General features: G+C 40.4%; 6 protein-coding genes and 1 long non-coding RNA gene across 16 annotated transcripts; 3 read left to right on the top strand and 4 right to left on the bottom strand.

Annotated features, from left to right (window-relative positions):
• Positions 1 to 9269: 9269 nt before the first annotated feature.
• DCTD (dCMP deaminase) lies at positions 9270 to 67744 on the bottom strand. 5 transcript variants are annotated; one of them, XM_076336459.1, is made up of 7 exons: positions 67681 to 67744; positions 52158 to 52260; positions 25410 to 25521; positions 23885 to 24020; positions 14281 to 14397; positions 12620 to 12716; positions 9270 to 10584 (listed from the first exon to the last, which is right to left on the bottom strand). In XM_076336459.1, the coding sequence occupies exons 2-7, from the start codon at positions 52205 to 52207 to the stop codon at positions 10506 to 10508; spliced, it is 591 nt and encodes a 196-aa protein (XP_076192574.1). In that variant the 5' UTR covers positions 52208 to 52260; positions 67681 to 67744; the 3' UTR covers positions 9270 to 10505. The 5 variants fall into 5 exon arrangements, with proteins under 5 accessions (XP_076192574.1, XP_076192576.1, XP_076192578.1 ...); XM_076336461.1 differs by lacking the exons at positions 52158 to 52260; positions 67681 to 67744 and adding exons at positions 27591 to 27664; positions 28642 to 28759; XM_076336463.1 differs by lacking the exons at positions 52158 to 52260; positions 67681 to 67744 and adding exons at positions 27611 to 27664; positions 28642 to 28759.
• WWC2 (WW and C2 domain containing 2) lies at positions 67434 to 174067 on the top strand. 5 transcript variants are annotated; one of them, XM_076336458.1, is made up of 23 exons: positions 67434 to 67774; positions 106341 to 106450; positions 120194 to 120397; positions 121406 to 121482; positions 126195 to 126274; positions 129698 to 129827; positions 130492 to 130638; positions 131620 to 131693; positions 135985 to 136227; positions 141093 to 141182; positions 143113 to 143726; positions 147273 to 147396; positions 149915 to 149995; positions 150079 to 150165; positions 153298 to 153490; positions 155146 to 155310; positions 156125 to 156246; positions 157274 to 157463; positions 159428 to 159592; positions 162702 to 162794; positions 163868 to 164110; positions 169201 to 169328; positions 171369 to 174067. In XM_076336458.1, the coding sequence occupies exons 1-23, from the start codon at positions 67644 to 67646 to the stop codon at positions 171433 to 171435; spliced, it is 3558 nt and encodes a 1185-aa protein (XP_076192573.1). In that variant the 5' UTR covers positions 67434 to 67643; the 3' UTR covers positions 171436 to 174067. The 5 variants fall into 5 exon arrangements, with proteins under 5 accessions (XP_076192573.1, XP_076192571.1, XP_076192569.1 ...); XM_076336456.1 differs by having other exon boundaries at positions 157238 to 157463; XM_076336454.1 differs by having other exon boundaries at positions 156122 to 156246; positions 157238 to 157463.
• A 928-nt stretch (positions 174068 to 174995) lies between these two features.
• LOC143160058 (claudin-22-like) lies at positions 174996 to 175652 on the bottom strand. Its single transcript, XM_076337610.1, has one exon. The coding sequence runs from the start codon at positions 175650 to 175652 to the stop codon at positions 174996 to 174998; it is 657 nt and encodes a 218-aa protein (XP_076193725.1).
• Positions 175653 to 176893: 1241 nt separating this feature from the next.
• On the bottom strand, positions 176894 to 177547 carry LOC143160057 (claudin-22-like). The gene has a single exon (XM_076337609.1). The coding sequence runs from the start codon at positions 177545 to 177547 to the stop codon at positions 176894 to 176896; it is 654 nt and encodes a 217-aa protein (XP_076193724.1).
• Positions 177548 to 224193: 46646 nt separating this feature from the next.
• Positions 224194 to 229155, top strand: CDKN2AIP (CDKN2A interacting protein). Its single transcript, XM_076336452.1, has 3 exons — positions 224194 to 224437; positions 224550 to 224680; positions 225438 to 229155. Exons 1-3 carry the CDS (start codon positions 224214 to 224216, stop codon positions 227084 to 227086), a joined length of 2004 nt encoding a protein of 667 aa, XP_076192567.1. The 5' UTR covers positions 224194 to 224213; the 3' UTR covers positions 227087 to 229155.
• Positions 229156 to 235451: 6296 nt separating this feature from the next.
• Positions 235452 to 241014, bottom strand: LOC143160056 (uncharacterized). The gene is made up of 2 exons (XR_012995311.1): positions 240831 to 241014; positions 235452 to 236293 (listed from the first exon to the last, which is right to left on the bottom strand). It is a non-coding gene; the product is annotated as an uncharacterized LOC143160056 (long non-coding RNA).
• Positions 241015 to 241728: 714 nt separating this feature from the next.
• ING2 (inhibitor of growth family member 2) lies at positions 241729 to 246746 on the top strand. Of its 2 annotated transcripts, none has more exons than XM_076336451.1 (2): positions 241729 to 241918; positions 245475 to 246746. In XM_076336451.1, the coding sequence occupies exons 1-2, from the start codon at positions 241729 to 241731 to the stop codon at positions 246143 to 246145; spliced, it is 861 nt and encodes a 286-aa protein (XP_076192566.1). In that variant the 3' UTR covers positions 246146 to 246746. The 2 variants fall into 2 exon arrangements, 1 of the variants encoding a protein (XP_076192566.1); XR_012995174.1 differs by lacking the exon at positions 241729 to 241918 and adding an exon at positions 242367 to 242864 and having other exon boundaries at positions 245475 to 245562.
• The last annotated feature ends 5572 nt before the right edge of the window (positions 246747 to 252318 follow it).

The following is a 252318-nucleotide window of genomic DNA, read 5'->3' as shown; positions in this document are numbered from 1 at the left end:
GAGGTACAGCGATTTAATGGAATGTGCCTGCACAACTATACAAGGCTGAGTTACTTCACAGTCTGATGTGGATTTTGATACCTGTGTCTTGTTAAAAATCATTTGAAGAATATGTTATCTTTGGTTTAAAGCCATTTCTAATAAGAGGTTTTGGATGAACAAGTTTTCTCATTTTGTAACTACACAAAAAATATTTTTGAGATAAGCTTGATCAGACTATGGCCCAGGGATTTCAATTCAGCTCAGAATAGAAATGTCCAGAAGCAAGCAGTGGAGTAGGCAGAGAGAACTGTAGACTCCGTTCACCCAGGGAACCCTGATATGACTCACAGGCAAGTCCTTGCAATATTTTGATGTAATGGTAACATGCGTGACCTATAGAGATGCAGGAAGACAGTCATAACTATAAAGCCCTCGCCATTAGCTATGATCCCTCTTTCCAATACCTCAAAGGCAAGGAGATATTTCACAGGGGAGGAAACACATGCACACAATGAGATCAAGAAACTTGGCCAGAGTCAAAGGCAGGATTTGGAGCAGAGCTACAGAGAGAGGTCCCACAGGAGAGCACTAGCCACTGAGGCACAGTTCTGGTCCAAGGGTGGTCAGAGCATGGCAGCCGGGAGCACCGGGAACATCTCACTCACTATGTTTCTCCAAGTCCTAATAGCATCTCCCCCAGCATCTCTCAAGTCACTCCTTAGTTATACTTTGCAAGCAAAATCAAACTTCTCTGCCAGCAGCTAAAAGTCACTGAGCCCCTCGGAGTCCCCGCTACTTTTGCTTTTATTTATCCCAGGCTCAGGCAGCATGCTGAGGGGCAACCACAAAAAGCCTCCCTGTAGCTTGCAGGCTCCTGCCTTGCGAGCCCATTCACTAGCTGAGAAGAAATGGATGTTAACCCTCAGCACAGCCAGAGGGAGCGTGATTTAAAGTTTTCCCATCCTCCCTTCTGGTACAGAAGGTTCGATGCAAATATCAGGCGGGGGTGATACACACTGACTGCTGCTCAGCCCCCAGGACAGGCAGTGTCCTTCAATTTTGTAGTCTCCTCCCAGAAACTGAAATCCAAGGTATGCATACCCTGCAACACACAGAGGCAAGGCTCAAAGTATGTGTTTTCTGTTTGTTCTCTACTTCTCAGTAGCCTTAACATTATCTCTGGGGTAGATATAAACTTTTTTTTTAAACTTTGCTTATCTGTCAAGTCTCATTGCCTGACATCAAGGAGATCAGTATGCCTTCCTTAAACACAACTCCTGGCTCTTTTGAGAGGCTTCGCTTTTTAGATGTTGGTCTCCTAAGCTCCTCTCCACAGCCTGTCTCCCCTGCTGCATCCTTCAACAGATTTTTTCAAATCAGAACAGACAACCCATATAGGCTGACATGCTTTTTGCAGTGCTCACTGCTCACATCTGAATGTTACTACCCAATCTGCCTGCATTCCTGGGCAGCACAGCGGAGGAGAGTGGGGACGAGAGGTGTCTGCTACATGTGTATAGGCATGCATCTTGGAAAGGACTCTTTTTCTGTAGCCAGTAAAAATTACATGGGCGAGGAAACTCATAAACATTACTGCCAGATAGTTTTAAGCACCAAAACCAGAAGATTTCTATGGGAGAAAAAAAAAAAGGAAACCAGAAAAAGGAAAAAAATGCCCCCGACGTCATCAGAATCTGCCCTCTCTTTTGGAGGTTTTTCCTTAGAAAGAAAACACATTTAGGTATGTCAGCGCATGACCTGCTCTCTCTTGAACGCCAGATTCTCAGAAACATCATTCATCTTACTAGGTATTCCTCCGCCTGAGGTGAAGTCAGTCAGTTACGCATGCCTGATGCTGGTAGTTATGCCTTAACCTTACAAAATAAAACAAATATGGTGAAGCTCCAGTACCACACAGTTATTTTGACTTTTATAGGGAGTTACTCATTAGAGAAGACTGTGACCTGAAACAGCTTTCCTTTGTTCTCCCCTAGTCCGTTCCTGCCTTCCCCCCATGGGATATGTAAAAGAACACCTTAGTTACATCAGTCGGAGCTAAAAGTGCATTTAAAAGCCACCCAGGTAATGCACAGCCCCCACTTGAGGGCAGACTCTCAAATCGGAATATTTATTACTGAGCTGTGAAGCTGTGTTTTCGCAGACTTTGTCAGGAAGGCGTTATTTGAATGCCGATAGGGACGTCAGGCTCATCTTTTTCTAGACCTCAGGTCAGGAGAGGATGTGAGCACATGGTCAGCTTTAGCCCCACGGAGTTAAAGGGTAGTTAAGCACATAGTTTACATTCTGTCATGAACAGGAAATAGGTAGTACTGTAGTCACCTTAGCTGCAAGGGGAATACACACGCTTACTTATACAGGCTTACTAACTCACTGCAAAGGATGGTTACGGCTTTTCTTGCACTCTAAGCTATGATCAACAGAAAAGGAAAGGAACTGGCCAGAAGTGAACAACAGGATCAGTCTATTAAGGTTTTTATTCAAACCAAATGTATGAAGGTACCATTTTATTATGCCTCACAGCAAGAACCATCCCAGACCTTTCCTGCAGGCTTAAGTCAGTCCTAGGGGGTCTAGGATCCCAAAGGCCCAACCCCAGGGACACGTATCCTGCTGGGCACTTACCTGGCTCACTCGTGCTCATGCAGCAGCATTTCCAGCCAGGGAGATGAGCCAGCATGAGCAATGAGGGGAAGAGCAGCAGGGACATCCTATTTCCAGAGCCATCCTACCTGAACCACGCCATGGTGTCACCCCAGGAGAGGACAAGTGTCCCTCAGGTGGAGATGCTCACCATGGGTCCCACTCTGCTCCACACAACATGACCCTGGGGAGGCAGCTATAGTGCTACAAGACCCCATATTTCAGGGAGGGGGAGTGGAAGGAGCAGAGACCCACAGCCCTGCCAGGTGAACGATGACCCATGCTGCTTCTGCCACGTTCATGCCACTTCTGCCATGCAGCCCTCTTGTTCACATCTCTGCAAATCCCTGGAGGAAAAGAGACTGTGGAAGAGATGACAGGGGCTGCAGGAAGAGACAGTGAGAGGATGCAAGAGAGCAGGGAGGGGAGGAGAAGGCAGCAGTCAAAACATACACCTGGAAATCACCAGGAGCCACTGCGCTGCGAAAGCCATTAGTAAGTTTTATTTTCGGAGTAGAGATGCTGACTCTTAGCGGGATACAGTCACCCTCCCTTGCAGTCCCCCAGGTTACCGGCTGTCTGTGGGACTCCCTGGAGCAGAGGCTGTAGTCCAGCTGCATCAAGCCTACACAGTAATTTCAGTGTACTCCCATAAACTAACCACGTAGGTGCTCTGCAATGACCTCTTAGTGGCCAGGCACACTAGAAGCACTTACAAAGCCTATCAGTTTCAAAAGACAATGACTCTAATTAGCACAAGAGAAACATAGATTTTTGGCATACATGTTCCCTAGCCACTTTGAAAAGCTCCTTCAGTTTAGAACAGGGTCATCTGACATGCTCAGGCTCTCCACCCTCCTTCTTACTCCATTTTTTTTCTCCAAATCACAGGGAGGTTCTTTCCCTCCCCGTTTCCAGACATCTTCCTTTGGCCTTGAAGGGCCTGATAGGTAACAGACCTCTTGTGCAAACACGTGCTTCTTTTCCCTCTCTTCCTCTTATCCTCAGACTTCAACATCCCATCACAAATTTGTTTTGCTGTTGAGGACTTTCTAGTCTCCCCTTTCCCTTTCCTCAGGGCAAGTTTCCAAGCACCAGCCAACACTCTTTTAAGGCGTTTCCACACCTAACTAGCTTCTAGTTTTTCTCCTCTGGAAGCTAGATGAGCAGCATTAACAGCAATGAGTAGATTCATATAGACGAAGGCATTCATGATATGGCTGTTTCTTACAGTGTAATGTCCCCAGTTGTCGCAGAAACATTTCTTCCCCATGAGATTTAAAACCAGAAAGAATAAATAGGGTACCCATATCCAATATAATTAAGTACAGTCACCCTTGAAAAAGGGAATACATGGAATACAAAATCCTGGCATCTGAATGTGAAGCTCTCTAGCAAAACTTGTCAGCACTTCAAGAAATAAATACGAAAACCATACCACAAAATACTAGATGCATTATTAGTAGTATCTTTAATAGCAGTACAAATATTAAAGTGCTATACTGTTTACAACACAAAATTAAAATTTTAATTTTGATCAATCCTGTTTACCCAGCAACATTCTGATTAGCAGTCAGAGTTAATTGAACAGTGGAGGAAAAAAACCCTGCTCACAACAAGATATGCCACATAAAAGACTTCAGCACAAGTCAACAAGCAGCAACAGCAGAGTTATACAGCCAACTACAGAATGTACCCAAGTCTCTGGCAAACCAAGACACAACTTATGCCACTGAAGCGGTGATTTGAATATCTTTCGTTTCCTCTTCTTTGGTGTAGGGAGCGCTTCTGAATATTTGCATGGCAGAATCGAAATACACATTAGCTTGAAACAATGAAGGAATAGGGAGGTAGAGAGCACGGAGAAAGAAATCCCAGGAAACCATAGGCAATTGCTTCTTTATTATGCATATTTTGCTGCTGGAGCACATTATTCTCATTCTCCTTAGGGCATCGTTTGTTAAGAGCACAGTAAATAATGTCAACAACTAAAAATCCAGCATGTCAAGCTTGATTCCCACCCCCCCCCCCATATTTGGATGAGAGGGAGTGCCCTGACAGAGGCCAGGTTTTCCAGCGCAAACCTTAAAGTGTACAAGAGAGAAGTAGCAGTTTCCTATTCCCCTGCTCCTTAATTCCTCCTAAAAAAAGAAAAAATCAGGTAGAGACACAAAACAAATTGCTGTAATTCATGTACCCTGTCACATATATCTCCGTTTTAAGCACTGCCCTTCTGCTGCACGGTTCACAGAAAGATGGTGCCCTTCTTGTTCATTATTCGGAGCGACAGGCAGCAGCCCCCCCGCCACAATTATCTGGTGGTGCCTCACAGGCATAGAGCTGCCCAAGGCGCCTTCCTCCCGGGATACCTACTCAGCAGGGAAGGGGTTCAAAGCCCAGCCGCATCGACGCGTTTGAAGCATTCAGACGTAAATCCACTGCTCCTGAAGATGAGCAGCGTTAGGAAGCAAGCTGCTGCGATTAAGCTCCTACACCAGCAAAATAAAATCAAATGCTGCACTCTTCCATAGCTTGCTTAACCACACACTTCATTAAAGCTTTTGCTGCTGTTTAACTGAGCTGTAAATGCTGGGAAGATGGGGTTTTTTTAATGAGGCAGAGACAGTTCACAAATCCTTTTTTTTTTTCCCCCCTCCTTTTTTCCCCTCATTTCCTTCAAGCCAGAGAAAGTAAACAGGTGACTTAAGTGTAAAAGCAAGAGAACGTGGATTTAAGGTTTCGTATAAGGTTTCTTAGTCAGCTCTGTTTCATGCTTTTCCACTGCGTGCCTTTCAGTAGTTCCCAAGGCTGAGAACATGGAGCAGATGCAGACTATGCACTTGAAACAAGTTTTACTCCTCTGTTCTCAAATCAGAGAGTTTTACATTAGATAAACCTATATTTTAAAGGGAAGGAAGAGAGAAATCTGCTAAAAGAGGCTTTAGTGGAGCAAACCCTTTGAGCCATCACCACTGAAGAGAGAGAGAGTTGGTACCTCACACTTTCAGCCCTGTATTATATAAATCCTTTTCTTACCTACAACTGAGAAGAAACAGCTGCAAATAAATGGCCTTTCAGCTGTGGTCACTTCTGTACTTCATCCCTAAGTGCTCCCAGTGTAGCAGAAACCCAAGCCAACCCTGTTGGATTACTACAGAGTACTGCTTGCTGCTTCTTCATGAGTCTCACACTGCTCGACAGCAGCTTCCAGGCTCCCTGCAGCCCACCTGCTCCCCACAGCCCCAGCCGCACCTCATAAACTTACCCCAGGCCCCCAGATGAGACCTAGCCCCGTGTATTTGCTGCTTCAAGGCAATCAGGTGAGGCCTCTGCGCTTTGTCCCACTTCACTTGCATGAAGACTCCCATCACCCAGCTTCAGAGAGAAAAGCCAAGAGAGGCAAGTCAGAATTTTTATTTTGCTCGTTCGCAACAGCTTAAAATCCCTGCAAAATTCATTTTGGTAGTTGACGAACTACTGCAACTTCTGCAGTTATGCACATCAAGCTTTCAGTCTAAGTGATGCACCAGGAGAGTTTTTATTGCCAATGTTATCATAGGCTATTTTGGAAATCAGAACGATTGTATTGGTCACAGCATACTTTTCGTTATCTTTGTCAAAATATTCCTAATATACAAAGCAATAAAATGCTCAGTCAGTGATCAAAGCTTCAAAGATGGAGATTATGCTCTCATTCACTATGCCAGCCTGTGAAACCACCCCTTCTTAAATGAAATTTATGTAAATAACATTGCCAGTTCCTTGGGTTATCTGACAGGGGAATGGAATAATATTTAGAAGGAAAATCTAGATGATGGTAGGATTTAGATTTAACCTTCAAGATAGAGTTATATTGAACTGGATAGGATCTCGGCATTTTATTTGAATGTGATTTCTTCCTCCAATTAATGCTGCTCAAGTAACTACCAAAGTGCTCCCCAGAGTCTCCTTTCGGCTTCCTGTACTGGGTTTTTCAAGCAATCCCTAATGAAGCCTCAGCCTGCAGTCACCTCCCCTTCCCCCGGCAGGCTGGGGAGGTGTTTATCATGGGAGCGGTGCTGGTAGCCACGATGGGACCTGTGAAGTTTCACATCGGTCAGCCATCAGGCTCAAAGAGTAATGGTCAGTGGTTCCAAGCCTAGTTGTACCAATGGCTGATTACTAATGGCTGGAGGAATGGGTTGATGGAAACACAACAAAGTCCCGCAGCAGAAACAGAACAAATCCATGCTGGCTGGTGCCCACTGGATGGAAGGCACCTTGGAAGAAAAGGGCCCAGGAATCCAGGTGGACAAGAAGATGAAGTGCCCTTGCAACAGAGGTGGCTATCCACATACCAGGCTCTACAGAAGTGATTATTCATGCTCCTCTATTCAGTTTCTTTAAGACCACATCTGGAGTAGTGTCATCTTCGGGCTCCCCGTATGAGACGGACAGTGAGGGGACACTAAGATGGTGAGAGGATGGAGCACATGATGCATGAGAAAGGATGAGAGCCTCAAGAAGGTTAAAGGTGGGGGGAACCTAACTGCTGACTTCAGCTACCTAATGGGTGGTTGTAGAGAAGACAGATAGACTCTTTTCAGACACGTACAGCAAAAGGATGAAAGGCAACAGACATAAGCTGTAGCAATGGAAATTCTGACTGAACAAAAAAGAAAAAGATGCAGTGAGGGTGGGTCGAGTATTGGGATGGGTGACCAGAAAGGCTGCAGAATCGCTGTTCTTGGAGATACTCACCTGGACAAAGCCTGAGCAACTGGATCTAACTTGTAAGTCAATGGTGCTTTCAGCAAGGGGTAAGACTAGACGCCCTCCAGAGGTCCCTCCAGCCCAAATGGTTCTATTCATCTTGAACTTGAGCTTCAGGAGCAGAAACACAGTTTATTATATTCACCTGTTTTCATTGTTTCCTCTAGTAATTATTCTTTATGTGGAAGTCAAAGCACTATCTCCTGAACTATTAAAATAAAAAAAGCCAGAAGCATACAGATTTCTAGGCATGCACGCGAAGTAAGGGTCAAACCTTCTTCAAGATTTGCTCTAAAACATTAACCTCAAACTAAGAATGTGCTGTCTCAAGAGTGTGCGTGTGCTTTTTGCCCCTTTCCATAAAGCTGCCCTGGAAATCAGAGAGCCGATTTACTTAGCCTGAGTCAACTGACAATTACTCTAACTAAGTGAGTAACTAACAATTACTCTAACATGAGCCGGCAGTGTGCCCAGGCGGCCAAGAAGGCCAATGGCATCCTGGCCTGTATCAGAAATAGTGTGGCCAGCAGGAGTAGGGAAGTGATCGTGCCCCTGGACTCGGCCCTGGTGAGGCCGCACCTCGAATACTGTGTTCAGTTTTGGGCCCCTCACTACAAGAAGGACATCGAGGTGCTGGAGCGTGTCCAGAGAAGGGCAACGAGGCTGGTGAGGGGTCTGGAGAACAAGTCTTACGAGGAGCGGCTGAGGGAACTGGGGTTGTTTAGCCTGGAGAAAAGGAGGCTGAGGGGAGACCTCATCGCTCTCTACAACTACCTGAAAGGAGGTTGTAGCCAGGTGGGTGTCGGTCTCTTCTCCCAAGTAACTAGCGATAGGACGAGAGGAAACGGCCTCAAGTTGCGCCAGGGGAGGTTTAGATTGGATGTAAGGAAAAATTTCTTTACTGAAAGAGTGGTGAAACATTGGAACAGGCTGCCCAGGGAAGTGGTTGAGTCCCCATCCCTGGAGGTATTTAAAAGACGAGTAGATGAGGCGCTTAGGGACATGGTTTAGTGGACATGGTGGTGTTGGGTTGACGGTTGGACTCGATGATCTTAGACGTCTTTTCCAACCTCTATGATTCTATGATTCTATACTCTGAAAGCTTGTATATGAGGCTCTATCAGATCAAAAACTGATTGGAAAAAATCTAAAAAAAAGCTAAAATCCTATCATATTCTCCAGTACTGCTCTTCTGTTACACAAACAAGGAAGTTCTGGGGAAAAAAAAAGTCATTATAAAAAAATAGTACATTCCTAAAACCACCTGGACATCGGTTCAAAAAACTCCTGAGTTTTTATGCACATCATACATTCCCATTATCCAAGGCCTGACATAAAAATACTTAAAGTAACTGGAATCACAATGCATATATCTTTTAAGTCTGAACTTAGATCAGCAATTATCTATGAAGAAAACAGCAATTTTGCTGCCAAACCCAGAAATTCTGCTGCTTCTCTCCCCTCTGTCCCATTGTCAGACCGGTATAACTCAAAATGCTTCTACTTAGTAATTCAGGCCAAAGAAAAAGATGTGCATAAGCTGTTTTAGTGACATTTTATTAAAGTAATTTTTCAGGTTTCACCCTCCCCCTCCACATATGTGCAAATTTCTTCTTCTGGCAGTAAGCCACACACCAATTTTGAGGTGGAAAACAGTTGCAGGAAAAAGAGAAAGTCAGAAATTACTTTATAAATGGACACATCTTACAATACATTACAACGCTCCCTTTAGTAGCCAAATGGTTCATGAACATTATACTTTATGTAATACCACAAATGCACAAAATATGCTTTGCATATGATTGCAAAAACAGCAGCACTCTGGAGCCAAGCACATGGTTTAATATTATAATAATGAGTCTACTTCAATGTAGTGGATTTTAATAAGACTTTAATAATACTGGTATGAAGCCAAATTACATAATGTCCCAAAACATGAAACAAAGCTTTTACAGAGAAAATAAAAGCTCATTGAAGTATAACCACATTTAAAAAAAACCAAACCACCACCAATGTTATCTAAACAAAGCCATTAGGCATATTTAATTTTAAAAAATCAAATTAGAGAAAAGGAACTCAAATCTATTCCCAGATCTCAAGATAAAATTAAAAAGGATATTATTTTAGGCAACATTTATGAAAATGAAGGTACTACGCCAGCACTGGGAAACAAGCTAACACCGTAATTACCTCTTTTGGCACAGATATGGATATGGGTTGACTATCTCCAATTTCTCTCAGAGGACAAAAAATGATTCAGTTACCTTACAGGTTGATTTTAAGCCTGAACTATGTTGGATTGTCTAGAAACAGCTTAGACCAATAAAATGATTGCCTTCTACACATGAAAACCAACTCCAAGTAAAAGTCCCAAAGGTAGACAGCCAAATGATTTACTCCCTCAGCCCCCTCCAATTCTGTGGTCTTGGGGAAAACAAGGACTTGAAAGGACCTGTAAAGCTCGGTCTGGCACCGACCATTCTCAGAACAACTTCCTCTCTCACCCCTCCCCATGTATGACAGTGTTAGATAGCAATTAAAAGAAAAATCAGTATTTCATTTGTTGGATAACACATGCAGAATATCACACGTTCTTTAAGCTGTATAACCTTTTAAAATATTAGTGTTATGCTAGTTGGAAGATTAGTATTTGCACGAATAACATTTTTTGTCCTTTATTAGGATCAACTATTTAGATCCACATATCCAATAGAGAGATCAACATATATTAGCGTATTCCACTGTACTACTGCTTACAACAAGTACTACTGTTAAACTAAGTCTAAATCAATGCTGACAGCCTATCAGAGCATGTGGCGATGAATACAGCAAGAATCAGAACAGTTTTCTTTACAGACATTATATTGTCTCATCTACATGTCTCTAGACTTTTTAAGCAGTTTTGATAAAGGCATTAAGAAATTCTAAGTAGATTTAGATTCCACATGACAAGATGAAGTGAGGGGGACATTTTATGCCTTGGATTTCTTAGAAGTCTACTTTAGCTACAGAAGCCATTAAAAAGTTGCAAGTAACTTCAAGATGAAAGGCATTAGCAGCTTTTTAGAAAAGGATAATCACAGTCTTCTAGACACTTAATGAGACTTAATTCACAGAAGCTTTTGACTTGGTCTGCTGTTAATTGAATCAAAGTCGATGACGATCTTGTCACACTTTGGCTTGAATTCCCTAAAATAAAGAAAAACACCGATATTAGTTAGTAAGCAGTTAAAACATTTTGCTTGCTTTAGCTCCAGCTAAATTTTTGAAGCAATAAAAAAAAAAAAAAAAGCCCTCCTTGGATTCACGTAGTTTTCATCTCTATGGGAGCCAATTATAGTGCACCACACTGAGAGAAACCTGGACAAGAAAGACTAAGACAAAAAAGACACATGGGGTGGGTTAGCCTGTACGTTCTTCGGCTATTGGAGTTCATACGTTACCCAGGAGTCAAAGGACTTTTAACAACTTAGCTGCAGGTGGTGGCATCATGTTACCAGGGCTGGGATTTTTGTTCATATATATTTATATTTCAAATATTTTTATATTTAAATATTTGAAATATATGTGAACAAAAATATTTATATTTTTTATTTACAGATACAGGTACACATGTATGTATCCATAAAAATATTTTAATATACTGTATCTGTATTGTATATACACATATATGTATATATATGTATGTATAAAAGATATTTGGAACATATTTTGATAAATGTTTTGATCACTTTTTTCCTGCCAAGTTTTCAAAGAACACTTTCAAACTTTGCCCCAGTATATTAAAATATTTTTTGTGCTAGGGGAATAGATCACATTATGCATCATACTGGGGAAAAACCAAACTAGTTGAGAGGGAATCATTTTAAAATTGTAACTTTAGAACTGTAAAATTAATACTGCCACAAAATGTTTCCTTTTATTATCATTAGAGCATCTGCTACAGCAATTAGCAAGGAAGATATTTGGGGACTGAGCATATATTTTCCAGTCTACCAGTAAACAAAGGATTATGCAAATAGTGGGGATTTAGTGCCTAATTAAGCTCTGCAGTTCAGTTCAAGAGATTCATTAAGTACCACCTACATCCTTAATAATCAATACAAGAATGAGTAACAGTCAACACAGAAAAGCACATGCTGCTGACCACAGAAACTCTGAATACTTTGTCCAGAATAGCAGTCTGAAATGCAAGAAACATTTCTCACCCTGGAGAAGTTACGAGATTTGACTTGCAAGAGAATGATTTATGCTTCTTAGTCAAATAGTCTTAGTAGACAGGAAATACACTGAAGGACTAAAACTGAATTTCAAGTACTGCTGTGTTTTTTCATGGACGTTTCTTAGCCCAGTAGGTACCTTTCATCCTAAAATTTTATCTGTCAGAATTGTTATGTTTGCAAATTTTTTGAAGCCTTTATATTAATATTATAAAACATTTTAGAGTCGCAAAGCCTCCCTGACTGCATAATTAGCCTCACCCACAGCATGTTATTGCTATCAAACTAGCTGTTGAACAGATTGTCTTTAGGTATTTCTGTCAGTGTCTTTAAAAATCCTACTCTTCAAACATTTTTCAGATTCTCATTACTTTAAGGCAAATATTCCAAGTTTGGTCCTTTTCTCACAAGAAAAGCTGACCAAAGAAGACTGGACAGTTATAGGCATCAAGAATTAATTATGCGTGGCTGGTTTGACACCTTCCCAAATTGACTGCCACAAAAAGATACTAAAGTTTCAATAAGGATCAGGTAATCCATTAAAAAAAAAAACCAAAACAAAAAACTCAATTGGTCATTTCAGTCCAACTCATATGATGATAGGATAATTCAGGTTGTAAGGGAATTCAGGAGGTCATCTAGCCTAACCTCCTTCTCGAAGCAGGGTCAGCAATAACTCACCTGAGTACAATGTAACAAATAACCATCACATTCGCAATTTCACTTGCAGTCCAGGAATGAAATGAATATTCCAAATGGACCATTTTCTCATAGAAATGTTAAGAAATTGAAATTTAACCAGACACAAGGCAAAAAGAATGGTGCAACAGTCTGTCAATCCCGTACCTTTTGCAGGCATACAGAGCAAGCCATCTACAAACACTACCAAAGAATAAAACGCTGCAAGATGCAAAGAAGAAAAATTTTTGCCCTGAAGTTGGTCTCTTTCACACACCTTTCTTCCTTTCAAAAATAAAAACTAAGTTAATCCAAAGTTCTCTTACCTGTATGTAATACCTGCTAAATCAAACATCCGCCGTGCAGCTGTCATTTCTGTAGTGTCATGATACTTGTCAGACATAAAAATAACTTCCTTTATGCCTAAAAAAGGCATACAGAAAAAATGTTAGAATTACACTAGAAAAAAAAAAAGTAATGTCATATGAAAACTGGTGCACAAAATCAGAAAAGGCAGCATTCATCCACATACTCTAGAACTCCTTGGTACACCCCTACTTCCCAAAATACTGTAGACTGTACTTGAGAATAAGGCTATGTAAGGTAGAGCTGTTTTGGAAGACAGTTCTTTCAGAAATGTTGGAAAATGTTTTTCCTCCACTTTTACCCAAGTTTAACTCAGAAAACCAGAACCAAAAACTCACAGGCAAAACCACAAGATAGACAGACTAGAAATAAAGTATTTTTGCAAAAGTAATTGAAAATTTATCTTTCTACCTCTCTAATATAGATAAAATTCCCCACAAAGAACTTAAACCCCAAATCCCATTCCCCTTCCAAATGCATAGCTATAAAAGGATGCTTTTTCCTTTTGTTCCCTGTTTTGTAAATAACTCCCAGTCCCAGGTTCAAATCCTCATAAACGCATGCTGTCTCAAATTGTTGAATGATCTATGCCTAAATTACTTAGGCGGGGGAGAAGTGTAAAGGTTGACCCAAGAGAAGTTACAAGCGTTTCGGAGCCTATCAACACCTTACTGTATTTACCAGGCAACATAAATATCAATACATTGCAATTTAGTGCTGACCTAAGTGCATAAGGAAAAGGATGAGTGACTACATTGCGAACAACCAACCAATCTACTTTGAAGACCATTTGATTCTGATTCTGTAAATGAGAGAAATGTAGCACAAATACAGAATACCATCGTCTTTCCCCCTTCACCTCTCTTCATTTCAAACCTTACTGACCAAAATAAAGAAGGATTCTGTTTGCTACTTTCTTCCTGAATTCCCGTGGCCATTAGTGATGAGAGAAATTCCCCAGAATAGCAATCCATGCTAGGATTGCAAGACTTTACTCAATGACCAAAATATATGCTACCTTAAAGCAGAGATTTTTATGGAACTGAAGCCTACTGCAGATATGCCTAATCTGAAAAAAGGCGACACATTTAGGCCAGCACACTTGCTGCAGTGGCACAGATTTATAACAATTGTAATGAAAGACATAATTAAAATAGGATCATAGAAGTCTTATGACATTTATGAGCAAAGATATTTTAAAATCTTCAAATATCTACCATGCATCACATTCAAATTAAAATTTCATGTATATACTCCCAACAGACCTTTTGTCATGCAGAAGTTTATTTCTTTCTGCCCTACTCTATTCAATGTGTCAGAGCACAGTAAAATTGACAGTAATTATATGCAAAGCCTGTGTTGTTCTTTGGCAGCTCCTGGTCTAAGAAGTTACAAACCTAAATTAGAAGCACGCTTAGAATCACAGAAGATGCAATTAGCACTGGAAAAATTTGGCACCATTCAGATGCAAAAAAACCCCACAAGTAGCATCTTATGAAGTTGACAGTGCAATTAATTTAGATCTAACAGCAGCAATTTAACATCAAATACATCCGTGATAAGATACCAACGAGCAGGCAGCACTGCAACCCTGACAAATTAAGCTGGCACTACTCCTTACCTGCCTGAATGATGAGTTTTGCACATTCATTACATGGAAATAAGGCAACATACATGCTGCAGCCTTTCACATCAGCTGAGTTTTTGTTCATGATGGCATTCAATTCGGCATGGCACACTGATTTAAAAAAAAAAAAAAAAAAGAAAAAGAAACAATTCATAATACCGTTCATTAAAATAACTCAGTCAAACTAAAATTAAAGTGTTACAATATAACTGCTTACATCCTTTCAAAGGCAAATAGCTTGCACAGCTTGTCATAAAGGGCAGAGGAAGAAATAAAAGCAGAAATACCAAAATCAATGAAGGTCAATTGTTCTGACCAGGCTGCCGATTAGTAATGATATCATTAAGCGCATTAGCATTGCCATTTGCTAACACCTATTGCAGGCAACAAAGCCATAGGCTGTGGGCCAAGTAGTTGCAACCACCCTAAGTGAAGCAATATCTCACTGCTTCACAACTCTCTGGAGTATCTAATTGCCAGTATAAAACAGCTCATTTATGTGTTTACATGCACAGATAGGAACAGTCTTATGGTTATAAAAGTGCACTGTGCGCTCTTAAAGGCAGGAGAATCGCGAAGTAAAACCGAGCAGCTCTGTCCTCTGGGTCTCAGAACAGCTCAGTGCTGCTGCATGATTCTCTCACCCCAAGAATACACAAGACACACTCAACCATAAAAATGTCCCAGCTTTAATATTAAAGTGAGTTTACTGCTCATTAAAAGGTGCCAGACTTCCCAAGCAGGAAAACAAAGTCCTCTATTTCTCCATGGATTTGAGATAGGCCAGGTAGCGAGAGACTACCCTGCCTTATTCCACCGTAACACAATAGCTCTTTCTGGACAGATCGCACCTTAGGGTTTAAGTTTTTATGCTGAACACATCAGCAGATTATCTGATGTGTTACCAACACAGGTGAGAAGAGCACAGTTTCTGTGTCATCCACCATGAACCTCTGAAAAAAACATTAGGATCTCTGCGAGAACTTCCTGTTTACTCCTAGGAATGACAGCAAGTTGCATAATTTATATACCTACCTACTAAGAAACTGCCTGCTGCCCTGACTTACTTCATAAACACGTGCTGAAGTGTGGTGTGGGTTTGAGCTCATCTAGAGACCTGCATGTGCAGACATTAAGAGTTTTTCCACTGCTTGTTTTGAAGAATGGATTAAAGAAAAAAAAAGTTTTCCTCTCCCTTGAATACATGGGAAAATTAAAACAGGCAAAGTTAGGGGCACAAGCTCATAGTATACTTGCTACTATGTACTGACCTCGGTGTGAATGATCTCACCAAACAAAGAATAACTGAGTGCAGCACCTTCAACACGCAGGAATCCTTGCTGAATGGAAATGTTTTCCGCATGTGCTAAATGTCTACATGGAATTTTCTATATAACAGCTAATGCACTATAAATTTACAGCCTAACTTACAGCACACAAGCTTTCCCATGTAGACAAGTCACAAAGGACCAAACACTTGCTAAAGAAAGCTCAGTATCGACTTCTACAAGCAGTCCCCAGCATCACCATTTCCATGCTGTCCACATACCTTCTCATAAACAGTAAAGCCAGAAACTAACATAAAAAATAGGAAATTAACAAAAATACCCACACCCCCAAGCCCCAAGCACCATCACATTAAGGTTTCTATTACTACTATTATTGTTTCTATTGCAACTGTAATTGGGTCACACTGTATTTTAAACATGTGCCATTAAGTGTACAAGATATACAATTATATGAACCTATACATTTAGAAAATCCAGAAAATACATTTAACTCCAAGTATATTACTGAGTTGCACTATTCTTATGTAGGCTTTGCAATAAGTAGTCAGAGAATTATTTTTCTGGGGTTACAGAGGATTGAGTGAAAAAGAGTATCATTATTTCCACAACTGGAAATAGGTTATGTCAACAGGACAGAAACATCACTTTTAAGTTTCTTTTAACAATATACTTATGTTCTAGGCAGCAGTCTAAAATGCGGAAGGCCTCCAGAAAGGAGTATGAGGGAATGTTTTCAAAGGCTCACAGAACTAAAAAAACCAAACCCCCAATTCCTTCAGTAAATATTTCCCCTTCACTAAAACTCAGAAATCTTCAGCCATAAAACCAGACAAGTTTCATTATTAGTACTGCAACGTTTCCTTCCTGTGCTGATGAGAAAGAAAGGCTCTTTCTGCAGACTTCTACAAACTTTCAACAACAAACCTCTTCCCAAGCAAAAACAAGTTCAGGCCAAAAATAACTTATAGAAGATAATCAGCTGGAGTGAGGAAGAGAGAAGTTTTGCCTCTTGATCATCTTAACATAATCTAAAGTGAAGAACAATTATGATTCTCCAGTGTGGAAAGAAGACACAGAGACAGTAACAAGGAAGAAACAGAGACTAATCATTCCAAGACAAAAAGTAGTGGGGTCTCCAACAAACCCAGCAGGCTTTCATTTCAAAAACAAAAGGGGGTAGGTTTTTCATGCACACTATAGCCTAACCGAGTATTTTACTGCACATACTGCAGAAAGTAGTATGGGGACTAGAAGTTTGCATTGATTCCAGAAGTCATCTTTTTCCTTCCAATATTTCTTTTTTTTTTTGTCTACTGGGCTATAAAATACAAAACCATTTTGGCTCAGTTGTTGGAACTTGGAAGAATATTCTGGGAAACTATCATTACACATGTCTTTGTTTTATACATTTCCCTAGACATCTGCTACTGGCCCCTGTAAGGGATATTATGCTAGATGGTCCTTAAGAAGGTATAGGTATCAGACAAGTATTTTTAGGCTTTGTCCCATCACTCTTCATTCCCTCTTTCTCATATTCCCCTCTCTCTGGCAGATAGGCATCGACTGTTAACCAATTTATAGATAAGATAGTCTATTATCCCCAGATTTTTCTTATAGACCTGCCCAGCTTTGTACAGAGCATTAGTGAGAGACAGAAAACAAACCCAGGAGTCCAAAATCCCTCTTGTTAATAACTAAGTAGTTCACATTTGGGGTGTTATGAAGTTTTCTAACCTATTAAGAGCTCCTACTAATAGTTACATATTGTTCTCTCTCAGACAATAAGAAGCTAGCTTAAAATAACCTTTCACCGGTGCACAGTATTCAGAACTCTGAAAACTGTATATTTAAATAGACTAGTAAAACTAAGAATTTTTACAATACCCTATGGGGGCCCCCAGTGTTTTATTTTTTTAAAAAAATAATATTCACGTATAGCCAACATAATATTAAGTCTGCAACACTGGTTTCCATTCTGGAAAAGCAGCTTGAAAAGTATTCTCAAAAGGCTTCATTAGCTGAAGAAATAACCATGCAATGAGAAGTTACTGTGTGTGCTCTGACATTCCCACCACCTGCTACTATATTCATGGGGGGGGGGGGGGGGGGGAAGGCAGAGGAATGACTGCTTCATTACTGGTAGTATTAATTGCTAGTGTTTTATCTTTTCTCATTGCATACTACCTTGTGTTGCATATATGAGGTAGCACTCATCCTTAAGCCTACCTGTAAATAGAAACCCCTACTTACCCTATTAATGGTCATTTTTCAGGATTAATCACTTAACATGAACATGCTCTTAGTGGGTTGCAGTGTCAGAAGTGTTCTTCCCACCTACTAGAAGTGTTCTGACTAGTGATTTTATAAGAACCACAGGACTAGTCCAAGTGTTTCTTAGTACTGTTTAAAGGCTTACATGCTTGATGAAGAGCCTGGAGTAGGGACCACTATGTCACCTTTTAAGAAGCAATCAAAGGAGGGGCTGGGGAGAGTGACCTTTCTATGTGATTAATTACTAACTGAGCCAGACTAAGAATTTTGAGGAATTATGCACTAAATATGGTGTTACATTTGAAAAGAATACATTTCAATGCATTGATTGTCACGCAGCAAGTTTTGACTGACTTACTAACATAAGTTTTTATACTGCCATGTTAACCAACTTGACAAATATTACGGGTTCCCAATACAGATATATGGTAATAGCACGGTGTTCTTCAACATAATCCTGGCACAGAAATGGATACAGGGAGTTCTGTAATTTGGCCCACATCTTCTCAGTCTTTTGGTAAAATCTTCACCTTTTCATGTTCATCCCTTGTCCATCCCACCTCTGTCCAAGCTCCACCTACCAGTTATCCTTTACTCGCTGGATCCCTGACGCTGGACACAGCAAGGATCACGGAAGGGACCGATGTATTATTGAAAAGAATGGGGTCTGGAGTGACAACCACTGGGTACAGTGGTTGATGGATCTGGAATTTGTAGAATGACATCAATCTTTTTTCAGCCTCTGTGAAAGTGTAGGGATGGTTGCTGGCCATTGCATTTAAGGGAAGGCAGGACACTGATGTTGGGCTGACACTGCCCTCAGCCGTTCCTGCTGCTCTCTTTCTTGCTTTGCGTGCTGGAGGAAGAGCAGTTGCTGTGGTCAGGGCAGGGAGGCAAGGATAGCACCACCAGATTTCATTGGAGTCCTAGCCTATTCAGACTGCAGTCAGAAAAAGGGAACAGCCCCAGCCTCACTGCTTTCTTCCGTGAAAAAGGAGAACTGGGAAGTGAAGATGGGAACCACTCAGCTCATTTATGAACATCACAAAATCTGCTGGGGGCAAACCAGAGAAGCCCCCTCTCAAAACCTGAGAAACATTAGCTAATCCACCCCATTTCCCAGTTCCTCCCATCCCGCTCCAAGTTTGTTCTACTCTCAGCAGAACACAGAGGCGTTTCTTAGCAGGCAAGCAGAACAAGAGAAATTATTCTTGGAGTTTCCAAATCTCCAAACTTTCTAGAGATTTGATGTATGACACCAGAATTGGACAGAAATCCATGCAGGACGAGAGTGAGTGGCTGTAGGTGGAGCCTGTCTCCTATAGACCCCCTTTCCAGCTGAAGCCTCAGCTTTGCACTGCCAATTGGAGAGAGAGCATCACACTTCTTCATAGTGCCTTATCAAGTCTTGTGCTGTCAAAATAACAGCTTCTACAAAAGTAACATTTGCCTGAATATCTTTGAGCGTTCATCTCTCTAAAAAATTGACAAAAAGCTCATAATCCTAACACGAGGAAATGTTGATAACAGTTTGTTTCATTTTACACAGCAGGTACTGTTCAATTAGAGCATACTTCTTGCCACAGCACATATTTTATCGTATCTGAACCTGTATAAATATTTGTAAGCATATTTACTCAATATTTTCTCTATTGCTCAGAGGTTTCTAAATTTGCCAGTCATTTTAATTTAAAACTCTCTTAATTAGAGACTGGTTGTCAAATGGATGTTCTTAAGATTACAGTGGAGACAGAGAGCATAACAAGAGCACAGCAACTAGCATTAGTGGGAAGACTTGCGTTAATAGGAGAAAAATGCAGGATTTTAAATGATCGGTGAGAGGAAACTGAGCATCATCAAATCCTTGGATTCACCTAACACAAACAGAGGGCACTGACTTTTGACTCTGAAAGCCAGAATTTTGTCTAATTATTAAGAAGCTTCTGCACACAGTACTGAACACAATGCTTCAGGAAGAGCTTTTAATAACATCTTAGTAAAGTAGGTATTCAAAACTGCCCTTCCATTTCTCCCATGTGCACAGAAACATCCCCGCTCCTGTCACTGACTAGCAGCCTGGAAAGAGCCAGTTCCAACACAGCAACGAAAGCCCGATTTTGTGCTGTGAAAAATGGCATTCTTCAAAACACCCAGTGCTTTCTGACATAACAAGGCTATACTACTACACTGTTCAAATATACACTACAACTAGAAGGAAAAAAGTTTTAATCTGCTTCAAGACTCTCATAAGGAATGCATAGTATCAATACAGGTGATCCACATCACTATTCCTGTAATATCCAAATGCCTTGCAAACATTTGCATCCTCTAAGGTCAAGTGAGCACTACCTGCGACATTTTGATGCTTTCTTTCGGTAGCAGCTCAGGTTACACTTAGATATGGGTAAATAACAATTTTTTAACCGAGCATGACCCTTTCCCTAACACCAAGCTGAGCAGAACCCACACTTGAGGGTGCAAGTTAGGTATGTACAGTATATTGCAGCAGACAGATAATTGAGACACTGGTGAATTTCAGACCAACAAGTTTCAAGATACAGAAAAATTTAAGAGTGACGGACTTGTTTAGCCTTACAACAAAAGTTCAAAAGGTTATTGTTATCAGTAAGTGCACAGAGGAAGGGGGGAAAGGAGGAAGGGGTAATCACAGTGAATAAGAAAAGCTAAAAGAACAATGCCAGCACACACAAGAATGTATAAACTAACTGCAAATAAATTTAGGGTGGAAATTGGAAGTTTTCTAACCGTGAAACAGTGAATCTGATCAGAGCTGTGGGGTCAATGCATCCATCTGTTCTGCTGGAGCTCAATAAATTTATTATAGGATCATCTAACTCACTTCTGCAAAGATAGCCTCTGGGTCCAATCCCCTGCTATGTCTGTGCTGCTAAATACAGACAGGGCCAGGGACTGACCCTTGGCCCCGAGGCCAACTGGCATGGACTGGCTCATGTTCATCTCACTCAGGGCTCCATCAGCATTACATAGCACTTGGCCCTGGGTTTCCTCAAGGCTCCAAGTCTCAGGAGTCCCATGGCACCATATACTTATTTTGTATGTCTCAGTTCAAAGTGCATAAAGAAGTGAGATGACTTTTTTGCAGCCCACCAGAGTGGTATTTTCACAACATGAAACAGAGTATGCCTTGCATATCCCCCAGTATGGCCTGAGGGAGCAAAGAGGGTTAAGCATACCATCTCAGCAGGCTTTGCATTATAGGTCTATACAGGATGACAGTTTTCTTGCAGCCTTTTTTCCACCCGGCCCTCCGGAGCAGCCTTTGAGCAAGCCATTCGCAGAGCAATACTCAGGCTTTGCTCTGGAGAAAGCTAGTCAGAGTGGTCCAAAACAGATGGAAGTAAGCTAATGTTTATGCCTAATCTACAGCAGTACATAAAACCAGGAGGTCAACATTCAGATCCACCCCCAGCCCTTTTCTGTAGCACTGCAGATGCATGAAGTAGCTCTAGAAGACATCTTCTAAGTCAATGTGGTGGTACATGCACAATTACGATCAGCTTTACCTAATAAGCTACATTGCAGCTCTAGTGATGAAGGTGCCAGCATTCCCATGATAAGCTAATGGAGCACACAGTAAGAGCGTACCATCTCTGAACAAGCTAGTCAGGAAAAAGCAAGGATAAAAAGTTCCATTTACACAAATGCTGTGATGATTAGCAAAAGCAGAAAGGAAAACATGACAGTTTAATGAGATTTTAGCAGCAATTCTATGTGTCTCTTTGCATCTACCAGAATTTTTTAAAGCAGAAGATTTTTTTTTTTTAATATATACTTGTCTGGTCTGTCAACTGTGCTATCAAGATTAATAAGAAACTGCTAGAGTTTAAATGATCTGTGAATTACAAAATAGGTCGTTTATTCATCACAGCAGACACTTTATGTTACAAAGTTGTGATTTTTTTTAATGAGGTGAAGACTAAGATTCCTGGGGGGAAGGGCAGTAGTTAGACCAACTCCTAGAAATGAGCTCATCTCTCCAGGCTGTTAGATTGGTTAGTGCATTTTTTAAACACCATGTATTAGAGATTTTTACTTTATTCCACATCTTTTGGAGTCAGAGTTAACTAAAAAAAAAAAAAAATTTCAGGTCATCTTGTACAAAGATTCCAAACAAATTCATACAGCATTTTTAGTTTAAATTGGTCAGCTTAGATTTGAGTGCCTGGAACATGCTCAGGTCCCAGAGACCACCCACACTGATCTTAGTTCAGAACTGAGACCTTACAGCAGCATAAATATTCAACCAAAATCAATATCCTGTTTTCAGTACTTCGTATTTCATCAATGGGCTAACACTTGTTTCCTCACCCTATAAACAAAGAGCAGTCTACCAAGTTGTATCATTATGGTACCGTCATTATATGTAAAACCAGTGCTTCTGTGCTTTAGAGCAGACTTAAAATTTGGCAGGAGCTGGCCCTAGTATTGGGAATACATCTCTTATGAAAAATAATATGAAACTGTCTCAAGCTTAAGAGTTAACATTAGAGGTTTTATAATAAATTGGTAAAGTGAACAAGGACAAAGTACCGGGGTTTTAAGAACTCAAATACGAAAATGATGAATTATGTGCTGAAGCACTGCGTATCATCTTTCACTGCAACGCTATGGGAAACCAGAAAATGTAATGCCCGTTTTTAGAGGGAGCTCTGGGTGAACACGAAACAGCAAAACTCATGCAAGTCTAATTTTTGTATTAGACCAATTGTTAGAAGTTACAAGTAAAAAACAGAATTAGTAGGCAGAGATAAATACTGTACACTGGAAAAGAGTCGCTATCTTTTTGCAAAAGCTGAACACTGGTCCTCATTTCCCCCCACCCATGCAGAGGGAAGGGAGAATTTCTGAGGGCTCTTGTTCAGTTTTGTGGTTCTTCCCCCTGCCACTCCTGAGCGCAGGATGGGCTTAGATGCAGCACAGGATGAAGGAGCTCCTAATACCCATTTTTCCTGTGCCCATGGCTTCCTCTGCATTGGTCTCACCCACAGAGGCGCAGGAGCTGGTGTGGAAGCAGAAAGATGAAGAAGGGGGATTTAAGAGAGCATACACTCCTCCCTTCCTTATCAGTCCTAACCACCGTTCCTCCCCAACATCAGCTATTGCAGGCCACAAGGCAGCTCTCAACTCCACGTCCATGCCCAGCACTCATGGCATGAAGCCTGAGGCAGCCCAGCAAGCTGTCTCCTTGGTTCTGCAAACCACACCTGGCCCACAGGAGTAACTGTACAGCCCTGTTGATAGGTGCACCAAGATTCACAGAGGACCCTTCAAAGCAGGCTTGCAGAAGGCCAAACTACGCCTGCTGCAAAGAGAAAGACATGATCTGAAGCAGCACTCAGCCACATTTACCATGAAACTGCCCTTGCTCTTCATTCCTTTTGCCTATTTAGTAAATGTGAATCAAATCAGAGGCTGAAATAAACAATGACAGTCACCTCACCCATAGCAGGGTAGATCCACTACGCACCAGATTAGGCAAAAATGGCATGGAATGACAGAATGCAATCACATACTTCAAGACAAACAAAATTAAGCTCCTTCATAATATGTATTGCCTATGCCATCAACACCTGAACACTGGAATTTCCCACAACCACTGGAGTTTACAGTTTTGATACCTGCATTTTAGACCCAATTATTTTTTTTGCATATACATGGTCTCTGTAATATCTGTGGAGATGAACACACACACACAGAAGCAGCAATCATCTGCATACACTGCAACTGTGTGCTAATGAGCTGCCTTATATTTACAAGTTTTCACTACACAATCCAAAATGGCTAATCATTTATGAACATACTTCACCAGGAATTCAGTCCTTCATAAAGACTGTTTTCATTTATTTTCAGAGCTGTGATTTTTATCCTCATGTATCACATATGGGCACATTAACCAAATCAGGCAAGTGGAAGAAAAACTGATCGGTATTTTACCAGCTGAACTTTCACATATACAGACATCACAAGTCTGACCTGTCAACCACAAGAAGCCTTACCATAAGGATATTTTGTGTCTAGTCTATGTGCTGCTGTTCTTGTCCAGGGTAGTACATCATCGCTGCAGCCATTAGGCATCCCATTGTATCCGATTCCAACAATCTTGTTTTCTGAATTTACAATGCAGGCACCAACCTAAATAAAATAAGATTTATATAGTACCAACAGCATGCAAAACGATGTATCAACAAGAAAGATGAGACCTGAAAAGTCAGTCCTACAATTTTCATTTAAGAGATACAAGCTTCACTTTATATTAAGTCACACCATCTAGTGAGCAAGGCTACAATTGTACCTAACTGGTGGAGCTTTAAAATAAATCAGGGCAGATGCAACCCTGCCACCCCTTTGGTCATGCAGTCCCTACCCCAGCCTGCGAGCACTGCTCCTTGTCCGACTATGAAGTGAACCTAGTTCAGGGAGCAGAACTGGCACTGAACTAACCCTACTAAACGTAAGTCTTCTGTCAGTTCAACTCCCCAAACTAGCTTTTCCAGCAGCAGTATGAGCAGCAGCAGCAAAAGAAAAGGTATGGAACATGGAACAGAAATACAGTATGTTGACCTAGCCATAGACAGGCGCACAAATCTTTGTGGCTTGTTTATGCAAACGTGCACCAAAATACCAGACCTTTTAACTCCCACACTTTATTACTTTAATTGAAGTCTGCATAGTCTGGACCCTTATAGAATGAAGAAGTGTCCCATTTTTTTTGTTTTCTGTCCATATTTTATATTTATTGAAATGGCAATAGTACTGATTTTAATTCACACAATGTGTTTATCAACCACAAAAAACAAAAATCTAGCCCTAAGTGAATAACCTTCAGAGAACTAAGAGCCATAATGTACAGAAGCCAGCGAGCAATTGAGCAGACTGTTAACATGCATTTTACTCCATGGCTTTGCTGGGATTTGCTTCCTGAACTTTTTTACACAAAGGAAGACGAACAGGACAACTAGGTCCTGCAGAACAGCATGTTTCAGGAGATGTGTCAATTGCCTCAAACCAATATTCAACAGAGGCACATGAAAGAAGCAAAGAATGGGGACAGACAGTGAAGCAGAGGCGGAAGGGGAACCTGAGGGAGGAACCAAACTAGAAGGAAACTCCAGTCAACCCAAGAACAAACAAAAAGGAATTTTTTATACCCTTACAGGTGAGGAAAAGGAACTTGTAAAATGCTGTGTCTTAAAAAATTACAATCTAAAACTTTCAGTGGTTATATCCTCCTCGAACAGTAACTATATTTACTGGAAAAAGGAGAGAAAATGCATGTGTTATTTTAACCTCTAGATGAAAAGATTTACAAAACTCCAAGCCACAAATGTACACACAGAATTATACACAAGGTCAGGCCCAATAAGAGAATTTCTGTAACAAAAGGTGCTGACCATGTTAAAAAATGAATAGCTATATACTGAAATAACTTTTAATAAGAAATCCCTGAAAGTGCTACATGTGCATCTGATGCGATGTGCAATATAGATTAGGTTATGTTATTCTTATACATTGCCTCCTTACCTGAGAACTTGGATCCTTGCTTCTTTGTGCTGACAAAAAAGCTACTGCCATAAAATATTCAGGCCATTCCAAATAATCCTCTCGTTTTTTGCAGGATGCTTCATTTCCGAAACTATAGTTCATGGAAAAAAACAGCCATCAGCAAATAACACATAGCTAGAGTTATTACAAATTGTATTCTTTTAATGTGCACAAGTTTAAAGTAACCAGGATCAGAACCTCGCTAAGAAGACTGCACATTCACTAATATTTTAACAGTAAAACCATCAGTGTTATGTGCTTTCCAGGAACATATATATGCAACATTTCCTTTCAGGGGAAAGGCACCCAAGCGAGGTTGCAAATTTCAGTTTTAGATAAGAAGGCTGAGCTATTCAGAGCACTGAGCTATTCAAAGACAGAGCAATTTATCCTTTATAGATAACACCTTGTATATTTCTAAGATTCAGGTATATCATGTACTGGCATTCTTTTCACCCAAACAACATAATCTTTTTTATGATGACTGCACTAACTGTAAGCCTCTAATCTAAGCTATTTTGTACTTCTGTACAAGTGCTCGCTAGATTTCTATTTGGTAGCTTCCTGTGCAGTCATTCGTTTCTGCCTGCACAGTTATTGCCATGAGTTTGCCTCGTGTTACAACACTTACTAGCAAAAGACTGAGGCTGTGAGCCATTCTGATAGTCCCCTGCTAAGTTTCTCTTGAGATTATGTCCTATGAAAGCCTTCTAAAAACCAAGAGGAGATGGGTTCAAGAACTTTTCCCTTAGATATAATGTATAAGAGTGACACAAAAGGTTGCTTCTTTCCCTGCACTGGGGGGTTTATTTGAGGGAAGGAGGGAGGAAAAAAAAAAGTGATGCATCATTTTCTCTTGCCTGCTTATGGTTGAAAGACTGCTCGGACAGCGTAAGATGGAACAGGGGAATTTCTGTGCTTTTCAGCTCAGAGAGAGGAAAGACAGACATCTCTCTCTCTCTCTCCCCCCCTCCTCCCCCCCAACATATTGCAAATTTTAAGGAAAAGATCAAATTCAAATAAATTTCCCCAAACTCTCACCTATCATTGCTACACTTGAAAACCAAAACAATGGAACGTCTCAAATACAATAATTATCCTATCAAAATACAAGGGGCACAGTACTTTTCTTCTTGGGCTCCTCTTACCAAGGACTACAGCTCAAGACTGAGATACCCTTCTAGCAATGTATAGCCACGCAGAAAAATACATCATAGGTAACTGCAAGCAGCAAGACATCTCCTAGCAACTCTAGTACCAGCACTTTCTGAAGACAAACAAATGTTACAAGACAATTATTTTGTTAATTATTTTTATAACCAAAAAATAAAATAGCATATATTAGAGGCTTGCAGTTAGCTTGTCATAAAGAGGTTACACTGAGTGAAGACAATGCCAGCACATGATAAAATTGTACTTTAGAAACCTACAGGGTGCTATTTACCAAAGATGAACTGCTGGTTTTGAATAGTTCATATATGGCACATCACAAGTTAGCAATTTTGGCTTGTTCTTGGATAGGAAGAGGATCATCTCCAAGGCCATCGCGTCAACGTAAGGAGGGAGAAACATACGCTCTTGGTGTAACCAGCATACCTCTCTCTCACTTTGACAACATTGTGAATAGCGCCCAGAAGTGTCAATTGTCAAAGCAAACACAAAAATCAAGTATGTGATTCTGAGAGTGCCCAAACTGGCTTGAATCATCATAACTAAAAGGTTGGGGCTGTATCCTACTAACAAAAAAAGTGTTCAGAGAAGTGTTCAAAGAAGCTCACAGCAGAAAGAAGAAATTAAAGACATGCCCTCACGCCTCTCCATGCCAAACTGAACTTTGACAGGTTAACTGAAATGCCAAGAAGGTGCTTCAGCTAATTTGAGTGATTATTTAAAATATCTCACAAAAGCAGATTTACAAAATCCAAAACACTATCAGACTTTAAATGATCAGTTTAATACATTCCTGACTACGTGACATTCGCCGTGGTCTTCGGAAAGGCACATAACACACAATGCAGAACTACACCGAATAAAACATTCTGGGGAAAGGGCTCCAGAAAGACAATAGTACTCCAAACTATGAGATTGTGAGATCTCCTTTTGTTAAACTATTCCCTAGCAACCCTATTTATTCAAAACAGACCAAAAGCTACTATTTACTTTTCTCATAAATACAGAACTGTATGTAAGTGGAGGTCCCTCAGAGTACCAGCTTCACAGGGAGAGAAGCATACCTGAAAAATGAGCAGAGAGGAAAACATCTGAAAAATGAGCAGAAGGCTTGCATCAAAGAGAACATAATAAAAAAAAACCTTAGTCAATTACTTCTAGTTAACATGACCGTGTTTGGACAGATAATTCCCTCAACTAAACGCATAGGAACACAAGAGTGTGAAATGGGTATAAAATACCTGACTTCTGATTAAGCAGAAGGCAAGGACTTGGCTAGCAGTCCAGCACACACGGGAAAATTAAGTTTATGGATTTGGGGCAGCTGATCATCCTCCTCATGCTCATTTGTAAGTTCTAGAATTCCATCAATGAAAGCTACTCTAGAAAATATTATAGCTAGCTGTAAAATAAGCAATTAAGGCTTATCCTTGTGATAGCTCATAAGAACTTACGAACAAAAATAATGGGAACTGAAAGCCATGAAGATAACACTGGTCAAGAAGAAAGGGGAAAAAAGAATCCTTAAATTCTAGAGTGATTACTAGTCTGCAGAAAAGTCTGCGTAAACGGTATTTCAAAGGAAAACAGAGAAAAAGATTCTGCAATTAGAGGACACTGCCTCCCTTCTCAGTTCTTTTTCACCCATCTAGGCTTCAAGTAAGCTGTAACACCATCTGAAAAAGGAAGAAATTTCATTCAGCTGCTAAAAAAAAAAAAGTCTACCTTAATGAAAAATTTCGTTGAGAATCCTAAAACAGAATACATGACCTCAAATCTTTTCATAGGACAATTATGATGGTCAATTACACAACAAGATAGTACAACTGGAGAACTGGTGGGTATGAGACTTTTTTCCCTTCTCCCCTTTTAAGTTTTTCCTCTGCTTTCTTATCTGATTTTACGGCATCACTTCTTTGACTTTAATTAATTGCATACTGCTCATGCCGGTCACCACTTTAGGAAATAAAGAATACAAGATACCCTACCTGCTCTTTTTCCTATCCCAATGATTACAAAAAATAAATAGAACAGGCCATACCCTCACGACAGGGCCTTCAGAAGCTTCAAGAAACGCCTCCCCGCGGTGACGCGGCATTTCCCTCCGCACGCCCGCAGCCGGCGCTGCCCGGGCCCACGCCGCGCCCCCGCGATGTGGGAGCCCCTCTGCACCGCGGAGCCCGACCTCCACGGGGAGCCTTCCCACAGCAGCCCGGCGCGGGCTACGCGCCCAGCTGCCTACCCCGTTCTACCCCGCCCCGCTTAGAGCCCCCCCAGCCAGGACCGGACCCGCTGCGCGGCTGCCGGAGGATACCAGCCTCCCCGAAAGCAGCCGGACGGTGATCGCGGCGGGTGCCGCCGCTCTCCCCCACACACACACGCGCCGGGGCCGGCCGCGTGGCGCAGGCCGCGGCCGGCAGCACCGCGGGCCCGCCGGCGTGGCTGTCGGCCCCCCGCCACCAGGGGTTAAAGCCTCAGGCGAGAACGGCCCAGGCCGAGGAGGAAGACAGTTTAATCAGTCAGGGGGGCGAGGGGGAGCACGGTGCTAGTGGAGGAGGGAACCGCCGGCTGACGGGCGGGAAGAGCTTGGAAACGGCATCACGCGGGCCCCCCACGCACCCGCGGCCCCTCCGTGCCACTGCCCCCTCGGCGGCAGGGAGGCGAGCCCACACGCGGGCCGGGCCTAGGCAGCGTACCCGTTAACGTGGCGGCTGGGCTGGTGGGCGCTCATCCTGCCGCGGCCCCGATCTCTTTCGCCGCTTGGCGCCAAAGCGGGAGCGGGCGGGGAAAGGGGCGGGCGGCGGGGAGGAGCGCAGCGGGGCGGGGGGGGGGGGGGGTGCCCCGCCGCCATGTCGCGCCGCGGCCCTGGGGTGAGGGGCGAGCGAGGGGACCGCGGCGATCCCCAGGCCCCGACAGGCGGCGGGGAGGCCGGTGGGCTCTTGTTTTAATGCACCTGCAGTGCCCGAGCACGGATCTCCCTGACCCGGGGGGCCGGGGGAGGGGCACTTCCGCCCCTGCGGTTTTGTGAGCCTCCGCGGTACTTTAAATGAGTTACTTGAATACGTGTTCTTGTAGTTTTCCGTTTTCTGGCAGATGCTGCTTGTAACGTTATGCTTTGACACAAGCATGCAGGTTTTCGCCCAGCCCACGCTCTTGAGGTACATGCTATTTATTAAAGCTTGGCATTAACATATTAAAATGTCTAAAAATAGTTTCTTTGATCTCTGGATATGAAATTGATGTGGAAAGTGAGTTATGGTTTATTAATACCCGCAGCTGCTGCCAGGTTTTAGAAGTCTCCCAGGATGCTCGGGTAGCTGAACATACATACATAGCCTATTACAGTGCAAAATAACTGGTATGATAATAAATACTAAAAGTTGGTCTGGTGTGTTTGCCTGCCTTCTGTGAGGAGCTGCCTACCCTGGCTGGCTGGTTGCTAGAGGGGCCTGCCTTTACGGAAGCACTCAAATGGGAGCAAGGTACAGATGTTCGCTCCATGGGGCTGTGAGACATCAGGTGAAGACTGCCCAAACGCAGCCGTACGTGTCCGATTTGGTTCCCACTGGAGGCAGTGACAGGTGTGACAAACTCGGTGAGAGCGGTGATGGACAAAAGGAAAACACTCGCCTTTGAGAGCATCCCCGAGAGGGATTTGTGCGCGCCAGCCGTGCAGCTCACACTGCACGTGTGCTGCACCATTGAGCTGAACGTGGTCAACAGACATGGCTGAGATAATGGTTTCCTGCAGCCTGGTCAAAAATCTTCATCTAGGAGGATGCTTCAGGTTGGGAAAAAGGAAATTTTTGGGAAACGGGCATTTCTGGGATAGTAGTCCTATCCCAGAAGCTGCTAGTATGTTTTCATATTTAGATTGCTGTATCAGCTAGCTATCTTTTTTTTTTTTAAACAACTGACAAAGCATCAAGTATGAAAATGTTACTTAATTTCACAGCTATTCCTATTCAGTTGTAACCAGAAAACTTGGCAAAGGCAGCCTGTTATATTTCAACTGACAAGTTTTCCAGCCCTCAGAGTGGGAAAACATAGAGCTATTTCAGTTTGCAAGACTTCTATTATCACAATTACATATGGACAACAAATGTTCATGTACAGTTTGTTAATGAATGAAAAGAAACAATTTAAATGCAAGAAAAAGAAGAGAAATTTAATGAAAGTAGCATCACTCAGGAAAGCATAAGCCTGAAGGTGAAATGAAAGGCCTGATTATGGTTGATCACAAAGAGAGTTAAAGAGCACTCATTTAATTAATCTGGAGAAAAAATTAGTGTAATTCAGTTCAAAAAGTTTTCTACTATCTGTATATGTGTTTCTGCACTCTTGAAATATGAATTAAAATTAACAGTGCTACAATTACCCATGCTAAATTTGTTATTTTTCATAATTAAGATTCTGAGGACAAACCATAACAACTACTAACCTTTAAAAAGCACTGCTTATGTGCTGATCATACACAGTGAATGATGGATTTTCTGTTCTGTGAATGCTTATTAGGAGTTCTTACAAACTATTCCCTTCCTTTGAATTTATCACGTTTTCCAGCTAATATCTATGGATCAGCCAGAACCAAATTCAAAATAATAGAATCCCCATTTCTCCAAAAGAAACCAAACTAAGATTCTTGCTGCCTTCTCTTTCTCTCCCATCATAGGAGAAAAAAATACACACTGCAAAATAACCGCTTATATTATTAGGCAAAGAGGTTTTTAATTTTGGAGTGCAGTTTTCAACTTTACATAAGTATTATATTCTTTTTGAAATGCAAAACTTAAATGTTTTTGTCATGCTTAGCAAATAAGTTTCCGTAGTAATTGGAAACTACTCTTGTATCTCCATCTGTTAAGTCCACAAATGTATCATTTTTTTAAATTTTCAAAGGTTATTGACTCTTCTATCTTGTTCTTCCTCAAAAAAACAGACCAACAACATTCAGGATTTCTAATAATACAGCAGTGATATGGCCTGAGAAGGAAAACTTTTGGTGGCATTTTAGTTAGACGACTCCTATAGTGTTGCTAAATGACACGTTTTCAGGAAACCCAGCTATGTTTTGGTTTTCTCCTGGGTTTTTTTTTAGAATTATACTGAAAACTTCTCTTGTGGCAAAGTTGTGACTGCTCTTCTGACGATGCGCTATGGAGGTGGTACCTGACACGACAGCATCTTTCTTCACGCATACATTGGAAGTAGGTTATGTGATTACAGATACCTAGAGAAAGTTACACCTGGATTAGGTGAGATTTAGGCCTAAACATACGGTTGCGCTGAGGGCTGGTAGCTTGACTTGCTACAAGTTTGGGACAATGTCCCGCTGCCTGGTAGGTTCCGTAAGACTTCTCTGGCAGCTGCTGGCAGCTGCCTGCTTTGCAAAAACAGCAGCTCCTCTGGATCTGCTGTCTGAATCCTCCTCTCCATTAACTCTTGTCTTTCGCTGCAATCTAGAAGCTTATTTGCGCCCTTCATCTGTCTCAGGACCATTCAGATCCCTGTGACAGAACTGGAGTGCTCTGACTCAAAAGTCCCTGTTAAGACAAGCATGCACTCAAATAGGCTGAATTTCTTTTAATTTTGTATCTGACACGCTAGCCCTGCCCTTACACGTTCCTCTTTTATTCCACAGAAGGAGGATATATGTGAAGAAGCATCGAGTACCTCAGGTACTCTTCTGTAGGGTTTTTTTTTGTTTGTCTCTCATTTCCTAGGTGAAAGTCCCGAGCATGGATTATCATGACCTTGCTGTATAGATGTCAATAAACAATCTGAGCTGATTACAAATATTTTAGATGCTCTTATTAATGAGAAGTGATACAAGTTTGAAAGACATGCTAAATATATAACCATCTGTCAAGATGCTTATATTTTTGGCTTACTGCTTATGAAATTTTCACATCTTCTACCTTTTGTCAATTTTGATAAAAGCAAACTAAGTTGAGTTTGGGGAAAACCCAGGTTTCAGACCCCCTCCCCACTTTCTTGCTGCTTGCCAGCAGACTCTTTTAACTTTGTTGGCAAGCAAGATCTCTCCCCAAATGTAGCATATGTATAAGTTGTCACTCGGAGAGTAATGTTTGCTATTTGCCAGGATATGGAGTATGCAATTTGGTAGACCACCCTGAAATCACTCTCAAAACTTAAGGGAAAAGTAAAAAGACATTGCTAATGAGCTGTCGTCTTTTTCTCTAATAGAATGAATTTTTCAGGAACTAATTACTAGATTTGGAGAGAAAGACAGATAAATAAATAAGGCAATATGTCTTTATATCTTAACATCTGGTTCTCCTCTGTCTTTCAGAGAAGTACGGCTCGCTGACAGGATAATTTTTATAGTTAGAGAAGGGGATTAATTTTTAGGCAAGTCTCATCTTCCAAATATTTTTCCAAATAGGAACTTCTACTTGAGTTAAACTTTTCCTCCTATACTTGCTTACACACCGAGAACATATTTAATCAAATGCAGCTGCTGGTATATGCTGCAGTTCTCAATTTCTATAATTAATTTAATCAATAATATGAATTTATGGCTTCCTCACTGATCAAATGACGTTTGTTGCAATGTCAGGCTTTGTTCCGTGAACAAAGTCCTATTGATGGAACCCCTTTGCTGGAAGACCTAAACAGGGTTAGCTGCAGCAGCTTGTTAGTAAACCAGCCCATTAATAGACTGCAATAAACTGTTAGATTTTTATATTGTAGCATTCTGTATAGGGGGCATAAGCATTTCAGAATTGCTACAGGAGTTTTAACTTCAGCATGTGACTCTTTATACTATATGATTTTGGAACTACTTATTAATAAAGATGGAAAGAAATGCAACTTATTACTAGCCTTTGATCAAAACCAAATAGCATGGTATCACGGTAATTTTGGTGCAGATGGAAGCCTGTTGCAAATGCAGTATTTTCAAACTTGGGTGCCAAAATTCAGGACATCGAAATCTGTGTTTAGGTGCCTACATTTTTACAGATTCATAAACACTGCATGCCAGAAACTCTTGTGCGTGATGACCATCTCTGACAGAATCCAGCCAATACTAAGGTATTTCTATGATTTTCATGTCCTAATGGAAACCTTTTCTCTTCTCTCTTCTTAGATTTCGATAGCTTGTATATTACCTCACATTTCTATAGCATCTGTTCCTTGAAAACTAGAATCAAGTGCTGGATTTAAGTTTTCTTCCTTCCTGTCCAAGTCTGACACTATTTTGAGTATCATATTCTCAGTCTTCCAGACTCAAAATTTCTGCAGTTTACTAACTCTCTAAATCCAGAACTTCCTAAATCCAGCTTCTCACCTTGATGAACAGCAGTTAGAGTTTTCTCTGAGAGCTGTCTTTTATTTGCACTTTATTCTGACTGGGGTCACAAATGAGTATATAAACAATACTCTTTAAACAGTCTTCTGTTCCATTTTTCACCTGACAGCTGTTTTCCATCTCACCTAAAATTTTTATGAACGTATGGTGGTTTTGCTAATTTTGACTGTTTTCTTGTTTTATTCATACTGACAGTTCTAGTTATAGGCAGATATTATCTTCCCAGTGCCCTGATCAGCTCGTCATTTCTTTGATATCAGTATATTCTCCAGCTAGATTTGTTCTTTCTGTATGTTATTTGCTGATGCTTATCTCTGTTTGGTTTTTTTTAATGTTGGTATCTATGTCTTTGACCAGTTCTCTACTTTTGAAACTCCTTTTTCCATTCATACCTGCCCTTGCTTCCAAATTCCCTGTTTTATGCAAGCTAGTACAATTGACAGGACAAAGACAAGTGCTAGAAAAACAGAAGATATTGCACATGATCTTTTCTCCTATCTCCATCAAGAATTGGAAATGCCAGATAATCTTGTGAAGTTGTCCTTTGGAAAGTAAACCGAGACATAAAGTCTCAGACTGCAAGTCTTCTGGCAACCCTACTGTTTTCTTCCAAAATATGAATTACCTTCTTTGCCCACCCATACTAGTCATGATCACAGCTATCCCCTAATTAGAAGTGAGAAATTAATTTTCTGCTTTGAGTATAAAATTTCACTTTCTTGGCATGCTGCTTCTGTACTCAGCACCTGCCTACATACTTCACAGCTTTATATTTCTTCTGTTACCTTCCCCTTATTTTTCAAGGCTATTTTTAATATCTAAGAAGATTATTTTCTATTTCCATCCCTACTGATTTGGCATGATTTTCCTATCATGATGCAGTAGCTTTTCACATTACTTCCATGAACCTTCCAGAAGGCCCAAAATCTGTTGCAGTGTATCAACTTGCAAAAACTCCAACTGGACAATAACACTACCTGTAGTCACTACCTCAGACACATTCTGAAGAAAGAAACCTTTACTCTTCCATCACACACAAATAATCTTGAATACATGTATCGCTTCATATCTGGGCAACTGGTTTGCTCTTTGTAGTCTTTTTTTTTTCTTCTGCTGATACAAATTCCTTTTATGCTTGTCTCCTTTAACCTCAGTGGAGTTTCTCTCAAAGTTTCTTGGTCCTTTCAAATTTTTCTTTGTTTATGATAAGCTTTAGACTTCTTCTATAGAGAATTTTCCTATTTTTATGTATAATTTTCCATCATTTATCTTAGCTGTATGTTTAGATTTCATTATTACTGTGTGATAATACTTAAATCTTCATATAAGAGCTGCTATACAGAATCATTTTCTTATGTCTTTATACGGGATTTAGCATGGAAGGTTTTAAGTAAACATGCTAAATCCATTCTGTGATAAGAGGTGAATTACCCTTTCAGCTAACCTGTGGATTGGGGTAAAAAAAATAAAGAGTAAAATATTTCAGGATTCTTAGATATACTGCTTTAGCTAGCAAAATTAAACTAAGTTAAGAGAAACAAAAACTGCTGCAATCACCCTGTTTTTGTCCTGTATCTCACCTCAGCACAATGAGATCCCTTTGACCTACTTGCCTTTCAAGTTTGCCAACATTGCCATTTCCCCAAATACCCATTAGCACCAAAGGCATTTTCCTTCCTCAGTAATAACTGCTCCATTCCTAGGACATAGCACCAAGAGAACTGTCAAACAGGAGGCATGAAGCCTTCATTTTGTAACATCCTGAGTGTTAGCTTGGCAGCAAGGCAGAGGGGGCTCAGGTGCCACTATCATATTATGTGTGACTTCTTTTCATCTCTTCCGACTAAGCTCTGGCTGTTTCCTAAACTCATTGAACTAATTACAGAAGAGCAGCTAAGAGCCACGCTGCTTTAACTTATCAATAATGAAAAGTGAGCTGGAGCTGTCAGGAAATACATTTGACATCCCAACTTCGAAGAACAGGAACTCTGTGCTCCCTCTGCAGATATGAGGGGAAATATAATCATTAGTAAACCTAATTTATTTCATAAGCATAGTTGGCAGTGTGATTCCTTTTCAAGATTTCCTGGCACTTTCCCATTATGAGATTCTGCTTTTAGTTGTCTACATCAGACAAACATGATTTGTTCAGGCTGAAATAACCCAAGCTGAGCATTTGCTTCTACTAAGATTATTTTTTATCTTCCAGGTTGTATCCATATTTTTTTATGCTATTGTAACTTTAAAACCATTATAAATAGAAGCATATTCACATTAGGAAGGCATTGACTCAGACAGCAAAGACAGTATATGGTAAATGAGGAATTCTAGCACGGAGCCACAGCAGCTTTGTGCTATAGAAAACAGAGGATTAGGTAAAGAAGGCAAAGAGCGGGATGTGATCTTTGAAGCAGGAATCATTAAGGAATTCAAAGGTGGATGGGCTGTAGATTGTGGAAAGAGAAAACAGACATTAGTTAGATATTTCCAATCTGTATTTCTCAGAATACAATAGAATATTATTAGGGTTCAAAGTACTGAAGAAAAATTGTCTTTTGAGGCCAGCCTTTACAGCAGCCTAGGGAGATAAAGAAATTAAATAACAGATGTACTTTATTTTTTCCAGAACTGAGGAAGCAAAAGGGAACTGAAATGTGATATTCTTAATTTACAGGAAAGTAAACTAAAAACCTCCCTATTAATTCTACAAAAATTCAGTGGGTTCTATAGAGACAGTAACAAGGAGAACTCCAAATCTCTCCACTAGTATGTATGCCCTCTGGGGTGAGCATTTTTCCACAGAAGATGAAAGTCTTACACAAGCAAAATAAGAAACAGGCCAAAAATAATAAGAATTTTATGGGCTTTGTGAAAACTGGCTACTCTTGTTAGTACAACTTTTTAGGATAAAATGTTTCCATGCAAGGAATCTGTTAAATTGACTTTAACGGTTTTTTAAAGGATTAGAGAACAGAGGATTCTTGTTGGGAGGTATTATATGGGTCATTTTTTTTGTGCATTTTGTGTTAGAAAATTCTTCAAGATTTTGAACAGTGCTTCAGCTGATCTGCAGTATGAGAACCTGAAATTAGCTAGTACAGTGGAATCAATATCGAGCAATATTTTGTCTCTGAAAGAAATTCAGTCTGACAGAGAAGAGTAAGAGCAGTGTAAGGAAACCGAGACTCTGGCTAAAAAGCTGGGTATAGAAATTCCCTGTAAAGCAGTACAAATTAGTTGATGTCACCAGAGCAAGAAAACCATAGTGACAGAATAAAATGTTACCCAGGTTCCAGAATACTTTATTATCACCACCTTAGGTCACTAAGCTTCACAAGCTATATCCATCAAGTTTGACAGCAGTATATATACTCACAGCTGAAGCTAGAAGGTGCAGTGCTTTAATGTACTAACGATTTACATTAAGACACCTGGGTTCAAAGTCAGTTTATGACAAGAACAAAATGGGTTTGTTGGTCTCAGCCTGCTCTCTAGTGGACAATTGCACATAAACCCAGTCCTGAGAAGAATCCCAAGAATTAGATTTGTTGGCCAAGACATATGGTGAAATTCATATTCTCTCAACATTATTAAAACTAAACTGGATATCTGTGCTTTCTGTGCTATTCTGAAACACTGTAAGATGAGACATTTCCATCAGCATCTCTTAAATGCTGTATTCAGTATTCTTGTTACCAGGATTTGAAAGGATACAACAGAAGGGGAAACAGTACAATGGAAGGCAGCAAAGGCAATTAGATGCTTCCATGTTAGGGGAAAATGAAGATAAGATGACATACTGCCATAACAGGCATATATAATGTTTATGACTAGATAAAATATTTGTCTTTATTTACCCTTTTTCATAATACAAGACACTGAGAAACAAAAAAATTGGCACACATAATAATGTTAAAAGGAAATATTTTCTTGATACATAATTAACCTGTAAACTCATGTCTGAAAGACATCTTAGAGATGAGCTAAATAGGACTTAAAAAAAGATTACGCTTTTATATGAATAATAAGAATAGCAAGAGTTATGTCAGTATTAAAATGTATGAGGGATATAAACTCTCATGATTCAGGATATAAAACAAACATAAATTGCCTAGAGCATGGGAAGAAACTACACCCACAGATGTTTTATTTCATTAGTGTATCCCACACAATGGTTACATTCATTTCAGCAGCCAGGCAGTAGAATGCTGGAGTCTTAGATTTGTGTAGTCTGTGGTATTTCCTATGCTTCCAAGATAAATTCCTTAGTGACTCATTTGCAGAAATCAGCTGCAAAAAATTGTCTGGAACTCTGACCCCATTTCAGGTTATTCCCCTTTACATTGCTTAACCTTTTATTAGTCAGGAGAATAATATTCATTGATATCCAAGCATTTACAATTACAATCACATGCCAACTACAGAGGCAAAGTAAAAATTTTATTGAGTAAAAGTATCTTTTCAAAACTTTTTTTTAAATATTAAAAAATTATGTTCGTTATCACTAACTTATAATTGACCATTACATATTTTATATATATTATATATTAACATATATATACACTATATTAACACCCACAGTTTTTTACAGTCTTGTGCTTTGTCCTAGTCTAAGCTGACCATTCCATTATTTTTCATCATGTCATCTACCTCACTTATTTGCAGGAATGTCTGAACACTTCTGTGTTTTACAAGCCTACATTTCAAGTTCAAGATACCTTTAAAATCTTATCCAAAGCAATTTCACCTTATGGAGTGGCTAGTGTTTACCATGTTTAGAATGCCACATTTCTAGATTTTGCATAATTAAAAAAAAAAAGCAGTCTTTTTTCAGTCTCTTAATGTCAGAGCAGCCTCTGACATTATTCTGATTCCAAATTTAGAGAATCATCATTTTTTATAAGGAAACAGTTTTACCCTCAATTTTGCAAAGAAATGCAACTCCAGATATACTTTAAAGTGCAATTTATCAAACATTAATTTCCACTGCTCTCTCAGTTACTAATTATACTATTAGTTTATCAAAGCTTTTCTTTCTATGGTGCTTTCATAATTACCACTTCTGATTATTTTATTTCCAATCTTCTGATAGTTGATGGTTTACTTAAAGGTCAAGCCAGTAAATGCTAGTGTGAAAATGTAAGTTATCATTTACAGGAAAACATTTTTTCTAGACTTTGTAGATAAAAAGTGAATTTTAACTACTTTTAAAAAGTGAACTAAGTGAATCTGAAAAGCCTCTAAAATCACAAGGCAAATAAAGTCAAATCTTAATTTATTGGGGAAGGGAGCTGGACTCATAATTTCTGCTTATGTGAAGATGACAGTATGCTTTCATGAGTAAATTCTTACTCCAAAATTATGTATTTATGGAATAGCTTGACAAGTATAATTTCCTTCAAGATAAAAAATAATTAGAAATGTTAAATAGGACCTAAATTTGTCAAGCATAATGCAGAGGAATGCAACAGCTAAGACTCATACAACTTCAAAAGATTTTGAATTATGCATTTAAATTCAGACTTGTGGCATGAACTAAGATAATTACCAGGAAAATAGCAGCTCTTGCAGTCAATAACAGACATTGGATTGAGTTTGTCAATTTTTCTGAGCTGACAAATGAAAGATGATGGCTGCTGAAATGAGCTGCAGATTATATGAGAACTACTATGGTCTGTAAGAGCTAATGCTTTTATTCTCAAAGCCTGAAGCTGTAAGAAATCTTACTAAAGCTATTTATATTTAGCTGTAGTGCATCAGGTACCCAGTAAAGAAAGGTTTCTTGATGGAGGTAGTCTTCTGTTTCCACTTGGCATCAAACACAACTTTCTAAAAATGTTTTTCTGCTCTATTCTCCGGTTAATTCAACAGCAGTAGGACCAAGAAAACCCTGTCAGAAGTACTGACTGCTTGCACAGAATTTCTGTTGTACTCCTGACCACCCGCTGGCAAATACTAATGCACAGAATAAAAATAAGATAGCGATAACTCAAAATGGATAGTGCTGGAAATGGGATATAGCAAGTGTACTGGTGAAGGAGAAATCCCACCCATAATAGCAGTGCCTCACTGCTAGAGGACAAATAAATAAAACAGTATTTATGCTATGCAAGATCTTAATCTTTATTTGTGATCTTACAAAAGAGCTTAAAATCCTTTACTTTCTGCAGAGCAGAGATCTGTGCATACTAAAGGAGGAACATACTGTAACCATGACTATATATTCCAGGGATATAAACCACTGAATGACAGCTCAGTATCAGCCAATGCTGATCAAAGCCTCAGGAATCTTACCTTCCCGACTTCTGTGGGAGCCCACTGTGACAAGCTTCTCTCTTTGATCCCAAATTTAGAATATGTCAGAATGGGTTAATTCTACATGTTTATTTTCACATTTGACAACTTTTTTTTAATTAAAGTGGTAGGCAGGACCCAAGCTTTCAATTTTCTCACTGGTTTCCATGACTTGGAAACTGCCATGGCATGGAGAAAAGTTCTAACTTTTGGATTTCAGCTTTTCCTCAGTGCTTCTTCAAAAGGTTTCTGAACTGGGCTGCAGAGAAACATGAGTAGTAAAGAACCTTAGAATAGAAGTCTGAAAAAGTACCATAGAAAGGAAGTGAGAAGAATCCCAGCCTGTTATTATTTTTACACCTCATTATTTTGAAAAGTCATTGATTTTGAATGCCATAATTGAACTGTCTTAGCCACAATACAGATCTCCCAGCCCAGACGGTCAGTTCCCCTGTACCCAAAGGTATTGTACATTTCAGACAAGCAGACCATCACAGTGGACCTTCCTATGAGCCTGACTGGTGGCCGAGTTACCCGAGGCATGCAAGGTCCCTCATGTGAGGCTGATGAGAGGAGAGCCCTACACCTTCCTTCTGCACAGTCTTGTAATCATTCACTGCGGTTGTCACAACTGACTTCTGCATAGAGGCCTCGGTACTGAGCCATTCCCTTTGGTTCTGCTGACCCTGCGTGTGCAAGACTCATGTAGCAGCTGGGTCACTGAACAGATACTGTGAAGAGTTGTCCCTGTTGCTTTAGCAGGGAAGCTCAATGCACATGCTAGTATCTATAGCCTTACTGTGCAGAGCATCACTCTGATTACCATTGTCATTCCAGATATGACGTCAGAGAAATCCAGTCACCCCCCACCGCCATGGTCCCAAAATGTCAGTAAGAGTGCCACAAAAATACAAATAGGGACAACTGTTTACCGAAACTGATAGTGGTATGAGGGAGCGAAGCACAGGGCAGCTGCATGAATTAATTACCCATAGGAGTTGGGGAAAAAGCAAGGGCAGGTAAGAACACAGAAAGTCCTAGAACAGCACATGCACATATCCCCGCGTATCTCCCCACACTTTTATTTCTTTGCTCTCTACAGACCCTGCTCTGAGGAAGGGAACCCTGCCAGGAATCTCCTTCAACAACACCTAGGCTAGATCGTGGTCAAGGAACAGCTAGGGGCTTACACCCAGGCACTTCTTCCCTACAGTTTTGTTTTAATTAAAAATAAAGTAACGAAGTTAAGAAAGAGGAAGTTTGTTAAAAGGAAGCGAAGGGCAGCTCAGTCTCTCAACTCTGTACAGGCACCAAGGAACCTATTTAAGAATATTGTAGTAGAAATACATACTTTCTCTTAAGAAAGACTTCAGAAAGGGCAGAAGGAAGCTGGTGTAACTAACCAGCAGGGTAAGTGAGGTTGTTAGAAGCAAAAATACATCTTGGAAAATGCTGAAGTCATGTTCAAATGACACAAGAAGAAAGAGTTATAAACTCTGGCAGGTTAAATGTGAAAACATAATAAGGCAGACCAAAAAGCATCTGAATAATAACTAACAAAGGAATCAAAACTAATAATCCTTTTCTCTACAAAACACATCAGGAGCAGGAAGTTTGCCAGAACCTGTAAGGCCAGTTGGTTTTCAGGGCATAAAAGAGTACTCAGAGAAGACAAGGTCGTTGCAGAGAAGCTACGTGAACTCTTTGCGTTGGTGTTAGCTGTGGAAGGAACTGGGAAGATGCCAAAACCAGAACCCTTCTTGGTGGGGGACCCATCTGAAGATCAGTCTGAAATTGAAATTACCGTAGAAGAGATTATGGAATAAATAGCTAAAGTGAAAATCACCAGGACTGTATAGTATTCACTCCAAATTTCTAAAGGAACTCAAGGATGAAAGAGCTGAATTACTCACAGCAGGGTGTAACCTATTGCTTAAAATTGCCTTGCTTCTGGAAGGCAGCAGATGTGACATCAATTCTTTAAAAAAGTTCCAGAGAAGATCCGGGGAATGGTAGGAATGTAAGTCTGACGCGTACTGGGCAAATTACTAGAAACCATGATAAGGAACAGAATTAGGGTACACCTGGATAGATCTGATTTATTTGGGAGGAGTTAGCAGTCAGTTGAGGAAAATACTGCTTTACAATTCTGATAAAAGTTTTTCAAAGGAGCCAAAAAGGATATGGATAATATGGGGGTGATGATGTCAATACAGTCTACTTTGCTAAACCGGAATGTCTACAAGGATGGTGAAACTGAAGGTAGAAAAAAAGACCACTGAGGAAGTGCAAGGCAGGACTCAGAGGGGGTTTAGAGGGAGAACATTATGGGAGGGCATCCTAAGTGTGTTCAGCCTGGCCTGACATTAGCCTTGGGGCAAGACTGAGGAAAAGTAGTTGGAAAGAGTGTGCTCGTGTTCCCAGACAGAGGAAGAGGCCCGGAAAAGCAAAGACCTCTTACTGGTAAAATGAGACACTATTCACGATGTTATTCTTTTCAGTGCATTCAGATGTAGCTCACTAAATACGATTTCGCCAATACTACTAAAAGGCCAGAGACTCCGTAGTGACCTGACAGTGCAGGGTCTCAGGAGCTGCCTGGGCTTGTCTTGACTTGAGCTGATTTTGTTTTTTTTCAGTGTATGACAATCCTCTACTGGTCAAGTGGGTATTGCCGAACTGGGTTGAGCTTGGTCTGTGGATACTTTATGTGGTAAAAGTCTAACTACCCCATTGTAACAGTGGGTCTTCACATTGAAAGGGGCTGTGGGAAGCTGTGGAACGAATTTCAGACTTTAGCAATGAGAAGGATGCATACTGTAGTAAGAAAACCCAAGCAGACCCAAAACAGAGAGGAAAGAAACTCCTACTGTGAACATCAAATTCTTTCCAGCGAAGGACACAGGAGGCCAATGACTCATAACACCTCCATTCCTGATGCAATCTTTTTAAGGAAGATGGAAGTTATCGACCTTAGGACCCAGAGGGACTGCTGCAGTCCCAGAGACTGGTGAAGTCTCTAAACATACAATACAAACTATGTCTCATCTTTGAAGGAAGTGAAAGAGAATATGCCAGGAGGGATACCCACTGGTCCAAGATTATGTAGAGGCAGATGTCAACTCTGTCACTTCACTATTTGGCCCCACAGTTACAACTATATCTAGTGTGGTTCAGGAGGCTATGGGCTTGCATGGTCCAAGAGATCAGTTGTCGTGATGGACAATCACCAGGGGCCAGAATACCTCAAGAAGCAATGGTAGGACACGTCAGCCAGTGTGGTAAAAGCATTAAGTCACATGAATGGCTGGAGAACCAGTCCTCTAAGCTAGACTCTGAGGCTGACTACCAATTTGTGAAGTTGGCTGTAGCGGTCAAGTTTATGGGACCATGCTTTGCATATGGAACACAACTGTGTTCTCTTTGCATGGAGAGTCACAAACTCAGGCGTTGTTCTTCTTATTTCATGCAGCCAAAAGAGAAGATGCTCTGTTTTCTGTTTCTCTGTTGTCATTATTTAAAATCTGTATCAATTAATAAAGCACAAAAAAATTAAGTATGTAAGGAAACAAAAAAAGTGTTGCTAACAAAAGTCTATATAGCCCTTAACGTGCCCACAAAATTTTCAGTTAAGTCAAAAGAACAGCAATATGGCAAAAGTCTCAAATCAGACTTCTTTTAATCATGAATCCCTGTGGAATTCATAGGGGTTTCAGTGGCAAGGAATTTTAAAGGAATTCCAGTTCTAAATATATAACAGCCTAATAGGTTGGAACAGTAATTCTTCTTCCATCAAATTTAATGGGTACTTTTTAGATTTAATGTGTTTGTGACATTTTTGCAGACTTATATTTCCTTTGTTGTCTTCACATTGCTACAGAGTCACACCCCAGGGTACTTTATGAAATTGTAACTGATGTAAAAACTTGATTGGCAGATTTTTGTGTGTAAAATACATGTTTCATGACATTTTAAAGTATTTCTTGATGGAATCTACTTTGTTCTCTATTAGGCTGTAGTTCCTTTCTGTTATGTGAAAATGTATTTTTGCATTGGGTACAGTACCACATACATTGCTTTATGTACTGTCAGTAAAATGTTAAATATTGCTTATGGCATTACAATAGGTATCTAAAAGTACAAGAGGAACATTTCTATTTTGGTAAACTGCCCAGACCTTCCACGCAAATAGAATTTTTAATATTTTGGTGTGAAGATTACCAAAATGGAAATCATGCATAACAAACTAGCTTAATTTCTTTGAGGAAATGGTAATAAAAGCAGACAAGAGTAAAGAAGTATACATTATTCACTTGGATTCCAAGGAAGCTTTTAATCCAGTACCAAATACCTTATTAATTAATAAGGTAAGAAGGTAAGGAAGTAATACTCAACAGGACAACAAACTGGCTTGCTTACAAAGTCAAGGAATGACCATAAATGTAAAAGGAAGATGACAAATGCCGCACCACAGAGCTTAGCATTAGATCCTCATTTTCGTCATACTAATGAACTGGAAAACTGACAGAGCTTCAAGGTATGCAATTTGATGTGTCAGGAATACAGGTAACATAGTTCAAACTGAATGGAAAAAAAGTGGATATGCATATGCCATAGAAGTGAAGATTTAAAATGTATAAAAGTAAGCATAAGGAAATTAAAAAAATAACAGAGATTATGCCCTAAATTATGGGCTGCACTGAGCATGTCAAAGACCTGGCAGTGTTCAATACAAAGTTTAAAACATCAGGTAATTAGATAAATTATTATATTAAATTATGTTCAAACCATTTGGTAAGAATGTAAAATACTGTATAAATACAATTAGCCATTCAATATCTGGCAGCAGCTAGAAAAGACAAAAATTACATGCAGTAGATGGAGAATGCTAAATCCAGATTCACAGTACAAAGGAGTGTGAAAAGAATTGAAAACTAGAATATTAGTTTGAATCTGTCCCAGGAACACAAAGATTAACAGTTCTTTCCATCAGTTTACTTGTTTGGCTGTCTTTGTGCAGTGAACTGGTAATTATGCCAGCAGACACATTAGTGACTGGCAGAATTGCAAAATGAATTTTCCTCTTTCTCTGAGAATCTTCCAGTTATTCTCAGAAAATCAGAAGGAGGTATACAGGTAGAGGACAGTACTTGTGGGAAGACTGCTGTGATACTTCTGGGAATAAAGAGGGATTTAGTGCACCGTATTTCAAAAGTGCATATATTAAGCACTAAGTGATGTTCTTCGTTGCTATACTCTCTAACTAGTGCAGTATATGCTAAATTCATCACTGCTGTATATATCCTTGCACTTTGACTGTTGCAGTGTGAGTTCCCCCCTCGCCCCGAAGGTGCATACTTAAGAACAGTGAGTGGAAGCAGTGCTATTGCTACCAAATCCTCGATTTACATTAGTTGCATGAGGTTTAGTCTCCCACCGGCCTTTGCAGTTTCCAAATGCAGCCTTTAGGAGAATCAGTTAGACAACATTAAGACAACAAGTGCAAGTCACATTTCACCGCATCTGACCATACTCATTAGCATCAAGATGGCTTATTTTTTTGACAACAGCAGCTCACAAATAAACATTTGGCTGAAGCTGAAGCAAAGAAATAAGTGATGCTACTTGAAGAGCTCACAGAGGCACTAAGTCTACTCTGACTGAAAGTACAAAACGGTAAGTGGCCAACTCAGTCCATAATTAGGGACTATTTGTGGATTCTTACATCTTTGCATCTGGGACTAATGCTTGCTCTCGGGCAGTTGTCTTTGTTGAATTGTGCTAGATGGTGATCTTGCTTTGTTATTCATACTTCAGTTACCTAGATTACAGCAAAACAGCATGAAACCTGCAGCTCTCCAGAAGCTGTAACCTGTTACTCATCTTCTGAGAATCAGAGTCAATTCTGGACACATAAAACTCATTCCCCACTCTCCATATTCTTCAGACTTCATAGATTTTAAGTCTGAAGATCTGAGATCTCGGTATCCTGCAGCCTCAAGCCAAGCTAACTGAAAGCTAGGGGATGAAGAACGTGAGGTTATGGCTTGACAGAGTTGCTTCTTTGTCAGCCTCTATCAGGATAACATCTACCTGTACGACAGACAAAATTCTGGAGGGACTGAGGGTAGGGGGAAGAAGAAAATACAGAAACAATTCTTGCAGAAAGAAAAGACTATCACACAGGGTCACTACCTTCTGTTTAATGTGCAAGACCAGCTAAACCTTGCTCAACAAAGCAAAACCGAAAGATGCCTATATGTTTCCCTAGTATTCTTAGGGCAGAGGTTAAATGAGGATAGTCATCACACCTCATTATTGGAAAGAACTAAAATAGTAGGATAGTAAGTGCAGCATAAGAAAATTAATAGAACAGAACAGAACAGAATAGAATAGTCTTTTTTCACAGTTAGTTCTAGCCTTCACTACCTAGAGCAATACAGCTGCCTTCCTACTGAAGTCAGGTACCTGTGGAGAAAATAGGACTGAAAGCAGTGATTGTGTGGGATCCTTTCTGAGAGGTTTTTGTGCTGGGGATCAAGGTACTGAGAAGAAAATAAACCACCTCCTTGCCCCATCTGAATCCTCACAGCAAGGGGATGAACTAATCTCTGCCATGCTGGCCTGTTCTGTGTTGGTCTTTGTAGATCCTCTACGTTATTAAATCTTTCTAAGTCAGTATGGAGAGTGTTCGTGGTTTTCTTTTACGATTGTCTTGAATTAGCCTATGGCTGTTCTTGCTTAATTCTTAACGTAGCTCAGATATTTTTATTGTCTTACTGGGTGATGGTAATATAAAGGCGCTGCCAAACTCTCTGATGAATCTTAGATCTATACTTCATATCTAATATTTTCATAAAGAATTTTTCCTCAAAGACATTCAGATATCCACCTTTGGTAGATTTCCAGATTTTGTATCCACACATTAAGATGCAAATTATCCCTACTCTCCCTCCTTAAAGCAATCTCCTAATGCTTCTTTTCATAATATTGTAAGTTTCTAACTTTTGAATGCTTAGTTTTGCAATACTAATGACCATTTTTGGTAGAATATGCAAAATAGAGCAATCTGCTGCTAGCACGACTGGTATCAGCGGTATTATTCCTATCTTTGTGAGTACAATGATGAATACAAATAGGCCCAATGCATTCAAGAATAGTTTCTTGGGATCCTGTTCTGGACGATTTTCCATTTCATTGTTTCTTTTACAAAGCTTTCAAGACATCCAGAATTTTTTTATAAGTCTTTCTAATAGGTTGGAAGAAATAGAATAATGTTTTTAATAGGCATGTAGTGAAGGAAGCTATGAAAATGAAATGAGGGTAGAAGCAGAAACGGAAGCAATCTTACTACTGTAAAAAGAGGACTTACTGCGAGTTCCTTGCTTTATGTTATTATATGGAGAAGAATTAATATATCAAAGGTACTTATTGGTAGCTAATTTATAACTAAATAGTAATCGGCTATGGTCTATATGGTGGTCTTAAAAATTGTATTTTATATTCTCTACTTTTGTGAACAATTTGTTTCATCCCCTCAAATTATAATTGACAAAAATGATGTTTCATCCATGATGTTTGCAATAAAAATAGTATGGCTTCAGGCATCAACTGACAATGTTACTTGCTGAGCACAGGGAAATCATTAATCTTGAGAGACAATCAACTGCTAAATCAATTATAAAAATATAGGCGCTTTCAGTTAGCTTTAATTGTTCATTACCACAAGAAACTCAAACACTTGGTGTAGCTGCCTAAGGCACCAGCTAAGCAAACCTATGATGAAGTTCCAATAGTTTGCATGAAAGTGAAGCTAAAATATTTGAGTAAATCTTATCCAGGAACAAATTAGTAGAGCATGGGTTGCTATACCTATCATAGCTACACCCAACCTCTATTAGCCTCCTCCATTTCTTCATTCCACTGAAATTTGAAGCACTGAAATGTAGTGGTAGGTCCTAGTCATAGCATTTATGTTTGCTTAATAACATAATTTATGTTATGTCATAGCATCTAGTTTTCCATAGAGCTGCCTCACTTTATTCTTGTGGTCCACCTCCCTCCCCTAGGGAAAAAAACAAACAAACAAACCAAAAAACAAGCCAGAAATGCAAAGGAAGAAAGAATTAGCTGATGTGGATGGGGCATTACCAAGTCCCTGTGAAGTCCACGGGCCATACCTCAGCCTGCTGTACAAGAAATTCTAGTTACAAGCATTAGTGAAGGAATTTTTCCAAGTATTACTGCAAATCACAATATTCCCTTTAGATTATCACTGACAGAATTTTAAAATATTTACATTATTTATCAGCTCCTGCATCTCCTCATCTAAATGTAAGCTGTAATCAATAAATCATCAATACCTCACTTCTTTATTCTGCAGGATCTAAATTATGCAGCTTTCCATTGTTTATATATATATAAAAAAATGTGTATGTGTGTGTATGTATATATATGTAATGCCCAGCCTTTCCAAACCCATCAGAAATAAACTTACTTCTAATCAATAAAGGTGTACCTATCATTTGGGAGCTGTGACTACTTCTATATACTGAGTAATGAATTTAAATAGCATAGGATAAAATGGCAGAAGTTGTTTATGCATTCCAACTCTGCAACCTTACAACTTTGAAGATGAACAGAACTAGGTCCAATGCTTAGGCAATGATTTTCTTTTATTGCGAATTGTGCGCTTGTCACTCTCTTCATGTGTCATGAGAATTGAGAATGCTCAAGATCTCAACAGAGGATAGGACAGAGTAGAGTAGAGTAGAGTAGAGTAGAGTAGGTATAAGTTAAATCTTTCTCAGTTTCTGCAGTGCTTTTAAAAGGATAGAATTGTGGGATGCATTACTACCACAAAGTATCTTCCCCTTCCTGCTTTTCTAAGCTTTGAAGTGATTAATAAGGAATGGTAAAACTTAATAAAAACAGAGTCTTTGTTTTTCAGTAAAATGCTTCCTTCAGGAAAGGTGAGATGGTTAACGAAGCAAGAGTAAATGTTGAAGATACAGCCTGGCATACTTTCTGTAGTGGAAGTCATGTGGGGCTTGTAGTAGGCCTCAGGCTGGCTTTTTGCGTACAGCTATACTTCACCCACAGACTTGAATGGAAGTTCAGTTTACTTAGGAATTTAATTAACTTACTTTCAAACCATAGGGAAAAAAACCTTTAAAACTTCTTACTATTACCCCCAAACTTATTTTAAAGGTGTCTTTTGATCAGAAAAACTAACCCATTAATCTGAATGACAAGTATTACTGTTCTCAAAACTAAACCACTTAAAGAGTCTGGGAGTTCTTACGGAAAAGTTTAAAACTATTATACCTCAAATTAAAATTTGAAAGTATTGTATATTGAGTTGCCTTTTTTCTTCTCCCATCATTTTTAATTACTAGTACATTTGCATGAAAATAGGATCTTTATTTCTTGAAAGCTCATCTGCTCCTGCTGCTTATTCTTCATTGAAGATGTCACATGCAAAGGGTTAGATCTTCAGGTGAGGTAGAAGCAAGAGCAGATGTGCTTGGAAGAAAGTTTTTTATGCAAATATTATTTTTAATAAAAAAGAAGAGGATAAAAATTGAAAATACATGCTCTGAAAGCAAAATTCCAATATCCCTTCCAGGAGATAGACATGTATTACAAAAGTAATTTTGAACTTTAAAACTGACTATAGAACATGAAAATAAAATATGAAACCCTAAAGATTCACTAGATCACTGTTTACTCAAAAAAGCCCCCTAATTTGATACTCATGCCCTTACTGCACAATAAGGAAACACAAGGCCCAGGCAGTCAGGTTCATTTAAGCCCATTTAAGACTTTTCCTATACAAAAGTTTCTAATTTTTGATGGTCCTTTCCAAAACAAATGGCTGATTTCTATCTGAAAAGAGGCATTCGTATTGTAAAATCAACCAAATGCTTATGCCTTAGTGTGAAGAAACCATGAGCAGCCAATACTGAATGAACATGAACTATGAACTACCTATTGGCTCCTCCATGTGCAGATCCAGCTGAAACACAGCGGTGCAACACTTTGAGGGAGTTTGCACCGCCATGTGTCTGTGCTTTCAAAGAAGACTGAAGGTATTTAACACCATATTTAATATATGACCCCTGCTTCTATTTCTCGATAATGTAGCTTGATTCCAGCTACCAACAAAATTGAGTACATGAAAATAGTAATGAGAGCCTGAGCTGTATTAGAAGTACGAGAAAAGCCATGAAAGACTCACACACTAAAATAAAACTGTTCTGCTTTAAAAGAGCTATTGTGCTCTACCAAATGTTATTGAAGATTAACTGGTCTTCGGATAGCTCTGCCCAGGTAGGTAATAAAAACGGCAGTTACATTTGACAGTCATTGCAACTGCCTGCAGCCTATCTGGGAAGCATCCTGAAGTTCATCACACTCCAGGCACCTGACTGGTGGTGAGAGTAAATCAGCTGTTATTCGTCAGGTATTCCAAAACTGTACACAAAAATTTGGCTGTGTAAATAATGTTTTGGAATGACAAAACGGCACTAATAATTTCCATGGTCAGATCCTCAGTCCATGTAGGGTAAACTAGAGGCAGTGCTGCCTCTCTGCTGAAAGGGGGCACCACTTGATTTGGGAAGGGAAGGGAAGGGAAGGGAAGGGAAGGGAAGGGAAGGGAAGGGAAGGGAAGGGAAGGGAAGGGAAGGGAAGGGAAGGGAAGGGAAGGGAAGGGAAGGGAAGGGAAGGGAAGGGAAGGGAAGGGAAGGGAAGGGAAGGGGACGGTTGGGTTTATAACATGAGTCCTACTAAGAGAAATACAGCTCTGCCAAAGCTCCAGAAGTGGTATTTGACCTCATTTCTTGTGGTACAGAAAATGCCACAGAGGCAGAGGCAAGGCTCAGCAAGTATTTTACCTGCAGCCAGGAAAAATTGACAGTGGACTCAGATACTCAGATTAAACTCTGCAACATAAATGAATTGCTACTAATAAAAACAAAGCACAGAGTCCCTTTTACATTGTTTTATCCTGTTTAAAAGACAAACATTTGCACACTGCAAGCCTCAAATGGATAAAAGCTACCATGAGAACTTATAAGCCATCTGCTAGCTTCCTAATGAAGCCAGTAACTATTATTGTTTACAGTTGAACACGGGGGGTCATGTGTATTTGCTGTAATGAAAGAATCAATGCATCACTGCAGATGCTAAAAGAGAACTTTTTTTTTCCAGACGGCTAATTATAAATACAATAAAATAGCAAATTAAAAAAAATCTGTTCATCTCCATAGAGAAATAGTGCTTGGCACACCAAACACAAAATGCAGCACTGTTCTGTTTTCTAGTAGTCTCCACTTGACAGACTCGGCTTACAGAAACAGAATCACAAAAAGTTACTCTTCAATACTTAATGAATAGCTGATCACCAAGGAATGCTTACTCCCTAATTCTCTAATCTTTACAGACCTCCTACATTATTTAATTGTATTGTTTATCTGAATGTAATGATGAAGTGTGCATTAGCAGATATCTCTCTTGCTGTTTCACCCTGTTTCTCTTGCTTGAAGAAGAGACGATGACATATGAAAACTTGGCTCAGTTGAGCTATTAAAAATGTCCTGAAGTTTCTTGGATTTTTCAAATGTTGGTTGAAGAGAAACTGATACGCTAAGCTGAAACTGATACAATCGATTTCTGGCTTACTATTTCATCACTCAAACAAAAACACACTTACAAAAATACACAAAAACTTACACGGTAATATTCATTCCCAACATTTAGCAAAAACAAAGAATGATAAATAATTGGGCCTTTGTACCTGATGGAATTCTTAAATTCACTGAAAACAAGCCACTCGTTTTGAAATCTTGTTAATGGCCTTTATTTGCTGTATAAAGGTATCTTAATTTCAGGAAATTTCCTAAAGCCTGTGAGTCAAGAGAGCGTACTTGCTTTGCTGAGTCGAAACACTGCAAATGACTCCTCGTTGTCCTCTCATACCATCAGGTCCATGGCGCAGCCTTCTTGCAGCTCGTACTCTCCTTGTTCCACCTGCAGCATAAGCAGAGGTACATATCTATCACAGGACTAAAATGCAGTACAACATCGTAGCTAGCTGGGTTGAAGTAGACAGGAAAGCTGTATTATTGTTGGTACCAAATCAGTAAACCCATAGGAAAGAAAGGGAACAAACAATATTCCTGTTCTACAGTAATAAAAACTTGTAGCAGGTTGTACTCAAGGCAGAAATAAAGCAAGCTGTCAGCAGGAGAATACTGCTGCTTTTTTTAATTTTGTCTTCGTATCGTGGTGATGGCCAGGGAGAGGTAACACCAGGCAGACCAGAGTGGGCAGCGTTCATTAGTGAGGTCAGAGAGCCCAGAAGAGCATCCCTGGGCAAGACCTATTAAGTCTAATGCTTGGTTCCCATGCCGCATGCTGCCGCTGAGGCTCCTACGTGTCACCTGTTCCCTGCTCCCAGCCAAAACGTGCCTGCTTTGTCAGACGTGACCAGCTGTGTGTGGTGGAGGGCCTGGGAGCCCCAGGGAGGGGCCCCACTGCAACCCTTTGCTGCGGCCCCCTCCTTGTCCGATGGCTGCATGCCTGCAGCCAGCATGCACGGGCAAACCTGTCGCGTGAACCACCGCACGTGTTCCTGAGGTATGCACGCACCACGAGCAAGTGGCCTGAGCCACTGGGTAAAGAGAAGATGGAGGGACCTGCTTAGCATCCAAAGCTTTGCTTTGCTTTGGCAGACGTGGCTAGACCCCTCCAGAGAAAGCCAGTGAAAGAGCCGAGTGACTGGAGTACAGAGGAGGATGAGGAGAATAATTTAGTTTCAGTTCCTACTCTGACAACGTTTCCATCTTTGTGGAATTAAGTGAATAACTTAATTTATATGTCTTAATTCTCTGTTTCATAAAAAGTCTGAGATAATACTTTCTTCCCTAAACCATAGGCAAACGTTTATGAATATACTTGCTTCCCCAAATTACAGGGGAGTTGCAAGAATTAATTAGTTAATGTTTGCGAAGTGCTTTGAAGGCAGAAAGCACTCTATAAATGCTAATTATTAAATCAAAGGTTTATCTGACTTTATTACTAAACCACTAATAAAATAAGTTACATAGCTGTTGCAGGTTGGAAAAGGCACTTTTACTGTCTAAAAGATATAAAGGTTTTAATTAGCGAATGTTTTGAAAGCGCTTTGCTGAGGAAAAAAATGCTAACTGTTAATAAAGGTTTTCCCTAATGAAAACGGCTACAAAATATCAACTCCTGGATGCTACTGTAACTTCTGCATATATTATCTAAAGTTTTGTCCCATGACAACAATATTTTTATTTGAGGCACAAGCTTTGTAATATTGATGAAAAAAATCGTGGTTATGTTTGTCAAATAAATGTTCAGATGCAGCAAGAGATTAAAGGTATCATTCTTAGCAGAGAATAGCAAAACCTAATGTATTGTCAAATTATACATATGTACACATACCATTATTTTTGCTATTTAACTTAAAGTTGTATTTTGCTAAGCTTCTGAGCTTCTGCTAATTTACAAGGTTCAGCTCTTCCAGACGCTCTACTGTACCTGCACATATGTGACCTGTTATTTACATGTTACCTTAAAATCTAAGCACGCAAACAGATTTGAATCTTTTATGCATAGGCAGTTAGAAAGACTGAATTCTGAAAGTGCCTCAAGCCTTCTGAAACACTGTGGATCTTTAGGTTTGTGTAGTTTCATCCTGCCCAGAGAAACCTTTTGTTCACCTGTTTGTGACACTTGTTTCCCCTCTAGATTTAATAATATAAACCTGGTATAATAATATGAACATGTTGATCTATTAATATGAATATAATAATTAATGTATTAACATAGTTGGTTCTGATTCATCCCCTTCCTACATACATTTTAGACATGAACTTGCTTTTAGAGCCTTCCAGAGTCATATTACTATTATTTCAAAATTATCAGATGGTAATCAGTATTTCTCAAGTGCCTAGGCTAGTGGTTTGAAAAGAAGTTTGACGGTAGATCTTGATATGCTTAATACCTGTTGTAATGTCTGCCTGTGGCTGTAGAAAACATGAAACCTTGAGCAATAAGAAAAGTCCTATTAATCTACTTTGCTGAGAGGGGAGAGGCATGCCAGCATCCTCCCTGCTTGAAACTGTGCTGATGGCAGAAGATGAGGATGCAATCAGCCAGGCCCACTCAGTGAAGCAATGCAGCCTAGCTGCCAAGGCAGAAGCTGCCCATTTCCACAGTCCGGGAGAAAACCACCTCATGCTGTTCCTAGTGCTCCCAGCAGGAAGGAAAGGTCCAGGTGTTGCTCCTACAGAAACCAAAGGGGTCTGCTGCTTTCGGATGTCACAGACCAGTGGCTCCAAAAGGTCCCTCTCAAACACCCCCGGGCGAGGCGGTAGTATGTGTTCATTAATTTGAGCCATAAATCGCAATTTCATATGGCAGGAAAATGTCCAGAAGATGATATGCTACAGCAAGGGGTTCTGTCCATTTCTGTGCTTTTACTATAGCTCTTCCAGGCAGATGGGGAGAGTCAGAGCAGCAGCAGGAGTGACAAACCTTTATCACTGCATCGATTTGTTAAGCTGTCCCTGAAGGAAAGATGACTGAGATTTTTTGGAAAGGGGGCAGGAGGCAGGGCTGGGGACAGGAAGGGCCGTCTAGGAATAGATGGGAAATGAAAAGTGTTCAGGAGACTTGTTAAAATGTCAAAGGGGTCCTTAGCAGAAGAAACTCAAGACTACTGAATTTCTCTAAGCCCAGGTTTTTTTGAGTGTGTTTTCTTGGGTTGCAAATTTACCTTATAAAAGCATAATCATTATATCTTTATAAAACAACTCCAGACTAACTAATAAACAGATAGTCAAAATTATTTTGTAGTTAGTCTAAAATTACACATTGTGAAACAAAGTACCAATGACATAAAGCAAGAACAGTAGTGCTGAAGTAAGGTCTTGAATGATATTTTTGTTGTTATTATTGTAACTATTAACCCTTATTTTTAAAAAATTATAGGAAATTGTGTGGCCTTTCTGGAGAAAGTTTATGGATTTTAAGATTAATGGATGGTATTAAGATTATACTAAAAATTGTGACAAAAGAAAAATAATCCCTTTTTTATTTTTAATGCTACATTTATTAAATCAAAATGGACTCTGGTAAAGTAAAGGTATACACAAATCCTTGTTTGGAACACCTTAAAATGTATGTCAACTTCCATAGACTAATTTTGATGGCATCAGAGCTCAAAAAGACAGGTCTACCTTCAGTCCTGTATTTTGACTTTGTCTAGGTTCACATTCTGGTATCACCAGTGGTATTGGTCCAGTCACAGATGGTAACAACAGAATTAGAAATAATGCAGAAAAAAGCAGACATGCTCAAGAAATACTTCCGTCTTGTAGCTGAGGAAAAGGCACATGAAGTATCAATAAATGATGCTGATAAAATACTTCCTGCTCTGACAGTAAATTGTGAAAAAACAGGTGTGATGGCACTGGGACAGGCATTTAGAGCTTTGGAATATGATGGACAAAAGTAAACAATATGGGTTTCAATAGGAAAAATATTGAATCATGTATCTGGGAAACAAGTATATGGGTTATCTTTGGAAGGCAGTGGCCTTAGTCCTGGGAATCCCTGTCACAGAAGAAAAGCTTAGGTCACAGTAGCAATTCTTGGGCACAAGTCCCAGTGAGGTGCTGTGGCCGAAGGAGTTAATCCAATCTATGGCCAAAAAACTGTGGAAACTATAGTAGAAGTGGATAGATGCCACATATCCCTATATTTGGCATTAGTGTGACTATTGCTGGGGAGTTAGTTCTATTTCTGATATTTCAAACTGAAGAAAGATCTCCTTTAACGGGAGTGGAGTCAGAGAAGAGAAATGAAAATGATTAAGGGACTGGAAAGTGAGCTTTATAGTGAAAACTTACCAAAGAGGAGATTAAGAAGTGATTGATCATATTATGTACATTTGCAAAAAAGAAATAGTCATTTCCACTTGTGCAAGATGAGATTTAAACACATCTAATAAAATACAAGAGCGAAGCAATCTGACATGGAAATGTCTACCTCTTTTCATAGAATCATAGAATCATAGAATCATAGAATCATAGAATCATTGAGGTTGGAAAAGACCTCTAAGATCATCGAGTCCAACCGTCGACCCAACACCACCATGCCCACTAAACCATGTCCCTAAGCGTCTCATCTACACGTCTTTTAAATACCTCCAGGGATGGGGACTCCACCACTTCCCTGGGCAGCCTGTTCCAATGTTTAACCACTCTTTCAGTAAAGAAATTTTTCCTTACATCCAATCTAAACCTCCCCTGCCGCAACTTGAGGCCATTTCCTCTCGTCCTATCGCTTGTTACTTCGGAGAAAAGACCAACACCCACCTCGCTACAACCTCCTTTCAGGGAGTTGTAGAGAGCGATGAGGTCTCCCCTCAGCCTCCTTTTCTCCAGGCTGAACAACCCCAGTTCCCTCAGACGCTCCTCATAAGACTTGTTCTCCAGACCCCTCACCAGCCTCGTTGCCCTTCTCTGGACACGCTCCAGCACCTCAACATCCTTCTTGTAGTGAGGGGCCCAAAACTGAACACAGTATTCGAGGTGCGGCCTCACCAGTGCCGAGTACAGGGGCACGATCACTTCCCTACTCCTGCTGGCCACACTATTTTCTATAGCTATGCTTAGTTCTGCTATGTATAGAGCACTAAAATTAAAACCCAGTATTTGAAGAGGATGCAAAAATCACCTGCTTGACTGGCTTCAAATAAAAATTCAACAGTTACTAACATTCAGCTCTTTGGGTTTCCTGCAATCATGTGAAGGCAACCCTAAAAGTGATCTTTTCTATTTGGTTTGGTATTCCATTATCCTTGCTTACTTTAGCAATGTAGTTTTATTCCTACCTGCTACGTGTTTGCTTTCAAGAAAATATGCTCCTGAGACTTGTCCCAGAACAGTTTGCTTATACAGGTACACAGATTAAAAATATGAATAAGCCTAGATGCACATTGAGACAATCTCACATCTCAGAAATCACGTGTAACAATCCATGTAGATTATATCCCAGTGTTGGTCAGGAAAAGCAAGGCTTTGCAGAGGTTAAGAAGCCCTGTCGTACCCTGGAATTGACACTGTTTGCCCTGTACCCAGCTAGATGGTATCTGGAATAGGGGATCATGTTAAGGATTTAAATCATTGGACTAACTTCACTTGGTGTTGCAAAAGTATCAACTGTCAAGTAAAGCAGCAGAGAAAACATAAAGTTTTGACATGCTCATTACGGGTTGTCTTTCATCCACCATTGTTTCACTTTGGGTTTTTTTGCTATTTCTTAGTTTTCTGCAGGTCCTTCAGTTGAGTAGTTGACACTGTTTCAAAAAATATGACATGACAAGATATAATAATTATTCTGTCAGGATGATTTGGTACATTTGAATATATGAATCCTCTATAAATAAAGTGAAGGGATAAGAAAGAGAATTTTAGCTCTGCGGTCTGGTTTAAGGTCTTTGATTATACTTTGATTTGGAAATGTCATGGTTCACTGCAAGCTCACCAGAGTGAGTTTAATGGATTAGAATATGTTAGTAAAATGAGATGGCTGGAGAAGTGTATTCCAGAGATGTGGAATACTGAGAAAGGAGAGTAAACAAAATGACTGGTGAAAGGCCTCCGCTGCATTAAAAGGCAGTGTACACTACTTCTTCTTTCTTGCCTTACAGGATAAAGGGCAGGAGTAGCACTACAGGTTCACTACAGCAGACAAGTTTTCTCTGCGTTTAACTTTTCTTCATTTATGTTGATACATCAAAAAAGATCCCTTAAAGATATATACAGAAAAACATTAATCTTTCATGTGGCGTTACGGACACAAAATGTGCATATATGTGCTTTTGAGAATTTTTTTACGTTCTTTTTGAAGTTTTTTTTCTGAAACATGATTTCCTTCAAGGATTTACTTCATTCAAGAAAACCTCTTTTCATAAACAACTCCTTACCTTCTTCTCCCCTTCCCCAGTGTATTTCTTTGCCCCCTCTTACCAAAACAAAAGCTTGTCTTAGCTTGCTCATGATCTATGAAAACCACCTAAAACTTTAAAAATACGTATTTAATTGATCAGATCTTTGCTTTCTCTTAACAGCATCTTGGCACCTGTGATTAGTGATGTTACACGTAACTTGAGAACGGCTTTTTCTCTGCAACTAGTGTAGAAGGCACACTGATTCCAGGGGTGATGATGGCTCTCAACCTCCAGTTGCTTCTTCTTCTTCCAGCTCTCACCGGATGGAGCTGCTGGTGTGGCTATTGGTGCTGTTTCGAGGCCACCCAAGGACATGCAGCATATTAACTTCTGCTCAGAGCCCTTCATGAGCAGAAACCCAGGGCGAGCGCTCCTGTTTTGGCTTTGACCCTATTTTTCTGTCTCATGAGAGTGGGATGGTTTGAGTGGCGACCCCAGCCGCTGACTCTAACAGCAGATGTCACTGTTGGCACCGCGGGCCTTTGCCGGCTGTTCACAGCAACAGGTATGGAGGTGACTACAGCCACTGACAAGACTGTTCCAGGGAGTGGGGATGCGGGATGCTCTGGAGAAGGGAGCAGCGTGGTTGATATAGGTACAACAGCACACACTGGGGAGCGCAGCATGGAGACACACCAGCTGCATGGAGTAAGCCAGGTCCATTAGCATTAGCTCCGCTGTGGCCCCGGCCCTGGCAGATCAGAGCTGATGGCTGCAGAGCAACAGGACCGTCAGAGGGAGCAGGTGTAAGAAGAAAGGAGGTGGGAAGGGGAAAGCAAGGAACAGAACAGGAGCCAGCACCTGCCATGGAAAAAGGTGACACTACCTTTCCTGCCCCCACCCCCATCACTGATATATTAAAAATTACCATGAATCTTGGTTTAAGTATATGGGGTGAAACTAGATGGAAGCTGTAGAACAACCAACCCTTGTTCTGCTACATTTTGAAGATACAGTCCACTTTATTTCCTCGGGTTGAAAGGCCTTATTCTGCAACCTGAAAAAAAAGCCCAAACTAATTGTTTCCGAGCTCCTGGAGTGGGAAGCAGGCTGCCGCATAGAAGTATTGTACTTCTTTCGCATTTGTTATGTTCTGAAAAAAAGGTATCAATGGTTAAGTAACCAGAGTTTCTGTGCTAGTGTTTGAAAACACCATTCTTCTTCTTTTATACAAAAGAGCACTTTTATTTATTTCTATTGCTGAAGGTGGCATACTGAGTTGTGCAAACATGTATTAATGCTTCCATAGAAGAACCAAGGTCTTTTGTGGGTGATGACGTCCACGACACCACTGAAGGCTGCAGAGACCGCAGTCCTGAGGAGGTTTATCTCTTGTTCTGATTATCCAGCAAGACTAAAGGGAAAGCAGCAGATTCTGAACACCCGGCTGCTTGCTTTCAGGGGCACCTCTGGTCTAGAGTTCAAGATGCCAGTTTGAAGTGTAGTAGTTTCTTTGTTTTGGTATGTTTGAGTTATGTGGCATGCTTTTGTGCTCTTTAAAGATGTGGAGAAATGGGCAAATGTGAATCTCATAAAGTGCAACAAAGAGAAATGCAATGTCCTGCACCTGGGGAGGAATAACCTCACGCACCAGTACACGCTCTAGGCCACCTGGCTGGAAAGCAGCTTTGCAGAAAAAGACCCGGGGGTCCTGGTGGACAAAAAGCTGACCACGAGCCAGCGAAGTGCCCTTGCAGCAAAGGGAGCCAGCAGCATCCTGGATTGGTAGTGCTGCCGAGGTGATCCTTGGTGATCCAAGGTGACTGAGGGAGGTGATCCTTGCCCTCTACTCAGCACTGGTGAGGCCACACCTGGCATGCTGGGTCCAGTTCTGGGCTTCCCCGTACAAGAGACATGGACATGACATACTGGATAGAGTCCAACAACGGGCCACAAGGATGATTAAGGGACTGGAGCACCTCACATATGAGGAAAGGCTGAGAGAGCTGGGACTGTTCAGCCTGGAGAAGAGAAGGCTCAGGGGTATCTCATGGATATATATACATACCTGAAGGCAAGGTGCAAAGAAGATGGAGCCAGGCTCTTTTCAGTGGTGTACAGTGACAGGACCAGAGGCAATGGGCACAAAATGAAATAAGGAGGTTCCCTCTGAACATCAGGAAACACTTTTTTCCTGTGAGGGTGACCAAGCACTGGAGCAGATTGCCCTGAGAGGCTGTAGAATCTCCATCCTTAAAAGAGATGGACAAATTAAAAAACTGGACATGGTCCTGGGCATGTCTCTAGGTGGCCCTGCTTAACCAGGGGGGGTTGAACAAGATGACCTCCAGAGGTCCCTTCCAACCACAACCATCCTGTGATTCCTTTGGCTTTACATTCACACCTTTACAGAACAGCTGATTATCAGCAACAGCTCTGACACTTCATAGTCCAAGAATTATGTTTTAATACTTAAATTTTGCAGACTTTGCCTAGCTTCAAATTATTTTCTTTCAATTATTGCTCAGTGTAATTTTTTTTATGCTGTTGGAGGTTGTTTCTTTATTAGTGTATTTCATTTATGAACACGCAAGTACAGCTAACTACAATTTATGCTTTTGTTGTGTTTCTCTACCAAGAAATTCAAAGGAGAGAGCTATTGAAATATTGTCATGTGTCTTATATGTGGACACAAGCATTTCATAACATATGCTTGACCATATGGGATTGATAACTTTTATATACCACATTTCACCTGGGAATGAGATACTGAATAAAAGGAATTTTTGTATGAATTATAATCTTTCCCTTGTGGTAAGAAAGCTTACCCCAAGTATTTCTAAGACCACATATTGAAATAATAAAAATGACACAATGCAGTTCAACAGATTCAGCTCAGGAGCTGAAAGCATCCTATGTTCTAATCCCTATCCTATTTCATTTAGGTATTTTTTACTCCATCAAGTCACTTAACACATTTTTTTTATGTCCACTGCAAAGTGGACAGAATAATATCATGCTGTGTTCTTTAAATTTTTTCAGTCCTCCAAAAAGTGCACATACTGGGATTCTGGGTTTTGGATAACCAGACTAGAATGATAATTGCCATGGGATGATTCATGCAATTCAGCAACATCTCTAGCAGTCTAGCAGTACTAAATCTTGGTATTGATGCATCAGTCCCATTTTTGCTATAAAATTGCACAGATACAGATTTTATTTTTGCAGCATGGTTTTTAGCCTCAGTTAGCAATAAGATAGGATTGAGGTTCCTTTGTTGTTGGCCTGGATAGACGTCAAAGTACTTTGCATTCATGCAAAGAAACTGTACTTTTTTGAGGGGAAAGAAGAGATGAAAAGAGGGTGAAAGAGAAAAGCAGCATTTTTTTTCATATTATACTTTGGCAGGTTCGTACCTGTTTTGTGTTTCAAACAAGATTTTTCATTTGTTAGAAGAAAGGTTCCCTAAGCCTCTCCATCAGTCAGAGGATCATTTTTTTTGTAATGCAGGTGTTAAATACTCAGTCAATTAGTCCAGTCTACTTCATTTACTGCACTGTGTTTCTGAAAGTACATGGATGATACAGAAAAGAAACGTACTTCAGGATGTCATTGCTAATACATTCCTTTTTGTATTTCATCTGTTGCCGCCCTTAGATACAACTCAGCAGATGTACATTAAGACCTTTCCTTTGGCTGTGATGGGAGCACTTACTCCTTGCACCAGTCGAGAGGGACTGTTAAAAGCATTAGCTCTGTAAACCTGTGCACTTGTATACTACTTGATGGAGTATCTTAAATACTTGAAGAAATTAATCGCTGTTCTCCACCAAAAGAGCTGTTATTGAGAAACTCCTTCATTCTTCCCTCCCTGCCGATGAGCAGAAACCCTCTACTGCTGGCCTACTTCTGTCTTACACGCAGCCAAAAGAGAAGACCGGGGCTCTTGGGAACCTTCTTGGCTGACCAGGCATGCTTTTGTGGTTCTCCAAAGCCATTAGACAGCAGTGAATAGATGCCGCAATTCCATAGATATGATGAAACGTAGGAAAGTTAAATTTGTGTGTACAAGTATCAGATACATTAAAAAAATACAGAGAGACTGTTTCTATGGAAGATGTAACATCAAGACAACATACCAAGGCTGCATCAAGACATTCTGTGGGAATATGCCTCAGAGGCTAATTTGGACCTCATCAACCCTAGCTTTGTGGAACAACCAAAATTGTCCATCTTCTTTTTGCTTTGTCCACAGAAATATCAGCAGTATGAATCAGAGTTAACAGAACTGAATGCTAAGTTAGTTTAATGAGTGGTTTGGGGTGAGTTTGAGAAGATTTTACCATGAAAACATTACTCACATTTCTGTAGTTAGGTTTGAGGCAAAGCTCTTACCACATCATTTCCATTCTACCTACCCTAAACTTTTAATCAGACTAACAATAAATTAAAATTGTTCTGTGCACTTATTTTCAGATTTATAGGATCAGGATTATGTCTGCAAGGACTCAAAATGTGTAATTGCTCATTACTTTCTCCTATGCATGCCTGAAGGCAAAAATAAGGCCAAAATTCTGAAAAAAGCTAGTATATATTAATTAGAAGCAGAACCCGGTATGGTCTTTTTCACTGATACTCTGGGAAGTCTTTGCAGGACATCCTATTTTAGCAGCAAGCTGTCCAATTGAGTATCAGTGGAAAGAGCAGGCTTTGGAGTAAAGAGAAAAGCTGAGTGAGCATAAATATTATCAAACATTATCATAAACATTATTATGTTCTCTGGCTCCATCACTTCTGCAGAGTTTCATCATAAATTCAACCAGAAACAATATTATTCAAAGATCTTTTACGCTCAGATGTATACATGCATCAGACGCTGACAATAGTATAAGTAGCACTCCTCCTTTCCTTCCTCATGCATGTATACTGTTTTTCTTTACAGGACTTTTTAACCCTTTTTAAAACTAAAAATCTCACAGCATAAAGGATTCCTATTTTTTGGTGGGGTTTTTTTGGAAAACGTAGCTGTCAGATAAAATTCACTGTTGTTAAATAAATAAATATTTATAATGCTGAAAATACTATTTTTTAGAGTTCTACAGTAGCTATATGTGAGGGAAGTCAGACTTGTCCATATTTGGACAACAACAAACACTGTGTTTAAGTGTCTAAAGAAACCCAGCATAACTAATATCTATTTTCAAACATTTTTGTCAGATGTTTTTAGACATTAATTCTGTCACCATACTTCATAATTCATTCTGCACTCAAATTCTGTTTGAAAGCAGTGGAGGCTGAACTATGTGGATTTTCAGGGAGACAGCTGTGGCTCTTGATTCAGAGCCATTTGTGGATAGTACAAGTTGTAACAGCTGTAAATTTCTTCAGGGATGTCACTCTAGTGGATCATCAAGTTAAGGGAGTCTCTTGTTATGGAAGGACATGGTACAAACATGCCTTTTTTGATCACAGTCAGTCCCAAGAACAGATTTACTGTGAAAAAAGAAGCAACCAGAGAGTATCAGGAGATTAACTACACTAGTACAGACTGGAGTAGGGGATGCTTCTTGTTACGTGACAGGGCACAACCATTTGCCTTTGCAGACCCCCTTTCTGGATTCAGCCACTTCCACACTTCTGTTTCAAATTTTTGCATAGACATTTTTTCTCCTAGCTGATAACAGTAAGTAGATAGGACACAAAATAGTTATTATTCTAATTCCCTTTAACTCAATCCTTTAACTATGTACTACTTATAACATGAACTTCTCCAGACCTGTGAAACATGCATATGCAAAGCAAAAGAGAGGAACAATTAGCTCCTTTTCATTGAGCATATCTTGTTATTTATCATACTTACTGATAAATACTTAAGTCATGCCATAGCTTTCAGACAACTCCTTCATATGCACCCTTCTGTGTTTTGAATAAAGCATGCTTATATCTTCTGAACTATGCTCTTATGCAATTAAGCCAAACAATCTGTGGTATGCTGTCAGCTGACAATGTCAGCACAAAATGCTAGGCAGGTTATCAGTTGAGATGTAGGAGGTATACTTGCAGAACTACTTTTATTTAGAATTTATAGTATATTTTAGGCTAAGAAGGATCATTATGAACATCTGTTCTGCCTTCCTATATTAGACATATGAAAAAATATTAAAGGATAGTGGAAGAAATTATTTTCTACCAGTCCAAATTGCAAAAGAGCAAAAACCAAGAGGATAATTGGATTCTGTTTTGTACAACAGCAGTCCTTCAAAAAGCTAAATGTTCTCACTGGTAATATTAAAGGTCTGGCATTTATTTACACAAACATTACCTACTTTTTGTCAGTCTGACTTAAAATATTGTCATTCCTAAGTAGTCCTAAACTGGTATTCTGGACTGTAGACTCTAACTATAAATACAAACACAATGAAGTACTCAAACAATGGAAAATGGAGGGAGGAAGGGGAGAGCCTAACACTTACCATGCAGGAGTTTAAGTGTAAGCACATCTGTATATGCACTTACAAGCATATATATAAAAATTACGACAATTATGCAATGATCTTAGTATACTTATTTCCAAAAATTAAGAACTGCAATTTTGATCTATTTGTGCAAATGAAAAAATTGATGTTTTCTGATGAGAAGTTTTACCCTGGTAAAGATGGTTATAAATCAGATCCACATCCATGTGGATCTCATCTGACCAATAAACAAAGATGTGGTTCTGACTGCCTTGGTGGTGCCATAATTAACTTCAGGGGAAGTACTGACATAAATGAGGTTTCAATTTTGTCTTGGTATTACAGATTTTCTAATCTCATGCTTTCTTTTGCATGGATTATTTAGAGAGTAGGAGTATAGGAGTGCTGCTGTATAACAGGCCTACTTTTTCAGGATGAAAAAGGCTGTATCATTATAAAAGCTGCTTATTAATGCCGAAGATAAGTAACTGGCAGCTAGTTTCAGAAAGAAAAGTATATCCTCTATAGCTTTTTATCAACTTACATAACAAAATGTTTTATTGGTAACTCAAACTGAACTTTAAAAGGGAAAAGGAAATCCAGTTTATCCTGTCCCACAACTGTCACATGTACCTTCTCACTGCAGGATGTCACCTATAAACAAGTTTATAAAATTAGAGTAGACTATTTAAAAGGACACAAACGTAAATGGATAGTAAAAGTGCTTGTTTTCCACCAGTGTAAAAAAGACTGGACTTTATAAACCGATCAGCTCATTGAAACTTAATATTCTCAATGAAAATAAATGTCTGTCACTTTAATAGGCAATGATCCTGTTGCTTTCCCTAAGTGGCTGAACTCTCATGGATATCCAGAAGTTAGAACGGCTCAGTTTTTCTCCACTGTTAACCACCAGGGCCTTACTTCATGTACATAGTTTCACTGCACATTACCTTAATGCAACAGATGTAAAATAAAATCTTCAAGACAGTCTGGAGCTCAACATACAGGTATTTTGGGGAGGCATACGAGCCGTTTGCAGATATAGTGTTACAGAATAAAATAAGCAGGATGACTAAAATAATAAAGGTCTTAGCTCTACCAGATTGGCAATTAGCTAAATTAAAATCATATCTTGCTGGTACTTATTTCTATGTAGGAGCAGATCCAACAATGGGACTTAGATACCTGTAAATTAGTTACTGCAATGCCTGTCAGCTATGTGGCCTCTGAAGTGGAATCCAAAAACTTGTTATACACTGAACAAGTCCAGTACTTAATAAGTGTAAACCGTCTCAGAAGAATAATTCATAGAGCTGAATGCTAAAGATAGTTATAATGGAGTAGATAAACAAAAAAAAAAAAAAAAAAGGAGGAAAGAAAAAGGACAGCTCTGGGTCCCAGACTTCCTCTCCCAGGAAAATTTTGTTACTTTAAACCAGTAACTTTAAGTGAAAAGAAATAAAACATTCTAAGAAACAGGGACTAAAACTTGGGTTACCTAAGAGTCTTAGCCACTAAACCAGGGAGTCATATTCCCCCATAGGCGCTCTACTTCTGGTGCCAAATCTTGAGAATCAGATACAGAGGCAAATTAATAGGGCTCATTAAGTTACCTTCTATCAGCTGAACCATGGTAACCAGCCTAGAGTACTCTTCTCCTGTGGCAAATGTGAGATAAACGCACAGTAATTCACACCTGGTTTCTATACTTAATGCGACTTAGCTGCCTACTTTTTAGGCCAGAACAGTTGAGGGCACAAATAGTGCATGCACGTATTCTCCACCGGTGCTTCCGTTAAAAAGAAAAAAAAGGCAGTAAGTTTAGGTACTTCCAGGGTTAAAGAAGGGTTCCCTTTTTTATTTAATTTTTGAACTCAGGTATTTTAAATGGCAAGGTCCTTTTCAGGAACCCTTGAGCCTTGCTGGAGTTTACCGAGAGTTCACAAGGATGTGAAGCAAGGTTAGCGGGACCTGAACGGAAGGGAAAGGAATCCTCTCGACACCGCCACGACTCGGGGCACGGAGACAGTGGTAAAACTGCCTTTTCCCGGGGGGCGCTCCCCGTGCCCCCCCAGGGCCAGGGGATTCCCCGCGCCAAAGTCTCCCGCGCCACCCGATGCGGGTCCGGCAGCAAGTTCGCAGACAAAGAGACGCGCCGCCGGTCGGCCGGCCCTCACGCCGGGGTGCCGCAGCCCCGGCCACTGCTCTGCAGCCCTTTCGCGCCGTTCTCCGCCGCGGGGGGTGCGGTGGTGACTGCGGAGGGCTCCTGCGCCCTCCCAGCTGCCCAAAAAGGCTGCGGGGACGTGGCCGGAGCGCGTAAGCGCCCGGGACCTGAAGGCGCGGGGGCACCGGCGGTTGGCAGCCTGGCCCGCGAGGCCGCCGTTCTCCTCAGGTGGTTGTTTCCTATCCCCACACCGGCCGAGCCCCTGCGCGCCGCGGGCAGGACTCCTTTGGAAGCAGGAGGGGCCCCCTTGCCGCCTTTCCCCCCGCTCCTGCCCCCTGCCCTCCGGCCTGCCCCACGCGCTCCCTCGCCGGACGTCTTCTGTCCCGGATCCACGGCCCGGGCCCGCCTAGCCCAGCCCGGCGGCGGCGGCAGCGCCGGCAGGGTTAACCCTGAGGAATGCGGCGGGAGGAATGTGCATGCAGATGAGATGGATGCTAATCTTATGCTAATGAGCGGCGGCCGCCCGGGGCTCAGCCGGGCTCCCCGCGCCCAGACGGCAGCTGGGCTCCGCCGGCAACCCCGACCCGAGCTGCCGCGGCGCGGGCAAGGCGGCAGCCCCGGCATGGTGGACTGAGACCCGGCCGCGGAGGAGGGCTTTCCTGGGCTTCCGCTCCCGGCCCGCCGCGTGCCCCCCGGTCCCCGCTCCCGGCCCCTTCCCCGTCCCCCCAGCTCGGGTGGGGGCTTTTCCCGCTTCCCGTCTTTCTTTCTGTCCCTATGGAGCAGCTACCCCCGCCGCCCGACCATGCCTAGGAAAGCGGGGAATGGGCAGCTCCCCTTACCCGATGGCTGGGAGGAGGCGAGGGATTACGACGGCAAAGTCTTCTACATCGACCACAACACCAAGCAGACCAGCTGGATCGACCCCCGGGACAGGTGGGTGCGCGGGCAGGGAGCTGGCGAGGCCCGGGGCCGGGGGGTGGGCTCGGAGCGGCGCTGCCGGGCCCCTCGCCGCTGGGGCAGCTCCCTCGCGGAGGGACGGGGCGGGGGGGTGCGCCGGAGGGCGCCCCTCTCGGGACGGGGGAGCGGGGGGAGGGCAGGAGAAGCCCCTGTTTGCAGCCGTGCCCTCCTTCCCATCGGCATGGGTACAGCCTGTTTTTAAGCCCGTTGTGTGAGCTGATGTTGGGGGGGAAGTCTGTAGAGCTCTTCCCGGAGGCGACGGGGGTCGCTGGCGTTCGGGGAGTTCCCGACAGGTACCGAAGTTTGCGAGTCCCTCCCAAACCAGAGGCGCTGGCTCTTGGCCATCCCTCTCCCCCGGGCGCCGCGGTGCAGGGCCGCCTCCCTCCCTCCCGGCCGGCGGAGCGTCCCGGACGCCTGTCCCTCCCGTGGCCCTCCCCCGGCCCCGGGGACCGCCTGCCCCGCGGCCGGCCCGGTCGTCCGGAGAGGTTCGCGCTGCTGGCGGAGAAGGAGCCGGGGCTGCAGGAGGCCTCGTGTGTTCGCTAGGCCTCAGCAAGCCCAAATCCTCTCAGCCCCCCGCCAGCCGGAGCCCGGGGTGTTTGCTGCCCTTTCCAGGTCTAAGCGCTGTAAATCGGCAAACCTCCTTGGGAAGTGCTTCAGTGAGCGGGGTAACCAGCTCAGGCTTCTCGCCCAGAAGTCACCGGCGCAGGTCTTTCAGCTGGGGAGGCGTTCTGGCTCTTTGGGTAGGCTTCAATGGCTGTTTTTAATAGCTGGATGATCGACGCCCAAGATACCTATTGTAAAACGTCTATTTTGTCCAAAGTGGTCCTGAAAAGTCATTAAAAACCAAAACTGTGTGTATTACGAAATACAATGTTGCTATTGAAAACAGTGCGGGCTAATTATCAAAAACTTTTAAAAGACGTTATAAATTTATGGAACAAGCTGCAGTGAATTATAAATGAAGGCCTTGGTTTGTATGTCTCTGGTGAAATTAGAAAAGGTAGTTGTGATGAAGCTTGCTGGCTGCAAGTTGCATAGGGAAAGTTTTGACAAGCATCATATGCTGTGTTAGGCCTGCTTCTCTGTCCTACTTGCTATAACAGCAAATTCCAGTAGTGGCAAACTTAATACTTAAATTCCTTTGTACTTCAAAACATGTTAAATACCTTGTAAATATTAGTGAGGTGGTAAGGTATACAGGACAGTGTTATTTATTACACCTGGCCGTCTCAGATGATTGTGTATTTATTTTTTTATGACAGACAATAAAAACTTATGTTTTTACTGTCACTAGAAATAGTGGATTTGAAGTTTTGTTTAGTTTTAGACTTTTAATTTGTGTTTGCAAAGCAGAATACAAGATGGTATGACTGAGGTAAAGCATAATGTGACATTGGAGTGTACATAATACGGCCTCATGAGTATACTAATTAAAAATTTTTTTTTATACATTCTGTAGTCCTGAGAGGTTCAAGAGTATTCATATTTGGTGGTAAAATTTGAGTCTTCACTCTCATTAACAGAGTAGACAGCTAAGTGAGTAACGCTTGTGTGTTTGCCATCCTATAGGGATAGGATAAATATTGTTTCATTAATATCTTAATTACAGGTGAAAGAGAAATCAAGCCCTGAGTCTTGATAATCTGTAACGAGAACTAAGGAAGTAAAGACCTTTTTCAGAAAGAGTGGTGTTTGAAATAATTGTTAACCTGTGTCAGTCATGCAAAACAAACAGAAAGAGAGATTTTGCCTTAGGTGCTTGAGAGAGTCCATGCTTTAGTGTACATGGCTCAACTGTGAAGCTGAATTGCCTGCACAGAAGAGAGACTGACAAGCCCATTTAATGTGCAGCTTACAGTATTTGTATTTACAATATCCATTTTTACAGTCTGTATTTGTATTGGTGCCCTGATTTGGAAAAGTGAATAAGAAACGCGTGAAAGTCCTGTGATGGCTTTGCTCTAGATTCCATTGCATCTTCCAGGCATTTAGAGGACATATGTTTGGAAACCATACAGGACGTAATTAGGGCTTGCTGTCAGAAAAATTAAAAAGTGATCTTCCAAGTTTGTCCATACAATAAAATCTGGATTCGTGCTGTTTCTAAAACTTAAATTGTCAAAATGAAGATAATGGATTCTACAGAAAGACTGAAAACATGTTCCCTTGTTTGAAGGGAGTAATAATAATTTTTTTATAATGTACTTGTGGAATATTCTAGTACGTGGGCTCCTAAAATCTTTCATTGGTAAAGCAAGTGTAGAATAGATAAGTTTTTATGGACAATATTCCTTCTGCTGTTGTTACACTGCATTCCCTGGATGATTGCATAGAAAAGTCACGCTTGATGTTTTAAAATAATTTTTATCTTCTTTGATTTAGAAGATACAAATACTGAAGCCTAGCGCTGTGGGACATCAGCCATATGTCTGTGGGTTGCCAGGTGTATTTGAGCACAATTAGGAACCTCTTTGTTACTGGTTTAAAATATTCATGTCTAGAAATAAGCTGACAGTTGAAAATGCCATATTTCAAAGCTGCTTGGAAAATTCTGTGTGTGGTGGTGTTTTTTTAATATAGTGATGCTTTTTCTCATGTGCTTTTCTAGACTGTTGTGATAGTACATGTATTTGTACTGCTTATATGGTGCAGATCTGTTAATATAATGATAGCCTTGTGTACAGCTGTGAAGAAAACCTCAGATCAGCTTCAAGCTTGGGGCTCAGTTTTCAGTTTTGCCCACTTCATTTATCTGAGTAATCCCATTGACATTAGAGAAGCTCACACTTGTAAGGGCAAGAGTGACTTGGCTTGTTGTGTTTTAGGAGTGTTGTGGAAGCTATTTGAATTGCTCTGTTCTTCAGGGATTTTTAATGTTTTGCATTATTCAACAGTGATTTTTCTCTCCAAACACTTAGGGTACCGTGTTGATTTGTTTTGAAGACTGGTGGCCCAAAAGAGAAGACACTTTAAGATATAAAGTGTGAGAAAGAGAAACGTAAAGGCAAGAATGTGGGAGTTGTAGTAACATTTTCACTCTCTAAATAAATAGATGTTATTTCTTTGTTTATGACTCCTCCAAGCTACAGCAAACTGACAACTCACTGATCTTGACAGTTCTTCTGAAACTGGTTTGTTGTAAGAAGGGAAATAGCCCAAAATATCAGTTGTATCCTGCTACTACTTGACAAAGTTATAAAAAGCCAACTATGGACTGAGGAGGATGAGCCAGCTGAAAAGGTGAAAAAGGGTTAGAGGAATTCATACTTTTTCAAGTTCCTGGGATACTGAGCTACAGTAAGGTGTTGGTGTGGGGTCTTTTTTTTCTGACAGACAATTAAGAGGGGCTTGGGGTGGAGACAAATTTGAAAAGGAAAATTTTTCGGTTTTTCCATCATTCAACACATTTCAAGTAGGCCTCATGTTTGTTACATTCCTTGATGGAACCAACAGAGTAGAGCACCAAGGAGTGGCATAGGAGATAAGAATCTCAGTACCCTCAAATCTTCAGCAGTTGGATGATGTTTTGATTTCTCACCAGGAATGCAGGGCTTCTCATAGCTTGGTTTCTACACAGTAAATTGTCCATGCACCGCTACTCATCACCACTGACTCAAAACAGTATCTTTTTTAATAGCTTGCCTAAAATGAGTTCCACATCACAAATTCTGAAGCTGCAAGTGATCTTTATATAAATGTTTATCTGTACTCCTGTCAGAGTGGTAAGGAGTGAGCTGCTCTGAAAACAAAACTATTCTTTCTTTCTGGCCCCTTTTCACTTCTCTTTCCACTGAGGAGAAAAATCTGTTTAAAATATATTTGTACATTTGAAAGAGTTTGTAGTATACTTTTGTTAGAATGTTTCTAGAGTACTTGCTAACTGTATAACCAAGGAAGTGCTCAAGAAACATTGGATGTGCAGAAACCAGAGAACTTTACGAGTTACGAGATTGTGAAAGAGTTTTCTTTGTGCTGATGTGGAGAGGGAATGCAGTTTTCATTGCTGCTTTCATCTTTTGGGGAGGTGAAAACACTACAATTTTTATCATGGAATTCTGTAACTTGTGCAAGATTTGTCTGAATTAGAACCTTTATTAGGTTTCAGCAATTAAACATTGTGTGCCCTTTCCCCTTAGAAAAAAAGGGCACTTTGTTTCTTACTTTTTCACTGGAACTTGCTTTCTCTTGTCCTTTGAACAGCAGAGGCTGTGAGGAGGGAAGATACTGAGGCTGTAGTTACTTGAGCAGGGGGACTTTCATCCTGTCTCTTTCCTGGGCACTACCGTAGCTCAGGGGTGCTTGGTAGAAGGCTTTTAGTTGCAGTAGAGACTCGGAGAAATAGGAGGCATGTAAGATACTGTGCTGGTGACAGTTAAAGGTAGCAAATAAGAGGCAAGCAGAAAAGGGAGTAGCATGATGGGAGGCATCATCAGAGATTGGAAAATACATTTGGATTGATTCTTTTTTGCATGGAAGTAAGCTGTGTTGTGACAGATGAGTAGAATAACTTTTGCTATCTGAAATGTCTGGTGTCTGAGGCAAGTACAGTTCTGTGTGAAATTGGTGATTGCAGGACTTCAGCTAAAATAGGAAAAGCTTCTGAAATGTTGAAACTTCTGGGTGGCTGGGAGGGAACAAAATTTAGGCAAGAAATAGGAGTATGATTCATCTATCCTTTGAAGAATAATGGTGTTAAATTTAAGTGTTACTCATTACATTTTGAAAGGGATGGATCTTAATTCTGTTTTAAGTGCAAATCTTAACATTGCTGATTTAAGGTACAACTAGGGCAACTACCTGATAAATCCTTTCTTTACAATGCTGCTTCCTAAGAATGAATTTAATGGCAAACCGTCACTGAAAGGTTCCCTTTCTCATTCCCTTTCTATTTTCCCTTGCATCTCCCTTGTTTGCTAGTAGCTGAGGAGGGAGTGAGGCTTTTACGTTTGTGGTGGCATGGAGCTGTTAAATGATTGCCTCAACATACCTTATGAAATTCTAACCTTAATAAGAAATAGTCACCTGCCTATTTTGGAAAATCAGTAGAGGATCATTTGATGATACTCCAAGGTGTACAACTTGCAATAATCCTGTAGTGAGATAGGACAACGGTTTTTCCCCAAATATCTTTTTCTGCCTTGTTTCATCCTGTAGTATCATTTGCTGGTTTTTATCCTAACTCCACATAATTTGTTCCTGTCTCCTTGTCTGCTCAGGAATGTGCATATTCCCTGTGAAACTGTCTGGTATCTCATTCCGGTTTCAGTGACAGGTTGAGAACTGCTTTTATTTAATTGATGTATATTTATTCAAAATAAAACCCGTGATGCAAGTAGTGAACTCACAATGAGAGACTAGCTGTGTCTGAACTTCTGACACCTTCATTTGTTTATCCAGTGTAAAGTAGAATTCTAATATTACAGTGCTAATATAGCTGTGATAGCATCAGACAGTGTTAAATTACATAGTGATTGTCTATGTGGGTTTTTTAACCAGTCTGTCATTTGCTTGGGGCTATGTGTTGTTGATTTTAGCATTAGTGAAAATGACTATGGTAACTCTAAGATAACGCTTTTATTCTTTATTTCTCTGGGAGTGATAGGCCTGCACTATATCTTTCATCTCAGAGTATGTGAAGTTAATAAGTCAGGAAATGCTACAGAGTATTTGCTTGTGTATGCAAAGTATATACCACTGGTTAAAGCCAAGGACTGTGACCTGGTATGTAAAGTGGGGCAAGTGGTCTAGACTGTGGTTTATCCAGACCTATGTCTGTAGTACTTGCCTGCTGGGGCTATTTCGATTAAAACCTATCTTGATTTACAAGATAGCATTACTGTAGTTGTCATGCACAACGTTAGCCTTAATGAGAAGTTGTACACATGAAGGAAAAAGAGACCTTTTCTCAAGTGAATGGAGCTGAGGTGTTTGCTAGAGATGTTGTCCTACTACAGTATGGTTAAATGAAGGAATCCTTCAGAACTATCTTATATTTTCAGAGAAGGGAAACTGGCTTTACTTTGAAGCAATGGCTGTGAAAGAAGTTTTCATTTTTACAGGTAAGGGTCGATATAAGAGATCAAATAGGACAAATTATTTACAGCTTTAGAGATCTGTACAGATTACATTAGGAGTTCTTGTTTTCCTCCAGTTAAATAACTTGTGTTCAACCCTTTGGTTAAAATTCTATGCTTTGAACATGTCACTAAGGTTATTAGAATAAGATAAGAGGATTTCTCTACTTCCACTTACTAATGTTTGTAACATCTAGAGACAAGTTGAATTTTGTGAAATAGATTTTGTTTTGGTTTTCTTGCTACTTTTTTCTTTTTAGCCTAAAAAAATGTTACGGGTATTTGAGATTTCACAATTTTTATATCACACAGGTCACACAGGTGACTAAAAACTAGAATACTACTCATGAAAGTAATGGAAAAGATTGAAAATGGACCAACATTCAGTAATATTTCCATGGTGACACATTTTCAGAAAGGCATGAATAGAAACAATGCTGAGATTCCACAACTGTTATGCCAGGATGTGTAAATTCTTATTACAGCGACCTGCAAGGAAAGTGGAAAAGGGTTATAGAGGGGTAACGCAGCCCACTGAGTCTGGACTGTCATGGTTCTGTTTACCTGTCCATCTCCTGACACCAAACAGTAAACTGACTCCAGGAGGTGATTTGGCTAAAATGAAACCCCTTGTTTTTATGGTGGTTTTCCAGCAGAATCAGCTCGTTGTGTCACTGAATGGATACTAGTGCTGGTGTGAGGCAGGAGGCAAGTCCAAAGCTGGGAGCAAAAGGGGAGAGTGGTGCTGTAGAAACCAAGATGCAGATTAATCCTAGCTGCCATGGAACTGTCTTCTTAGCTGTTCATTTCCTTTGTTGAGTTCTCCATTGCTTTCTTGTGTGCGTCTTTATGTTCACCTTTGCTTTGCTGTGGACCAGCAGTACATCTGTCACAGACATCTTGATCCTAAACATGTTATCTGTCACCAAGAAACCTTTATGATTTTACAAAGTTTTTACTGACTTTTTAAATGTTTGTTACTGTGAAGCTCTTGTTGAAGAGAAACTTTGTCATTGTGCGGTTGCAGAATTAGATCCTGTTTTCTGGGAATGTGCTGCTGTTGACAACATGCTCATGAATAGCTAATTTCTACTGTGTATGAAAGTAGATTCTTTGACTTTGGTGCATTTTTTTCCTAATTATTCATAAAATGTGTTTTAGACTGCTGCAAAGTATCTCACCAAAATGATAGTGTAATTCAAGATTTTGAATGTTTTATTGTGTGAAGCAAACTGGAGCCATTTGTCTTCATGTATTTGAGGGAGTCATCTGTATGGACAAATTGACTTGGCCTTCATTTGGAAGGAGCAGCTAGTGGCTGAAAAGGGGAGTGATGCAGTAGTTATGGTTTCCCTTTTGTGTTGTTTGAGTATTTTGTAAGGTTTTGCTTTGTGGGTGTAGGGTTTGGGTCTTTTTAAATAGCACATTTTGAGTGTTACTGAATACTATTGCTCTTCCCAGTGACTTTTTCTGTGCAAAACCATTAGTGATGGTGAAGTTCCTACCTGATGAAGTCAATCTCTGGCTCCTGTTTTCACTAGGTAATGAAAGGGCTTCTTGGGGAAGAGATTGCTTCCCTCCCCCCCCCCCAGCCTTAAGTGTACTTTTTTAAGGCTAATTTGCTTTTCAATTTTTTGGGCTAGAGGCAGTCTGTCAGTGGTATGAATGTATTCTGTCAACTGAAACAATCATTTGCATCTCATAGAACAAGATCAGATGCTATCCTTTGAACTTGGATACTGTTTGTACTTGAAGAAAGGCAACTTTATCTCATCAACTCTGAATGCATATTGTATTCAAAGTTATTGTTTGGGTATGTAAAGACGTATTGTCTTGGGACAGCAAACTCAAATTTCTGCACGCTTTTGCTGCGTGCTATACAATACTGTATGTTGGACCTGCTTTATTATGTCTGTGCTATTTTTCTCAATTCATTAAATCAAACTTCAATCTTTATGTGAAAAACAAAAAGAACAGCCATACTGGGATGCCTTCCATAATATGCTGTTTGTTCTGATAATTAGGCTTTCAGCATCTAGAAATACCAAAATTTTTACTTTCGGTATAGAGGAAAAGATCTGGAAGAATCTGTATTTTAACTAAATCCTTCTAGGACATTCTCTTTGTATTAGCAGCTTTCTTGTATTGTTAATGAAGGAACAGTACTTTACACACCTATTGTTTCTTTTTAATGTACTTTTAAGTGCTAAACTGTAGTCTTGTCTAGATAAGCATATCTTATAGCCTACAGATCTGACCTATGAAGAATTTTTACTGTGATTTAATGCCTTGCCCTTCGCTCTTAAGAGCTTACCTCCCTCATAGAGCTGGGAATGCCTGACAAAGATGTGGGTATTTTTAATCATGTGGCAGATGAACTTTTGATGTTCTGCAGATTGTGTACAAGCACGTCATGCCACATGGCAGTAAGTAGCCCAACGCATGACAAATGGTACCTGCCTTTTAGCTATATGGCAGGCATATGTCTTAGTAGCATCTTGTCAAGTTAACAGGGTTTGACCAAAGCGCAGGTGTCTCCTGTCATACAGCTGCATGGCAGTGTATTTATTGGGATCACACTGTGGAGGAACAATTCTGATCACTTCTGCCTCTCACTCTCTGGGACACTTCTGGTCATCAGAGGACAGGGTGATTTGCTATGTGGTTCTTCAATGCTTCCAGAAGAGGAGGTATGGCCTGCTTCAACTGAAAAAGTGGGCACTGTAACCTCGTTCACTGCCTGTGGTGGATTGCAGAAAATTGTCAGGGAAAGACATTTATTTGTTCTTGATGAGGAAACAATGAGGTGGTGTTTTCCTTTGTTTAATACCATCAGTTGCTAAACTGTAGTCTAGTCCAGAAGTGCCTGTCTCATGGCCTGATGATCTGACCAAGAAAGAGTACTCTTATTCAAAGCCTAGTCCCTTCGTTCTTAATTCAAATCTCCTTGATTATGCTAAAAATGTTTATGTAGACTTACAACTTTCTGCCTCTTCACTGTTGTTAACAGAATGTCTCTATGAAAACTCTTCAGTCCTGTTAGAAATAACCCTGTGCAAAATTTCAGTTGGTTGATAAAAAAGTTACTGTGCATCAGAGAAAGAGATGTGATTCAGATTTATGAACTAGATTTTTAAATGCTGTTATTTAGCAAATGATTACAGTCTCAGTCTCATCCTGTGATTCGATTCATGTTCACGAGCCGTTCTGGCTGTGTAGGACCTCTAGGTGCATGCTGCTGTTCTCATTGTAGCCTGACCAATGCAGAGCCCGATCAGGGGGTGCTGGTTTTGGCTTCCATTCCACAATGATCCAGTGGAGACCAGTTGTCATGGAGAAAGGTTTATAGTGCAGTAAGGCTGGAGTAGCTAGGAGCTGAACTAGGGAGAGAACATAGGGATGTTTTTCTCGTTTTTGGGAGGGCAATGGGGAAAGTGGGACGTGTGAACCTGTGAAATAGTCTGTGGTTACTGTTGCTTATAAAGCTCCTTTGACCTATATTTAATCATGGTTTTGTCTGAGATGCGTACAATGCAAAATTTCCTTGTGAGCTAAGTGACATTTCTGTTCCATAAATCATCCACCACTCAAGTGTACTTCTCTTGTCAAATGTGTGTTGTTAATTGGGGTTTGGTTTAAAATTTAAATCATTTTGGCTGTCTGGAGTTACACTGTGAATACCCAGCTTGAGGTATCTTTGTATACATCGTTTCTTGGTACAGCACCAAATAATGTAACTTAAATTTTTTATTATTTTTAAAGAGATACGGCAAGCATCCTGTGAGAAACTCAAGAGCCTTCAGAAGTTTAGGAGCTTAGTAGCTTATTTTCTTTAGGAAGTGATGGCTGGGTAGGAACATGTTAACAACAAATTAAGAACAGAAGTAATATGTTAAAACTTTCACAGAAGTTAGGTCATGGTTCTGCCTTAAGGACTATATGGGACTTAATTATGCTTTTTGTGTACTCTTGGGGATGTATTCCCAGGTGTACCTAAGCCCACTGTCCATCCAAATCTGACCCCCATATTTCCAAGACCTATACAATGTGTTCTCAGTGTATTCACATATTACCAAAAAGAAAAATCAAGTCCTTTTCGGCTCATTCTGTCAGTGGCTGCCTTTTAACACATGCCATCTTGTAAAGCAACTTGTGATAAATTTGCAAGTATGACCTTGCAAATATTATGTATGATTGTATTTTTTCTGAGGCATTGCATTGATTTTAATCACATTCCCAGTAATGGACAGTTTTGTTGTCTGCAGGATCTGACCTAAATGGTATTTTGGATTTTTGTTGCTTGAGATTTACATTGCAAAGACTTGCACTTACCCCGCATTTTTAGTTTTGATGGAATTGTACAGTGGTGAACAATTCTAGTTTGGGGTGCTATGGACTTCTCTTGGAGAGATTTGCAAAATAAGCTATGGTACGAGTTTAAGGCACAAAAAGTGCCTTTATTCAGTACTAAATTCCAGAGTGAACAGTGACAAACTGCCAAAACTGGAATTGGAATGTCCGTAGAGTTGGAGTGAAATAGAGAAAACAGGATACTGCTCAGATGATGTGATCTCTGAGGGTCTGATTTGAATTTCACCCTTCTGAAGTAAATAATAGTGTTCCCTTTAATTTACTGGATTGGAATGTAGACCTGTAGAGAAGCCCCAGAAATCGAGGTCTTTTCTTCTGTGTTTCCGTATCTTAATCTTCCTGGACAGTAGGAGTCTTGCCAAAGTTTTTCATATTTCCCACATTCTTTTGCAGTTGCCAGCTTTATTTTGCGCAGAAGTGGCAGGCTGAGGTGGTGCTTTAGTGGGTTACAGCATGAAGAAGGATCATTTGGAATGGAAGTATTAAATATTTAAAATACATTTTGCTGAAGCGTTGAGTAGTAGATGATTGTACATAAGAGGATGCAATTCAAGATAGCAATCTGACAAGCAGTAAAGATCTCTTTCTGTCATGTTGTCAGTATTGCAACGTTTGAACTGTTAACGCATTTACAATATACTGGTGAATAGTAGAATGTTATGGATGTGAATAATCATCTGAGACCTCTACAGGACATTCCTGAAATGGTGTTCAAATGACTAGAGAAATTACGGGATGCAGCAAAGCACACAAGCACTGTAAGCCTTTTAGTCAGGCTAGTGCAGTCAGTGGTTTAAGCCTTACTTACTGCAGCAGGAATACGCAGGAACTTACACAGTAAACAGATGATTGGTTCAAGTTTCTGAGCTTTGCATGTTCTTTTCTGTTTTTGCTCTGTTATTTATAATCCCTAGGCTCTCTTTTTGTATCTACTCTTTGAGAGAAAGACTTTAGTGAACTAAAGTTTGAGGTTTGCTAAGGAGTTTATAATTGGTTACACTGGTGTGTTAGCTAAATTAATGATACTATGGTCTAGAAGGTGAATTGCTCATAGCAAAACAAATTATTGTGGTGATACGGATTACATTTTTTGGTTCTTGTTTGCTTGTCTGGTGGTTGTTTTGCCTCACTTGCTAGTGTGGCTTACAATGATCTAAAATGAGCCATGGACTTCTGTGTTGTGGCAGGTTGCTGATTTGCATTCGGGACCTGGCTGGGCCATTTGCTCAGAATACATGAAAGCCATCAAAACTTTATTTTTCGAAGCAAGATTTTTGGCAAGAAAATAAGCTTTGAGGACACATGTAGAACAGTTAAGGGTTTTGTCTTAAAAATCTTCAGAGCCTCCTATACTTGATATTTCATGTCCTTTTTTTTTGCCAGTCAGGTTTTGTTGAAAAGTTGTAAGGTATCTTCTTTCTGGTCATAGTTGTGGTAACTAATGTGGCTAGTATTTTAAAAATGTATTAAGAGTGTATTAAAAAAAAAAGGAAAAAGCAACGTAGTGTTCCTATAATCAACACTTCATTTCTTTATTTTATTCTAGATTTGGCAGGTGTACTAGATAGTTAAGCAGCTTCAGCCAGCTGCCTGAAGTTCTTGTGAAACACTTTCACTGCAGGTGTCTGATGTTGAGGGGTGACAGTACTTATCAGAGGGCCCTCTGTGTGGCAGTACTGTCATTGCTTATTGAGGTAGTAGGTTTCTAACAAATCTTTTGGGAATAAGCTCTCATTAACAGCTATTTTGTAATACTTTATTTGAAAAGCTTTTTAAAATGGCCAGTATTAGAACTTTATCTGAATGCTCTCTTTTTCCTTAGATGTGAATAGTACCCAACTGTTTGAGACAGGCAGTGATGTTTAAAGGTGATGTTGCACTGATGATGAACACAGTAACATTTAGATATCATGAAAGGTTTCATGTGGCCTTGATGATGGTGATGTCCTGATGGGGATATTTTGATTACATGGAAAACTATATAAGAATTTAGTACTTAACTTTAAACGTAAGATGATTGGATACTTGCAAAAATTTTGAAGGACAATAAGCTTAGAGGAAGAGATTACTTCTTCTCAGCCTTTTAGACCAATACATGGAATTCACCTCTCCATAGGAAGTCACCTGTGCACATGCTTTATTAAAAGCAAACTTCCTCTGCTTACAAGGTACTTATGAAACCTAATAGATTTTTTTTTATATACCCCCCCCCCCCCCCCCCCGATGTATTCTTTGTGCTAGATTGCAAGCTCTGATTGGAGGTATTCCACTGCGGAATGTTTATAAACTTCTTGGGCTCTCTTCCTCCACCTTTCATGTCATGTGAATACTCTGATGTCTAACAGACGTTGAACTAGCTGCTTTTAATACTCTTGATAAGAGAGTCAGAGGGACAGAGAGATTTTATACTAATCTTTTCTACAGCTGCTTCTTCCTACAGTGGCTCCTAATGCCAAGAAGAAGTTTGATACTGACTTAAGAATAGTTACATCTAAACGGAAGTATGTGTGTCAGGACAGACCCTGGAAACCTAGGCCCACAGTCACCTGAACTGTAGTCCTGACCAGAACAGGTCACAGCTCTCTTTTGGCCCAACTGATCCAGAAGTCAGCATTCAGAGATCGGACTGGTACTTAAGGAGGTTGTAGTGAGGTGGGTGTCGGTCTCTTCTCCCAAGTAACTAGCGATAGGACGAGAGGAAATGGCCTCAAGTTGCGCCAGGGGAGGTTTAGATTGGACGTGGGGAAAAATTTCTTTACTGAAAGAGTGGTGAAACATTGGAACAGGCTGCCCAGGGAAGTGGTTGAGTCCCTATCCCTGGAGGTATTTAAAAGACGAATAGATGAGGCACTTAGGGACATGGTTTAGTGGGCATGGTGGTGTTGGGTCGATGGTTGGACTCGATGATCTTAGAGGTCTTTTCCAACCTCAATCATTCTATGATTCTATGAAAACAACTTAACCAAGTTTCCCTTCGTTACAGAGTGTCTGGCAACTCAGGAGATTGGAAGCACTCCCAAACCCCACCTTTCCCAGTTGAGATGTAGCCAAAGAGTGCTACCTGTCTTTCTCTTCTCAGGATATCTCCTTTGGCTGTCAATGAGCCTGACATTGCTTGATGATGAAGGTAAAAAAGGAGTATTGGGATGGCAAAATCTTTCAAATTGCCCATTCCTATACTGGGTGATCTGTTCTCTTTTCAAGACTGTCTACACTGAAGTCATAGAATTCTGAGCTAATCAAGAAGGAGGGTAGATGAACTTCCTGCTGCTGTGGACAAACTCGTCAAGATCCAAGCTAGACAATTTAGGGACAGGTTTTTTATCTGTAGTGTTGAGACCTTTGGGTCTGCTGTAGAAATATCCTAAGAATATAATGGGTAATGGAAATCAGATATTAAGTTGGAAGAGAGGAGAGTGGGCAGAGAACCTGTATGATAATCAACAGTCTGTTTCTTTTGATTGTTTAAATAAAAAGAAGCAAACCTGGAATTTTACAAAATCCGTGTTTACTGTTCTGTTTCAGAGAAACAAATTAGTGTATTACTGTATTTCAGTTATAGAATCATAGGATCATTTGGGTTGGAAGGGACCTCTAAAGGTCATCTAGTCCAACCCCCCTGCCATGGGCAGGGACATCTTCAACTAAATCAGGTTTCGCAGAGCCCCGTCCAATCTGACCTTGAATGGTTCCAGGGATGGGGCATCCACCAAGTTCTGCCTATCTGGTTGAGATATATTTGATTTTCATGTGAAAACATTTTTAAGTTTCTTTCAGAGAATAAAATGGTTCATGATATAATACGATTGGGGCAGTATTCAGCTGACACTTCTCAGTTTGGGTGGTCTGTTGCTCAGATGAATTTATGAAAGAGAGAAATGAGACTAGCAGACATTGAAGTTTTGATTTCATGAAGAAAATTTTGTGCTAGTAAAGGCTGAAGCTATTTCCCCCTCCACCTTTTGTTTCGGTTTGACACCCCTCCCTTCAGTTGTACTACACAGCTGTTTGTGCAACTTTGCTGTGAACCAGAGTAGAAAGGCTTAAAAGAAGCAAGAGTAAAGATGAAAAAAATATCCCCATTAAAGGTTATATCCCAACAAAAGCTACTACCTCATCGGTGAAAAGTGAATTTACCTCTTTTTTTTTTTTATTTTGAAAAGATGGATCATCTTCCTTAAACTAGCTTTGGTACTGAAGACTTTATCTTGAGAAAGCACAATCTCTGGATGGTGTGGAGACTAAGGATAGATTAGGTACAGAATGCATACCGAATGAATGCTGACTTTGGTCTTCCATACAGATGTTGAAGTATGTGAAAGTAACAGCAGGCAACTGATGAAAATTAATTTTTTTTAATAGAAACCACAGTGTTTTAACATTGAGATAGAATTTATGCTGTTCATTATGTTGAAACTGATGGGCCGATATATAATCTGTATCCCAGAAGAGCTTTAAAAATAATTGCAAATGGAATCGTAATGATTTACTGAATCAAAAAAAATTGGCAGCGTAGACTGGGATTTGTGGGCAAACACTAGAACAGGTTGCCCCAAGTGGTTGTAGGCATGACTCAGAGCAACATGGTTTGATTTCAGAGTTGTCCTGCACTGGGCAGGATGTTGGACCAGATGACCTTCAGAGGTTCCTTCCCACGTACATTATTCTGTGATTTCCTTTTTTTTTTTTAAAAAAAAAAAGTAAAAATGTTTTCTGGGAAAGACGGGCCTGCTGTTACTAAAAGCAAATGTTTCGGGATTTTATAACTGGCTTTTCATTCATTATTTACCAGGCATATGTGGGTAAATGTGGCTTTATCAGGGTTAGAGCATCAAATTAACTAACCATCATATTTTGGAAGAAAGACTAGTTTCAGAGAAGTAATGTGTTGATGTAATCTGTTGGAATTCAAGGAAAGCACTTATTGCCATACCCTTATGTGAAGTATTTAATCCCAAACACCTGTGCCTTTAATGGAAAAATTAGGTGATGATCAACGAGCTGCACGACAAGGAGACTAAAATGTGCTATATTGGAATGGGAATTGTGAGGGTAGTGGGAGGTTACTAGTGGTGTTTTGCAGTATAATGCCATTAACTCAACCACTCTCCACTTCAGTAGTGTCTATAATATTATCTAAAGCTTCATTTTGCTCTAGCTATCAATCCTACAAGCAAAAGTACAGAAATTAAATTTATTTCTCACTTTGAGGACCAACTCCGCTTAATGTGGTATTGGAATAGATCTCCAACACCCAGGAGTTAGCAATACTACTAACTTGAATTTTAGAATTTGATGGGGCAAATGTATATTACATCTAGAGATTGGTTTATTAAAGATACCTGTGTGTGTGGGCCACATTATTTGCAGTGTAATGTTAAAGTTACTATTACTAAATGTACTAGTAGCATCTAGTTACGACTTTTGTCTGTTCCTTCAAATGTGACTTTGGAAGGAACAGCATTTTAAAGTTTGTTCCAGAAGGCACTTTCAGAGATGGATGACTGAAAACAACTATCCTGAATGGCACCTTGCTGTATTTCATAGATCATAACAGCTTTTATTCACCACTGTGATTGTTTTTTAAATTACTACCTGTGGATGAATACTTGAAAGAATTGGCCTGCTGGCTGCATATTTGGTTTGATTTGGGGCTATCTTGAAGTTGCCTTTAAATTACATGCGGTTCTTGATGATCCTAGCATTTTCTAATCTTCTTTGCACTGCATAGTTTGTTTTGTTTCTTAGATTCTTGCAATTTTAGGAAGAACAGTAATTCTATCTTTAATTTTTTTCTTGTTCAAAAAAAAGTATGTCATTTCAAGCTAAGATATACAGAGATGCTTCTTTTAAAAATTAAGAAGATGGTGTTTATTTTGCATTGTTCTTCCACTGGAAGCCATAAATTATGTAATGAATAATTATTGTACTAGTAGTTGCTGATGGACTGGAATCTCTTTAATTTATAAGAGGTGCATTTAGCACAGGGAAGGCTCCAAGTGACATCCACAACAGTGGTGTACAAAAGCAATACTGCTTTAATACTTCATTGAAAATATCAATATGGCAGTAGTGTGCTAGATGGTTTTCCACAGGTGGACATTTCATTGTCCTGTCACTAACAAGACAGGAAGAAGAAGAGAGAAAATGAATGTCATAAGACAAAGTGACAGTTGAAGTTGATTGAAATATTTTGAATAAACAGCTTTTTTTCAGAAGTTGCAGTGTTGATAAGTCTGTATAAATAGTTCCATTCTTCTGTTTTGATGAAAAATTTTTGTCAGAGGCCCTTTTGGGAGTGTAAAAGACTGGGAAGATTTTATTGCTTGTTAGTCAGGGTACTGGTCTGGAATGTGAAAGAATCAGATTCCAGTTCCTTTCCTGGCTCAGAATAACTTGGTGCGATTGAAAAGCCATCTTCCCTGAATGAATGAGGCAAAGAGGTACCTGAACATCTCAGGCCTGTTTCCTGGACTGCCATAACCCAAGGCAACAGGAAAACCTTAGGTTTCAGTTTTGAAAATGGAACATTTTGAAAATTTTCTGGGGGGAAAAGCAGATAAATGAATAAAAAGAAACAATGCTGTAGAAATTCCTGTGAAATGTAATTGTTGTCCTCTAGGTAGCATTGAGAGGTGTGCCTATCACTAGAAATATTTAACCAGTCAAAGACTATCTGTAATCTCCATAAATTCCTCTAAGATTTTTATCAACAGCAGTTCCCAGCTTCAGTTGCCATGTCCTGTGTGCCCTCTGTTCCTCGCATTTGATCTTTTCTCTTTTCATTTAGAAAATAGCTCGAGTGAATAAGCAGAAGATAGGAGTGTGATGGAAAGAGTGGGTCTTAGCCTGTTCAAATATATCACTCCATCTGTCTGAATAGGATGGAATAAATAAAAGGTAGGTAAGAGTGATGGCAGCAGGAGAATGCAACATTTTTCAATGCCCTGAAGTCCACAATACACTTTAGCTTGTTGGCAGCTTAACAACACAACTAGGATTGTTAGTGACTGGCGGGAGGAGCATGATTTGCTCTGTACAGTTCGTGTTAGTTATGCTTCTTGGGCCACAAAAACGTGCTTAGCCAGGCCTTCCTTCTGCAGATCCCCAAAAACTGAGTTCAGAAGGCCCTAGCTGTGTTTTGGGCTACCTTTGCCCTTGGAAATTGCTTTCCCCCTTCTGCTTTCTTTTTCTGAGACATATAGCAGCTGGAGGAAGCAAAACAGAAGGAAACAAAGACATGAAGGTCAGGGTTGGGGTGTTTCAGTCCTTGTATTGTATTAGTGGGGAATTTGCAGGCTACAGACATCCCCCATACCTCAGCTGAGGGATTTCTCTGACCCTTCTCTACTTCATTCTGCACCTAGTGACTGCAAATGATGCTCTGCAAGCTATACTCTGTCTCACTTTGCTCTACTGACAAACAGACTTAACAGTCTTCCTGCTTAATGTGAGTATCACAGGAGCATCATGCCACATGGATCATTTTGCCTGTCCCCCCCACCATCTGAAGCACTTATCCATACTGCAGCACACTCTCAGTTACAACCCATTCACAAGCACTTGGGTGAACCATAAAGGACTTTGGTTATAGCCTAAGTATAGTTGGACATTAATTAAGCTTCCTAGTCAGGTTTGTGAAAGGAAGAGATTTTGTCTGCCCAAAGCCCAGTGAAAGGATCAAAAAAATGCTCTAGCCTGCTTTTTTCAGCTGGCACAGTGGATTGCCATGCTCCATCAACCAGACTAATTCTTTGGCTGCCAGTGAGGGTCACCAAGCACTGCTGCTTCCTTGCGTATCTCCCAGCAGCTGGCTTTAGAGGGACAACAGGAAGAACAATCCGGGCATGGAAAAACAAGGAGACAACACTGTTAGTTACTTTGCAAACTCTATCTGTCTCTGTTGCACAAGGCCACACATTTTTTCTGCAGGCTCTGGACAAATGAAGCCAGATGTCATTATCAAAAACTAAATGTGGCAGTGTTTGTTTTTTAGGGGTGTTTTTTTGTGGTTATGGATTCTAGGATTCCAAATAAAAGATATGTAGTGTTATGATTAGATTCTTGAAGGCAGAAATCACTTTTAGACAGAATGTCTTGTATGTGTTGATGCAGAAATGCTAATAATGGTTGAAATACTGTAATGCTAAGAAATGAGCAGTACTGTTGCTCCGCTGATACTCAGAGACTGCTCTGGTACCATTCGATGGATGTCTCTAGTTCTTTAAAGCGATATTGCTATTTATGTAAGTTTATGCAAACCAAACCAGAGACCTTGTTACAATCTGTTTATTGTAAATACAAGCAATAGAAATACAATGACTTTAACACAGAGATAGTAGTAAGGTGAAGGAGAGAAAATGCGATAGGCAAAATGAAATGCTTTTTGTATCTTTGGCATGAAGCAGTGAAGTCAGCAAAAAAGACAGAACTTAGACCCTTTCACCTGGACTTCCAATAAAGAGCAGAGTTTTTCCACTATTTCTTCAATGTAAAAACTGATGAAACACAGGAGTTGGGTTGGGAGAGGATAAAATTACCATATACTGAAAACGTCAGTGAAGAGCTATTCAGATCACCTTTAGGAAGGAATGCAAGCGCTTTATTTTATTGCAAACCCCTACCTTTCTTCCTTAACTGTTTTTGCCTATAAAAGTTCACTTCTTTATAGCATGGCACAAAAAGAGATGCTTGGTGTACTGACAATTGAAAGCATGAAATGATCAGCCCACAGGTGTGTTAAAATGTTTAGAACTAAATGTAAAAGAATGGATTTTTTCATTAAACAAGCATGCAGCGCTTAATGATTCCTCTTAACTTCTACCATTTCAAAGACTTGACAGAAGATCAAATCTCTCTTTTTATGGCTGATTTAAATCAATCATTGTTCTGTCCGGCAAAATTCCAAGCCCACATTTGAAAACTCTTTTGAGAATTATCCTTCCTCCACCCTAGGTTATATCTGCCAGATCAGGAAATTCCAGCTTCTTCTCTTAAACTTACTATGGAATCCCCAGAGTCTAAAACGCAGAAAACAGATTTTCGCTGGACTGTGAATAATCATGATCCTTTCTTTCTTCCCTAACCTTTTCACATACTTTCTAAAATAGAACTTTAGCCATGCTGAGTGCCTGCAGATAAGCTAAAAAAGAATTGCATGGACTGTCATGAACTTGGAAATCTGTCCTCTTGTTAGGTCAAATTCCGTGCTTGTATACATTCTGACTGAATGTTAATTTTCCTTGTGTTTGTTTTCATTGCTTTACTTAATATACTGTAGATCACTGAAATGCATGCAGGCACCTGATGTCATTTTCAACAGATTAGAAGTTTGACTCCTATTTAATTATAGTGCGCCTACTTTTAAGCTTTCCAATACTTCTGGAAATTGTTTTAGATGACTGATGTTTATAATAGGAGAGTCAGAAGCCTAGCCTCCAAGTAGGTGCATTTTTTTTTTTTTAAAAGCTTGAAGGATACATGAAGTAATTTCCCGAAGGAACCTAAGGATATCATGTAGAATTGGAGGAAAAATAGTATCTCGAAGTATTAATATTTATGTTAAAGATTTTTCACAAAAGCAACTGATGTAGATTGATTTATGAGAGATACTAAGAGACTTCCATTGAGAAGTTTAAGGAGATTACATACGTAATTGGATAGTAGATATTTGTATCTGGACTATCTCTTAAAAGCAATCTTCTCTATTCAGTTTAAAAGAATAATAAATGGCAAATAGAGATGTAATGCTTATCTTGGCAAGGAGTGACTGTGTATTTCCACTGGGTGAGCTAATGTTGAGGTTTTTCATTACTCAAACTGTATAAAAACTTTACATCTAACAAAATACTTAAAGTGATTTTTATGAAGTAATCATTTAAATATACTGTGTCTGAGACATTCCAGAAGTCTGTGAAATTGCAGCTTTCTAGTCAGCTAAATTTATTGAAACATTGCTTATATGGCAACTTGCCTCTTCCAGTACAGAAGATATATACAGTGTGGGAGATTACTGTTTAATCAATTGTTTGTGCTTAGTTGTTGTTTTTCTATGAAAGTGCCTCTGCTCAGTATTTGAGATAGTATTGTAGTTTTCAGTGTCATTAGCAATTTTTTTTTAAACTCTCTCCTTACTAGAGCCTCATTAAGGAACTAGTTTTGGCTAAAAAAAGTCAAAATGGCAAAAGTAAAGCCTCTCACAGAAGGACGAAATATTTTTTTAGGTTTTGGCAAACATGACAAAAGTCAGGTAACTGAAGTATTAATCACATACAAAATTTGCTTCTATCCTTGTTGAAGGCAATGGCAAGGCTGCCTTTGCAAAGCTTGACTTTGGCGTAGGAGGAGGCTGCACATGGAAAGTGTCCTTGACCTGTTCTGTGAAGTTGTGTATCCTTTGCAAGATTGGGCACTTCACTGATTTACATTGTTCTTTTTGAAATTCAAATAGCCAGTAGATCAAGGTGTTGCAATAAATAGAAATATTCCTAATTGCCCAAGCATTTCAATTCCATAATACAACAGGAATTAAACGCTGTTCTCTGCAATTTCTTCCCTTTTCTCAGAAACAGGGCTTTGCAACCAGTTAGGGTTCATTGTTAGTCCAAAAACCCCTCAACCTACAAAAACAAGCCTCCTAGCTTTCACCACATAAAAACTGTACAGGGTAGTTAAGCACCTCTCCAATTTTGTATGCTTAGTCTTATCTGTCTATTTTAATAGCTTAATCGTAAGGAGGAGGAGGAGTAATCATGTATATTACAGTACTGCCTACGATCTCCATCAAGAACCAGGGTTTTGGTCTGTTAGGAACTCTGTTGTTTCATGAGTAGTTCATACCAATCTGAATTGGGACTGCGAGGTGGTTCCACCCTCTCTTGCATTGGCATTTGTACCAGTAGTGAACTGGTTAGGCAGCTAAACTGGTTAAAACAAAAAAATTTCAATCTCTCCTACTAGTTTATTTGAACTGACTCACTATGGAGTCAGATGAGTGCTAGCACAAGTGAAAGAGAAGGGGCATGAACGTGTAGCATGGAGGAAGAGGAGAACTGTGATAGCCAGGTTAGATCCACTTAAATTGTTATGGAACCTCAGTATTTGGTGTGATATAGGCAAGTAACAAAGATTATTTTTCTGTAGTCAAGATACACAATGATGTAGTTTGAAGCTCCAAGAAATGAAGGCAAGGCAGGAGTGAGTACACACGTATGTGTATGTGCGCGCATGGTTTGGAAGTGTGGCGATAGCAAAGATTTAAAAATTATATGCAAAAAGCATGGTCAGCTGTGAGATCAGAGTTACTCAGGTACAACTTTTCAGGTTAGCTTGTCCCACCGCATGCCTGTCCTCACGGTGAAAACTTTTTTTTCCTTATATCCAGCCTGAACTTCTTGTTTCAACTTACGCCAGTTTTCTCTCATCCTCCCACCATGCCCACCCCTGCAAAGAGCCTGACACAGTCATCTTGAAAACTTCTTTGTAGGTAGGGGCAGGCTGCTGTTGCATCCCTCTGAAGCTGCCTCTTCTCCAGGCTGAACAAACCCCAGTCCCTCAGGCTTTCCTCACAGGGCAAGTACTCCAGCTCCCAACCGTCCTGGTGGCCTTCCCCCAGACTTGCTCCAGTTTGTTGATGTTTTTATTGCCTTAGGAGACCAGAACTGGATGCAGTATTTGAGATGCAGTCTAATGAGTGCAGAGCAGAGGGGGTAATCACTTCTGTTGATCTAGTGGCCACAGTCTTGCCGATACAGGAGGCTGTTGGCCTTCTCTGCAGCCAGGGTACTGGATCACTGCCAGCTCACTGCTCACCAGGACCCCAGAGCTGGTCCACAGCTGATAAGTCCCAGCCTGTATCGCTGTAAGGGGCATTTGCTTCCTGGATGCAGGACTTCGCATTTGTTGTTGCTGAATCTCTGAAGGTTCCTGTTGGCCCATTCCTGTAGCCTAAGTCCTTCTGAATGGTGGTCATGTCTTTGACAGTGTTGATTGTTCCCCCCAGTTTGGTGTCATCTGCAAGTCTGATGAGAGTGCACTCTGATGCCTCCTCCAAATCACTGATACAGATGTTAAACAGGACAGGTCCCTCCAATAATCCACTTTTTACTGGCTTCCAGGTAGAATACAACCCATTGACCATGAGCCCAAAAGAAGGCAAGCCTGGACTGCAGGCCGCTGTTACAATACTAGGACAAATGAAGAGAATTGGTACCATGTTTTTAGTCAAAAGTGGAGACTAGCTATGACTTCTTTCTTTCAATTCAACATGGAACCTGTTGCTGAGAGCTTTGTGGGAGCTATACTGATGAAGTAACTTGTTACTCTCTCGACTAGGTTAGCTTTCCATTTTTACTAAAACTCAATATTGACCATATATTATTTTCCATAAATGGGATTAATGCAAATCTAAGAAATGTCAAATTAAGTAATACTTTGTTTTAAAAAAAAAATCCTTTGTGACTATAACTCAACAGAAGCAAAAAAAAAAAAGTTAGGAAAAACTCTAGTGACTCATTATAAAATGTTAAATAACTAAATGTTTATTAAATAAGAATACATTAAAGGGACTTCTAAGATATCTTTGCTTATGAGTTGCAGTAGCTCTGTAATGTTCTCTGTAGTGAGGCAGTTTTAAGAATTCTTTCTAACAAGGGTCCAATTTGAAGTGTGTGCACAAGGCCAAAGTATTTTTTTTCTTTCTCTTTTTTTTCCTCCCACTGGGAAGCATTCTCTTCACTTTCATCATTGTAAATTAACTCTTAGGATTTGTCTATTATGTGCTCCTTTCTGTTGCCAAAGAATAAAGATTGTGGCATACCGTTTAGCTATGCTGCTATTTTAATAGCTATCTTGAAAAGTATTACCTCTCTTGGTTTTTTTTTTTGTTTATTTTGTTGTCTTTTTAATCATTAATGTAAAGGTCAGCAGCTTCTATGTAACTAGAGTCTTTTCTTTAAATTTACTTTAAGTCAAGGTACTGTATCTGACATGGTTTCTGCCTTTGGAATTGTGATTTCCAGTCATAACGGCCTTGGGAAAGGATGGAGTGGCAGATTTAATTAATCTTTCTGCATGTGCTAGAAGAAGAGTGAATTTAGAATAGAAACTCCAATAGGAAAATGGTTGCATCTGGGATATCATGTTTACTGTCACTGTGGATCTCTTCTTTGTATTTTTTGTCAATTCTGTTTTTGAAAGCAATTACAGTTTTGACCTCAACAAAAGGCTGTGGCAGTGAGGTCCAGATACGATTGTGTGTTGTACAGAACTTTGTTTTGAGCCTGCTCTTCTGTGCTTTCTGCGCGTGCCTCCTTGTAGTGTGAGAAATAGAGAACAAGTGCTGCCTGTTCCTTTCCTTGTATATAGTATTTCCACTCTGTAAGCAACTTCCAAGATGAATAATCTTGATCTGTTCAGTTACATATACATTCTATACCCTGATCACAGTTGCCTGCTTTTCTCTGTATCTTGGTCTGTGGTTTTACTTTCTAGATGTTGTTGTGGTGCAGAAGTACAGGGCTATCAGAGCTGAACACAGTATTAAAATGTAGTCACACACAATAGCTTTATAGAAATTATATGGTGATGTTTTCTGTTTTGTTTTATATTTCTTTCCTTGTAACTTGTAAATAAGCTGTTTGGCGTTTTGGCTTCTGCTAAATGTTGAGCTGATTCAAAGAGCCATCCACAAGGAGTTGAACGACTTCTTCAGTGGTGTTGGCAAAAATCCTTAATGTCTGTTGCTCCAATTGAAAGTGATTCAGTGGTACAAAATCTCTTCACAAATTTTTGTGCATAACCTCATTCCTTTTTCAATTTTGAGTTTCTGTTAGCTTAAGCAATTAAATTTGAAAATGTGCAAAATAACCTTGTTCTGGTGTTCTCATCTTCTTTCCCCTTCTCACATATGCCTTCACCTTGAAAGACAGCACTGGTAAAACATTGCTGTTACCTACTCATGGGAGTATTGTGAGTATTGTTTTGAGGTTTGTATGCTTATTTGAAGAAATGGTGATAATTTACTCTTTGCTATTAGAGACCACAGCCAGGGACTTGGTTTTAAGATGTACTATGTTCTCTGAAGTAATTCTTTAACCTGGATTAGAATAATCTTTTTAAACCAGTGATGCAAACTGCTAATAAACCTGAAGGGAGTGCATTTCCACGTGTGGGAAAGGTAGACAGCTCTATTCCAGTCTGGTAAGTAGAGCATTAGCTCATCTGGCAGGTCCAGGTTCCTTTTTACAGTGTCTCACAGAATTCCTCGGCAATCTTTGCAAATTACTGCCTTGGAAGTATTTCCCCTGCTCTGAACAACTGTTTGTGCCAAATGTACTCAATAAAGAGGGATATATGGTAAGCAATTGTATGCTGGGGGTAGAGGAAAGGCTTATAAGGGTTCAGTGCCCCCCCCCCCCCTTTTTTTTTGTCCCCCCCGTTTTTTCCTTTTTTTCACTTCTTTTTTTTCTTTTTTGAACTTCACCCTTCTAGGAACTGAAAAGCATATTTGACCTGAAAGATGTTTAGTAAGTTTGGAATGAAAGGCAAAAGCTGGTTTCTTTTTTTTTTTTTTTTTTTTTTTTTTTAAATAGAAAGCCATGCTGCAAAAAACACGTATGTGCTGTATTCCTGCTAGTGACTACTAGAAAATTTGCTGCATTTGTTACAAGTTTTAGGGTGTTTTTTTTAAGGCAGTTTCTGGGAGTGGGTGTGTGGGAAGGAAGTCACAGCAGAACACTTAGATGTTTCCTGTTGTATAATTGTTGCATATTTCCCATTCCTCAAACTTTACTGCCACTGGGAATAAATTTAATCTAAAACTTGAATTCAGTTAATATTGTGAATAAAGAATGTAAAAACAGTGGAGGTGCTGAAGGAACTCTGCATTGATTTTGTTTAATATAATACTATTTTAGGAGTGTCTTGGAATATACAAAGAAAGGCAGTTTAATTTTAATAAAAGCATTGCGAACTACAGTTCTACATATTAAAGTAATCGGAAGGAGGGATTAAATGTAGGCCAGAACATGTATCTGAAATCTTCTTATAATTGTAATTTTACAATACTGAAATTTTACAGTACCCCGACACTTCAGCATCTTGCACTTTAAAGTTCAGTGTTAGATTTGTATGAAGCAAACATATTTGCTATAGCCCTTACTCGTTATTTCAGTTTTGTGCAGTTTTACTGATATATGTCAGGCTGTGGCTTCCATCACTCTGCTCTCAAGAACGTAAAGATTTTTCTAGAGGCTGTCTTCTATGAAACCATAGCTGAAATGATTTGAGGGAACTTTCTGAACCATTTGCACCAAGGGTTGGCGACTTTTTTTATTGTCTTTTACTAATATTAAAATATAAATATATTCTCCTTTTTTTTTTTTAAATTATGCTGCTTACAGTTGTATAAAATCAGTGGTGTGTTTGTTCCTTTTCCATGTAAAAAATTGTTAATACATTTTAAAGACTTCTCCTACTCCTGTAGCATCTGGGAATAGAGTTTACCAGTGTCCAGAGGTTGGCCAAGTGGTTGCATACCATTTGAGCTCTGATCTAGCTCAGTCTTTTTACAAAAGAATCTGCAGTGTACTGCAAAACACGTAATGATTTAATGAAGTATACATTAAAAATTGTTACAAAAAAAATGATTGGATGAGAAGCTAGAAATTGGGACAAGAAGAGCTCAGTATTGACAATAATGGTTAGAGTGGGGTGCTGTCTCCCCTTGGGCGCAATTTGTAGGCCTGTAACCGAATTGCAGTGACCTTGGACATTTAACTCAAGTTCACTCTTCCCTGCTTCTGGAATGATTGGTGTACTTGGCTGGAGTGCTTCACAGCAGTGAAGTTGAATGTTTGTGAGGTTATTTGAGATGTTCAGATGGATGGTACTTTTCAAAAGTGCTTGTCACAGATTTAAGTTTCCTGCTACTGAAATTGGTAACACTCCTGCTGACTTCAGTGGGAGCAGAGTTAGGCGAGGAGAGTCTTTAAATATCCTCTCTATAAATCCAAAGGTTCCTTGCAATGCAAGTGTTTGTTTGCAGGAGGAGTGAAGGGGAGTTCACAGAACAAAATTTTCAAAGTAATTTTCTGTAGCTGATGAGGTGAGTAGCGGGGTGATTTGGACTAGCGTGTGTATGAAATCAGAGGAAGGAGGAAGGGGAAAGGTTAGGGATAGGGAAGATCTTTTAATGCTGACATTAACTATCATGATTGTTTTCTGTGTTTGACTGTGTTCTTTCTTTGAAATGCATTTCTCTTTCCCAGATTTAATTTTCACACTACAGAAATGTCCTGTATTTAACCCTTTAGTAGTTGACTATCTGCCACAAAACCTGCTTTTGATACTTGGTGCCTGATAGATAGCCAAGCTGACAAATCATCTGAAATAACAGAATAAATGTTTTAATCCTTTATATAAGTGTATCTGTTTTGATTTATTCTAATAAAGTATTCCAACCTATGGACATTTTCCTCCCATTGTTTGTTATATCATGGTTCAATTAAATGGTAGGCTTTTGGGAACAGATGTTGCTCCTGTTTGCATATGGAAATTATTGCAGAGTTTGTACCTCTTTTGAATTTCACAAACCAATGCTTGACTGGGTTGGTTTTGGGGTTTGGTGTGGTGTTTTTTTTTTTTTTTTTTTTTTTTTTTTTTACTTGTGTATTTCTAAGGGTACATCTTCCTATTGTATCATAGAATGGTTTGGGTTGGAAGGGACCTTAAAGATCATCTAGTTCCAACCCCACTGCCATGGGCAGGGATGCCTTCCACTAGGCCAGGTTGCTTAAAGCCCCATCCAACCTGGCCTTGAACACTTCTAAGGATGGGACATCCACAACTTCTCTGGGCAACCTGTTCCAGTGCCTCACCACCCTAATAGTGAATAATTTCTTCCTTATATCTCATCTAAATCTACCCTCTTTCAGTTTAAAGCCATTACCCCTTGTCCTGTCACTACATGCCCTTGTAAGAAGTTCCTCTCCAGCTTTCTTGTAGGCCCCCTTCAGGTACTGGAAGGCTGCTATAAGGTCTCTCCGGAGCCTTCTCTTCTCCAGGCTGAACAACCCCAACTCTCTCAGCCTGTCGTCATAGGAGAGGTGCTCCAGCCCTCTGATCATCTTTGTGACCTGCCTCTGGACCTGCTCCAACAGGTCCATGTCATTCTTACGTTCGGGGCCCCAGAGCTGGATGCAGTACTCCAGGTTTGATAATAAATGTATGAAATGAGAAGCAGAGTGGTACAAGACTGGTAAAGGAAACACTTCCAAGTCAAGTTTGCAGGCAGAGATTGTAGGATTGGAAACACTTAAAATTACTGGAAAAATACAATGTTTTAAACTACAATTAGTTTTAATTTAAGACTTAAATTAAAACTAATAGCTAAGTTTCTTAACAGTGTTCTCAATTGATGACAACGTTGTTTCCCTCTATCAACAGTGTACAGTCATGTATATACAAATAACCTATAGCAACACTGCACATAATAGCCTTTTCATATGTCACTGCATTTGAGCTTTTCCAGGGGAAAAGCTCAAAGGTCGTATCGTTGGTTTATGGCTGTGGAATTATTCCTGTGCTAGGGTATGGTTATCAGACATTCCTCACATTCCAGGTGTCTAATATTATAGTGCTTACACGCCAGCGCAGGACCAACTGCTGTGTTAAAGAAAAACGCAGGAGAAAACGTTCATGGCATTACCCATTTCCACTCCTCTGCCCCCCCTTCCCCCCTAACCTTTCAAAATGTCATCTTTGCATTGAACTTGGTAGTGTTAAAGGGATAAACAAATTACAAGTAGTGATTTGGTTGGGGTTTTTTGCCCTACAAAAACAAATAGCTAGTATGCTGAGCTGGAAAATACTGGTTCTCCTTTTCACTTAAATATTTGGGTTTTTTCAGTACCTTCAATGATAAAATGACGTAGCAAATATATAGCTGTGTTCAGCGTGGGGTTTTTTTCTTCACTGATGGTAATTGTTAAGTAGAAAGCCAAAACAGTTTATCATAATCAAAAGGAAAAGGAAACAAAAAAACCATGCCAGCAGGCAGTTTGACCTGGTCCTGCAACCAGTGGGTGTGGGTCCCTTCCTTTCCAAAAGCATTCTTCCCCTTCTGGGTCTCAGTTATTCAGTTTATGTGCCTTTTCAGAAGCACCTGTGAAGGGACAGAGTGAGCTGACATTGAGCTAATGTTAACCCCCTTGTAACTGGGAAGAGGCAGTTACGCTCTGCTTTATTGCTGTTATAACGTATTTTTATGGCAGTCATTAACATGCACATAGTATCTTATAGTAAGCTGGAAGGCAGCATATTCCCTCTTTGCTCACCTCCGCCTATCTTCTGCCTCCTGTACTGAAATCTTAAGTTGTGTGTTTTCTGTTTGTTTGCTTGCTTCCTTTCGCGCGTGCGCGTGTGTGTGTGAGAGAGAGAGAGAGAGAGAGAAGGGCATCAGTCCCGTTTACTGTTTTTTCTGTGGAGGAACCAGGCAAGATCTTTAGAGGACCTAAAGATTTTCATCCTTAACTTTCCTGTATTGTGTAAAACTTAGGGAGTTTGGGGATGTGTAGGATTTTTAAGCAATGAAGATATGTCTATTAAAGTAAAGAAATAAAAAGCATAGTAATTTTTGTCAATATATTGCAAGCACTTAATGGCTGATGATTTTACAGGACACTTGCAAAACTGCTAAGTGAAGAAAAAGGGTGTCTTTTGGGAAAACTGTGTGTTCCATCATATAAGAATTTTGATTTTTATATTTAACAGGGGTTTTTTTTATTTGTTTGGGGATTTTTTTCCCCCTAGGCTGCTTGGTGGGTTTCTTGTGTTTTAGTTTGGTTCACTACTTACGCAAATTTTACTGGCTCTTCTAACGCAAAAAAAACCCCACCAAATTTATGCCCTTTACTTGTCTAAAAGGATAGCATTGATTTTGTAGTTGTTTTTCTTCAGGTATTTTTATTATCAGGTTGTGTTTTTGAAGACTTACTTGTGCTGCTGTTAAAATAAGTGGACTCAAATTCTTTGCAGACATAAGTAGATTTTTGTTTTAAAGAACTTGTTGCTTTTAATGTACAGTGCATCTTTTTTATTAAATACATGGCTGTACTGGCTTAAAATGGTTATGTTCGTAATAGATATTGGAAGCTAAGAGGTTTTGTCAGATTTCTGGTTTTTGGTGTTGTATAAGGTTCGTAAGTGATGTATGAATGTATTGAACTTCGGATTTTTTGTTGTAGTAGGGTTGCAGAAAGGTTAGTTGGTTTGTTTTCAGCCTTGTCCTGGCAGTTAAAGATGTAACTAAATCCAGAAGAGTAATTCCTGGGAAACATTTGAGGAATGGAGTACAGTTTTCTACTGTAGTTAGTGCTTGTCTCCAAAACCAGTCATTGGTGAGGTCTCAGCTTGTTATTTCTAAGCAGTACTTACTGAATATGGTGAAAGGTTGTGTGCCATGGTACAGTGTATGTAACTGAGTTGGTCTTCAGGAAGGCCTTTTGGCAGCAGCAGTCAGAACTGATAATGGGCCGATGCTGCCATTTCTCATGGTAGTATTAATGCAACTGTCTCTCTGGAGGGCTCTCTAACTGGGAACTAAGACACCCTTCAGCACACTGCCCATTTCAACAAAGCATTTCAAAACAGCCTTGAGTACTTTGCCTAAATTACAGAGAAGAAACAGCTTATTGAGTACTCTAAAAAGGTTTAAAAAACCCCAAACCCTACGAGGACGGAAAAAAGATTAGATTTTAGTTTCTGCTTGATCTTTGTGTGCTTCCTGAATGCAACATTGTGTTCACCTCAGCTGCTGGCTAGCTAAACAAGAGTCTTTTAATGGAAATTGTATTTTTCAAAGTGTTAGATGTGGTCCATTGAATGTGGTCTAGTCCTATCCACATGAACCTAATATGGGACTTGTAATATGGGAGATGTTGTAAACCACTGTCAGTATGAGTTCAGTACTGGAAACCAAGCTTTTGAGCTTGTAAATAGTTGTGAGAGCCCATTATCCCAGTAGTACATGCCCAAATAATGTCCAGCCATTCTGTGTTGCTGTAAGGTGGTGAACTTACTTATGTATGTCTCGTAGTATAACCCCCTGTCTGCATGTGTGTACATTTTTGTTTACCAAGAAAACCCTCTGAAACCCAAGAAGTATATTTCTTTAAGGCCTGCTGTCTGTCATAAGTATTTGAGGGCTTAAAAGAATCATAGGATAGAAATTGCCAGCTATTAAAAATGATACTATACCCCTATGTTTTTTTAGAAAACTAGAATCAGTGCCCACATATCTCAAGTTTCCATTCTTACACAAATTTGACTGGGTTTTACCCATCTTTGTATTACCAGGAGCAAAATGATCTGAAATCTGGAAAACAGGAAATACTTGCTGATGGGGTTAATAAATCTTTGTCTCCTAAAAGTGTATAACTCCTCTGTGGCTTTATTCTCTGCAGTTAGTTTTTGAGTATCCGGTTGAGGTGCAATGTGGCAAAGGCATGGTACTGTCAATGTACTGCTGATTGCTACATCTAAATGCTAGGAGTGTGGCTAGGAACCTTTGACTGTAAACCTGTACTGTTGTGTGCATGCGTGTGTAATATGAAACAAACAGATTAATGGTGCACATGCTAGTGGCTATAGGCATAGAGCAGCATAATTTAATGTTACTGAGAATTTTTCATAATTAAAGAATGGGGTGGCATTTAGTTTGAACTACTCTTAGTAATTCTGTATTGGTATAGAAAAGGTAACATGCATGTTTGCTGTCTTTTAAACATAGGCATTTGTTAATGGTTGGTTGCATAAATCTTGTGAACGAGGTAAACAGATTCATGACCTTACCATGTTTGTTTGTTTTACACCACTATGCTAAAACAGGGGCTGCCACCATGCTACTCCTTGTTTGACGTGTTCTAATGTGGTACTGATGTCCACTTAGGTACTCTTTCAAAATAAAACCTGTAATAAAGTAGCAGTATATCTTAATAATACCCTTATTAAAAGAGAATGTACCTAAGCAATACAAAGCTTGTACATAATGTCTTGGCCTGGTATCTGAACAGGAGGCACTACTGTGTTAAGAACGTGGTGTTTAGAAGCTGAAATCCTGTCTGTCAACAGACTCGTGAATGAGCTTTCTGGAGAGAGAAATTGTGCGTGGGATTTGCTAGTTTATAGACTTGAATGAACAAAGACTATGGCAAAAGGGTATTTTATGGGCATGTAAATTCTGCCCCTTTCTACAGGTAAACGGCCCAGTTACCACTTTTTAACGTTAGGAAAGTGACAGCAGTATTATTTATAGAAAGTAAGTGCATTTTGTTGCAGCTTCAGCCACTGTAATTTGTAGAAGAGAAAATTGTCCTTCTGATGTAAGGTAACTTATATGCTGTTAATGGATACCGACCTCAGCCATAGGGAGCGGCAATGCCTCTCTCTAACTTTGACCTGCAATGTGGAGCTACAGCTTGGTCTCTTTTGCTGTTCTATATGCACTCTGTCTGCTGTACAGTATTCATCCCGCTTAAATTTAGTTAGCTTGTATAGGCTAAGGAGCCTTGCATTCAGACTCCTTCTGTAGTCAGTAGAAAAAGAGGGAAACATTAAGGGTGATTTATCTTCAATCTAAATAGATGTGCTGAATCAGTCCCTCTAGGGAACCTAAAGGAGTAATTCAGATTAGATAACTAACTTTTGAAGTTAAGGGGATGAATTGCACCCCTGAGTTTTTATATAAGAAATCTATCTTGGGTGCCTGAAGTGAGTAAAATCCACATTTGGGACGATAGTTGGGATGGGATTAGAAGACATGTTTATAGATCCTTCAAAATCACAATGCCTATAGCATTAGAAAGTTAGGTAAGAGTTGAATTGATTTTAAGAGCCAACTTGAACACTGAATTCAGGAGTTCTAGTGAAGAATTTAGAACATTTTTCTTGCTCTTATACATTCCTTTGCCTGATCAGTTGATTTAAATTTTTACATTTGCTGGTCTTGAGCTACTGGATCAAAATAAGAAGTAAATATTTTCAGTTGTCCTTTTGCAAAATAAAGTAAGAAATTAGCTGATGTTGATCATATGTTCCTATTCTGTGTTACTGTGCTAACTGAAAATATTTGTGGGGAAGTGCTCAGAGGAAGAAGTTGTGTTACTGTTGTATTGTGTTATTTTTAAGTCATCTGTACACCCTTCTGTAAGGGTGTATGTAGCTAAATGAGCCAGATTCCAGGTAAGTGTGCATGTGGTCCTTCCATCATTGGGTTTCTTCAGTTATGTTTTAATAGGTGCTCATTCCTGCACCTCTAAATAGTAACTTCTGTTTTGTCCTCTCAATTTCTAGAGTAGAGGTATATTTTTCAGACGGTTGGGAGTCTGTTTAAAAAAAGTAATAGCCAGTGCTGCATTGTAAGAGTAAGTAAATAATATGCAATGTCCATCACTATATATGATTCTGTGTACAAGAATGAGTGGGTGCGAAATTTAATCTGTACAACACTTCATGTAAGTTTCACACAAGATCTTGCTACATGGCAAAGAACATGAGGTCATTTTGGGTAGGGGATAATTGGGATTTGGAGAAAGTTTTCAAATGCATGTTGAAGTTGCTGTAGAAGTTGAACATTGACCCTAGTTATAATTCATTGAATTCAACTGAATTCAAAACTCCCAAGTCTTGACTGTAGGTCAAGCACCATACAGCAAAGGAGGTATTCTTGGAAGTCATTTTGAAAGAGATTAAGATTAACGTGTTCATAATTCTCAGGTATTTTTAATGTATCTCTTACCAACCTGCATTTTCTTCCTTTCGAATTGAGGAATAGAACAGTCTCAGATTTGTTGTGGGGTTTTTTTGGTCTGTGTCTTCCTCCCCAGCTTCCCGCCCAACTGTTTTCTCAGATCTGCCTACTGTAACCTTTCTCTCTTCCCCCCACCCTCCATCACATATATCATAAATCACAATAAAATGGTCTTACAAAATTGACACAAATAGTTCTATCTAAGCAAAACATCTCAAACTGTACTCACATAATACTTCTGAGCGTGGATAAAATCAGGTCTTGAAGTATGCTAAAGATGTCAGTGATGCTGGTATCAGCTGAGTTTAGAAGATAACAAAGACCGAAGTCCAGAGTTTCCTGCTGATAAAGTAGGGTCCTAATCATAACATGGGTAACCTCTGCTTCAATGTTACAATTGATTTCATCCTGAACAGATTTTGGACAAAAAAGGAGTCAGAGAAGGAATACAGCAGAACGCAGCATTACTCATGCATAGAACAATGTGTTGAAAATTGCATGTGTGTATGTGTGTATATACATATGTGTGTGTGTATGTGTGTATATATGTATACATTTTTAAGAGCATGCACATTGATAATCTCAGATCACAGAAGTGTGAAATACCATGGGTTGTCCGTATATTGACAGAATGACAGCATTCACTAGCATTTGTAGTAAATTTCTCATTTTTTGTGGACCCTGACCTTAGGAGGAAACCTTTCTTATACGTATTTTTGTGGTCTAGGGAGTACATCAAACAAGAGAGTGCACAAAATTGTCCAAATGGAGCAATATTGCACTGACAATCCGTCAGTCTGTAGTTACGTTTCTGTTTTACAGTATCATCAGCCTCTTTATTAACTTTAGATGCATATATAGACTTATAGGCATGGCTGCAGATGCAATAGCAACTGTTACTGATAACACATACATCATTGTAGAACCTACATTTTAAGGTCTTAGCTAACTTTGTATTTTGAAAACTTTAAAGAAAAATGTTGATTTGAGGTGGTAACACAGCTTCTCAATTTGTAAGCTGTATTTGTCGCCTAGGTTTCCCAGGGCATCTGTGAAGTGATTGGCAATAACATAATTATATACTGTCTACATAATGGCATTACAGAATGCTTCCTGGTTTTCTCAAGAGTAGCCACTTCTCGTTACACACACCTGCTTCTTATTCTCTTGGTCTGGGGAGTACACTTCAATCTGTAAGCTGAAATGGGACTGTTGCAGCCATATGGGGTTGAGTAGATAAAAATGTTGTATATGAGCTAAAGGCTAATAAATTAGTCTTCACTTGGAAGGAGTTCTATAAGGTTAAAAAAAAAAAGTGCTCATAGGTGAGAATACTTAAGCTTAATGATATGCATTTGTTAACTCATTAAACTTCATAGTATCTTAAATGTGGACTTTAAGTCATCCTTTTTAGTGTATCGGCATTCTTTTAAGAACATGTAAATTGATAACTACAAGCTGAAAAAGTATTATAAACCACCTCAGAATATCAGTGCCCTGAGATGCAGCACTTAATCCTCTATTATGGTGCAATAAACCTCATTTTTCTTGGGTCACAGTTAATGAATATAACAGCAGTCCGTCTATCATAGGTTATTATGTCACAGATAATGATCTTCACATAGGCAAGATTCCTTCAGTCCTTGCTCCTAGGTATTATTTCCGGTCCAATTACATCTCATAACTCTCTTTGCTTTCAACTTTTGTCTTGCAAATTTTCTCCTGCATTTTACTTAGCTTCATGTCATATTAATCTCATCCATTTGCCATATGTATTTTGAAAGTAAATATTGTTTATGTTGAGACAGTTCTGAGGGCCCAAAGCAGCCTGAAATCACCTTGTGCTGCTTGCTGCTCAATTGTAAAAGTCCGTGTCGGGCTCAAAAATCTTGTGCTATTAAAAGACTCCGGAACAAAAAAGAGAGTCATGGGGGTGTAACACTCTTAAGTAATTGCGATCTTGTTATGTACAAACTTTTTCATTTTTTAAAAATCTACTCAGGAGCAGTTGTCCTGACATAGTTCAGATCTTAAGGCTGCCATGTCCAAGCATGATCCAGCAGAGCAGAATTTGTCCAGTACTGCCTGTACTTTGGGGCTTCTGCCTTCCTCTTCTTTTGTTTAAGGTCTAGAGTGGGTCACTCAAGTACTTTTCCACAGTTTTTTAGTGTGGCTTTAATTTATGGAGTGTCTGGGATGAGAGAGCAGCTGCTATTCATTCTCACGGTGTCTGATTTCTGACAGGTGATAACACCTGGGCAGAACATCCGCATGGCCAGAGTGGTCTGCAGTCTAACCTACAGAATGAGCTATAATAGTAAGTAGTCAGTATTTGATTAAAAATAAAATTGGTGTGGAGTGCAGATGAAAAGCCAGGATAGTATTGGGATTATATCCTTCCTGTAGAGGTGGTTTAAAAATCACATCTTGTGATTGTTGCTAACTGTGGTGTGTATCTTTGAAAGTATTAAGTGCTTATGCAGAGTTCTAAATGAATTTATTAGACACCATCTGGGCATGTTTATACTAGTTTGTTATGAATCCTATGCTACTATATGGTATTTCAAGTATTTTTACTACTTGAACTACAAGACTTTGTGTTTTGAGTTAATATTGTAACATTAAGGCTAAGGATGACATTGAACTTTGATTTTTATTCAGTTTAAGAAATGGTTTTTGAAAATCCACATTTGTAATCTAATTTGAGGCAGGACTTTCTTCGCAGCAAGATGAACCCTAGTAGTTGGCACAGGTTCACATGACTAACCAAACTCACCAAAGGGCTGTTGCTTTTACGTGATTGATGCTTCCTCTGAGCAGTGGTGGCCTGGGAACCCTCTGACATGGGTACCCTGTGTTCAGTCTGCTGCGTGCTGTGGACAGCCTGGCTGAAGCTGTGATTGTGTGCGTTATCCTGGCTTTAAAGGGCATCTCCTGCTTTCCTAAGAGCCATCTGTTTCTCTCTAGCTGTTACTATTTGCAAACAAAACAGTAATCTTTGAAGTGATGCTGGTAATTATTAGTAGGTAGCATTTGGGCAGGTGTATTTGATATGGCAGTGCTAGGCAGCTGCAGCTTTGCAGGCCAGCTGTTAGCCTGCTGAGCTGCGTAGCTGCCATCCTGGCCGTGGCGGCACAGCTTCTGCTGCCTGGAGAGGAGGAGGAGGGTGAGGAGCAGAGTGGCAGGTCTGAGCTGGGGTTTCTGGAGAGCTCCTTCTCAGAGCAGCCTCACTCCGAGCAGCGCCATGTCTGGATTTAAAAATATATGTCAGCAGTGGGAGAGGATACAACAGGTAGGCTTGGCTTACTGCAGACCTGGTCTTTCCCTGGAGATCACTGGGGAGTTTATCCCAGTCAGCTTCAGTGGCATGTCCTCTCCTGCATCGTAGTGAGGAGGATGGGTCATGTCCAATTAAGATTTCCTTTAGAAAAGGAGCTCTTGGACTGTGAGGCAGCATATAGTGGGTTAAGGTTGAGAAGAACAGGTACTACAGAAGCTACACCTTGTCACTCAACTGAGAAAAGTGTCTGTGGCTAACCATTCTCATGGAGAATCTCTCCCAGTAAACAGAACTTTTCTCACAGCTTGCTTGTGCTGTTTATAATCCATATTTTATATCTTAGTGATCCAGACTTAGTTCTACATTGGTAACCTCACCTGAATTTTGTAGTAGTTTTCAGTGTGTTTAGTGGTTTTGCATAGCAGTTTGTAAGTGGCAATAAATAGTGAATTTGCCTCATCCATGTGAATGTGTTCAGGACCTCAAATTAAACATTAGTAACCTTCATAGGATTATATTGTAAACTTTGGAGAAATACAAGAAAGTGGATTCATGCTTATGATTTAAAAAAAAAATTGAAAAAAAATCACAATTCAAAAGGTTTTGGATCCTAAGAGCTTGGTTCTTTGTAATTTCTGCAACCCTCGTTTGGAGGAATAAAGTGTTGCCCTACTGTTGCCCATAGTGTTGCTATTGGTAGGTCAGATCCAATACCATCAATAATAATAATAAATTTGTGGGACAATGATTTCTAAATCAAACCTGTGCTCAAATTTCTATTTTCTCAGCTGCATGAAGAATTTAATTCAATAGTTTTGTAAAGTATTTTCTGTCTGGTGTTTTCTACAGAAAAAAAGCCAATTCATTTTGTAGAAGGTAAAATGTACTGTTTTCTTTCATTCCTCACAAACATGTCAATAAACCAGTTTCTTTTGGTCAGAAACTAATTGAAGAAAAAATACTGAAACACCGAAAAGCATACATGAATTAGACTGTTAGCTTTTTATTTGTATAGAATTTTAATGATGAGATGAAAAAACAGTCTTAGATGATAGAACTTAAGCGGCAGTGAGCAAAGGTGGTGATGCTCGTGTGTCCCACAAACTGCTTTTGATAATCTTACTCTGAGGATTTTTTTTTTAAAACTGGATATGTACTAATCTTATTGTCACTATGGTGACAATAAAACCTTAACTCTCTTGTTCTTCCTATTAAATATATCAGTATATCAGACATGGCATTCATCTGTGGGTTTATCAACAGGAAACTCAGTACTCATTTCTTTTTTAAAAAAACAAAAGGCAAAAAGAAAATTATGCAAAACTTTGCTCAGCCTCAGCTGGAAAAGAGCCCATGTATTATTGTATCAATCTATTTCTTGTAACAAATAGGTGCTTCATTATTAAAATGAAAAACTTTAATTGTCTGTCTTCCGAAAAAAGCACCATGTGAACATCTAAGGCCCATTACTTATAAAATGTCTACTCTGTGCACACTGCTGCTTATTTTATTCAAGTATGTGGATTGATAAGTGCTGCTAAGTGCATCTTAGGTGGTTATATTCTCTTTTCTGAGTTTCCTGTCTGTGGTCATTAGAGAAAATGACCTTGAAATCTTGTGCTCTCATCACAGACTCAAGGTTGAAGGGTCCAGTTCTTCTGGGGACGAATAAGAGTGTAGATTTTTTTTTTTTTTTTTTAACAAGCTGTTGGTTATTGTTTAATTTTAAACTGTCAAATATGAAAGATGTTGCAGTGATTTTCTCACTTGAGTGCCTGTACTGAAAAATGTTTGCAATAACTTATATTATGTTCTTGGAGTTAATGAATACAGAAGGATGAAACGGGAAAAACAATCAAGAGCCTAAACTTTGAGGGAGAAAAAAAACTTGCTCTCCTTCCTCCCTGCTACCTTACTTTAGCTTCTGACATAATAGGAATTATTATGAATAATAAACATACGTATGGAAGAGAGAAAAGCTATACCTTTAACTTGTTTCTTTGTTTTTAGGTTAACAAAGCCCTTGTCATTTGCGGATTGTGTTGGGGATGAACTACCATGGGGATGGGAAGCCGCATATGATCCTCAGATTGGTGTATACTACATTGATCACATAAACCGTAAGTATTTTTTCAATTTGCCATATTGATTATATAAGAAGGCACGTCATGATTAGACTTTCTTAAGAAGCTTTTAAAGCATGACTGGGAGTAGGGAAAGATTTCTTGTGAGAGAAGCGTAGTTAAAGTAACAATTTCTGATTTTCAGTAGACAAATTATCCCATTTGTGTGCATGGGTTTGTTGGGGATGGTTGCAGATGTATTATAGCTGGCTCAAAATTATTCATACGACTCTTCATCTTTTGCTGTGGAAGAAGTCCGTGTAATGTGTCATAAATAAAGATGGCTTACATCTGTTGGTATCTGTAAAGTGTATGATGTTTGGTGGCCATTAAATATTCAGTAATGCGCACTGGCGGAGATAGTCTTAACATGAGTAACAAAAACTGGCTTCAGTCTAACTACTGAAAGGAACTATTGTAGATAAGGTAGTATGGAGTGTGTGTGGGGTATTTGTAACTTGTATATGAGGTCTGGCAAATGTACTGTAGTTCTAAGAATGTTGTAGAATACATTTCAGGCTATAAATAATGCTGTATTTTGTAGTAATTGGAAAGGGAATGGTGAATCAAAATGCTGGGGAAAAATTGCCCTTTGGTATAACATTATTGGCTTTAAAAGGCTTACAAGAAAATCTGCTGATACAAAATAACTACATCTGTTTCTACATATATTTTTAATTGCATGGGAATTATGTCTAAACCATACAAAACTAATACAAAATTTGAAATACAATGCTTGTTAGACTTATTGAAATGAATATATTCCTGAAAGTGTTTCTACCTTCTGTTTATGTGTTCATTACTCCATATTAATTGATACCTTTTTCTATTTTCTCAGAAGTTATTTTTAATAACATAATAGAAGAGATTCCATTTGAGATCAATACCTGAATATAGGTGCCTGCATCTGTGCTAGCAGTGCTGTGTACTTACTTAAAAAAATAGTAAGGTGTCTATGGCCATTTGAGATGCTTTAGGTTAGCAGAGACAACTGCACAAGGTCAGTAGATACAGCATGGACGGTAAGTGACCAGTGGTCTTCTGGAACAAAGGTGGAGATGAAGCTCATTACCCTGTGGCATCTCAAATGTATGGGCAAGTGAATCAACTCTGAGATGTCTGAGCTGCTTTTGTAGTCAATAGCTGCCTAGTCAGTACAGCCACTGTAACGTAAAGTGTGATGTAGCTGCCTGGTTGGGTGTCTGCTTTGAAGATGAGCTGATTTAAGCTCCTTTGGTTGGGTTGGACTGGTTGGTTGAACCCTGATAACTAGAATGAGATGGTAGACATCTACTGTGCTTATTGAACACTTGCAGATAGACACCTTATCTTGAACTGAATCCCATCCAGTAACCTCAGTTGGGGTTTTATAGCCTTGTTTTATTGGAATGAGAGTCCTCTGATCTTACAGAGGAGTGTGGTGTTAAACGTTTCTGAACTTTAAAAAATAGGGACGTACCTGATTGAATTCAAATCACGAAGAAAGAAAAGGATTTGCTTCTGAATCTAAATGCTATTATAAGAGGAAACTTGTCTCTAACTTCTGCTTTGGCCAAAACTATAAAACTTAAAGTTATAAAATTTTGAGCAGGCAATCCGCATTTCTGGGCACTTTGAAAGTGCTTTCAGATCACTGCTCTGATAATTGTGCTCTTTTATTCCATACGTGCTCAAAATTTTTAATGAGTTCTAAAAATCTCAGCCTTTTAGTTTTGTTGCCTTTTTTTTTGAAAGATATTAAATATTTTCTTTATGTTTAAATCCTATTTCTGTGCATTGAAGGTGAATTCCTGCATATTATAAGCTGTTCGTGGGTAAGTTCTGCTTCACACACATGCAAATGTTGAGGCTTGGACAGCATTGTCTTGGAATTCTTTTGACAATTGTTAATATCCTGCAAACACTAATGCTTCACTTAATACAGAAGAGTTGTGTATATCCATCTGTACGTGTGTCTTTCTGTGGCCAGGACAAATAAGTGTGATTAGCTAGGTTTCTTTGTATTATGTTAATGCCTACGATGGATGACAAAGTGGTGTACTTTGGTATACTTAAAGTGGTTTCCATCCATTGTTCAGCAGTGCATTTGGTTTCTGTTATAGTAATGTATGTGTTGCTTTGTAGCCATTTCACCGAAACTTCTGATTTTGTAAAGTGGTATATTTTAGTTTTGTACACTGTATTTTGCATAGTGTTTTGGTGAGAGTACTCTTGAGTTGCTGGGAGGTACGCTGCCTAAGTGTCTTATAAGCAGGTCATTTGTCTGACATGCCAAATGTGGAGATTATAACTTCTACTTCATCTGACTGGGGTGCATGTGTTGTTTTGATGCTATTGAAATCTCTAGTATGGAGGTCACTAATAATTAGAGGGGAAAAGCCTTTCTAGAAAGCAGTTTTTGCACCTGCTTACTGCTTTATTAGCAGTGTAATAATTCAGATGTATTGAATATGCTTTCTGGATTTGAACTGTTGAAATTCTCTGTCAGGACAGTGGATATGTTAGAACAAGGAAGACTTCTTTACTCTTTCACCTGTATAGATTATACTTTTGTTATTCTCTCTTTTACTGGACAAAGGAAAACTGCACCCACTGCTAGGAGGAGGACCAAATGGATAGATGCCTTAAAAAGAGGTTGCATAAAGCGGGATTTCAGGACCCGTAAATGGCAGTTTGAGGGATAGTGCCTTGGGCAGAAACCTGCTCCCATGTATTAAGTCGGGGGAGGTGACTACGTTTCATGTTCAATGCCTTCTGGATGGATTTATTTCAGCAAAATGTTTGAGGGAAGGCCCATTGATTCTCTCCTCTTGAATCCCATAATTAATTCTTCTGAACAGCTTCTCTATTATCTGTCCTCTTTTTCATTTCTTTTTCCAGTATTGTTCCTACTCTGTGCCTCTGTACAAAGCTACATTTGATACAACTGTGAAGTTTCAGATTGTCCACAGGACTTGGAGCTGTTGTAGTAAAACTGGCCAATCTTGTTAAATTTCTCAAACACACCCAATAAACAATGAGCAGCAGGCTAGACCACAGTGCAATAGACTGTAAATTCAGGTGGTCCTACTCATGGTTGTTCCCTCCTTTTCTGTTAAAAACTGAAGGTTGAATATGTTAAGGGTGGAATTTCCATTAATGTTCAGCGTGGGACTTATTCTGCTCCTCTTGAAGGTGGATATTGGCAAAACTCCCACTGATTTCAAGAAAGCAGTACTAGACTGGAGCTTGCAAAGTTCTAAAAATTCTACCAAATTTCTATAATGAAAGGTTAAATTCTTAAAAAATTATTTAAATCAATATATCTTTAAAAAAAAAATTAAATATCTTCCCCATCTGTCTAATTATCTGTCTTAGACCTTTACCTTCCCTTCTCCCATACAAACCTGAGAAAAGCCTACTTTCCTTAACTGCCGGTGGAAACTCAGTTTCTCCTCCACAGAGGGGTAAGAATTGGCTGTGAACAGTCTGCAATTGTAAAACACTCCCTCAGACTTGAGGAACTTGCTTTTGGTGTCAATATGTTTAAGTATAATTTGGGTTTATTATCATCACACATTTTCTATAATTTTATATATTTTTATGAGTTTTTTTCAAATACAGATGGGGTTTTTTTCCTAGCTCTTACTGATTGCCTTAGAGCTTTCTCATCCTTTTGGATGATGTAACCCACTTTGAGAAACACTGACTGAGGTCATTACTTTATGAATATATTACCCCAATTAGGAGTTTTAATGTGATGCTTTCAGCTTCAAGGGAGACCAGATTACAGGCCATCTGGCAAGGCGGAACATGCATATGATGTGGGTAGCTAATACCATAAGAACCTAAATGCTTACCCTGTGGTTCAGTAGCGCCCTTTGTTAGAAGGATGACTGAAGGGATATTATTTGGTGGTCAGGGGCTGAGGAGTACCTTTGGTACAGGATCCTTCTTACTGTGATTTGGGAGAGTATAGATTGTATAGCTTATGCTGTTCACTCTTGTAATCATTATTGCATGTATGTACTGTACTCGTGTGTTTATCTACTTCAGCTGTCTAAATTGCTAACATTTACTAATTTTGCTAAATAACATGGTTAGGAACTCAAGGCAATACCAAAAATAACACAAACCTATTACTCGACTTTATTTCGTATATCTACAGGCAAAGTCATCGCTTTCACGTTTTTCCAATTCTTCTGCAGGGTTTTCAACATCAGGTGTTAAGTGGCTGAGATGCAAACATTTATGCTCTTAGAGCTTGGATTTGCAAACACTTTTAAACTGATATAATCTCTGAAAGAATTGGTCCTGCTCTACTGCTACCTCTGGCCTTTTGTTCTGTCCTTGCAATGTTTTTGCTTATACTGGCATGAACATTTGCATGGCCAGACAGTGAATCAGATCAGGGAGCTGATTCGAGTTGAAACTAATCCGGTAGGGGGAAAAAAAAAAAAAAAGTTGCTATTTGTTCTCCTTCCCACACCCTATTTATGCAAGCAAGAGAGGGAAGGTGACCTGGGATATGAATGAACGAACAGTCAGGTGGAAGAGACGGGGGACAGCTGCTTTTCGTGGTTAAAGGTGTTTTGAAATGACACCCTTGAACTTTCGTCTGTTCTGTGCCCTGTGCAGCCTTGCCATGAAGCAGTTTTGACTCTTGAGGCTGTGATTTCCAGGTGCACTTCTGGAGTGATGGTGGCAGCTGAAGTAGCAGTCATTGCTTGCTCTGGTTCCTGCTCCCACATTGTGTCAGCGTGAGGATGTGTAGTAAACATGGACAACGGGGAAGCACTTTCCTTCCTGAGGTGTGTGAGTTGTTGTTCCCCACCTCCTCTTCCTTCCCCCAGCTGCGCAGGTTTTCTGATCCAGACCATTGCATGGGATGCGTGTAGATGAACAGCTGTGGAGGTAATGGGAGCAAGAAAGAGAAACTTCTACTTCTGGCTTGACGTGAATAGTCTGAGGGAATCACAGGCTGGGATAAGTTCTGCCTTGCTTTCAGCATCCTATGTATTCCTAAATAACTTATCCCCTTTACTTCCAGTTCTTATTTTCAGGCTCAGGAATAACCAGGCAAGTGGTTGTTTTCTTCATTGCATTGATCTAGTTAACCTGTAAAACATGTATTCTGCTGTTAGTAATGTTTAGCGGCAAAGGTAACAGAAAGGAACTGAATGACAGTATTTAAAAGATAAGGATGGGAAGGAATAGCTACTCCTAGCCCAGTAGTATTTCAGACCATCACATCTCTTTCTTTTTGCCACTCTGTACGTTGTATTCAATATGATGATTTTTCTCCCTGCCATCCACCCCCAGCATTTTTCTTCAAAACAGAGTTGGACATCTACCTTTTCCGCTTCTGCAGCTCCTCCCTACTTAGTTTTAATTGTCCACTTTGGAAGCATGAATGCACCTTTCCCAGAGACTGCTTTCTACCACTGTTTCATCCACAAAGAAAAAGAAAATTGAGTCAGTGATGCTAAAACATCAGGAAGCATAGAGGTAGAGGGATTTGTGTCTGCTTAGCTCGAGAACAGAATTCACTGGAGGTCCCTATTTCCCCAATTGGTTTCCTTTCTTCTTAAAATTTCAAAGCCTAGCTATTTACCTACACTGTTTGACACTTATAACACAATTATTTTAACTACAGGTATTCTATTTCTTGTTGTAATCTTAAAGGCTTTCGTGCCAGTTAACGCCTGTGCAACTGGTTTGTCTAACACAGGGATTTCTGTGGATAGACTGACTCTTCTCTGCTCCAGCCTGGGACTCTAGTAAATTTGCATCTATGAAAGTGTGCCAGACTGTATTTTCAGACAAGGAAGAAATCTGAAAATCCCACCATGAGTCTGCAATTACCATTAGCTTGAGGGAGTCGAATGGTGTATCATGATCATAAATGTGCACTGTTCCCATGACCCATCACCATCTTCTAAGCAAGTAGTGACATGCAAGCATTTGGGAAACAATTGTGAAGACTCTTTACTGTCAGCAAACACACATGGTGAAAACCCAAGTGCAGTATATCTTACCTATAAATAAGATTGAAGATATCTTCTCTGCCCCTTGGCTATAGGAAGGGATTAGAGTAATCTGGTGCATGCTGGCTTCAGAAGGAGGGCTCGAGCAATGAAGGCTCTGGTTTAAAGAATATTTTAGCTGCTGACTTTTATGTAAAGATCATATTTGCATGTTTTTCTTATGTCTTAGTTCTGATAGCCATAGCAGTAGAACATTACCTACTTACTGGATAATGTAGAGCAAAATGCTCAGGGTTTCTACTGCATTTGACTCTGAGATATACAAGCATATGCTACCTGATATCTAGGGGAAACTAATGTGCCATAAGAATAACATGTTCATTATTTCTTTGTAAAAATCTCTGAATAAATATTTCTTGGAAATCTGCTCATGCTTGCACAGTATAGCTGGAAAACATTCTCATTTTATCTCATTACTCAAATTCAAGCACAGAATTATTTTATGGAAAAGTGAAGAAGGTATCTGGAAGAGAGGAGGCATTTTTGTGTGCAGGTTCTATGGCAGGAAACAAACTGTAGAGAGCTCAGTTCAGAGCATACTCTGAATAACGTAATTTTCCTTCATGTCTCTCTTTAGAACCCATATTCCATCTTATTATGTGGTAGAATGTGATTTTTCTTTGAGTATCCAGCAATGTTTTAGATCATTTTTAAGACACTGTATATGTCATTTTGTTGGGCTGCACGGTCTTACTGAAACTGCTGTCTCTGTAATGTGCTATTCTTTATTACCTATTGAACAAATATATCAGTGTGAAATGATATAATATTTGTTTGTGAATTCTTCCTCAAATTTTTGGGTACAAATTGCTTTTCTTGTTGTTTGAGTTTGAATTGTAAGTATTTTAAAAAGCAGGGGGAAAAAGGAATAAGAAAAAAATGCATTTAGAAAGCCTCTGGTATGTAAACAATAAAGTGCATTCCTTAAGCCAGTCTAGTAACACTTGGTTATTCTCCCTGAAACTAGTGCTAGTACATTTGCTCCTTTGCTGTTCGTTAAGATTTGCATCTCCGTTGCCTGCAATATTTGTTATGCCAGTGGAAGTACAATGAAGTAATATTTGCACTCTTTTTTTTTTTTCTAAGTGTATTTTTGTCTGACTGCAGGCAAAAGTACTGGAGATTTGAAAGCCAGTTTATCAAGAAACGTGGGACATACTTGTAGAATAAACGTATCTATAGTGATTACGTAATGTTGTTGATAAAATTGGTTTCACCACCCACCACTAAGCTAACTGGCGTTATCCTGTGATGGTTGATAGCAGACACTATTTTTCCTCTTCTGATGTTATATGTCAAAGGGTTGTTGTTGATTTTGTCTGTGCCATCTTGAGACATTTTTGTGCAAGATACCATTGAAATCTTGATTCTCCTTCGGTGCAGCTGGCCCCGGTTTGGCTTGCCTGCAGCCCTTTTTCCAGGGGCTTGCCTTCAGCATGCAGTAGGCTGCTTTCCAGGTATCCCCTCCTTCTCAAACCACCTCTGTGGAGTAGGATGTAATCCTACCACAGCAAAGGCATTGGGGGCTGTTCAAAAACCAGTCTGGGTTTAGCTTGCACACTTTCTTCAGCCACTAGGGTTCAGGAGAAGCACCAGTGATGAGGGATCCTGAATGTAGTCAGCTATTGGGTTTGAGGTTTTGAGGCCTGTGTTACTCTCTTGAAGGTGGCGTTCTGTTTGGTTGGAGGTAGGAGTCCTTCAATTACTATGCAAGATAACCAGAGATGACAAGTGTAATGGAGTTATCTTTTCATCACTTACTATTTGAGGCAGAGAAATTGCCACCCTGACACAGAGTACCTGGCTGGGTTGTGACATGGTGCAGCCCAGAGCACAGCCGTCTGTGCGCGGCACACTTCTGCATCAGTCAGAACCACCCTCTTTTCAGGACTCAGCCACTGCAGTTTTGCCACCTCTTGTCTTGTATTGTACTTCTGGTTTCCAGGTCTGGAAACTTTCCTGTAAGTTGGTATATGAGGGAGGAGGTGCATGGTATTGATGAGTAGATCCATACTTAAGATTCTAATGGATGAGTAGATCTATAAGTAGGCTTGCTGCTGCCAAAAAAAGGATGTCTAGTTCCTTCCCCAGCTGGGTTCTTCCTCCTCCTTTATACTGGCCCATTGGACCTTTGATAACACGGCACAACTCACCTAACCTGCCAGAACATGATGTATCTGCTTTCATGTTATCTTTTGGAGCCAGTGAGCATTTGGGTGGGTTTAGTGCATTGAATAGGCTTTGTGCTGGATTGAGTGAGCACCAGAGGCTGTGCAAAAGAGAACATGTGTAACGTTGGGGAGTGTGGGTTGAGGTGACATGGTGGAAGCCATCACTACCAAAAAGGAGGGCTATTATAGCAGCTCCAGCTGTGGCATACAATTCCCCCCTGCTCCTCTCCCTACAGATCTTAGGTCACTGGTCCTCGTTTCTAGCCAGGTCAACTAGTTTCCCTTGGAATAGCCTCTCTTCTAAGAGGGTGGTTCTGCTACGTTTACAAACTGGAATAATATGGGCGTGTGTTTAAACAGATGAGAGTTCTCTCTTCAGGATGAAAAGTGTAATGCCACGATTTTCTCTCCTCTTGCTATGTATGTGCCCTTCTCAAGTAGCAATCTAGCATCTCCGGCATTTTTTTAAGTAGGACCCCTTGAGAGTACTTGTTCTGTAACTGTGTTGCCTAAATGCAATGTGTCTGACTGAAGAGAGCTTACATGTGGGTCATTCTAGAGCCAATCGATGCTATTATTTTGTTTGGCAAGGGGAGACGTTGGAAAACTATTGCTTCCACATATTGTTAATCCTGTAGTAAAATGTCCGATTCTCTCTTGTCTAGCAGTAGGGCGTCAGGGAGCCGTTCCCTTCCCTGTGGGATTTTCTAGTGGGATTTTAATTTCGTGTATTTTAGGGAAATACGATCTACTGCTGATAAGGTAATAGTTTCCTTCTGTTCAAGTAGACTGTAAAAATTTGGCAGAGCTTCTTGATAGCAGACAGGAACATAACATATGAAAATATCTCATTTTAAAAAAATGGCATGCCTGACTATTGCCTGTATCCTATCTTATGTATAATTACGCAGAACATGCGTAACATTGCTGCCCTTGAAAAAAGTTCTAGCCAAAGGAATAAACAAAACTTTCAAGGCGTAAAGTCAGTCCTGGCATTTTGGTTTTGAATTACTGTTTGGGCCAAATTCTTTGCTGAGTTTAAGTCCATCAAACCTGGCTGGCAGTGAGCCAGGAGGAGTGCATTTCATGAATAGCAGTATGATTAAAGCCAGCGCAGCTTGCTTTTCTACGTTACAGGGCTGTGATCATTTCAGTGCACAGGAACGTCCTTGGGTGGAGCGTGCCATCCTGCCACTTGTGTGGTTCCGCTGGGCGAGACCTCAAGTGTTTTCTGTCTCACAGAATTTCCCCCCAGCGTGAGTAGTCACTCAGACCTTTAAAAACAGGAGGAAATAAATTGCTTGTTTATAATTTTTTATAAATTTATTAACTATGCACTTGCAGTAATTTATTTAAAGTTAAATTAATTGGTTTTAAATCAAGATCTCTTAATAGAATTGAGTAAATTTGATTTGCAAGTGGCTTTGCCAAATGACGCTAAAACCAAGTGAAATTAGGAATGTGTAACCTGAATATTAAGCGTGCCACCACCCTCCTCATTCTGTTACTACGGATCATTATTTTGCATTGTGAAAATTGCATTGCAGAGGAAGTTGGCAGATAAAGATTTTTTGAAATCTAAGCAGTGCTCTTGGTAGAGCCTGATGTACAACTCTTAGTTGTTTAAAGATCCATCTTAAGGAGATTCCTTTAGTTCATATCTAAGTTTATGCCACAGAAAATGATGGCCAGCGTATCGTCTTCATTTTCTCTAGAAGAAACAGCTGAACTCTTGAATTTAGCTATCTGGTGATGCAGAAAGTATTGGAGAGGACATGCTCAGGGGGGTAGTTTGTTCGTTCTCCACTGCTGATCACTGAAGTCCAGTTAGCATTTTCTAGAACAGATACAACCCTACAGCTCTGTCCAGTGTTCATAACCAGTGCTTACTCCTCCCCTGGCCAGCAGAAAAAAAATCTCCCCATCTGTCTAGCTAGCAATCTGTTTGTTGCATGATTCGTATCTGCTGCAGACAAGGTTGTAATGCATCCTGTTGCAGTCACCAGTGGAAACATTTATCTGCCCTAAAAAAGGAATGAGATCTTCCAAGTTTATTTTACATCAGCTGTTGAATGGTAAGGCTAGGAAAATGTTTGAATGCCCTTTGTGGTTTAAATCTCACTCTTTGATTTAAGCATGTGAAGGGCTTCACATCTCATTTTGAAATGTTCAGCAAGCTGTTCCCACAATGACATGCATGTAACTATCCCAATAATGTTCTTGTGTATACAAGTTTGACCTTAACAGTAGGTGCTTCAAACATTTTCGTCCAAGGAAAAGAATCTTTATCTTTGTGAGGCTTTACTCTGAGAAGTCTAAATATTTGTTTTTGAAAGGACAACTCTGCTTTTTAAAAAATTTTATTGGGTCTTGGAAGGTACATGTGCTCAAATGAACATACTTTTCAAAATGCAGCACTACAGTACAAGAAATATCATCCATAGTTCTTTGTTTTTTTTCTCTGTGGGGTAAACCTACTGATTGAAATTGAGACAACTGAAAATTATAAATGAACAAGCGTATGGTGCTGCTACACAGGCACACGTTTTTATATTTATTAAAAAATACATATATATAAAAATACATACATATATATATATATATGAAAACAACTTGCCAAACAAGTGATACGCTTTTTGGGGTTTTTCATTTCATAATATTTAAGAAGACATAGAGTGAAAAATACTCTAGAGTCTTCTCTGCTTGGTAAAAGCTGAGTAACAGTTCTGGGGTAGTCATTCCAGTACTGCTTTGCTTTTTCCAGGATTGTGTATTTTCCCAGAATAAAATGCATTTGTTCCGGAATAAAATACATGCAGATAGAATTGGCTGAGAATAGTTTGGCCAGTCATTGTACCTACACAGGCAAATACCCAAACCTCAGTATGCTGAAGTTACAGTGTGCAATTTTTAAAACACAGGGTTACCTTTAACTCATTTATGACTGTCAGTATAAAAGATGTTAGCTCATACAATCATGGTATTGTTTTGCACGTGCAGCTTGGAGAGGCAGAAAGAAAATGTTTGAGTGTATTTGTCAGCAATACAAAATAATCTGCTGTTGATCAGCTTTGTCCTTCTCTTGCAGTCACAAGGACAGGGCATCTGTAGGCCACGTTTTAGGACTCTGCAGGCTACATTTGGTCTTTGAGCTGCATGTTGAGCAATCCTCACATAAAACCTACAAGGCAATTACCTACAACATGCTCGAAGATGAGACCTTCCAATCTTGTAAGATTATTTGGTGGCTGCTGGTTGCACTCTTAAAACACCATCACATCATTACATTCTTCTAAAAAACCAACATAACTGCATTTATCCTATTTGATCATTGACCCATGAGAATCCTGCTTCATGCTCTTCATCCTGCTTCACAAAAAAGGACAGCTCTGGAAACCGGCACTTCTTATCTTGTGTAAATAACTGTGAATGTGGAGGTGTGTTAAAGCACAACAGCAATAAGTGGCTATGGATAGGGACATGTGTTGACCATTTAGGAGAGAAAAGTTATCGATTTGCTTCTTTGTGTGCCTGATATCTTTGTGGAAAAGAGCAGGTGGCTATAAACATGGATATATGTGTGTGTGTGTCCGTAGCTATAGTTAGTTTTTTGGAGAGAGTGTTCCTGTTGGGGTTATTGGAAAACCAACTGTGTATAAAGCTTTCTCTGCTTTAATCTTTTACGCACCACACTTGGGTTTATGTGATTTCTACTCTCTATGTATCCATTGTGTACATCTAAGAGATACCTTTACCCAGTAGAAATACAAAAGCTTGTCATGTTTGTAAATGGTAGAGGGGGTCACCAGCATGGGGGCGGGGGGGGGTGGGGGGGGTGGGGAATGTATGTGTATTTGTTTTTAAAAGCATCAGTAGTTCCGTAGACATTGTCAGTTTAGGATTCTCCAGGGTTAGTTTTATGGGATGCTTCTTTTTATTTGCATGTCTTTTGGTTTATGTGATATTAACACCAAAAAAAGCTTTTGAAAAACTGGTAGTCAGTCAGTATGGGAAATTGTTATTAACCAGAACCTGTCCTTATCAGCTTTTGCTGTTACAAGATCTGTTTTCATATATGGAGTTGAAAGAGTGCCTTCTCCCCAAGAGTGCACTTCAGCTACAGTTTAGAGCAATCAGGTTGGTTCTGCTGCAGTTCTTTTTTCCCCCCATGTCTTCAGCCATGTGTTCCCGTCTGTCCCCCATCCCGTCCCCCGCATTGGTTCTCACAGTAAAGCAATTCAGAGAACTAAAGTGGCAGAAATCTAACCCACAGAATAAACTTTCCTCCTCCTTTTTGCAGAAAAATTCTGAAGTAAATACTTTGCACTTAAATACTTTGGTACTGAATGTTACTTTTTATCTCTGTAGATCTATGCAGATTTATAGTATGTAACTTACAAAGAAAATGCAGTGTGGTGCACGTTTGCATTTCAAACTTTTCATGGCTATGTCTTGTGAGAATGTTTTTGTACTTAGTACAGCTTTAAAGGAAGAATATTCATTATACAGCTTCAAAAAGTGCTGAACTAAGTCAGGAAATATTAATGATAAGATTGAACATTCAGCCTTAACTCTTCCTCTTTGCATGTTTACATTAAAAAAAAAAAAAATCTTAAAACCTACAGTTAGATTGATCTCATCACGTACTTTCTTAATACACACCACTATGTTATGTCTAATCGTCTTGTCTACATATTCTATGCAAGTCTGTCTTCTCTGTGGCTGCTGGAGTTAAAATGGTTGACCTGAAGCCCTTCGTGAATTAAGGGCCTGTTCCAGCCTACTCATTTATATTCCCTGGGTAGTCAGTGGGAAGAAGTACACACCTCAAAAAGGCAGTTCGGTCCCACGTATCTTGGGCACCTGTCTTTGATGGAGTGAAGTGCCCTCTGAGGGCGACACTCTCTGTCTATTGACTATAAAAGAAAGTTGTATCTTGCATCAGATGCCTAGCAGGGATGGGGATGGAGTTAGGTGAGGTGATCTGGAGAGTTAATGTTCTGTTAGTTCAGTTACAGGGGAAAAGATAAAAGTGTTTTTGTAGAGGGAAAGGAGAGAGATAACCATTAGAAAACATGAATAACATATGGTTGTAAAAATTAATGAAGTGGGGAGGAGGGGGGTTGAAAAAATGTAATAGCTAAGATTACTTTTCATTTTTGTTCAGAAATGCATTCAATTTTAAGATGTCATTGAAAGGCGTTATTACTCCAACTATTTCCAAATACTCTTATGCAAAAAATAGCTTTTTCTTGAGTTTTAGGATGTTATTAATTTAAGGTTGAAGATGTGGGAATGATCTACATAAGCATTTACCTGTTGTACCCTAATTCCTAATTTTGCAATTGATCCCTTAAATACTGTTTCTTACACACGCTCTTGTGGCAAAGAAAAACTTAAGTAAAATTGAGCATCTGCTTAGTAACCAAAGATAAGCTATGGTTTACACTTCTGTAACTGTGGATTACAGGCAAAGAAACAATTTAGTTGTGAACGGATTTCAGCAAAGGTCTCTTTAAATCCTTTCTTTTTCTCCTATAAAGAAACAACACAAATAGAAGATCCCAGGAAACAATGGAGGCAAGAACAAGAGAGAATGTTAAAAGATTATCTTATGGTAGCCCAGGATGCTCTCAGTACTCAGAAAGAACTGTACCAGGTGAAAGAACAGAGGCTAGCACTTGCACTGGATGAGTATGTACGGTTGAATGATGCCTACAAAGAAAAATCAAGCTCTCGTACAAGCTGTAAGTACAGTAGAGAATACAATGTAACTTCTTTGATCTGTGCCTTGCAGGGGATCCTGTTTCTCTTTAGGATGGGTTTTCAAGGTTTGCTATGAACACCTTGTACTCTGGCTTTTTTAGAGATAGCATCCCTACTTCTTGGGGGTTTTTGTGTTTGTTTTTTTTTTTTTTTAATATAAAGCTATTCTGCTGGAGAGAACCCTCTTCTCTCTGATACAATTGAACTCCTTTGAGCCGTGGTTTAGAGCAGTTGGCTCTGAAATCTATTTTGTCATGCAGCTTGTCAGAACAAAATTCTGCCAGATCTAGGTTCAAAGTAAATAGGATCTCTTGCGCTTCATGGCTGCATACTGAAATGACCCTACTGTGTTGACAGGTGTCTGCAATAGACGGAGGAGGGAATTTTGTTGCTGCTTTGTAAGAATAGCATGCAATAATTTTGTAGCCTGTGTGCTGTGATCAAGGGTGAAGTAGAGATACATGTTGCAAGGTTGGGCAAGGAATTGGCATGTAGTAAAGTGCTGTCAGAGGCCTGTCGGTGGCCAAACATCTCTCTTAGATAGTGTGATAAAAGTAGCATGTGCAGCTGCGGAAGAACTGAGTGGCAGACCTCTGAGGCTTCTGAATAAATCTTCTGCTTTCCAGAAATCTCCTTAGAAGTTACAGCTTCCAGAAGGAGGTGATCGCAAGATGGCTCAGCTAGAAGAATGAGAACAGAAAGCAGGAGATAGAAAGCCAGGGAGAATGAGATGCTACTTTAGGATCCTGGGATAGGCAAAGGAGGAGAGATACCAAATAGTGGTAGGGGAAAACGGGGAAATTTTGATTATTCATTAATTATTGCCATCCTGCAATGCTGACTACTCTATAAAAGGATATATTTTTTAGAAGTATTATATGTTTTTCTGCACTTTGTAGTTTTAGATCAATGTGGATTCATCAAGGAAGGGATTAATTAATGGTTTAAAAGTACTTAAATATTTGTCCTTTTTTGTCTTTTTAAAAAAGTGTTCTCAGGTTCCTCATCAAGCACAAAGTATGACCCTGACATTCTGAAGGCTGAAATCTCCACTACAAGATTAAGGGTGAGAGTGCTTAACTCATATTAATTTGTATTCTGTGTGCAAAGTTTATGACTATAGAATAAGCAAAGCTTGAACTAGCAGATGTATCTTGTACCCTGGTACTGAAACCTCCTAATATTCTCATCAAATACCATTCAGAGGTTTTTAATGAATTTTTAAAGCTCTGTTACTTTCAGATAACAGATTTTGGGGAAATTTTGACAGATATTCTAATTAGATGTGGGTTTAAATAAATCTGATAACTATTTTCACTTGTAGGCTTTTGTTTTTAAAAGGAAGAGTAAAAATCTTTAGGTGAAAATAGAAAAGTAATAGACCAAGGTGAGCTGCAGCTAGATGATTGTTTTTACACAGTCTTTCTTCTGTGAGAAATGCACCATTAGCTACATGAACTGCCTCACAAATTTCTGTTGGTTTAAAAAACACTTTTCAATAATGGTGTGAAACTTTGCTCTGTTTTGTCAAAATGGAATGGTTCAGATCAAGAATGAAAGTTTGTGTTTGCATTTTGAAATTGCTAATGAACAAAAATCCATTATTTGGTCAACTGTGTTCAGTATGGTCACTAACAGACTCCATATAAAGAACTTTCATTCACAGGTTAGTCTCTAGTGAATTTATCTTGAATAAAGAGGAAATGGTGTGGAAGACATTTAAAATCTATATAGGGAGTTCATTTATTTAAGCTGTGGCATATAATGTTTGATGGCTAGCCTAGGCTTTCTGTAGTAGTTAGTAATGAAAAAAATTAGATTAAACCATGCAGGTTAAAAAGGCAGCACCTCACAGCATAGTCCTTCGATGAGGGCTGGAATACAGACTCTGCGGTAGCAGAAGCAGCGCAAGCGATAGCAGTTACTCAGCTCTTCCATTGCCCCCTCCTGGTTTCTGCACAGAGCAGCACTCATAGAAGCCTCCGAGAGCAACATCCTCCTTCACCTGGAGTAAGAGTTATGATTAGGATTCTAAACAATTAATGTTTAAAAGGAACTGTGGAATAGCTCATTAAAATTTTAAAACCCAGTATAAATCAGGGATGGAATACACTGTAAAACTGGCGTCCGGATGTTGCTCTCCTGACTGCTTGTACACCTGTTCATCCTTACCAATCTCAATTTGTAGTCCCTTATCCTTTAAGGATAAGGAAAGGTGGCTAGTGAGAGAACTTATTTCAACACTGGAGGAGAGGGGAGAAAAAACGTTGTAAGTTTAGTAGGGAGAATCAACAGCAGTGAGGACTCTGTCAGGAACAAGAATGAAAAGACAAGGCGAGAGCTTCTTTCTAAAATGAGTGGAGCAGTAACAGATGTTCCCTTTGGCCAGGAGATCACTAGTATATTTGGGAAATTATCAGTGTTGTTGAAGAACAGAACACATGATCAAATTTAAATATAATCACCTACAAGTCAAAGAGGGGAAAATTCAGACACGGTCCTGTGCTCAGTTTTTCCTGTTACTTAGCTCTGATCACCTCCCAGCTCAAGATGCAGAAACACTGAATCACCTCTTGGCTGCAGATCTACAATTTGTCTGTTCACTGAGGAGGGAGGCAGATGTGTTGATCATAGTAATTCATTTTTTGGAGGTGCTTTCCTCTCTTCATTGTTTCTTGGAGTCAAGGAGCCTAATATCCTGTTGGTTCCCAACATCTGATTTATTGGCATTGCAAAGTCCAGGTTGCATATGTGCCTAAAGCAGGTGACCTGAATCTTGTCTGCAGAGTTTAGAAGGGTGCGAGTCCAAGAATATCTGTATCAGCATAAAGTGTGTTGTCATCCAAAGCCACTGGATATGAAAATCATTGAGATAAGAAAAAGTGGAGCCCTGTGATGCTAGGGCTGGAAAGTGGTTTTCATGGAAGATGGCAAGAGAGGTATGACTGTTATCATAGTTTACCTTTATTTGAATGTTTGAAGATGCTTTGCTAATAGGCCACCTTTTGGCATTTTACAGTATATGCATGTGTGGACTTAATGGGAAACAAAGTTAGTCATTAGTAAGCTGCTAGCCAGCTAGTTAGAATTTGCGTATTGTTCAGTGAACTATTAGGTCAGATGTGCTAAACCTGTTTCTCTCTCACACTGGCTGAGGCTTACTGGTATCATCAGGTTAATGGTGGCTGGACGGGGAAACTTGGCATTCGAGGAAGTTCTGAATTGGCCTTTGACCTTTTCCTTGTTAGCTGTGCTTAACACATGCATGTGGAGCCTTTTGGATACACGAATTGCCTATTGTGCAATAGGTCGTAGAGAAAATACGACAGAAATCAGACAGCTGTTAAATGAAATAAGCAGGAGAAGACGGACCTTTCTCAAAAGATTAAAACTGAAGGATCTGATCCTGCAGTGGACTTTTAGTCAGGCCATTTGGGGTCTTAATTAGTAATCGGTAAGATAATTCAAACAACATAAAGCATACGTGATCACAGTATGTTTTATGCATATGCAGCGAGTAGGGGATGCACCTTTATAAAATAACAAGAGGGGTTTTTTGTCATTTGTCATTGTTGTTCCATTAGTATTTGAGTGCTGGGAATAGACGGGGGTTAGCACAGGAGCCTGCTTGAAGGAGGAAGCGAGAGGCCTGTCAGGTGACTTAAGATGATGTGCAGAAGCAGCAGGAAGGGGGTGAAGGGTAAAACAGGTGAAGAGCTGTGAAAAAGCAGGAGTTACATGAAAGTTTGGAAGGAGAAGACAAGGAGCACAAGAATAGTTTAATGCAAGTATGATGCAGTAAACAAAGAGTCTATATTATGATGTAGGTCATGTCCTTCTAGGATAATGTACCTAACTCACATTTCTTGATAATGAAATGATGATGAATTACAGCAGAGGACACTCAGAAGATCATCTTGAGGAAAAATGTAAGGGTTTCTGAGAGATGCAATCCTCTAAGTTGAAATCCAGTGTGCCTTCTGCTATTACTCTAAATTCATATTTCTGATTTAAAAAAAAAAGTTTATCCATTCTGTATTTCTCAGAAAAGTTGGGACTTCTTTCATATTTTACACATTACTTTACCTGGAACATAAAGGTGATATCTTTTCATTTTCTATAACCTTGATCAGAACACTTGAGAGATTATTCTTGGGGTTTTTGTGCTAGTCAGGGAAGAAATAGTTAAGGAGCGCTGAATGTATACTTAGAGACATTGCCTGTTTATCATGCTAACTATTTATTGTGGTCAAAATAAAAACGGTTTTCTGTCAGGCAAAGCAACTAGTGATGATAGTTTCCAAAAGCCTGAACCTAACCCCTCATCTAGAGAACAGATTTTGCTTTGGAGAAAATGGAGATTGAAAGCATTTTATTTCTGTCACAGAAAATTTGTTAGCCAGAAGCTACAAACTTGAATGCCTAAGTATCATTCACAAACCCATACGAAGAACCCCGCAAATCACTGGTTATTTTAGACATACAAAGCATTTTAAGCCTCTTGGAAAGCTACAGCAGCTGCTGATGCTCAGTACTTCTAGTCACCTGGCATGTTGGGAATCTCGCCTTTTTTCTTTTTTTTTTTTTTCTTTTCTTTTTTTTTTTTTATTTGAAGAATAGCACCAAGTAGGAAGTTTAAGGGGATTTGGATACAAAAAGTCTTGGAGACGTATTTTGAAATTAATTTCAGTTAAAGTGGTCAAATTCTTCATTTTAATATAATTCATTTTTCAAAAGAGTTGAATACCTGAGGACCTATGTGAAAACAAGCAAGAATTTCACAGTGGTAGGTGAGAGCAGGGGACTTCCAACAGGCTTTTCCTTTTTTACCTTACTGATTGGGAAGGTAAAAAGCCTAACAGTATCTGGCTAGTACGTAGAGTGCAAACGAGCCAGGTTAGATGTATAAATACCAAAATTTGGGGCTCCACATTTCAAGGAGGCATTTCTGTCTCTATGTGTATGCTGAGGATTAATTTTAATTTGTGTTGAAGTACACTCCTTTTATAGGTGGTCCAGAAACTTTGTTTTAGTACGTTTGGGAAGTATGACATAAAAAATTAAATGGAGGATTTTTTTTATTTAATCTTGATTCATAAATATTTTGTAGTGTACTCACATCTGCTAACATCTGAAATAGCAATATTAAGATTAAAAAGCAATTGAGCATGCAAATTTAGGGAAAGTAGGGAATGTTTTGCCAAAGACATTTCTATTAAATAGATGCATATATTTGCGATCCAAATGTGTTCAGTGATTGTCGTCTTTGAATTAAATGAATGTGAATTATATATTTAGGGATCCAATGTCTGTAAAGCTTTATAAAAAAGGATGGTTCATAGGAGGAAAAAAAAAAAAAAAGAGCCCACACTTTGTCTTTTACAGTGCAAATGACTTGAGAGATTCCTGGAATGAAAAAGTGAAAATATAATAAGCCTAAAAATAAACGGATGTCCCTGTAGGACAGTTGGAATGCATGTTTAACAAGTGAGAAGTAAATTACTTGTTAAAGTTCTCTCAGGTTTAATAACACAGTGTGGTATCGATACAAATAAGGAATGTGATTTAATCTGCTTGTGTCCCTTTAATACTAAAGCATGTTGCCCATAGACATCAGGAAGAGAACAGATCCTTTTGTTTTTAATATGTGTCAGTAGAGCAATTTACTCTCTTTTTTTGTCTCATTTGATGTAGAGAATACATTAATTGTTCAAAGCCATGTGTTCTGCCGTTTAACAAGAGGAATTTTCTAACTCTTGCTTTGATTTAACACACAAGGTTAAGAAGCTGAAGAGAGAACTCTCTCAGATGAAGCAGGAGCTGCTGTACAAGGAACAGGGCTTTGAAACACTGCAACAGTGAGTAAAAGAAAATAGTTGAAACTGACTTAATTCAGTTGCCTGATTTCTTTTTTTGGCATGGAATTGAATCCATCTTATGTGAGACAATTATTGGGGGGAAAATAAGCATCTAACTCTTTTTGTTGTAGTTAGGAAGCAGGAAATCTGTAGAAATGGCAAACCTATTGTGCAAGTGTTAACATGAGAAATCTGTTCTCCCTCCTATTTTTTTTTTGCCATGAGGTAGCTTGTGTTGCAAAGAGGCAGAAAGAAGGGCAGTGCTTAAGAGTCCGAAGGAAGAATTTGGTTCCTTTGTGTACCCTGTTTAAAAAATAATAATAAAAAAAAGAAATTTGAAAAAGTAATTAGGTCTTTCTTTCCTCCTTCCTCCACCTCTGAGCTCAAAAGAGAGAGAGAGAAGGGTGCTGTTCTCCGAGGTATAAATGGTGCATAACTGTGCAGGGTTTGAAATGAGTCACAATTTGAGGATTAGAGACCTGACTTTCTTTGTTGCAGTTGCTGGGATGCCTGGTGTCCAAAGGGCTGATGCTGAACTGGGTGACCATTCTGGGTATTTAACCAGTTGGATTATTAGGGAGTGATATTTTTTTTTCAGTCTGAGCACTCCCTGCTGCTCCTGACTCACAAAGTTGGGCCCTAAAATATTAAACATTACTGGAACTGTCACCACAGAGAACTTGCTGCAGAGGAAACCTTGCTAACAAGTGTGTTTTCTTGACTAATGTGAACAGAAATTTATTAATGCTAGTTGTTTTCCGTATTGTGGTATGTACCCATACGTTAAGGATATATTTACACAGTAAAATGCTGAGCTGTGTGCTCTTAGTACACTAGTTCCAGTAGCAGGAGCAATGTTGCAGCGTTAATGTAATATTGTCTGGATTCATTTACCTTTTTTCTCGGGACCTCCTGTGTATGGCAGTGTACTGTTAGATAAGTAATAATCTCTATCCTGGAGAGCTTGCAGAATATATAGGGAAGATGGACAAAAGGTGGGAGAAGGGAAGTGCATTTCCATCTTCCAGGTAGAGCACTAAAATGCAGAGAAGTAATTTGCGAAGGATGACAGAGCATCTGTGTTTAGAGCTGAGAGATTGGAGTTCAGTTCCCAGTTCTAACCAAAACATCTTGTAGGCTATTGCCTGTGTATTTTAATAGATCAGTTCTATACAGTAGGAATTTTAAGTGGCGGAAAAAAATTCTGGTCCAGGAAATGGCCAGTCATAATTAGAGACGTGTCAAAATGGACGAAAAATGTTTTTTTGGTATGAAGATTTTGAAATCAGTGGGGAACTGAAAACCCTCAGCACCTTAGGAGGATGCCAGTCAGGTCTCTATCCTCCTTCATTTTGACTAAAACAGAAATGTAAAATTTGTTTGTTATTTAAATATATGAAGACTACTGAGGAGTGAAAGGAGAAAAGGACAGTTGATTGAATTTGTTTAACCATAAATCAGATTTCATTTGAAGCAAAATTTAGAAGACAGACGTATTGATTCTAAAGCTTAAGGTAATAAAAACTCATGCTGCTGTCCCAGGATTAAAGGTTAGCCAATCATGCTGGTTTTATTATATTAATTCAACAATGAAGTATTGTTTTAAAGCAGCTTGCTCACAAGCCATTTTGATAGGAATCCAAAGCATGTTTCAGAAACTGTCAACAGCATTCCACAGAAACACAATGGACGTTTGTTTTTAAAATTCAGTCAGCCACTTTCAAACAGTACTAATCCCATTAATTTAAAACAGGAAGATGGAATATCTTATATGTCAGAGATCCTTCTTGTCCATCTTAATTATATACAGAATAAAGCAGTTGTGATTTGAATGTGGCACATCATATTACTAAGCAGCATGTGGTGTATTACCCAACTGTTCATTCATGATTGCAATTGTTGGCATATCCTGTATCTATTTGACCTTAGCAACCTGATAAGTTACCAAAAATTGAGTGTTGTCAGACAGTAAGTAAGTGCCTACCTATGAAAGAGTTTTTGAGGAACTTTCAAGCTGAAACAAATATATCCTTGAATAGGAATCTGAGTGCTGAGTCACATAGGTAATTTTCTTACGCAAATGCAGTTCTAGTTTGCACAAAAACTGAAATGTGGAGAAAGGAAAACAGACATGCTCACAGCTTTAAAGACCACTTTAGAACCTTGATATCTTTGTGCACAAAACTGGCAGTAAAATAGAATACTGTTACAGGTGTTTCATGCAAGTTTCTGTTCTTGCAGGGGATGCTCGAGGTCACTTCTGATCATTAAAATGTGTGTTCATTCCTCACTCACAAGGTTAATGTCTTCTAGCGAAGATGTTGGGTGATGATAAAAACGGAAAACCAATTGCATTATAAAAGAATGTATTCTCTGCTAGATGCTTGACTTTTTTTGAAGATGGCTGTTGTTTTTAATTTTGTGAAGCACAGCTGCAGTCACTTCTATGATGCTATGAAATATTCAGTTAAATTAGAGGTCAGAGAAGTGTGTTTACAGACTGTACTTCTTGAAGTAAATAAGGAAATACTAAAATGAAATATCTTTTTATCTCTAAGTTTGGGGCTTTTTTGTTTTGTTATTTTCAAGTTACAGTTTTTAAAATCATTGATAGTCCCGGAATTTAATAAATTGTCTGATGTATGACATATGGTATTAATTATCCAGAGATTTTGTGAATAAAGAGAGCCTGGTGACTGGCTGAGCAGAACAGCTGTTCTAGACTGTTAATGCCTAGGATTAGGGTGAGTGAGAGGGAAGCTGAGACAAGAATGGAGCTGGTTACGTTTCTTCTCTGCAAGGCTGATTAGTACCAAGAAGCTTGCCTGTCTGCCCATGTCATGATGTGGGTCTGGGTAGAGAAATGCTACTACTAATAAATTCTGCTTCTGTAAGGATCACAAACAGTGAATAGTATGAAAGGTGTACCCAAAAGCTGCTTCTATGCTGCAGAGAGTTACGGTGGGGATGGGAATTTTGACAGTGTTGTCAGCAATACTGCTATACTGCTGGTGGCATGTGTAGGAGTCTTTAGTGCTCTGTGCCCCTTATGTCTTTTAAGACTGGATCAACTAGAATTGCTTGTGGAGTCTCTTCTGCCTTTGGTACGGCCCCAGTAGTTTAGCTGAGGTGGTTTTAAAGCCAACAGAAGTATTTTTCCATGAAACTTCCTGATGTCAGCAAAAGCCATCCACTAAGCACTGTGTATGTGTTAGATAGCTTGACGTTTTTGCCAAGGATTAAGTAGTAAGTATTTTAATGGAGATTTCAACGTCCTTTTTCCTCTTTGCATGTCTGTTACAGGAAATGGTGTCTCTTACCTCCTTCCCTTCTGTCCTCTAACTATGCTTCTGCCTGAAGCAGGACAGCAGAGTTGTTAGTATTATTTTCTGTATCAAGTATTAATATTCTCTTTTTCCACAGAATTGACCAAAAAATGTCTGGAGGCCAGAGCGGGTATGAACTATGTGAGGCCAAAGCCATCCTCAGTGAACTGAAGTCCATCAGAAAGGCGATAAGTTCAGGGGAGAGAGAGAAACAAGATTTAATGAAGGTATTTTGAACAGTTGACGTGAGTTTTATGTGATTTGTTTTAACATGAGTAACTTTCCTGATTATAAATACTTTGCATTTTTATACTTTTTATGGGATTTTCAAAACTCTTTGAGCCAAACTAGTATTAAAATCAATTTTCAGATGCAGAAACTGAAGCCTGTGACTTTCCTAATTCAAAAAGCCACTATATGTCAGTCAGAGAATATAGTTTTCTGAACTTGTATGTAAGGTACAATGCAGATGTTACCTCTAAACCACAATTTAAAAATATTAAGTGGACAAAATTGAGATGTGTTTTTGACATGCATGACCATTTTCTAACTCGGTGAAAGTTTTCCAGATCTAAATTGCCCTATTTCCTTTTCTGAAAGATTTTTTTTTTTTTTTAAATCAGCCAAGTATTTAAGTGGTTGACAAGTTTAAAAAAACAGACAAAAAAAGAGACAAAACCACATGAGTAGTTTTTATATTGTCACAGGTGTTGGTCACCCTTAGTGTCGCCTACCAACTGCTCGGTTAGAAGGATAGTTTGCTTAATATGACGTAAACCCAGAATTTTTATATTGGAGCCTTTTATGTAAACATCTTTTGGGGATAAACTGGTATAAACACGGTAAAGTACAAAGGAACTTTAACACCACCTCCTTCTGTTTCCTGGACAGAGTCTTGCAAAGCTGAGAGAGAAATTCAATCTTGACCAGACCATTGGGAAATCTGAACCAGACTTGAGTTCCAGCTCTGTAAACTCCCAGCTGTGTTTTTCTAGACAAACTCTGGATACAGGGTCTCAGACTGACATTTCTGGTGAGGTGAGCTTTTTTCCATTTTGTCAAATATAAAGAGAAATTGAATCAGAATGCTGCAGTTAATGGAATTGGAATGAAATGGTTGTTTACTGTTCCTGATAGGTGTGTGTATATATATACGCACACGTTTAAGAGAGAATTACTTGGAATCAGTTACCTGATTTTTTTCCCCCTTAAATTTTAAATCAAGATTCGGATGAACTTTATACGTTTGGCATGAAGCGTTTATGACAATTTGATTTAATCAAATAGTTCCAGTACAGTGAAGATCAGCATAAGTAGACAATATTTTTTGCATCTGTCTATAGGATGTTTCACCTTACAGAATTAATTCAATATGAAGATGTTTTTAATTTTCAGAAACAAGATCTCAGAATTTAAATGTGCAATTTCATTTCATGCGGCTGAAAAACTGGTAGTGGAACTACTTGTTCAGTGATTCATTAAAACCTTCTCTGTTTCACTGACAGTATATTTACATATACAGAAAACTGTGCTTAATTTTGGTACCTTCTTTGAAGTTCTGTGAGCTAAGTTTATAAGGAAGAGACTGTACAAGGCTTTCCAAACAAAGAGCTAAGCTTGTCTATGTTTTGTAGCAAATTTATTGAAGTCTTACTTTGAAATGCACTGACTTAGTTCTAAATTCTGAGTTCAGCAGAGTTCAAAGTAGGAGGTCAAAATTTTGGGTGCAATCACTGCAAGATTTTTTTGAAAATGCTCTTGCTTTACTCTGATGGAATATGGACAATTGGTAGTACAGTAGGTATAAATAGATGAACTGGATCAGAAGAAAACGGCACTGTTTTGTACATCTGAGTAGATTTCTAACTAGGCATTTAACAGCAAGTATATGGCTGCAGATGGGTGTGGTTTTATTTTTTTAAGTCACGATTTTTCTAGCCTGTGGATAGGTTTTGTTGATTCATTTAACAGCTTTACACAGTAATAAGGCTAATATTTTTTTTCTTTTTTGCTCAACAGGTTGGAGCAAGTAGAAGATCACATTTAGCAGAGAAGGTCAGACTAAGTCTTCAATATGAAGAGGCAAAAAGAAGGTAAGAGGGTTAGTTGCTTTGTTAAGTTACAGTCTCGAGTTGGGAAGGTGCCTGATCTCTGCAGCACTTAACACTGTGCTCGCAGTGACATCTAGTGGACGGCGCTCTGGAGGCACTGGGGGCATTACTGCAAAGTGTTTCTTTTCCTTCAGAACGCAAGCAGGCTTTCAGGAGCAGTCGGTGCTTCTGAACAGTAGGTTTTACATTTAATGCTAAGTTGAATGTGTTAAGAAAGAAAATGCAGACAGTGACAAATTAATGGCAGTTCCAGGATTAAGGGAAGAGAGTGAGCTGGCTTTCCACTGAAAGGGGTTGCCAGGTTATTTATGTCCATTATATCCTTCTTTGGGATCATCATTTCAGTTTACTATGCCACTGAAGGCTCTTCAGTTTTAGAGTTGCTTTGGACTTCCAGTGCAGATTTAGTAGGCTTAATTATGTCTTTTTTTCCCTGGGACTTTGGATAATTTAAATACTTGTTATCACTATGGGGTTGGGCTTTTTTAATGGGTTTAACCTGAGGAGAAAAGAAATCAGGAACTTCTCCACTGATGAATGTGGAACGCCTTTCAAATAAAGTTCTGCAGTGGTTGCTCATGAAAGCAGTGCCATTTTGATGAATTGCCACAGCACTGAACGTTGGGCATCAGAAAGCAGAACATTCGGGGTTAGAATGACATGCCTTCCGGTGCACCAGAAGTGCTGCATAATACTGGGGGAAGATTTACTATTTAAAAAAAAAAAAAAAAAAAGGTGTGTGTGGCATATCTCTCTATTAATAATGTATTAATTGTGTTATATTATTTTATAATACTTTTCACAAAATTAGGTGTCAGCTATTCAGAAACCGTATAGTTTTTGTTATGGAGGTGCTTTGTAATTTAAGGGGAATAGAAACCTAAAAAGTTATCCCACACCCAAAGTTCCTTTTTTACTATGAAGAACTAAACAAGGCAATAAAATAAAAAACCAGCACTTTTCCCCAGATGAAAACTGTGCCTAAAATGCCATTTAATCTGAGATTTAAGTGTTATTTCAGTTGGAATACTGTGGCATGGTCAATTAGAAAACTAGGAAAAGAAATTTGCAGCTTATAAATACAAAGTAAAGGCATAGTTAGTTTTTATGTTTTAAAGGCAGGAGGCTGCACAACCAACATTTTTTTGCCTAATTTCAAATATATACCCTCCTCATACAGAGTAGTAGCTACCATCCTTGCCGGTAACAACAGTAATCCTTTATATTCTCATTACGGATCATAAAACTTTATTATATAATCAGTGCATTCAACAAAGAGTGCTAAGGCTATTGTGTTTGTTTAGTATTGAACATGTATGATTTTGGCTCAGAATCATGTACATAATATTAATTGTCAGATGGTGTTTTAGATGCAGATAGATGGCATTTTTTCTCAGGAGTAATTGATCCAAAACCAGATCATCCTCTGTTTTGACTATGTCTTGATACCAAGAAGTCCCAGCATTGTGTTTTCTCTCTCCTTTATAGGAATAAAAAAATTCCTGGCAGTAAGTAAGTTTACCACTTCTACCTTAAAAAGGTTAAAAAAAAAAAAAAAGAAAAAAAAAGTACAATGTTCAGAGTATAGAGTACTGCAGCACAAGATCTTACTTTCTCACAAATTAGCCAAGAACGTGGGTCGAAATTTCAGTAGCTCGTGTACTTACCTTTGCATAACGAAGTATTTGTTCTATATAACATTAGTGTGTTTCAAGGTTAAATTATCTCCTTTTAAATCGTATCTTTATTCAATTTTGTCTGAAAACTGCCCAGTAATGAATATTCTTTTAAGCTTTAAATAAGACAATCATATGCCTTGAAGACACCGTTAAAGTCTTTAAAGTGTTTGCACATACTGGTTTTATCAGTGACTACAAGGTGAACTTAATAAAGTGTACATATCTTGGAATAATGAAGATACATACCAGTTTGCACATGAAGTTCAGTACCTAATTACATCCCCCCCTAATTATTATGGCCATTGTAATCATCACTATAATTTAGTAAGTATTGACCACCTTTTCTGAAATATTAAATGTGCAAATTCTTAGTTGTTTTGTGTTAAAATAACTAAGAGAAAGAGGATCTTGTAAGTGAACTTCTCCACTTGAAAATTATCAGATAATTTTGTATGTTGCGTATTTTATGTTGCTTAGCCAGCAGAATGTCTTGAAGAGGTGGAATGTTGATGTTAACTATGCTAAATTCAGTTGCAATTGTTATTCAAAAGGATCTGATATAGCATGCTGACAATCCTATCCTGATGTGGTGAAGCTCTGGCTAATACTCCTTGTTGACCTGTTGAGCAAGGACTTCCTCAAAAGTGTGAGACCAGTTCAGTTTTCATATCCATCTAGGCCTTTGCCTGTCTGATGAGGCAGCTGAAAAGAGCATCAGTTACGGTAGCAGAACGTTGTCTGTAGCAGGGGGAGCAAACGAACTGTTTGGAGACCACCATCCCATCCCATAAGCCATCAAACAGCTGTCAGTAGCAGTTACTTTCAGAACAAGGTTAGCTAGAACCAGTGATCTGGAGATGAAAATCTTAACATTTCATTATCCATCTGAAATTACTAGGTTGTTTTCCCTCTGAGTACTGCTCCTCTAAAGGACTGTTTAATATGAATGATATATGTAACAGCTGCAAAATATGTTGAAATGCTTCATTTAATTTCACTGCTGATAGTATTTCTGTTTATTTTGCATTGTTTTTCTGTGAAAATACCCTGAGTCAAACTTGTTCTTGCAGGGGTTTGGTGGGAGTATGGGTTGTTTTCATTTTTTTTTTAAGCTGTTGTTTTTTCATTGAGGTGCAGATGAGAAGGAATTGTTACCTATGGGAAAAGAAAGGGGGGGAGTTCCCCTTAAGCTTCTAGTATAAGCAATGGGATAGTTAGATTCAATATTAACTATTCTTAGTTTTGACCATAAATAAATGCCTTAATGTACTGTAAAATTAATACCAGAGATGCAAAATAAGCATAATATTATTAGTTTTGTTAATCACAGAAAACAAACTGGAAAGAAGAAAAACATTTTCCCAGAAGTCTGTCGGAACTACAGGAAGATTATACATGCCAAATTATCTGTGTGTATTTATGAAGTATGGCATGGGTCATTACCTTAGGTAGTGCCTGGTAACATTGAAGTTGCACAGACTTGTATCAGTTGTTGAGCTGACCTAGGTTTATTTAACTGTGGCAGTTACAAATAAATAAAAGTAGCAGATCAGTTCCTCTTGCCCTAGATTGTATGGGAACATCTTTCTATTTCGACTTCTCCTTTCTCTGCCTTTTTCCCAGCCTACAAGAAAGAGGTGCAGGCGGCTAGGAGCCGTTACATAGTTCAAAGCTTCCATATCTTTAGCTATGCAGCTGGTTCGGGTGTGGCTAGGGCTGGAAGTGACTGAAAGTTATCCCCTTATTAGATATGTGGCACCAATAAAGGGAATTTTTAAGCTTTCCCAGTGGACAGTGAGTCTTTATTGCAAAACCTGCACTTTTTAAGCTACGCTGCTGGGCCCATAGACAGAATGATTATGGAGACTGAATACTGGAAATAACCTGTCTTGATCAGGACTGAGCTATAGTACAATAATAATGTAGGGAAGTTTCTGCTTCCATTATATGCGTGTATCTGTGCAATAAGTATGGATAACCAAGTCTTGGGTGTCTTAGCTCTGTGATTTGACAACTGATGGCAACAGCAGTTGCACAAACTCAAATTTTTGAGTTAATAATCTCCTTTCTCTTTAGGTAGCTGCTGTCCCGTTACCTTTTATTTTAATCCCATAGAAAAACAATGCTTTTGCCTTCTAAGATTTGCATACATGCATGCTGCTGAAGTGAGCACCTTGCTATGGTGCGCATTCTTTCACCATGGTCGTTGCTGTTTCTGAGGAGCAGTCAGCTTCCAACAGCTTAGGAGAAATCCATCGTACCCCTAGATGAGTAAAGCATAGTGCCACTACTATGTTACCAGACAGATCACTTTCAATAAAGCTTTTATTAACGTTGTGACTTTTACTTCAGCTCAACATTTGAACAGGAGCAACTCATTTTTAAAGCATATGCATGTTGCTGTTGGCCTGGATAGGTGGCTTGCTTTTCTGGCATAGTCTGCATTCTTGTGAAGCAAAACTAATTAAAAGTATGGCTTTGAGTAGAAAATGTTGTTATATGCTGATACCTTTCAAAATATTGTATCACTTCTCTTTTTCCTGGAATTTGTGTGCTATGCTGGGCTCAGACAAATCTGCTGTGTTTTACTTCAGCATGGCTAACCTGAAGATCGAACTCTCGAAGCTAGATAGTGAAGCCTGGCCTGGGGCACTGGATGTGGAAAAGGAAAAACTGATGTTAATCAATGAAAAAGAAGAGCTTTTAAAGGAACTGCAGTTTATCACACCACGCAAACGTACTCAAGATGAGCTAGAGCAGCTAGAAACAGAAAGGAAGAGGCTTGAAGAAGAGCTGCTGTCTGTAAAAAGCACACCCAGTCAAGCACTTGCTGAAAGGTAAGAGGTTGTCATCTGCTAATACTAAATGCTGCTTTTCTGCAGTCTAACCTTTGTAGTCATTACAGATCCTGAACTATGCCTTGATGGGCTGTTTTCCTTCAGTAACTGTCCTATGTAGATCTTAATTAAATTTGTTATTAGCCCACTGGGCAGAAACACAAAGAAGTCTTCTGTACTGTAGCAGAATGCAAACACCCTGTATGTGCTCTGCAATATCAGTTGCTCTGCGTTTGTTACCAGCATGAAAATGCCTGTGACAGATGTTAAATAACTGAGGAATGTCAACATACTAGCAGGAGGGCAATATATCATTCACTCATTTCTGATAATAGCTGTAAACTATTTGAACTCAGGTTACAAAGATTATCTTGATTGTTAGAACATCTGAAGCCTTTCATTGTGAGTTTTATTACATTCAAAAATGCAACCAAAAGGGGGGAAAAAAAAGTTCAGAGGAGAAGTACAGTTGTTGCAAAAGTTTCCTAACTTGCTGCTACCTAACTGGTAACCGAAGCAACTCCCACAATAAATTGTTTTAGCCAGTTGCAGAGTTCGAGAAAATCAAAGGTGACTGTCACAAATAGACTTTTCATCAACTGTAAGTGGAAATAAATTTATGGGCACCTCTAGCACACATAAAATGCAATAAACACAAAATGTCATTGCGTGTATCAGTGTAGTATGCCTTATTGAAGTAATACAATCAGCACTGTAAGCCTTTCCTACTTCCCTCTGCTAGGAAACACGTGCTGTTGCTCCAGTTTCACTGAATGGCAGAACTCCCGTTAGTGGCATTAGAAGTTGGGTAGCTGAGTAGTGAGGAAATTTTTTGTTTACAAAGTATGTATGTGTGTATTAGGCATGATTTTTAAACATTTTTGTACACTTTATAATAGTTTAAACTGCATTATATTGATAATCTAAATGTGTTTTAGAAGAAGGGTTATGTCCTACTGGAATGATATTTTTACAGGAGAAATTGCCTGTCTGTGTTAGTAGTATCTAGATTACCATGGATCCGTCAATAATAGGGGTCAATAATAAAATCACATTGACAAACAAATAATTTGAATCTAAGGTTCTGATAATATGCTGTTGTAAATAATAGCTAAATCTTGACTCATGCTGTAAAATGGTAGCTGGTTTCTTAGTCTTGTGCTTTGGATTTGCTTGTTTAGTGCCAAAGAAAATTCTGCACCTGACCATTTTCCCCATATATGTCAGATGCCAAACTTGGAGTACTAAGGGCAAGTCAAATTGTCTCCCACTGTCAAGAAGAAATGAAACTGCAGATTTTTTTTCCATGTATAGTGAGACAACTACTTGTTACAGCTTAAAATTTTTTCCCCTCTACTGTCTTCAAATTTTTTTCCCTTTGATTTTCATTCCTGAAAATGTGGAATTTTTTCTTGAGGTTACTGTAAGACTTCATGTCATACACTGATGGTTGAGGTAGTATTTATGGTGGCTTCTGGTTTGCTTTTTTGCCATTCCAGTGAATCTCCAGTGAATTTCTACCTGCAACTCTGATATTAAAACTGTCTCCCTTGACTTCAGAGCACAAAAATTCTTTCACATTAAGCTATTTTGAGGATTATTTCTGGTGTGTCTGCTATAAACATAAAGAAAATTTTCATTTTGTAGAAGGATTCAGATGGTGAAACTTCTCCTGAAATGTTAATTTGAGAAATGGATACAGTTAATTGTATCAACCATCAGCATTTTAATTCTTGGAGATGAGGAAGATTCTCCTCTCCATTATCAGTGGAGGAGCCACACCATCTTCAAAGTGCTGCGCTGTTGTTGCATTACTATTTTCTTTCATGAAATTTCATGAAATGCCTTAGGTTTCCAGTGTTTTCACAGGTACTGATAATGAAGCAACAGTGTAAGAAGCTATGGATTGTGTCAGAGCTTGATGCGACAAGGGTTTCTTGTTTTAGTTTGGTTTTGGGTTTTTTTATTATTTTTTTCTGAAGGGGGAGGAAACAGAAGACTTGCTCTGACTTAAAAACATTATAGCATAGCCCTGGGTTATTTTGGAGTAGGATGCTGAAATTGCCACTAGTAGATGTACTCGGAATCAATTTACAGAAGGAGGGTATAAATCATAACATATCAGCTTCAATAAAGCAGAGACAGGGCATACTCTGATTGCTTTAAGAAGCCTTCCAGCAACTGTATAGAAATACCTGGATTGTGGAACTGTTGAGAACTATTTGCTGCTTTCTTGCCTCTACGTTCATGTCAGGGAGATTCCATTACTGCTTTAGTCCTTGGCAAAATCTTCTAAGTAATCACAAGTATTTAAACAGAAGCATGATTTAACTACTTGATTGTGCTGTTGCCTGCAAAACGGGCCCCTGCTCTTGTGCCTGTCATAAACAAACATGTCTACACAAGTTCGCATTGAAAGGTGAGGTATGTGCACTTAAAATTTTTAATTTTTTTTTTAAGATTCTATGCCCCTCTCAGCAATGTTACGATTTAAGATCAAAACTGGAGAAAGATGTCTCACTAACACTCAAGTCGCTTCTGCAATGAGTAATAGGTTAATTTAGATAGGAGGGGTGCAAACAGGAGAGATTGAGAGACCCATGTCAGAATAGGTAACCCGATGGTTGTTTAGGTGTTTACATGGTCTTTGGGATATTAAAGTTCCTGCTTACGCTGTAAAGAAGGAAGGTTCATTGTTTGAAACTTTTGGGGGTTGGTTTGTTTGTTTTTAATTTGGTCTGATGTAGAATTGAAAAAAAATTTCCTGGAATCTCAATTTGTTGTGAGATAGTAAAATTATTTCCTGTATGTCTTGGAACTTCCAGGAGTTATTTCATCATCTAGCTTGTGTTTGTGACTTGTGACTAACATCTTTCTGAAATTTACCTACAGGTATTAATACTACTTCTTTAATTACTAGTGGATCAAATTACATCTAGGAAAGAATGTTTTTTCAGGAGCTAAATTATATGGGATAAATTACATTTTATCAACCTCCTTAAGATGATAAAGGAAAAAAAACTTTTGCTTCTGCTTTGGAGAAAAAAACAAACCAACCTTTTAGTTTAACAGTACAAATTCAGTGGAACAACTGTAGGTGTCTGTTTTGAGGACTCCAGTCAGAGAAGTCCCTAAGCTTTTAATTTTCTTTCTTGCCTTTTGCCATTAGTAGTTGAACACATACAGCAATTTTTGTGCCTTTTCCTTGAAGATAAAATGATAGTTCACTATTGAAAAACCACAAAAGAGCTAATGAAGAGCACTCTTGCTTTGGAAAAGCAGGATAGATTAGGCTTTAAAAGAAGGCAGAAGGCATTGATAAATAGTAAAATGGCAAGAAAGAGTGTCTGGTACCATAGATGAGCATAACTCTTGGTTTGGAAACCTGTGTGTATGTCTTCCTGAGCAAAGAATGAAATACCATGTATGCTTTTAACAGTCTTGGGAGGTATTGGCAGATGAACATGCTGCGGTGTAAGAGCGCATGCAGCGTAGGCAGTGGAGCGGAAGCTCACACCCTGGCTGACCTCAGGGTAACTTATTCACCTTTGCATAACACAGATTTGCTCGCTGAATAAGCATGGTGTAAGCAAGTGCTTTTCATGCTTTGCTGAATTGAGGACTTAATGTCTTTTTACTGGTATCTGACACTCAAAGAGAGTGAATCCTGGGAACTCTCAAGTATTTCATTCAGTTTGCATAAGAAAGCAATGGTTAATTTTTGGGTTTTGTTCTTTGAAGTGTTGTCTGCATTTGAGTTTTAATTTATACATCCTTGAGATGCTAGAAAGGCCAAAGGAAATGTTTCTGAGAATGAACATTGAAATTTTTTTATTATTATTATTAATTTTAGAGAAGGAGGGGCGGTAATTTCTTGTCTCTCAGATTTGTTGCTTGAGAACTTGTGACATGTGTCAGTTGACTGAGCAAGGGCTAGAGGAGAATATACTAATCCACAACTACAGGAGTGTGTTAGCTGAATCCACTGAGGGAAAGCAATTTATTTCATGTTGTAAATGGAGTGATAAAAGGGAATTATAAAAGGAAAAATCACTGTAAAGGTTAGTGAATCCTTTCTGCTAGCAGCCAGCCAAAAGGAATGGGAGAGTTCCACCATTTGTGGGTTTAGAGCTAGGCTGGATAACAGTGCAGGAGGCAATAAATCCTGCTTTTTCATAAAGGTGAACCTTGATAATGAGCATTACAATGCTGTGTGGCTCTGAGGTGATGACAAAGCTGTTGGGGATGTAGAAATCTTTACCAAGGACTCCTAAATATGGTCTGTCATCTCAGAACCTTGAGCTTGAATGCTGTTTTGATTTACTGTGCTTTGTCTCTATATGAAGACTCTGAAGTCAAAGGGAGTGCTGTAATTTTAAACTTCCTGCAGTGCTACCCCAAGTTCTTGCATTATGAGAACTAACACTGGTATTAGCGTTCTTTTGGGTTTTTTTCTGAAACTATTATTAAGTGAGGAGCCAGTCTACAGCATGGCTTTTTAAAGCTGTATTAGTGCAGATCTTATTTTCCTGAAGTTGCGGCTATTTTCCCAGTGCTCATCTGTTACTCTTTTATTGGGTGCATGTTCCCCTTGGTACAGTGTGACTGTACCACCACTCTGCTTGCTTGTACACTCCGCAGGTTTGTTACAGCGCTTAGTATTCTGCAGGTAAAGTCACTCTGCTGAAGCAGTTAGGGTTTTATGATAAGACTGAGAGCTAACACAGTCTCTTGGATTTTAGTAGTTGCCAACCAGATGAAAATATGAGGGATCTTCGCTTTGTTTCTGTCTTGCCTATAAAGTATGTTAGCCTCCAGATTATTTTGTAATGCTTTCCTATAATTATATGTACCTCTCTTTCCAGATTGAAATTGGAGGAGAGAAGAAAAGAGTTGGTACAGAAACTTGAAGAAACTACGAAGTTAACTACTTATTTGCATTCACAGCTTAGGAGGTGAGACTGTACTGCATAATGTAAAATGGGTTTTCAGCAACAGTCCAGTGGACCTGGCTGTCTAAACTTCATTCCTAGGTTTTTCTGTTAGCTGGAAGCTGAACAAAAGTTGTTTAATATTTAAGTAAGAAAATGCAAGTGTAACAGCTTCAAGCATTTTGCCATCATGCAAACCTGGTGTACCTTTATAATTTCAGTAAGCACTCAAGACTGGATTGAATGGATTTTTTGCACAGTTTCCATAATTAAGCAGGCAGACATTATTTTGCTTCAGTGTAAATAAATAAATAAATCGGGAATTCTCTAATTGGTCATATCTTCAAAATCCTGTCATTGAGGAGACCGAATGGTTTCTCAGAGTTCTGTCTAAAGTGAGTTATTAGAACTGTAGCCTTTATTCTGTATAATAACTGGAGAGGCTTAATGAGTACGTGTATGCACGTAAATACTTAGGTGAATAGTTGATTCCGGTTTTATTCTTCAACACTGACTTACACTTTCTGTAGACAGAAACATATCCTCAGCAGGATATTTTCTTTCCTGACAGTCATTGATTCAAAGTCTGACTCTGGGTTTATGAAATTCATAGTGATAACAAAATATTAATTAGTTACAGCAACTGTTAACTCAAACTCATTGCTCTGATGGGATTCTAATATTTAATGATACATGTAACTGGTCCTAGGGAAGCGTTTCTCTCACTTCTGGCCTGTACCCTGGGCTACCAAATCATGTGTCCATTACATTTATTTAGAAAATCCTGAATTTTCTTGCATATCCCAGTTGGATACACCAATCAGACACTGCATTAATGTTTACCTATTCTCTTAGAAATCAAAATGGGGCTTTAAGAGGAAAAACGTTTTTAAGCATTCTGTAAAGGTCCTCTCACAGTAAGCCATACCATCCTATTCCTGGGATCTAGGCTGGCTTAGCGATTTCAAAACATCTCAGCCAGATCCCATAAATTGCATTTTGATTGGTGATTAGTTAGGAAAAGAGTCTTTTAAATAATTTTTTAAAGTATTTTGTGCTTGTGTGTGTTTGGACTTTTGGGGGTCTCTTTGTCCTTTTAAAAGCAGTTTTCTAGGCCAGTGGCAAACTGTTTAAAGTTGATAGCTCTGTTATTGCTCAGTAAACATCTTTTAAGTGTTTAGAAGGGGCTGCCTTGAATTATTTTTCCTGACGTTTTTTCCCAGCAGAGTCCTCCTGAGCCAAGGCAGTGACAGTTTCTCTAGCCTGGCAGGGCTCCTTATCTTCTACTATTAACAGGAGAAGATTGAATAGATTAGACTAGACTAGACTATTTCAGTTGGAAGGGACCTACAACAATCATCTAGTTCAACTGCCTGAGCAATTCAGGGATTGCACATTATGGCCTTTGCCATGCTTAAGTAGTTGGATTTACTGTGCATGTAGAGTGTTTATTGTCTTACAGATGTGAAGCAGTTCTGCTGTAAGTTGTCTCCTTCTAGCTGCCATCTTTCCCAGGTGCTTGGGCAGAGGGCAGGCTGCATAAATTGCTCTAGAGGTGGTAGCACTCCTCTGCTGCCATAACTTCCTTCCTGGGGATCCCTTTCCTGTCACATTGACCCTATGAGTGCCCACACCAGGGTGGAGTGGGTCTTTGCAGGAATATAGCAGCTGAGAAGGCTGCTGTTACTGCCGGACCAGTTTGTCAAATCTGCAAGCCTCCTGAAGAAAATGGGCTTTAGGAGCAGGCTGTAAGCTGGATAAATTGCCCTGATGGGCAATTGTTCAGGTTGGGCACACTAAACCCAGTATGAGTGCTTAAAAGAAATAATGCCCCAAGCAGCATTCAGTTGTGAATTGTTATAGAGCAGCTCCAGTCAATCTTATCTCTCCTTGTACCGTTTTGTGCTAGTTTAGTTTAGTAACATCAGTGTACGTGTTTGTGCTTTCTTTGCAGCCTCTCAGCTAGTACGTTATCTGTGTCTTCAGGGAGCAGTCTGGGATCTCTGGCGTCCAGCCGGGGATCTCTGAACACGTCGAGCAGAGGGTCGCTAAACTCGCTTAGCTCCACGGATCTCTACTATAACCAAGGCGATCAAATAACAGATTTGGACTATCAGTATAAACTTGACTTCATATTGCAAGAAAAAAGTGGTTACGTTCCTTCAGGGCCTATCACTACTATTCATGAAAATGAAGTGGTCAGTTCCCATGGGAGACTGGGTTACAGTGACTCTCCTTCAGCTGCAGACCATCCCAAATTGACTGAACCTCCCAAATCTGTGACATCACTGTCTTCCAGATCCTCATTGTCCTCCTTGTCCCCCCCAGGCTCCCCTTTGGTTTTAGAAGCTGCATTTTCAGTGTCAGCTCAAAATTCCCCTCTGCATCACCTCACTACGGACTTTGAAGACTGTGACCTCTCGGGTGATTTTGCAGGCATTAGTCTCTGTGAGAACCAAATATTGTTGGACTCTGAAGCCAGAGCAGGATCTCAGATTCCTACAGATGGTAAAGATCTTAATGAAGGCCTTAGGCAGCCTCTGCCTTCTCTACATGAAGGAAATTCAGGTAATAAAAAAAACTAATGTCAAGTGTATATGTTACATGAAAATTTTGAACGAACAGCTGGCTCTTGAATGGGGAGGTACCTCATGTAACTGAACAGTATCTTGATCAGCATACGTTTGCCATGGTGGGCAGTCAGTAATTCTGAGGGACGTTACATAAGTTCTAGTTTTGGGTGCAGAGAGCTATGATCACCCCAATTCCATCTACATTTTTCAATAGCTATCTCAGAAGGAAAGTTCATGTATTGCAGACTCTGTTGTGAAAAAATAACAGAAAAATCTGAAGCTGGATCTTGGAAGACACAGATGCATGGTGTTCCTAGGTATTGTCAGGATGTATGGGGATAGAGCAAAAATACTCTCTGCTGGTTTTTGGTAACTTGAAATCAGGTACTTTGTTTCTCACTGAAGAATAAATCTTCTGATTTTTTTACTGACATCGTCAGTAAAAGAGATTTCTGGACTTCAGAGTTAGAATTTTTATGTGTGTATGTATATCTAGTTATTTGAACCTGCTGTCACTGAAAGATCTGCAGTTCATTTTTATGTGAGTTGAGAAAGACAAGTGACCATGTGCCATGTAAGTGACAGTGAGGCTCTCCCCATTTTTAACATGGATTTCATAGCTTTTAGCTTTTTATCCATCTGAGTTAGAACAAAGCTCCTAAGCTAGTCCAGGCTCCCCCTACAGTCTGTGGGTAACTTCCAAAAGAATGAGTCATCTTATCCTAAAACATACTTCCCTTTAAGGAAGATGGAATGAATGACCCTGTAAGTTATGGAGGTATCCTTAGTAACGAGTTAACTTTAACTTTGAGATGGCTGAATTAGGTGTAATGAATTCCACTTCTAGTCTGCAGTAAAAGCCATGCAACATACTTAGTTGTCTTATATTGTCAAAGCCTTTGGCAGTCAGAACTTCAAAAATCCCAGCTGTCAAGAATTGATGGCTTGTCCTCAGTCTTAGAGTGTTGACTTTGCTGCCTTTTGATAGGGTTGACAGTATGTTGTGCTTTCTCTGCACGTTTATTGACTTTTTCTAGTGTCATTCTGTGTCACTGTCTTTAAGTATGTTGCAAACTGTTCGTGTGTTTACGTTACACAGTGGCTCTGTTTTCCCAAGGAAGAACTGAGGGAGCCAGATTTCCACTAGTGCTGAGCACTGGCAGCCCTATTTGAAACCTGATCAGCACCTAGCATACCCAGTGCCACATTTTTGGGCCTGAATTGATAGTGAAGCGGCTAACTGAAGAGTTTGGGTGTCAGAATTAATACAGCCTAGCTCTAGAAAGTGCATTGTCCAGATTTGTTGTCAAGCTTGAACCCTTGTGCCTGGAGTTTGCCAGTTTTTAATAAAAGTACCTGGACGTATTGATACAGACATATTTTAATGAGAAAATTGCTTTTATTTCTCTTTGTAACATCTGTTGGTTAATTAGATTAGCTTAGTGCAGTACCGTAGTAATTTCAGTATTGACCAGAGCAATGTGGCACCAGAAGATAAATGTATGGTATACATAGTACAAGCTGGGAGTCCCCCCTCTGTTCAACTGTGCAGAAAGAAAAAAAAGAAATTGACTGATGTCCTTATGGTCTGAAACTGTGAAATGCAAAGTGGACAAACATGGAAAGGGATTTGGGGGGGATGGGGTCATTTTGTCCTTTGTCTTTTCAGTATAGTGGAACACGGTAGTTATTTTGCTGTAGAGCCATATTATAAAAAATGGAAAAAATAATTAATTTTCCTGCCCGTATTTCAGCAGCATATCCTTTCCAGATTAACAACAACTTTCAGTCTGTCTGTCTTTGCAATCTGGCTGCAACTCATCTAGTCTGAGAACTGAATTTAGGATGGTTTGGAATTTGGGAACACATAGGGCTATGAGGAATCAGAATTATTTTTTTTAAATTTATGTCTTTAGGTCGTTATTTTCAGAGGCATCATGTAGTTGTCTAACATTTTTGAGCTTCTTTGACAACCTGTTATTCTGGATAGTGTCAGGGTGTCTTTTAAGTCTGTAAGTAGTTATGGTTTTAAAATATAAATTCAGTATGAAGAATCACAGGATGATACTTCCTCAATGTAGGGTCATATATATGATACAGGTTAACTTTACATCTGTATTAAGACTGCCAAAACAAGCACTCAGATTTTGAAAAGCCAGATATTAATTAATTATGCTTCAGTACCTCTAGTGTCCGCAGTAAAATAGGCCTCCTGGTGAGGCTTCAGTACATTAGCAGTGAGACGTAGACCTGGGGTTGGTTCCGTGTTTCTACTCCAGTTTCGTTCTTGGAACTGCTGCAATGCTGAATGGGAAGGTTTTCAACAAACTCAGACGGAGGCGTAAAACCTTCATGGAAAATTTCAGCTCACTTACTTAACAAGACTACAAATCGGAATACTGCTGAATCTTAATTTGGAGGTAGACAAACATACCTGAACGCAGTATAGCTAGTATTTTCATGTAATAGTCTGCATTGGCTTTTTAGATGCAGTGCTCACCTGCTTCTCTGTCTGTCTCTGACTTTTCTGTACAGGTGAACCATACAGGTATTTGCTCCTCTGCACGTGTCCCTGCTGTCAGAAACCAAGTTGGAATATCATGTAGCTCTTCCACAGTCAGTCTCTGTCATTGTCAAAGTCAATTTAGGCTGCTGTGGTAATTCCTAAGGGTAATCAATAAATCATGTCATCACCTTCACCCCTCACGTGGTGGTGGGGGGAAGGGAAAGAGCACTTCATCATCAAGGAAAAAGCATTCCTACTGCCATAAATAAAAGCACAAATGCAGCAATCAATCATCTAATCTGAAGCCTTAAATTTTAAACATCTTAAGAAGATGTAAAGTCATGATTCAGGTGGGGACGATAATGCATACCAATATCCCCACCCCTTGGCAGATAAAAGTACTGCATAGGCCCTCAACTTACTATGCTGCAGAACGTGGCTTTCCGTGAATGCTGCTGCTTCACTGCATGACACTAGCGTTATGAATGTGAGTTGAAGATTAAAGCTTAGTAGTGGTTGATAGTAAAGAGACCGTAGCATAAAAAGTTTTTGATAGTAAACCAGAGGGGATTTTTAATTTCTAGCGGTTATATCACTGGGGAGAGGGCATCTGTCTCACTTCTGAATATTTAATAAACAGTAGGCAATCACTTTGCATATAGCTGAAATGTTACTATGGTGCAGAATGTGAACATGGCAAATACAGGTTTAAAGATCAGGATAATGAGGGTTAATAATGAAGATAATGAAGGATAATAACTAGCTCGACAGATACGGGTGATGATAGGAGCCTGTATCTCTGGGAAGGAATAATAGTTGTACATTTTCAAGTTCATCAGTTTGGTTATATCCCTAGCCAGAATATGTGGTAACAGCAGTACAGTCTCAGAATGTTTAATGATGTGGAACAAAACTACTCTGTGATACTCACTTAAGGGTCACCACTTTCAACTTGACAACTTTCTAAGCTATGCCCTTCTCTCTTTCTGACTATTAATCTCTTGGACTAATTTTCATTCTCCTTTCTTTTTGTAGGTGTTGACTTACCACGAAGAACAGCTAGTCACATGCTTCAGGAGAAAACAGCTTGTGTATCTGCTGCCGTGTCTGATGAGTCTGTAGCTGGAGATAGTGGCGTATATGAAGCTTCTGTGAAACGGTACGTTTGAGAAATAATGCAAGTCTCTCCACCAAAAATTTAAATATATCTATGTCGTGGTTTAACCTCAGCTGGCAACTGAGCACCACGCATAAGCAGTTACGTAATATCAGCATAAGCAGTTCATTGGTCTTGCCTTTTTTTGTAAATATTTTGTCCTTTCATATTGAAAGGAAGGCACATTTGCCAAACAGTTAAGTTTGATTGCTTTTTTAAGCTAATAAATTTGCATTAGAGTGCTTGTATAACTTGGTTGAGTAGCATTAATATGCTACCTTCTGATCCTGGTTTTTTTTTTTCTTGCTAGAAGTTTTCCTGGGAGAAACGCTGTATTTAAACTATACATGTTCTGCCATGTGGCTGTATTGACTCTACTTTGCATAGCAAAGAATTGCATAGCATTTTGCTTGAACATCTTTTATAAAAAAGAGGATATAGGAAAGATAAGAAAATCTTCAGTTGTAATGTTGGTATGAAAATAATCCAGGTTAGGGTTTAATATTCATGCTTCACTGTGGTGAACAGGATACAAGAAATGTATTTGCTGTTGTTGCTTTTTGGCAAGACATAACTTCTACAGGATTATTCATACTGTTTTCTGGCAGTGAGAACAATGAACTTCAGACTGCATAACAGAAGACTATTGCAAACTATGAGAGAAACCAAAATCTTTATTTTTTACCCCAGTTTTGGCAAGTTGTTGACATTAAGAATTTTTTGTCCTTTTGAATATTCCGAGAGATGTTTTAGCAGGATGATTACAAAGACGTAGATGCATGTGTCCTGTTGCCAGGCTAAATGCTTTTCTATTAGGTAGGTAAAGGTGCATTATGGTATCGTAAATGGGTTTTATTGGTCTCTGATAAAATTACTCCTACTTGTCAAGTTTTTCACAAATTAAAAGGTAATAAAATAGATGAGACCAAATAAAAAAGCTGAAATACAAGAGGGATTTCTCCTGAAGTGTTAGAATGGCCATTCAATCTCATCTTAGGTCATGGGCCCATATTTCACCCTGAAGTCTGAATCCTAGTATTGGTTTCCTCCATGTGTTCAGTTAGACCTAATGCAACTTCTTAGGCTGAAATAAACTCCCATCTATTAAAAACTTAGCCTTCACTTGACTGAGTGGCTGTGACTGTGTATTTTGGTTCAATAACCATTGTTGTCTTTTCATTTTGTTTCAATTCTAAGCCACTGTGATCAAAGCTTACTGTCTGCTCCAGTTATAACTCCAGTGGATAGAAATGAGCAGACATTGGACCAAAAGCTGTGGATGTGCTGTGGAGCCAGTCTTTAGGTGTCCTCTCCAATGACTGCAAGTGGTGGGATAGGTGGAAAACAGAACAAATTCCTGTCGTCTTCCTGTCGTTACTCAGAAAAGAGGAAGGATGACAGTTGCATCCCCTAAGTCTATGTACAAAAGGAAACTGTTGCCATTTGTGCAAACTAAGATTTGCAGACACTAGTTATTCCATGATAGCTCCAGGTGTGCATACTCTTAATTCTTACTGAGTAGGAAGTAGTGAAGAGGTAATGAGTGTGTCTCTGTGAGTTGCTGATGTTTAGTAGAAGTGTCTTTATGAGCATTGTGTATGCAATGACTTACAATTTGTCAGTGTGCTCCTGAAGTTACAGTACATTGATTTCTGCTGTACAGACCAGTCCTTTGTATTGAGTAATTTGAGGCAGGGGAGGAAATAAATACACTCTATCAAATTAGCTATCAGCCAGGAAATTAATGGTAAAAAGGAAACCTCTAAATGTACAGTCTTAAAATAATGCTGTCATGTCTTGATAAGGTGTGGGATGTCTGTGTCATTCTCCACGTTTCCTATCTTGACATCTTCTATCTTGATCTTGTTTATTGATCTCAACAGTCTAGTTTTAAAAATCAGTCAAACACGTTAATACCACATCCTCACTCAAACCTCCCAGAAAATGACTGGAAATTGTTTTGCCGTATGGATTCTCTGTAATTCCATTCAGTGCTGGAGTTGCTCTTCAGCTGCAAGACTTGGGTCCCTTTGGTTCTTTGAATGCTTCTGAAAACAGGCTCAGAGGAAAGATGCTTCTTGTTTGCACAGAAACCTCTCTATTTTACAGAGCTCCTGCTTTTCAAATACTCTCCAAAGCAGTATTTCATATCCAGTTTACGGGTGGTCTGATGTTTATCACAAATTTTAATTTCCAATTTTGTATTCAGGGGTATAAAGAACTAAGTATGTATAGGAAAATGTCATGAGTTTTTCTCTTGCCTGTTAGTCTGGCCTGCTTCAGTAATCAGCGTAAGGCCTTTCTGACTCATTACTGGAGTTGTCAAACTGTTCAGGCAGCGACTGTCCCTAAAACAGGCATTGCTGTTGTGTAGGCTCTGAAATTCTCATTTGGAGTGCATGCTGTAATTAAATCAGCCTGTTAAGGAGAATGTACATATGTTCTGTGTATGCATACCTTAATTACTGCTGAAAGCTAACTATAATTTTCCTAAATTTGAGTATTTGCCTGTTTGCCCTAGACCAAATGAAACTGAGGACATTGTATATAGTGAAGATGATGCAACAACTCTGGAGGCTGCCCAGGTACAAATAGGACTCAGGTAAGTGACCAGCGAAGGGAATATTTCTGTTCATACATAAATGCGAATAGTAAACTTCCCTCATGTTGTCCTTTCTTTAACAGATACGACCACAGCAATTCAAGTTTTGTGATAATCATAGTACGGCTCAGAAATCTTCCAGTGTTTTCTGTCCCCCTTGGCTCTAAAGTGTAAGTCAAACAATCACTGAGCAGTAGTGTTGAAATATGAGAGTATAATAATAACTTGTACAAATTCTCCAAAGGAATGGATTGATTTACTGCTTAACAGCACTAAAATATGTGTAAAACTTTTCAAACTGTAGTAGTACTTAGCTTTTACATATTCCAGCAATGCTGCAAGAAAAAGACGTTACCAGGAAATTGCACATTCCACTAAGTGGAACAAAAAGCATTGTGGAACAAAATCACATTCTGTAGATTTGTGAGTGCAGAGCAGCTATTCTGTAGTTACTAAAACCATTCTTTTGATACTTTGCCATTCTTTCAGCTCAGAATGTTGTCTTTTTACTTTTATGTGGCATTTTGATGTAAAATGATGTTAAAATAGTATGTGTCTTTTAAGTGAGCTTTTAAAGGTAAGGGGTAATTTGATAAATTGCAAGTGGACAAGCACAGCCACGTTGAGATACAGCTTCCCTAACAACTGGAGCTTGGAGGTCTGCTAAGAATTAGTTCTTGTGTTGAATTGGACAGGAAAGATCTAAAAGTAATTACAGTGGAAATCATATGTAGGAAATGAACAAAAATGCCTGAATAAGAAAATGTTACCACTGAGATTCTAATCCAAAACTCTCATCTGTACAAATAAGAACAGCTTGCCTTGGCTCCTTGGGGACACTTGTACTCCAGTGAGCTTTTTTACAGACTGGAAAGCTATCTTAAACTGTTGAGAAGCTTAATAAGATTAGAGTAGAACATTATCAATCCTTGGAAAAATTGTTTTTCTTGCTGGTTTCCTTCCCCCGTCCCCCATCACCTCGAATTTGATTGGCAGATCAATATTCCACTGAATATGGAAAGGATGTATAGGGATACAGGCCTGGGTGCTTGTTGGATTTTTCTGTTTGGTTTTGTTTGTTTTCAATAACAAATGGTTGTCTGCTACCATCCTTCCTTCTCTGACCTCCATCTTTCCCCTGCTGACCTTCCAAGTCCACTAACATTTCGTACAAGAATATAGAAAAACTAGAGAAGAATAAATTGGCACAGCTGAGAGGAAAAGTAGATAATGTAGAATATAGAAAGAATGTCAACAAAATGTTCAGTAAGATAAAGTTAGGTCATAGCTGGCATCTTTTTAGGAATTAAGGTATGAAGTTGTAATTAGTAGTCAAGCGTCCTCAGTGCAGAAGTCCAGACCTGCTGCTGCTAAAAAGATTTAATGAAACTCAAGCTGCCCAAAACAAGGAGGAAGAAAGGACAGGGTAAAGGAAGGACCTTGCAAATAGCCTTTTTTCTGTCACTTGCCATTGTGTGCATATATGTATATACTGTACAGGTACGTACAATGATAAAAATTGGGTCTGGAAAATGATGCTATGTTATAACTGTATTTTCTAGAACATCAAATTGGATAGGTTAGTTCTTTATTGAACCTTTACACGCAGAGGAATAAATTTGACATGAGGTCTTACTGATATCTGTTTCGACGCTGTTTGTAAAAGCTGTTCACTTTTAGAGTAGGTAGAGCCTAGCCGAATACTTATTATTTGTGTCAGGATCATTTTTTTATCAGTTGAGAAGTCAGGTTTGTCACAGCAAAATCTGAGGCATTGGTTGACTTTTTAACTTTTTTAATTAAAATGAAAGTAAGCACTCTTGTAAAACAAAACCAGTGAGCAATTTATCTTTTACTTCTCTGTTTACCCCTCATTCTGGCCTGATGCCAATAAATTGGCTAACAATTATTAAAAGAAAGCTCCAATGAACCACCTTTTAAACATACTTTTAATATACTTTATCTTCTATTCCTACCTCTTTTCTAAATGTTTCCTAATTGCTTAATCTATTAAAGTGGCTGTTTTCAGTAGACCATGCAAATTGCTCACCTACATTACGTGAGTACGGCAGCAGCACTACTGGAATTACATTACACTACCACTTAACTTTGGGATTGGTTTGTCAAAATGCTGGATACCTGCTATCCAGTCTATACACGCGAACCAAACAACTTAGATCTTACTCTATCCCGAGAAGCTTGGCGTAACTGGGGAATAAAGGCTATGCCCAAATTCAAGTAACAAAATCAATTTTCTCACAGACCTAATTTCTTTTGGTTTAATTAATGTGAAACTAAGTTTTTAATAATAATAACAACAGTATGTACAAAGTCATTACCAGAAAATATAGCAATAGTACTATAAATTTTGGGAGAACAAGTTTTTTCCAGAATAGTTTTCTTTGGCCCACTTTTTCTTCTTGCTTTAGCTAGCTTCATTGCATTCTATTCTACAGTGAATGTCAATGCTATTGAAAGCCAATACTAGAAATAGGCTAATGCATAGGCACAGAAAAGATGTAAAACAATTACTATGCTCATTCATGTGTATGAGAAGCTGTGCAGTAGGTAGATAACGTACAAATTGCATTAGGAATGTCTTTATCAAGCTGCTACTAAAGCAAGACCTGCAAGTTAGCAAGTATTACCTTTATCCACATAATATCCATTGATACTTGTTCTATAATGAACGCAGCTGCGTAACAATTTCAAGTTATTCCCCGTGCTTAAGTTTAGGCTTGCAAGATGCATTCTTCTAAGTCTCACTTAATATAGTATGAATTGGTCTTAAGCAGCTATGGGCCTAGCTATTTTCTTCCTCATTTTCCTTAGTTTTCTGGTTTCTTTGGAGGTTTGGTTTTGTTTGTTTCTTTAAAAGATTAAAAGGCGTCACTGCTTTTCAGTGCTGCTCACATCGTTCTAAGAGTTTAATTTTTACATCCACCCAAATTTTTCTCATGTTTTTAGTTAACATTAAGATCATGTTTCCTCCCATCTGTGACATGATCCTCAGTGTTCACAGTACTAAACCAGAGGATAAATTTGGATAGAGACAGAAATAGCTACCTCTCTCGCTACTACCTTACCAGGCACAGAAATTCCTTTTTGGGAAGTGTTTGTGCAAGGGGCAGGAGGAGTTTCTCATGCCTCTTTTTCACCTCTTTTCCTATTCCACCTCTGATTTGTTGTTGTTTCTTTTTTCTTGCTATGCAGTCCTTTAGTCGATGGGGTCAACTTCTATCATGCGTCACCAGCAAGTGCTAGTTTAAATACAGGTAAAGATTTTGTTTTGTTTCCGGCAGGTATATTAGAGTAGCAGTACTTCCATCCTCAACTGATATCAGCTGTCTGTTCCGCACAAAAGTTCATCCTGCCATGGAAACCATTTTATTCAATGAGATATTCAGAGTAGCCATTTCCCAAGTAACACTGCTACAGAAGACGCTGAGAGTAGATGTTTGTGCTGTCAGTAGAAGTCGTCGGGAAGAATGCTTGGTATGCAGTTTTATTTCTGGCTTTTTTTGGCATGCATTTGTTTATAGTGTCCCCTCTTATTTTGATGGTCAAGGCTGCTAAAATTCCACAGTACTTAGAAACAAACTCTGAAGCATAACTTGGTTGTTGCTATAGTACTTAAAATACTACCTTTCTCTGAAATTCCTGATACAGAATCTAATCCTGGATGGAAGTTTTAGGAGGTGTTTTGATAATTCTAACACTGCATTACCTTAACCCTTTAATTACAGATTGATATTCCATCTTTGCAGTTTTATACATAAAAAACCCTCATAAACTTCATTGCACCATTACACTAACGCTAGATTTTAAAGTAAAAGCTAAATAAGAGCCACAGTATGTCCAAAAAAAAAAAAAGCAAACCCTCATTATCACAGCTTGTCACAAAGAACAAACTAAATTACATTTTTGCATGTTATTGTAGATTATATGATGTACACCTTTTTAGTCTTTATGATCTGTAGAAATAATAAAAAGGCATGACATTCATAGACCAGCCTATTGGAAACTGGCACTTTTAAAATTTTGTTGTTAATTGTGGTCATTGCCCAATTAGTGATGCTTCATTTACTGTCAGATTGGTTTTGCATGGTCTGGTACAACTCAGTTTGGTTTTTCACCATGACTTAGTAGCACAGTGAGATTCTTGGTTACAACATGCTGTAAGAGATGCTGGAATCTGGTGGAGTTCATCAGCCCCAACTACTGGGAACAGCCTCTCGCTTTCAAAAACGTAGAAGTTAACTTAATTCCTGGAAAATGCGTTGGCCTTTTTCAGTATGTAAGAGGCTTCCCCTCAGGTAAGGGAAGGGCAGCAGAACAAAAATGCAACAGAACGCAGGATACAAAGGTGAAGAAAAAAACCCAACAACAACAACAAAAAAAAACACCAAAGACATAAGGGTTAATCACAAGATCAAAAGAAAGAGTTGGGAGTACCACCCCCAGCAGAAAGACCTGGGCAACATGACCAGAGTCTTGGCACGAGCTATGTACGCAGCCCAGTAGCTGTGAAGATGATTTGCTTTGCCAAAGAACAGAGGACTTTAATCTCCAAGGCACAGCCCAAACACAAGTACTTCCTAAGTTTCCCCAGAGTGCCAACTCAGTGGATGTCACTGCTTGTCCAAATGAAAAGGTTTCTTAATCTCTTTTACTGTCTTTTCATCTGCTTCTTTACTCGTTAGAGCAAACAAGGTCATCCATTATTGTTTGCTGTATTGATGATTTTTGTGGTGGAACAACTGAAAAATTGACTGAAACTTGCTGCTCCATGGGTTGATGCTGCAGGTTTCATTGACACAGTTTTTCATTATTGAACGCTATAGAAAGCAGACGTGTGCATTACAGTGCTATAGAGGGTTTTGTGTGTGTGCATGTGGGGAGAAATTCTGCAGACGGAAATAAAAAGATGGCAGAATGGACAACATGAAGGACCTTTCCATGTACTTCTATTTGTTTAAGTAGAAGTGGAGGGAAATAGAAAATTGTGCAGTTAAAAAGGGAATTAAGAGTCATGTCAAATTTGTGCTGCCTATTTTACATGATAAATACTGTAGAATTTATTTTCAGCTGTCTTCCAGGAAAAAAAAACAAATTTAAACAATTTTCTTCCCCTTTCTTATTTTGTGCAGGCTGGGACTCAGATCAGTCTGGCAGATTTATCATTTTCTGATGAGACTTGTACTCTGTGGTACAACCTGTTGCCTTGCAAGCAAATTCCTGGCAAAAAAAACAAGGAACAGAATGAAGAATCCATGTTTCTGTTAAGCAAGCAGTCATCGGACTCATTGGACTTGGTGAGCAATGTGTTGGCTGTTACTGTAATAGCAAGAAAAAAGCCATAGACTCTAATTGTGCTGTTGCATAGTGGTTACTTGAATATGTGAATTGTTGTTCCCTGAAGGTCCAAGGCCCTGTTGTCTTGCAGGCACTTTTGTCAATAGTGACTTTGTGCATGAGTAGGTCCTATATGGGGTTTCAGACTTGTTAGTAAGTGTGGATAGGGCTGGTGCTTCTTAGTGGGATACAAAATTGCCCTCCAGTTTGAAACGCTTCAGTTGTGTTTCATTTTAAAAAGAATGTTATTGAAGAGCTTCCTTAAGTTTACCATTGATTTTCATATGTGCACATTTAAAAATTGGTATTTATTAATTATATGAATTTGCGTGCTTAAAGCCATTGCACTGAAAATGCTGTTTATGCAAAACATATCCTAATTCTTCTGGTTAAATAAGCTTTTCTGCTTTAATATCTCCTTAAGAGAACTACATTAAAAAATGTAACTTTTAAGAACCACCTTTTTTTACCTAGGGATATTACATGTATGAGAGGGAAAGGGAGACGAGACATTAAAGGATGACAGGAGCATATTTGATTGCATTAACCTTTTTTCAAATGATCTATTTTTGATTGAGATTTACTCTGTATAAAAGCAATCAGTTAACGTGCTACACACTGACAATTCAAACCCCTTATACTTACGATCTGAGTCATGTTTTTGCTGGCATCAGGAAGCAGCAGGGTAACGCAGCTCTTGCAAGAGTTGTCATTTTTTTACCTGTGTTACGTATCACTCAGTTCTGGTTTCATCTTCTCTTTCCTTGTGAGGAGGATGCTGTGTCAGCTCTGCTGGAGAGGACATCTGCTGAGCTGGAAGCAGTAGAACAAGAGCTGGCTGAAGACGATGACGAGGAGGAGGAGGAACAGGAGCAAAGGGGCTCTGAGGAAGACTGGTAAAGCCAACCACTTTTCCTCCCTCACTGCTCATGCCTGAATGATTCCGCTCACTCCTCTTATTCTTAGACAAATGAAAGGGCTGTACTTTTGGAGGAGATCATAGAATCATAGAGTGGTTTGGGTTGGAATGGACCTTTAAAGATTATCTAGTCCAGCCCCCCTGCCATGGGCAGGGACATCTTTCACTGGGCCAGGTTGCTCAAAGCCCCGTCCAACCTGACCTTGGGCACTCCAGTGATGGGACATCCACAACTTCTCTGGGCAACCTGTTCCAGTGTCTCACCACCACTGGAAATGGGGTAAAGTCTCATTCTCTTGTGTGGTCAATTCATTCACCTTCTTTCAGGTTTACAGTGTCTTGGCTGCTCTGTTAACTCCTACTGCTGATGCTCCTCCATTCCATGTACATCTTCCTGTGAAACCACCTGGGGAGTCTAAGCCACTGGAGGCGTACTAGAATGTCTCATATCAAATATTAGTTGCATTAACTATAATAAACAACTAATAGGATTTGAAAAGAGAGCTGCTGTCTGACAAAGTCAGTGTGTGTGTGCATGCGCTTCCATTGATGGTCTTGTTTTTGAAGAAGTTGTGAGCTTTCCCAAGAAACAGATTTCTTGCTAATTTGCTATGTTGAGTTCTGTTCCTGTGCAATTTCTTAGCTGCAGTGTAGAAATAAATACATGCTGTATTGTGGGGGAAAGGGAGACTCGCTCATTTGATTTATTAATTTATTGCAACCAAAGTCCTTCAACGTTATCAACTTACAGCTATTGAATGTAGCGCGGTGTTGTCATAATGATCTTGAAGGTGAACTGTAGTAGAGCTTGCTGGGTTTTATTGGAGTATATAATGAAATTTGCCTTCACGTTAAATTAATGGAAGTATTTGGGTGATACTCTTGTTTTCCCTGTCAGTAAAATGCATACATTATACATGGGTGAACGCCTAGGCCTTCTGATACCTTTCTCTGGTGGTCTTTTTCAGTTTGAGAATAAGCCTGGGCTACTTCCGTTCATACAGGTTAGAAATGCTCGCAGAAGCCTCTGATGAAATTGTGGATGAAGAGGAAGACGGCATTAAGCTGGCAGTAGAAGGCAACTGTACTGATGACATGGGGTTACTCATTGATTCACCAGAAACAAATGAAGACAAGGACAGAGAGAACAGTGATGAGGCTCATGAAAGCCAGGAAGCTGTAATACTAACACTGGTGAATATCTTAAAATACGCGTTCCTATGGTATCTTACTGTGTCTGAAGATCTATTTCTGAGCAGTTAATGTAGAAGCCTGCTGCATCTGAGCATTTACAACTTGATGTGGCCTTTGCTGTAGCACTTGTCAGTATGTACTTTTAATGAAATTGGTGTGGTCACTTCTGAACTATGAAGAGGGCATTTAACAGACATGCTAGGCAGAACTTCAAATTAACTAAAAATGTCTGTCTTCACTTTTTTTGTTGCATAGGGAGAATATTCAAAATACAAGTGCAGTTCAGTAGCTTCAACTTGTGCATATTTAAAATATTTCTGCACATCTGTTTCATTGTTTCCTTTTTTTTTCTGATTCATTTGATAAGCAGCGGGAAAGACAGAACAGGGGTCGAGATCTTTAAACCAATGAGGGGATGTCCTTATTTCTTCCCTTTATTTTAGGGTGTAAATACAAAAACTGGCTTAGCAGAGAAGAGGAGGAAAGATTAATGAACAGAAAACTCAAAAATTAGTATTAAACTGTGTACTATTGAACTACCCCCACACTGCACGTAACAAATTCTAATTCCATGTTCTTGTTAACTGTTCACTTTAAATTATATTCCACCTTTCTGAAAGCACTTTTAGTAAATTTTTAGTAAACATATGCCTGATGTGGTAGCACGTACTCTAGAAATAAAATTTTTAGAACACCTTTCTGCATCTTAATGAAAACACTGTTGCATGCATTAAACTCACAGGTTCTGTAAAATAGCAAAGGTAAAAAGGCAAAGAATGAAATCTTGCTCCTTCAAGTTTGTGACAATACAAAAGTTCAACACCTCAGTGGACTTGCTGGAAACTGTGATTACCTTCCAATTTATGTGGCAAGATGCCAAATGAGCTAAGGCCATGGTATTAAAAGGACTAACAGTCTGCTGGGTAGCAAGCAAATACAGATCAAAGCCCTAACTCGGCAAGGGGAGACATCAAGGGCAACATCCGAAGGTTAGGCGCACACACAAGTGTTTTGCTCAGCCTGGGCTGGACAGACCTAGACAGTGAATGAAGAACATAGCAGACCTCATAGTAAAGCCAGCCACAGTATAGCTCTTCATGTGCTAGATCCTCTCAGGGTTGCAGTTGTGCGATTTAGGTCATTGTATTTATCACATGCACATTGAAAACCACGAACCTCATTAAATTACCTGAGTTGAAGGAAATGCCCCAGTGCATGTCAGTAACATCCGATGTGCCAGCTGCTGCAGTGCTTGAGTTCTAGCCGGGCTGTCAAGATGATTGCTGCAGGTAAGCATGGGCTGCGCCACCGATGGGGATGTTGGCACCTGAGGCTCCCTGTGGCACGTGTGGGGCAACTGTAGTAGGCAGCAGGCCCTCTGAGGGAGAGCAGCTAGCAGTGTCTTTTCCCTGGGTTCACAAGGCTGGTGCAACTGCGCAGATTGCCATAAAGCAACCCTGCTGCTGGGGTTTGGGGGACATACGACAGTATGTCTGGAAGAACCTGGGCAATGTAACTTTCCCAGCTGCCCTTTTCAGTGTGCGTATGCACCATCTTTAGCATGGCAGAACCTTGCTGTTCTGCAAATGCAGAACAAATACGTATAAATATAAATGCGCAATAATAATAATAATAATAATGTCTGCAAATGGCACAGCAAAACACTTGTTGCGCCATGGTTGCATCAGACCCAGGGCAGCAAAGGCCTTTCTGCAAAAGCTTTGGTTTTGCTGGATACAAGGGAGTACCTTCAAAGACTCCCCACACACTGTTAAGCATTTTGGGAATTTTGTGTTTCTTTACTTAGCATAGCTTCTCTGTATGTGCAAGATGCTTTTCGCTGCTGGTCTTTTTCCATATGCCGCAAGGTAACAAGAATGCTTGTAAAATCGAAAGGCACAAAAACTATGTAGTGGCATGTGTCTGGATATAGCAGTTCTTATAAACTAAATTCCTTTTCATAGGTTGATAAAGAGACTAACACTGAGGAATCGGTTAATGAGAACGCAACGGTCCGACCCAAGGACAGAGCCAGCTGGAGCTCAAGACAGCGTCCTTTTGTCAGGAACAGCATGATAGTGCGCTCACAAACCTTCTCTCCAGGCGAGCGGAACCAATACATCTGTAGGGTAAGAGGAAAAACACTTGGAGTGAAGAGCTATTAGCTAGAGAGTCACTTAACTTCTTGGGAATGATGCATTAATGACAGTGAGTCATGTACCAATTTTCCCCGCAAGAGGCAGAGCCTGTGCTTTCTTTAGGTTCTTTCTTTGCCTAACTGACCTGATGCATAGTAGAATTGACTTTCAGCAGAGTTGCATACTCTTGCAAAACACCTTTACTAGGGCAAAAATACATCCCATTGGAGAGAAGTAACACAGATTCCTGTGCTGGTTGTCTGCAAAAAGCGTGTTTCACTGCATGTCAGCAACTACAGCTCTCACACAGCAAAATAATTTGTTAAAACATAGAATAGAGTTCACTGTAAACTGCCATTGCGTTACCATATTTTAGTAATGTAACCATTTAAGGGTAACAGTGCAGAAAGAGCTCAGTCACCAATTTTAAATCTCACTTTGTATCTCAACTGGTTTTAAAACTGGGCAGCCCAAATCCTGCTGTAATTACATCTTTGAAAGGTGTGTGAGCACTGCCTAGGGCTCAGTTTTAAACATGGCTTTGGCAACAAAGTTCTCCACTCTCTCTAGATCTACGGTAGCATGGAAAAAAAAGATTTAAATTATCAGCCCCGTTGCTGCTAAACAAACTCTGAAAATCATGTGTTTAAAGATGTAAGCATGGATTACCAGCTCTATAGATTTTAATTACAGACACCCTAGAAAGGCAGTTTGGTTTTGATCTTCAGTTTCTACAAGTGTGTTGGTTTTGGCTATGTTCTTCACAGTAGCTGGTATGGGGCTATGTTTTGGATTTGTGCTGAAAACAGTGTTGATAACACGGGGATGTTTTTGTTCTGCTGAGCAGTGCTTACACAGAATCAAGGCCTTTTCTGCTTCTCACACCACCCCACCAGCGAGTAGGCTGGGGGGGGCATGAGAAGCTGGAGATGGCTGAACACCTGCCTGCCGATGGGAAGGAGTGAAGGAATTCCTTGTTTTGCTTTGCTTGCACGTGCGGCTTTTGCTTTACCTATTAAACTGTCTTTATCTCAACCCACGAGTTTCCTCACTTTTACCCTTCTGATTCCCTCCCCCATCCCACTGGGTGGGAGTGAGCGAGTGGCTGTGTGGTGCTTAGTTGCTGGCTGGGGTTAAACCACGACAACAGGTTACTCACACAAGTATGACTTAAAAACAAAAACAAAAAAAACTTATGCTTTAATTCTTCTCCAGTTCAGTTACAGGTGGTTGCCTTAATCATTTGGGAACACTAAAGTTGATCACTTCTCTCTGATTATCATTGGCTTAAAAAAAAAAAAAGAAAAAATCTATAGTCAGTATCTACATACTTAAATAACTATTCCATATACCCTCTAGAATGAAACACAGCAGATCGTTTTGTAACAATCTTTACGTAATTTGGGTAGATTATTGGCTGAATTCAGAACCTAGCCTTCATCTTCATTCCTGTACACTGGAAATTAATTGCATTGGCAAAAAAAGTAGCCTTAGCTTACTGCCTGTGGAGGTCTTTGACAGGAAGTAACACTAGTTGCTCTGATCATTTAGTTAGTATAAATTCCTGAGGTTTTTGCATCTGGAAGAGTATTGGGCTTTTGTAGCTTTGAACATTGCTATGGACCTGCTGCCAGAAGCCAGCATCTAAAAAAACGTAACTTGAATAAACCATTCTCTTTCTCATTGCATACAGTATTTCCTGGAAGCAAAGTAGCCTAGGAAAAACCCATGTTTGCACAGATGAATCTTTTGCAGCTTCAGAAATACTTGTAGTCCACTGTCGGGGCTCAAGCGTGGGCACTGTAGCTGCATCCGAGTCCACGGAGAGGGCTGAACAACTCGGGTCTCCCCAGTCCTAGTCCCCAGCTTGCGCCACAAGCATACCCAGCCTCGCTTGCTTTGTGGTGCTATACTGGAGGAAAGCATCTGTTGGATACGCTCTCGCTAACTGCCAGCTGCTCTCTCTTCAGAAGAGGCGGCCTAGCTTTAAGAAAGCACCTACTCTCATCCGATGTTACAGGAAACACAAAGATTTTTGAGGCCTAAAGGACAGACCCAAAGTCTCTTGGTGCCTTTGAAAATATCCCTTGAGAAGTGCTTAAAGAACATCGGTGGTGATAGCCACCTGTGCGTATCCAGGGCTGAGTTCCCAGTAGTGGCTCCATGGTGAAGAGACGGGTTTGTCTCTCAAGAGGTGTATTCATATTGCAAGAGGTTGTATTTCTCACCCCCAACCCCCAGTCAGTCCTGTGTAAGCATACTTTAGGGCTCTGGCTTTGGTTATTGAAATGTTAGTGGAATGGTTCTTTCTGTCTGTCCTTTTCTGAAGAGGTGAAATAAATATCCTGCAGATAGATGCTTCTGTTTTCTTTGAAGGTTACCACCACGCATGCTGATACATGTAACAATCAGTCTGCGCTGATGTATGTGGAACTAATGCTATAATTAAGAAGACGCTACTGCCGAGCTGTGGTGCCTATTTTTGAGAAGCAAGAAGTGCTTCTGAAGGAAGCTGTGGGCACACCTATACTTGTTACAAATAATAATAATAATACAAAAATACCATTTGTTGGACAGGTGCATGTCTACAGTAATTTACCTTCCCTGAAGTAAATTTGTTAAAACCCTGCCCCAGGTAAACGAAATCCATAGTTTATAATCTGCAGTGATATAAAAGCCAGACAGTGATTTGGCAGCACTTAACCATAGTTACCTTCCTTGCATTCCTAAAGAGTCTTCTTATTATTCATTCAGTAAGATCAATGATGCCCCATCCCTGGGAACATTCCAGGTCAGGTCGGACGGGGCTCTGAGCAACCTGATCTAGTTGAAGATGTCCCTGCCCGCAGCAGGGGGGGTTGGACTAGGTGACCTTTAGAGGTCCCTTCCAACCCAAACCATTCTATGATCCAATGAATGGTTGTCTTGGTTTAGGAATAAAATTTTAAAGTAGACACTTATTCTAGTTGAAAAAGTTTTTACTTTATACTAAGAATGACCTACATGTATATCAACACTGAGGTTTTCTGACTGGTTATATCAATACAGATGTATTTGTATATGAAGATGCTTTATATCTCTGTTATGTACATTTTGACAGTTGAATCGAAGTGACAGCGACAGCTCAACACTAGCCAAAAAGTCTCTCTTTGTGAGAAATGCCACAGAACGGCGGAGCCTAAGAGTTAAACGGGTATGTGCTATGTTACCTTGACATGGTTTAAAATAAAGTATGGGGAGAGAAGGAATAACAAACAACTTAAACCATATGCTTTATTTCAAGTATTTCAGCAAAAGCAATGCAAGTACCACATGTAGTCCTGTGGTCTCAGGTTGAAATCTCAACACAGTGGTCTCAGTCCTACATCTTCCCCCACCAACAAAGCTTAAGTTGTTCCAGTTGTGGCTGAAGCCAGCAGCAAGACACTGGTGCTCAGCATTGTGGCATTTACTGTTGGACTTGAGCTTGTTACTGTCAAAGGGATCTGGATTACGCTGCACAAAAGTCAACACCAGCAACATATATCTTGAACAAATTTTGGTGGACATTTCAAGGATTCAGATGTCCTTTTAAGAGGGGATTTACTCTTCTCCAGGAGTGTTTGAGTAGCAAAAGGATTGAAGGATGAGAGCAAGATTTTTATTTCTCTTGCATGGAGTTCATTCTTACATAAATTGAGAATTATATTTTAATCTTGATTGTAACTAAAAAAACCACTTCTGTGGAAGGGTTGTTACCAGGTAGCAGGATTACATTTGGCATAAGAAAGAAATACCGAATAGTCTGGGATGGCTTCTCCTGCCTGACTTATTCATGCAAAAATGTACAGTGAAAGGACAGTAAATAATGTGAAATACACTAAAGAAATGCACCTTCACAGAGTTCGTAACATTATGTGTTTGCTTAGGCCTTGAAAAAGCAAATGTTTATAAAAATAAACAATGTAGTTGAAATCTGTGGGGAAGTCTGTGTAGTGTTGATGTCCTGGCATTGTGTTGTCCTGGGGATCAGAATGGGGTTTTTTTTGTTTTAACCTGTAAATACATCATTGTACACCTGGTTGGAGAAATTTTTGCATTTATTTTTAGCTAGTGACTGAAGAAAAATTCCAGAATAGATGAATTTTTTGACTTGGATCTCATCATAGCAGCTTTCTGCTAAAGAAAAACAAAAAATATTGGAGCTTTTCTGACTGTATTGTGTCAAACCCTACGCTAGCCTCTCTAGATATTAATTTTTATTGTTCTGTCTTCCAAATGATTCAGCCTGTTTGCCAACCAATCATGCGAAGAGCTACGCAAGAGTGCCCCATACGCACTTCCCTTGACTTGGAGCTGGACCTCCAGGCATCACGCACAAGACAGAATCGTCTGAATGATGAGCTTCAGGCCTTGCGGGATCTTAAACAAAAGCTTGAGGAAATGAAAGGCAGAGGAGAGACGGACCTTCCCCTGTGTGTGCTAGAGGATGAGCGATTCCAGAAACTCTTGAAACAAGCTGAAAAACAGGTATGAGCAGCATACAGATATCGTGTGAATGAATACACTTATGCCCCTACCTTTTCTATAAATTCGTTCAAGAATTTGGTCTGTCATGTTAAAGATTTCTACAGAAGCTCACATTTGACTAATTACACCTCTGAATTACATAGTGTAAACAATATTTCTTTATTAGCATTTAAACAGCATTTAAACCTAGAATTTGAGCTAGTATTTTTCTAGTGCCCTCTAAATACTTTAGTGATTCAGAGTAGAAACTCTATTATTTGGAGTAATAGTTGTGGTTGGTGTCGTAAAATAGCATTTACTTAAAAGTTAATTTAAAATTCTCACGTCCCAGCCGTGACATACATGCATATGCTTTTTGTCCTTCAGCATCAGTTGATTTACAGTCTGCACAGAACTTGTAGCCAAAAGATCTTTGTAAGAGGTAGAGAGAGGCAATGACCATTACTTACAGTGGTAGGGACATGTGGGAAAGGCAGTACTTCCACTGAGGCTTTATTTCCTTACGCAGGACATAATTGTTCTAGTTTTGGCAAAGAAAAGCCAAATTCTGTTCTCTATGTGATGGTCTCTAAATCGATACAAGTATATATTCACTGTCTCCAAACTGCCATAAGGTAAGATGGGATGCCTTCATGTGGATAAAAGACCAGAAACAGGATAGGAGGAGTGAGAGGCAACGGTGACAAGCTGGAACGTGGAAAATTCCGACAAGATGCATGAATAAGTTGGATGTTGTGGGGTTTTTGTTTTGTTTTGGGAAGGTTGTGTTTTGTTTTGTTTTTTTAAATTGTGAGGGTGATCATACACTGGAATAGGGGCCCAACTTCCATGGTTGGAGATACTCAGAATCTAACTGGACAAGACCCTGAGTACCCAGCTCTAGCTTCACGTGCTCTGAGCAGGAGGTTGGAGTAGGTGACCTCTGGAGCCCCCTTCCCATCTGTGTCAGGCAGTGTACCTCAGTTTTCAATGAGGGGAGGTCGCTAGTGACATCCAGGAGGGATCTGTACTCTTCAGCTATTTATGGTTGATAGAGATGAGTGTTTTGATGACACCAAGTTATTCAGAGTCATAAAAATGGAAAGCAATTTTAGCAAGGTGCAGAGGACCTAATATTTAAGCAACAGTTGTTTGGGGGTTTTTGTTTTGTTTTAAAAAAAAAAGCTAAATGTCAGTAAATAGCCTTGTGTAGAGGAGGGAAGGGATGATCCTCATGTTTACATATACAAAGCTGAGCTCTGAATTAGATGTTAGGAATTGAGATACTCCGGATATAAGAAACAAAAACATCACAGCACTCAGCAGATGTCAAAAAGCAAGTAAGGCAGGAATTACTAAGAAAAGAAGTTGGAACAAAACAAATCATTGTTTTATGATATAAATACATGTTATGCCTGTAACTTAAACATTGTTCAGTTCTGGTTCCCCTTCACAAAGTGCGTAATAAAACTACAGAGGGTCGACAAGGATGGTCAAAGGAGGAAACAGCTTCCATGTTAGGAGTGGCTAAGTAACTACAGCTGAAGTCTATAAAATCATGAGTGAGGTGGAGGAGAGCAATTAATCATTGTCTTTTATAATACAGGAAGTAGAGAATTGAAGAGGTGGCAGTTTAAATGCAAGCAAACATAGCACAACGCTTAGAAACTGTAAAAATGTTTTCCACAGAACATTGTGAGTGCTGCAAGTTTGCATGGGTTCAAAAAGCAGTTAAATACGTTCAGGGAAGAAAAATCCATCAGAGGTCATTAAGCATAATGATATCACCTACTTAAGAAGACCTTGATAGCTTAGGAAACAAAACTTTTTCCCAATATGTTCTCCCAGCTCTATGTTTATGCCCTGTTCTGTCCTCTCTGTCTTCCTGTCTCTCTTTCCTTGGCATCTGCTGTTGGCTATAGATAGCGGAGTTCTAAAATGGCTATAAAATACTAGTAGAGTTTAGGCTGAGCATTGACGCGTGTTTTGAAAACCCTTGGGCGAAATGGGATAAGACAGCACAACGTTTAAACATCACACAGTGTAACTCTGGTTTTTTACCATGTGAATTCATTGTATTTAATTTGATCTTTCTAAGTAAGTTTTAACCCATAAAAATAGTGGCTTATATGAAAGAAGCATAGCTAAATTTATTTAGAAGTTCATAGTTTATATCTAATGCTGGATGCAGGACACAAATGTTAATTTTTAATTGTTTATTTAATTTAAAACTACTCCTACTCTAAAGCTATTCCCACTAGAATAGAGCATGCCTCTGCAACATTTAATATTATAATTAATTTTATAATTATATATATTATATATTTCTTTTATATATATTTTATATATATTATATATATGGGACTTATCTGCATATGAATGGTGGCTGTTTGTCTAAGAAATATATATAATATATATTATATATTATATAATAAATTATATAATTAATATTATAATTTAATATTACAAATCCAAGTACTTGGATTTGTGCTTTCTTATTTCAGCTGGCTCTTTCAAGGCAGCAGATAGGTTTGTCATATTTTATATCTCTGGTGTCAGTGTTCAACACCATGACACACCCTGCGATGAGGAATAAGGGTAACAGTATACGTTCCTAAAATATATGCAGCCTGCAGCACAGCATTTAAGTCCTTCTTTCCAAGCTAAAAGTCAGAGCAATGATCACAGCCACTCCAGCTCTTTGAAGAGCGCTTACAAAGTTTCTAGAAATATTTTTACCCTTAAAATCATTGCAGCCTTCCCCTGTGGAGCAAAACAACCCTGAGAAGGCTGTACTCTGCTGTCAGTGTTTCCTCTTGGGTTAGAAAAACACAGCAGCCTAGAGAACATTGTCATAGATTATTTTTTAGATCCTGCAGGCATTATAATGGTGCAGACTAATGCAGCAGCTGGAGGTGCCAGAGAAATTGAGAGTCTCAAGTGAAAAATGAAACCACAGATGTGTGGGATGTTGATAATCAGTGGCTGTTTACTAGCGCGCAGTTACTCTGCTTGAAGCCAAATACACAGACTCCATACCTTCCCTCCCTTCCTACCACACCTTCCTAAGTACAGCAAGAACGTAAAGCCCACTAATACTTGCAGATCAGAAAACAGTAGGCAATCCTGTGCACCAGAAGCATTTTCTCTGGTTTAGATTGCATTTTTGTGAGAAATCGTGTGGTATTTCAAACTTTGAGTCTTAAATCCTCATAGAAGTAAGTTTTCAGACACCTAGTGTCCTCTGAAGTACTTCCTCTTTGTGTATGTCCAAAAAAGATTCCTGTGAATATCTGTAAAGATTTCTTTATTTCTGTTGGTGCATCTTCTACATAGAGGTAGTCTGTAATTACGTCATTAATACCACAAATATGTCCTTGTTCAGTGTTTTGGTGTTTAGCACAGTTAACAGTTTTTCTTTAGATTCACTTTCATTCTTCTATATAAAAAACACTGAAGAACAAGACAGGAATTAGTGTTTCAGCTTTAATTTTGATCATGTTTCTTCTTTATCTCATGCTTAAGCTAAGCGCAGATACAGAGATTCCTATCGGGCGCTTATTTTTGGCAGGTAAGTGCCAGATTTTTGGCACTTACTGAATGTACGGCCAGTGTATTAGTGTGCTTTTCTGTATTTTATATAGATGGAGGATTCACTATCTTTATAAATCACTCAAGAAACTTGATGTAAATATAAACCTGGTCTTGTACATACCTTATCACATGCATACTTTTAGAGACATAGGGCTGAAATCAAAGTTTCTCTGAGAGCATCCTGAAAAAATAAAAGGATTAAAAAAAAAATGAAAAGGGAGTACATGGTAATAGAGAGTATGAAAACAAGGAAGTCATCTATGCTGTTAACCTGAAATGCAGCAGTCACAAGAATCTCATGTGTAGTTAGGGAAAAAATAAAATTAGAAAAATTTTGAAATATTGTCTGCTTAGTGCTTTGATGATAAAATGTTAACTAGGGGAGCTGATAAAACATGGCCAGTGACATATGTAAAATTAATTAATACACTACCAGTTGTAGATTGCAAATTTATGTTCACTAACTAATAACGAAAACAATATTTATAGGTTAATTTCATTTTTAAATCATAGCTATTTTGGAGTTGGGGACTGAAAAAGTTAACAGCAGTATAAGCTGACTGGATTTTGAGTGACTTTGTGAAAGGGTGGTGCTCTTTCATGTAAAACACTTTCATATAAAACACTGGAGTGCATTTCAACACACAGCACTATCCTGCTGTGAACAGATTTCTGTAAATACCTGCTATGAAACTGATAGTATGGACTAACTTCTTTGAATTAGTTGGTTTTGTTGTTTGGGAGCCTACTGGGTTGAATTCAGAACTGGAGACGTGAACTCCTAAGTTACAAACTAACTTTGAAGGTCGCTGTTTCTGGCTTGGGTGTGCGTTTTAATTTGAGGTAACAGAACAGCATTTTCAAGTCCGAGTGCCTAAAGTTAAGCGTCAAAAATTAATCTCTAAAGAACTTTTGAAATTGTTTAAGAATGTGAACTGCTTCTATTAAATTTTGATGGCTGGCAAAATTCAAAATGCAGTAAATAACATTTGTCTGACGGTCCCTGCAGTCTAGAAATTAAGCTAAGTGCACACACGAGGTGGCATTGCCCATGCCATGCACCCCACACATGATGGGGGTGATAATGTGTGCGTTATGGGACTCATCTGCATATGAATGGTGGCTGTTTGTCTAAGAAATCCAGGTGACTGCCCACCTAAAAAGAGCTGCTGTTCAAATTACTGGGCATTCAGAAACCCTTGATAATTTTTTTTTTTTTTAAAAACAAAACCACAACTCTTAATAGCAGACTGTCGCTGAAATGGTGGACGGTACAGCTGCGATTGTCCTGTTGATGCGGCAGTGCTTGGTAAAGACATATGTAATAGAGCCAGCAATACTGAGGTGCAGAAATACGGTAACTTACTAGTGGGTATGTAGCTGCTCGACAATGTTCACGTCAAAAATCACATAAACCTAACACTGCCAAGTGTTTTGCTTGACACAGAATTTGTCACTTCTTTGAAATGAGTAGTTGTTCGTTATTAGCAAAATATAGTTATTTTTCCCGTTTACAGGCTGAACAGTCAAAAGAAGAACAGAAACAAGGTTTAAGTGCTGAGAAATTGATGAGGAAAGCTTCTAAGGATGTATGCCGGTTACGGGAGCAGAGCCAGAAAGTGCCACTGCAGGTGCAGTCATTCAGGTATGGCCTGTTCTCCTTTTCATGCTCTTTTTAATGTACTGAAGTAACATGAATTTAGAATTATTTCTAAATATAATTGTCATGCCCTGTAATATTAGTCAAAAATCCACACGCCTTTGAATTGCACGAAACATCACACATTTCTAACACAGCTCGAAGTTGGAGTTTCAAAGGACCGGGCCTCGGTAACTTGCTCATGTGGCAGAAGTGGCAGTATGTCCGCTGAGCTGTGGTGGTGGTGAGGAAGCAGCGTGAGAAGTTTGACCACTGTGCGGCATCTGCTGTGGGCAAGCACGTGTGTGACCACTGCCATGGCTCACCTCACCCACAGCAGGCTGACAGTGGACTTTAAGTAATGGGATCTTTTCCGGTGATGGCAGGTGCCTGAAGCAAATCGCCCCTCAAGGAGAAGTAGAACAGTATACGTCTCATCAGGAAATTGATTAACCGCTACTTGTGCCTTGCTCAGGGCTTATTACTCAAGAAGGATCTTGAATCCCTCCTCCTCTTTGTTTCCCTCCTCCTTTTGGTTGCAGGAACAGCAACCGATTACGTGAACCAATTAATCAAGTGTTCTTGCTTAGCATAAGCCAGAATGAGCACTTTCTATCTCAAAATTTAATTCTAACTGGTGTGAATTCCTAAAAGGCTGGACAGTAAGTGGCAGGCTAGCAGCCTAAAGGCCACACTTCTATATAAAACTAAATATAAACCTGTCGGTTGAAAAATACAATACTCTTCCATGCAGGAGCAGTACTGCAAGCTAATTTGATCTGTTTTTTTCACCAATGCATGTTTTTAAAGTTTGATTTCTGAATTCCTGTATAGGAAGTTTAAGTTAGCTGCTAATATGTGTGAGGACTTTTTTCCTTTTGTGAGCAGTCTGAGAAGTCCATAAGCAAATAGGGGCCTGCGAGGTACACATTGAAAACTACAACTGTAAGTGATGCAGAATCAAAGCAAGAGAGAAAGGAAGAGGGTTCCTCAGCAAAGAAGCGTTACAGCTGAGCTGTTTCTCTTCACTGTGAAATTCAGAGCATCTCCAAACAGTTTTCACGTTCTCTGCAAGTCTTGAGAAAGAGTTTTGGTCGGTGCTGATCATTTAACAGTCATCACAGACAGTCTGCTGCACAAATTTACAGGAACGTGTAATAGTGCTCAAGACATCATTCCCCTGCAAGAAGGGTATCGTGAGACTCCATTCTCCTTTATCTTCTAATCACCACACAATTAGCCGAGCAATCCAGTTTACATAGTTGATTTTGCTCTGAGCTACTGTTTCTGATGGGAACTCAAGCTTTACCAGTGGAAAACATGGTTTAGTCTGCTGGACAAATAGTTACCTCCTGAGGCTGAATTGTACTCGCCCTGCTAGTTGGACTTGTTACAGTGCTGTGGCCTCAAACACTAATCATAAAAAGGCATTTTTGAAGCTCTCAAGAAGAATGACTCTTCTGAGCTTTAATTTTTAAGCTCCCAATACTTATCATCTGCTTTCTAGGCTGCTGGCAGACAAGCTTGTGTAAACTCATTACGCTTCAGTAATCTCTCAGTTCATAGGAGACAGAAATGGTAACAGCACAGGGGAAGCAAGCAGAGAATGGGTTGACAATTCTGTTTCTCTGAGTCTTGCCCAGACCCAATTTTTTTTTTTTTTCTTTCCCCCTCCCTTTTCCCAAGTCAGGATCAAATATTTTATTTTGGCTTTTCATCCCCGCACTGAAATAGCATCATAGGAAATTCAGTGACTAGATCGATATGTCGGTCTCGTCATTGGAACTATTAATGAAATACTGTTTTTTTTCTTTTTCAAAATTGGAGCTGCTTTTTACATAACTCTGCCTAAGAAGGGAATTATGTCAGAATGCTTTGGCAACCACATTTGTTGTAAATAAATTCCCTGTGTATTCTCCTCACTGTATATTTTCCAAACCTGTATTTTAAAGAACTACGCTGTAACTTTAGCAACTGTACAGCAGATGACATTGGATTCCTGCCATAAATAGTAAAATAACAACTTGTTTTCTTTTCTAATTTCAGGGAGAAGATAGCATACTTCACAAGAGCAAAGATCAGTATACCAGCCCTTCCAGCTGATGATGTATAATTATGCATTTTCACTGAAGTGTTTGTCCACTTGCTCATCTCTTTTCAGATGAACTTTCCAGTGACCTGCTTTTAAAGATCTTCTATTTTACATTTGTTATTGATATGTTTATTTGTAAAATATAGTGAATTGAATTGTTGTATGCTTAAAAAATGGCAAAAAAACCCAACAACCGGAAAACCAAAGTAGATTAATTTTGGTATACTGATGCTGATTTTGTACAGTTTGTGTATGTATTGCATGTGTTTTTATTTTGTAAAGATGGAACAAAGGAACAAAGGCAGTACTAAGCATGTATCCTGTTGAACCGCACTGTGTTGAGAAATATTACGTTCAACAGAAGATTGTTTATCTTTTCACTATTTTCATGTGAGCAGACTGTGAAGATGGCTGTTTTGCCATGCAATATTTTTGTACAAGAGTGTGACTTTTATAGTTTAAAGTTAACCACAAGCATAAGCTCCTTTCCAAAACATCAAGGCTGCCTCACAACAGCTGCTAATTAGATTCATCACCCACATTGGAATTTTGTTTCTGAAAACAAATTTCTTCTGGTTTTGTTTTTTAATACTTCGTAGGAAGAGACAGAGTTCAGAATTTAGTTTTGTGAATGTACAGTACTTTAACCTGCACTAAAAGGTTTCTTGCATCTGCGGGAGAGTGAGAAAGGCGAGGCAGACAAGTAACCCTAAAAACTTACTACGAGACTACCAAAAGGGGCAGCTGCCTTCTGAACTGGAAGCTGAATCAAATTCATAACACCAACATTGAAATCAGAACAGTTATAGCCACTGTACACTTAAAAATGAGAGTTTCTCTGTGTTAATCTTTTGTCCTAGGGGCTGTTTTATTGCCAGCTAGGAATACGTAAAAGTGTTTGTTAGGTTTACAAATACGAAGATGTTTTCATTGAAGTATTTGTACCAGGAGAAAAATCTGTTGCATACTAACTCAAATATCAGAAGTCTTGTTGCTAAGGTAAACCCTTTCTGAAAAAGAAAAGTTCCTGACTAGAAGTCTTCACCTATTTCAGTACAATAAATAACATTTTTAAAAAGACACAGTTGACCCTGTATGCAGTTGAGGGTGCACAGGTTTAATAAATAGATGTGAACGGCACGTTTCAAATTTGTCTTACGTGAAGCAGTCTGCTAGGAAGAAGCATCAACTTGGATTCATTCTGTAAGAAGTCCAGAACATTAGACGTAGGTGTTTAAGCAGCCCTGTCTTGGTGAAGCAGTTGGGGTCTTACCTTCTGGGGTACTGTGTAAGTAGGTGGACATTGCAGCTAACAGAATTATTTCATTTTCTACTTAATATGTTGCACTCAGATGTATTTAATTCTCTGGCCAACATTTTCTTCCCCAAACAACAAGCCACGTACTCATGGACTTCATCTTTCAAAAAGGCTATAATTACTTGGTGAGAAAATAGAAGCAAATATCACCACAATATGGTAGCAGCTGTCTCAAATTCAAAGTGACAATTCTGTGATGAGAGGTCTGTGTAACACCCAAGGGTTTTCTTGTGCACAAATACATCAGTTCACTTAAATGTATAGCCAAACATGCTATTTTGGGCAAGATGACTGATTGAACATCCTTTATGAATGAATGCCCCATTTGTTTTTTGTCTCTTGGGTTCGAGACAACATTCATGTTTGAAAGGTCAATTTAAAAAAAAAACAAATCTGGAATTATTTAATGTAGAGGTGAAATGAAGGTTGACAGTTTCAACTTCTCGATTTGATTATATAAGTTGTTTGTAGAATGATGTTTAGAGGTGTACTTTATGATTTTTCTTTTATTTATTTACAGTCTTATTTATGTTCTGTTTAATATAGTTCAGTTCTGGCCATAAAAATATTTGACATTAAGGATGCTATTGTGAAAAATATTTAGAGCTGTCTAAATTCTTGTCAAACTAGCTGTTTCTCCTCACATGTTGAATAATTTTCAAAGAAAGTATTATCATCTGATCTGTAGGCATGAGGTGAGGTCAAAATTAAAGTATTGCTGGCTTTAGCTTGCAAAACTCATTTAAAAATGAGAGATTTAAACATATTCACGCTCCTCATTTTCTAAATTGGTAAAGTTGAACATATTTATAGGCAGCTTTTAACAATTCTGGGTTTGGAGTTTTGGGGGTTTTTTACTAATTCAGATTACTCACACTTGAAACACTCAATAGAATAAACCAAATTAATACCTACAAATAAACCCCCACCAGTTTAAAATTATAAATATTTCTCTTGAAGTGGAATTTACTCTGCACAGCAGGGTATAACGAATGTAATTACTGCTATTTCCAGGTACCAATGTCACTGCAGTTGCATATATCAAAATCTAAGTATTACTGGTACAAGACTATTTAGCCAAATGAGCAAAGTTTAGCAGAAATTGTAATAGAACACAAATCAAATAATTTTAAGGTTTTTTTTTTACTATTGCTATGTTTATACTGTATTAAATATCAAATGCTCAGGACTGAACTAAATATTTAATCAGGTTATATTCTGAATGTGTTTCTGTTCTAATTTTGTCTGTAAGAGTATGCAAATACATCACATAGATTAACTTGTCTCTGCACTTTCCATGTGTTTCAGTGATTGGAAAATACATTTTTTAACAAAGCTCTTTTCCAGACCAGTGTTTTATTTAATTCTTTTATTGCTGTTCTATGTCTTTATGTGCTCTTTGCAGAAACAGATGGCCGCTACAGCTTTGTCAATGTAAAATCATTGCAATTTATAGAAAGTTCACATCAATCACTGACAAGTCTTAGGATAAGAAAGTTCTATAGAAAGCGATTCATATACTTGAAGTTAGTTCTTTACATCCATTAAGTAAAAACTGCAATAGCAATGAACATGGTCAACTCTGCACTGGACAATATCTCATCATTAGTCAGAAATGCTGGCTTTCCTTGGAGAGATAGATTGTGCAGGGTTACATTCAGTCATATATTCACACACACACACACGATGGAGAGTCTTGTATTGCGTGACATTCTGTCTGAGAACATTTAGTTTACACTAGTGTAAGTGATACAGGTCCAGGGAACTTCATTCAAGGTTGTACTGTATTAGGTTTTTGTAATGCTTGTTGAACTGGCACTACAAACTGTTTCAGGACTTAAACTAATATTATTTTTGTAAAAAAGACATTGTTTAAAGCAGCCCCAGTAGGAGTTCTGCCCTTTAAAAGATGGTAAACTCTCCATGCATGCCTAGAGATTAAGAAAAATTTTATACTCATCCTAAAAAAAAAAAAAAACCAACACACAAAACACTGCACACACCACACCCCACCCACAACAAAAACACCACTACAAAAACAAAATCTGCAATTGATCAGATTTTGGAGAAATACAGTGGTGGCTTAGATCTCCGTAGCTCATCAATTAATGTAATTAAAATTGAAGGTAAGTAGTGAGTAAAGGAACTACTTAGTAAGAAACAATCCCTCCCCCATCTTGTAAACAGTAACCTGTCTGTTCAGCAGACCTTTCTTACTGTAATGCAAGAGTAAAAAAATCTGAAAACCTGATATCTACCCTTCTTAAAGTCTTCTATTTCCAATTTCCAGATGTTGATGGGTATCTTGTGTATCTGCCATTACATACCACTCTGGTAATTGATGGTCAGATGATAAGCAGAGTGTGGAGAGGAGTAGAGATCCTCCTAGAATTATAAAAAATCCGCCAAACCAACCACTGAACAGTGCATCCCCTATTTCCCATCTGGGCACAATCTCTGGGATGTCTTCATCCCAAAATTCCTGGATTATCGTATGGGCAACCCAAGAAACAGGGACTAAGGCCAGAACTCCAGACATCCACATGAGTATTCCTCCAAGTAGTAACAGCTGTTTCTTTAGCTTCTGCTCTGTATCCTCCATCTTTAGGCAGTCCAAACCAAGACTAGAGATCACAAGGCTCAGAAGTCCTAGTCCATTTGATGTAGATACTAAAATCCTGGAAATCTTGAATTCTAGAGGCAAAGCTAGGAAAGAATCAAAATCTTTACACTGTGTTCCTCCTACGTCTTGGACTATACAGGTTTGCCAGAGTCCCATGGTCCAAAGCTCCAGTACGTTTAAGTCCAAGTTGAGATTTTTCCAGTCTGGTAAATAGTTACAGGTACCAGTTAAAATCCATCCCAGTACAGACAGCACAAATCCAACTAACTGTAGCCTGTGTCTGTGGACCAAGTTCATTATTGGCAGTCACAGAAGCGCTAAGCTGCTCACTTTTGCAGACACTGTTCTGCTCAATTCTTTGTCATACTGAACATAAGCAAGAGTTAAAACAATGCTTTATAAAGCATGAACTACTCCTCCCCCTCCTGCTTTGCGTTGCCTGGTTCCATGTGCAGTGTTTGGGGGATTGAGACATAGCGTGGTAAACCAGTAGCTGAAGGGTGTGGCCACAGCTGGGCTCACCTTTCATTAGTTTTGGTTTTGTTCCTTTAAGTAAAGCATATGCTTTGCTTTCCATCAGTCTGCTAAAGCATTACAGCAGTTCTGCTAGTTTGGGCCTCTCACAGTTTGTTTTTAAAGTAAGTTTTAATACTGCATTGATACACTTCTACTCACAGCAGATGAAGCTGTCTGCTTTGTGGCCAGTTAAGTATCATTCGTTTAAAGTCAAAGGTTACACGTTCAGAACAACATGTTGCTGTAAGTGAATGGAGCTTAAGGAGTTGGCGAGGATGCAAAATGCCTCAGTACCTGTATCGGAAGAAGATAGCATAAGTATTTTTTAAAGCAGCATTTCTCAGCCTATTTTTGGTGCATGAAGTAATGCAGGTGCCAGAAACGCTTAGAGTAACTTGTATGGGAAAAGACAACTTGCTGGGTATGAAGCAACATACCCATACATATGAAGCTGTAACACCCCATGCACAAAAAGACATCTGCAAGGCTTGCTAGAATTTCAGAAATCTACAGTTTCCTTAGCACAGCAATTTCCAAGTACACAGAAAAACAATTTGATGCGATGCAATGCATGTATTTAGACTGTTTAGGATGTGAAAACTCTCGAGTTTGTACGTCACTGCATTAGGCAAGTGGAAAATTGCAACAGGGAGTCAAGCTTTGAGGCTCATTTAATTGGTTACATATGAAAAGGAAGCATATTTTGGTTAAAAGCCAAGCTGTAAGGGAACATGCATATTCATTTTCAAGATTTTACAGTGCAGCTGAGAAAACAAAAGCACCTTCTCTGCGCAGCCTATGAAAACTTCAGCATTCTGCTGTGAAACAAAGTTTTAAACAGTTCTGCAGGTGAGAAAACACACCACCTTCCAAGACCAGTTATGGAGAAAACAGACATAAGTTTAGGAAATCAGCTAGGTAACAAAGAGTCCTTTGAATTACTACTGGAACAAGCTTCTGGCTTGCACTAGGGTTTGAAAAAGATAGGGCAGTCTTTCTTGTACTACTTAAACCTTTCCATTTTAAGGCCTAGTTTCAGTTTCCAAGTGTTGACACTGATCTTGCTGTTCTGCTACCGCGTAATGGACCGAAGATGGATGGACTTCAGTTGAACAGATTGTGCAATTAAGTAGGGATCCTCCTAACACAAGACAAAATCCAGCAAGCCAGCCAACAAATAACGCTTCCCCAAAATCCCACCTGGGAACAATATCTGGTACATTCTCATCCCAAAATTCCTGGACTGTGGAATGGGCAACCCAAGAAACTGGGACAATAGCCGTAATCCCCGATATCCAGAAGAGCATTCCTCCAAACAGCAACAGCCGTTTCTTTTGTTCCTGTTGTCTTTCACCAATTTTCAAACAGTCCAACCCAAATCCCGAGAGCAAGAGGCCCAAAAGCCCTGATCCGTTGGAAAAAAACATCAAAATCCTAGAAATCCTGAGCTCTGGAGGCAAAGCTAGGAAAGAATCGAAGTCCTTGCACTGCATTCCCCCTTCTTCCTGGACAACACAAGCTTGCCAGAGTCCCATGGTCCAGATCTCCAGTTCATTCAGTTCCAAGTTAAGATTTTTCCACTGGGGTAAATAGGTAGTGAGACAGGATAGGACCCATCCCAACAGAGAGAATAGTATGCCACTCAATTGCATCGTTGGTCGACAGACCAAGGCCATTATAAGAGCCGAGTCCTAAAAGCTTGAGGAGGAAGGTCTCCCCAGCAGTTCTGTAACAACTGCTACCTTGAGTGATGGTGGAAGCTATGATGATTTTAGTTCTCTGCTGCCCCAAATATAAGCCCTTGCTGTTAACCCTTTGTAGGCTCTGAAACACTTTTTTGTTCTTCACGAATATAAAGTTTCACATAAAGGACGAAGGACTTCACTAAACCATGAGTTAGGCTTTCCGATAAGGATTTGATCTGTTACCTTCCAATTTGCTTGGTAAAATTATATCCCAATGCCTGATGATTACAAGCCTGAGGATGAACAAAGAGGGCTCTATGACCCCTCACCCTAAAACACAACAGAAATCTTTGTGCTTCAATACGGATTAATTAGATTTTAAGTGGTGATAAAAAGTCAGCTCTGTGTGCAACAGGACTTCATTGTAATAGCTAAATTTGAGATTTCAGGGATGTAAATCAAGGCCTTGTAAAGAAAGGTAGACTGTTTGCCTATAATCTTTATTCTTAGACTTCCTCAACATACATAATGGCTTATCTTCCCCTGCCCTGTTTTATGTCCCCAGCACTGTAAAAGACGCTTTGTAAAAGACCCTTATGTTTCACATTTTCTACATTCATTTCTTTTAAAATGGGCTTTGTTTTGACTGACTCTTAAGGGGAAAAGGAGACGGGTATGGTGAAAGTACCACAGAAAATGAAATCCTAGACATCCCTCCACCATAATGAACCCAGGCAGATCATCAGCCAGCGTAAACTTTACTTGCCCCAGGACTTCAGCAACACCACGGTAGCAGTTTACACCAGCTCAGTGTCCGCTTTCCTAGAGCCCACATCCCAGATGGCACAGAGTGTATACACTTAGTGTCTAACAACATTTGGCACTCAATGCTCCCAGGGCCAGGAATGCCTAGTACCTTTCTGATCAAAGCAAGATACCATTATGCTGTTACCCCATTAGGAAACCCTGCTTTTTTCCTGCTCTCATGTCAGCTATGCTTGTGCTTGTCTACAGGGTCAGCAAGGAGAACATTTGTCTGCTATTCCCCTCCACAGATGTAACAGCACTGCCTGTACAGGAGGGAGCTGAGCAGTGTGAACACGTGCACGACCCAGAGATGTTTGCCAGTCTGTCTTGACTTCATTTCCTAGATGCGATAATGTATTCATCGGCATATTTTAATTCTCAGTTGCTCAAAGTGGGTTATCAGGTGATGGAGAAACATAACACTGCTTTTAAAGGTTTCCAAAATCCTGAAGGGTATCATTAAGAAATTTCACTGTGAGAAGTTCTCTTCTTCCTCGCTTCTGTATTGAGTCTTAATTTCTAACCCTTGTGTTTTTCCTGTCACAAGCTGTGAAGAGCCAACGCAAGGGAAGCCGATCTATTTCCCTTTTGCTTGTGTACCAACCCAGTCCAACGGCTTACACCTGGTTGAAAAATTACCATGCACAAGAGCAGGAATCACCAAGGATATTACTGACAACACTGGGAACAAATCGATGCAAGAAAGGCTCTAACTTTGGCCATCCGCTAGGCAAAAGAAGAAGAAAAAAGACCAACCCTGCCTTCATTCAAACTCCAGATTGTATTTTCAGATTTGGCAGTGTCGTTTCTCTCCCCTTTCTCTGTTCAGAGCAAGAATGCTAGTTCTGGAAATCATCACAACATTCAGTGAGAAACTCCATAATGCCATTTGAATAATTTTTCAGGTAAACAACTACACTTCGGGAGTGCTTCTGCTCATTCAGGGGCTACGTGCTTATTTGACTTTAAAAACCACGGTTACTGCCAGACTATTACTGGAAGCCTGTTGCGCTTCTCTTGCCTGTGAATATTTAACACTTTCTTCTCTGCTCTTAATTCCAACAGTCAATACAGCGTGAGTTCACAAGATCAGGCATGTGAAGTCCGTTCATTTTGCTAATGTTGACCACAGCTGGAGGAGTATGCCAGCCTTTAAATTTTAGCAAACCAGAAGCATTCAGACTGCTGCATCTGTAAGATCTGCCAATTAAGTTCTGCAACTTACTATTAACCATGCTCTAACTTAGAGCAAGCAAAGCTTCCTTATACTATCCTGTGCGAGATTATAAAAGAATCCTTGTTCTTCCGGGGAGGGGGGGGAGGTAAGACTTGCCTTGTCGCCCGGATAGTAACAAGGTCTGAAATGCCTTTACTTGGAACTTACTGATCTTACGAAAATCTCAGCAAACCCATAAACAAAAAATGATCTTCCAGCTGAACTGAGATAGGTAAATTCTCAGGTCAGTAACTGCCTTAGTCCTATCTCCCTTGTCCTTCTTTCATACTTTTCCTCCCCACCATTATTTCTTTCTTTCCTCACATCTAAAAAATATCTCATTCCCACAATAATTTTATTTTAGTAGACTTGTGCCTACATGGAAGGAAACATGTCTGATTACTGCAAAGCCTAAGGGCTAGAATTGGGCTCCCATCAGTTTCTGCCCTACTGCTCAGGGCAATTTGAAACATAAAGCCAGGGTGCACTGTTACATTGCGATGACAAAAAACATCTGCTGACAGCTGCACAGCCTGAAACAACAGATCATCTCCAGGGGTTTCAGTGGAGATGGCTACTGCCCCCCAGGCCGGTGGGGCAGGGAAGCTGCCTGCCAGGGACCTCCCCAGCCAGTGCCATGGGGCCCGCGCACAAGTGAGCTGCTCCAGGACAACTCTGCCCCTTCTCCTTCCCCTGCTCGCCTTGCCAGCCTCTGCAGCAAGGACTGTGCTTGTCTAACACAAGCTTGTCAAGAAGAAAAGGAAGAGCGGGTACAGCTATCACTTCAGGGATACCATCCTACAGAGGCTTAAGCAGCTAAAATACTCTCAGCTTATGAGGAACTGAGCTGCAGAGAAGAGAGACTTCTGGTCACTTTGCCAGTGCCTGCCTCACGCAGGAGCCAGCAGAGACTCTCCGGAGCATCAGCCCCCCTGCAGCCAGGCGCTTGCCATAGACACACAGATTGGTACATCTTACACTTGCTGCTGTCGCCATTTGACTGTTTCAGCAGCCAGTTCTGTGAGACCTTGATCTTTCGTACCTCTCATTACAGACAATGCCCGTGAAGAATACAGCGCAGGTCATGATCAGGTTGCTACCGTTTTAAAGCGTTGGAGATCACATCATTCATTCAAACTCCAAGCATCGTTTTGCAAACTGATTTTGACTAGACTAAAGCAGAATGAGGGTGGTCAGCATGCGTATCATTTTATGCAGGTAAGTGCATTAAATTTTTGCTCCCCATAAAAATCATTTCAGGCTGAACACAAGGATTCTGAATCTTATTGCAAGTAATACGTACTTTCTTTAAAAGCTTTAGCACTACGCTAACTCTTCTAGGAACCTCCATGGCAAGAGATAGGTATGCTAATGCTTTACCCCCTGTGAAGAGTATTAGGGAATTGTTGTCTTTACACAGCTCTGCAGCCTGCACAATTATCCAAATGTTTTGTGTTCAGCATAAGCAGAAAGAAATATCAGGTGCAGCACTTTGGGAGCTGAGTAGGCAATTTAATCCCACAAAAGCAGTCAGTGTATTATAAGAGACTGACTCTTTCCTATACTTTCAGTTCCTTCGTGAGGCATAAGCATGTTCATGTTGTGGGCTTGCTTATTCTCCTCCAGCAGTCCAAAAGTGTGCTCATCTGTGAAGTACAATTGCCTCCAATAACGTTCCCCAGACACTACCATAATTTTTGCTAATCCGAAGCTAATCACAGAATTCCCTAAATATTTTGCGTTGCTCATTTAAATATCTAGTATTTTCATAGAATCATTCACAGGTGTCTCTTATCTTTAGGTTCCCATCTTATAGATACATATGCAAAAGATAGAAAATCTATACACTGACTCATTTCCATAACTGAATCTTAGTTACAGTCAGTAAAACATAGCTGCTTGTCAGAAGTTGGCAAGGTAGTGTCTTCAGCATCTTATTACAAGTGAGTTAATTCATTCAGCTTGGCAGTCTTTCGCTTTCCACCTTATTGCTTGAACTGGAAGTTGTGGGAGTTACCATTTTCTTACCCAACTAAGAACCCATTTCTTTGTGATGCTGGAACATCTTTTGGTTTTGCATATCCGATGTGCCTTTCAGTGAAACCAATAGAATCATCAAGCAAAGAACACAACCCATACTGCTATCCATATTGACTTTAGTCTGCACTTAAGTGAAGTTTGACAAAAATAATTACTTGTATTGGAAGATCCGAAAGTTTCAGGGTGCTTCAGAGAGCATCACAATAGAGAGAGGTTGACCTCTCCCTCAATAATTATCTGTGTGTCTCCAACTACTGAGTCCTACACTTTGCAACAGAGTGATAGCAGGTACATTCTGACCTCCTAATGAAGTGGACTGATCTGAATTTTGTTTATTTAATACTAAAGTTATTATGGTTCTTCTTCTGTTTGATTTCCTCATTTCCCCCACTGAAATTACAGTACCAAGTTAGATGCAGCCTCACGCATTGCTGGAAGGGTAGATGTAGTGCTCATGTGAGAAGTCCAGTGAATCAGACTGACACAACATTCACAAACACTCCATACTCCAATGTACGGGTGGCAGGGGTTGTTAGACACCTGCTTAAACCCTAGTGCGATCCACAGCAGCAACCCTTAATTATGGATACGTAGAGGCCATTGCGAAAGCAGGGAAGAGAGGCAGTATGGAGAGGGGTACGCCGGTGATTAAGATAATGGCAATTTCCATTTTGGAAGGGGAAAAGAGAGTAACACACACACACAGTTAGCTCATGGTGTCATTACACTTTCATAAGACATCTAACTCAATATTTAGAGGTGATGATTTATGAGACCGCATTATTTGTTTCTGTATTATATCTGAAGATAGCGCCCCTCAGTGAATGCTAGGACGCTGCTAGAGCAAAGAACTCACAAAACAAACTGAATATTTTGTGGAGAAGTTACAGCAGAAGGGGGCAGTCCAGCAGAGACAAAGCAAATCATCACGAAGGCCCTATCGCCTCTTCTGATCCACCCTCCCTGACACAGGCAGAGAATACACCCCAGCAGTGCGACCACTGGTGCACCAGGGCCAGCGTGCAGAAAGCAAGGCAAAGCTGAGGTGAGGGCAGCAGTGGAAGGTGAGGACTTGGCGAGCACACGCCGCCTTCAGAAGAGCCAGGGAGGGGCTGCAGAACCTTCTCACGTGGGAAAAAGGCACAGCCATCACTGGCCCGCTGAATAGGACCTCCCTCCTCAAATGGGCATATTCCCAGCTTTTCAGTAGTGCAAGGACTGCCCAACCCTGCATACCTTCCCTCTTCAAACACTGGATGTAATTCATTAAGCAACTTTAACAAAAGCCTATTACATATGCAAAAGAAATGTACTTCTGGGAGTGAAAGACCTTGCTAACAGTTTCACTTCTGTAAGATTAATCAAAAGCTTGAAATAAGATGTCATGTAGGATTAATGGCAGTTGGACAAGATCTAGAAGGGAAAGGCACTGAAAGAGTTAAGCACAGCAAGGTGAAACTGCCTATTTCTGCTTTAGGGACTTACTCAAAAGATTGAAACGAGAGAGGCTAAGTTCAGCTACAATAGAAATCCTAAAAGGAAGAAATAAGAGTTCAAGCAACCAACTCCAAAGCTCTGAAACCCAGGAAACCCAATTTTAAGAAATGTAATACACTCATGTTTAAAACTTAGAAACTGTCTCCTGGTACTTGCATGTGGTAACCATTGCCAGCGCCTGAGGACAGTACACAGTTGAATTACCTTCTTTACTATATAAGTATTACTCTTTTCAGGAGAAAATATTTCAAAATCTCATGAAATATTACTCTGAAGAGTTGCTCAGAAATGTCTTAGCTTCTCTGGTGACTTTTTCAACTTAAAGCACTGTAAAAGCATCCAGTATAATGATTTGCCATCATTATACTGGAAGAATAAAGAATGCTTTACAGCTCAGTACTTCAACCTTTGCAGAAACTTTTCCATCACCATCCCAATCCAGACTTCAAAGTGAGGGTTGACTGGGTTAGAAAATTAGCCTTATTCTTCAGGGAACTATTTTTTATGTACTGTCAATACAGGAGTTTACTGTAAGTATGAAAACTCATGTCACTTGAACAGTGATTGGAATGTGATTTCCTTGAATGATGGAAGTCTAAGAAATTAATTTCTGAGCTGTGAAATGTGTAGGCTTCTTTATCATTATCCATCCCTTATTATGAGATTCTGGTTTAAGAGAGTGTTACACACATATATTTCTATAATGCTCTTCATTTAACACCTGCAAACAATTATTATAAGCAGCTTTCTCTCACTCCTTAAGACGTGTTTCTTATTATCAGTAAACTTATGAGAAATTATTTGTAGTACCCAGTTGAACCTACATGGGGAATTGTTATTGCATGACAATAGGGATTACAAAGATAATATGGACTTGTTAACCATAAATTAGAAGACTGCACATACTTTTTAACATCAAGCTAGTCAGAGTGTGAAAATGAGCCAAGAGAATTTCTGACAAGTGCAGGAAGTGAGCAGCACCTGTGGCGTTTTGCTCATCTGCCATAATTGAGATTGGGGCGGGGGGGGAGAAGCTGAGCAAATTTATGGTAGCCATTTGAAATATGATTGTTCTTCAGATTCTAGTGGGTTAAACTGTTTTAGTGTTTTATCTTTTAAGGTGCAGGGAGATAGGAGATGCAGAAAGGGAAGGTCTTTCCTAGGAAGCAACTGTTCTCTAACATTGCAGATCTTTCCCGGGGCGGGGGGGGGGGGGAAGCTGCTTTTCTTCCCTCCCAGGATTTAAATATCCCCCCCCACCTGAAATCTAAGCAAGCTTATAGTTTAAAGAGTTCATGACATCCTGTCATTAACAAATTAAACCATTAACATTTGTCAGTATTAGTCAAAACTTAAATATACACTTTACTGTTGTCTTCTGTCCTATTCATCCCCACCCCTTCTCTCTACTCCCTCTCACCTTCCCTACTTTACATCAAAAAAAAGCTAGGAGGCCTCTGTCTATTCAGGTTCCTTCAGGGAGTCAAGCAGAGATGCCTATGGCTACTCCTGAGGAAGGGATGAGTGTAGGGAGGGAAGGAGGAACAGCAGTTTCCTCCCTTCACTTTCCCCTGGCCCTCCCACTGATTGTGGCCACCCAGCAGCATCCTCAGACATCAAATACTGCCTGCAGAGGTGAAAAGGATGATGCACAGAATCCACTAACACATCCAATGCATGCTATATTGCAAAATATGGTATAGCCGAGATGAGTAAGACTGCATGAGTTCTGATTAGTTCTGCATCAGTAGATTGAGATAATGCCTGCCCATGTTCAGTATCAACCCAGAGAGAGATAACTGCTGAAGACTTCCAATATCATGCTTCTGCAATAGTTATGTGATAGTTATTTCTGTTTTAACTAATTGATGCTGACCACATATTGGAAAGGTACTAAGTATCTTCTGCAAAGTATCACATGCTTCATAAACACACTTGCATAGAGGTGAGGACTACCTCTGTACCATGGATTCAAACATTTAAACAGAGAATGCTTTATCCTAAATGAAAGACAGTGAAGAGGCTTAGGTTCTGACTGCAAGAAAACAATTGTGAAGATGATTACAGTTGGTACTTCCCAATATAAAGATAACCTGTGTTCACTTGAGCAGACATCTGCTGTGAATTCTTTGGTCAGTCACAAGAGTCTACTTTTTCTTTTACGTAGTACCCAGCAAGAGATACTGGGAAAGTGACTATTCTGCAATATACTCAAGTCTTTGCATTATTTTGTACAAAATCACATGTAGACTAAAAGGTAGCAACTGCATGAGTTAAAGAAACGTATAAAGACAATGCAGACATACACGTTACTGAGCCTGGTATACATTTGCAAAGCCACATTCACTAATACAAGAATGGCAGTACTAGGCCAGGCCAAGCCAAAAGTTTATGTAGCCCAGCAGGAAAAGAATGTAACAACACGATAACTATACATTGAGATTGTCTCCATCCTACAGTGTAAAGATCCCTGAGCCTGGACATCATGTTTAGTAGCCTTTGACGGACCCTTCCCCTATGAATTTGCCCCTAAAGCACATACTTGCTGCATCCAAAGCACCCTGCAATAACTTCCACAGTTTAATTTTGCCTTGCATCATTTTATCCCCTGTAATTATAAACTCACTGCTAGATCATTTTATCTACTAGTCCCTATTTCTTATGTGATGTTCACTATTCTTTTTGGTATATACCTCTTTAATATCCTTATGCAGAGGTCTTGTCCATGCTAAAAGAGCCTAGCTTACTATATATACAATTATCTCTAAACAGACGAAAGAGTGGTTCTCTCTCTTGCGGTAATCTTACCTTCCCACTGTCAGGGTTCAATACAGTGTGCACGCTATCATTCTGTAAAAGAATTAATGTGGAAAAATAAACCTCTCTTCTTTCACACCATTACCATCATAATTGTCATAGTTATGTTCCTGTTCACCACACGCTTTAGGACAAAAAAAAAAAATTCATTAAAATCTTTCCTGAAGTTGGAAATATTGTGAACAGCACCATCTTGCTGGTATATTGGTATCTGCATTTTGCCATTTTGGCAAAATAAGAACTCTAGCCCAAGAAATAAAATGGAAGAAATGAATTCTCTCACCAGTAGTCTGCTTGAAATCTAGTATCTTCCACTGTAAGATATGATCTAAAAATGTTTTGTTTTGTTTGTTGTTTTGTTGTTTTTTTTTTTTTTAATAGGAAGGATACGCTCCCAAGTGGATGTAGAAATGAGTTTCCTGTAATATTCTGCCAGATGCACAGATGGCACGAGGTTAGGAAAGTGCTCCTGGCACCAAGTGCGTGATGATTTTCATAGTGTAGGTTCAGTGGTTGGGAGTAATGCATCTGTATTCATGTGAAAACCCTTTATGCTACATCATATTATCATGCTTTCTCTTTACCTAATTATCACTTCTCCACAGGACAACGATCACAGAATTTGATGCTATTGTGGTAGAGGGAAAAATGGGGCATTATATCCCTCAAGGGGTGCAAGTGAACTTCTCTCTGACCCGTATGTCCAGTGACATGAACCACAACCCACAGGAACACCACTGACAGCAGGTGCAGAAATATTTTTAACCTGGGGAGTTTCCCCACAAAGGTGGAATAAAATTACATATAGTTTCCATATAAATTGAAAGAAGCATTAAAAGTCATTTTTGTCCATCTTTTTCTTACAAGACAAAATAAAGCAAACCTAGACTAACAGACAGTTACTTAGCTTTTCTTTAAAAGTTTCCGCTGACAGAAAAAACACAGCATTCCTAAGCAACCTGTTCTAATGAAGCACTAGAATACAGATCATATTTCTTGTTCTCCCCTTTTGTCCTCCTTTCTTAAGCAATAGCACCTAGTAGTTAACGTCACAGAGATGGGCATTGTCTGCTCTCTTACAAACAACATTCCTCTTGTTGCAATCCCTAAAAAGAAGTAGCTTGTTGTTGTTGACGCCATCATTAAATCACATTCAGTTTATGATTTGCTATAATTTTGAATTCTGGTATGATGTTCACATTCCTTGCAGCACACACACACACACACACACACACATTCTGTCTTCTGATGATGTTGAGAGGACAAGGACCCTTCCCAGCTCCTAGCACATGTAGGGAAGAAGATGGGGGCTGACAAACGTTCCCCTTCTTCTACTCCCTGCTAGATATGATGGAGAACATGCAGGTATCCCTCCATGTAGCCCTGACAGAAAAGCCTTTGCCTCTCACCTCTGCAAGCGGTTTGCTTTCAGAAATTTTGATTGCTGAGCTCCCTGCTGAACTCCTATTACATCTCCACAAATGCAAGAGAGAGGCAGCCTTTTGCAGATTTCTGAATCAGAATCAAACTACGTCCAAATTGTAAAAGGCTGGAAGTGGGGTGGTTTGAGGAAAGGGAAAGGAATCATAGAATCATAGAATCATTGAGGTTGGAAAAGACCTCTAAGATCATCGAGTCCAACCGTCAACCCAACACCACCATGCCCACTAAACCATGTCCCTAAGTGCCTCATCTACACGTCTTTTAAATACCTCCAGGGATGGGGACTCCACCACTTCCCTGGGCAGCCTGTTCCAATGTTTCACCACTCTTTCAGTAAAGAAATTTTTCCTTACATCCAATCTAAACCTCCCCTGTCGCAACTTGAGGCCAAAGGATATAGCTTGGGAACATCTTGTTAAAGATCTGGAGCTCAGTTCCTAAATACTGTGCCCACATGAGGCATAGCTCATACCAGAAGAAAAGACGAGTCAGTATGTAGCTTTGGAACCTTTTCCCTCTTAATTACAGAACAGTCACATCTCTTGGATTATTTTCTAGGGCACAGAAAACATTAGTGTGCTTAAATCATCTCACAACTACCACACAGAACATTCACATTTCTTGTCGTCAGACCGTGTTCCACAAAACATAGCAAATAAACTGGCTTCTCAGACTTGTACAGGAAAACACGGTTCTACCTCCAGTTGATCTGGGGTAGCCCAAGCTGCAAAGCCAGCAATCCTCATGGGGTTGAGGAGACCAGCTGTGATGAAACCAGCTGGAGGAGGGAACAGCTTTTATCTGCATACAGCAATAGCGCTGCGTCACAGCCCTGAACTCCCAATGCACAGGATCTTCTGACACACTGTTGACTACGGAGCTATGCTATTTGCGCAAGCCCAGGAGAAGTGGGCCAGGGAAAAGTTTGGGAGCTCTCATGGTGAAAAGATAACAAAAATCCTGGCTCCTCTGTCTTTTGTGTGATTTAGCTTTCTGTATCGGAGAACAGCAGGAGTGAAAATACACTGCTGGAGACTAGTAAGTGACCTAAATAACCAGTAACAGATAAAAAGATCTTGGAGTACGATGGAAGGAAGATACTCAAGTTTCAGTAGCAGGATCTACAGTGTCAAGTACTGCAGCACAGCCTGGGACTGCCACAATCCCCAATGCCAGTTGGAATAGGAATTAAGGGCAGCAATGAATGACTCTTGCAAATGAAACAGGAGCTACAGATGCATAATTTGGGAGTTTCCAACAGCTCAGGGAAGAAGCAGTAGCTGATAGAAAGCTGAGAGCTGTCTACTAACATTTCAGCAGTAAAGGCAAGAAAGATTTACAGTCAGCTGGGCAAACTGGGACAAGAATCTTTCTTTGAGAGTGTGCCTCACAGAAATGCTGCAAACTAAGGCATAAAAAGATCTTTGAAATGCTATGTATATTAAGTATTAGATAATTAATATAGAAAACGTGAGACTCTGCACTGCCATGAGCATCTGATATAGATAAAACCCTAATTTATAAAGACATAACTAGGGCCCTGAAGGCAAAAAATAGAGTAATTTAGATCATAAAGCAAAGAAACCCCATTGTTAGAATTTGGTATGAGAAGCAGTCAAGGAGGTGGGTTGTCACAGGATTCAAAAGGCAGTTTGTATCTAAATACATCTTGAACTGTCTTTGACTACCTTGCTTCACTTTGTTTTTAAATGGGGGTGTGTGTGTTGGGAATTAGTTATTTACGAGAGCTCAAAGAGTTTCAACTGAACACATGCTGACAGCCCGAAACAGTAAGAAAAGTCTTCTGTTGCCCAGAAACACACACAGATCATGCCAAATCCAAGAAGGTCCATTAAGAGCACAGATTACAGCCATACACCAAAGCACTGCTTAGCCAGTATTCTATTTCTGGCAGGGACTGGTAGTAGATGCTAGGGAAAAGCAGAAGATGCAGAAGAACGGGGCAAGCAGATAGTGCTATTTCCTCAACATCTTTTCCAGCCTCCACCTAAATGCAGGCCAGGGGCTTCCTAAGTCTAGAGGTGTCTTTGCATTCAACAGACCTACACTGTTATTTCATCATTTTGTCCAAGCACTTACTGAAATCATGTTCAACTACTAAAAAAACTTCTCATCTCAGGCCAAGCTCACAGAAAACTCTTGCCAGTGAAACAGTATTAGCTTGTGGTGAAAGTTGGTCCCTTCTCCCCTTTTTTAAAAATCAGCACCTAAATAAGTTTTTCTGCTTGTACAGCTTATTCCCTTTTGAGGGAGTAAAATATATTAGACAACAAGACATAATAGAAGGGGTTTCTAGTTCAGATATCCTAGCAAGCCTAGTCTAGCCTTTAGAAAAATGGCCAGATGACAGAAATATATATTTAATAGTGCCCACAGAAATTAAACATTTAAATATAAACATGCTTATTCCTTTTGGTATTTCATTTATTTAAAAAAAAAAAAAATGCCAAGCTGTTCCAAATTTCATTTTCTGTGAATCAAAGCTTATGCTTTACTTTCAGAAATTGAATGCTGTTCCCAGTGGCCTCATCTCATCTATCCTTAAAGAATAATACTTACACTACAAACTATTTCTTGGGGTTCTGGAATAACTGAACAGTGCTTTATGCCTTCTCTTTGTTTTGTTATGTGCAAACTAAACACTAATCCCCTCCAGGCAAAAAAAACAGACTTACTGGTTCTATGGAAGCGACAAGAACCTCAAAGGTTAAGGCATAAAGTTATTGTACAACAGTAATCAGAACCATAAAGTCATTTTTAATGCACTGAAATAAGCAGACAGATCCCCCAAAAGCATTAACAAGTAGAGCTTACACGGGTGGCCCTGAGAAGACTTGAGCTCATGTTTTGATCTCCACACAAACTGGATTGCTGACAAATAATCACAATTCACAATTTCATAATATAGTCTGGATTCAGTGGCTCTCTAGCCCAAGCAAAGTAGTATATAACATGCGGAACAAGGAAGATGACCAAGGGCTGGAAGTCAGGCTCTGGTCTTTTTCTCAACTCTGATAATGGACTTACTTTTAAGAAGCAATTTAACTACATTTTCTGTAAGTACTTTGTTTTTCTTTACCTATAAAATGGGATTCAGAGCAGAAAAATCTGTTGCACATCTAAGGTGGCCAGAAAGAACAAAACAGATTCTGTGTAAGATATTTGTACAAGAAGCAATCTAATTTTGCATATTTATAAGGCAAATCATTTCACTTTCAAAAGAAAAAAGGCTATATTGGATGAACACTTTAGTGCACAGCACATTTAGGAATAAGTCTAGCAGTGTCAGTATTCTGATGAGGAAAGTGGTCCTAAGGGTTGATACATCTTACGACTATAGGAGAATTGATAGTAGAAGAGAATTCTTTGATGTTTTATTTAAAAGTTTTGCTCAATAATTCAGTAAAGAGATCCATTATAAATCAGGAAAGAGTAAGAACATGCCATGAGTACAATCCAGTAATGAATAAAAACCAAAACAACACAAGGATAGCAAGTATCTGTAATTTAAGAAGCATATAATTCACTATTTGACCCTACCGAATTAAGTTACCTGAGGTATAAACCAGCACGGAGTCTTGGATCTAAATAGTGACCCTACTGTAACTCCCTCATCCTGTGAGAGTGACTAGATGAAAATTACACAGCAGCTTCAATGTTTTTATTAACAGACATGCAATGGTCCAGCTTTTTGATTACCTACTGATGCCAGATTTTTTCAGGATTCCAGGTGAGGCAAACATAAAAAGGAAAAGTAAGATGTATGTGTTTTGTTCCTTATATCTTTCCCTCTCATCCCTGAACAAGTTCTGTGAGGTCAGTTAGATACCCCAATGCCTATTAATTAATCTAAACCCTGTTGCACACAAATCCCCAAGAACAGGATTCATCCCAAAAAGAGGATTTACCTTTACTTCATAGAAAGATAGGTTGCCTTAGTACTCCCAAGTGTCAAAAAGAACATGTGGTGCAACAGGATTGGATTTCTAGAATTTCTGGTGGACACACCTTCACGGACATCTCATTTCCCCTTCAAGCTGCCTATATTTAGTCTTACATACAGAAGATTAAAAATACTAATTTCTTACATTCCCACATATCTTGCCATTCTGCATTTTCTAGCAGGAACTACAAAATTATTTTACATAACCTCACGAGGAATCTGCTAGCAGCAAGGAAGCCAAACCAAATTAGGAAATGCATTTCCACAAAGAGTCTTCCATCAAAACACAGCAAATATGGAAATTTCCAACAACTCAGCATGTTGCTACATTGCCATTTGCCCATAAATTCCAATAATACATAGCTCTGGGATCCCATTAGCATCCTAGAGAGTGAATAACAAGTGAGCTATAAATCTCAAGCCCTATAATCACAGTCAGGGCTACCTATCCCCAATCTTTGAATCCAAAAATATTTTTTAAAATTGCATTAACTATTTTTATTTCATTTTGTGCCAAAATAAGCAATTCTGAACTGAATGACACCTTTTATCAACTTCAGCTGTAACCCTGTCATCTATCATCACTCTCTCTAAACAAGACATCCAGGTAGGAAGAAAAAAAAAAAACAAACCAAAAAAAACTCAACTTCAGGATCTGCTATTACAGCAGCAACATCACAACTAGATATAGAAGGCTAAGCAATTTGTGCTTCCTTCCTTCCCAGGAAGTAGCATTTCTACCTCTTGCTATTCTTGTATCCCCCCCCGCCAATACCAATTCTATTCCAGATAGTCCTGGTTGTCCCTTCAGAATACATCATAATTTGTCCCAGATGCTCCTCTGTAGGTATTGATTAAAATAATAATAATAGCCATCTTTCTTCCTGACCCAGGTACCACTGAGGCACCCAAGGTCAATATCAACACAAGCCAGAACTTAGCAGGACGTGACTGGTAACGTTCGCAAGGAAACAAGATCTTGCTTTAATCAATCTCTTACTGCTTTATATTCCTAATCTGAAGGCAAATGCCACTAGTTTCATATACCTTCGGGTAAAGCATAGCTGCCTTCATTTTATTATCCTAACAGAACTGTGAAAAAAAAAATCAATTAAAAAAAATCCATGTCTCTAAAAGATTACTTATGACCAAGCTCTGAGAATTATATAAACCTTCCTTACGCTATGATGTCAGGCATAACTGGAAAGCCAGAAGAAATGGGAAACATAAGCCTGAAGAACTAAATGCAAGTGAAGCAGAACTAAACCATCTCCCCTTAAGCCTCTATTCTATTTCTCTTTCTCAGTTTTGGAAAGCTGTAGTAGAACTCTGTTCCTTTACAGACATCCCATAAAAGTATTCAAGTGTTACACATTCTGAGAAGTTTTACAAGTCTTCAACCTGAGGCATAGGCTTACATATATGGCAAAGGAAATTAGAATTTGCTATACTTGCCATTATTTAAATTCTTAAAAGCCAGATCTGGCAGTCATCAAAGTTATGTTAGGAGCTCAACACTAAAAAGGTCTGTGTTGTAAGAGGTTGTGGTAGCATTTTTAAGCTTATTTTATCTGTAGAATAGGGGGTTTATGCTTATGCTGCTATCATCTCTAGGTGTTCACTTTCAAGAAGGCTAGAATCATTTACTGTACCATAAACTAGCCCTGAGTTGCCAGATTTACCTCTTTTTAAGTAAGGCTTGTTCTTTTAAACAAATCATATAAAAAGTTATTCACATACACAGTGTTTTCTGTTGCTAGGTATACTAATATCCTTTAATAAGAATACAATTTTTAAACAAGCAAAATGTAAAAGTGTATTTCTGCAAAACCATGATCAAATAGTAGTAAAGCGATGAACAACATTTCTGGACAGTTTCCCCACAAATAAGTTTCCTCTCCACTTAAATGAGAGACATTTAGGGGATTATTTCCAGACACGGTTTATGTGTATTCATAAACCAAACCAATTGGTTACATACCTCAGAGAAAGTGACAGACTATTGATTAACATTATACTTATCTCTCTTACCTTACAGCTTCTCTTATGTTACGACCTGAGCTGACAGTGTTTTCAAAGATTAAGTTTTCAGTTAAATGCAGCTTGAATTCTTCAGCTTCTAAGAGACTAACTGCTAAACGTCCTTATTATATAGCTTACAAACCTTTTAACACTAGCGCAATAATGTACAACAAGTTGATTGTTATTGCTCTAACAAAAGAAAGGGCATATGGTTCCTGTCAGACTATTCTGTTTATTTCATTCTTACAGCTGTTGCAAAAGCAAATAGAAGTTTTAGGTAGACCTCTCAAAACTTTAATTGGTTTCTGTATGCATAGCTATTTATGCTAAAAGCTTTCATTTAAACAAATACCTTAGTGCAGTTAGCACAATGCAAAAGCAATTGAGAGCCATTCACCATTTGTTTTTCCTTTCATTATACGACTACTCAGTAATCCTAGGCACAAATGGAGCAGTGCTGTGAGACGCGCTATGACAGCATACAAAATGTTAGTGCCTGGTCCTGAAGGACTTTCAGTCAAAAAAGATTAAAACCTTCTGTAATAGTTTCCCTGCAGGCCTGATGAAAAAGCCACATTTAATATTATTGCAAAAGTTCACTGAGGCTCCAACCAGTACACAATAAAACTAGATGCTGTGCTAAGTAACAACACTTGCCTCAACTTACTTTCTCTGAAGTTGGGTCCCCATTCTTACTAGGAGCACAGCCCATGATCAGATGGGCAGCCTGGGGCTAGTTAAAGAAAACATTCATTCTCCTCAGCTCTCCGACAGCTTTTAAACAAACAGTTGTTTAAAACTGCTTCTAATTTTGGAACATTAGAAATGGTCTCAGGAAAAACAGATCTGTAAGGCACAGAAGGCTGCGGCAGTGAGAAACAAGTTGAATCAATGAAATTTACTAGCTCTCCATCTGATGGAAGCTAACACGTCTCTTCAGACTGTAGCAAATACATGCAAACATGTTCTGTTCCAACAAAATATTTATTTCATCACATCTGGAAAGATTATAGCATTGTCCCTTTCCCTACTAGCAAATGAAAGCAGCAGCCTGATAGTATAGGCAGGGTAGATTCATGCCTGGAGTACCAGCTTATGGAGTCCTGCAATTTCTTCCAAATCTGTGCTTCCAGTCTTCGATCATCAAACACAGCAATGCATGCCTGAATGTGCAGAAAGCCTAATTCAATTGCTCTGGCAAACACAAACCACTTCTTGACCGTGCATGGGTTGTAACCTTATGACCCACTGCTAGACCCATAGAACATGCATGCCTCCCAAAACGGAGCTGTACATACACAATGGGCTCAGCCAAAATTGTTGCTCTACAGTCCATATATAATGTTTATCTAGAGTAAAGCCTGCTTGCCATTGCTCCCAACATCACTCTACAGGGACGCTTGAAAACACAGAGAGGCCTCACGGCTCGGCATATAATCAAGTTTTTAGGACAGAATGCTCTTAGGAATTTGAGCATGCCCAGCAAGATTCTGGATGCACCTGTCATTAGCACATATCTAGCAAGCAAATAAATCCTATGAGAACACATCTGTGCCCAGACAGTAGTATTAATAACCAGGAGGAATAAGTGTGCTTCACATTTCTATTAGTAATGTATTATCTTGCTGTAAATATTAACTTTGCTGTACTTTAGACAGCTAAATGCAAATTAATGGAAAGCTTATGGCAACATAAAGAGACTATGCTCTTAATGATCTTCTTAATACTACCTTTCAGCATACCAGTGGGAATTATGGAAAGATGCATTGTGAGATATTATTTCTAGTGCCATTAGAGCCTTAAGACACACAAAGTATAAGATGACATAAGTATGCATAAGGAGAATTTTAGTGACTTTTTTAATAACTTCTTAATCATAGAAGTGTTTCTAATACAATTGTTTCCAGCATGTAATTTAAATTGAAAGTTAATGTTTAACAGGAATAGGTGTAATGAACCAGTTTTAGTAGGATTTCTTATTAGAATACCTCAGTTTTGCCAATTAGCAGAAGCTAACATTTTAGTATTATACACTGCCATGGTAGAAGACGAAAGCTCTGAACGGTTAGAAGATAAATAGCACTGCTTCTTTGTTCAGCCCTGTTTTGTGATAGAAACCAAACACAGTTTCTAACATATGCCGCTTAAAAGCGTTGAGGGTGAAGAGAGAAAACTCCCATTTATAAGTTAGTAGGGGAAAAGGAGCTGAGAACCTTTATATGGTGAGACAAAATATGTATCATAGCTACAGGGAGACCATTTTGGTTTTGCAAAAGAGACAATTGCTCAAGACAAGATTGGGATAGATTTTCTCTAAATCAATTAAATGCTTCCCCTTTAAGCAAAGTAACTTCTAAATGGAAACAGCACGATCTAGTAAAGCTCTGCCAGATAATGTGCAAGTTCAAAGTGGTAACCCCTGAGATTACCTAGAAAGATTTCCTGAATTTAGACCTGTCCTGTGCAAGAGTTTTGTGACAAGATTCAGCTCTTACACCACACCAATATGCTGGTGACACACGGCATGTCTTGCATCAGTAAATTCTATGGCTACAAAAAGGCCTCAGGTAACCTATAGATTTCCTCACAATGCCCTTATAGATAGAACTAATTGGCTTAAGAGAGAAAATCTTGCATCATTTGTGTCTCTTCTCAAGGGTTGAAGCTAGTTAGAATTAGGGGGGGGGGGGGGGGAGCTTCCTTGCTTGCATTGACTGATGAGGTATATAGGGGGATATACCACCAGCCCTTTTAAATCACAAATTCCAGGTTCAGGTAGGCCTATGGAGCAAACAAATCCTACAGTCAAAAACTCCCAGTGGTAATGACCAGTCTGTCAGCTATGCTGCCTGTACCTCTTCTGGAAAGCAAAGTTTCAAAAGCTTTCATCTCAGGCATTAGGAAGAAACCTATAAGCACTCATTCAATACACCTGGGTGTCACCAGACATTCACATCAAGGGGACAGACAGGACATTGTTTATGAATGCCAGGAAACAACTGGAAAAAGCACTGTCTCAGAAACACAAATACCAAAGCTATGTAGCACCCACTGCCCTGCAATAGGTGTGCATAGACCTTGCTACATCTTCTTTCAGGGAGGGAAAAGGTTAATTTGTGGGGCAAGTCATGGAAGGTATCAGCCTCTTTCCAAGGAACCACTCAACATTTCCCTTTGTTCAATCTAAACTCTATCTGCAAACAATAACTTTCCACACCAGTGCTGCCATACAAATCCTGCTGGCCTGTGCAAACTGGAGCCCCAGTCAGGATTTCAGCACAAGCACCACAAAAAAAAAAAAACCAAAACAAAAACCCAAAAAAAACTTCCTTCAGGGTGCTCGGCAAGGCCTTGCTACGGCACTTCTCACAGGGGAGCACAGTCTTCTCAGCTCTTGCATCCCTTGCTAAACACCACTGCAGAGCAAGTAGGTCTGCCCCTCTCACGGCACGGTTCTCTGCAGAGCTCCCATTTAATCCCAGCCTTCCCTCACTGAAAGCACAGACCATAAACATAAGTTTCTGCTCCCACCTGGGTGCCTCCAGCTCCCTGTTTTCTCTTTCAGTTCACATGGATTTTGTGATTTCCTTGTAGCCACACACTGTCACCAGAGCGAGTTTTTCTCCTCTTGTAGGTCTTTACTGCCCACCTCCCCTGCTGCAGCCACAGGTTCCTCACACCCCCAGGCACAGCTGAGGGCTAATTAGGTACTCAGGCTCTATTAAGCCTCCTTCCTGCTAATTCAGGGTTGTACCTCTGCACTGGGTCAATCCCACAACAACTTCCCATTGCTATGGTGAAAAAAGGGCAGACTTCAACCCCTGTTGTGTACAAAAGACATTCAGGAGCTTTTGGGATGCTTTTTACTCGGAACAAGGCAGGAAACAGACTACTTTCCACCATTACAAAGATTTGCAGCAGTTTCAGAAAAATATTTTGTTTTGCTTTGAGATGGGCCTGTATACTTTAAAAACCTACAGGAATAAAATGAGATAGACCTGCTTGCTCCAGAAGAGTAAACAGTTTTTGTTGTTCAGCTGAGATCAAAGAGACTATTCAAACTGATTTTGACCTCTGTCCCTTAGATTTCAAATGAGTGTCCCAGTCGCTTGGGTATGCTCACACACGTGTACTTGCTTTTGACTAGGAATGCCATTTACACTGGAGAAGTTTTCGGTGAATGGGCATATTCTTGTAGAAACTGCTGAGTTACCAAACTAGCACTTTCTACAAATAAACAAACAAAACCACTTCCCTCCCCCACAAAACATGGAGATTTTTGCCTTTAATGCAGCAGAACTGAACACAAAGTACTCTCGCCACCATGCTTCATCAGGTTGAGGAACAGCAATGAGGAGCTGCTCCTCAACCCAGTGTGAAAGTACTCAATTGAATGGCCCAATTTTTAATTTTTGCATGTAAAGAAAGTAACCTCTAAAGCCTGGTGGTTAGATCTGCACAAGGGAGGACACATGGATTTCAGTCCCTCTTTCGGCAGCAACCCTACACTAATTATTTGTAAGAACCAGAACCCCCCACCTTCCCTTTTCTTTGGGACTGCTCTCACCAGCAAGTAACACACTCACTCTTCCTGATCCAAAGTATATTTAATTATTCCATGCAAAACTTCACTAAAGGGAATTCAGTAAGCAGAATACTAGAACACTTTATAGCCTGGCAATTAGGGCATTGCCTTTCGAATTCCTGCAAGCTGTGAATGAAATGGACTTTGTGTACCTACTGTCCACATGAATGCTCTAATCATTAAGCCCTTGGATAAACAAGGGGAGGGTATAGGCCACTCTTGCCTTTTTACCAGCCTAAGATAATAAATAACACTTTTCTATCTCAACTTCATCTTAAACACAAACAAAAAATATCCATAACATGTCAACCCACTAAGCAGCAAAACATTTTCTCTACCCTTTCTCTACCTGACCCTTCAGGCCAGAGTGTAGGAATGGGCCTAGGGTCACCTGGATACCTACACCCACTGAATATCCTTCCAGACATACTCATCTTTAGACCACCCACTTCTCTTTCTGGACTGGTATCCAGTTTACATAGTTGAATATGAATCTGGCACCCACAGGTTGTTTTATTAAGTATTATGGCTGTTCTCCCAGGCCTATAGGGTACCCCTTTCTCCATATTTCCTCTCCTAAAAAGTACCACTACCTGTTCCTGAGATAGCTGTGTTTTGCATGGAGCCTGTGCTTGTTAAGTCCAGAATGACGGCTGGATTAATTTCCATATATGAAGGAGGTACCTCATCTCTGAACCTCAATGGAACCTACATAGATGAGAGAGGCCCAGAGCTCTCCAGCACCACCAAGTCTGAGACACCCCTAGGCACGGCACATGCTATGTGGGAACTTTATTATCAGAGAAGCAGGCACCTCTGGATTACAGATCATTCAAAGCAAAATTGCAGCAGAGTATAAATTTTAACCTCATGTACATAAATACCACTTAAATCCATTTGTGGATCTAACCTTTAGGCCTTTTTTTAAAAAAAACCTAACCTCAGCAGGTATTTTTCTCTCTTTGCTACTTTTGTCTTTCCCATCTAACCTGGGAATTGAAAGAGCCAACCAGTTTACAACAAGGCTACAAACCACAGTTTGGAAATAAAAAAGACAGAAGGCCAATATGCTTATCACTTAACCCACTCGAATGAACCCCAAGTTCGTTGGGCATTTATCCTTAAAGTACACATGACAAAGGGGCAACATGATGCTGAAATGCTCAAAGGCAAAACTGTTCTGGGATAATCGGTTTATGCACATTCACAGAGTGTGCCATTCATTGTATGCCCAATACAAACCCCTTTCCTGTGCTAAAAGACAGAAGGGCTCTGGAGGTTTACCGATCATGAATGAGAAGTCTCGCTCTGTATCACGATATAAGCTAGCAAATGCATCATGAAGCCATGCCAATACATTACAGTGCAGGATAAAATAAAAAACGTAGCAAGATACCTCTTTAAAACAATGCAGACTATAAATTCATAGGATAGCTCCTTCCCAGATACTGAAAATATGGGCTAAATGCTAGTTTCAAATCTAACATTTGGCTCTCAATAAAGAGATTACTGTAGGATTAAGCCTTACCTTGGGAGGTAGAGAAGAAACAAATCTCTAATTATCTCTACTCTTGTACTCTGGCCATGATTTCTTTTTCTCTGGGGAAAAATAAGCTTTGTATTGTCTAAAGTTTAATGCGTGTATTTTTTCAGTTAGTTTTAATATATTTTAAAGTATTAATAAGGTAACTTGTAACTTTTATTTTCTAGTTGTTACATGTACTTTTTAATAGGAATATTTTTTGTAATTGTTCTTGCAGCATATACACATGCTCATGCTAAAAAGCCCTCTTTTAAATATTTTACTCTATAACCTGAAATTCCCTTTTATGTGTGACCTAAACCACTTGAACCACTACAGGAGAAGGAATTTTGGATCTGTAATCAAACAGTTTACTTTTTGTTACTATTTAACTAAACTATTGACAAATATTTGCAAAGCAAATTCTCTTTGTTAATGACTAAACACCATCAAGTACAGAAATAACCTCCCTCATTTAGAGAGGAATGCCATCCAAGGGGCAAAATTTACTATCTTATTCTTCCTCCTAGGGGCAGAGTTGAAGTTGGAAGAAAAATAACTGAGGAAAAAACCAAAGAAGTCTTGATCTAGAAAAATAAAAGCATGGCTCTGCTGAGTGGAGTGAAGAGGGAAGGAACTGAAGGACCTGCTTTCTGATAATGTGAGAGAAAACATAACTCAGTTTGTGACTGAGGGAGAGAATGAGAAGTTAATGGCAGACAGGGATTGCAATTTAAAATAACGTTAGAAAAGCACGTGAGATAGGGCTTTTGGTGAATTTGATGAAGAGGAAAGAGAAAGATGAATGCAGAGAAGGAAGGATGTATAGAAATGAGGGAGACTGACAAGACCTTACAGGGAAGTACAGGAAGAGAGTAAGGAAAAAGCATGAGGAAGATGTGAGAGAGAAACATGGATTGTTGCATGAGAGGGAAAACCCAGCATAAGTACTGATGTTGCACATGCAGAAGAAATTAAAATCACCAGGAAAATTCACTAAGCCACACTAAAGAAACAGGAGCTAGAAGAGGAAAAAAAACCCATGAAAAATAAAGAAAACCCAAAGTTACCTGTCATTTTCTCATTTGTACTAAATCTAATCTAAATTACACACACTTTTGTTTGATTTAGAGGACGTCAGGGAAGCTCTACAAAATGTTTTTTCTTCCCTGGAAAATAAAGTGTCCAAATCACAATTTTCCTGAAATGTTTCTATTCTGTTAGGAAAAGTAGAACAAAATACGTTATTCTGAGTTAAACTGAACTGATGTTAAGTTTGTCTAACCAATCAAAACTCCTCATTTGGGGTTAATCTATGACTAAACTTTTCCTGTGTGAATTGTTGTAGGGTTTCTGGGGAGTTATTGTTCAACTACCGTATCCTATTCAATGGATTAACTTTCCTAAGGAGGATTGCAGCTTCCCATCTGCCAAAACTGTTACATTATACACTACTTGCAGGAAAACCGGTATGTCACGGGAGACATCGCCTAAACAGACACCTAGTCTAGAGGCAAAAATGGGAATAAGGCACAGAACTGTTTCTTTCATAGAGCCCCCCTTCCCACTCGTACTCATTATTTGCTTCCCGTCCACAGCCTTATTATGGTTTTCTATTCCCTACCCTCACCTCCTCTTACACCCAAAGCTATTCCTTCTACGCTCCGTGCTCTTACCACTAGTACCACATCTCTTTCCACATTACTGCTGCCTTCTCTCTGCCCCCATCCTTATTTACTAGACACTGTCTGCTATGAAGACTAGTATGTCTGCTAGGAAAAGTAATATGCTCTCCTTGGTATTTCGGGCACATCAGCCTGTCCAGGAATCTTCATTCTCAAATGGCTGTCACTCAGACCCTTTTCATGAAAACCCAGAAAACAAGCCTCTTAGCCGATGCTAGTTAAGGGGTCCATGGAGGATGTGAGTGTGTTTGTAAATCATGAAGTCCTTGGTGTGTGCTGGCACACAGGATATATATTTATAGGTCAAAAAAAAAAAGACTCAGTACCAACAAAGAATTTCAAGCACAAAAAAGAGAACATTTTTCAATTGTGAGTTGTGAGGTATATGCCCAGGGGTGTTACATGTATGTGCACGATAGGTGTGTTGATGATAAGAAATGTTTTCAGCTCCTGCTGATTTTTTCCTTACCCCTAGGACTTGCTATAGAAGAAAATAGATTTCCAAAAATCTATTACAAAAAATATAGTAAGATAGTTGCATTTAAGATGTACAAAAGAAATTTAGTCTTGGATCACAGTTCAATTGTAACTAGATTTCTTCTGGCTTTTTTAAAGACAGCAATTTCATGTATTTTACAAACTAAATAAGCTTATATGCAAAATTAACTACTATGTATTGCAAATTTGTAAGACATTTTAGCCTTTCCTTCTGGAATCAACTAACCTCACTGATTAGTCACACAGGAAAAAACCTTTCCAAAGCTTCCCTCCAAAGAACATTTGTGTCTGAATTATGAGAGACCTGAAGGATGAACCAGTCAAATGTTCTCCAAATCCTGAGTAAATCGGCTTTGTGTTGGAGAGGAGTTGTCTTCCACCCCCACAAAGGAATTTCAAAGGTGTGAGTTACTCAATGTACTTGTATTTTTCAACAGAAATAACAGATGTTCTCAAGTTTCTCCAAGCTGTGACTCCAACTGTTGTGTTGAAAAAAGTCATGACCCAGCTCCTACAAACATATTAAAACCGATTTTATTTCACTTTACATTTTATTAGCCAGTTGCTCTGTCTATTTATACCATTAAACATGATGCTTTCAACGACAAAGGGACTCATCACACACTAATTGAAACCAATGTCAGCACTCCGACTGGGTGCCAGAGTCCTTTATAAACATTGGCAAGCATACTCAATGAACTTATGTTTTAAAAAGTCCAATCTTTGCATAATCTCTAACATCTTGTGGTATTCAGAATACCAAAATAATAGGCACAGGAACCAAAGCAGTTTGTCAAGGATCTGTCCCTTTCTAGTTACACCCCAAAACTATAAGGTTAGACCTGCCTTCTCTCTATTTTATAAAAGAGGTATTATTAGATGCCTGCTTGAATAAAGCACATCTAAATCAGTGATGCAACCATGGTATAAAGCTCATGAACTGCTAATTTAGTGCAGGGCAGGACTAAATCAAGTTCATAGCGGGTAAGTGTACCTTTAAAAATACACAACTATCATTTGCATGTACTCCTTTGCCCACTTCGTCCCCTACCTGCGAGCTTGACAAGAGGTAGCACATGATGTGCAATTTCTGAATTAGGCATACACCAACTGGTCATCCAGCATACCTTAGGGAAATGGTAACAGCTGAGCTCCTTCCAAAACCTTTTCACCATGGGAGCCCTCATGTGAGTTTCTCTCTACCCATCTGTCAATATTCACAAAACCTGCATGATTCCAACTGGTTTTGATATTTAAAAACAATTTTCTTCTCAAATTTGGCAGAAATTGGTCCATAGATTCAAAACTTGTTACGGACAGATTGATAGACAAAGAGCATGAAACCAGGTAAAATAGTAGTATTGCACAAAATTAATGCAGCCCATGCTGAATACATTAAAATTGCCTGATTGACAGACCCTAGAAAGTAATTACCATGGCAAAATCATTAACTAGTACTGTGTTAACTCTGTGGAGCTCTGCAAACAAAGATTCTCTTTTAGTTTGTCAGTGACCTAAGAGAATAGTATCTTTCTCTTCAGGATTTATGGGCTGAAATACTAAAAGAGTTTGTTATCCAAGTCAGACAAGTCTATCACAGTAAAGCCTTCACTTAAAATCTCTGTCGATAACACTAGTCACTTGTTACAGCCATATTCATAACCCCAAGAAACTTTCTTAAGGACAATACAGGTTGCACTTTGTTACTTTAGGAGATATCAGATGATTACAAGCCACTAAAAAGTATATTTAATTTTGTCTCTCTCATAGGAAATGACACAATTTTTAGTTTAATAAAGTCAGACAAAGAATGCCTGTCTTCTTACAGCATTGTCTCAATCAAAATATACTTTTGTAGAAAATGTTTTGACTGCTGACAATTGAACTGATTTTGTACAAAATAATTTCTCTAGTGCCTTGTTTCCTACACACACCAGACAAATATTCAGAGCCCCAGCTCTCTACACATTCATGGCTAAAAAGACATGAATGCATAGCCTTTGAGACTTTTTCACATAAAGAAGGAGGATGCCTTCCTTATCTGTAGTCAGAGAGGTTTTGTCTGTGTATGGTTTATTCATATAGTGTGTACGTTATTTGAACAACTTAAGTCAAAGGCCTTTTTCCTACGTACCTGCTAGAATCAATACTTAACATCCAGATGATTAATAGGGTTTGCAGCTTGGGAATCAAGTCTTTCTGAATACTAAAGAGTCAAATATCTAGCGGTGTTTATTGTGTGTATAATCCACCTTTTAAAAGCATAAATATTCTGAAACTTCATGGCCTGCCACCTTAATTAGCCAAACTACTAGACAATTAAAGAGCCGTTTTATTATCAGTGCTTTTTGTCCCTGAGTGCTAGAAAAAAAACAGTTTTGCCTTTCATTGCCCGCATGGAGAAATTACTGCGAAATCTACTGAGAATTGTGCTGAGAATTGTACTGAAATCACTGAGATTAAACTTCGTATAACTTAGTATCAGTGAATGGCATCAGGGACTGATCGCCATCCCAGAGGGACTGAAGCCCTCTACTCTCAACTGGCATGTGTGTTCATGCTACTGGGGCTCTAGTCTTACTGAGGGCTTTGAGAGTAGTTTTCGCCCTTTCACTATTCAGTCCGTAGAGTCTCTTGCGATTAGTCCAACAGCATGCAAATGATAGCTGGATATTTTTAAAGGTGTATATATCCACTGTGAACTGGATTGAGTCATGCCCTGCACTGGGCTCATTTTAAATCAGCAGTTCATGAGCTTTATTCCATGGTTGCATCACTGATTCATATGTGTTTTATTCAAGTAGGAATCTGTTAATACTTATTTTATAAAACAGAGAAGACACGTCTACCTTATAGTTTTGGGGTATAACTAGAAAAGGACAGATCCTTGACAAACAGCTTTGGTTCCTGTATCCATTATTTGGTATTCTGAATACCTTGAGATGTTAGAGATTATGCAAAGACTGGACCTCTTTAAACTAGAGGCATTATGAGGTAATAAAGTCATGGAAAACATGGAAAGGAGGCAGGCTTATTGCGGGGAGCTGTGACATAGCAAACAACCATATAGAAAAACAGGTTTAATTTGTTTGCTTCCCATACATCTCCTTTATGTAGGCTGCCATACAGAATAAAACAAATGTCCTACATAAACTCTAGGGTATTACGTCAATAGAGTCATCTTTATCAAATGTACTTGTAATCTTGCCAGAGAACAATATCAAAGTTGTTTGACAAGACCCATTTTTCTTGAAAAAAACAGGCACTTTATGGTCATGAATGAAAATGTGATATTCTAGCTGCTAAATATTGAAAGCGTGTAGATCTCACAGTTCTCTAGCTTTCTGTCCACCTCTCAGTGATGTCTTGAGTCTCTAAGAATCTTAAATAGCATACCCTGATTATTAGCCTAAATTCTGCCCCAGTCTCATCACTTCCAATTGCTTTTCAGAAGGTGTAACTTACAACAGAATATTCACTTTTCTCTACCTGCACATGAGATGATAAAATAACAGAATTTCCAAAAGGAACAGAAATATTATTGGCTGCCATTTTATATTAGCTCTCCATAAAACAGAATTGTGCAGAACCACATGTAGCCCCATTCTAAAACCAAAATTCTAAACAGATGTGGCCAGATGTTTGTCCAGTCAACATTGTGGGTGAATTTGATTGTGATGCTGGTAAGGGACCTGTAAAAAACACCACTGTGCCCTCATGACACCATCCTGAGCATGGTTCTCACTGAGTGAGACAAACAGGGTGCCTACAGCCCCTCAGGGTGCAGTCTGGTAACACTACTAAGCCAGTAACAAGCCATCTGCCACAAAAGGCACAGTCCCGGTCCCCCTCTTTCTCTCTTAGTCCCTATGGCAAATTTGTTCCTGGAATCAACAGATTTAAGCAACTTTGGTATGGCAAATTAAACATCCTATGCTGGAGCGACTTCCTGGAAGTTTGTTACAGACTTACAAACAAGACAAATAATTTGGTCTACTCTGTTTTTATTACTAATACTGCTCTTAAAATTACACCTAAACCCACCCTCATTGTAGCTTGCACTGTACAGACATAAAACAAAGAGGCTGTTTTGACTCTAAAGTGCTTATTATTTATTACTAGGCTTATAGAGAGAAGATGAGCAGGAAGAAGATGTGGTACTGGTTCATATGAAAAAGTATATCTAACAAAACAGTTATGTAGCGATGCTCAGACTCTGACAAACCTTGGGGCAGAGACAAGATGCTTGAAAAAGCAGAGGAAGATGGGCTTAGGGGTATTTACACAGATTTGGTGCTATGCATAATCAGCAGCATGGGTGAAAGCATGAAAGTGAATGTACAAGAGTGCTTTAAAAGACTGGCATAATTTATATGATGGCAGTGAGGGACTACTTGGTGTTGTAGATGAGACATGGCTTGAAAAGTAAAGAGAAATCAGTTGTATTTCACACAGTGAAGAAAAGGGAGCCAATGGCATTGTGCAAAAAAGAGGAGTGACAGGACTGGGACAATAAGCCAAGAAAATGACCTTTGCAATTGGATTGAAAGACAATGAAAGTGTTGTTAAGTGCATACGTGTTAGGCACATAGCTCCCAGCAGGTTGTTCTGGGGGGAGGGAGGCAGGAGGCCATGGGAGCTGAGAAGGTAAGCAAGACATACCTGAAAAAGATAAAAAGCAGTAACAGGACAGCAATCAACTGTTGAAAACAGACTAGAGCCCACAGATAAACGACTTGAACAGCTGGTGTGGATGAGACAAGAGCCAGCACAAGTGCATCCTACCATTAAGTGTCCTGTAACTAAAGGTTAGAAACATTTTGTAAGAAATTCATACAAATCTGACACTGCAGTCTGGAAAGCAGCAGTAATGAAGACTGTAACTCAGAAACAGTGTCAGTCCTGAAACACTTAAGCACATGCTGAACTTCAGGTAAACTGGACAGTTCTTGGTATTTGCTTTCTTAAAATAGAGGTGAACCTCAGTGAAGTTTAAAGCAATTGCATTATAGTTATTGTCTTTCTTCCAGTGACTCTACAGTTTTCCCACTGGGACTTAAAAACTGTGAGCAAGCAGAGATGAAGGACGAGTCTTAAGAAAAGGCCTGTCTCCTGCCAGAACTCTTAAGCACTGATTTGGGGATAAAAAGAAGATGTGGATTTGGATGAGCAGACTACCCATGGATTCTCCCAGCATACTAAATTCCCCTGGATTGTAAAGGTCTGGGTATAGCGTAAACGGTAAAGCAGTTCCTGCTTTGTCCAAGAAAAAAAACCTTTATTTTCTCATTCTGTCCAGGTGTTGTTCTGCCAGGGAAAAGGGATTTGCCGTAAGCATTAAGTGTTGTACACTGACCAAATTCTATATTAAAAAGTTGCATGTGGACAAATCAGACTACAGCACACATTTAGGGAGACTTGGGAGACCTGCAGGAGTACTTTCATGCAGTGATAGCAAAGAATACTCTGACAGCTAGCAAAATTCAGCTGTGAGCTCCTAATTATCATGGGCTCCAAACCTCTTTTCACACACTAAAACCCTCTGCAGTTGAAGCTCTGCAGTCTCTGAAAAGCTTATCTGGAGTTTATCCTCTGGAGGCTGTGGGGAGAAGGGGAGTGACCCTTCCCTGACTAATTATGTAGCTTTATCTGTCTTCTCAGGTGGAAGATGAAATTTCAATTTTGAAGGCTTTTATATAGTCCTGCCATATTTTTTGCTGCTTTTAAAAAACAGTTACTCAGTTTCGCACTTACTAGAACAAATGCTTTTTGAGGTATAGGGCTCTAAGAAATGATCCATCACCCTTTTCCCAGGAGGAGAAAAAGTTGCCCTGGTATAATCAATGCCTCTTTCTGTGCCTGCATACGGCCTGGCGGTTTGAGCCCAAGCTGTATCCAGCCTGGGAAGAAATGGTACCACCCCAAGGTTGCCTTATAGTGGGGAGATGTGCCACCTTTCCAGCATGGCCTGTAAGGAATCAAAGACAGGATTACCCTGTGCTACTAACTCACAGCACTAACAAGACGAAATAGTCCTGTAAATCTTTAATATTCTGCATCCTATGCCTTGTTAGGGTTTTCCCCCTTTCCTTTTCTAGGACTAGAATCAATCTGCATTTCGTTCTGATCTACAAGTCTATGAACTTCTAAATACACAGCCATCAGGTCTTGCAATCAGACAGTTCTTTATGACACTCCGTCTGGGTTGTCTGGCAGGCTTTCACATGACACTGTCTTCTCAGCATAGTAATGTTTCATCTGGTCTTTGGTGGAAAACAGATAGTTTTGATATCTTTGTTCATTATCTGCTAAATGCATTTATTGAGCAACTCTTCTTACCTAAATAAAAGCATAGCTCTACATTTGGCGTTCATTTCGTACCAACAGGTTCCCTCTAATTGAACTATGGAATGGTTACATTGTCTTCATTCTCTCTATACTGTTTTCAGCTGTAGGGTTTTTCTTTAAGAAAGGGGGTTTGTTTCCTCAATTTTGGCTAGATTAAATCTTATCACTTTTAAGCCACTGTTCTGCATTTAAATATGAGGACAAGAAAAGAGAAAGTACCCTTCTACAAACTCATCAGGAGTTTGCATCTTGGAGATCATTTATCTTACTGTTTTACTGTATTCAGCAAATGGAAAACCGCAAGCTTGTGCTTATGGTATCAGCAGTCAAGGCTCTAGCTTATAAATAAAATGAATAACACGGTAGCCATAAGTTCAATATTTTGCTTGTGTTGTTGCCAGCTCCCTCTTGTTTGTGTAAATGATCTCCATGCACTCACTGTAGAAACAAACCTCTGGTGCTGGCCCAGGATAAGAATGCATTTGATTTTTGCCCCAGTGTTAGATTTTGAGTTCCTGTCTGCAGTAATTAATTATAAACCATCGCTCCCAGGCCTTCTTCTCTATCACTGTTTTCTAAACAGCAGGTCCTGATTTTGTATATATAATGATTGTTATTTCTTCCCAGGTGTATTACCTTACATTTATCTATATTAAATCTCATTTCTCTTTCCTCTGTCCATCTCGCAAAAGTTGCCCCTAACCTTATTCTCCAGTGAAGAGAGATCCTTTCTCAGAGCTGCTTTGTTTACGGGATGCATTGCTGGAAGTGCGTAATAGGTAAAATAATTGTGTAGCTCCTCTAGACTTTTCATTTCCTCTTTTCTGCATTCCAATTCTGCTCCCTCTGATGTAGTTATTGACTTCAATTCAATCAAGAACAAGCATTTAAAGAGCTGGCCCATTGTCTGGGTAATGGCAGTAGTCCAGTTATTGAAATTTCTTAATCCTTTGTTTGGATTAAATTTCTTGTTCTCTTCTGAAACAGGCATGGGGTGTGAGAGAAGAGAGTAAACTATATTACACTTCATCCCAAGCCTACAAAAAATATTTCTTAAAAGCGACTTGCAAATACTCTCAGTGTCTGCTGTTTTTCTGCACCTGAAGGAAGTTGTTTAATTTCGTGCCAGCACTTTCATTTTGGCCTGTTTGGATTCAGTTGTCTCTCTCCTGGACTTAAGTTTGATTTTTAGCTGACAGATTTTTAGTTCTGGGCTAGCTTTTGGCACAGCAGCCCCAGTACTGTATATCATCATTGATTTGTACCCTGATGTCTCTCAAGTCTTCTATAATTCTCTCTGCATATCAGCAAAACGAAGATGAACTAGCTGAGAGCAACCCTTCGGGTTTTAGATAGCCTTTGACAAAATCTTGCCCAGGAAGTAGATTTGCCTGATCCCAGCCAGCAGCCTAACTGAATCTGGGCAAGCCCCTCGTACGCATGAGAAAGTGACTCTTTTCCACCAGTGTCACTTGAAATGTTCTTGAAATGCTCTATAGATGCCAACAGTTGCTGCAGTAGCCTGCTCAGGGGGTTGGGAGTTCCTGCTCCCTTCCTGGCTTTGGCACTAATGATCATGCAGTCCCGCAGGGAGTCAGCTCAGCAATGATGCTAATTAATTACTGCAGACAGGAGCTCAAAATACAACATTGTTGAAAAAATCAAATGCCTATGCTGTTTTGTCTGCAGCTGGTCCCTAATGGCTGCATTTGGGGAAAATCTTTAGCACAGCTAGGCGCAAAAGCTCTCTCTCTCACTCTACTGTTGAAGAAATACAGTGAAGGATGGAATAGTAGCAAATGCAACAAATTAGAAAGTGGCTAAAGTAAAATACAGGATAAAGAAAAATTAGTTCTCAACAGTTTTAACAGTAGGGTGCTCTTAGGAAGGATACTGCTAGAAACATAAGACTGGAAGAGACCATCTGGGTCACTGAGTCAGTCCCTGCAAACACAAGCTGTCATTCAATAATCACTGAGTCCAGAATGATCCACAGAATATTGACTCCGCATGCCTCCATACACAACAGGCCTCTTTCAACATCTTACAATAATCTTAAGACCTACTGTGAACACAGAAAAGTCACATCAATAATGTGCTTCAGGAAAAGAACAAGTGAAATCATGGACATGTCAGCGTCTGAGGACACAGATTCACGATCCAGCCTTTCTCCCTTCCCCTTCTCACCACATGTACCAGCACACTGCATCAGATCAGATCGCCAGTTTGGCTGAAAACTCACTGTATAAAATAGTGATTCATTTTCAGCCACATCAACTCCCTGAAACCAGTCAAGAATGAGCAGCTCTTTTTTTTCGCAAGCTTAGTTCTTGGCTGCAAAGCTCCCTGGACCAACCTACTGCTCAGCTGCACAAATACAAGGAGGGACCATGATAGCTCTGACTTAGATAAGGATAAACTGCTATGGAATTGCACTCCAGAGATGAAATTTCTCATTGCAGCAAAGCCAACCAAATGGCTAGCTGCCACTGAAAGGAGCAGTTCCATACAAGTCTGCCCCAATTGGCACTACTACTCAATAAGCCATTCAGTAACTACACACTTCTTTTGTTTTCCTGTAGTTCAGCTCACCATGGCCACCAGAAAAGTGGAAAGGCATGGCCAAGGAGGAGGGGGAGAAGTAGAATGACCTCACTTTTTTGCACTGGCAAACTGCTGGAGTTGTGTGGTTGCATTGCAAAGCTGTGCTACATAAGCAGTTCCCTTTGAATGCTCGTATCTGCTCCTGTACCATTGGTGTGCCAGCATCCATAGTCATACAGCCTTGTGATGGACAGGATCAAGGACCTAATTAAACTCAAGAAGTCTGGAGGAAAAAAAAAGCATAGTTTTTTTTCAGCCAGGGGTGTTCCCTGATCAAGTTCACATTAGAGCTGAATAAGATTTGCCTGCATGACGGCAGAACAAGAAAAAGTGGACAGATGTCGTAGATAAAGAGTTGGAGGAGCTGTGGACAAAATTTTCAGATGATCCAAGGAGGTCCGTTCCTGAGCGAGTGTTGGTGATAGCCTGCTTCAAGCACAGAGCGGGACTAGATGACTTCCAGACATCCCTCCCAAACAGCATTTCTGTGGTTTTATAATTCCCTACTACAGGAATTAAAAGCCGTACACCAGTACTCACAGCAGTTTTTGTACATGTGCTAAATGAACTATACTAATAAGTGTATTTTAAACCTGCACAAGCTATTAATGACAATGTTTCTCTTACCAGTTTTTCATGTGTCCAGACTTAAGCCAGCCAGCTCTGTTAGATTTCAGCTTTTCTTGGGGAAGACTCCTAACTGGGTGCTATTTCCACTCTCCTGCTGCCCAGGAGGGCAGTCACTCAGAGCTTTCTCAGAAGACTGCCACTTCACTCTCTCAGTGCTGCTTTGCCCTTATTCCTCCCTTATTTCTTCTACCCAGAGCACAGCAATAGAATAGTTCCTCTGCTTCTCTTCCTAATGTAGGACCTCTCCTACGGGAAGGACAAAATTCACTCTTTACAACGTAGCCTTTCCCTCTTTATTTAGAAAATGTGGGATTACAATTTACATGTATTAGTAGGATTTATGGATCATCTAAGTAGCAAAAAGGGACATAATATGACAGAAGATCTGGCAGGCATTGTTCCTTTAATTCACAGCACACATTAGGGTAATGCGAACACACATTCAGAGTGCAAGTGTCACACCTCCACAGTGCTAGGGACTGTATCTACCAATCTATCAATACATGCAATGTATCCAGCAAATGTCAGCTGTAATATACAATAACTGTTTATCGGCTGTATGAAAAAAGGAAATAACTATTAGGATGTGACCTTGCTCTACACACAGCATCAGAAAAAACAGTGCCCATGATTCAAGAAGGATATGTAAACCCTAGAAAAAATTCAGACAGGGCAGCAAAAATGATCCAGAGGTTGAAAAACAATCATCTCTAGGGTATAAGGTTTAAAAAATCTGTTAAATGTATCAGAGAGGAGTGGTGACTGGATCACTGTGCACAGATACATACATATGGAAAAGATACTTGATAGTGGGGGGGCTTTTCAGTCTTGCAGACAGAAACATAACAAGATCTAATAACTGGAAACTGGAGTTAGACAAATTCAAGATTGAAATAAGATGCAATTTCTTAGCAGTGGGGGTAACTAAACACTGGAACAACTTACCAGGGAAGGCAGTAGAGTCACCGCTGCTTGGAGTCTTTAAGGCAAAATGAGGTATTTTTCCAGGAGACACACTTCAGTCCAGCCTCTAGGAAAACTCCTGAAGGAGATTAGGCAAAATGATCACTAAGGTTGCTTATGGCCTTCCAGCCAAGAAGCCTTTGCATACAAGTCTATGAATGCACCCCAACAGAGTGTCTGCTATGCTGTTTGAGTTGGGGAACTGAGGCTGGGCCTACAGTATCAAATTTATAATGTTCCTTCTGGAAGAAATAGTGCCCTCGTATCCCAGGCACAAATTTGATCTAAATATTTATCATCTGCTAGCAGCAGATGGATTTTTTAAATAAATAAAAAACCCCCAGAAATCAAACATATACTGCCTATAAATATTTATGTAATTTTCATGGATAATGTTGGCTTTTGTGTGTCTCTCTTTAAAAGCATTTTGCTAAGTGCCATGACTTTAAAAGTCAGAGATATCTAGCTGTGCATGCATAAATTTTCCTGGCAGACACAGTGGAAAAAAACCTAATTGAAGATAGCATCAAAAAGGATTAAAAAAAAGAAAAAAATACCCAACTTCATTTTCTTGACTACTTACTCTGTGTGTGCCTTTTGCTTAGCAATATTATTTTTTAAAATCTATGTTCCTGCTATCATGTGCTCACTATCACTGTCATACCTTGGATTAAAAAAATAGGTTGATGACATTATAAAGTTTACAATGATTGCTCAAATCTTCAGGGAACTGGATCCCTCCCTGTGACATTAAACAATTTACAAAACACCAGGAACAACCATTCCAATATCAAGAAGCTATTAATTGTCATCATTTTCATAATTTCACAAGTGTCAAATCTTAATCCATTATGCCCAAGTACATTATGCTGCATGGTTCCTCGCTGGCTTCCATGGGCTAATTATTGATGGTTCACTACGTTCTAATAAAACCTCTATCTCATCTGTCTGTCAAATGGAAATGAAATAACAGGAGAGAAGGTACCAAAATGACTACTGGAGATCCTTTAAAAAATATATAAAAGGAGAAAGATGTTCTATTACCCTCCATCCCATAGGTCATTCTGAACACTGCCTCTTGAACAACGTTTTTGTTTTGCTTCTTCAGTTTACCTTTGTCTTGCTAATAAGCACCAGCCTTCATACAAACATCAACTTGAATCTTCAAATTATTTTGAAAGAATGCTATGTTTATGGATATATTAACCAGTTATCTGAGAAGACAGCAATTCTGCAGTCAGCGCTTTGGGAATACACTTGCCACCCAGTTAGAGACACAGAATTTATGCTGTAGTCATGATCGTATCTCTAACCTGAAACATTGTTTTGTCTCACTGAAGGGGGAAGGTAGGTCTCCTGATAAACGTACTGGAGGAGACTGTGCTTTGCTCTTTGCCGTACTGCTGTCTACCTCCATGACCTTGCAGTAGATTCACAATTTCTATAAAGTTATGGTGGCTGAAAAAATTACCATCCCCATCTTTCCTGCTCCTCTGTCAGTACTTACTGTCTTAATTAAGAAGTAAAACAGAACAGTTTTAAGAAGCAGCTATGTTGGATCCCCATTATTCCACAGCAACAACTCACAGCCTGAAATACACACTTAAAAGGGCATCTTCTATTTTTACCAAGAGGGAGGTAATCCCTGGCACAAAGCCACATCTGGCACCTGTATGTGGCAAATGCATCTGCTGCTGCAGCTAAACCCTGCAGGGGTAATGAACAAGAGGCCATGGGCAAACGATTTCTCACTCCGGATGCGCACATATGGCTTGATGCAGCAGTATGTGCGGAATCCTCCAGCCAGGTCTGAGCCGGAGTCACAGGCACTGTGTATTTGCATGACCACAGTGTTGTATCTAACCTAATTAGCACCATGTCTAACCTAATTAGCACCACCTACCAACAGGGTTAAGTACTTTGGGGGCAGCAGCACGCATATGCAAGTCTACAGCTGCTGCTTCCTATTCTGCAAGTAACTCGATGCGTATGTGCTCTGTTAAGTCCTGTGCTCTGTTGCACGGTGTAGAGGTGCCCTCTGTCATGTTCTTTTTTAAACAGCAAACACAGATAATTTTATTTTATTGCTTCCAAGGCAATGTGAAGCTTCAGTCACTGCTGTTTTTCCATACATTTTCTATTTAACTGAATAGGAAAAAAATGCTTAGCATACCAAAATACTAGGATAAAATATGTTTAGGATATGCTTCTACATATGTCTAAAAAGGACCTAAACAATGAAAACAACTAGGTGAAAACAAATCCCTAAGTCTCTATGCTCAGCTGCTCATGTAAGTGCTGACTCTCTGCTATCTTGTCTCTGGGGCACTAATTTACAATTCTGTAAGATGTTACTGTAAACTGCTTAGTAGCAATGCTATGTCCATTTGCACAAGCATGAATTATGATCCAAGGTGTGAAGCAACAGAAAATCAGCCTCTGGTATTTATATATGACCTTAGGGAAGTACATCTTTAGGGCATAGCTTTGGGAATTTTTGTTTTCCAAAAAAAAAGATTCTGTGGCAGTTTAATCCCTTTTAGCTTCTCAAATAAACTGGTAAGAGTATGCCCATTTCAAACTAATACATGGACACATTAAGTGTAGTAATGAAATCCAAAATTCCTACAAGCAACTAAACTGGGCATTATCAGTTGGCAGTTTACCATGTGTGTCATGGTAGAAGAAATCTTGAGAGATTTGAAGGATGCAGCGATTGCTTCAGGGAGGGTATTCCATATGTTGAGGGTAACCAAAAGGACATCATTAACACAGCTACGAGAAAAGCAGATGGAGTAGACGTGGAGACTGAGAGAGAAGAGGACAGCAGATGACAGGAAAAGGCAAAGTTGTGAAGTGTTGTGGTGCAATTGAGAACGCAGCTGAGCTGACAGAGCACCCAGCTGCTGCTGAGCGGGTGGGCTCCGTGGGCACTCGGCAGAACAACCAGGCATACCCTTACAAGAAGTGAATACTTCTGTGCCGGGTTAGCTCCCACAACTGGCTCACTGGGGTGAGATAAGCACCAGTGTTGGCGCAAGGGAAGTGCCAGGAACCAACCCAGGACAAGGGGTGAGGAAGGAGGCGCAGCACTACCCTTTTGGCAAGTATTAGCTTGGCTTAGCTCTATCATCAAAATCAGGTCACAGCTCAACAGCTAGCAACAGCGCTACATAAACCAGTATAAGCCATTGCTGCTCTGCAACCCCACGTCTCTCACCACTTGTCTCTGCCCCAGACCCAACCCCTCAGTTGCACCAGCAGAGGTGCTGCCTGATAGACTAGATTGGAGAAATAAGCTGGTTGAAAAAGGTGCCCCTCCTCCCTCCCCCATGCTGCTTTTCAGCCAAATCAGGTTCCTAATCTGGTTTACCACACAGCTGAGGAAAACAACAGTGCCAGCAAGCTAGCAGGCATATCAAAGAGACAGGAGCAAATGGCTGGGAGCAGAGACTGTCCTAGGCCAGCACAGCTGCCAAAAAAATTGTCAAACTGCACTCTCAGAGGGCTAGAGGGCTTGCGGAGACAGGGAAATCTATGGAGATATACTAAAGAGGTAAGTACAAAAAGGAGCCACAGAAATAGGCCAGGGAGATAAGTGCAAGAATAGTGTTTCAAGGGACCTTTTTGACAGGTCAGGTCAGGTGTAGGAAAAAAAGCTGTCATAAGCAGGATGAGAGATAACAAAAGCCTAAAAAAGCATATCTGTGATGTGAACAGAGATAAGAGGAGACTTCAGAGAAGAAAAGGAAACAAAACTCATATACATCAAGATAAACAGGTCAAAAAAGAGAGTGGAGTCAAAGATGACTCCCAGGTTATAGGTCTGACAGAGAGTAATTGTGTGCTTTCCAGGCAGGATCACAAAGTCCCTTGGGGTCCTTGTGTGGGGACTGCAGATGGAGTTTCAAGTCGGGAGGTTCTCTGAAACACTATACATTTCCTCAACAGGTGGAAGCTTTTAATCCTGAATGAATTCCTGTGTAGTTTTTTCAAATGAGCTTAAAAGCTAACATACTTGCACTTGTTCATAATGGTAGAAGTAGCCAGTATCGACAGCGTTGCCATGGAGGACAGGGACCAAAAAATTTTCAGATGTTTTGCAAACCTTCACATAGGAATCCAGAATGGGCCAAAGCTGCATCTTTTAGCGTTTACCTTTTTGAGGAGAGAAGGGGTATTCAGATTCAGAAGCCTTGACTCTGCCTCCACTGTAATTTTGCTACTGTCAAAACCTAGCTACAGCTAGGAGTGTTTAAGAGATGGTTCTGATGACAAATTATTACATCAGGATGGAAAATGAGTCCACATTTGTCTATTTCAGTAATGGAATGAAAAAGTAAGCCACTCTCACTTTTTGGAGTTATATTCAACTTCTGGAGATATTTCCATGCAATCTCATCTACTTCAGTGCCACCCAGTGGAATTGATGTGACATATCATGCCTATGCACAGGGAGAATATAAAAAATACCACAGGACACAAAACAGCTCTATATTTTCAGGAGGTGCTGTTCATATCAGGTAAATTGCAGATTGTCAGGGATATTGGTATAACAATAATGAAGAACAGAACCATGATTTTCAATAGCAATAATTCAAATTAGATCTGACATTGTTGCCTGGAGTCTCAGGAAAGCTCCTTATATCTGGTGGAAAAGGACCTGAGGGTGTCGGTTGACAGCCAGCTGAACATGAGCCGGCAGTGTGCCCAGGCGGCCAAGAAGGCCAATGGCATCCTGGCCTGTATCAGAAATAGTGTGGCCAGCAGGAGGAGGGAAGTGATCGTGCCCCTGTCTCGGCACTGGTGAGGCCGCACCTCGAATACTGTGTTCAGTTTTGGGCCCCTCACTACAAGAAGGACGTCGAGGTGCTGGAGCGTGTCCAGAGAAGGGCAACGAGGCTGGTGAGGGGTCTGGAGAACAAGTCTTACGAGGAGCGGCTGAGGGAACTGGGGTTGTTTAGCCTGGAGAAAAGGAGGCTGAGGGGAGACCTCATTGCTCTCTACAACTACCTGAAAGGAGGTTGTAGCCAGGTGGGTGTCGGTCTCTTCTCCCAAGTAACTAGCGCTAGGACGAGAGGAAATGGCCTCAAGTTGCGCCAGGGGAGGTTTAGATTGGACGTGAGGAAAAATGTCTTTACTGAAAGAGTGGTTAAGCATTGGAACAGGCTGCCCAGGGAAGTGGTTGAGTCCCCGTCCCTGGAGGTATTTAAAAGACGTGTAGATGTGGTGCTTAGGGACATGGTTTAGCGGTGGACTTAGCAGTGTTAGGTTAATGGTTGGACCTGATGATCTTAAAGGTCTTTTCCAACCTAAATGATTCTATGATTCTGTCATTTCTAAAATAGTTATTTGTGTCTGCAAAATATGTAGCACATACAAAATTCATACCGGTACAGCATGGTATAAAGATTTAATAGCATCCATTTGTGTAATGCACCTATCCACAACCCAAGCCAATAAAATATTAGTTGTAATTTTTCTTTTCCTCCAAGGCATGAATAGTTTGACTGAAGGAGCAGGGGTATCTAGATTTATAGGTGCTTACACTCTCAATAATATGAGAATATGTTTTAAAACATATTCACACATATCTATATTGTATTACATATGCGTATGTATATAGACATGCATATGTGTTGTATACATATATATGTACACACGCAAATAAAAGTTCAGTATGTTATAGCCTTGTAATAGATTATTTTTTTCAGATAAGACCTCCTTGCCCTTTTAGTGCTTTCCTGAATCCTCCTGCATTACAATGAACTCATGCCAATATTTGCATTAAGATTCCTAAGGCTGTTTTCTTGCTTTTTCCAACTCTAGGGTAGAGCTGTCTGCCAAAGGCTTAGGCTTCCTACCTAAAAACTCTTTAAAGGTGGCTTGCAAGATTGATTTCTGCAAACAAATGGATTTCTACCTCTTTTGTTCCTTTATAGCACACAGAAAAGACAAGAAAATATCTTATACTAAATTAGAATGGCAGAATATTTTCTTGGTCTTACTTACCCTAGCAGATGCCTACTGCAACAGAAAAAAACATTGAAATGCTAATGTGTCTGTGCTCTACAAGTTTTAACTTTCCTTTCTCTAAGTCTCTGTTCAAATCCCAGTGGTTCCTCTGTCAATGGTCCCCATCCCATCACAGCTTGTCCCTTTGCTCAGAGTCAAGACTTGATTCTGTTTAATTTTGTCTGCTCTACCAATGTGCTCTCATTCTTCTGGTTTCCACGCTGGCTTCCACATCTATCCTCTCTCATTTCTCTCAGTCCTAGACTCCTGGCATACAGTCCCCCTCTGATTCCTCATCTACATGTACTTGTTCCCTTGCCTTGAACCCGTTCTCCTTCGTTTCTCCTTCAGAATTTAATTTCCTTCCTCACCTAATCCCAGTATCCTATCCCTATTACTCTCATGTTAAGCTTTTCTACCTCCTAGTAGTTTCAGTTTCATCATATCCTCTGCCTCCATACTTACTGTTTCCGCCCCCTCAGTCAGGTTGTCGTCCCCTCACCATTCCTATCAGACACACTCAAGCACCTGTGAAGAGGAGAAAACAGCAGCTTTTTGGGAGCACAGGGGATGGTCTCCATAGCCTCACTCTCAGTCCAGAGACCCACCCCAGTCCACAGTGGCAAACAGAGGACTCTTTTGGGCCCTGCAGCCCACAACTGGGGTAGACTTGAATGCAGTAGTAGCAAGGACGGTGGGGGCACATGCTAAGTCAGGAATGTGGAAAACTTGTTTCTTCAAAGGCTTATAAATGATGCTTAGTCAGAAGATCAGACACTCTCTTCCCAATTCAGTTTTTCATGACAAATTCCAAGTCTGCTCTAGAGCATAAAGGCATTTAAGCACTTCAAAGATAAGATCTTCACAATATTTTATCCTAAAGCCCTTTTTTCCCTGCCTTTGTTCTTAGATCATGTTTGGTAGCAGTAAAGTCACCCTAAACTTCCATCCTCAGCATGGAAAATTTCACGCCAAGCCATGGACGTTTAGCAAGTGGTATGCTACCTAAAGCACAGTTTAGCAACCAAATGTAGCAAGTTGTATGCTACCTTTAGTAGTTAAAGCTTAACAAACTCATTTAAACAACTGACAACCCTATTGTAGGCATTGTTATATATTTCAAGTATAACATATCACTAAATGCAAAATAGTATTTAAGCTAGTAATAAAAGCACGTATGTGTAAAGGAAAATTATTATCAATTAAGCTCTTCATTTTTACCTTTAGTTTTATCCACTGCAATTACACAATGCATTTTCCTCAGCTGAGAAATCTCAGAAGAGTGGATGGTTTTGTAATCCGGAGCTGCTTACAGTAGCATAACAACAGTTGCGTAACTGGTGAAATAAAAACACCGATTTTCTCTAACTTCCCTTCCATTGACAAGCCTACGTAGTCATTAATGCTCTTTTAGCAAGCATTTTCTTTTATGCCAAGGATTAGTTTACTGAACAGTAACGACTGGCTACCTTGGCACATGCAGACGCTTCTCCCTGGAAGCGCTGTCCCTTGCCTGGCTAGGAGACCTTTGATGATCTGCTCCAGCAGAACACGTATGTTATCTTGGGAAACAGCAAAACGTCTCTTCCCCATCCTTCTTCAAGCTGTATTTCTAATGAACTTAAGCCAGGGCTCTCAAGTGCATATTTACTGCTTGTGGCAGGGACTAACCTAGAGATGGTGCTCAGAGGATTTATCGTGCCAGGCCAGTAAGATCCCACTGTTACCGCCTTTCTGTGGCGATAACTCTGAGCTTTATCTTTGCATTGCTGTGATGTTAAGGGCACACTTCTCGTATTAAGCTGGATAAAGAGTGTCACTATATATTAACCTTAACTGCACGGAACATAATTGAACTCAATGGGGCTACTGCCCTCTGTGTTTCAGCGGGACTTGACTTTGAAGAAATAATAATTCACTGGTTTACAAAGGCAGAAATAAACTTTATTATACAGGAAGTGCAGGTGCAATACTGTGATTATAGACACTGGTATGATTCACCTTGAGATTTTAGTTATATCTTGCCAAAAGAAGCTATTATCAAGCCCCAAATGACTCTAACAACACTACTATCAATGTGGCATTTAGAAGTTCCTTCCCTAGTGGGAACAAAAACATCTCTTTTCTTCCAGTGTTGAAAATTAAATGCACAGTATTAGCACCATCAATGAGGTGTTTAACTTCAAAATGGCCTTTCCTGGTGAGAATGAAAACGCTACTTGTTTCCCTTTTTAAAATTAACAGCAGTGTTTTTCTCTCTTTTCTACTACATGCACTTGTTTCATCAACCTGAGACACAGTACGTCTCTAGTGCTCAGAGAGCATTGCGGGAATACAACTATGTTTGTCCGTGCGTGCACATGCGTGACATCCCACGCTCCGGGGCTGGGATCTAGCCTGTTTCCAGTATGATTCAAGCACACAATAATAAAGTAGAAAGAATATGTCTGGAAAAAACAGGTAGGGAAGACAAAAGGCTCGATTTTGGTTTAAGTCATCTTTGTACCAACAACAAGGCTATGTTGATGCAGAAGGAGCATTACAGAAAATTAACCCAAAATTAACAGCATAAGGTACCAAAAAGGTACCAGACCATAGAGGTTGCTCACTACAGGTAAAAACTGTTGTGAGCCATTCCAGAAGTGTGCAGGACTGTCCTCTGACTTTTCTCTAGCTGTCACCTATGTTTGTGTTCACACGTATGTTCAGTGGGCAAAGAGGTGAAATGGCTTTCAGTTCATTTGTCCTCCAAAATGGGGCAAGAAAAAGTTGTTCTAATCCGTCCTTGAGCCACTCTAGGACCAGATAACGTATTAAGCTTTGTAGCTGTGCTGAGTCTCCAACACTTGCTAGAATGATGCTTTTGGAGGAGTCCAGGACTCACAGGTGAATCCATATAATCATATATGATCATATTTGCCTGTCGGAAAAGGACCTGGGGGTGCTGGTTGACAGCTGGCTGAACGTGAGCCAGCAGTGTGCCCAGGCAGCCAAGAAGGCCAATGGCATCCTGGCCTGTATCAGAAATAGTGTGGCCAGCAGGAGCAGGGAAGTGATCGTGCCCCTGGACTCGGCACTGGTGAGGCCACACCTCGAATACTGTGTTCAGTTTTGGGCCCCTCACTACAAGAAGGACGTCGAGGTGTTAGAGTGTGTCCAGAGAAGGGCAACGAGGCTGGTGAGGGGTCTGGAGAACAAGTCTTATGAGGAGCGGCTGAGGGAACTGGGGTTGTTTAGCCTGGAGAAAAGGAGGCTGAGGGGAGACCTCATCGCCCTCTACAACTACCTGAAAGGAGGTTGTAGCCAGGTGGGTGTCGGTCTCTTCTCCCACGTAACTAGCGATAGGACGAGAGGAAATGGCCTCAAGTTGCGCCAGGGGAGGTTTAGATTGGACGCGAGGAAAAATTTCTTTACTGAAAGAGTGGTTAAGCATTGGAACAGGCTGCCCAGGGAAGTGGTTGAGTCCCCGTCCCTGGAGGTATTTAAAAGACGTGTAGATGAGGCGCTTAGGGACATGGTTTAGTGGACACGGTGGTGTTGGGTTGATGGTTGGACTCGATGATCTTAGACGTCTTTTCCAACCTTAATGATTCTATGATTCTATATACATGTGGGGTGACCAAGAACAGACACAAAACTCCAAGATGTGGAGGCCTACCTCTGATGTTTAGCATCAGAAGCTGTCATTCACCCAGCAACACGAGAATATGACTTCTGGGGATCCCTCTGAGTGTACGGGATTGCCCCTATCACCCGCTGGGGTCTAACCCTCCCCAGCTCCTACTCTTAACTGGTATATGACTAGCTCAACATGGACTAGTCCTTAGTTGCTTCACTTGGCAGCTCAGATGGTTGCGGAGGAGGACAGGGCATTCAAGGCTGTGCTGTTTGCTCTGCTACCTTTGTGAAAGTACAAGCAGTCCTGCTACAGCTACTCAGGCCTGGCTGAATTCCTGCTGTCCCTGAGGGGCAGATCTCAAGCCTGGACCAAGTCCCAACTGGCTTTGTTAGAAAGCAAACTGGTTCATTGAAGAGTGTGAACAAACAGGCTGGCACCACGGATGATCTCGGCTTGAGTGCAAACTCAAACCTATGTCTGCCAGGGATTCCATTCATCATTGTCTTCTAGGGTCTGTATTGACACCGAGGTCAAGAATTGCGGTATCGCAGACTCAGAGGCCTAGGAGACAGGCCCACCTCATTTCTAGGCAGAAACCCCAGTGTGACAGATCATGCCCTTCATATATTTCAGGCCACATTACCAGACCACCGCATGCAGGACTGATACAACTAATGCCTGGAAACAGATGGGTAACACTACACCACTGGTGACCACAGTGCCGTTTCTAAACCTTCTGACATTGTTTCTAAACAAACCCACCGCTCCAAGACACCCACACCATGGAGTATACAAACTTTCTGCCCTTTTCTTGGTCTACATGCAAATACAAAACAATAGTGAGTTTTTCAGGTCCCATCCCACTCATTACTGTTTGCTCGCTCTGTGTCACCAAATTATTCTTGCCAATGCATGAGGCAACATTGCATAGGCTAACCAAGAAAGTGAAGGAAAAGCACTTCCATGCTAACAATGGATACGGAGCAGAAGTGTGTTGGACTATCTTCTTCTGGCTTAGTTTCCTTACTCACTTAGTTTTGCACCATAGAGGTACTACAAGTTAAATCACTACACAACAATTTCCATGAAATAGGACATTAAAGTCACTTAAGGAGAAACACTCCTTCCTTAAATGCAATGTCTTGTAGTTCACTTCATGACGACATGTAGGTGTTAAAAACTGAAAACTTAAGCAAACACAGACTTCTAATTCAGGGGAAAGAAATCAATACAGCTCTACTGGGACAGCCCTTTGGAATTCAAAACGCTCTCCGATGCACTAATTCAGCAAGCACCGTCTCGGCAGACCAAAGCTTGGGATATTTTCACAGCATGTTTATTACTTTTTCAAACAGAATTCTCCAACTGGTTTTGAGTATATTCTGGCGTAAACTTTTGCAACGTAAAGACAGCCTGCAGAGTTGCACGAGCAATTATCTGAACCCTTTGTAGCCAGCAGCCCCCATACTTGGAACCACGCATTTATTAATGTTTCCTCCAAAATGCTACAACAACCAATTTCCTTGCCACCACCTTCCCATCACACGCCAAGGAGGTAAAACCATGAATTGATCCCATGAGCTCTGACCTCAGCAAGGCTGGAACGAATCTGTAAGCAGAATGATTAAATGAAACAAAACTTTAACACTTCTGCTCACACTTTTACCAGGCAAAATACAAAGTGGGTAACCGTGCCCATATCATCTCTTTTCCCCTAGCACCCCAAAAATCTGAGAGAAGGATGGGGAAACAGGCAGTCTGCGTTAGGCTCAAGGGCCGAGGATAGCAGGTGAGCAGCTCTCCAGAAGCTTACGCTTCTGTAAGCATGGGCCTGAATGCAACAATCTGTGTGCAGCACCCACTCGTCCAGCGTGAAAAATGTCAGGCTTCAGCTACAGTACAAAGAGAAAAAAAGCCAAACCCAACCCAATCCGTGGGCCGTACGGAAACGCCTGTAACGGAGCGCGCTCAAACGGGCACGGGAAGCCAGCTGTCTGAGACAGACGACGTGCTCGCCGTGACCCCATCGCCAGCGGGCAGCCCTGTGCGGGCAGCCCTGTCCCGGCTGCCCTCCCGCCGCCCGGGCACGGCACAGCCCCGCCGCGCCGTGAGGCACCGACCCCCCCGCGCCCGCCGCCGCCGCCGCCGCCTGCCGACCGTTAGGGCGGGGCGCGCGCGGTTCCTTCCCGGGCCGTCGGCGGCACGAGCGCCCCTTCGCACCTCCCCCTCGCGCGCCGCAAGGCAGCCTGGGGCGCCGGCGGGCTGCCGCGCGCGCCGGTTGTGAGGTCATTCCGCGCGGCCGGAAGGAGCGGAGCGGGGCGGTTGTTTCCGTTGTGGGGGGTGGAGGAGGGCCCCGCGCGCGGAGCCGGGGCGGGCGCGGCCATGGCGGCGGGGAAGGCGGCGGCCGAGCCCCTCGGGCGGACGGCGGAAGAGGTGGCTTGGGCGGAGGCGCTGCGCGGGGCCTGCGAGCCCGAGCACCACTGGCGGCACCGCCGGGAGTTCCTGCTGCGCAACGTGGGGGAGCCGCCGGCGGCGGGCAGCGCCCAGCTCCAGCGCCTGGTGTCCCTCTCCATGGTGTGGGCCAATCACGTCTTCCTGGGCTGCCGGTGAGTGCGGGCCGGGGCGGTGGGCCCAGCGGGGGGGGCGGGCGGCGCGGCCGCCTGACGGCGCCCCTCCCCTCCTCTCCTCTCCTCTCCTCTCCCCTTGTCGCCCCTCCAGGTACCCGCCGCAGGTCATGGAGAAGGCGCTGGAAATGGCCGAAGGCATCCAAGTGACCGGCGCGCCTGTCCGCACCACGAGAGATGAACTGGTTGCCAAGGTGAAGAAAAGAGGCATATCAAGTAGCAATGGTTAGCAGATCATAGCTGTGACAATACATAGGAGTCTAGAAAATGCTTGTTTTCGAATGTTCTTGGTTCACCTCGGGCTTAGAAAGTAGTCGAAATAATTTACTTCTAAACCTCCTTGTTAATCGTTTCCCCTCTCTCTGCTGTTTTTTCCTCATGTAATACCTGTAAAATAGATGTAATGCATAAGTATTCTGTTGGTAACGTAGAGCTCTTATTTCGAATTTCTACAACTGGTGCACTTCAAGCTGATGATTTTTTTAATGCGATGTAAACTATTGTCCTCCAGCTTAAATGTATTATTCTTACTTTGCCTTTAGCGCTAGTCAGACCTTGTTGCTTTGTGAGAAACTTAGTTTCTTAAAGAAATTCTTAAAGTGGTATTCTAAAGATGTTTTTATGATATTAGTAGACAAAATACACTTTTTTTTTTTTTTTTAAGGCCAGATAGTCTGCTTAATGTAGTTCGGTCACTTTTGGTTTGGACCTCAGGAATACAAATACATACCTGCCTACAGGTCCCAAACCAAAACCTGATATCGTGCACCTGAGTATTTTTAGTTTTTTGTCAAAAAAATACTAAAATACTCTGAAGTAGGTTAATACTTGAAATTGCAGTTCAAGATATATTCCTAATATATACCTTTTAAATTCACAGAGATTATTGCTAGAAGTTTTTAGAAAATAGATAAATTGTCTCTAGATGGATATTTCGTAGTGCAGAAATTAAAGAGGATAACATACTTCACTTGTTTTGCAGAAGGGGTAGAGGAGCCCTCCAAGAAGCGAGCTGTTGAGAAAAGCAAAGATTCTAAGGATACTGGAAAGCATGTGAAAACAACCAAGGCAGAAGCCCCAAAGGAAACAGAGAGCACATTGCCAAAAAAGCAGGAGAAAGATACTAGCAAAGATCCAGAAAGCTCCCAGTCAACTTGCAGTTCAACTCAAGAAATGGTCACAGCATCAGACATAGAAACAGAAGGAAAACCTGCTAATGCTGAAAATACTACTGAGCAAAATCCATCTCCATCTGAAAAAGAGTCAGGAGAGAAGCCTTGCTCAAATCCACCTAAGGAAAGCAAGTGTGAAAATGTGCCGTCACCTGAAAAGAAAACTACAGTAAGTGCAGCGCCACCAGCTGCCAAGAGTGCCCCGCAGGCAGAGGCGGTGGCAGCGGTGGTGCCACCGGCTGCCAAGAGTGCCCCGCAGGCAGCAGCAGTGGCAGCGGCAGTGCCATCGACTGCCAAGAGTGCCCCGCAGGCGGTTGCGGTGCCACCAGCTGCCAAGAGCAGCCCACAGGCAGAGACGGTGGCAGCAGCGGTGCCACCGGCTGCCAAGAGCAGCCCACAGGCAGAGACGGTGGCAGCAGCGGTGCCACCGACCACCAAGAGCACCCCGCAGGCAGCAGCAGTGCCACCAGCTGCCAAGAGCACCCCACAAACAAGTGCTACACTGCTGTCTTCCAAAAACCAAGCGAGTGCCCCAGCATCAGTGTCCAAGAGCAGTGCCCAGGCGGGCACCTCGCTGCTGCTGGCCCCCAAGAGCGGCACCCAGGCGGGCACCTCGCTGCTGCTGGCCCCCAAAAGTGGCGCTCAGGCGGGCACCTCACTGCTGCTGGCCTCCAAGGGCACTGCTAAGGTGGGCTCCTCGCTCCTGGCCTCCAAGAGCAGTGCCGAGGTGGCTGCCTCGTTGCTGGCCGCTCGGAGCGGTGCTCAGCAGGGATCCTCACTGCTGTCTTCCAAGAGCAGCGCTCAGGTGGCTGCTTCGCTGCTGGCCACTCGGAGCGGCGCTCAGCAAGGTCCCTCGTCACTGGCCTCCCGGGGTGGAGCTCAGGCAGGTGCTTCCCTGCTGGCCTCCAAGGGTGGCACGCAGGCAGGTTCACCACAGCTTGCCTCCAAGAGTGGCTCGCAGGCAGGTGAAAGCCCTGCTAAGGCTTTGTGCAAACCGTTAACCAGCGAAGATGCAAAGGAAAGACAACCTTTTTTCAACAGACTGTACAAAGCTGTAGCGTGGAAACTGGTTGCTGTTGGAGGCTTCAGTCCTAACGTAAATCACGCAGAACTTCTAAACTCATCTATTCAGTCTGTAAAAGCTACGTTAGATGTTGCTTTTGTTCCCCTGAAGGAACTTGCAGACTTGCCTCAAAATAAGAGCTCTCTAGAAAATATAGTTTGTGAACTGAGGTGCAAGTCTGTCTACTTGGGTACTGGCTGTGGTAAAAGTATGGAAAATGCCAAAGCGGTTGCTTCAAGAGAAGCTTTGAAATTGTTCCTCAAGAAGAAAGTTATTGTGAAGATATGTAAAAGAAAATACAAAGGTAGTGAAATTGAGGATCTGGTACTTCTGGATGAAGAATCAAAACCTTCAAATTTACCTCCAGCTTTAAGAAATCCTCGTGAGATCTTGTAGGGGAGAATCGCTGTTTGTACCGTGTATAGTATTTCAAGACGAGGACTAAAGGTTAATTTTGTACTTTAAAAATGTAGGCTTCCAGATATTTTGTATTTCTTTCTCAGTTTTGCAAGACAATGATAGTCCTTTCACTCGGTAGCAATTGTATAAAACTTGTTAGAGATGACAAGTGTGCATTTAAAGGTATGCCTTAATATATAGCACACTAGTGTGCTGTTTTATTTGCAAAATAGTCTACCTAATTCTTCTATTTTTAATTAAACGATTAAGGTACAATTTGCTGTTTAAAACCTGACAGTTTTGTAATTCTTACGATTTGATGGCAGCGTGCTCAATTGTCTACCATGTCTTTTTTAGCCACATAGAAGTATGTATATAGGGACCATAATACTTGAATGATTGAAAGCTGTTTAAAAATTTCCATCAAAAAGTTGAGTCATCTGTTTCAGGCGTGTTGCTCATAATGTTCACTGTTGCTCATACTAGGAGAGAAAATAGTTGGTTGACTATTTTTATGGGAAGTCGTAACACTTGCAATATAAATGACGTCCCGATCCCATGTAGCGTTATACTGACAAATTATCAATTAGCAGTCAAGTCACAGCTACTTCAGCCACCAAAACTGTAAGCAGATTTAATTTATATTGCGAAATATCATTTACAGTTTTTTCAAATAAACACGGATTTCTATACTAAGCATATTTTGACTGCTACTAAAACAATAAAACCTCTGGGATATGCTTTTATAGTATTTTGGATTTGGCTATTAAAGATTCCAGCCATTTCAGTAACTTTGCAGCACCTTACGGAAAGCTTTATTTCAAGTGGCTTCAAGGTGCAATCCCACAAGGATGAGTTCTTTTCTTTGGATGCGTAGCTGAAATGCTGTAAAACTGATGGAGTGGACCTACAGAATATCTGTTTCTACGTTTGTAACACTTAGCAAGATAAGCAAAATGAAGATGCTGCTGTCTCCTGGAGACAGCGAGTGTGTTGTAAAGCGTTCACACCGATTGAGCCCGCCCTTTGCTACCTTTTCACACGATGTACAGAACGGCTTGAAGCAAAGAAAGTGGGAGATTACCTTTTATTTTCAATGTTCCTGAAATACCTGCACAAACTGCATGTTTTGGTATGTTGGATAATGACGTGTAATTGTGAAAACATAATGTCTTCAGTGCTATTTTGAATTAATCTTGTCCGATTACAGTAGTTAGCATCATTTAACAGAGACCTTACACTTGACTGACAGATCCATTGGTCGAGTACTACAGGAGTGAATAGGAATTCCTGGGATCTCGGTAGTATGTATGTCCACTTAAAGACTTCACGTTCTTTTGTGATTTTGGCGACTAAACCATGGTGGTGGTGGTGTTACACTGTACCCTGCGTGATTTTGAACAGCAGTGGCTGTCCGGTCCGTAGCACCCGAAGCCTGCAAGGCGCTGGCGCTTCCCGATGGCTGGTTGAGAACTTCCTCCATCTGACCCCTGTGCTTCTGTGCCCTCATGTGCTTCTGTGCCCTCAGTCGCCCTTCGCTCTAGTTAGGTTTCTCAGGAGCTCCCCCTCGGTGTTTCTGGAGCACCACCCGATGTTTGGAACACGGTGTGTTAAATTGCGTCTCACGCAGTGTAAGAACTGGTGCGCGCTTCTAGCACAGAGCAAGTTTCGTGCTGAATTTGGGAGTTGTGGTATTCATGCCAGGAAGTGTTGAGATCTGTTTTCAAATCCTCCCCCTGTTCAGGTGGAGACACAGAATGACTGTTTTCATGGGGCAGGAATTGCATCCCGTGCCCTCTGGAGTACAGCTTTTCTAGCTGTGAGCTTGTGAGAATTGCAGCATGTGTTGCAATGTGAAAACCTGTGTTTCCCATCTGTAAAGCAAAGCTCACAGTATTTACTGACCTCAAGGGGGTGTCAGGGTAACTGTGTTAAAAGGCTGAGGTGCTAGATGCCTTTTTTTAAAGTCCTGACTTAGCTTTTTTTAGAATTTTCGAATGTTATTCCTCTTTGATGTTTGGTTGTGATTCATTAAAGGACGAGTCTGTAGCTACTCTTAATAGAAACTGAAAGTTGAAGTGTGTTATTTTTATTTCACATTCTGCATGGAAAGCAGCTCAACAAGCAGATTCCAACATACAAGTAAATAAGCATTAAGTATTTGAATGAGAATTTACTAACATTTCATTAACCCTAAAGGAAGGAAGAATTTCAGAGAACTGGCTGTGGCAAGAAGTGTTTGCGCAGTGTTTGTGCCAGCTCTAAAACCTCTGGGTCTCCCTTCCAGGTACTGTCCTGGTCTCTAGCAATTGGGATGCTGGTCTTTAGTCATCAGGCCTTGCTGACGAGAACTGGCTACAACAAATGCACTAACGCTGTAGCGGGCAAAGTTGCCTCAGGGGGACAAATGAAACCAACCAACCGATAGAAAAACTGACCCTGGATTTTCTGCGGGAGTACAGGAAATTCCAGTCATTACAAATGACTCCCGTTTCCTCCGAGGGCCGCTGGAACGGCTTAAGTACGTGTGGTTGGTTCCTTACGGACAGCTGCCCCACGGCTGCTGTTGGCAGGTGACAGGGTACGTACCCGCTCGGGCGGCTACCGGCGAAAGCGCTTTTTTCCCAGCTTGCGGGGGAACGAAGTGACGCGGGGCGCTGGCCACAAGGCGGCGCTAGAGCGTCCGGCCGGCGGGGCTCCCGCCCTGCGCTCCGGCCGCCCCGCCCCGCGCAGGCGCTGCCGGCGGCATCGCGGGGGGCGTGGCTCCGCGCCCAGCAGCCGCTCGAGCTGCCCGCCTCGGGGGCGGAGTCGCGGCGCTAATTTGCTTAATATATTCCCGGGGCGGCGCCGCGGCGCCGGTGGACCCTCAGTGGGGCAGGTATCGCGGCCGCCCGGGAGCGTGGTGCGCCTCCGGGGGCGGCCGGGCGGCCTTTCTGTCTGTGTACCGTCTGCGGAGGCCAGCAAAGGAGAAACGGGGCGGTGAGCCCCGCTCGCTCTGCCCTTGAGGTCCTCCCGACTGCCGCACCGTATAAAGCGGCGGCGGCGCCTCTTGCAGGCCGGGATGCTCTGAAGACCTGCTCGCTAGGCCACGTACGGAGGACAACGGTTCCTCATGGGCCCCGCGCCCGCCTAGGGGAAAGTCCCCGGACCGCCGGCAGAGAGTGCCGGGCGCTGCCGGCGCCCTCGCCCGCCCCCACCTCACGCATTCGCCGCCGAGACGCCCCCGGGCCGAGCGGGTGAGCGCGGGGCGGGCTCTCGTCACGGCCACAGACACGCAGGTAGTGCGCAGGCGCACTAACAGAACGGGGCTCACTCTCAGGCCATCCCCTTTTGCCGGTCCCGGCTCCCCTCGTAGGCGCCCCCCGCTGCGGGGCGGTGCCTGAGCCGCGGTGGGCCGGCCCGGACTCCACCAGCGGCGGAGCACGGCGGGGAAAACTTGCTGCTGCTGCTGCGTGGTAGCTTCCCCGGCGCAGCAGAGCTGTTTGCAGGAAGAGCGAAGCACGCGTGGGGGCACGCTGCTTCCCCGGCAGTGGCTCTGGCTGGCAGGAGGCGCGGCCCCGCGCCCTCTTCTTCTCGTAGCCACTGGGCTTCGGGGTGCCTCCTGACGCACGGGCTCAGTCAGGGAGGCGCTCACCTGACAGAGCTCCTGTCCCTGCCCGAAAAGGCTTTCCTTCCTTCCCTGCTCCGGGGAGAAGCAAAGAGGCCAGGTGGAAGTATCTTGTTGCATTTGTCTGCACCATGCAGAAGTTAAACATCAAACGCAGGAGTCTGATGCATATCCAAGTGACAGCACAAAAGCTGATCTGGCACACAGTACAAATACCACGCTTCTCCAGCGCAGCAGCCCCTTACGCACACCCTGCTGTGAGTGCAGGGCATACCCCTGGTTTCCCAGCTCACTTGGACCTCCTTGGAGATGGACGGCACCTCTGACCAGTGAGTGCCACCAGTGTTACCTGCCCACTCGAGGCACATTCTCATGCTTACGCTCTCTGATACTACGCAAGATGCTGCTGCCTGCAGCAATCATGCATGTAAGTACTAGCCACGCTGATAAACTGCATTAATTTCATAGGCAGTGCTGTTCTTGCCTCTAGTATGCCAAGCAAGTAACACGTCACCGTCCTTGACTCCATGGAATTAAGCCTTCTGCTGCCCTAGGACATGACAGGAGGGCACTGGCAGAGATCCCCAAAATAACATCAAGTTCAGGCATCTCAGGCCCGAGATTAATGTGATTAATGCTCCCCTCACCCAAACAGCACCCAAGCAGCCCAGAGCCAATGCCTCCTTCGGGTTCATGCTCTCTTAGTACTTATGAAGCTCCTGCGGTGAGCCCAGGTCTGCTGAACTAGCAGCGTCTTTCTTTTTGGCCGAGCTACAGGCACGTGGCCTATATGTAGGCACAGCACAGTTTGCAAATCCCGCTGGTTTCCAACATCTGCCATTCTTCCTCCAGCAACATCCTCATGGTGACATCTTTTCAGCTGTGTCAGACCTCTGTGCTAGGCAGAGGAGACCAGCGTGCAGGGCGGGCAGTAGCTCTGTGCGGAACTAGCTACGACAGCTCTGACTGCTTCACACGAGAGCTTTGAAAGAGTGCACAAAGGGCTGACAAACCACCCGGCTTGAGCTGTCATTTTGGTTGCTGTCTCAGCCACTTGAGCTACTTGAGTGTCCTTCTCTCTTTTCTCCCATAATTCTTCACGTGATCAGCTATATGTATGTGGGAAAAAAGAGATTTCGGATTAAAACGCTATCAAAGAACCCATCCCAAAAGAAACAACTAAACTAGGGCACAGCTCTATGAAGTTCTCTGGTTTTTTTGGTTGAGAAACTGTAATGAAATCCCGGTGTCCCAGTTTCATCTGCTAAAAAGGATGTATCTAAGGCTTTATGAAGCTAACGTTTCGTGAGCTGTCATCCCTCTGCAGTGCAGGTAGCACCTGCAGTACAGCCTGAAGACGGCAGACAAACTTGTGTAGACAAGCTGAAGCTTGTGCAGTGACTGATGTGGGTTTGTTTTTCTTTTTTGGCCCTAAAGATTGCACTATAGCACCTTAGCAATTTGGGCTGGTTTTCTCTGCGTGTGGACAAAATTCTCTCGCTTGCAGTTTATGGTCAATGTTGGTCTTCAAATTTGTTAACAGGAGAGAACACGTCAAAAATCAAACTCATCCTGACTATAGATGGCAATAAGCTGATGTGACATGATCTAGTGGTCCAGAGACTGAGGGGAAAAAGCACATATTGAAGAGTTTTAATGCTGTCTCTCTCTTTCACTAGCTTTGTAAGTTGCAAACTGCAGAGAAAATAACAGCAGTCTGCTTTGTAGAATATTTTTTTAAGCTTTTCTTTCAGCTAAAATGTGCATTTTTGCAGTTTTGCATAATGGATAATATGCCACACTCTTTGTCCATTTAACAACAATTAACTTGTACTTGCGTGCCTTCTAGATGGTTCTGTTAGTTGCCACTGCCACAGGAAAGGTATTGCCATTAGCTAGGTTATGTGTTTTTAAGAAAATATTGTCATTTATGCTCGTTACCCCTGCACCTCCCCCCATTTTAAATCTGCTGGCAGGAAGTATCCATTTTTAGGCTGTGATTAATTCCACTTCTCTTCCCTGCATGCATTTAAACCTGTGCAATTTCACCGACCCCCTGTGATTACAGGAAGACGGTTACTGCACGTGGCTGAGCTAGGATACTTGCCACTGCAGAGCTGGCCCGAGCGGAGGAGTGCTACCAGCACTTGCACGTGACTGTTCGGAGATACGGCTGGCCTTTTGTAAGTGACAGCAGAGGTTTCCATCTGCACGGCAGACACACTCACATACGAGCGTTCAGAAAAACGGGTTTTATGTTGATACCTGGCAATAGTTTCGAATACATTGTAGGCTAATTTGAAGATGGCACACGACAGTTTCTGAGCACGACTGCCTGTTGCTAAGGCAATGGAAGTTTGAGTTGTCACTGATGGTCAAGTAACGTTAATTGTTAGGCCCCAGCGGACTGTGAAACTATGTGTTTTAAATGCCACTGTCAGAGATGAATCACATTGGGCAACAGACACTTTGTCACTATAAGAAAGCCGACCTAACCAATGTTTGCCCGCTTTTCTAAATCCTCTGGTGTTTTACATTTTAACTGCAGTCTAAGAGACAAACTATATTCAGTCAGACGCTGCCCGTAGTTTGACAATAGCCCTCCACCCCAAATCCTTAGTTTGGAGCAGAAATGTCACATTTCTGTTTATTATCTTGGGGAAGAGGATGGTTGAGAAGCTAGGGATCTATTAATCTTGTTTAACCAATTAATTTTTCTCACAATTACGACTGAATAATAAAGCAAATGTAAACTCTGTCAGTTCTTGGAAAAAAGTGTATTTCAGTCATATGTTAGTAGTATAGAATAATACTCATTTTTGGTAACCTGAAGTAAGTGGTGGCACTGAAAAAATTGCATAGCAGCAGCACCCCTAAGAAACACATAATGCAGGTGACTTGGTGCTACAGAGTTATTCTGAAGATACGAAATTACTCTCCAGTGCTATTTGCAGTGACTTTTCAGTTGCACTAGAGATTAATCGTTTGTAATAGGTTTGGATAAGCAGATTCCAAAGAGAAAAAAAAAAATCCACGCTAGGAGGGAAATGAAACGAGGCTTCCTCCTGTTTGGTGTGGAGTTTTAATGACGTATGCCAAAACTCTCAAGTTTTCAGGGGAACTCTGAAATTCATAAATGGAAGCTATAGGCATGTAATTACCCCATTTCTGCATACGGAGTGGAATTCATTTCACCGACATCTGTGACAGCAGACCTGGGCTCCCCTTACAATCAATGGAGACATTTTTAGGGCAAGACCTATTTATACTAAGATTCTCTCTCATTTGACATATTTGGCTGGATGACTCCCACCTTTATTTCCTGAGGTGGAAAGGAAAATTAACATCCACATACGGGAGAGTATTATGAATGTTTTAAACCATCAACCACTGAAACTTCCTGCAGGTGCACTGCCTGCCCTCATTTCACAATCTTGATTACAAAGGTGCGATTGTGTATGTTTGCTCCCCACAAGAGGAAGAAGAATGTGTTTTTCACATGACCTGTGCTGAGTAGCAGAATCACAGACATGCAGGATGCATGTTGGCATGTAGCTCAGGTAAGAGCACATAAAAAATCCTTTGTTTATTGTGGGCAAAAGGGGCTCAGTTCTTTTCCATTAAAGTCACCTGGATTCTTCCATTTACTTGAATGGAAGAGGATCAAGCTTCAGGACTCAAGACAGACAATAAAGATAGTTGCCACACATTTGCATAAGATTAACTCGTTACCATTCCTCACCTGGCTTCCCTAAACATCTGCACAATTCCCAAGTTCAATCACTCGAGCATGGTGATTGAATGGCTCTGGAGCCAGAAAGCAAATCCACCGGTCGTTTATACTTTAAAACAGTAGGTGAGGAAGAAGGGTCACTGTCTGAAAGCTGTTTCCTGGAGAGGAAAACAGGGACGTGTCACTTCAGCCATGAGTGGACAGATCCGTGTTGTAAATGACAGGGAATGATCCGTGTGGCTCTACCCATCGCAGCAGCCAGATGCTGCTCCTCAGCTGGTTAGCAGTGTCCCGCTCCACTAAGGAGCTGCAGTTCCTATACCAGCCAGCATGCTCCATAGCACCTGTGAGAAGTTGCTGTTGTCCAGCTCCCGCTGACTTCCAGAGGGCATTCCGAACAGAGCGGATGCTTTCAAAAAGGAGCAGTGTGGTTCTGCTCAAAACAAAGCGACAATATGTCAGTATGCTCTGATGGAAGCAATGATGTCATATAAAAGTGAATTCCTTAACATTTCCTGCCTTGGGTCTATCAACTTATAGAATCATAGGATAGTTTGGGTTGGAAGGGACCTCTAAAGGTCATCTAGTCCAACCCCCCTGCCGTGGGCAGGGACATCTTCAACTAGATCAGGTTGCTCAGAGCCCCGTCCAACCTGACCTTGAATGTTTCCAGGGATGGGGCATCCACCACCTCTCTGGGCAACATGTTCACCACCCTCAGCGTAAAAAATTTCTTCCTTCTATCTAGTCTAAATCTACCCCCCTTTAGTTTAAAGCCATTCCCCTGTGTCCTGTCACCACAGGCCCTGCTAAAAAGTTTGCCGCCATCTTTTTTATAAGCCCCCTTTAAGTACTGATAGGCTGCAATAAGATCTCCCCGAAGCCTTCTCTTCTCTAGGCTGAACAACCCCAACTTCTCAAAACACTTTTGGCTACAGACATGGAATTAGAGTATGGAAGCTGAATGGGAAGAACTGTGAGAATAGATAAATAGTTATTACAAAACAAAGCACTCAGTAAACTTAGTATGCACACTTTACTGCATTTTTCACTCCGCTCGTGGTGAGATAAACAGAACCCATCAGTTTGAAGAAAAAAGATGATCTGCATATTGCAGCTGCCTTCTTTTCCCTACGTTAATACAAGTTAATACAATACACTAATTTGGGCGCAGGAAGAAATTTTCTTTTAGTGCTTATTGGCAGAAAACTTGGAACTTCTCCAGTTTTTGAACAGATGTTTGCATTTGGATGAGGAAGAACATACATCTCCTGATCAGTGTGGGATGTTTGTTACTTGGTGCTAGAGAGTTCTTTGATACAGCTGAAGATGAGGCTAGCTGGGAAAAAAACACATGCCAGTGTTTTCAGGAAATGTACCAGTTTGGTTTACCACCTTATTGAAATGATCTGATGTTAGCCCGTGTCTTATTTTTAGGTGTCCTACACACTTGTGTAAATGAAAGAGAAAAATAATAATGGTTGTTTCCATATGATTTGTGTTCCACCAGATAAATCAAGCTTAATATTTAAGGAAAATCAAAAGCAATGACATCAGCCATTACAGGGAAGTATCTTTTCTGGATGACCTGATGTTAGAGAAGTTTTCAAGAATAGCTTACCCAGACAAACATGCTACTACCTCTGTAGCTCTAGCAAGGATAGCCTCTTCCTGGAATATCGCCTATACGAATGTCAACTATGGCCTTTCTATATGACCTTCCTATGGCCTCTAGCTTTCTTCAGTTGACTTTTTAAAAAGCCCATCTGGCTTCTACTCAGTCTTTCTTTTCTTTGCGTTTCTTTTCTTGGTATCTTGGCAAATTCTTCATCCTCTTCATCCCATGGAAACCAGAGAAGCATCCCTGCCAAGAAATAGATCTCGTCAAAAATCCATTCTCTTCCATTTGCTTAAAAGAAGCACTCTCTTATCATCCTTCGAGCATTTCCACTAAATGCTAAGTAGGTCTTTCAAAATTACAGCCCCTTATGGATTTGGTCTCATCAGTAATGCTGCTTTTCATTATTTTTTCCACAGGCTGAAACTCTTCCTGGGCTGTCAGTGGAAAGCTGAAAAAAATCTAACCAACTTGTGTATTGTTAGGTGAAACAGGACAGGAATCAGCTATGATTTGAGGATGTAAAATCAGGATTATGAAAGATGAGAGGTAAAACTGCAAATGGCAAAAATAAGATTTGGACTAAATATCTGGAAATATTTTATCATAGTAAAATCTACAATATAATGAAATAATCTTTCACAAGAAGAAGGGGAATACTCTGATTGGGATTCTTCAAAACTATACTGGGAAATGATAAAGAAACAAAACTGTTGGGATCTATTCTCTATGAAAAGTGGGGGTAGTTTAAAGATGTACAAATAAATCTAAATAAACTGAATATATGACTTCTGTGTATTATTTACTCTTGGAAGACAACCAGTGAGGCGGGTTTTAGGCAATACACCTTAGTAACACATTCCTGATACCACTGTGAACGTCAACCTCAAGTTGACAATTCTCCGCTTAGTGGAGAGGATTGGTGGAAATGCATGGTCATTCTGCCTGCCCATCTCTACAAATACCAGGGTTTTGCTCTACTATACTTCTTATCTCCAGCTTATTCTCACAAGCAGCCACTGAAAGAAGAGACATAGTTGGGTCGCACAGGCTATCAACCTGCAAACTTGAGTCCAATACATCAAAATTCTCCAGTGCTTGCTCCTAGCCATTTTGAGGCATGATCAAAACAGAGAATTCAGCCTGCTATTCTTGCTTTTCTGCCTCCTAAGCTTCAAACATGCAGCAAGCTCTGGCTTCTTTTTCCTAGAGAAATCTGGTCTAACGTTACTGCTGCATTCTGAAGACTACTCAAAATTTAAATCTTTATTTTGGTGTTTGAAAGCAGCAGACAACATTTAAATTCAGGAAACGTTAGCTGATCTCTGCTGTACCTTAGATACTGCTTCCCCCATAGTGATAAACAGCAAGTTTTTAGCACAGAAACCACCCGTAAGAAATGTTATGAATTATTCTAAAAAGACTTTCTTGGCTATTTCTTTACCAATGGTGCATACATAGTTTCTTGTTGGAAAAAAAGTGATGCCAAAATGTTATTTTTTAAATTAACATTTAATTGTAGTTAACATTTAATTTTAAATAACATGTTAATTTTTAATGAACATTTTTGCTTTATTTTTCTGCTCTGGGGGGGAAATCTCTATTTCTCAGCTTTATTTCTTCATGTGATGGCAGAACAATACAGCCATTCAAACTTACTATAAGCAGAAACACAACCCCTCAAAACAGCCAACATCTTTCTAAAGAATATTGTATCACTTATATTAATCCAGGTCCTTTTGCACTGGTATACAGGTAGTGCTTTTTGCCTGTACAGTAAGTGTTATCTGTTAATATTATATGAAAGAATTCAATTGACAAGGCTTCAGTTACTCAGAAGTGACAGCAATGAACACCATACAATAAAGTTTCAGCAGTTTACTGCCGATGGAAGTGAAGGTAACTAGGTTATTTTCACTTTCTGAATCTATTTGTGCAAAAATGAGACAAGTAGCATAAAATGATCTGAGGCTTAGCTTTGTTAATCTGAGCTGTTACAACACACAAAACAGAAGCAGCTGGTTTTACTGGCGTTACAGATTTTAAGATGAAGGTGTCCTCTTAAGAACATGAACACACTGTGTGGCAGACTTCCTGTTTTTTTGGCCAGAGTGACATCAGTGTAAAAAAGAATGTTTTGAACGTACTGCCTACAACTTTGTTTTCATTCATTTTTATGAACTTGCCAACGCATTGCTGACTCGGGCAAAGCCATCCGTCTATAGCTACAATTACTCAACATCTTAGACGTAGACATGAAAATCACTGTCATGTAGGATACCAGCTTAGCAGCTGCATGAGTTGAAAGTTAAGAATGTGTTTGAATACTTTCGTGAACTGGGATCTTAAGAAAATAATACTTGCAGACTGCCATCCCGAGAGATGCTGATCTGTGGGCTGGTCAGATAGTCAGAGAGGTTCAACACACTAATTTTGTCATAGGACTAGCCATGGAGCCATGTGGCACAGATCACGCATTCACAGAATCGTAGAAAAGAAGTAGGCTGGAAGGGATCCTCTGGATGCCGTCAAAGCAGAGCCAGCTTCACAGCCAGATCAGGTTGTGCCAGGCCTCAACCCATTAGGCCCCGAAAATATCCATGAATGGAGACTATACAACCTCTCTGCGCAACCTGTGCTGCTGCTTAACCACTACTCTAGATCATGCCATCCTGAAATGTTATCTACAGCATTAGTATGGGTACTCTTTTAGTGCTGGCCACTTACCTATAGGTAGGAATGTAAGACAGAAGGGTTTTTTGGGGTTTGGATTTTTTTTTTTAATTTTACCCTTGAATTCAGTAATCTCTGATGCTGTTTTTTCTAAGTTTGCCAGATGTCATATTTTTCCCCACTTTTTTTTCAGATTCCTGAAATATAAATGCAACATACTTCAAAATGTACAGGTCTCCTCAGGATGTTGCAAGACTTCACAAGATTCTTTTTCCTGACGCTTACCAATTATTATTCATGTAGTAAAGATCAGAAAAAAGTCTGAAAGAGAGGTGGGGATGAAATCTCAACCTTTTAGTAATTCTATCTGTTTTATGTCATTCTCCCAATAGGAAAAAGTATATAGCTAAAAAGTGTATTTCTACTTTTGTTTCCTACTATATTTGTTGTGGCCAACATTTGATACAAATTCTGCCTTCAGGAAGACAAGATACTCTGTCAAAATTGGGAGATTTCTTGGCAGGCGAGCACATTTTAAAAGGCTAAGCTTCTTTGACACCTTATTTAAAATTCTCTGAAACGATTCCTCAGGACAAAATGCTACTCAGCTTCCCTAAGTAATAGTGTATCACAAATCATATTGCTCTTCTTTAAAGCTAAATAAGGTAGCTCTTATTATGGTGTCGTGGTTTAACTTCAGTCGGCAACTAAGCACCACGCAGCCGCTCGCTCACTCCCCCCCACCCGGTGGGATGGGGGAGAGAATTGGAAGAGCACAAGTTAGAAAAACTCGTGGGTTGAGATAAAAACAGTTTAATAATTGAAATAAAATGATAATAATAATAATATGATAATAATAATAATAATACACAAAGCAAGTGATGCACAGTACAATTGCTCACCACCCGCCGACCGATGCCCAGCCAGTCCCCGAGCAGCGGCCCCCCCGGCCAGCTTTCCCCAGTTTATGTACTGAGCATGACGTCACATGGTATGGAATGTCCCTTTGGCCAGTTTGGCTGTGCCCCCTCCCAGCTTCTTGTGCACCTTCAGCCTTCTCAGTCGGTAGAACATGGGAAGCTGAAAAGTCCTTGGCTAGTGTAAGCATTACCTAGCAACAACTAAAACATCGGTGCGTTATCAACTTTGTTCTCATCCTAAATCCAAAACACTGTACCAGCTACTAGAAAAGAAATTAACTCTATCCCTGCCGAAACCAGGACATATGGGCAAGAACAGTCTAAACTGCTGCTTCTTACAGTTGGAGGATATGAATTAATTAGATGCCTCACCCTATCAACTGCTACAGTGAGAAAAGCTTGACTATGGAGCACGCTCTTGTGTACCAGACAGAAACTTCCCTTCTGTGCACATAGCCTGTCACTATGCTATTGGTACAAACCTCATCTCATGATGAAAACTGCTCTTCAGAAATAAATCGTTGCAGATATAGCTCACAACAGCATTTGGGAGAGAAATATGCAAGCCATCTGCAAACAATTTAATGTGCATATACATTTTATTGCAACAAAAGTCACTCGCGTTCCCCTCCCATCAGACACAATGCCTTTGGAAAGGTGCATTTCGAGAGATTTAGTGCCATCAGTGCTGACAGATTATTTTGTATGCCACAATATTCCATGAAAACGAGAGGACAGTGCAAAGGGTAAGGTTTCAGCATCAAATGTAAAACTTCTGCACTTTTCTACTTGTTCAAATATATTTTGCATTATCTCCTGAAAATGTGGGAAGGTTTAGGATTATGACTGAAAATACAGTGCAGAGTTTCACAGCCTATGCAGGGAACAAGTGTAATCCGTGACAGCCACAACACACCCTCGAGATAAACTCCTCAGTCTCCAGGGACCGAGAACGTTTTGGGAAGAGCGAATAAACACGGGGGGACTGACCGAAGAAGGGGGTTAATCAGTGCTAATAAACACACCCTAGGAGAGCAAGAGGAGGCACGCCTGAGGGGCCCTCGTGGATCTCTCTCCCCCGAGACCCTCGCGGTCCGCAGGGCCAGGTCACAGCGCCGCTCCCCGCCCTGCTAACAACCCTGCAGCGCCAGAAGCTAACTGAAAACTGGAGGTAGGACGGGACTACTCACACCTGGCGGTCATTTCTGCTCTCTCCACCTTCACCTCACACAGGTGCAATGGGGCCGCGCCCGCAGCAGGGGACACACGTCGGCCCCCGCTGCCCCTCAGGGAATGCGGCGAGCGGCATGGCGAGGGGGCACCGCCGGCCCGCGGGCTGCTCGGTGAGGCTGGGCGCAGAGATGGCGGGCGCAGGCGCCGCGGCGATGCTCGAGGGACGAACGCGCCCGGCCGTTGGGGGAGCGGCCGCCCCGCCCCGCGCGCGTGGCGCCTCAGCGCCCCCCGCAACGGCCGCCCGCCCCCGCCCACACACGGGCGCCGCCGGGGCACCTGGCGCGGGGAGGGGCGGGGCGAGCCGCTCGGTCGCAGCCGCCTCGCTGCGCGCGTCGTCGGGCTGCGGGGCGCGAGTTAGCCCCCCGCGGCCGCCGCCTCCATCAGGCGGCGACCCCGCACCGCCCCCCGGCGGGGTCACCGCTCCGCCCGGGCGCGGAAACAGCGGACGCGTGCGCCTTTAAGAGAGGCTCCGCCTCCGCGCTGGCTCCCGCCCCTTGCCGCGCGTCGGGCCAGTAGGAGCGGGCGAGAGGGGAAGGCGGGAGAATGCGAACCCCTCGCAGCGCCGCCAGCCGCGCCTTATAAGGGCAGGGCCTCGCGCATGCGCGCAGCCCGGCGGCTAGGGGCGGGGGCTCCGAGTGGGTTTTGCTTCGGCGGCGGCACCGCGGCGGGAAGGGGCGCGGGACCCCGCGGAGGGGCGGCCCGGCCGAGCACTCACCCCCCCACCGCGCCCCGCGGCGCCTCGGCCCGGCCCGCGCAGCTCGGCTCCCCGGCGGGCAGAGGGGCGGCGGCGGGAGGGAGCGGAGCGGGGCCGCCGCGGGGACCCCGCGCCCGGTGCGGGCGGCGCGGCGGCGGCGGATGTGCTGCTGGCGCGGGGGGATGATGCTGGCGGGGCCGCAGCTGGTGGCGGGGCCGGCGGCGCCGGGCGGAGAGCGGGCCCGGCTGCTCTCGCTCTACGTGCAGGACTACCTGGAGTGCGTGGAGTCGCTGCCGCTGGACATCCAGCGCAACGCCTCGCTGCTGCGGGAGATGGACACGCAGTGCCAAGGTGGGCGCCGCCGCGGGACGCGGCCTCCGCCACAGGGCACCGGGCGGGGGGGCAAGGGGGGGCCGCCCGCCCGCCCGCCGCACATGCGCCCCGCGCGGAGGGGCCGGAGCCGGGGCGGGCCCGGCGGAGGAGGGTGGGCGCCGGGGTGGGCCCCCTGCCGGGGCCTGCGCGGGGCTGAGCCCGCGGCGGTGCCGGGGCGCCGCGCTCGGCGTCTGCCGGGGCGGGTGGCGGCCGGTCCCTCCTGGGGGAGGGCGCCCCGCGGCGGCGGTGGCCCCGCCTCGGGGGCGGTGGGAGGCGGCGGTGCCTCGCTGCCCGGAGCTAGGCCCCGGCTCCGCGCGGCGGCCCGCTCCGCCGTGCGGGGCCGCCTGAGCCCCGCTTCCCCCCGCCGGGCAGCCCCGCTGATGGAACCGGCGGCGGTGCTGCTGGAGGCGGGGGCACGGGCATCGGTTTCACAGCTCGCTCTGCCCCGCCGCCGCGCGGGGACGGGGGTGCCGCGTCCCGGCGGAGCCGTGCCCCCGTCCCACGGTAAAGCGCTGCTCTCCGAACCGTCCCGCCGGGCGCTGACCCGGGGCGCTGAGGGTTAGCGCACCGGGGCGGGCTACATAGAGTGTTCGCGGCGTTCCCACTGGTAACGGGGAGGGTCCGCGGAGCGGGAAGCGACCCTGAACTTCAGTCGAAGACAAGGCTTCTTCCGAAATGCAGATCAAATACCCATTAAACCCATTATGCCTCGCACTCTTGGGCTACACAGCTGCGGTATCTTCCGATTACCGCCCTGCCGCCTAATCGTACGATGGGACCTACTCCTGAAGAGCGTTACTGCTTGAACTGTGCCGCAGAGGACGAGTGGCGCGGACCCACGGCGGGAGGGGGGCGGAATTTGGTCCCGTGGAGTAGGAACTAGAGCCGTATCTCCCTTCCTGATGGGAGGCTTTCTTCACCGCGGGTAAGAGGGGACCGTTAAGGCCTTTCAGACGTTAAATGTAAACGGATTCTTTCAATTATCTTTCTAATTACCCAGGAAGATACATAAGAACAGGCTTTTGTAAGTTTTCTGTGTTTTTAAAGTCTAGAGGGCGTAGACTTGTCTGCAGCACTTTGAATTCTTAGTCGAGGCTGGACTGCCTAGCGGGCTCTTTACCTGATCTGTGGTGACAACGCTCTAGATCTGTCTTGAATAGATTCAGTCTTTTACTTGGGCTATATCTCCTATATGTATTCCACCAGCCACTAATACAATACTGGGCCCAAGCAGAGGTTTGTTGCTGGTTTTACCAAAGTCTTCAACTGTTTTAAAAAACAAAACCACAAACACCTAAAAATTCAATAAAAATATTTTTGGCCCAAGTCTGAAGATGTAAAAGCAGTACTATATAATTTCAGCTAATTTAAAAGGTAGTGATAGCTCATGCAGGAGGGACAAAGCCACTCCTGTGCTTGGAACACTGAAATCCTTTTAGCTTTTATTAGCTCCACCAAACTTAATCAGATTATCTGTAATGAACACTTGGCCCTGTTTTGTGCTGTGTTTGAGTTTGTTGGTTTTTGGTTTGTTGTTTTTTTTAACAGGGGTTTCAGAGCTATTTAGTTGCGCGTATGGATGCCTCCTCTAATCTTAGGGACCAACAAGGAGTTTGGTTAACTTGCATCTTTGTCAACCCAAAAGTTCTTTCCTTTTTTTAATGGATGGTGATCCATTTAAAGTGCGCAGCATATCTTCATGGGCTGCATCCAGGGAGTAATCAGCGTAGGGTGAATGTTGTCCTCTGTCACCGTGTGAAAAAGCTAACGGTTATTGCTTCTGGGCAGGGCATTCCCAATATGGGAAATCTGTGTAACTACGCCTACACGTTTTTTTGCCCCTCATAAAAAAAAAAAGGCTGAGTGGGAGATAATGTGGCTGCAGGATATTGTACTCTGGTTATGCCTTTCTAGTTCAACAGCCTACAAAGTACCTTATTCCACGCTTTTCAGGAGCAGAGAGTAAGATTCCTCCCCACACACCTGTCAGGGCAACAGGCAAGCAATGCAGCTGAAGATGCAGGGAAACAAAGCTTGTGTTTTTAATGGTCGCTGTAATACTAGTATTGAGAAAAAATAGGTTAAGTGAGTTATTGGACAGGCAGAGTAGTGATTTTTATCTTCCCTTAGTGAAAGTCTGGAACAGAACAAAATGCTGTTGGCTCCTGTTGTCATACAGGTTTCAGAATTTATAGTAAAAAGCATCCGTTCACGCTTAAGCTACTGTTTCAAGATGTCAGCAGCAAAAAAATCACTGTGAACAATGTTGAGATAATATCTATGGCTTCCATTTAGCACAAGCTTGAATCATTTCACAACTGTACAATGCAGATAAATTCTTTAAAAATGAAAGCCAGTTTGTGAAACGCAGGTCTTTAGGAAGAGATAGATTGTACTGCATGTCTTCTTGCTTTAGAAGTAAATAGCTTAGTATCATTCATAAATTCCCTTGCCTGTTCAAATAAAATCCTTAAGTTGTTTCTGACAGAACCAGTACGGTATCTAACACTGTGCATCAGGTTTCACTGTCAGTTCTACTAATCTATTTCCTTCCATGTTAGCAATTTCTCTGTCTTTTATGTATAGATCTAGTGTAACTTTTGGTCTGGAAATATCATTTTAAAATCCAGCAATATAGAACAATAGAGTACAGACTAAGACTGGCTTGTAAGGCATTTGTTAATCTCATATTTGGGTTCATTAAACCTACTTCAAAGAACTAAATTTTATGAAAGATTCACAGCAACTCGTCCAGTTATTTTGCATGACGTGCAAGAAGAAAAGCTTAGAAGTCAAACTGTGAGCCACTCATTACTAGTTGCTTAAAAATATCCTGTGATGCACTGAACAGTAGGTCTGAAGAGTTCAGCCTCGATTTAAAATGCAACTTGCTGTAATATGTCTTGGTAATAGGAAAAGCATTTTGAGTGGTTTAAGTTGATTTAAATCCTGATTGTGAATTTGTTATTGTGTAACTTCAGTTGTCATACTCCTTTTATAACTATGTCTACTTGAAAGTGTAATACCAAACCTTTAGATGAATAGGAAGGGGAAGGCAGAGGACCTGGATGTTCTAATTTTGGAGTGTTACATATTGTGATATATAACGATTATATGAATTCTAAGTTTCTTCCTGTGATACAATAAGCTATTGCTTTGGTTTGTAGGCCAGGGTTTTGGAACTACTGTGGTAAGGACTCTCAACAGAAATTCCTGCTTTTTCAGATGGAAGCAGGATCTGGACTACCCACACTCCAGCAGCCATGGTCCCCTTTCTTGGGTTATCCTTTCTTTTTCCAATGGCTAAAATAAACTTGCTTTTTCTTAGAACTTGAGAGTTTTTACTTGCAACAGATTGTGATCTTAAACACTGATTTGATGACCACATTCAACTTGGATAAAATATCTGATCTAGCCCACTAGGGTATACTATAATTAAAATTTGTACTATTTCTCATCAGTTAGAAATGCATTTCTGTATTTTCTTGAGCGTGTTCCATCTTGTGTAATTATTCCTATTATCTTTATTTTATAGAAGCGTTAAAAGAAATAGATGATGTCTATGAAAAATACAAGTCAGAAAATGATCCTGTTCAGAAGAAACGCTTGCAGCAGCATCTTCAGCGTGCATTAATCAACAGCCAAGAACTTGGAGATGAAAAAATTCAAATAGTTACTCAGATGCTAGAACTGGTAGAGAATAGAGCCCGGCAAATGGAAACACACTCTCAGTGTTTTCAAGATCTGTCTGAGAATGAAAAGCCTCTAGAAAAGGCGAAGATGGAGTCCTGCCAGCCAGAGAGATCTTCACGTAGACCTCGTCGCCAGCGAACCAGCGAAAGCCGTGATCTGTGCCATATAGCAAACGGTATTGATGACTGCGATGATCAGCCACCTAAAGAAAAAAGATCTAAATCTTCCAAGAAGAAAAAACGCTCCAAAGCCAAACAAGAGAGAGAGGTTTCACCTGTAGAATTTGCAATTGATCCCAATGAACCAACCTACTGCTTATGCAACCAAGTGTCTTATGGCGAAATGATAGGATGTGATAATGAACAGTGTCCTATCGAGTGGTTCCACTTTTCGTGTGTTGGACTCACCTACAAACCAAAGGGGAAATGGTATTGCCCCAAGTGCAGAGGAGACAATGAGAAAACGATGGACAAATGTACTGACAAATCAAAAAAGGATAGAAGATCGAGGTAGTGAAAGCAATTCATGTTTTAAAGAGTTGCTCCTTTTATATTAAAATGTTTAATTTGCAGAGAACGCTGTTTTAGGAAATGCATAAGACTATGCAATAATTTTTAATCTATAATATTAATGGAGTATTAAAAGCTGTTATACCTTCTGTGATCTTTAACTTTCTGCACTGAATAACCAAATAATTGAAACAGGGTGGCTTCAGACCTTCACAGAAGACATTACAAGCATATGGCGCTTGGTTTCAATTTAACCCCATTAGTATTTTAAAGAACCTTGTGAATCTTGAAATAATGGTGGTGGGAAAGATACTGAAGAACTTTTCATGTTATGGGAAAGGTGTTGAAAGGCCTCACATAACTGCTAGAATCTTAACAACTGAATTTGTTCTTTATCCCAGGTCTTAAGTTTTCAGTTTTTGTGTTAACATCACACATTTGGAATTAGGGTTTTTGAACTCAGCTGTAACTGTAAAAGTCTTCCGAGCTAAAAGCAGACCTCTTCAGTGACTTTCATATGACCAGTATGTTATTTCAAGGAAGAAAATACCACTAACTTAAGCTTTTTTTTTTGTCAATATTAAACTCTTGTCTTTGTGACTTTACACTTGGGAGTCAATTTTTGGATATGGTAGAATTATGGTGTATACACAGTTTTGGATATTCTTAGTAGGTTTTGTTTGGGTTCTGTTGAGCATCCTGATGTGGTCTTTATTGTTTAAGATGGTCTCTCTAGTGCCAAAACTACTTCCTTGATTGTTTGTTTTGCCACTGCCTATATAAGCCTTGAAGTGGTAGAAGGATCCCTTGAGAGGCGGGGATATTGACATCTCAGGGAACAGAAACTGCAAATGTGATGAAGTCTTCGTCATAATCAATCTCTAGAGAGGTGAAACATGACTGGTATTCTCTGGGATGTAAACTTTGCTTTTCCTTAAGTGGTATTTGTGTACATGTGTGGCCACACCTGGATTTAGGCACAGCACCACAGTTCTTGGACTTGGGCAACTATCTAAAAAGCCTGAAGGCAAAGGCCTTCAATAAAAGTTTTGATAGGTAATAAGAAACAAAACATAAGCATGACTGGTACAGAGCCAGTAGACAAATCCCAGCAGGTTTCTGACAGGCTAAGTAACAGTGTTGTCCTGAAGTATGCCAGTAGTGTCTAAACACTACTTGGGTGGTAGTTAAAAGTGAACTTCCTCACCTCCACTCCTTAGAGGAGGTGGAAAAAAGATGAGAACAGCTGTTCCTGCTCCTTTGCAATGGGAGATGCTAACAGAGGAGAAGTGAGTGGTGTACCCGGTGTATCAAAGCTTGCACCTAGGGTTCCTGCTCAACAACGTTGTTCCTTGAGACCACCTGTGCCCTGGCGGGCTTGGCAAGGCAGACAGAGCAGCTCTGCAGGGCTGGGTGTGGGGGTTATCTCTAGGTGGGCTGCAAGTGCTCGGAAGTCCCCATAGGTCTCTGCTTTTTGCTGCTAAGGTCTCCCTTGACAGCACAGAGGGAGAAGCGACACTATCTCTGGCCAAGCCTGGTTGAAAAGCAGTTGTGCTGAGTTGAGAGCAGCCCAGGAGGCAGATGAGCAAAAGCAAGCCACAGTGGATGAAAGCCATCAAAACTCCCTCCTGCATCTCCACTAGAGGGCTGTGACAGCCGGGGCTGGAGGGCTGGATGCACTGCGCTTGGCATAAAGAAATCCTCAGTGCTGTCGGGCCAGATGGTATGAATCAATGCACAGGACTCTAAATATTATAAGCTACGTAAAATACCGAGCCTGTTCCCACAGTTACGATCTGACTCCTTAACAGGATTTAGCATTTGCAAGTAATACTAGTTAACATACGGCAGGGGAGCGTAAAGCCAGTGTTTTGAATTTTTGCTCTAAAATTGTATGTTTATTAAGTGGACTAGCTCCACTGGGGAGTCCTGTACCACAGTAAGCAAACAACTCTTGCAGGAAACTACTGTAAGGGCTCTGACCATCAGCAGGGTAGGAGAGAAGGTAAACCTTATCCCAAGGCCCTGTCTTGCTTTCCAGGCCTAGTGGCTAATCTGAGGTTGCAAAGATAGACTTCTTGAGGGGGCTGGATCATGGCTACTGATAGAGAATGATCAGGCCAGCTGTTGGACACAAGTGTCATAAGTCCTTCTCTGTGCACTTTACTCTTTTTTTCCTATTTGTTATGGCTTAATGATTCTTGAACTTCCTTCTTGGGAAGACTGGTTGGAAGCCTTAGGCTGGGGACTGTATCAGCATCTGATGTCTACCTAAAACGGCAATGCTCCCTAGTATTAACAAACAAACATCACTTAAGTAAACACTGAAGTTGCAGAACAAAGTACAAGTGAAATTGTAACTATCAACATTACTAATTTATCTTGAAAAGAATTGCTTGAATTTCTACTGGCTAAATCAAGAATACTTTTTTCCAAGGCAGAGGAGAAAGCTGGGAGCCTTATATAATTGTTCATCTGGAATAACTGCTAAAGTAGGAAGTGTATGTTGTGGTGTTACAGAAAGAAAATTTCAGATTCTGAAAGTGGTCCAGATAAATCTCTCTAATGCAGGGATGCTTTCTTTTATGCTAATGGCCCTTCTAGCAGGGAATATGAATTCTCAAGGTCTCCAGTGAAGATATTGCTGGAGAAACAGCACTTGCTTGCCTAATACATGAAATTGCTCAGATGCAGAAATTATTCAGTTCATAAGCAGATCAGCAGTATGCCTCAAATATACCTGGGTGCATCTAAAATTACCTCTTTTAAATACTCTGGCTAATTTGTTGTTAAAATGTACGTGAGAAAAGATCTGATGTTATCTGGCATTTAGCATTTCACCACCTTTTTTTAACCAAACCCAGATTTTGTGGTTTTGCATCCATTTTCATAGAAGATCAATGGTAATTGCTGAAGATGCATATAAGATGCTAGTATGAAATCAGAAAGGTAAGTAAAGAACTCTTATGTTGCTTTTTAATGTTGAGTTCCTTTTCTTAAAGGGATGAACCTCACTAGTGAAGTGAAAATGAAAAGTAAACGCTTAAACCAGTTCATCTTCAAGATATGTATTGACTGTCATGAAGTAAGTCTAGCTTCTTGCAAAAAAAAAAAAATCTGGGGCAACAAACACTTTGGAAGTTGATAGAAGTGTTTGTAACTACATAGGAAACTGCTTCCTCTTTGTGAAAAGTAATGCTACATCCTAATTCAGCGTAGGTTACATTTTGTTTTCTTGAAGCTTACGAAAATATGGTGCACTTCTAAGTTCTTGCTTTTTGCCTTTCGGTTTTGAAGTAATGCAAGTTCATCAGCAGCAAAAGGTCCCCATAAACTATCTAAAAGGAATGGTATCAGAGCAAGAGTGTTTCTTGATCATTGTCCCGTGAACCAGTTTGATTAATCTTGACAAAATAATCATTTAATCAAACCAAACTTTAAAGCAAAACAAAAAAATACAGCTAATAGAAAGCTTACTGTTTTGAAAGCAAATGAGCAATTTAATAATATTTGCTGTCTATATTATAAGGCCATCTTGCTATCTCCAGCAGTTACTGCATTTTTTTTGACTCTGGAATTCTGTCAGGTCTGGAATAGTAGACAAGATTAATACAGGCTTCCTCCAGTTGCTGTGTATTACTTTATTCTGTTGTGTAAGCTGCTTGAATCCAAATACAGTTAATTACCAGCCATGATAGGTAGAAATCCTTTAAGTGTAGTCTTCTGCATGCTGTTGTACATTCATACCTGTTGATTGCTAAAAAGCACAATGACAATACCTCCGTATTTAAACTAGTTTTAACTGTATTTCCCTGCCAAGCATTAACTAATCTACACATCCAGAAATGGTAATGTGGTACTGACAAGCCTTGAAACTGGTACAGAAGGGTGGTAAGTGAAATGCCCCATTCTTCCCTGAATTTATCTAAGGATTGTCCATTTCGGATGTTCTTTTAGAGCTGAAATGGGCCTTTGTAAAGAAGGTGGCGTTTCCTAACTGAAGACTTTTTCATTTAAAAGCCTCTAACTTCAGCTTGAAGGAAACTACTACAGTTTGTCTGAATTCATACTTAAAAATGAGCAGTTTGGCATTTCTGTGGCTTGTACCATTTCTGACTGCAACAGATCTGATTTTTAAAGTCTTAATCTGGGTTTTTATTCTTTAGACTCAGCTGGGCTGAACTGCACCCTGTTCGGTCTCCCCTAAAACCCAACCAGTCTTGGGACAAAACTGCAGCAGTTGCCACACCAGCAAGTTAAGGGCTTAAGAGTTTTTCTCCCTCTTATCTGCATACATATTTCTTTTATTAAGAGGTCTCATCTCCAGTAGCTCTGCAACTCTTTGACATTGGCACCTCAGACTGAAAAAATACCGCAGGTTTCATATAAAAGCCCAACTTGCTTTAAAAGCTGCAATCTAATCTAGACCTTTTTTTTCCATACATACCTGAATCTAACAGAGCAATGATAAAAGCCCCTGCAAATCGTGAAGATACTTTATCACATCAGGAAATATGTCTGAAGTTCTTCTGTTGCATATTTCAAAGCTAATACTATCTTGGTAGCTATTGCTTGCTGAAGCCTGTTTTAAACTCAAATGACAGATGTTTTAGTCCTGAAAGGCAGCCTGTCTACTCGGTGAGTCTCAGCAAAGAAACGTATTGTGGGCAAAGAAAAAGCAACTTGCTTATGCTATAGCTTAGAAGTAGCGTATCTTCCTCTGTCAGGACTAGCAGCCCTGGCTAGTCTCTGCGGAGGAGACTTGAGGCGGGCCAAGTATGGTTTGACCTGTGGAATGCCACAGACCAGGTAAATTAACTGAGATGTATGTTGGGAAGGTCTGCGCCAGACCAGTCAGATGAGGTTAGGAGTTTTGTTAGTTTCCTATAGGAGCCTAACTCAAGAAAGGTTGAAAACCTTGAACGGAGATGCATGTCTCCCTGCAATTCAGAGTAAAGCATCTGTTCCTGAAGATACGCACTTATCTTACTCACCTCACCTCTCAAAAGTTGTTCTGAGCTACTTTTAAGCCGTTTCCTTGACCGTTACAGCTTTCTGAATCCTATTCACAGTGCATAGCTTTTCTTGGGCACAGTGAACAATTACGTCTCTGAATAGCTGTCTTAATTAAGAGATCCGAGTTGCTCCTTGTGTTTTTAATAATTGGACAGTCTAGTTTTTTTCAGGTTCTTCCTAGCTGCTAGCGAATACTTCTTCAAAGAAGTCTTTTTTTTTTTTTCAGTGGAATGGACAGTTGGTTTTGCATCTGATCCTCTCAAGATGATGAGCAGGGCTGTCACTCAAACCCACAAGTATTGTTTTTCTGTCCACTGCTAGTTAGGTAAGACATTTTGCTGTCAGTGGTAAAACCAGATGTTACTGTGCAACTGTTCAAGTCCCACAGACTTACATATCCTAGAAGGAGAGAGATGTTTATTTTTTACTATTATCATGCCTCTTTTATAATACATGCCATGAAAGAGTTGAAAAAGTTTGAAATCCTCTCTTTTGTGCCAATTTTCTGATTACCCTGCAGTCTTCGGAACAGCTTGAGGATTATGGATTTCTACTACGGCTGGCCAGTAAACAGTTCTATTTAGTGAAAAGTCTGGCAAATTTTTCGTTAAATGAAGCTGTCATTTGCCTTTGAATCCAAGCCTCTTTTTAAGATCAAGCTCATACTGCTTCTGAATCCTTTCTAATTTTTGGCTGGGGTAGGGTAAGAGTTCTAAAAGCTTATTTTGACAAATTCTGCGTGTGTTTTCCACCTATTTCTACATTCTTTTGGTTTCCTAGGTAGGACAAGTTCAGTTGTAAGTAAATCAGCAATGTTTTAACTGCAAGTATTAGACGGGACTGCATCTCTGTTCTGCTGCAGCTGTGTTCTAGCAGAACATTACTGACTATAGCATGGCCAATTTCATACTTCTCAGAGATGCACTTCACACATTGCACACTTTTTTTCTTAAATATACATCAAGGAAGTTATAAGTAGCATACAGACAGATTAAAACTGTAATTACTTCTCCTGTTCCAAAGGCCTGTTTTCCAGTGTAGGGATTAGCGCTTAGTGGGCACGTAGAAGATAAAATCCTCCCCGAAGTTTTGTTTCTGCATGCTTAGGGAGCACCTCCACTGAGAATGGTAAAACTGGTAAATGAATTTCACTACAGTGAT

Source organism: Aptenodytes patagonicus, chromosome 4 (genome assembly GCF_965638725.1).
Source record: "Aptenodytes patagonicus chromosome 4, bAptPat1.pri.cur, whole genome shotgun sequence".
NCBI classification, from domain to species: domain Eukaryota; kingdom Metazoa; phylum Chordata; class Aves; order Sphenisciformes; family Spheniscidae; genus Aptenodytes; species Aptenodytes patagonicus.
The sequence above is the reverse complement of the archived record's forward strand: the minus strand, read 5'-3'. Positions and strand labels throughout refer to the sequence as shown.

Coding starts and splice junctions, on each gene's coding strand:
- CDKN2AIP (XM_076336452.1), top strand. CDS start 224,214: ATGGCGGCGGGGAAGGCGGCGGCCGAGCCCCTCGGGCGGACGGCGGAA. Junction 224,438..224,549: donor CACGTCTTCCTGGGCTGCCG/GTGAGTGCGGGC, acceptor TCGCCCCTCCAG/GTACCCGCCGCAGGTCATGG. Junction 224,681..225,437: donor AGGCATATCAAGTAGCAATG/GTTAGCAGATCA, acceptor CTTGTTTTGCAG/AAGGGGTAGAGGAGCCCTCC.
- WWC2 (XM_076336453.1), top strand. CDS start 67,644: ATGCCTAGGAAAGCGGGGAATGGGCAGCTCCCCTTACCCGATGGCTGG. Junction 141,183..143,112: donor TTGCATTCACAGCTTAGGAG/GTGAGACTGTAC, acceptor CTTTCTTTGCAG/CCTCTCAGCTAGTACGTTAT. Junction 169,329..171,368: donor CTGCAGGTGCAGTCATTCAG/GTATGGCCTGTT, acceptor TTCTAATTTCAG/GGAGAAGATAGCATACTTCA.
- DCTD (XM_076336459.1), bottom strand. CDS start 52,207: ATGAGAGGACAACGAGGAGTCATTTGCAGTGTTTCGACTCAGCAAAGC. Junction 24,021..25,409: donor GCAAGGATCCAAGTTCTCAG/GTAAGGAGGCAA, acceptor TATTTTATTTAG/GTTGGTGCCTGCATTGTAAA. Junction 10,585..12,619: donor TTAGCAGGTATTACATACAG/GTAAGAGAACTT, acceptor TCTTTATTTTAG/GGAATTCAAGCCAAAGTGTG.
- LOC143160058 (XM_076337610.1), bottom strand. CDS start 175,652: ATGAACTTGGTCCACAGACACAGGCTACAGTTAGTTGGATTTGTGCTG.
- LOC143160057 (XM_076337609.1), bottom strand. CDS start 177,547: ATGGCCTTGGTCTGTCGACCAACGATGCAATTGAGTGGCATACTATTC.
- ING2 (XM_076336451.1), top strand. CDS start 241,729: ATGTGCTGCTGGCGCGGGGGGATGATGCTGGCGGGGCCGCAGCTGGTG. Junction 241,919..245,474: donor GATGGACACGCAGTGCCAAG/GTGGGCGCCGCC, acceptor TTTATTTTATAG/AAGCGTTAAAAGAAATAGAT.